Consider the following 244,798-nt stretch of genomic DNA (forward strand, 5'->3'; position numbering starts at 1 on the left):
GAGGTTATTAAATGTCTTTCTATGTTTGTTTTTCTATCGTCGACGTCAACTTCTCATATTTTTTTAATTAATGTCTAAAAATATAAAAAGAAGGATAACCCAAAAAAGGCCCGAGGCCCGGCCCGCATGTGAACTATGACGTGAAAATTGGCCCGAAGCCCGGCCCTAGGGGCGTAAATAAGTCGGGGCCCATCGGGCTCGGGCTGAAATGCAGGGCTCTACTGTACAAAATGTGCAAGATACTGTGTGCATAGAACTAAAATTGTGCTTAGTTGATGTTGAGTTTTATTGCTAAACTATACACTACTCCATCCTAAGGTGACTGAGACATATGCCGACTTCTCCAGAGCGGAGTCGCCAATGGTGTGTAGCATGAACATCAGCTGTGAGGTTCCATTGGTCAACTCTGCCCTTGGGATGGTGCAAGCCGGAAGCCCGATTGCCTACCAACAGCCAGCAGCAGCACATAGAGATCTATCCTTCCACGTTGCCCCACCTCATCCATCCCTACCCTTGCAAGGTTACCACTTACAGCCCTCAATCTACATGTCTAACACCACTGAGGCAGAGTGCAGGCACTTACAGAGCCTACAGGTGACTTGGGACATGGCAAATAAACTGGAAAGTTCCACAAGAAGCCAAAGCTCCTGCGAGGAATGGCACCAGTTGCGGAGACCAAGACTCACTGCCTCCCATTTCAGGGAGATCTGCTTTGTCAGCAACAAATGTGAGGACAGTCTGGCTGATAGGATCCTGAAGGGAACATATCAGACAAAGGCCATGAGAAGAGGACTGGAGTTGGAGGCTGATGCCATATGGGAGTACACTCAAATAAAGAGGGTCAACCACTATCCGTGTGGATTTATAATCCACCCAGACACGCCTTGGATGGGAGCATCTCCGGATGGACTAGTTTTTGACCCGACAGAACCATCTCCTTTTGGTCTTCTAGAAATTAAGTGCCCAAATGTTAAAAACTACGTTGACTGTCCCTATGTTAAAATGACCTTAGGCAAAATGGAGCTGAAGACATCACATGCGTACTACTACCAAATTCAGGGGCAGCTGTTGGTAAGTGGCATGACGTGGTGTGATTTTGTTGTGTCGGCGGAGGAAGACACATTGATTGATAGAATATACAGAGACGTAGAAGTGTTCAAGGTCATCAGAGACAAAGTTGACCAATTTTATTTCAATGTTTATATGCGAAAATGCATGTAACTGATCAACTTAATAAACAATGCAATCTGGACAAACATGCAAACTTGGCTGATTAACTTTTTACAATGTTGGTTTAGACAAACAGCACATAAAAGTGGAGTCCATATAATAAATAACATTTATATACATAAGTAACATATTTGTTTTAAGAATGCACATGCACACACACACCATTCAACACAAGGTCAACATTTCAAACCTCATTTGCCCAGGTCTTGACCAGAGGGCCATTTTGGAAATTAGAGAGTAGACAGGCGACTGTAAAAATGTGATTAATACTCCCTGATATGGCAAGCGGGATTGTGGTTTCAAACAGTTTGTTTTCCTTCACTCTTCTGATTAGCCTCTCTACATGTACCCTCAAGCGAGCAATTGACTGTGTTTCCAGCACATCTGCCTCTGCCATTTGGGCCCTCTGGATGACAAAGGCTGGGCGGTAAACAGTCCCAGGGGCCAGGTCGTCCACCAAGAACCCTTTGTCCACCATAATTGCTGTGTCAGGGGTATGGAGGTTTTTGATCCCAGACTGACGGAATATTTCCTTGTCGCTCATGGAGCCCTCGAAGAGGGGCGAGATGAATGTCAGAGCTCCATGAGGGGACATACCAACCATGGCTTTAAAAGTGCAATGTGATTTGTAGTGTGAAAACACTTCACTTTGTAGAACCAGGGAAGATGGTGTCTGGCACCGTAGTTCAGTGCAGTCAAGGATGACTTGTGTGTCACTGTATGCACTGAACTCTGGTGGAAGATTGTCCTTAACAGCTGCAGGAGACATCCAAAAACAGACTGAGCCCAGCAGAGTGTAGAGGAAGTTGGCCCAGGTGACGATGATGCGACTTACTATTGTCCTATGTATTTTGAAGCGATGAGCCAGTTCCCTCTGTGTGCAGCCAGTGGACAGGTATGTCAGGAACAAGAAGAGCTCATCTATCGCCAGCAGTTTCTAAGGGCTGGGGAGAAATATATAGATAGATACTTTATTCATCCTGAAGGACATTTTAGACATCCAGTAGCTTATACTATGTACAAACTAGGGGTGGAACAGTACATGTATTCGTATTGAACCGAAATGGTACGGGCGTCACGGTTCGGTGCATGAATATACACGGAGAATACACGGTACAAAAAATAAATAAAATTTGCGTGCAAATTAATGAATGTAATGCAGAACTACTGTTAGACATGCAATAAACCACAACATTGTGCTTTTGTCAAACTGTAAACTCTTTTCAAACTGTACAAACAAACCTACATCTGTTACCCAACCAAAATCACACACACACTGTTTAAAAGCAAAAAATATTTATCCGACCCCATTTTAAAACAGTCTGTTGGTGCCATCTTTTGGACATTGATCATATTGCATTGGTTTTCATTTCTTGTCCTCAAACAGAGGACCAATCTGTTTATTGTTAAGTTACACATTCTACGTTGACTAAAAAAGATGGTCTTTTAATGGTAGCATTATTTTATACAGAAATCAATCATTTATAATTCAGATGAGAATAAAGTTAGTGTTAATTAAAATTAAGGAAAACAAATATATGGATCTGAAATAGCAAATTAATTTTAAATTAATTCAAAACTATTGTCAATGCACTACAAATAAACTGGTTCTATGCCTTTACTTTATTAATAAAACTTATTTAAAAAATACAAGGCTTAAGACATTTATTTTCTTTTGGTGGTACAGACTGAGACATGCACAATAAAAAAAAATTGCCTTCTAAATTTTTGTTTTGTTTTTCCCTCCATTGTACCGAACTCGTTCTGAACCGAACCGTGACTTCTGTGTACCGTTCCACCCCAGTACACACAAATACATACATTCACCCACATAAAAATGAAATCCCTCACAGATAACCATGTGTATAAAACCATGAGAAGGGCACACTTACAGTTGGTCTGGTGACTGGGCTTTCAGTGACTGTGCTGGTGGAAGATGCTCTCTTGGCTCTGCTGGTCACCCTGATCATTTTGGATGTTGCACTCTCTATCAGGCTCCAAAACGCCATCAGGTGCTTGTAAGATGGGAATCTGAAATATAGTATCCTCATCAGAAAGGGAAAACGGAGAAAATTGTAGTAACACACAGAAACGGACAATGGCAGACAAAGTACACAAATACTGTACATCAGTGAAAGTAAATCACTTAGGCTAATATTCACTGCTGTTGAAATTACACAGCCTAAGCTCTCATTCTGTTCAATGTTTTTTTTTTTAAGGGGTGGTAAAACACCTTTTTTCGAAGGCTTGAATGTGTTTGTGGGGTTCACTGTAACATGTGTTCATGCTTCGTTTTAAAAAATTCGCATTATTTTTCACATATTTAACCATTATTCTACACTGCTCTGTCCCTCCTTGTAAAAACAGTCGGATGGATTCCGGGTTCTATGAAGCCCCGCCCTCAAAAATACGTAATGGGCTCAGATTGGTTAGCTGGCCGAGTGTGTTGTGATTCGCTAAAAGCCAAGTTCACGTTGTTCAGAAACGCCCCTTACACTTACCGGTAGTCTGTGCTTCAGTAAACAACGGCGTTAATATTCCCATAACTGCTACCAGTTTGAGCCCGAATCAGACCCAGAGAATGTTAGAGGAGAGGATCGAGCAGAACATGTTCAAGAACGGCTTGTAAAGGACGTTTCAGAAAGGTATGTTTTTTTTTTAAGACTGCAGATCTATTGTGATCGTTATATATGACACTGTTACTTTTGTATATTTAGAACGATTGTAGCTAAATATCTGTCTCCAGAACTATTAACCCAATACAAACACTAAACATTGGCTTTACAACAGTAGCCAAATCAAACACAAACCATGTTTAGCATGCCTGCATATAAACAATACACAAAAGCTATAATCAAAGAATAATTTACAGTGAAACGACAACAACCACGAACATTACAAGTTCGCTGCACTGGTGATATTAAACACAAGTTTGTATGTGTTTGTCGGATAAGTATGAATTAGTATTTAACAAACTGGTTTGTTGTATCGTAGATCCCAAGGGAAAACTCATAAACAACGGGAACTTCAGAATGGTCTCTCTTTATTAGGACTCATCTCTGTAGCCAGCAATATACACACACAAGCACACCACACGGCATGTTCTTCTCTGCTTTTAACAGTGCTACAGCCCACAAACATGGCGCGTCACCGCCCCCTATTGGACAACCCCAATACCACCCTTAACATACAACATTTCCCCTCCACTTAACTCAGAGGCCATCCTTCCTTCAAGACACCCAAATCTTCTAGAACAACTGTAAAGAGATTTTTTTTTTTTTTTTTTTTTTTATCATTCAACTCATAACATTCATAATGCAAAATATATATTTTTTTTTTTATGTCACAAAGTCTTTAAGATATACTGGTGGTTTCCTCTCTCTTACGGACCGTCGTAGACATCCAGAAAGTGCACTCTCGGGCTCCTCTCTTGCTGGGCTTTCAGTCAATTCAGGCATTCTTTGAGCACTGGGTGAATTTGGCAATTGATTGCTTTGACATCTAGATTTCAAACTCTCAGGCTCCCAATCATCTACAGTTGGAATTGATTCAAATGTTGTCGATGCACTGAGTGATTCTGGCATTTGAATATCAGCATCCATTGACACAACATCAGTCTCATAAGGTTGAACACTCAAGGCAGCTTGAAAGTCTTTAGTCAGCATCTCTTTTTGTTGTCGACTGAATAATTGATCAACATGACGTCGCACTACTTGGGCACTTCCTATTGCTACTTTATAGGATACAGGTCCTGTGATATCCTGAATTACTCCCTGCACCCATTTTGGTCCATATCCAAAATTCCTAGTGTACACCATATCTCCTACTTCAAAATAGCCAGATTTTGCATGTTGGTCATGTTGCTCTTTTTGAACTTGTTGTTTCAATTCAATTTTGCTGGTGAAGTCGGGGTGTATTTTGTCTAGGGTGCATCGCAATTTCCTCCCCATCATCATTTCTGCCGGCGACAATCCCGTAGTAGACTGGGGTGTAATACGATAATTGAACAATGCTCTATGCAACTGGGTATCCACAGTGGTACCAGAACTTTTTTTCATGAGATCCTTAAAAGTTTGAACTGCCCGCTCAGCAAGACCATTAGATGATGGATGATACGGGGCTGAAGTAACATGTGTTATTCCATTCTTAGACATAAATTCTTTGCTTGCTTCACTTACAAAGCACTGAGCGTTATCAGACACCATCATTTCAGGAATGCCATGGGTACTGAAACTCTTTCTGAGGCACTCAAGAGTAGTCGCTGTTGTTGCTGAATTTACTGGATAGGCCTCAATCCACTTAGAATGGGCATCGACTAAGATTAAAAACATCTTCCCCCTTTTCAACCTCAAACCATAGTCCTCCAGCCGCTGTAACACTTTATCCAGTGTCCTCAAATGCTCCTGATCATCTCGTCCTGTCAGCAAGATATCATCCAGATATACAGTGACCTTCGGAATATTTTTCAGGACCCCTTCCATGGTCCTCTGGAAGATTGCTGGACTGGAACTAACTCCGAAAGGTAATCTGGTGTACGTGAACAACCCTTTATGTGTATTCACGGTTACATACGGCTGTGATGTCTTATCCAACAGAATCTGTTGATATGCATGACTCATATCTAACTTGGTGTATTTTTCACCTCCAGCTAAAACTGCAAACATGTCCTCCATCCGAGGAATGGGATACTGCTCCAGTGACGACTCTCTATTAATGGTTACTCTGTAGTCTCCACAAAGTCTTACTGATCCATCTGGTTTTAAAACAGGCACAACAGGTGCTGCCCACTCTGAAAATTTCACAGGCTCTATAATATGATCTTTAATCAGACGATCCAGTTCAGCTTCAACTTTCAGCAAAAGGCAGTGACCTTGATTTAAAAAAATGAGGCTTTGCATTACTTGGTACATGAATCTTAGCAGTGGCTCCTTTTAATGTTCCCAGTTCCTCTTTGAAAACAATTTCATGTTTCCTTAGGATATCTTGTAACAACTCTGAACTATCTTTAATTTTTGTCACTTTTTCCCAGCTGAGTTCCAGCTCTGTGAGCCATGATCTTCCCAATAAATTAGGCCCAGATCCTGCTACCACCACTGCTGTGAGTTCTTTGATAAGCCCTTTGTGCTTAACTTTAACCTTGATGGTACCCAGAACGTGCACTGACTGTCCGGTGTATGTTTTTAAACTGAGAGAGCTTGTTTTAAGCTTAGGCAAGTTCTTCTTAGCTTCTAATTTGCCATACTCCATCTGTGATAAGACAGTCACACTACATCCAGTGTCTATTTCAAACTTTACAGGGCATTCATTTACAACCAGTGTCTGTGTCATGGGGGGTACATGGGGCTGTAGTGTCTCTATACTATACATGGTGAAAACGTCTTCAGATTGATCTTCCTCCTCTTCTTGAAGATAATTAGCCCTCTTTGATTGATTTCCTCTCCCCCATTTCCAAAATTTCTTGTCTTTATCAACAGCAATTTCTTGTGGTTTCATTCTACACACTCTTCTCACATGTCCAATTTTACCACAATTATAACACTTTTCATTGGCAAATCTACAGTCTTTGGGCCCATGGTTACTTCCACCACATCGATAGCACAGTCCTGTAAAACTTGACTTACTTTTTTCTCCTATGTCCATCTTGAGAACAGTAGTACCCATTCGACTTCCTTTATCTTTATGCAAATCAGCCATATCCTTATTAGCAGCTTCAATTGCCTGAGCTTTCCTTAGCGCTGTCTCAAACGTCAGTCCATCCTCAGCCAGTAATCTCCGTTGTATGCTGTCATCATTAACACCACACACTAATCTGTCTCTCAGCATAACGGTGACTGTGTCTCCAAAATTACAATCTTGTGCCAGCTTCCTCAGTTCGGCCACATATTCTACTATGCTTTCATCACAGTGTCTGTTACGTGAATTAAACTTCCACCGTTGAACAATTTCACTGGGCTTTGGATTAAAGTGATTTTTCAGCAAACTCACCAGATCCTCAAAACGTTTTGATCCCGGTTTCTCAGGACTCAATAAATTCCTCATCAGTGTGTATGTCTGAGCTCCGACATAGCTCAACAATATGGCTCGTTTTTTCTCTGGTTCCTCAACATCATTTGCCACGAAAAAATGATTCAATATTTCACAATACTCCTCCCATGATTGTGACTTATTGTCAAACGGTGTTACGGATCCCAGCATACCAGCCATAGTTCAGTTCAGTTCAGTCAGTACTCCAGGTGATAGTGATTAACTTTCCTCAGCTCACCCCGTTGGCATCCAGCTGCTCCACAGTTCTGACTTTTATCCTCGTCGCCATATGTTGTATCGTAGATCCCAAGGGAAAACTCATAAACAACGGGAACTTCAGAATGGTCTCTCTTTATTAGGACTCATCTCTGTAGCCAGCAATATACACACACAAGCACACCACACGGGTATATATCTCCATTTGCTTTAAACTTTGAGCGTTGTAACTTTGCAGATGTTGTTTATGCTCAAACAGCAACATTACACACTAACTAAAGTTAGAAAAGTGAAATCGTGTTTTACCACCCCTTTAAATATTACTTTTGTTTTGTTTTCTATTTTTCAAGGTTAATGCAAAATGTTTCGACTGATGCTGTGTTGAGTTTGGTTGTGCTAACATTAATATTGTGCACAGAGGGGTCAATAGTCCAAGTATAATAGTGGCCATTGCAATGACAGACTAGGATGCACTACCGATAGGCCAGAGCAAACAAAAACAATTACGTAGTAATTCAGATAATTAGCCTCCCCAAGAAAAGTAGGTACTGGATTACATTTACTTAGTTACTGTCCAACACTGAAAACAGAAAGTGGGATTGTACATCTTACTGTCACGTAACGGATGAATATGAGACGAGGATTCAAATGCAGAGGAATTTATTGATGACATGCAGACAGGGTAACAAACTAAAAAAACACAGAGCTCCAGGAACACGCAACAAGGACAGGTAACTCGGACAACGAACCAGCACAAGACTACAAACACAAGGAGGCTAAATAGGGGAACAAACAAAGGAGGGTAACGAGACAGACAGGTGGGACAAATGAACCAATAATCAGATAACAAGATGGGAGGGGCTAGACAATAGACACGAGCACATGGCCCAAAATAACAAAACACCCATGTGCAGCACAAGACAGGACAGGCATGTGACATTACCCCCTCCCTACGGAGCGGCTACCAGACGCTCCATAAGACCAGGGCGGGAAGGGAGGGACAGACCTGGGCGGGACGGGGGGGACAGACCAGGGCGGGAAAAGGGGAATGGACCGTTCAGAAGGCCAGGGAGGCACACAAAGTTCGGGAGTCCAGGGCGGGGCAGACAGTCCATCGGGCGGCCAGGGCGGAGCAGACAGTCCATCGGGCGGCCAGGGCGGAGACGACAGTCCATCGGGCGGCCAGGGCGGAGACTTTCCCTCGGGCGGCCAGGGCGGAGACTTTCCCTCGGGCGGCCAGGGCGGTGAAGACCCCTCGGGCGGCCAGGGCGGTGAAGACCCCTCGGGCGGCCAGGGCGGTGAAGACCCCTCGGGCGGCCACGGCGCTGGCACTGGAACTGGCACCACCGGAACTGGCACTGGAACTGGCACTGGAACAGATACCACCGGCCCAGGAACAGACACCACCGGCTCAGGCTCAGGAACAGACCCAGGCTCGACTGCGGCCATCTTGTCAGGGGACACAGGCTCGGCGAACATGACGTGTACACTCTCGGCGGTGGCCATCTTGTCCGAAGACCCAGGCTCGGCAGGCGTGAGGTGAACAGGCTCGGCGGCGGCCATCTTGTCTGAAGACACAGGCTCGGCAAACGTGACGTGAACACTCTCGGCGGCGCCCATCTTGTCCGAAGACCCAGGCTCGGCAGGCGTGACGTGAACAGGCTCGGCGGCGGCCATCTTGTCTGAAGACACAGGCTCGGCAGGCATGACGTGAACAGTCTCTGGCTGGGCAGACGTGACGTGAACAGTCTCTGGCTGGGCAGACGTGACCTGAACAGTCTCTGGCTGGGCAGACGTGACCTGAACAGTCTCTGGCTGGGCAGACGTGACCTGAACAGTCTCTGGCTGGGCAGACGTGACCTGAACAGTCTCTGGCTGGGCAGATGTGACGTGGACAGTTCTGGGAAACTCTAGGATCTTGTATAGTTTTTCGAAGTAATCCAACAGAGTCTCAGCTGCTCTGTCTATCTCAGACTGCACAGGGACCTCCGAGACTGGGACCACTGGAACTGGGATCACCGGACTCGGGACCACCGGAACTGGGACCACCGGAACTGGAACCACCGGACTCGGGATCACCGGAACTGGGACCACCGGAACAGTCACGGAGGGGTTCTTCCTTCCTCTCCTCCGTTTCGGGACCAGCGGTGAAGGCTTGCCTTTCTGCTGACCGTCATCTGCCATGGTCCTCTCCTCCTCCATAGTCCTTTGAGCACATTTGGCGAAATATTCAAACAAGGAAATTGAAGATCCCTTATCCTCACCAGAAAAAATTTCACTCCGCTGAATCCACATATTTGGCTGGTTCGTTCTGTCACGTAACGGATGAATATGAGACGAGGATTCAAATGCAGAGGAATTTGTTGATGACATGCAGACAGGGTAACAAACTAAAAAAACACAGAGCTCCAGGAACACGCAACAAGGACAGGTAACTCGGACAACGAACCAGCACAAGACTACAAACACAAGGAGGCTAAATAGGGAAACAAACAAAGGAGGGTAACGAGACAGACAGGTGGGACAAATTAACCAATAATCAGATAACAAGATGGGAGGGGCTAGACAATAGACACGAGCACATGGCCCAAAATAACAAAACACCCATGTGCAGCACAAGACAGGACAGGCATGTGACACTTACCTGGTGTAAAATCTAATGTCCTCAGGTGACGAGGCAAATCGCTGAAGTCCAAAAGAACTGTTTAGATGGAGAGTTTGGACTTGTTCTCTCAAGGCCTCAATTTCTGCCTTCATCCTCTTGTACTCTTCCTTGTCAACACAAACGGTGGGTCGGGCTTCGTGCTCCATCGGGACGGCTTCCTCATCTGGGATGCCCTCATCCTCGATGTCCTCCAGCTCAGGCTCTGGACTCGAGGGTTTAGTACGCCGTTCCCAAACCCCGGCACGTCTCTTCACAGAGTAGTCGTTCCAGTGGAACAACGATGGCACTGCATTACGTGATAAAACCCGTCTACCCTTAGCAGTCGTCCGGATTAAATGTTCTTCAAAGTGACGACTGCATACCTTCCTGTTTTGAGTGGCAGATGGGAGTTTTACTTACTCAAACATGTTCTGAGGGCAGAAAGGAAAATGATTGGTTTACAGCTTCAACCAATGAAACTGAAGCAAGGGCGGGGTTTAGACGTTTGAATTTGAGATGCGCTGCGGAGGGATTTCTTGAAGAATAGTCGGAATAAAAGACATGTTCGTGGGAGAACGCATTTATTGCAAGGTAAGTGAATTTACAACTATATTGTGTTACAATTCAACATCCTCTAACGTTTACTAAGATAATAAGCGAAAATTTAAAAATGCACAGAACTAATCATCGTCTAAATATCGTATTGTATGCATTTTGATTTGACTGTTTCATCAGTCGACCAAAACAAAGCTGCTTATGGGGTAACTGGTGTAAAACATGCTTTTCCAATGCTACCTCGCTGTCTGTTAAATTGATATGCGAGAACAGAACTCGTTCAAATTTTCCGCGATATTTCAACGGTCAAAATGATACATCTCCCGCGATCGCGCTGCTCTCAGGGCAGGAGTAACGTTACTCGATAGATTCAAATTGCTGTTATTTTTAGTGTATTACGAGCTCTCAGGGCAGGAGTACTCAATAGATTCAAATCGCTGTTATTTTTAGTGTATTACGCGCTGCTCTCAGGGCAGGAGTACTCAATAGATTCAAATCGCTGTTATTTTTAGTGTATTACGCGCTGCTCTCAGGGCAGGAGTACTCAATAGATTCAAATTGCTGTTATTTTAGTGTATTACGCGCTGCTCTCAGGGTAGGAGTACTCAATAGATTCAAATTGCTGTTATTTTAGTGTATTACGCGCTGCTCTCAGGGCAGGAGTACTCAATAGATTCAAATCACTTTTATTTTAGTGTATTACGTGCTGCTCTCAGGGCAGGAGTATAGATTCAAATTGCTGTTATTTTTAGTGTATTACGTGCTGCTCTCAGGGCAGGAGTACTCAATAGATTCAAATTGCTTTTATTTTAGTGTATTACGCGCTGCTCTCAGGGCAGGAGTAGTCAATAGATTCAAATCACAGTTATTTTAGTGTATTACGCGCTGCTCTCAGGGCAGGAGTAGTCAATAGATTCAAATCACAGTTATTTTAGTGTATTACGCGCTGCTCTCAGGGCAGGAGTACTCAATAGATTAAAATCGCTGTTATTTTAGTGTATTACGCGCTGCTCTCAGGGCAGGAGTACTCAATAGATTCAAATTGCTGTTATTTTAGTGTATTACGCGCTGCTCTCAGGGCAGGAGTACTCAATAGATTCAAATCGCTGTTATTTTAGTGTATTACGCGCTGCTCTCAGGGCAGGAGTACTCAATAGATTCAAATTACTGTTATTTTAGTGTATTACGCGCTGCTCTCAGGGCAGGAGTACTCAATAGATTCAAATTGCTGTTATATTACGCGCTGCTCTCAGGGCAGGAGTATAGATTCAAATTGCTGTTATTTTTAGTGTATTACGAGCTGCTCTCAGGGCAGGAGTATAGATTCAAATTGCTGTTATTTTTAGTGTATTACGAGCTGCTCTCAGGGCAGGAGTATAGATTCAAATTGCTGTTATTTTTAGTATATTACGAGCTGCTCTCAGGGCAGGAGTATAGATTCAAATTGCTGTTATTTTAGTGTATTACGTGCTGCTCTCAGGGCAGGAGTACTCAATAGATTCAAATCACTTTTATTTTAGTGTATTACGTGCTGCTCTCAGGGCAGGAGTACTCAATAGATTCAAATCACTTTTATTTTAGTGTATTACGCGCTGCTCTCAGGACAGGAGTACTCAATAGATTCAAATCACTGTTATTTTAGTGTATTACGCGCTGCTCTCAGGGCAGGAGTAGTCAATAGATTCAAATCACAGTTATTTTAGTGTATTACGCGCTGCTCTCAGGGCAGGAGTACTCAATAGATTCAAATCGCTGTTATTTTTAGTGTATTACGCGCTGCTCTCAGGGCAGGAGTACTCAGATTCAAATCGCTGTTATTTTAGTGTATTACGAGCTGCTCTCAGGGCAGGAGTACTCAATAGATTCAAATCGCTGTTATTTTTACTGTATTACGCGCTGCTCTCAGGGCAGGAGTACTCAATAGATTCAAATCGCTGTTATTTTTTGTGTATTACGTGCTGCTCTCAGGGCAGGAGTACTCAATAGATTCATTCACTTTTATTTTAGTGTATTACGCGCTGCTCTCAGGGCAGGAGTACTCTCAAATCCCTTTTATTTTAGTGTATTACGCGCTGCTCTCAGGGCAGGAGTACTCAATAGATTCAAATCGCTGTTATTTTAGTGTATTACGCGCTGCTCTCAGGGCAGGAGTACTCAATAGATTCAAATCGCTGTTATTTTAGTGTATTACGCACTGCTCTCAGGGCAGGAGTATAGATTCAAATCGCTGTTATTTTTAGTGTATTACGCGCTGCTCTCAGGGCAGGAGTACTCAATAGATTCAAATCGCTGTTATTTTTAGTGTATTACGCGCTGCTCTCAGGGCAGGAGTACTCCATAGATTCAAATCGCTGTTATTTTTGTGTATTACGTGCTGCTCTCAGGGCAGGAGTACTCAATAGATTCAAATCGCTGTTATTTTTGTGTATTACGTGCTGCTCTCAGGGCAGGAGTACTCAATAGATTCAAATCGCTGTTATTTTTGTGTATTACGTGCTGCTCTCAGGGCAGGAGTACTCAATAGATTCAAATCGCTGTTATTTTTGTGTATTACGTGCTGCTCTCAGGGCAGGAGTACTCAATAGATTCAAATCGCTGTTATTTTTGTGTATTACGTGCTGCTCTCAGGGCAGGAGTACTCAATAGATTCAAATCGCTGTTATTTTTAGTGTATTACGCGCTGCTCTCAGGGCAGGAGTACTCAATAGATTCAAATTGCTGTTATTTTTAGTGTATTACGCGCTGCTCTCAGGGCAGGAGTACTCAATAGATTCAAATCGCTGTTATTTTTAGTGTATTACGCGCTGCTCTCAGGGCAGGAGTACTCAATAGATTCAAATTGCTGTTATTTTTAGTGTATTACGCGCTGCTCTCAGGGCAGGAGTATAGATTCAAATCGCTGTTATTTTTAGTGTATTACGCGCTGCTCTCAGGGCAGGAGTATAGATTCAAATCGCTGTTATTTTAGTGTATTACGCGCTGCTCTCAGGGCAGGAGTACTCAATAGATTCAAATCGCTGTTCTTTTAGCGCAATACTCCATGCTGTCAGGGAAGGAGTACTTCAGAGATTCTAATTGCTTTGCATTTTCCTAGAAATGAAGTCCTGTAATATTCCTGTATTGCAGGAATATACAGTAGTAATGATACTATGTGCTCTAATAATTTGATACACTAAGGTCAGTTCTAGAATAATTATATTTTTCTCTATAACTAATCATTGTTAATTCTTAAAAAAAACAAAAAAAACATCACTCATAAAAATATTCTGTAAAAATGGCTGTCAGCTCCCAGGGCATTCTTCAGGGCATCACTTTTGTAAAACTAAAGCAAAGTTGTCCCACAATACCAAAATATAGGCTACAGTACAAAATACTCTTTTTTTCGTTAGTTGGCTGTATTAGCCTATATCGTATTATTTTACTTTCTTCAATGTTAAATACGAGCGCAAAAATGACGTCATTGCGGTGTGGGCGGTCGTTTTTTGTAACAACGCGCACAGCGCCGCATCCGAAGATGAACGACTTCGAGACGACTTTGTCCGAGCTGGTAAGTCTGTACCAGCATATTTATGATCCCTCCATGCGGGACCATAGAGACAGCCAGATGGCACAGAATTCCTGGAGAGAAATTGCAAAGACGTTGGGGAAGGAATAGGTTTTTGTCGAAAAGTATGGAAAAATCTGAGAGACAAGTTTGTCAAAGCTAAAAAAAAAGTCCATGGAAGAAGTGGCGACCCAGGTGGATACAAGAACAATCCTTCGATATAAACGAACTTGGTTGGCTGTTCCAGTTTGTAAAGCACCGTGAAACCGATTCCAATGTGGAAGTTGAGGTGAGCAATATTTTTGTTTAATTACTTTTTCTCTTTTAAAAGTAAAGCAAGGTATTACTCACATTTTTTGGGGGGTAATTTAATTTGGGTTTGTTCTGACATAATTATATGATACACTGTAACACTTTTGCAACTGTTATTTGTTTGAAGGAATTAAAAGAGCAGTTCATGTTTAATTAATAAAATTTTATTAGAAAAGTAATACATTTACAATGTTGAACATGTAGCTAGTAATGTGCCTGACGAACTTAAGTACATTGTGTTTATAAATATGCATTCTATATTTTTGTAACATTATATTTTGTTTTCAAAGACTGTGTTTTTAATTATTTTTTACATATTGCATTTTTTAGGAGGAAGATAACACGAACTCCAAAGCAGATCAGACACAAGGAACAAGCATCTCCATGGCCACAGAGTCACATGGAACATCTTCATCTTCTTCACCACCTTCAACAGATTGTTCTGGAACACCAGAGACAACAACCTCGAACTGCTCCTCACCAACGCCATCACCACCTCCCATCTCCCCACTTCCTGTAACATTGCAGATTCCACCATCTCCTACTCCATCTTTGCCCTCCCTACAAACACCTTCACCGAGAGACAATCCACAGCATCCCTTCCAGTCGCCATGTACTTCATCCCGTAAAAGAAAACGGAAGACTGAAGACGCCCTGCTAAAGAGATTGGAGAGGCTGGACGAAGAGAGGCAAAGTGCCATGCAACAGGACAATGAAGACTACAGATTTGCTTTGGTTATGGATGACATGCTTGCGAAAGTGGACCCAAGGAAAGAAGCTTGATGTAAAGTTCAAGCTGAATCAGGTCCTTTTTGAAGTACTGAGGGACAACGATGCATAGACTTTTTTGCATTTACTGCCCAAGACTTAAGTACTTTGTTTGTAATGTGTGTAAAGTTTTTTTGTTGTTGTTTTTGTATGTAACCTGTATTATTTAAAATTAGAACCCTAACCTAACCCTACAAAAGAGATTTGTATATATAGTTTGCTGTGTAATAAAAACAAAATCTAAAGACTTTCTTTTGTGTACCATTCATCAGTGTCTTCACAAATAAACATAATCGCTGCAGTACACTGGTGACAGACAGTGATAAACCTCATTCTTTTGTCTCTATACATAGAGAAATTTGCATTGATGGGCGACCATAAAAGCCACTCATTTTGTGAATAGGACCACATTTGCATTAAGTACCCTATTTGCACTTGTCTAAAGTAACTGCTTACATTTACAAAATAAGCCTACAATATCAGAAATAAGCCCTGCTGATGAAATTACAGGTTTAAACACTGCAGTAAGGACTACATTTTTTAACTAGTTTATATGCAGTAAAAGTGCAATAAACCTACTGCATTAATTGCTCTTTTTTTATATTAATTTCAGCAATTAATAATACAAACTCAGTTACTGTGAACTAATATTAACAAACTAAAAAACCTTTATTTTCATTAACATTACCAAAGAGTAAAAAGGTAACGCATGTCTACAGTAGTCAACATTTGAAGTGGATCTGAAGTTTATCAAAGTTGTCCTAAGACAACAACAGGTATTGTTCATAATTCATGTATAACTTTGATGAAAGGTTTTGCTCCACTTCAAATGTTGACTACTGTACATTAATGTCAACAAGTGAAACTGCACTGTAAATTGTTACCAATCCGTTAATAAGGTGAATTGACGCTAAATGGCATTACATTAACAAGATGCTAAATAACAAAAGAACTCTATGTATATCTTCTCAACATCATATTTTGTTCTCATTTCAAATCAGTCATTGGTCTATGAGCATTTTGATACTGTTTATATAACAAGAATGAAAACACAACCTGTGCGGTACGATTTATTGCTTTATTAGAAATGTTGTAATAACATATACATGTAAATAGAAAATAGGTATTGTAAAAAACAAAACAAACACAAGACAACATCAACACTGTTCAATTATTTTGTTGCTAGTTGGCAACTTCACTGTAAACAGCCCCTTCTGACGACAGAGTCCTGCCAAGGTACAAGTCCCTGTTGTGTTAAAAAATGACTTCAGGTCATTTCTCACTGCAACTGCAGCCCGGGATGCTCGTATAGATGACATTCTTCCTGCTGCAATCAAGCTGTTGTCCCCAGACACAAGCCTTCTCCATTCTCCTGGCATCTGTTCCCCTGTTGCTGTGGTACCATCTGCAAAATTTTGAGGAATGTACTTGGATGCAGGAGATGTTGCAGCATCAGTGAGGGTTAACATATTGTGAAGAGCCACACAAGCCTTCACAACATCCACAGCTTTCTCAGGATGAAACTCCATTGGCCGTCCAAGAATCCTCCAGCGAGCAGCAAGGATACCAAAAGTGTTCTCGATGACTCGCCTGGCCCGTGAGTGTCTGTAATTGTACACTTTACGGGCATCATCCAAGTTAACACCTGTAAAACAAACAAGTGCACAGATTTAAGATAATGTTCTTTCTTACATTGTTCACATCAAATACATGTTATATTAGTTTATGGCACAATTTGATTTTGTTTTTACCTGGATATGGGCGCACCAGGTTCACATGGAGTGGAAACGCAGCATCTCCCAGGAACACATGTGGCAGTGTGATGTTGGTGCCTGACAGGTTTTCAGGCTGTGGGAGTTCAAGAGTGCTGTTAAGAAGCCTGGAACCAAAAATACTGTCCTTGAAAATCCCACCATCACTTTCACGTCCATACGAGCCAATGTCCACCATGGTGAAACGATACTTGGCATCACAGACTGCCATTAGAACAATAGAGTGGGTTCCTTTATAGTTGAAAAAGTCACTTCCAGCAATCGGGGGTGCCTTGATTAGGACGTGTTTCCCATCCACACACCCCAAACAGTTGGGAAAGTTCCACACTCTCCAAAATTCATTCTTGATGTCAAGCCACTCGTTGCCTTTTGGTAGCGAGACAAAATCACCTTTTAAAGCAGTCCAGATTGCTTGGCAGACCTCACTCACTATCACTGAGACTGTGGTCGATCCCAATTTGTAGCTGGAGGCAACACACTTTTGGGAACTTCCAGATGAAAGTATGCGAAGCGTGACAGCCAGTCTCTCTTGCATACTTACTGGGCTGCTGTGGGTTCTTTTATGGTCCAAATAAGGTTTGATACGGTGTAGCAAGTTGTCGAACCGCTGAGCAGACATTCGAAAGTAGCCAAAGTGCATTTCCTCGTCCACTGCACGCATTTCTTTGATAAGGGCACTGTACTCTCCATCTCTGTGCCGAATGGTGTGTAAAGGGCGGACATACCATCTTCTCCTCCTTCGTCTTTTAGTTAACATCAACAAACACAACAACTCTTCTTCAGCATTCAGCACGTCCAGAGGCGCCATGTTCTCACCGTTGTTGTTGTTCCGGCAAACTACTTCTTCACCGCAGATTCCTGGTGGTTAAGAGGAGAATTACTCCGAGTCGCCCCCTGTCGGTTCAAAGAATAGTACAACGGTGAGCGCGTCAAGTATAAACGCCTCGTCCGTTTGCGGAGGTGCGCGCGCAGTCTGCGGAGACTCGCGCTGCGGAGCCAGGCGAAAGTATAACCAAGGCTTGACGAGCGGTAAGCACGTTGCTGTTTTAAAGCCCAGGAGCACAGATGATAGGCTAGAATGCCCATCAATAACAATGATGAAAAAAGAACAGAAACGCCCATCCTGCCACATAAGCATTTGAAATGGACTGTTACTATGACGTTATTGTGATATATGATTACATTTTAAAATATGTAGGCTATTATAGTTTGGATTATTTTTTATAATATCCCATGAGTCCTAATAAATGCAATTTCAACTATTTCTGAAGTGCTTCTTTTATAAAGAACACAACTTTCTCACATAACGCAGTGAAGCAGCCCCTGCACGAGAGAATAATTGATTCTTGAGCCATCGATATCAACAGATTTAGCCCCACCGCCACGGACAGCACCTGTTACGTCGAGATGTGGAAATTAAATTTGCTATTTTATGAGACACAATTGCCCTGCTCCCTCTAAAATGGATAAAAATGTATTTTCTACAAGAGGGGCAAAACATCCCCCCCTACTCAATCAAAATAAATCTATGATGATTGTCACTATTGAAATGAAATGTGAAAGTGTTGCCATTACAGTAAGAGTTATACATGCTCACGTGGTATATACAATATTCCTTTTTATTTTCAGCGTTGAGCATTATAACCAATCAGGCACGACTCTGTTGAGCTCATGATGCAATAACCAATCAGATGAGTTTAGATTAGTTACAGATGAAGAAAAAAACTGCTTGTTTGTGGGAGTTTTTGCCACAGTGCTGCTCACCTCAGTCAGTCAGTCTCTCTCTCTCACACACACACACACACACACACACACACACACACACACACACACACACACACACACACACACACACACACACACACACACACACTCTGACTGGATTCTGCCAATGTGCTAGAGGAAAAGTGTAAATAAGATGTAAGATATTCATTTATAATCCTATAGTTTTTTTCATGCTACTTAACGTCTTGATTTTCTAATGCGTAAAAAGCAATTAATTAATTAATTCATTAATGGTTCTTGTCATAGCCTACAAGAATGACTTGTCCACACACAAAAGAATTTAATATTCTTTTAATCTACATTATTCATTATTACAATATCATATATAACCATTTAAAATGGGCCGTTGTTGTGGCATCAGTATATGATAAAATTTTAAAATGTGTAGGCTAGGCTATTATAGGCTGAATGGTTTAAAATCACATTAAAATCAATTTTCTGTGAGTGTGCTTTGCATGTGTGCATCACAGAACACCACGCGATTCTTAAGCTTGAACGGTTTACAGTCATATTAAAATGCACACAAAGGAATCGATAAGAGGAATCTGAATTTTAAATTAATTTTAAAACGACGCAAGATTTCTTGATTTATGTTCATTAGAAGAATCGAATGTGTGATAAATGAGCAGTTTCTTCATTTTTCCGTTTAGAAGTCAAGAAAACGAGAAAACAAATGATCTGTACGAACCGTACAGACATTTTTCTGTTTATCGTTTGCTCTTTAAAACAGTTGCTTGAATAAGTAAGAGGAAGAGAGAGGTTTTGAAAAGCATACTTAAAACAATATGGTGGAGCGCTGTCCCTATGAAGGTCAGCTTTCCTTTTCGGCCTTTCAGGCTGTAATTTGACCAGGCCTCATTGGTAGCTAGTTTCTGAAGGATTCTCCTCACAGCGTCTCCAATGTTGCTGCCTCCCATATCAGGCTCAAAAACTGTATCTATGCAACATATAAAGATAAATATTAAAAAGCAAATGTTAGTATTACAATGGCATGCAAAGCAGGGTTAATCGCTGGCACACAAGCAAATGCGAGAGGTGTATGTTTCATTCAGATAAATTAGCCTACATGCACACAGATCTACATTTTGAACTTAAAAATGTCACTTTGTGACAAAAAGGTTGCCGACCCCTGTGCTATATCAACATACCATCCTTTTTTTTACCTTCTGGGCCCTCAAGTTTTAATATTAAATCTGTTTTGCAGGGCCTCTCAATGGTCTCCTGTGGTGGTGTTGTGATGGTTGCCGGACCAGGACGATTCTGTTGAATAGCCTGGACCAGACGCTCAATAGAATTTGAAATATCTGTCGACATTCTCTCTATTGCGAGGAGCATCCGCTGCTCAGATTGCTCGATGAGATGCTGGAAATCTGAAAAATTGAGATGGGTTTGATGATGATGGGGGTTGGTCATCTTGACATTTAATTATTTGCTTAGTATTCAGGCATATGTGTGGTACTTAAAGAAATAAAATATAGACATTGGCATGACTGTGCTGCCAGATGCAATAGCTATGGTCTAATTTGGATAGTAAGTCAAGTCATCTTCATTAATATAGCGCTTTTAACAATGTAGATTGTTTCAAAGCAGCTTTACAGAGATAAACGTATAATTAAAGGTAACAGAGATTGAGATTAGTAGACAGTAATAAAAAGAAATGCAGCCATAAACTTAATTTACTAGAATAATTTACTGCGCCCAAGTAGCAGTGCTTCGCCTGTGCTTCCCCCTAATATAGTCCCAAGTCAATATCTGCCTAAGAAATCGCCTAGTGTTAATCTGCATCGCTATTTGTACTCGTTGTGATTACGCAGGCCACAAGAAGTAATTAGGTGGGGTTTTTAAAACATTTTTTATCACTTTTACTCAGGACATGCTAGCTGGCATCAAAGGATTCCATTCATTAAGCTAAGCTAGCGCCGACCCTGTCAAACTAAAACAAATCATGCACTGAGACAAAAAAGCATTTGCCCACCTATCTAAATGTAGGAAAGAAGGTGAATAAGCCCTATTTAAAAAAACGGTGAATGTTCCTTTAAGTTTAGAGACGTGATCCAAAAAAAAAAGTTCATGGTGACGGAAAGCCAGAAAGGCACACCCTGTTTAATTTCTTTATTTTACAAAAGCACAATGTTTTTTGTTGTTTTTTTGCTTGTAAGTGGACACATAAAAAAGTAGACATTTAACAGTTTGTTTTCTCATATTTCTTAAAGGAGACAGGTTCCTTTTTACATATAAATCATACATTTGTAGTCTATATAAAGTGGAACTGCAATGCTTGGGTCTGAATTCCTCATTATTATAGCTCCACAGGCCCCTTTTCTACCCCTTTTCTGATGTGCGTCTGAGAGCAACTCGTTTTGGTGCGGTCTCTTTAAATACAATTGAGACACTTCATACCCCGCCCCCTCTCCAGGTTGCAGAGGTTCAACTCCACCCCGTTCGGCCATTTTTGTATAGCAGAGATATGATTATCTAGCGCAGCGTTTCTCAAACTGTGGGGCGCGCCCCACTGGTGGGGAATAGAGACGTGAAAGGTGGGGCGCGCCAAACAGGAGGAAATTTTCCTTTATGCCTTATATGGTAAAGTGAGATAAAATCTTCCGGAATCTGGAGCAAGACCGTGCACTAGACTAGAGAGTGACTGCACGGTGTGTGTGTGTGTGTTCAACACGTCATCTCAGTTTCATTTTTGTATTCATGGTTACAAATGAAATGTTTAACCTTTTGAGCGGTATCCGGTTTGGTCCCATATATGTGATTTTTATTTCTGTGCCCCTGAGAGTACGGTCCCACATATGGGATTTAGAATGTTCAGTGACGACATAACGGCCAGATTCAAACTGTGCAAACTATGCAGTGTTTTCAACCTAATAATGTTTATTTTAGGTTTCAGCCATTTAAATACACATAAGCACTAGTAAAACAATACATTTGGAGTTTGTAAAATACACACTGATGTCTGTGGAAGCAGCAATAACAATCTATTCAAATATAATTTGACGACGTGTGTTATTCACACATCAGACAAACATAGTTGAAGTAACTATAAAGTTTACAATATTCTTCTCGGAGTTCACCGGCCACTTTCTTGCATGTATTTCGGGAGAAACTGATGACAGACAGCAGGGGCCTGTTTCAATAAGGAGGTTCAACCAACTCTGAGTTAAAACTTGAACTCTGAGTTGACTTACCCTGAGATGGGAAACTCTAAGTTTTTGGTTTCAGAACAGCTGAAATTAGTTAGTTCAATCAACTCTGAGTTGACTGACTTTGAGTTAAGCTCGTGCACCACAACTATAAAAAGCCATTATCAATGGAGCACAGATCTTATGAGTCACCATGGCAACAGCGCCAGACAATAAGAGGTCTGCATATTTCTTCACATTTTAATTACTGTTATACAGTGATGGGTGTAATTAATTACCAAGTAATCTAAATACTGTAATTTAATTAAAGGGATTACTCTTAATTCTTCTGTATTCAATTCAATCTGATGTAATTGTATTAGACTATAGAACAATTCTGTATAGGCTATTTAACATACATTTTTAAAAGGTATATTTTTAATGTAATTTTATTCTTCTCCCTCTACACACTTTGGTCAATTCAATAATAATTCATGCAATTGTATATTGTTTATTTGAAAGCATTAAAAGTGCTGTTTGTCTCTCCTTGTATTGTTCAAGTGTTTAAGGTTGACATGGGATTTAGTAATTAGTAATAAGTAGACCAATAATTTCTAAAGATAGTCATTATTACATTAATCTAATTACACTGTTGAAGATGTCATTTGTAGTTAGTAATACAAGTAACTTGCCCAACTGTTATAATATCAGAGGTGAAACTGGAAGAACAGTATGTTATTCAAACAAATTAAAATTTTCATGTAGGTGCAATCCTGCTTAATTAAAAGAACATGGCAGCAGCTGAAAATTAAATATAAAAACATAATTCAGTCAAGTAAGGCTTGAGCATATCATGGGTGTAGGCTACCTGACTTTACATTTGACATATTAAATAACTAAAGCATCCAGTGTCTAGCAGTGCAGCAGCATTTACGGCTGAGGGAATTCCTGGACGGACTTCAGAGCCAGTCCCAATTATCCAAGGGCCTTCATAAAATGTAAGAGGTTTACATGTGTTATTTTTTATATAGGCTATTTTTGATATTTCCATTTATTTTAGTTTGGGTCAGGATTTTGTTGGTCCCAATAGATTCTGATGGTAATATCTGTCTTTTGGAGCCTCCTGTCCCAACAGAACCCCAGGCAGTCGTAAGTCGCCTACTCAATACACCAGAAATTATGACAAATAGTGTTATAAAGTGTAGGCCTACTCAACCAAATGCTCATCACATGGGGATAAAGAGTTTCTGCTGCCACAGAGAGGCCTACAGAGGTAATGTTAATATAATGTGTCTACACATCAAACAATCTACACATTCACATTTTTTCACATTTTTATGTGGAGTAGCCTATAGAATCTAAGTTAAAATCTAAGTATAAACGGGTATTCTTATCTCTCCCCCTCCCGCCCCCAGAGTGTGGAAGAACAGCAGGAGGACGGTCCAGCAACTTCTGGTGCACAGATGAACAGTTCAGTGATTTCCAGTAAATGCCACAGTTTAATTCTGTAGAATTTGTTCAGATCTACATTATGTAACTCTAATTTACTACTGTGTTTTCAGTTGCCAGTTAAGGAGTTATATAGACTTCATCTTATTTAAAAAAAAAAAAAAAGCAATATTTTATTTATTAATAAAAGATTAATTTTATTAATTAAAATGTACTGAAAGAATGAATGAGGTGTTTAAACACTACTTCAACTTTAAAAAGGGGAGGAGACCGAAAGAAACTCTGGGTTTACCAAAGAAAACCTGCTCCCGACCAAGTTATGTTCACAGAGTAAGTTACCATGGTAACTGACTCTGAGTATAAGTTACCTCTCTTTCAGAAACAGGCTTGACTTACTCTGCTTTCTCAGGTTTAACATACCTCCCATTCTGAAACAGAAAACTCAGAGTTTCCCTCATTTCAGGGTTAACATACTCAGAGTTTTCACTTAACCTCCTTTCTGAAACAGGCCCCAGGACTCTGAACTGCGTAGCAAAGAAACATTGCGGCACTCACGTACAGATCAAGATTATTTATAAAGGTTTTTAAACGACCAAACACACTCACTTACACATTTTTGAGAATCGGAATATCAGATAGTTAATGACATGGTAAGCAAGTTTGTGAATATTTTGAAATAAAAAAGGAAATTAAGGCGATCTGTCATGTGTTATTGTGGCTGCAGTGTGTCACGTGACAAATATGACGCGTTGCCATGGAAACATAAAGCGAACTGTCAGTAGCTTCGTCCACTTGTAATGCAAAACGACTGTCTTTTAATTTTTCTATGAGTTGTTTTAAAAACCTTTATAAATAATCTTGATCTATAACGTGAGATGGGCGGTGTAATGTTTGAAAACGAAGTACAGATCTCAGCTGAACATTGAGCATGACTTGAGAGTGGCAGTATCAAGCCTGCAACCCTGCTTTGAGAAATTGTGCAATGCAAAACAGGCCCATTCGCAGCCACTAATGCAGGGATAACCAGGGGGGCAGGGTTTCATATTATTTTGAAGTAGCCCCGGGCGCCGCCATTGGCTAGCGGACCATCACCTGCTGTTAGCATCCCATTGACTCCCATTCATTTTGGCGTCACTTTGACAGCGAATAACTTTACATCTGAGGCGTTTAAAGACTCCATTTGTCCATTATTTATTTCTAAAGAAACACGAAAATGTATAAAAGGCTCCATTACCTTGTATCTTACGTTATGGCCCCGTAGAAGCCGTTTTTGTAAAAATAGGCTAACGATTGCGTCATAACCACGCGACTCTCTGTCGCACAGTAGAGAGTAGGGGTGACCCCGAATAGTCGAAGATTCGATGCTTCGATAGGAGGAGCCTGATTCGACTACCGATCTCACGGTCGAATCTTCGCAGAGGTGTTATGAAACGAGGATCATGCCACTTTGGCTATATGAGGGCGCTCAATGTCTGATTTCACATAGAACTAGCTTTTATGTAAATACGTTAATATTCAGCCTATTATGATAATGCTGTTGGCCTATATAAAAATGTGCAAAGAAAGAAGCTTTTAATAAATATTTTTTTAACGTGCGTGAATAAATCCAAACACCCCGTGACAGATTTAAGTTTCACTTTCAATCCGTGACCGACAGAGGAGCGTCTTCGCGGCAAGGATTTAAATCTTTAACAATGTCTGGAATAAGAAAATCTAAAGTGTGGATGTACACCAGGGGTCGGCAAGTAACTTTGGCCGCGGGCCAATATTTTTTTTAGCCAGTAGATGGCGGGCCAGCTACACGGAGTAGGCCTATGGATACAAATTAAATACTCTTATATAGGCCTATAATTGTGGAATATGATGTGTCCGTCACCGTCCGTGGATCATTCATTCAATCTTTTTTTTTCAAATTAAAACCAAAAATAAAAAGATGAAAAACGACTTGTTTTTCCATTATTTATTTCCTGAACTGAAATGAAAAAAACGAATTAGGACGGGTTTTCTGATTTTCTGATTGTGCTCAGATCAAAAATAGAAAAAATGAATTACTGGATTAGACAAATTTTAATTTTGATTTTTAATTTAACACCTTATGCATATATCAAGGAAATCATTTTAAACAGATCAAGTACTATTGTGGTAACAGATTACAGCCATTTTAATAAAGGTGTGAATAGCAATCATGCCTCATTCCGTACAGTCCGACTTTTGAATTTTATTCCTTTTTTTTTATTATTACTTATTCGGGGACACACACATACACACCTAAGGTTTAAGGAGGTCTGCGCGGGACTGTTTTTTTTTCTGTCCCGCTCCCACAAGGTTCGCAACCGCTTAAAATATACTCGGTGTTCACCCGCTTTATTTCCCGACCTGACGGGTCCGCAAAATTTAGATCTCGTTTCCATAATCTCACATTCAAATGTCTCTAACGGAAAGAAGGAGATTAAGTAGCCTATAACAATTATAAATGCTATACAAAAATTGTGTTCGTGTCAATATAAATATTAGGCTATTTTAACAGTGTACTGTCAGCAGAGAAAAAAAAATGCCACAGAAAAAAAAGAAAAAAAAGAAATATAAATAACATAAATTAAATAGGACAAAGCCTATCACTCAAATTTCTAAGCAACATAAACGAAAATCATATTGCCCTACTGACGAAATGAAGTAGGCTATTTTCTGCCGAACTATTTCAAACATCCTTGCAAAAAAAGAATGTTGTTGACTGACAATGGTTTCAGTACCAAACAGCTCCTCAGAGCTAGGTGTACAGGTGGTCAGAATTAAGTGCGGATACGCTGTCAAAAGATGTCGGGAGTGCGAGTGGGCTATTGTCAGTCAGACCGCCCGCTCCGTCCAAAGTACACCAGAGTTCTGACTGCTAACGTCTTTTGACGCGCGAATGGACACAAAGTGGTCAAGCGTATAACTAGACGCGGCAGGCGCGAATTTGACGCGCTATTCGCGTCCGGTATGAACGCACAGTTATACTTTAAAATGTAATCCCGCGCCGCATGATTCCCGCGGCGGTGAAATCGCCGCGCGACTACGGCTTTTCTCAAGTAGTGGAAGAGTTTTGTGGAGCATTTAGGACTACCAAAATAATCCGGCGGGCCAGAAAATATTGCTGGCGGGCCAGTTTTGGCCCGCGGGCCGCCAGTTGCCGTTCCCTGATGTACACGATTAGAAAGGATATTCTCCAAGGCTGGATTTAGCATCAGGAAAACCATGATCGCACTTCTGCCGGCCAACGTTAACATGTTTCACGCATAGACTGGGTTTCACGTTAGAATGTATTTTATCCGCGCGCACAATTTGAAAAGACTCCAACGGACAGACAGAGTGAAAGACTTTCAGGATTTGTTCTCTCGATCAGGTACAACCCAGATAGCACACGACTATTTGATGTGAAACTTACATCTGGAAGACGTATTTTAAAGAGTGTTTGCTCATCTGCAATATGTCTATAGGACGTTTCCTGTCAGATGTCAAATAGACGTTTATAAGATGTCAGTTTAACATACATTCTAAATCATTCTAAATCATTACATCTTAAAGACATCTTCTAAACGTCTATTTGACATCTGACAGGAAACGTCCTATAGACGTATTGCAGATGAGCAAACACTCTTTAAAATACGTCTTCCAGATGTAAGTTTCACATCAAATAGTCGTGTGCTATCTGGGAAGTGATTTCAAAACTTTTCAGCCGGTTCTAATTTTATTTTTGGATGCTGTGAACATTTTTAGCTAAAAAGACTGCCTCTCCAGTTTAGCATTTATTGTTGTTTCTGCAGTTAAAAAGACAAAGATGAAAATTCTGGCTACTATCGTTATTTTTATAATTTCTTTATTTTTATTTTATTTATTAATCTGTCAGGGTTATCTAACCTAACTATTTGTGGCTTGTGTTTTGAATATATGTTCCCCTGCACTTTAGGCATTTTGCACACATTTGCTCCTCATCCTGTGACTTGATTCTGATTTATTTCGTTTTGTATTTTTATTTATTAGAAAGGTAGCTATATTCTGTTCTAATTTAATTTAGTAAATTAATTGTTTATTTTTTCGGTGCATCGATGTTGTGCTGAGGCTGGCCTGCTCGCACAGGTAATTTAGCCGATTTGATTTGCATGTGAAATGCAAATCTGCAGTGTGGCCTTTCTGGAGTTATTTATGTTATTTCTTAGTTTTATTGATCAAAAATGTTTTTATACATTTTCTTCTATATCTTTGTGTGATTTTCTGTACATCGCGGCTTTGAAACGTTAAAGCCCCGCCCCCAGCCCCACCCCCATGCACATGATTCGACTATTAGTCGACTATAGGCAAGACATGACGATTCTGATTCGACTATGAAAATCCATAGTCGGGGACAGCCCTAGTAGAGAGATTACCGTATGGACAGGAGGAGAAGCTCGCGCGCAATCGGGGGGACGTGGAGGCAAAATGACAAAGTAATTAATCAGAATACTTGGCAAAAGTTTCTCCTGCTTCTAGCTCATGGACACCTCCTACTCACACTCTCCGTCTCTGCAAGTTTCGTAAGGGAATGATTCAGATTTCTCTCGGCACAGCTACTAGTAGATAGACGGGTTGCTCACGTCACATCTATGTCGTCAAGCTCAGTTTGAGTCTGCGCAGTACACTCAGCCATCAGGAAGTTAGTGCTTCTATTTGACTTCACTTGTCTCCGTTGAATCCAATGGGGTCGCTGTGTCCAGTTTATATACTGTCTATGGGGATAACCTGCCGAATGGATTTCTCTTCTTTTCTTTTTCTTTTTTTTTTTTTTACAGATTGCAAAGTGGCACTTTTCTATTTTTCTATTTTTGAAATTAGTCAAAAATTTGACACAGCTGCACTTTTATTTTCTCTATTTTTTTACATTTATTTCATGCAAGTTATTATGACACAGCTGCACTTTTATTTTCTTTATTTTTTTACTTTCTGTTATTTTATGTATAGTTTGTATTATAGTTGTAGATACAACTTGTTACTCTGATACAACTTGTTAGTTCAATAAATTGGAACATGTTGAGCTTGTTGCGCATTTCATTAGCATTGTATTGGGGCGATGGGGGCAGGTGGGGCTTTAAAATTCCCCCTTGTCTAAAGTGGGGAATGACCAAAAAAGTTTGAGAACCACTGATCTATCGGCACAGAAACTTTTTATTCACACGTTATTAACAAAATGTCAACAACGGAAGACTTGTCCAGCCAGCCTTACATGTTCGAGCCAGAGTCGGAGCCGGAGCGAGATGAAGATGAAGACGACGAACCTGCAGAACAACGTCTTCATATGGATGTATCGCAATGGTATGTTACTGTATTTACACATGAAACTTTGGTCTTCCGACCTTTTACCACCGTGTCGATTTATTTTGATTAATATGTGCCAGGGAGAGAGAGCAAGACAGCGCCTAGTTTGGAGACGGTGAAGTCTTGTTTACACTTTCGCCTGGCTCCGAAGAGAGAGAGTGCGCGCGCGACCGTGTCTCTCTCTCTCTGCTCGTTCTTTCAGTTAAACATGCGCCACAAGCGCGGCAGTTCATCTACATTAGACGGTGTAATGAAGCGTGTGGGTTACTACATCCAACAACCCAACATTTTAACTTACCCTCTCGTAACTTCTGCATCCTTTAGCTTGGACTACAAAATTGCAGCGAGAAATAAAAATGGCGGATTGCTGGAAGTGTTGGGCCGGAAGTCAATGTCCTTATTTGGCAGTCCCTCTGCAAATACTGTGACGTAATAGTTCAAAAAACGTCATAGAGAACAGAAAAATCGGAACAGGTTGAAAAATAAGGTCAAAACAGAATATAAAGATATCAACGAAGCACCTGAAGAGAATAATTTAAACTTTTCTGTACTTCTAAACACTCCAAATATACAACTAAATGCATTTAAGGGCTAAAAAAGTGGATTTAGCATGATATGTCCCCTTTAAGTCTGTATGACCATAAATGACGGAGTATTTGCTGGTATGTGAAAAAAAATTGAGCAAAATGCGCCAGTGCGTTTGCCGACCCCAGGGGGTTAATGTGTAAAGGGAGACTATTCCAAAGACGCGGTGCTGCCACCGCAAATGCACGATCGCCCTTAGTTTTTCACCAAGATTTTGGAACATTTAAAATAAAATGTGTCTGTCTAACATTCATTTCCTTAGTGTTATTTGTGCTTTATGCCGATGTTGACGGGAGAGGACACTGGCGTGGCTTGTTCGCCGCTTCTCCGTTTCTCGAACCAAAAATTCTCTACAGTGCAACAGTTGTTGTTACGGTATAGCCTATAGTATAACATTTATTGACCAGTATTCCAGTAAGTTATACTAGTGTCGCTGCTCACTAGTAAATTGTGGATTTGTATGTGTTCTGTGTTCTGTGTCAACCTACCAGTTTTCCATCTCTGAGAGATTCCAGTATCTGTTCATCACTGCCTGTTACCGTGAGGCTTTCACCCAAAGTCACTGCCGATGATCGCGAGGTCTCCACCCAAAGTCACAGTTATCTGCGTACTGTGTCTGATGGCTTTCCTCTGTGCATCACAGGCATGGCTAACGGCTAACAGACCACACTCCACGACTGGCATGATGCTGAACTATTCCGCCACCCAACTGAAGAAATTCAACTTTACCACTTCATCGTGTATCAGTCATTAAACAACTTGGACTCCATCGCCGGCCCCATTACATTCACAGTTTGTTTTCTCCCGGTCTGATCACAACATCTCATCCCTCTGGTCTGGCGTGCGCACCGTCGCATCTCGAACACGTCATCAGGGCGCTGCCACTCTTAGGACTAGTAACACTGGGTTTCCATGACGACGCTACGCACTGACCGGGATGGAAAACGTGGAGTGGACCTCAGTCTACTTCGGCCAATACAGAGACTCACTGCTGCATCAAATATCAAGATTGAACTTTTCAATGCACAATCCATCACAAACAAATCGTGCCTCATACATGACCATATTCTGGAAAGGTGTTTGGATATGATGTGCCTTACAGAAACCTGGCATCAACCAGATGTTTTTTTTTTTTAAATGAGACCAGCACAGGGCGTGGTCGTGGTCTGGTTGTCATCCACCGAAGTGATCTGATCTTGTCCCCTATAACCCTGCCTGAGCTGTCTTCATTTGAGTGCCTTGCATTTAAATGTAAGCACTCTCTCCACGACAATACTTCTTATTTACCAGCCACCCAAACCAAACTCATCTTCTTTCAACCTTCTGTACAATGTCTGCCAATATCATCGTACTTGGAGATATGAATATTCATGTCAACTCCTCCACCTGCCGTTTTGCAGCAGAATTCCTCCAATTACTTGACTGCTTTAATCTGACACAACTTGTCGATGCCCCAATTCATGGCAGCCGTCGATTGCTCCTGCAGCCTTCAAGAAAGCTCTGTGTCTGGCCAGCCCTGCAAACCCACGGCAAACTGCCTCCAGGTCTTCTGGGGTGTTGGGGAACCGAATGAGTTGGTGGCGAATGGCCACCACCTCCTCAGTGATTCGGTGGACAATGCGGTGGACAGTGGAACGAGGCATGTCAAACACTCCGGAGACGACCCTGTAGGATGTACCACACGCCAGCCAGAAAAGAAATACCGGGGTCTCTGTTGTGGAACCCCATCCGTGTTGCTGTTCACTTCTCAACAGGTCCAGCATCACTGCCTCCCTGCTCAGCCGAAAATCAGGTTGTGTGTCTTCCATGTCATTAAAAAACCTGTCCAGCACTGGCACACTCAGGTTTATTCTGCAGTACAGGGGTCGGGTCTAATTTAGGGAAACAAAGCAAAGAGAAATTGTTTAGAGTTATGACAAAGTAATTGTTGGAAGATATATTTGGCATGTGCCGATATCAAATTTTCATTCTGCGATTAATTGATTGAGCTTTTATCACGGTATACGGTATTATCACTATATTTTAATTGCACAATAGAAACTGATGGATTGGGGGGGGGGGGGGGGGGGTATATAAAAAAAAACCTAGCATCACAATAGGTGTTATTGTGATTGTCAAAACATTTGGTAACTAAACAGAATTGTATTACAACATGGTACATTGACTGGTAGGCTACTGTTTGTATTATTGCTTAACACAATTTTGACGATTTCATTTCAATTCTTGGGATTTGATTTCAATCTTGATTCAGTATTGACTATTTGGATAAATATTAGGTAGGCTACAGTAGGTAGACTACATGTTATATTTTCTCAAGAAAAAATATATCTCACATAATGCTGTAAACATACGGAGAGCTCTATCAACTGGTATTATTAAAGTTTAAAATAATAACAATTAAATGGCTTTCCTGAGGTAAATTTAAACACTGATTGGTCGATATTATGTATGAGGCATTTGTTCTAAAACATAGCAAGGATATTGGATGATTTTTAGCAGTGTAATGTGAATGGCACCAATGTCATTTATAGTCCGTATCTAATATTTTCCAATGTCTTGTACCCTTGATGGTGTTAAACATGGTATAATGTGGATGGAAATTATACAGATGATGTTATGCATAGTGAAACTAGGCACTGTAAGCTACTGTAAGGATTGAGATGTATGTACAAACAATCTTCCACTGACTGGGATTTTTGAGCAGGTTCTGGCATACGCATGGTTTTATAAATCTGAAAACTTTTTGTGCGTATGCAGACTTGTAGTATGAAATCTACAGAAAGTTTTATAAATGAGGCCCTAGCTCAGTGAATATCTGTCTCATCTCCTGCTTGTGTGTGATAGTATGGTTTTAGATTGTCAGATGTTTAACTCTCAGGGATTCCTTATGATGAGTTTGAGTCTGTGATGCACTAGTGTTAGGTCTTTTGTTTAGCGTCTTGTATTTTGTATTTTTCATGATTTCCTGTCCTTTTGTAGTCTTTTACTTGGTCTTTGTAGTTCTTCCACTGTTTTCCCACCCTAAATTCCCCCAAGTGCTCCTTGTTTTCCCTCTACTAGTCGTGTTTTTTGAGCCCTGTGTTTTCTATTGTCTGCATATAGATCCAGCTTTCTCTCTTTGTTTTTAACAGCATATTAAAGGTAATGAATCCGGCTTATATGCCCATAATTAACACAAATGATACAGTATGATGCTAAATTTGTTGTAGTTTTTTACAATCCAAAAACAAGCAAGTCAATTCGTTCTCTATTTTTTTCTCTTTTTTTTAGAAGTCTTAAAGTCAATAATCAGAAGGCTACTGATTATTGGGCCAAATTTGTTCCAAATAAGGTAAGATAAATGGTTTTGACTGTGTTGTTGATTGTTATGCCACATGTTTTGTACAATATTTACAAGTCTGTTTACAAACCAGCATGCAGATTATATACAATACAACAAAGACAAATTAAGTAAGATTTAATTTAATTTTGTTATTATTGTGAAAAGAGATTATATTACAGTAGTGCGTCAGGCTTGATTTCCTGGAAACAGTGTGTAGCTTTGCCACCCCTCCTAACCATCTGAGCTCCCCCACTTTAACTTTCTGGGAAACAATATTACACCACAGAATGCGTTATCTCAGAGGAGTGAACTATAGGAAGACATAGCAAAGTGAAACCAACTGAAGAGTGCATTCCTCTCTTTCCTCTGCACTTGTTTGAGCTAGATGACAGCCAAGCTCTATTACTGACCATATAAGGGTGCCTCCATTTCCATATATGGTTTGAGTGATCTCATCTGAACTATATTAATATGGGCGGTTTGGCAGTATTTGATTTGTATTCAACCTATAAGTAAAGCAAAAAAAAAAACATGTATGTGTATTATAGCTCAACACTGCATACCAAATCGAGAATCTATAATTTTTTTCTGTATATTTAAAACATTTTCAGACCTTTTTTTCTCATAAAATTGAATTGGTGTTATCTTTTTAACTCTTGCCATGAAAACAAACTGAGGTTTCTACCAATCTTTTATGATATTTCATGTTCATTGCTATTTCAAAATAAAGGCCTGAACATGCCTAATGAGAATTATCAAATTGCAACAAAAAATTGTCAATTACTGCTCATCTGTAATGTATTTTTTTTTTTTATTCAACAAATATGAAAACTAGAGATTGTCAACTTTCAAATAGTTGGTCAATGTTATTTTAGGTTTTAACTAAGATGTTCTAAATATACACTGGCAAATGCCCCACAGAGATGGTGACAGCTGTAGATCAGTTTAAACATGAGATGTTTGTAATATAATATCTGTGAAGAGTTATTCTAGTTACCAATAATTATGTGACACGACTGCATTCATAAGTGTTTCCAGAATATGAAGACCACAGATTGTAATAATAATAAATATGAACATATAATATTTTAATAAATACACTGGTAAGATTATTTATGAATATCTATTTTATATTCTTATTATTCACATGTTTTTACATGTCTTGTTTTTGTACAGATCAATTTCAGATTCAGAAAGAAGAATGTCCAGTACCGTTATTCCCACAAACTCGTCGACGCTGGTCATCCAGTTTCAGACCCCAGAACAAACGGCTCCAGCAACTGTTTATGTGCCACAGACAGCTTCAGCTCCTCAAGGACTTCAGCCTTTCCTGAAAGGCCAACCAAAAGCACTTGGGGTGAGAAATCTTTCAATAATTCATTTTTATACGTGTGAAAAAGGAAAGGTACGGGAAAAAAAATCCAAAAAAAGCAGTAGTACAAACACTAACAAACTGTTGTGCAGATCTGGCAACCCTGCTCAGCTAATAACTGTGAGTCACTATTCCCCTGCAATAAGTGCCTGTTTTCTGGTCTTCCTCAGACTGTCCAGATAATGATCGGCCTGCTGATTCTACTGTTGGGAATCGTGTCTACAGTCAATGCATATTCCATCTTTGTCTTAAGTGGTTTTCCTTTCTGGGGATCTCTCATCGTAAGCAAACAATATACAACTTAAGTACAGTTCTGTCTTTTCTAACACAAGCTAAATATTCTAACAGAAGAATCCTTTCTCTCTCCTCTCAGTACATTATCGCTGGATCACTCTGCATTGCTGCAGAAAATACACTCCATGGCAAAGCCTCCTCCAGTTTGTGTTTGGTAAGTGCACATCATTGTTATTTTCAGAGGTCCAAGCACCAAACTTTAAGACTAAACAAACTGCCCAAAACTGGATGAAAGTAAAAGTATTCATTTCTTTCAAAAAAGAAAGAAAGAAAGAAAAGAAAATATTACTGAACCCAAAACTTTTGAATGGTAGTAATGATTTCTGTAGGATCATGTGACACTGAAGACTGAGTAATGGTGCTGAAAATGCTAATATTTTATTTTAAAGTATATTCAAATAGAAAACTATCATTTTAAATCGTAATAATATTTCACAATATTACTAATTTTTTTAGCAAATACATGCAGGCCTGATGAGCATAAGAGACATCTTTTAAAAACATTAAAAGTAGTAATGTTTCTTATATTATTTTATACTTATATTATTAATTATATATATATATATATATATATATATATATATATATATATATATATATATATAATGCAGATGGTATGAAAACACCAACAAACATTCACAACACTTCACTTTTTCCACATTTTGTTATATTACAGCCTTATTACAAAATGTATTAAATGTAATAATACCCCATAATGACAACTTGAAAGAAGTTTGTTTGAAATCGTTGTCCACCTGTGGTAAATTCAGTTGATTGGACATGATTTGGAAAGGCAAACACCTGCCTATATAAGGTCCCACAGTTAACAGTGCATGTCAGAGCACAAATCAAGCCATGAAGTGTCTGTACAGCTCTGAGACAGGATTATGTCGAGGCTCAAATCCATTTTGGATTAAGCCTATAACATATCGAAATGTGGAAAAAAAGAAGCGCTATGGATCCTTTCCGGATGCTCTGTAAATGGTTAATTTAATTGACTATGCATAACATCCATTATATTCTCATAAAGATCATTGAAGTCTAATCAACATCTAATCAAAGAAATCGGTGATCTCCAAATTACCTTTAGTTTTACATGGTACAGAAAACATGTCAAGTTGCCAGACATTAATGAATGTATTGCTATTCTATTAAAATGAAGAGACAATATTATTTGTCTATTGTAAAATAGTACATAGAAGAATAGTTCCACACACAGACACCCGTATTATATTTGAAATTATAAGACTTTTATTATGTTTGAAGAGAGATATTGCCATTGTATAATTGTACTGTCTTCATGAGTCATTTGTACTTGGGCCCGATAATTGCAACTTGCAACTTTATTATTTATTTTTATAGTGCTCCATACATATTGTTTCATGATCTGCTTTAACACACTGGGTAAAGTGCTTTCTAACTTATTAACTTGTTTTTTTGTTATTGTTTTTCTGCCTATAGGTGAAAGGTTCACTTGGAATGAACATCTTAAGTGCTATAACTGCAGGCATTTCCATTATTATTCTTTCATTGGATTTGTCTACAGGATATAGCCCTTACTGCTTTGGATGTTATAATTACCAGGTATGTTAACAACTTTTTTCTAGTCAGTTTTTTTGCATTTAAAGGGTTAGTTCACCCAAAAATGAAAATTATGTCATTAATGACTCACCCTCATGTCGTTCCAAGCCCGTAAGACCTCAGTTTTAGTCCGAGAGCTTTCTGTCACTGTAGTCACATGGACTACTTTGATGATGTCTATATTGCCTTTCTGGACATGGACAGTATGCCGTCCATAGGTTTTCAATGGAGTGACAGAAAGCTCTCGGACTAAAACTAAAATATCTTGGGTAACACTTTATAATAACGTTCAGTTGTAAGTCATTTATAAGTGGTTAGTTAATGATGAACTAGTCATTTACAGAACATTCATAAATGATTAGCAAGTGATATACTAACATTTTATGTTTGTTTTGTAAATTCCGTTACAAGTCATTTACATGTGATTAGTTAATGATTAACTAATTATTTACGAAACATGACTATGCGTTCATAAATGATTAATAAGTGATATGTTAATTATTGGATGTATGTTTTGTAGATTCAGTTATAAGTAATTTACAATTGATTAGTTAATGATTAAATAGTCATATACAAAACATGAATATGCGTTTCATAAATGTTTAATAAATGTTTGTTTTTTTGTATATATGTAGCAATTAGAGGGTGCAAAAAGTGTTGTAAATGCCTTGAATACACATACAGATCATTTGTAGGTATATGTAACACATTTACAAGTGATGAATAGTTTACACTTTAGATTAGGGGATGCAGAAAGTGTTGTAAATGATTTATAACTCTTTCTGCATCCCCTAATCTAAAGTGTAAACTATTCATTTATTAAACATTTATGAAACGCATAGTCATGTTTAGTAAATGATTAGTTAATCATTAACTAATCAATTGTAAATGACTTATAACTGAATCTACAAAACATATAATGAACATATCACTAATTAATCATTTATGAATGATTAGTCATGTTTTTAAATGATTAGTTAATCATTAACTAATCAATTGTAAATTACTTGTAACACAATTTACAAAACATACATAAAATGTTAGTATGTCACTTGCTACTCATTTATGAATGTTTTGTAAATGATTAGTTCATCATTAAGATACAAAACAAGGACATAACCACATTCATGACAAAACCTCACAATGAATTAAAAGCTAATGAGAAAAAGTAGGTTTTAAGAGAGGATTAAAAACAGTTAGAGATTGAGCCGCTCTGATGTAAAATGGAGGGCTGTTCCACAGCCTAGGGCCAGCAATCACAAAGGCTCTGTCTCCTCTATTCTTTACCCGTGATCTGGGGACAGACAAAAGTGTCTGATAACCAGACCTCAGGTTTCATGTGGGATTATGTGGACAGAGAAGCTCGGACAAATAGCTCGGTGCCAGATTATTTACGGATTTAAAAACAGAGAAGAATTTTAAATTCAATTCTAAAATGCACTGGTAGCCAATGCAGCGATTTTAAAATAGGTGAAACATGATCAAATTTGCGTTTTCTTTTGAGGAACTAGTGGGAGTTGCAATAATCAGAATCAGAATCAGAATCAGAAAGAGCTTTATTGCCAAGTATGCTTGCGCATACGAGGAATTTGTCTTGGTGACAGTAGCTTCCAGTACACATACAATATAAAGTGACAAGACAAGTGACAAGTAACATAAGTATAAATAAAAAATAGAAAAAAATAAAAATAAAATAGAAATAAAAGATTATAAATTATAAATATATATAAAGTTATAAGGTGCTATAATGAAATGTCTGAGGGAAGTATTGCACATGTTTGTTCCACAGTAGGGGAACATTAAGTGTTCATGAGGTAGATGGCCTGGGGAAAGAAACTGTTCCTGTGTCTGGTGGTTTTTGTGCTCGGTGCTCTGTAGCGTCGACCAGACGGTAACAGTTCAAACAGAAAGTGTGCTGGGTGTGACGGGTCCAGAGTGATTTTGCGAGCCCTTTTACTCACTCTGGATGAGTGCAGTACTTTGAGTGTGGGAAGGGTAGTGCCAGTGATTCGCTCAGCAGTCCGAACTATCCGCTGTAGTCTACGGAGGTCGGTAATCCACGGTAATCCAACCGTGATGTAATGAGCGCATGGACAGCAATCTCTAAGGTTTTCTCGGAAAGAGAGGATCTGATCTTAGAGAGAAGACGTAGCTGGAAAAAACAAGAACTAACCACCACATTAATTTGTTTTTCAAATTTGAAGTTCTTATCCCAGAAAACACCCAAGTTTTTAATGCAAGATGAAATTGGAGAAAGGTGATCCAGATCAATGGTACTGCTATTAAAGCTGTCATGGGGGCCAAAGACTATAACCTCGGTTTTGGATTCATTCAGAAATAAGAAATTTTGAGAAAACCACATTTTTACTTCTTCTAGGCATGCAAAAAGAGATTTCAGAGCAGTATCTTTGTTGCTTTTCAGAGGCAAATCATTTGTGTATCATCTGCATAGCAGTGAAATGATACACCATGCTTTCTGAAAATGGAGCCCAGAGGAAGTAAATAGAGGGAAAAGAGAATGGGTGTGAGAATAGACCCCTGAGGCACTCCACAGGAGAGTTGAGCAGGCGAGGAAGAAAAATTACCCAGTTTAACAGAGAAACTTCTATTTGTTAGATATGATTTAAACCAACTGAGGACAGTTCCCTGGATGCCCACAAAATATTGTAGTCTGGATAAAAGAGTTTTATGATCAATTGTATCAAAAGCCGAGGTTAAGTCTAACAGTATTAGGATCACCGAGTCACCAGCGTCAGTCGCTAATAGTCATAATAATCATTAGAAACCCTTAATAAAGCAGACTCGGTGCTGTGCAGAGGCTTAAAACCAGACTGGAAAGTTTCAAGAATTTGATTTGAGCTAAGAAAAGACGGGAGTTGATTGAGAACCGTTTTCTCCAATGCTTTTGTAATAAAAGGTAGTGTCGAGATAGGTCGAAAATTATTCAAATCCCTATCATCAAGTGAAGGTTTCTTGAGAAGAGGTGTAACAGTAGCTTGTTTTAGGCTATCAGGGATAGTCCCTGAGCTCAAGCATTTATTTAGCCTGAGAAAACCCAGACAACTTCCGCAAATTTAGATTTGCTCTACCAGTAGTCTGGCAAAGAGCTCATTCAAGCCCATTTCCATGCCATCGAAATTGCGGCACCAATCAGAAACGTTGAGGCGGGCTTTACACAATGACGATCGCTCTGGGCTGCGTTTCCCAAAAGCATCGTAAGCCTAAGTTGATCGTAAAAACGATCGTACGACTGATCTTAATATTACGGTCTGTTTCCCAAAAGCATCGTAGCTTAAGTAGCACTTGAAAATCTTCGTAGATCTACGAGTGCTCTGGAGTAATCGTACATCACCAAGTTCATCGTAAGAAGACAGATTTATGAGGACACCTGCAGGACAACCGACAGATTACACCTTTAACTTTATTCAAATGCAATGTGATTATAATATAAGGTTTGATTGTACTTTATTGTACACTTTATTACTCTTTTTTTGTTGTTGGTTAAATTAATGTATAAATTAAATAATTAAAAAGGTCAGAAAACAAAACAAAAAATAGAAATAATTTAATCTAATAATTTTAATCAAAATTAAATGAATGAACAAAAAATAAATAAAAGAAATCCTTTTAATCTGTTAAAAATTACATCTTTGTTTCACTCTATCTCCTCTAAAAGGACATTAATTTCATCTTTTTGAAAGGAATCTTTTTTTTTCTTTTTTTTTTTAGCTATTTTGTCAGTGCCTCCGCCTGTAGGTGCTTTATATAGACTTGTCTTGATTGCTAATCCACAACAGATGACAATTATTAGGTTAAACGTTCCATATAAGGTTATGTTTCAGCACTTCACGAATGGACAGCGACTCTTAAGTAGCACGTAAGAGCGCCTTCTCGCGCGTTCATGTTAAGTGCATTTTTGGGAAACGCTCGTGGAATTGCTGCGAGCGTTCGTAACCTTGCACGTAGAAAGCGCTCTTAAGAGCTAAGATACATCGTTATCGGGAAACCCGGCCCTGATTGGTTTTAGGTCTATCCAATTGCGCCCAGAGGCATTTGAGCGACGTCCACTCCGTTGGTGAAGCGCACCAACTTTTAAAATGCATTATTATATTCAAATTGCAAACACATGAGGACAGTCTCCATGAAAGACCAACTGGCAGATGAACGTGCTACTACATTTCTCCCCGAAACGGTAGGAAATTAAATACGATTTAATAGAGGATTTTAACTGTGACAAGATGATTGACAGGGCAGTTTACGTGACAGGATGCACGCGACAGATCCGTCCGATAAAGATGACGAAGTAGTATGTCCCAAAGCTTGCCTACTTTTTTGCTACACATTCAAAAGTAAATACATTTTCTTCACAAAAAGAGTACATAGTTTTATGGCGTATAGTGTAACTTAGGCAAATTGGGATGCAGTATATGGCTTTACACGATGATGATCGCTCTGAATGGTTTTAGATCTATCCAATTGCGCCCAGAGGCATTTGAGCGACGTCCGTTGGTGACGCCCCTTTGGAAATGATTTGTCTATGGAGCTTTGCCAGACCATAACTCAGTTACTACTGAGAATGGTCTGGTTTTAACCAGGCTAGCATTTATTCAGAAAAGACACCAAACTTGTTCCAACTGAATCAAAAATATGTTTCAAAATACGGGGAGAAAGAACATCAAGAGAGCAGAAGGAAGGTTTCGAGTGATCAACAATTTCTCTGAGAGACAGAAGAGAAACTGGGTCAAAGACGCTCCATATGGCTGAAGAACAACCCAGTTCAGGTGAGACAATAGCAGAAGGTTGTAACTGAGATCTTAGAGAGGTGATCTTCTCACAGAAAAACCTTGAGAAACCTTCACATAATGATACTGAGGGATTTGAAATCACATTTACAGGAGGACTTAGAGCAGAATTTAACACAGAAAATAAGGCTTTTGAACTATGATGTTTTTTTTTTATTAAATTAGAAAAATACTTAGACTTTAGTTTATAGACTGAAAAGCACTGAGGGAGTTTTTCAGCATTTCATAAGATATTTGTTGCTTATCACTTTTCCATTTACGTTCTGCTCTTCTACATGCTCGCCTCAGAGAGCGGATGGTATCATTGAGCCATGGTTCAGTTTTAGGTTTTGGCTTCTTCGTTTTTAAAGGAGCAGTGGTATTTAAAACCTCGGAACATACAGTATTAAACAGACTAAGATGTTCTTCAGCATCCAAGTCGGGTAAGGGTGACTCCAGGTACAGAGACAGACACACCTCATTAAAGGTGTTAGTGAATTCATCACGGAAACAGGGAGAAAAGGAATGAGTCCATTGTGCAGTAGGAGTAATGTGCGATCTTGAAGGAGGAAATGACATAGAAAACAGTACAGGCATTTGATCAGAGATCAGAGTGTCAAAAACCTGGACATCAGTAATGGAAACACCATGTGAGAGTACCAGGTCCAGAATATGACCATGAGTATGAGTGGGATCTTTCACCCACTAACCATGTTAAATGAGTTGATGAGATTTAAAAACTCCATTGTTAGAGGTTTTGACTGACAGCACACATGAATATTAAAGTCCCCTAGCAGAAGAATATTGCTGTAATTAGTTACACATTCACCTATAAAAGCAGTAAATTCACTTATAAAATCTTTCACTTGGTGAGGGGGGTGATACACCAGTGCTAACAGAACAGGATCGTCAAATTCCAGTCGCAACAGCTGTACTTCAAAGTTACTGTAGATTGTAGACGGAACAGAGCAACAGTAACTACTAAAACTGTTTTTTAAAATCACCGCTAGACCACCCCCGCGGCCAGAAGAGCGCGGAGAGTTAAAGCCCATGTTGCAGGTTAACCACCACTGTTGATTAATGGGTACATAAATCACTCAAGATATGTATATCATTTTTAAAATGTCTCAAAAATGGTCTTAAAGACCAGTTTTTTACGTTTTTGGTATTAATGTTTTTTTAATGCAATTCGGTGATGACGTCACGTTGGGGAGAAGTGGAGGAAAGGTAGCCTTAGCCAATACAGTTTGTATCGGAACTATGGCGACTGACTGGGAAAAATTTGCGAAAAAATCAACCTTTTCTTTATATCTAGTGGCAGTAATCATGACGTTAGTTCAGATAAGTGTCGGTAAACTTTGTCATAGTACTGGTAAACTTTGTCTTTGTCTCGCCTGTGATCCACCCCTCCAGATAATCCCTAATTAAGTCTTTCCCCCAACATTGTAAACACATTAATGATTAGTTATCCCACGTTTTGATGGTAGCCTACTAGCTCCAGTAACAGCATCATTGGCAAGTGTTTCTAAGCGTTTACCTCTTCCTCCGGTGAAAATGTTGTTGCAAACGTAGCCGCCGCGTGTCTGTCGCCGTGTTTGGCAGGTGCTTGTGTGGGCGCCGGCGGTGCCGTCCCATGGAAACTGCGTTGGAAAGCTTGTGCTGTAGGGAAGTGAGTGCGTTTTGGTCGCTGGTCGAAGAGCTCACCCCGCGACCAGATGTGACGTGCCTCACTCAGCATCCAGGATTTGAGGCATGCTGCCTGAATCCGTTTGTGCTGAAGATAGCATACACCTATTTCAGGCAGGATCATGGTCCAAGCCAGCATGCACGAGTATGTTAATTGTTTTTTTACTTTACCATTATTTTTACACAAAGTCTTAACCAGCTTAAACAGTTATAGGTGACTAGAGATATGTTGTATAATCTGAATACTCTTGTCTACTACTCGTCTCTCTAGGCGGGCTTTGGAATATTCTCTCCCCAAGGTGACGTAATGGAATGCATTGTGGGGGAAAGGAGAATCGTTGTGTCAAAGTGTCTGAATAATTTGGTAGTCACTGTATGAAGAATTTTTGGATGAAGAATGTCACAGTTTACTTTATTTTGCTATAATAATTTGTGGATTATTCTGCTATCCTCACTTACATACATGAACTATAGTGTAGTTGCACCCACTAGTAAAAAAATACAAAAAATATTTCTGGTGTCTGAATAAATGTGTGCTTTGACTGTAGCCAAATTATGAGATAGTATTAAAAATATCTATATGGCAGCTTGTAACTTCTGAAAACCACTCGACACAGTGCCTAGTGAGCAAAAAAAGTTAATGTCAAGCTCTGTTTACCATGCAAGAAGGCTTTGACATTATACGTTAAGTTTAATTTGTTATAATACCATATGAACCTCAAGGATTGTACATTCTGCACTTGCAGTCAGCGTATGCGTGAGTAACTATCATTTCTTTTATTGTTATTTGTGCTAATGATGAGTGTTTTCTCAGACCCTCTACCAGGGGATCCGTGGTGTGTCCTTGGTATTCACTATCCTTGAGTTTATCATCTCCATCGTTCTGTCAGCATTTGCCTGTAAAGCCAATGCATGTTCTCCACAGGTGAGTGATGCGTTCAGGGCTAGAAGCTGAGTGGCCGCTATGGTTGCTAAGCAGTTGCTAGGGTTTTCTGGGTGGTTGCTAGGACATTGCAGATTGACAAAAAAAAGACGGGTAGTTTTTCAATTTCTATTGTTTTCAATAATCTGCACAAGTTTCGACACCAAAATATTTCAGCAGGATTTTTGTCTTTTCCTTTTTCCATTTGAAATACAGTGTTGTCTATAAACCTGTAATACTAGAACTGTCATCCCATGTTATTACATTTATATTGCAGTAAGAAGGTATAAAACACAACGTGTATTTTTCTGAAGGTGCTGAATGTTCACCAAGTTGTTATTCCACAGTCCTATGCCTTTAGACCCAATCCAACAGAGGTAAGATAAGCTTGTAGCACCAGTCTAATGGGACTTTGTGGAAAATATAAAATATATATGTGTGTATGTGTTCAAGAATATTAGAATTATCAATAAATATGCATTAAAGCTGATGGCATACCTGTTTTTCCTGCAGGTACCTCTGGTGAGCGACTCTTCCGTGAATCTCGATCCTGCAGATGTTCCCCCAAAATACAGTGAATGTGCTGAACCTAAATATGAATATTAAAAAAGTGGACAGAGCTGTGGTCCTGCTGTTGGGTTTGATCACAGGACACACGGGTTCTTCCAGTGAAGCAGGCCTTGTCCACACTAATACGTGTGGCATCTTTTAAATGCTGTTTAAACTTGAGACAATTTTTGATAAATAAAATTGTTAAAAAAAAGAAAAAGCATATTTTTCTCTCTGTTTTGTCCTTCTGTCCACACTGACACACATTTTTATTAATAAAAAACGTTCTCCAAAGTGGATAAATTTGAAAACACAGTTTTTGCGTTGTAGTGTGGACTGTCAAAACTGAGTTTTTTTAAAACATTGACATAAGTTTAGTCATGTGACGCATATTCATGTTTATACCAGTATTGTGCCTGTTATGTACGATTCACTTTCACACTGTTGCTAAAATATGTTACTTTGCACACTCTTCATATCTCAGTCCTGCAAAGATGACAGAAACTTCATTCACATTTGCTGTTCTTCAGTAAAACATGAGCAGTCTCGCTTTAGACCAAACATATAATGGTGAGTGAGTGCATCAGTGGATCCTGAGATATTTTGCTAAATTGTTTAGCTAAATTCTTTGCGCGATAAGTTTATTATTTACTTTTCCATCTGTATCATCTCAGTGAGCTTTTGTGAGGTTTTATGCAGGCGCTGTAAGGTGTATTCAGCGTTTTCAGGAGTTTTTCAAAAGGAAACGCTAGTGTGGACGGTGAGCGTTTTTAAACGTATCCGGATTAATGTAGACGTACCCTTACTGTCCTTTATCTCTGCTTTCCTTTCACTAAAAAGAGGACACAAATGTAATCACTGGATCAAATAGTAGTCAAGTCAAGTCATCTTCATTTATATAGCGCTTTTAACAATGTAGATTGTTTCAAAGCAGCTTTACAGAGATAAGCGTATAATTTAAGGTAACAGAGATTGTTTTGGCTTTATAGCGGTTCTTTAATAAAGTTATTTTCCAGCTAAAGTTAGTTTTGATTGATTCGCTTCCGTCGCAACGATCATTTGTTATTAAATTAGGGGCCGCTAAGACGACACCATTCTCTCTACACAAACTTAAAACGCGATCCTGTGAGAAACGCTGATGGCGTTCACATGCGCATTAAGAATTGGTTCTATAGTTATGTGCGTTTGAATATATGTGTGCAGGTTTGTAATTCCCTACAAACCAAGCCTAAACAAATTACTGGTGTTTCCTTATAGTTTTGATTCAGAATTTTATTTTATTTTATCAATTCGGGGTAGATACGCAAATTGAGTTTTCCCGACCACGCTTTATCTGTAGAGTGGTAAAGGGATCCTCCATAGGGAGAGACTAGTTGGCACTTCAGCACTGCGTTGTCATTGGGTCCAGACGAAGGTCCTTCGTCAGATCTGGATACGGCCTGGATCCGGCAGGCTGCGGGAAAACCTCGGGATAAACAAAGACACTAAAATTAGCGTAGATGCCATTCTTCTCATGATGTAACAAGTACATCAGGATTTATGGGAAGTGTTCCCGGTTCTGGCTGACCTAATCTATGCAGCCTAACATTGAATTATAGAAGTCTATAATGTATTATGTGAATGCTATGTCAAAGAGATGTGTCTTTAATCTAGCTTTGAACTGACAGAGTGTGTCTGCTTCCCGGACAATGTTAGGAAGACTGTTCCAAAGTTTTGGTGCTAAATATCGGTCGGTCAACGAGCGACGTCTCGTGGTTCCATCACAGAAAGCCACAAAATCACTTTCCAGAACATTCTCATTCACAGTTCCATGCTGGTGGAACGCTCTCCCCACCCTCATCCGGAATGCAGAATCCCTGACAACATTCAAAAAACAGCTGAAAACCGATCTCTTCCGTGAGCACTTAACCTTATAGAGAAAAAAAAACAAAAGAAAAAAAAATTCCTTTCCCTTTGAAACATCACTTATCAGGCTTATGCTACTCTGAATAATACCTGAACTTCGTATTTTGAGCACTTCCTGCGTTGTTGTTGCTTTTGCCTCTTTATGATGACTCGCTGAATTTAGTCCTAATTTGTAAGTCGCTTTGGATAAAGGCGTCTGCTAAATGACTAAATGTAAATGTAAATAGGAAAAGGATCTGCCGCCAGCAGTCGATTTTGATATTCTAGGTATTATCAACTGGCCGGAATTTTGAGATCGCAATAGACGTGAAGGACTATAATGCGTTAAGAGCTCGCTCAAGTACTGCGGAGCTAAACCATTTAATGCTTTGTAAGTAATCAGCAATATTTTAAAATTGATGCAATGTTTAATAGGGAGCCAGTGCAGTTTTGACAGAACTGGGCTAATATGGTCATACTTCCTGGTTCTGGTAAGAACTCGAGCTGCTGCGTTTTGGACCAGCTGTAGTTTGTTTATTAAGCGTGCAGGGCAACCACCCAGTAGAGCATTACAATAATCTAGCCTTGATGTCATGAAAGCAAGAACTAATTGTTCCGCATTTGTCAATGAGAGCATATGACGTAATTTAGATATATTTTTAAGATGGAAAAATGCGGTTTTACAGATACTAGACACGTGACTTTCAAATGAAAGATTGGTATCAAAGAGCACACCCAGGTTCCTAACCGACGACGAAGACTTAACAGAGCAGCCATCAAGTGTAAGACAGTATTCTAGGTTATTACGTGAGGAAGTTTTTTGTCCAATAATTAGAATCTCTGTTTTTTCAGAATTTAGAAGTAGGAAATTACGAGTCATCCAATTTTTTATATCAGCTATGCATTCCGTTAATTTAGTGAATTGGTGAGTTTCGTAGAGCTGAGTATCGTCAGCATAACAGTGGAAGCTAATTCCATGTTTCCTAATGATATCTCCTAATGGTAGCATGTACAGAGTGAACAGCAGTGGTCCTAGTACTGAGCCTTGTGGTACACCATACTGAACTTGTGATCGATGAGACATCTCTTCATTTACTGCTACAAATTGATAACGGTCAGATAAGTATGATTTAAACCATGCTAGTGCAATTCCACTAATGCCAACATAGTTTTCTAGTCTATTTAAAAGAATGTTGTGGTCAATGGTGTCAAACGCAGCACTAAGATCGAGTAACACTAATAGAGAGATACAACCACGATCGGATGATAAGAGCAAATCATTTGTGACTCTAATGAGAGCTGTCTCAGTACTATGGTACGGTCTAAATCCAGACTGGAAATCCTTGCAGATATCATTTCTTTCTAAAAATGAACACAGTTGTGAAGATACTGCCTTTTCTAGTATCTTTGACAGAAAAGGTAGATTCGAGATCGGCCTGTAATTGACTAATTCTGTAGGATCAAGTTGGGTTTTTTTAACAAGCGGTTTAATCATAGCCAGCTTAAAGTTTTTTGGTACATATCCTAGAGACAAAAACGAATTAATGATATTAAGAAGAGGATCTATGACCTCTGGAAGCATCTCTTTCAGTAGCTTAGTCGGTATAGGGACTAACATACATTCTTCCTCTCCTATAGCAACGAATGAATCAAATTTTTCCTCAGGGACACTACAATGCACTGCCTGATGCGATACTGTAGTAGACGGTTGCATAGTTATAATTTTGTCCCTGATATTCAGAGGTGTCAAAAGTATTCACATTCATTACTCAAGTAGAAGTATAGATACCAGGGTTTAAAAAGACTTCTGTAGAAGTTGAAGTATCAACTCAAGCTTTTTACTCAAGTAAAAGTATAAAAGTTCTGGTTTCAAAACTACTTAAAGTATAAAAGTAAAAGTAATGTAAGGAAAAAAATGCCATTAAGGACAAAAGCTAAGGCCGCGCCACAGGGGCCTATATAGTGCACTACCCCCCTCCTCAAAAAAACACAACTTTCTAAAGGCCATATTTGACTATAATTATATTAAAATGTTGATGTTGAAAAATTTGGGATGATGCACTAGGCTACCTGTTTCAGCCATATATATGCCCATAGAAAATTAATTTTCTAAATAAATAAGCTAAATAAGCGGAGGAATCAGGAAACTAATAGGATAATGTATTAAGGTTTTTAGTCTATATTGACCTTAACAATACGTAAATTAATTCATTCTGTAATGTTACAAATAACTAATAAAGACATGGTGACAGTTTAACAGAGACTTAACTTTACTCCGCTCATAGTGCAATGCAATAGTGCAATACTGTCTTGTTCCTTGCTTTTTGAAGAAGCCAAACACATGTCTGCATCTTTCATTAAAGGGATATAGTTCACCCAAAAATGAAAATCATTTACTCACCCTCAAACTGTTTCAATCCTGTATGAATTTCTTTCTTCTGATGAACACAAAAGAATATATTTTGAAGAATGTCGATAACCAGACAGTGGATGGACCCCATTGACTTCCATAGTAGGAAAAAAAAAATACTATGGAGGTCAATGGCTACCATCAACTGTCTGGTTATCGACATTCTTCAAAATATATTCTTTTGTGTTCAGCAGAAGAAAGAAACTGGTTTGAAACAACTCGAGAGTGAGTAAATGATGACAGAATTTTCATTTTTAACTAAGTCAACTAATCATTTAACAGAAATGAACTGTTGGCATATGTTTCACATCAATACTGTCTAGTTTTGTCCTGTTGGACACGACACACAGCAATACTGTCGTGTCACTTGTGACCTCTGAGCCATGTTTTCAGTGTCCTAAGAGCAGTAGAGCACTGAAACTTCTTTCAGTCCAGCTGAGACTGGGAAGATTTGATCAACAGGCCTCTCATTTCAACAAGACCAGCCATCAACAGACCAAGCAATGTTATTTTTTCATGTTTTATGGGGACTTTCCATAGAATGATTTTTATACTGTACAAACAAACTGTGTATTCTACCCCCCATAGACTAACCTTACCTATTACAGAAAACTGTCTGCATTTTTACATTTTCAAAAAACAAAAGTCTGATTTATAAGCTGTTTTCTGGAAAGAAAAAAAAGAAAAAAAAGGACAAGGATTTCGAATATTGACATCTTTGTGGGGATATTTTGACCCTATAATGTAGAGTTGCACACACACACACACACACACACACACACACACACTCTCTCTCTCTCTCTCTCTCTCTCTCTCTCTCTCTCTCTCTCTCTCTCTCTCTCTCTCTCTCTCTCGCTCACACACACACACAACACTCACACTCTCTCTCTCGCTCACTCGCTCACACACACACACACACACACACACACACACACACACACACACACACACACACTAACGATTATGTTAGTGTTATGTTACGATTGTCATTATATTGTAAAAACGTCTGTCCCCAAATCAATATTTGACGCGATTTGCCCCGTATTCTTGAGCACAGAACTGTTGATTCTCCCTCGCTTACCCCATCTAGGTTTCCTTAGGACTCGGAGAAGTTTTGGCGCTTCGCACAACCAAATGTGACTACAGCCTCTCACAAGTTAGAAAGAAAACACAAAGCCAATCAGTTTAGCGATGTGTGTTCAGGAGGCGGGACTCAGATCTATTAACCGGCCAAATTTTTTTTTTTTAACGACGACAAGACGGAATGAAAACAAGCCGAAATGAACTAGGAGTAACGAGGCTATTTTTAAAATGTAAGGAGTAGAAAGTACAGATAATTGCGTGAAAATGTAAGGAGTAGAAGTAAAAAGTCGTCTGAAAAATAATTACTCCAGTAAAGTATAGATACCCAAAATTTCTACTTAAGTAATGTAACGAAGTATTTGTACTTCGTTACTTGACACCTCTGCTGATATTATCAATCTTATAAGTGAAGAAGTTCATAAAATCATTACTGCTGTGCTGCTTGGAAACGTCTGGGCTTGAAGCTTTCTTTTTCGTTAGTTTAGCCACTGTTTCAAATAAAAACCTAGGATTATGTTTATTTTCTTCTAATAGGGTTGAAAAATTACGGAAGCATATTGCATTCACTTGAAGAAAAAAAAAATCTACTCTGTTTTTCTGAATTAACGAGTTAATTATCTCAGAATTATGAGATAATTTTTCATGAAAAAAAAGTTTTCGCTCTGTTTTTCTGAATTAACGAGTTAATTATCTCAGAATTACGAGATAATTTTTCATGAATAAAACGTTTTTGCTCTGTTTTTCTGAATTAATGACTTAATTATCTCAGAATTATGAGATATTTTTTCTTGAAATAAAAATATTTGCTCTGTTTTTCTGAATTAATGACTTAATTATCTCGTAATTCTGAGATAATTAAGTCATTAATTCAGAAAAACAGAGCAAATATTTTTTTATGAAAAATGATCTCGTAATTCTGAGATAATTAACTCGTTAATTCAGAAAAACAGAACAAAATATTTTTTTTATTAAAAATGATCTCATAATTCTAAGATATAAAAGTCATTAATTCAGAAAAACAGCAAATATTTTTATTTCAAGAAAAAATTATCTCATAATTCTGAGAAACCACTAAGTATATATAGTATAAATGATAAACAGGTTTGAGATTTGTGCTGGCTACTGTATACAGGCCACCAGGGCACCATACAGACTTTATTAAAGAATTTGCGGACTTTCTATCAGAGTTAGTATTGGCTGCAGATAAAGTACTAATTGTTGGTGATTTTAATATACACATCGATAATGAAAAAGATGCATTGGGTTTGGCATTTAAAGACATTGTAAACCCAACTGGAGTTAGACAACACGTGTCAGGACATCAACATCTATTCCGTGTGTTGTCTAACTCCAATTGGGTTTACAATGTCTTTAAATGCCAAACCCAATGCATCTTTTTGAAAAAAACTATTTTTGCAATCACCAACAATTAGTACTTTATCTGAAGCCAATACTAACTCTGATAGAAAGTCCGCAAATTCTTTAATAAAGTCTGTATGGTGCCCTGGTGGCCTGTATACAGTAGCCAGCACAAATCTCAAACCTGTTTATCATTTATACTATATATTTTTACATTAAGCACTAACACTTCAAAAGAATTATATTCAAAACTTGATTTCTTAGTGGTTTTGAAAATATTACTATAAATTACAGCAACACCTCCCCCTTTGCATTTCAGACGAGGTTCATGTTTATAACAGTAATCTTGCGGGGTGGACTCATTTAAAGTAATGTAATCGTTTGGTTTTAGCCAGGTTTCTGTCAAACACAGCACATCTAGGTTATTATCTGAAATCATATCATTAACAATAAGTGCTTTTGAAGTAAGCGATCGAATATTCAGCAACCCAAGCTTTAGCATTTGCTCATCTGTATTATAGCTGTTTTTTATTTGTTGAACATCAATTAAATTTTTAACCTTAGATGGGTTTAAACGTTTTTTGGATTTCCAAATTCGGGGAACAGACACAGTCTCTATATGATGATAGCTAGGTGAAAGAGGCTCTATGTGATGGGATTTATCTGACCTGGGTGACAGTCAAAGAACTAAAACACAAACTTCAGCTACAGCAAAACATGTTTACTCGCATGAACAGTCAAGGTGAGGGAGCAGTGAAGGCAAGCTTCATAATTGCAGAGGAGATAGCAAAAGCATGCAGGCCGTTCACAGAGGGGGAATTTATTAAAAACTGTATCGAAAAGGTATGTAGTGTTGTATGCCCGGAAAAAAAGCAAGCCTTTGCCAACATCAGCCTTTCCCGAAACACCATGGCTAGTCATGTGGATGAGCTGGGCTCCGACTTAAAGATCCAGCTAAAAGAAAAAGCTAAGGACTTTGTTGCATACTCATTGGCTATAGATGAGAGTGCAGACAGAAGGGACACTGCCCAGCTCTCTATATTCATTTGAGGGGTAGATGATAGGTTTTCCGTTACTGATGAACTTTTGGATTTAAGAGCAATTCACGGGACAACATCTGGACAGGACATGGAATTGCAGTGGAATAAACTTGTTGCGCTGACAACTGATGGTGCGCCTGCGATGTGCGGGGAGGTCCGTGGTTTGGTCGGTTTGGTACGTGAAAAAATGAGGCACACGGGAGAAAACCTCACAGCCTACCACTGCATCATTCACCAGGAGGCCCTCTGTGGAAAGGTGTTGGGCATGGGGCATGTAATGACAGTTGTAAACAAATCAGCCAATTTTATTCGTTCACGGGGATTGAATCACAGGCAATTTAGAGCACTTTTAGAGGAGGAAAACTCTGTGCACGAGGATGTGCCATACTACACAGAAGTCCGCTGGCTTAGTCGGGGTAAAGTTTTGCGAAGATTTTATGATACCCGCATTGAGATCGCTCGTTTTATGAAAAGCAAACAAAAGGTCATCCCTGAGCTTGAGGATGAAAAATGGCTGAGTGACTTGTCATTTTTGTGTGACATAACCGAGCACCTCAACACTCTTAATGTTAAACTCCAGGGTCGAAAGCAGCTGATCACTGAAACGCGAGACTCCGTAAAGGCGTTTCTAATGAAACTGCGTCTGTGGGAGGGCCAGATGCGCCAAGGCAACCTGTCTCACTTTCCTATTTGTCAGTCAGTCAGTGACACGGTCACCATCCCGTTCCCGGCTGAAGTGTATGCCGACAAACTGAACACACTGAAAGTGGAATTCTGCTAGAGATTTGCTGATTTTGAAAGACAGAAATTCAACCTTGACCTGTTCGCGAATCCATTTGCAGTAGATGTTGACACTGCGCCTGAGCACTTACAAATGGAACTCATCGAATTGCAATGTAACACTCATCTAAAGAGTCGGTACGAGTCAGTTGGGGCAGCTGAGTTTGCACCTCTACTCCCTGAATCAATGCCACAGCTTCGCCTTCACGCTGCACGTATTATGTCTATGTTCGGAAGCACCTACTCATGCGAGCAGATGTTCTCCATAATGAAGTTGACAAAGACATCCCCACAGATCGCGCCTCACAGACCAGCATCTGGTCTCAGTAATGAAAGTGGCCATGGCAAAGGACATTAACCCTAGAATAGACGAGATGGTTTCTAGGAAAAGATGCAGAGTGTCTGGTAAGAGTTAAAAAAGAGAGCCTTTTGAAGCATATTTCCTTTCAAGACTTCAAGTTCAAGTTGTCGTTTGAAAGTAAGAGCTTCTAAAATAAGCCAAAAAATAAAAATGTTCAATCTCATTTGTTATCTATATACATTTATCTGTCTACCATTTGTTGAATGTTTTGCTTTATCAAACAGTTTGTCTGAAATCGTTGTTTTTAAGCATGTTTCTTTTCATAGTAAGAGCTAACAAAATAAGCAAAATGATACACTATCTATCTACCATGTGGTATTTATATCTAATAATTAGCAAAATAGTCAGCAAATTATAGATTAAAATTGTTTTTAAAGTACTGTTTTATGCTACTGTTTTATGCTGTTATCCTGGTCAGACACCACATTTCTTGTTGTGGTAAAGATAAAAAAAAGCCACAAATATGTTTTGTGAAATATGTAGCCTAAAAATGTGTTACAACTCAAAATGAAAAAATAAAACCTTTTTGTTTTGATAAATGTGGTTTAATAAATTGAGAGTTGTTTTTATAAAGTTACTAATACACTTATATTTTAATAAATGAAAAATCCTCTAAATACCGGCCCCTGGTTTTAATCACAACCCTCAGCAAGGCCCTTAAGGAGTTTGAATTTGACACCCCTGATGTAATCCTTAACATTCCCTAATCCCTACCTTCAACATTGTCATACGATACCACTGTCCAAAACAATGTTCAGCCCAGACTGAGTTCTACTGCTGTTTTGTCACATACTGTAAATGGTTTTTCAACTTCTAATGTTTTTAAATGCACAATTGTTTTGTTTTTTCATTCAAAAGATTTTTAAATGGGGTTTTCTTCTCCATATGATTGATACATGTTGAATATCGGAAGAAAAAAATTCATGTTCAAATTCAGCTCTGTAAAATTATTATTTTTTATTATTTTTCAAAGTCTGTTCATATCCATGTTAGAGATATAATTTAATTGTATTTATTTGAGTCCAGTAATCTGTATATTAAACACAACTGATGAACAAAATGGCTCATTTGACTTTTTTATTTTTTTTCAAACAGTCACAGCAATGTCCTCACACATCACACGTTTTGTCTGTTTATACTGTCTATATATTCAAATTTACCAACAAAATTCAGTACTACAGGTATAAAATTGTGGCAAAACCAAAGTAAATCTCAAACATCTAATTGGACTGTGTGGAGGCAAGGACTAAGGCCACTAGAGAAGCTATGAGCAAAGATGCACAGGTTTATGCACAGAAAATTCTTTCTTGTTGACAAACCAGAAGCACATATACATTTTTCTCCCCATGCACGTCAAAAAATAAATAAATGTATGCTTTTCCTTTGCAAACAATGCAAATCACATATTTCAACAGGGCATCTTATATAATCAAACCTTAACATAATGGTAAATACCTTGAGCACAGCTGACAATCTGTGAAATGACACTCAAGTGATTAAGAATATTCCGATATACAAATAAGCTTTCCTGTGATTGCTCCATCCTCATTTTCTGACCTTGCAGCCTTCCCTCAAATCCTACAGGCTGGAGCTGAGACATGAAGAAAGGAAACCAGGATTCACAAAGTAGAAATAAGAAACATTAAGAATTTTACAAATTATGTACCATTTACAGATCAAAACTGACCCAAATGCAATGACAGGGATATGCAGAAATATTTGAATTTTTTTTATGCAATCTTTTTTTTTATTTTTTATGAGTCACTATGGGTTAGAAATAGTATAGAATTCTAGTATATTTAGAGTTTATAAATTTAAATGAGTCTAAGAGTTCAGAGTTTATTAATTAATGAGTTTAAGAGTTCATAATGAATTCATGAGTTTATATGTGTATGTGTTTGAGTTTTAAAAGAAGTTTAAAGTAGTTTAAAGTAGTTGGAATTTTAAATTAGTTAGAAGTTTAAAGTAGTTTAAAGTTTGATAGATAGATCGATCATATTTTAAAATCTTCATCATAACTTTTATAGCATCAACTCGTAATAATAAGAAAATTATATTGTAAGAAAAGCTAATGTTCATTACTTTTGCACTTGCAACATGCACTTTTTATAAAAAAAATTTTCAGCATTGAGCACCAATCACACAATTCTCTGTTGAGCTCATAATGAAATAACCAATCAGATTAGTTAACGATGAAAAAACAAACTGCGGGTTCGCGGGAGCTTTTGCCGCGTTCACACAATGTGCTGTTGTTCACCTCAGTCTGTCAGTCAGTCATGACCTCTGACTGGATTCTGCCAATTCGCTCGAGGAAATGTGTATACGATGCAAGTAAGATAATAATTTATAATCCTTTCGTTTTTTTATGTTATGATTTGTTTTTCTAATGCGTAAAAAGCAATTAACTGATTCCTAAGTGGTTCTTGTCATACAAGTATTACATTTTCCCCCTCACATAAAAAAGGTTAATATTCTTTTAATCGACGCCATTCATTATAACAATATGAAGAGCAATAATCGGCAATAATTATGTTTTTTTCAGTTATTAGTAAAACAAAATTGCTATCATAACTGCTGTGGGAATGCTGTTAATTAAACAGATTCATTCTAACGGCTTATTTATTCATGAACGAAGCAGCGAGTCGAGTCATTGATTCATTTGTCAACCAATTCGTCTAAAAACCTGAATGATTCATCCAATAAGAAACCATGTGCAGCCCAGAAGTTAGAGGGCATGTTTTCCTCTAATGTTGAATTTTAGGGGCATTCATTCTCGACCAAATCATGTAGTGAAAGCGTGCACTCTAAAGGTAAATACACGGGGCAACTTTTTGAGTAATGTTGCTGAGAAATGGGCAACAAATTTGGATAATTTAGATTGGTTGTGGGCCCTGCAACACTGTCCAGAAACATTTTATTCATTAATTTATTGAAAGACTACATTATTATTATTATTATTATTATTGTTATTATTATATAAATATGTATTATATTATCAAAAAACATTTAGCATTGTCAGGCTTTTTATTTGTGCTTAGTTGATAACACAACAGAGCTGTAAACATCTGGGTTTTTGACCTGCCACAAGATGGCACTGTTTTCAACATTACCGATGCTTCGAATCTTTTCCTGAAACAATCAGAGAACAGCTCATGCATTTTACGTTTTTCGTAATTTACGCATGTTATTCAAATAAAAAAAATAAAATAAAAAACATTCTAAAACCCCATTAAAACAAACAAACTTTAATGTAATGGGGTGAATGCAAAGAAGCGCACAACAATATATTATAATAAAACATAATTTAATAATATATATGCAAAGTACTTAGAACACTTAGAAATAGAAAACAATCAGAACTTAAGAAAACAAAACCTAATCAAAATAAAAGTCAATGATCATGACACAAAAACAAATTTTAATCCTCATTTAGTGTTTTCACCATCCAGGGATTCTGCGTCCTCAGTTGGAATTAGGGATTCTGCGTCCTCAACTGGATCCACGATCTGAACTTGCTCAGGTTTCGAAGCCTCAGCACATGATGATTAACATGCTGGACTTTTAATGTAATTGGAAGCTGCTGTACCAAGTCATTCATTTTGCCTGAGTAAAAATAACTTGGTACAGTGAAGTCTTCCAACTCACTGTCCAAAAGGATGAGCATGCCGTCATCTTCTGACACTCCAATAATCGTCAACACTGCCTCGAGGGTCTGGCACTCAACAATCTGGTGAAAAATAAATAAAACAAATCCACACTTAGGGTACACATAAAGGCACCGTCATATACTATATACAGTATCCTGTAAGGTATTATCCGGGTAAACTCTAACTGTGTGAACAGTTAACAAGTTAGTTGAATATGCGGCGGCCATTTCATTGTTAACACTAGTTTACGTTAACATCAACTAGCTCGCTTTATTCCGTCATCGTTTTGCTAAATCTTAGTATTGTATTAGGTGTACATCATTTATTTATTTTATTTTTTAACATAATATGACATCTATATTGTGCTAGAGTGGTCAGTGGCTGTAGAAGCTACTTAAATATCAGCATGACATTGAAAATTGCAGCCATTTTACGATCCGACATGAATGTTAGTTAAAGCCAGTTGAAGAGTCCGATGTTTGTATACTTTGTCACTAAAGACCCATTTCAAATAGCACTGTCGCTATTTTGCTCAAGTGGTCAGTGGCAGTCTAACTTTAATTAAAGAGCCGGCAGTATCTTAATATACTTGGTCACCATTTCCAATTGTTTAATGTTAATATTCATTTTGTTTTTCTGCAGTTTTCGTTATGGACGCAACGTAAGAGGTACGTATATACAAGGGATGTTTTGTTATGGATTATGCAATGAGTAAAACCTACAATGTAATGCAATACAACACAATAGTGCCAACTAACAACACTTGTAATCACCAGTAGTCGCGATTGTGATTTTAACAGTAAAAATACATATTGTGCAAACCATTACTCTAATATGTTATTATTTTAGAGTAATGGTTTGCACAATATGTATTTTTACTGTTAAAATCACAATCGCGACTACTGGTGATTACAAGTGTTGTTAGTTGGCACTATTGTGTTGTCCCCGGTTGTCTATTGGAGGTTTGGAGCTTTCCAATGTCAAATGTAACAATTTTTGGATTAGAAGATTTCTCATTGAGAAGATCAGCTGTCATCCCAAAGCTTTTTTCAAATAGAAATTAAATTATCCATCTCTTTCTACCATTAATATATGGACTGGCATTAATAAGTTTCTGTTACCAAATAAGTGGAAAGAGCTTTACTTTAAAATTCTACATAATTACTATCCCTGTAACTCTTTTCTTTCTAAGTTTAAGTTAGACATCTCTTCACACTGCACATTCTGTAATTCTAATCTTGAAACAATACCACATTTGTTTTTTGAATGTGATTATGCAAAGGAGTTCTGGAAAAAAGTAGCCTGGCTTATTTTTTCTGCTTATTACAAACTCTTTACTTTTGAGGTTATGAATGTGTTGTTTTTGATTTGGGACTCCGGGTCAAGGGAGATGGATGACAGATTAAAACTGCTTACTTTATGTGGCGAATTTCATCTTCATAAATGTAAAGTAACTGATTCTAAGCCCAATTTTAAACTTTTTTGTGTTGATTTAAACATATTTTTTGACTCTCTTTGTTTATCAGCTAATAAGAAAGCTGCTAAAACTTCTTTGTTGCTCAAAAAAATTATGGTTCCATTATAAACTAGAAAAAATGCATTTCCAGGGGAACTGCAAAGTGTGCTTGCTTGGGTGCGGTTCACTAACGTTAGCAGTGGATAAGGGTGCGTTGAAGTTCGCTTGATCTGAGAATTTCAACAATAGTACTTTTTTCAAGATTGTGCAAGCGCTTGTGGAAAGGAGACATCGGCGCGCTCGCGCTTTCCACTTGTTTTTACACGACAGGGTCCATACACAGTGTTCACTGCTCCCCTACTCCCTGAGCACGGGATAACAGTTGAAGTGGACTTCACTATCAATAACCGCTCATTTGAAATGCCCTGAAAACGTCATCAAAGAAAGTCAACGACGGGGTCGCGCAGATTATTATATAACATAAATATATATAGGACTACATTCATATTTAAATTTTTATTATTATATTATATATTTACAATTATATTGCACTATTTTCAACTACCTAAAATAAAATCACTTTACTTCACAAACTAGCTAAGCTGGCTGCATTCACTGAGGTAAATTATAATCATCAAAAGTAGTATATGTAATATTCACAACAATAACCGTTAAAATACTGTCATTTGTATAACAATGGCGAAATGTATGAATACTTACACACATACGTAAACTCCTCCATCGTTAGTTATGACCGTTCTGACTGGTGATGACGTGTGACAGTTGGGTGTGTGATCATCGCTCTCCACTTCCTGTGAAGTGATGTATCGATGTTCCCTTATTCCCTATGCCGTGTGCAGTGCCCATCGAACTGAACATGTTCGCTCCCTTTGGATTGGAATCTCACTTAAGATGGCGGAAAACCCTGTGAAGTCCACTTCGCAGTCCACAACGCACCTCTAGAGAGACATTGTTGATTGTTTGAGCATGTGACTGCGCGTTTCTCCTTGTTTTCTATTGCTATGCACAGCATATTTCCCGCGCGCACAAACACAGCCACAGACAATGAATTGTTTGTTCGGTTAGCGAAGAAGAGCATGATGTATTTTGTATAAAGTTTTTTTATTATTTTGTATTAACTGTTTTGAGAACTGGAAATGCACAATTCATGCATACAAATCTGTATAAATGAAGATGATTAAATTAGACCGATGCAAAAAACGAAATTCAGGCCTTGCATTTATAAAAACGAATGCAGTCTATACCTATTTTTTACAGTCTATGGTCTATACACTGACTTGGCAGCTCTGTGAAATGTAATACAACAGTGCCACCTACTGTCTAAATGCATTGACATTAAAAGTGTGAGGTCTTTTGCATAGACATAGGTACATTGGTTTGTCAATTAGTCAGAAATAAAAAATAACAAATAAAAATTCACATATTGTGCTTCCTCACATTGGAGTCCCGAGTTCATGTACAAAGTTTGGTTTCGATACGTGACAGCGTTCCTGAGATATGAACTACTTCCTGTTTTGGCGACTACGCCGCCGATTTCGTTTGGCTGTGACGGGCAAACACTTCCGAAAATCAAAAATCCTTCTAGTAACTTTTGTGAGGCTTGGTCCAAGGATCATGCACGTCCAGTTTCGTGAAGATCGGACCAAATTTGTGACCTGTGAAAATTTTGTTTCGCTTTCTGTTCAATCCACTATGGCGGACGAACGACATGGACTCGTGATGTCATCTTCGCGAGCAACTTACACCGGTACTGACCGAACGTTTTAAAGTTGGAACGGTGTCTCTGTCTCAAAGGGCATTTTTATTTCTAATTTTTATTTTTAATTTATTTATTTATTTTTTGTATTTGTAGTTTCTATGAATGTTTTGTGACCTATCCCTTATGTAGGCTACTGCCTTGAATTACTTTGAATTTATTGTCTTATTTTTTGTATCTTAATTTATTTTTTGTGCTTGATGCTTGTATCCCCTGTGCTTTTTGTTCAATAATAATACAAAAAAACTATTGTGTTGTATTGCATTACATTGTAGGTTACACAGTTATGACTGTAATGAAATGTTTACCTTTCTATTTTGGCAGTTCCCACTGTGTGGATCATGGGGGACAGCTATGTTCGCCATGGAGAGGAGGCGGCAAGGAGGTCCCTGGGCTCTAACCTGGGGCTAGATGCCCAGGTGAAGTGGTTTGGCTGGGCTGGGGTGGAGTGAAGTGGTGTGGCGTCCTCCCCTTTTTTGCCCAGTCCCTGCGAGGAAGAACAGTCCCGGAGGTCCTGCTCATCCACTGCGGCGGGAACGATCTGGGGAAGATGAAGAGCGTGGATCTCGCCACAGAGATGAAGCAGGACCTGTGTGATCTCCATCGATGGCACCCACAGATGACCATCATCATATCTGCAATCACCCAGCGTCGTCGATGGGGATCCACAGACCAAAAGAAGATCGACCGGTCCCGGGTATTGGTGAACAGTGTGATGGCCAGCTTTGTGTTGGGTCTCAAGGGGGGGATAGTACGGCATCCACACATAGTGTTTGACAACCCTGCGTTGTTTCTTAGAGACCAGGGCCCGTATTCATAAAGAATCTTAATGCAAAGAGTAGCTCCTAGTGACAAAATTCTAAGACAATTCTTAGAAATGTGGCCGTTTACTCTTAAAATTAAAGAAAAAATCCTAGTAAAGAAAAAAGGAATTCAGAAAGCATCTTAACCCTTAAAAGAGGTCTTAAGGTCAAAATTGTTAGGAGCACGGACGAGGACTTTTAAGAGGCTTAAGAGTTTCTTTAGCAGAGGAGAAAATGGCAGAAAGACGAAGAGGGAGAAGAAATGTGTTGCAGACAATGAATAACAGTGAGTTAATAAGACTCTATAGATTAGATCGTGCAGGGATCATGTTTGTGACTGATCTTATTAGAGACACGCTAACATCTCCGACACAACACAGAAATGCCATAGCACCAGAAATGAAAGTAATCACTACATTACGATATTTGGCAACTGGGAAAATTCCATGTTTGATACATTAAAACCAACATTCAAACTACCACTTAAATAGACATGCCAGCAATCAGTGTAATTGGAAAGAGTGGAACAATTTTTATCATTCTAAGCCAATCCAATACCTTATAGGAAATTAACAGCATGGTAAATAATAAAAAAAAGGATTTATATACACATATATAATGTGTGTGTGTGTGTGAGAGAACGGTCAAATAGGAAAAATGATGCATGTAATTTCAAAGTGAAGGCTTAGAATAGACCCTATACTTAAAATCACTTTTTTTTTTTCTTCTTGGACAACCAACCAATCACAGTCTTCAAAAGATTGTGTCATACATAGCAACGGGGTCAACCCCGCCTCCTTACTAAGATGAAAGTTTTTGGCTTTTCCTTACTCAGAGTTGCTCTCAGATCGGTCCCGAATCGCTTTTAAGCTAAGACTCCTACATAAAAGTTTTTAAGCTAAATTAAGAGTTTTCTTAGAGGATTCTTAGGCTGAATCCCAATTCTCTGTCTTACCCCTTCCCCTTACCCCTTCCCCTTAGTTTTGCTCGTTCACGTGAGAGTAAGGGCTATCCCAATTCTCATTTTGATCAAGGGGTAGGGCTAAGGGGAAGGGGTAGATACCCCTTAAAACCAAGAATTTTCGCGAGCTTACTTGAAACCAAGGGGTACCCAGAATGCACTGCGCAACCGGCAACAAAGGCGGGCATACCATCAAGAAAGTCTCATTTTCGGCTTAAATGATTGATTGAAAAATTATGACAGTCGTGTTTTGTACTCTACACAGTCATGTACATATATATTTGCAACCATGTTGTTAACTGAAACGTTTTTAAACGTTTTTAAAAATCGCTGGTCTGCTACGCTAGGCTATGCTAACGATACATTGCTGGTTTGCACAATCAGTCCCGCATTTCTCTGACTAATGTCCGGGATTCGGCTTTTGTTTTCTACAGTCGCCATTCATTATGTGTAACGTTTCATTATTTGACACTGACACGTATGTGCCAGCTTTGCAGGTCATGTATTCAGCTTCAAACGGATCCCGACTGATACGAAAACACAGGAATTTAAGCAATGCTAAAACGCACATAAACCGATCACTTGTTTAGCGTTCATGTACGTTAAACACTACATTCAGATTCAACGGTTTGAATGAATTCAGTCCGGTTGAAACAACACTCTCTGTGCATAATGAATAGCGACGGCAGAAAGCAAAAGCCGAATCCCGGACATTTTTGGGTGATCCCGAAATCCAGGCGACATGTCCGGGAAAAAGATACGTGCTTAACATATTGTAACGCGTTGTGTTAGGAGGGAAACAAAATAAGGATAGCTCGCAGCTGAAGTATTAGGCCAGACAGACTCACGGAGGCGATTATTCACTCGCAATTTATTGACAAATCAAACTCCTGCAACTGTCTGCCACACGCTCCACCTTGACTTCCACAGCGTCACTCAATAAAACAAAGCAAGAATAATGAGCATCAACACAGAAATGACCCACATACATGGGGTTGTTCGAGTCGCACGGCACAATACCATTACAGCCTGTTCAACAGAGAGCGCGCAGCTCTTAAAGGGGCCATACTTATTTCCACTCGTTACAATATACTGTCCTGTATCACACAGGGACGCCGGAGTATGATGTATGATGACGTAACCAAGTGGCGTCTCATTTCATAGGGGTATGTTTTCAACCCTAGCGCTTACCACTCGGTTTCGAGGGACAAGGGCTAGGGGTAAGACGAAGGGGTAGGGGTAGGGGAAGGGGTAAGACAGAGAATTGGGATTCAGCCTTAGAATCTTTATGAATACGGGCCCAGGTTCATCTGTCTACTAGGGGCTGCCACAAGATGGCACTGTTTTCAACATTACCGATGCTTCGTCTACTACATCTGTCTACTTTAAATAGCATCGCTAAATGTCTGAAAGACTTAATCCAGTAGGGGTGGTTCTGGATTAATCTTTTAGACATGCCTTTTACAGCTGAAATGGCCAGGCTTTTGAATACTATATGTGGTGTGGTATACCTTTTATCTAGTTTAATTTCATTTAGCATTGCTGGCCATAACACTGTTCAACATAATTACTGTTCTTCCTCTACCTTTTTTGTTTGCCCCATTCCCTATTAAAAAAAAAAAAAAAAAAAACTAATTCACCAATTCAATTTTATTTTATTTTTTTTATTTGCCCACCACTCCCCGTTCCACAAGAAAAGCCCCTCATCCACCCTGGCCATTCCATCCCACAGGCCTCCTCTCCATTCCACAGCGAATGTAGCTGCCCCCCCACCTTCCCACCTTTTTATTAATTAATTTATTTTATCTCCCCAGAACAACTCGGGGTTAAATTCTTTGCTCAAGGGCTACCACGAATGAACTGAACGGTCTCCTCAAACCCCTGGAACGTTATTGCAATACTGCAGGGTATGTCATACATGTTGTCCATTATATATGATGGCATCGAGTGGTCTACTCACACCACTTTCTGTTAAAGACCCTGGGCTAAGCCTCTATCAGAAAGACTTGTGCCCCAGCACCCCATCCACACAGTGCCTGACAACCCTGCGTTGTTTCTGAGAGACCAGGGGCCTCATGTACAAAGACTTGCGTTGAATTCATACTAAAACATTGCTTACGGACAAAGCTGTAAATGTGCGTACGCACAAAAAACCCCAGATGTATGAATCTCTGCGTACGAAGGATCCCACGCATATTCTCTTTGTACATCCCAGTTAACGTAAAATTGAGCGCACATGCACGAGCACAACGCCCCACCCAGTCTCCTCCCTTAATTAAATCAATTTAAATATGGTAATGAGTCCACTTTGGCAAAAGAAAGCAGTAAGAAAATGGTGACAAGAAACGAAACTTTACAGAGAGTGAATTGGAGGTGCTACTATCGGAGGTAGAAACGGAAAAAAAAAATTTATTTGGAAGTTTGTCCTCCGGAATTAATAACAAAATGAAAAAAATATGAGTGGGAGAGTTTGGCTGATGCCGTCAATGCGGTGGGATCTGAGAGTCGCACTGTAGAGTAGACTGAGTACAGTTGAGACACTTTTTGCGTTTTGATTTTCACACAAAAATAGACACTGAAAAGAAGTGAATTTCCACATGACACGCCACATGACATTTCATTAGCTTGTAGACTAAGATATTATCAATCAATAATACCCACAAGTAGTTCATATTTTCCACAATTAGCTCATAAAAATAAGGTGCTTTTTGTCTCAACTTTGTCTCAACTGTACCAATATGTGCTACAGTTGAGACAGTGCATGGTACAGTTGAGATGATGTGAAGGTAACTAACCATTCATTGTAAATATAAAAAATAAAGACAAGTAAAGAAAATAACAATTGGGCAACATTTTTGTTTATTCATCCATTTATATTCATTCATTTTATTTAAATTAGCACTGGTTAAAATGTATAAAGCAGGAACAAGATATGTAACAATATTTATTAATAATACACAGTTTAAATATCACAAATATCACATTTTATTTTCATTTGCATCCTATGCTGGCTAATTACGGCGTTTAAACTGTTATCATAACACTGAACAACTAAACAGTGTGTTTCCTAATAGAGCTCTATCGGGGGTACAGTAGATATGTGTCTCAACTATCCCCCGCTGGACACCTCGCACATTTCTCTAGATTTTGCAATTACCTTGCATGACACAATACCATGAAATACAGAATAACGTTTGTGGTGATACCAGTTACGTTTAACAGTCACATAAGGATAATAAGCTATTCATTGTGGAGAGTGCATGGTGAAGTGAACGTCATCTCTTAGAAAAAAAAACTTTCCCCGATATCTTCGGATCGGAGATGCGTCCGTTGTTCATATTTCCCACGATCAAAGAGGACACTAATATGCACGTGCACAGCAAAAATCACAACTTGTGCTTGCTGCGAACGCAAGTTATTTAAGGTGTCTCAACTGTACACGTCTCAACTGTACACAGTCTACCCTAAATTACCTTAAAAAGAAATGGTCTGATATAAAGGTGGACATTAAACCAAAGCTGCCATTGCCATAGACTAAGGGTTGTATCAATTTGCATATGCTTTTATATGTTCTTACTTAATTGCATAATTTAGAAGAATATTCCCATAAGGCTCGACAATATATGTCAATTATTTTATAAATTGCAAATTAATAGCAATGCTTCCCACAGGTGGTGGTGCGATAGACTTGTAGAACAATTCCTTGTGTAATGTTTGCAACTTCACTTCATTGCCTGTAAGAGTCGCCAACGGACAAAAACAATGAGAAATGTACGTACGCCAGTCATGAAATTGGCGGGGAGGAACACATATTCTCGCATTAATTTCACTGTTAGTACATCCGACCGTGAGCGTGAAAGCTGGCGTACGCAACGTTTTTGTGCGTACGCAAGATTGATACATGAGGCCCCTGGATTCAAACTTTATTTGAGTTTATCCAGTTCCACTATGTACTGCCATTTTCTTTGCCCACCTGCTGTCTGTCTACTATCATCTGTCTACTGGGGTAATTAATTATTTTTTTTTAATAACATTGCTGAGTGTCTGAATGGCACTTGCACTTAAATGTTTATGGAACCTTTATGTGAACTGTAAATAACAAATGATGATGATATAGACCCCAGTGACACTGTACATGTCACTTTTTTTGTCTGTAATTGATGGACTGTTTCACTTATGTCAAAGCAATGTCTGTTCTTTAAGGATCTGGGGCCGTATTCACAAAGCATTTTATCTCACCACTAGGAGTACTCCTAAATCGCACTAAAAGATTTTAGCTAGGAGTTTTCTCTTAAAAGTTATTCACAACGCCTTTCAGACCTACTCTTAGTAAAGATAAATGATAACTCCTAAACTAAGAGTGAGTCTTCGTTGCTATGGATGACGTCATTACTCATGCACGAGCTTGACTGAAGTGACCACCTTGATTGGCTGATGATTGTAACGCGGGAATGATTCCAAACACCTCCCCTACGATGATGAGTGACAGGTCTGAGAATGCGTGCGCTACACAAGTAGTGTGAAGGACGGAAGATGATGAATAACTGAATAAATAGCCTAAAATGAATAAAGAGTAAGGCAAAACAAATAGCCGTGTAGCCTAATGAAACATGGATTGATGCAATATCTTTGCAACATTATTGAATTAATCTGTCACTATATGCCTCTGCCTATGTTTGCAAAGAGAAGAACAATTTAATTTGATTCACAATGAAACGTTACAATTAGTTTACATGCAATGAGTAGCCTAGTTTTGGTTGTTGTTGGTGGCGTTATTGCATCCCTAGTTGTGCCTACAATGCAAAATTGTTCCCTCTCGATTGGAAGCTCCTGTAGCCGCCGGCGCCGCATACGCATTTCAAAACATCGCAACGTGAAATGCCACAAAAAGCGGTTTGTGAATAGGTCTTAGTGAGTTAGGAGTCCTCTCGACTTCTTTTAAGCTGTCCCAGGCTTAGGTGCTACTTTTAGGGCTAAAATGCTTCGTGAATTACTCTTAGTCAAAAAAATTAGGAGTCCTAAAGTTACGAGTGACACGCCCATTATTTTTAGGAGTTGCTCCTAAATTCGCCAGTTAGGAGCTACTTTTAGCCTTAAAATTCTTTGTGAATACGGCCCCAGAAACAAACCTGCATTTGATGGCACTGAACTTGCACTTCAAAATGTTTATGGAACTTTTCTAACAAATGATGATGATATTAAACCCATTGACACTGTACATGTCACTTTTTTGTATAGGACTGATGGACTGTTACACCCTTCCCCCTTTACTTATGCCAAACCAATGTCTGTTCATTTACAAACTTTCTGTTGATGGCACTGAACTTGAAAATGAAAACACTTACAAATATTTATGAAACTTTTCGATCAACTGTGACTTACATTTAACTCATTAAAACTTGTATCAAACCAGTTTTGTCTATGCTGTCAAACCTTTACAATTAAATTGCAGTAGGAGCAAAAACAATCAGTAGGTTGAATTGAAGACCTAGATGCGGAAGTAAATTTGCATTTTTATTTATATGTCTTGAGCATTACAGGTAAATAACACAAAATGTTGTAAGCTAGTAAATAGTCAGTATTGCAGAATGGCACTGGGGCCGTATTCACAAAGAATTTTAAGGCTAAAAGTAGCTCCTAACTGGCGAATTTAGGAGCAACTCCTAAAAATAATGGGCGTGTCACTCCTAACTTTAGGACTCCTAATTTTTTTGACTAAGAGTAATTCACGAAGCATTTTAGCCCTAAAAGTAGCACCTAAGCCTGGGACAGCTTAAAAGAAGTCGAGAGGACTCCTAACTCACTAAGACCTATTCACAAACCGCTTTTTGTGGCATTTCACGTTGCGATGTTTTGAAATGCGTATGCGGCGCCGGCGGCTACAGGAGCTTCCAATCGAGAGGGAACAATTTTGCATTGTAGGCATAACTAGGGATGCAATAACGCCACCAACAACAACCAAAACTAGGCTACTAAACTAATTGTAACATTTAATTATACATTAAAATTAAAATGTTCTTCTCTTTGCAAACGTAGGCAGAGGCATATAGTGACAGATTAATTCAATAATGTTGCAAAGATATTGCATCAATCCATATGTTTCATTAGGCTACTAGACTATTTGTTTTGCCTTACTCTTTATACATTTAGGCTATTTATTCAGTTATTCATCATCTTCCGTCCTTCGCACTACTTGTGTAGCGCACGCATTCTCAGACCTGTCACCTGTCACTCATCATCGTAGGGGAGGTGCTTGGAATCATTCCCGCGTTACAATCATCAGCCAATCAAGGTGGTCACTTCAGTCAAGCTCGTGCATGAGTAATGACGTCATCCATAGCAACGAAGACTCACTCTTAGTTTAGGAGTTGTCATTATTCTTTACTAAGAGTAGGTCTGAAAGGCGTTGTGAATAACTTTTAAGAGAAAACTCCTAGCTAAAATCTTTTAGTGCGATTTAGGAGTACTCCTAGTGGGTGTTTGGTGTTTTAAGCCCCCAACAGCGCCTTCCAGGCAGCGAGGGGATGGGTAGGTTTAAGGTTGAGGGTAGGGTTAGCTGCCTCTAAGGAGCCATTGGGGGCATAAAACACCATCGAGCACTCCTAGTGGTAAGATAAAATGCTTTGTGAATACGGCCCCTGATCTTTATTAGTTAGTTATTTTTTAAATAACATTGCTGAGTGTCTGAATGGCACTGATCTGATGAAAAGTCTTTGAAATCAGAAGTTGACACTGGTCAACATGGCTTTTGCTCCATCTGTTAGGATTTCAAACTGGTCCGCACCTTCGGCTGATCTGAAAACAGAAATACTGGTAAATACAGTACAATGCAAATGTTATGGCCTAGCTTAGTAGAAAGCCCACTCACCACGTCAAGGTGTAGACCAAGAGTGAGAACACTGGACAAGACTTACTTAACAAACCAAGACACAGACAACATGAAAATAACATTTATATTACAGTTAGAATATACACACACATTTATATTACATACACGCATAAAACGGCCAGATATTAAAGAATTGATACATCTTTTTTTTTTTTTTTACACCACACTCACAGACCACCTAACTGAATGGGGACAAGACAGAACAGGCGTATTCAGATATTGCTCATGCCCCGTTTATGCGGGCTCTAAGCAAAGCTAAATTGGATGGCAGCACGACAGAACAGGCGTATTCAGCTACATTTGGAACAAAGAGTAGCAGTAGCAATGTTCTTCTGTTTGTTTCCCTTTGTTTTACAAATATGACCAAATATATGTTGTTACTTAAAATAAATGTTTAAATAGCATTTATTTTTGTATTGTGTTATATTTTTATGCTATAAGGTGTTAAAAATTATTCTGCACATTATTGTGCCATGGGATGTGCCATGGCATTATTGTGATGTGGGATGTGGTGGGCTGCTGTGGGCCAGAAAGTCCAGGGCCACTTTTTGGTCCCAGTCCGCCCCTGGCTGGGCTGCAAGATTGACCTTCATCTTCTGATTCCGCCACTCAATATGCGCCATTCTGAGCTTGTTCCCAAGACGCAAGCCCTCCTTCTCTTGGAGCTTGTGAAGCTCCTCAATGTACTGCCATTTGATCTGCTGACCATCTTCTCTTACTAGTACCTCTGCTGTGGAGTAGACATTCCGAAGAAGCTTGAGCATGTGACATGGATCCAAGAGCACATGGATTTTTTGTGTGCTATCCTTTGGATGGAAAAAGGAGGGTCTCATGTCCATGATGTCAAGACTGGCACCAAGCTCCTTGATCATCGCAAAGTTTTGAGAGGGTCCATCGCTGGTCAATGAAACCACCCTAACTCCGATCGCATGAAGTCTAATGAGACTCTCTCGGATGATGTTTGCTCTCTCTGCACCGGTCATGCTGTTGATGAGAAAGTAAGCAACAGGGATCTTCCAAGACTCGTTGATAGCAACTACCATGAGGACCAGTGCTTGTGTTGCCACAACATTCTCCATCTCCCCGGCACCGATGTCAACATAGCCGTGCACTTGGTCACCCCCAAACTCAGTTTGCTTATGAATGTACATTTCATCCATCATCAACGCGCAAACTGTGTCTTTCCCTGCTTTCTTCTGCTCAACAACATGGCTTCTTAGAGCTGTGAATGAAGCAACAGTGAATCCGGGATCTGCAGAGATGCTACTGTACCAGTTCCTGATGGTTTGAGGATGCAGCAATGCTAAGTGCAACTTCTCCCTGACGTAATCATAAGCCTTGGCAGAGTAAAAGTGCAGTGTTGTGGCAAATTGCTTCATGCTTTCAGAAAACACTGACTTTTTCTTCATCTGTAATCTTCCAAAGATCTCTCTAGGAACATCTTCAAGACTGCCAAGGAGTCTGTTGAAATAAGAAGTTTCTTCTGAAGCACAGTTAGTGTGCTCTTCAAAGAAGAAACTCTTGCCTTCAGTCTCCTTGTCTGCTGGGCTTTCAACCTCAGTTTCTTACGAGCTGCACCTAGGTGTTGTTGTGCAGCAGAGGCCTTTCTTTTTAGCGTTCTAGGAGACATGTACTGGTGATCAACGAGAGAGGAGTAAGAGTGGTCTGTTGCCTGCCTGTCACTGCCACACACATTTGCTGTCAGAGCAATGACATCCTGACCGACATCCTGAACAGCAAAATCCTGTTCAGATGTATCTTCCATCATGACATTGCTCTGATCGGCAGCAAAACAACTGTCTACCCCTTCATCGCTACTTACAACTTCCACTATGCCACTGCTATTTTCAACACAAGCAAGACTTACCTCCTCGTAAGCACTTACCCAGTCTCCTTCTGGCTGTTCTTCTGCGGAGAACGAGAAAATGGTAGGCACAGCACCTTCAGACAGGTCCTTCCCTGATAGAAATGAAAATAAAAATAAATAAAAACATGGCATTATTGCAGAGTAAATGACTGTGATTTAGCAGTGTATATATCAGTGTACTTAAAGTTCTGTAGAAAAAACATTTCTTGTATTTTTGTGTTTTCAATGAAATAATGACAGCTCAAAACAATCCACACCCTATTGAGGTAGCTATTATACAACAGTTAGGACAATGTCTAGTCAAACAATAGTCACTGACAGGGGCGTCGCACCCGTGGGGGATGTGGGTGTTTTAACACCCACACTTTTCCCGGTGAGAGGGTTCAACACCCGCACTTTTCCCGGTGAGAGGGTTCAACACCCGCACTTTTCCCGGTGAGAGGGTTCAACACCCGCACTTTTCCCGGTGAGAGGGTTCAACACCCGCACTTTTTCCGCAGTTTTGCACAAACGCCTGACTACAGTCGCTCCTCCGTTTCTCTGGCCGCTCTGTGTCAGCGCTCGCTGCGCACTCCCTCCTCTCCCCCTCCCTCTCAAACATGACACCGGCTTTGAGTGTGACCGGCTGATGATTGGCTGTTCTGCCTTAAGTCCCGCCTCTCTTGGTGTGTTAGATTTATCGATCAGCTCGTGCTGACAAGATTAACGAGGCGGCGGGAACTTATTGTTATGGTTATTTACATATCCCTTTTCCAGGTACTTTGAATGAGTGTTTATGCTTTCGAGATTTTTAAATAAGGTTGATATGTGTTTGAGAAGATGTTCTGTTTATGTTTTGTTGACATGTCGAGTGTTTTCGGTAATATATTTCGTTTTTTAGACTAATGCTAATTGGGATATTGTTCAGCAGCTAGCTAAATTCGGTTGGTCAGTTGGTTGTTGTTGTTGGTTGCATTTATACAGTACAGGCTAAACGTTTGGAAACATTAGTCTACTATTGTTTAATGTTTTTGAAAGAAGTTTCTTCTGCTCATCAAGCCTGCATTTATTTCATCAAAAATACAGGAAAAAATTTATATTGTGATATATTATTACAGTTTAAAATAATTGGTTTTCAATTTATTATACTTTAAATTATCATTTATTTCTGTGATGCAAAGCTGAATTTTCAGGATCAATTCGGTACTTGCGCGCTGTCTGAGAGATGGTTTTTTTCTCTTCACACACGCATGTAAAGCCGCCTCACAAACAGCTCGCGGGTAACAAAAGTTATTTTTTGTGGATTATATCACTTTAACAGTCAAAAACATGCGAAAATTATGTAAATTTTCGGTCTTGGTGAGTATCCTATCCTCTAAACATCATCAATTTGGTTGTCAAACAAAACATAGCTTTCATTTTAAGGAATCAGGATTAATAGCCTATGTATTTAATTTAGTCAGGACTAAAATACTACCCAGTGTTATTTTACATTTGATTACTTTATTCAGTCTCTGTAGTATTTCTGAATACTATTGTTAGACCTAAGCAAAAACTTTTCTCTTTATTGGTATCTTTATTCTATTGTAGGCTATTTATTTGTGCTACCTTTTTCAATTTAATTCAAAGATTGAAATCAAGCTTCCTTGTGTTGTGTAAATTCTTAAGAACAAAATTACCCCATTGTAAAAATGCAATGAGTGAGCATACATTTAGGCCAGATAAATGTAATTTAAAAAAAAAAAAGGCTAAACTCCCCCCTCAAATTAAGCTTTCATCTGAGGAATAAATTACATTTGAAAATATATTAAAATAGAAAACAGTTATTTAAAATTTTCATTATATTTCACAATATTACTGTTTTTTTTGTTTGTTTTTTTTTATCAAATAAATGCAGCCTTGGTGAGCAGAAGAGACTTCTTTTAAAAACATAAACATTCTTACCGATCTAAAACTTTTGACCAGTAGTATATATATATTAAAGATTATTAAAGTATTTCTGATTCTAATTCTTTAGCAAGTCTACAGTAGTGTATTTTCACAACTGAGTTTTGACTTATTTTCCGTGTGTGTTTTTATACTTTTCTAGTATAACTCTAGTATAATAAATGGGAAGCTTTCTTTTGTACCCTTCTGTCATTGTAGTCATCATTTTTATTGTTAATAAACAAACCACATCCATCCCCCGCACTTTTGAAAAGCTTGCTACGCCCCTGGTCACTGACTCCATATTGTTTAATTATGCAATATGTATCCAACCAAAAACATAATCCAACTACTTTACAGGCAAAATTACTTTAAAGGTATAATCCAACTACTAAACACGTGTGACATATTAAATGATTAAATGATGCAGATAAAAACATAATTAATGGACAGCTCACAATAAAAGGGCACTCCGAAATGTCTGAAATGTACAATTTTGTCACACAACACAATGTTACAGTATACAGTATGTTAACCATGTCTGTGCACAAAAAAATGTCAAAGTACCTTGGAATCAGTGCTGAAGTGATGCCTCTCGAAATGCCAACTGCACAGACGAGAATTGTAGTTAGGAGTCCAGTTCCCTCTCCTCATGTTCAGCACCCATTGGGTCACCCTGTCTGGATCACCTACATGGAAACTTGACACAGGCAAGAAAAGTGTTAATGCTCAAAATGGTATATTAAAAATGCTCAAAATACATTAACACTCCGATGTGGGACATATCAGCTGCGGTTTTTCTGGATAAAAAACAAAAAAACAAAATGACATTTATCAACAGATTTCAGTGGTTTGTATGTGGTGTACAAAAAAGTTCCATCTCTAGTTATTTAAAATCTTGATAGACTTATAAAATATTTTTTTTAAATAAGGAATGGCCAAAGCTCAGGCTTGTCATGTATTTGGCTTTTTATTCTTGGATAAGAATTGTGAACACCCCCATACTGAGATATAATATTTTCACATTAAATTAAATCAAGTTTTCTTATTGTAGAAAAAGCATATTCTGTCATGACCCGATTTTAGCAATAACAAAGATAACTGATGGATCCTTTATGGTTACCATAGACTAAAAGACATCAGATCCAGCGGTGAACATCAGAAGCACTAGCCGAGGTAAGGCTGTTCTCGGCGGGGTACATGAGCGCTGAGCGCCCGGTGATCGCTGGATCTCACAACTCCCAAACCGTCAGATACAAATTTTAAATAGGCGCTATCTTTATAAATAAACCACAGATTTGAGCTTTAAACAACTACATTGTCGACTGAAAAACTCTTAAAACTACATTTCGTGACACAATAACAGTAGTATTAAATTATAAATAGTAAATTTCGCGGCCTTCCTCCTCTGAAAATAAAAATAGTAAATGAAATACAACCAGAAACAAATTTTCAGTTTTGCTTGTGAAAGGTAATTCCCTGAGACCTGTTTTCAATTGTGTGGCGATTCCAGGGACGCTAACTTATCTGAGGCGATTTAATGCTAACTTTTTCAGTGCCACTGCTACTACTTCATTTGTCAGTAGGGCAATATGGTTTTCATTTATGTTGCTTGAGTGATTTGATATTTATTTGTTATTTATATTTATTTATTTTTTTTCTGTGACATTTTTTCTCTGCTGACAGTAGAATGTTAAAATAATATTTATATTGACACGAACACAATTTTTCTAGAGCATTTATAATTGTTATAGGCTACTTAATCTCTCTCTTTCCATTAGAGACATTTGAATGTGAGATTCTGGAAATGAGATCTAAATTTTGCGGACCCGTCAGGTCGGGATATAAAGCGGGTGAATACAGAGTGTATTTTAAGCGGTTTAATACGCTGTCCCGTAGAGTTTAGCTCCAACTCGCCTCAACACAGCTAATAAAAGCTTGATCAGCTGGTTCAGGTGTTTAACTGGGGTTGGAGCTGATTTCTTCAGGACAGGGGCTCAACAGGAGCAAGATTGGACGCCCCTGGTTAGACGATGAGGAAAGTTAACGTACAAATGTGAAGCGCTGTTCTGCTGAACACTGGTTTCCGAAACCTCAGAGGATGTTATCGAGAGTACAATCACTCACATTTAGCAGCACACTCAACGGCTCTCCGAGATCGCTCACTCGTTTTCCTTCACTCCTCCGGATTACCTGTGTAAAGTGAGCCGTCCCCTGCAGTGGAGAAGCGCCATCAGCGGCCCAATGTAGGGACGAGGTGTGTGTGTGCACGAGGGGGAGAGCGGCCCGATAACACAAGCACTAAACATAGGTGAAAACCCAGCTAAAGTCATTTTTTTTGTGCTTCAATGTTTTCTACATAAAATCATCCTACACAATGTAAAGAACATTCTGTGAAAATATAACCTTGATATCTTTAAAATTGACTGAGTAAGGCCATGTCAAAGATTTGCTAAAATTCGGGCTCAGAAAATCATATTTTTGAGAAATTCCTATTTAAAAATAAGTTATTTGTTAAAACTGCAACACATATGATCCATAGTTATTCTGCATATGTGCCATATAACACATTAAAGCTGATATTCTCCCCTTTTTAGTGATATATGACACATCAGTGGAAAAAGTCTTAAAGTTTTGTAAAACACATCTATTTATTATGATGTGCATGTCCAAAAAGCTAAAAGCATAAACACATTGAAACGCATGGGGGTACCACAAGAGCTTGATCACAGCAACAATTACCATGTCAATTCAGTGGAATGATTTGTATAACTTTATTAGTAAAATGTAATATCAGTGAAATGTCAATAATATATAAATTAAATAACATAACATTTCTCATTCTCTGAAATTATCATTCTCTTACTGGCCCACGGTGTAACATTGAGTAAATCTGGAGTAAAAAATAAATAAATAAAACTTCAAGGGATAGTTTACCCAAAAACTACAATTCTGTCATCATTTACTCACCCTGATGTTGTTCCAAACCTGTATGAGTTTCTTTCTTCTGCTGAACACAAAATAAGATATTTTAAAGAATGTTTGTAACCAGACAGTTGACAGCACCCATTGACTTCCATAGGTGCCGCACGCCAACTGTCTGGTTACCAACATTCTTTAAAATATCTTATTATTAACAGAAGCAAGAAACTTATACAGGATTGGAATAACATGAGGGTGAGTATGAGTATGAGTATGAGTAAATCATTTTTGGGTGAACTATCCCTTTAACATCTCCAAATGACTCATCCTGAGTGACAGCAACTCTCCCTCCTTGAAAAATAAAGAACACTTTTCCCCATTGAAATACTTGCAGTTGCAAGAGAAACTGATTTTCAGTTTCACATCTGAACTTCCAGCATTCGAAGCAAATTCTTCTTGCTGGTGTTCCCTCTTCATGTTCGCTAGACACATAGCTTGGGGTTCAATCAGCAAAACTGGCTTGTCCTCCTCATCATGTTGGTCACTGCCTGAAAAAGCAAAGATCATTTTTTTCAATTCAAAGCAAGATACCTAAAAACACGATTGCGTAACATGCAAGAATGGGAAGTGGGTTTAATTCCACATTTAAAATGGATAATGAAGCATTTTATATGAAAATATCAAAAAATATTTTTTCAGTTTAGTCAGACTGGATCTGATTAATTGAGGGGAGGACATATACCGGTAGGAATCAGAAACAGCCTATAGGGATGTTCGCCGGAGTCAAATGTGACGTCACGATATGGGCGTGGGCGCGAACTGGTTGGCAGAAAGAACCAAAACATGTCGCATATATACAGCAGTCTACCTGTGTTTTGTCAGCATATGTTAATTATTTGTCCGAAGAAGCTAAAAAGAGATATAATTAAGCTTTTATATAACCAGGGTTCATGTTCTCTGCCTGATCCATATCACCTGAGTGAGAATTTTTGTTCTTTGACATTTAAACGAAGTCAGCAATTTCGTTGGATTTACAGCTAAAAAATCTGGCGGCACATTACTGGAGTAAACAAAGCATCTGTGAAAGCAGCGCAGTTTGAGTGTTTCGGAACGTATGTGATCGGAGAGAAAGATGAGGCCCTTCTCTGACTACGTTTGAATGTATGAATTAAGTATTAAACTGTTGGTGAGATGAGATGAGATAATGCAACGCTGACATAGGCTACATTACAATGACAGTTGCACAGATGTTGGGAGTTGGGAACCGGTGAGAAAATGTCCGGGAGCCTACCCGGTAACTTCACCAGTAATAACAATATTAATTTAGTTCTGCTTAACGGTTCCTGAACGCTGTATCTAACAGCTGCCCAGCCATCAACACAGCCACGTGTAATTTGTTTACATACGAGCTGCACTAGGTCTATATCTGTAGTTATTATTACTTGTATGGATCTCGTTAATAACTTGACAGCACTTAAATGTGTATTCTTACAAGTTAAAGACCAAATGTTTGTGCAATTCCTTTTTTTCACCTTTTATGAGGCCAAAAAAAAAAAAAAACTGTCTGGTAAAAAGTCACAGTGGCTGGTAGTCAAAAAAGTTAACTTCAGGCCCTGTATATAACATTGGTTAACATACGTAAAAATGTATGAAAATACAATAATTTGCCCTTAATTTATAAGGGTATGTACACAGATGATACACACAGTACAGTAACCAATCTTGCCGATCACACAGCACGATACAACCATTTTTGTTCTGTGTTTGCGCTGCGCAGCAAGCGGCTATTACTTTTCTTCTGCCAACCACCCAGATAGCAAAAAATATCGGCACGGCTTCTTTTTGCCGCCGGCCCCAAGCTGTCGGCTATAGGTGCGCCCATGTGGCGGCGATGAAGCGTTTGCCGCCGAATACGTCACTCCCATTTCTTGCGAGATGCCGCCGGCGAACAGCCGCCGGGCCGCCGACTTCATTCTCTCTGGCGGTTGCCGCCGTCTAAATGAACCGCGGCCGGCTGGCGGCAAGACGCTTTGAAATCGACCAGCCATGAGTGAAACTGACAGCATCTTAACTACTTTTCACATTTAAAGCGATTATAATTATTATGTGAATTATATCAATTTTTGTTGTTGCTCTAAAGCCATTAGGGGTTATAACAGATTTGACTCTGATTCCATGATAAGGTTTAGGAAATTACATTTAAATTACTTTGAAACTCTGAAGCGATAATATGTAAAATATATATAATTATTTTATTCACTTAAGGTGACAATTCTTTACATTTCTTTGATTTATGCACAATTTGAGATGCACCAATAGACCAAACAGAATTCCTTTTGTAAAACTTACTTGGCAATAAATATCTTTCTGATTCTGATTAGTTTTTAAAATAAATATTTAGCAGAATAAATGGATGAAGTTAGATTTTTCACCAATGCTTGAAATCAGTGAACAGTGAAAGACATCTGCAACTTGGCCAAAATCTTGGGTTTGCTTTATATTTTTTTATTAATTTGCAACCATGGTAATGTCTATGAGAAACATGAAAATCCCTGTTTTGACCTGAAGGATAAAGTGAAATATTTATAAATATTTTGTCTTTCTGTCACTCCAGGAAATTGTGGTTATGTCTTTCATTGTTTTACAAGCTACATTTTTTTTTTTTTTTTACCTTTTACATGTATAAGGGATTACTTTGCAGTTTGCAATTGCGAGTTTTGCGACCTGTACAAATGTTTAAGAAAGTGTTAAAGCACAAACAGAGAAGTACCTCCACCGGTCGAGAGGGGCAGCATCTAAAAAACTGAAGCAGATTTACTCGTCTCGTCACACGGTTTCAGTATTTGGAGAGAGGAAATATCTTACTGTCTATGGGAAATATACGATCTTTTAAGTAAGTACATTTTTCCTTTTTGTGTAACGCAATATTACTATGTTCATTTTTGACATTGTTTTTAGTTCTTCTTCTTAAGATCTGTTCTTGCCTAACTAGTCAAGCTAAAGTAAGTTAGCCTTGTTTGCAAAGTTTCCGCCATAGCTAGGCTAACGTTACTTAGTTTCTTCCTGGCGTTGAGTTTTTTTCTTCTTCTTCTAAGTATGTTTAACTGTTATGTATGTTTATACAAGTGTGAGTACATGTGGTTTAAGATAGTATTGGTCAGTCGAATTAACTAACGTTACAGTTCCTGAACTACGGACAATTATTCTGCCGCCTGCGTGGGAATGGTAACGTTAGCAAAATCTTCACGACAAGAAAGACTGATCAGTATAACTTGTGTTGTTTTCTAACTAAACATAATTATGCTGCTAGTCTAGATTACAGTGTTCGCTACCACATGCTGTTTCACCTTTTTTACACACTGAGTTCAAGCATGTTCTAACGTTACATGTTAAATGTATCTAGCTACAGTAGGTAGCCAAACTTTACATCTAGAAAGACTAGTTTAACTTTTGGTGTTATCTTACAAAAATAACGATGTAGGTTGTTTATATGATTTTGTTTGTCTGAACATGGTTTTCTGTTGATCCACTTGTGAAAATTACTGCTTTTTCGAAGGTGTGAGCATTTTAATGTTGTTGATTTTGCCTGAAAAAAAAAAAATCAAAAAGTATACTTTATGCTAATGTGTCTTCTATTTTAGATGCTTCACATTGTTCAGTTTATCAACAAGGAGGATCTGCCATTTGCAGTGGTTCCGCAAGAGTGGCTCAACGAAGGGCATGTGCCATTGGCCCCCATTTAACCTCCGCAAAAAAGACAAAGGAACAATTTAGCCATCCGCTGCACACCTCCACACAGCACCTGGGAGAAACATCATTTTAAGTTCATGAAGGGAGCAGGTAAATGGGTCTGACTTGTACATTTGATTTTCCTTTATTTCATCTGTGTAATTTATTTGTCTGTTTATTGTGGATAGCGGAATCTTTCATCCATTATTATTATTATTATCATCAAATTTCTGTTTCCTCTTTCTTAGAACCAGGTTTCTCCCCAGTAATCCAGAATCCGCCAAGAGTTTGAGTACAAGTAAGTGATGTTATTTGTGAAGTTTTTTTGTCTTGGAAACTATTGCTTCTATTTAAAGTTGGCATGAACTGGAAGTTACAAACGACTTTTCTCCAGTGTTGTGACGTATTTCCAAGTGAAAGGGAATATTGAATAGAGGAGCAGGGTTTTACTCTAGCGCTCCTCCTCTCCATCTCTGCTCATAGCAGACTAATGGTTTGAGGAGAGTTGCTACGCCCTCACGCCATTGCACATGACCGGAAGAGAAGTCGTTTCGAGGGGGGAGGGAAGGGTAACGTATTTGATTAAATATTATAAGGGTACATGAATAAAAAAATAAAAAAAGTGCACAGATGAATAATTTACATAAACACTACAATATTAGATATAAAAATACAAATTGTAAAATTTGATTTCATGCTGACTTTAAGATGATGAATCCTTTAATCATAATCTGTTTTTCACTAGGACACTTGATGGGATTCGCTGCAGCAGTTTCTGGATGAAAGGTGTTGAGGTGTGTTGTACATTCCATTAGCTTTGCACAGTTCAATTATTGTTTCATTACTGAATATGCAATACTCTAGCCTGACTACGTCAGACTTCGTACTTCCGCTCAATTTCATTTCGCTTCTGTACTCAGTCTGAGACAGCGTCATAGCTTTCCGTTTTCCTCCGGCCTGAAAACAGCCGGCCAATCAACGAACAGAGGGCGGGCTGAGAGCCGTGACGTAGACGCTGATTGTACCGTGGATGCGTAGATTTACATAATCTGCAAAAGTCGTTCACAGCCATGTTCACTCCGGTATTTCGCTTGATGGTTTTGTTTTCGCATCATACATGTGTTTACAGTGGAAGTTAGATGCGGCTGAGCATGCGCATAACACACGCCATAACCAAACGTTATGTGATTGGCTTACGGGTAACCAATGATTTTAAACTTCAGACAAGCGCCCCCCCCCCTGCAAGAAAGAAAACACTTTTCAATTATGCCATGCCAGACTCTGTCTACGAAGCAAAGCGAAGTAGCAGAGTTTGGTATTACCAGGCTAGCAATACTCTGCATTGAAATGAAAGCTGTTATGTTTGCTCCTCCAGCTCATCAAGTACTAAGCTTTACACCCCCGGCAGCAAATTTACCCTGGCAGCATATGGGTGAAAACTCTAGAGGTATGTAATACGTTGCGCTTAACTAAGTGTTACATTTAAGTCCAATTCATTAAATGTATGCAATAACTTCAAACATATTTTTACATGTCAATGATTATCAATAGGAGGGAGAAAGTCATTGCTCTATTGTTGGCCCTTGTACTCCAATGGCATCTCGTGTCAAGCATGAAGTTTTCAGCTGTGAAGGTATATTCTAGCCCTATGTCTTAATGTCCAGTGTTTTAACAGTATTGCAAATAGTGCCTTTAGTTGTTTGTTTTATTTAATTTTTTAAATGTAGAACCAAGCCCTGAGGGAAAGCAATGCACGAGCAGGTGAGAACTTGCACTGTTTCTTAAATTGTACTTTTTTTTTGTGTGTGATGTAAGTCCAAAATTACCATATGCCTTTCATTTTGTAGCTTTGGATGACAGCGGCTCACTTCAAGAGCAGGTGAAGCAAGTTCAACAAACAATGTTGAAGACGTTTGCTTGCACTGGGCAATCAGGTACAACTTGCAAACAGCACCTGTGGTTGTTGGTTTAATTCCCACTGGGGCTACCTGTACATGTAGTAGACCTAGATATAAATGTCATAGTTTAGTAGTTGAGGGACCAGGACTGACTATTTTATTCTGGGAAACCCTGTAGGTGCAGATCAGACCCTTATGCTGTGACGTCTTGCAGAGTTTGGCGATGTTGTGTCTGTTGGAGTTATCCCTGTCAGGGGATCTGTTACTCACCCTACACACCCAGGAAGATTTGCCGTGTCTTGACAACAGTTTGAAGCAGGATAAAAAGCTCCAGGAACAATTTGTAAATTTGCTGATTATAACGCCATAGAGTAATCTAAAAAGTAAAATTTAAGATTGTAAACTGCATATATTACAGTCTGAATCCTCAGCCTTTCACATTTTTTATTTATTTATGAGAAGCTTCAGAGAAATGTAATTTGTAACACTTTTGGGGATTTTCAGCTTGGTGTAGGGGATAAAGCATGTTTTAGAGACATGTTCCTTTAGACCATTGTTCAAAGTAAGTTGGATATTTTTTTAATTATATTTAAGTAGATGTGTATGGCCTCATGCAATTCAAATGAAATGACAGATCTGTATTTTCTAAATTAGCCATCCGGAAGAACCTGGCAACCCAGGATGCCACTGATGAAGCGGTCTAGGTTAACGTTTCGCGTTACCTGAAAGGAGCATCTGACCGTGAAGGCAGAAAAAGGCACCGCACAGCTGAGAGGGACCCACAGCCGTCCACTTAGGCTGACTACTGACACCCCAGAATCACTGACAACTGGAATCCTTTCTTTATCTTGCAGTCAGTAACATCAAGACCCCTAAAGAAGTCAGAAGTGTCACACTATACTCACTAACTGTGGAAATTACTTCCTTTTTTTCTTTTTTCAAATAATGCTTGTAAGTCCTTGTGCCACATGGTCAGCATTGCAGCTATAATGGTCTATTCTACTCCAGAGCTTTACTATAAATTACTACCACTTAACCTATTGTTAGAAATGGCTTGTAAATGTGATGTCATACTTTGATTTATTTGGTATCCTGCACATTATTTCGTATCAAGTATTCTCTTTACTTACAGGTAATTTGTTTCACCCTAGAGCTGTCCTCTTTATATGAACAATTATTGTAAGAGTTGTAATTTGCTTGTAAGGCTGTTTTTTGTTTGTTTGTTTTTTTTACCAAAATTTAATAAGAAACCTGCATGTTAGTATATTGATTTATTTATTTTTCTGTTATGTTTCAGTGATCTGACACATCTTGTTTAAATGACAGTTAATGTACTTTGAAATGTGGAATAAAAATGCCAAATGGATATTTGTCTGGTTTGAGCAATCATTATTCTTGATAAACTGCATGCTATAAATATTAAATATTATATATATATATATATATATATAGCCAGAATAAGCGGCGGCAGATCGCTCGAAAATAGCGCTTGCCTCCAGTGGGCCGCGGAAGGGCCGCCTTAAATATAACGGCGGCGGGACGGCGGTTGGCCCGCGGGCCGGCCGCGGAACGAAGGCGGTAGGAAGGCGGCTGCCGCTTTTAAAAAGGTGCGCCGTCCAACGTGTTTGCGATGTCGCCATTCTGCCGCTTCTACTGCCGCCGGAGCGCCGACGGTGGTCCGCCGACTCATTGCTATCTGGGCAGAGCGCATGTAACCGCGTCGTGACGTCACGGCGAAGATCCCTATACTGTAGGTGGTAAGCAGACTTCAATTCAGAGTGTAATGAGACAAATAAACATCATGCCATAAACGTAATTAATTTAAACTGACTCAATCCCCATCAACAAATGTAATAAACATTTAAATCCACTATTTTTGCATCACAGATATGTGTTAGCATTACATTGGCTGGACACTGACAGTATACATTTACATAATTTAGCATAAAAAAATAATAACAAAAACTTACCGTCAAATTCCTCGTCAGTTTCGTCAAAGAATGTGTCCTGTTCATCATCACAATCATCCTCCAGAAAATAATCCGCAATAAAACCGGTTAAATCATAATTTGGGGCAATTCCACCGAGATTAATATCAAGCAAGCTGTTTAAGCAAGCAGCTATTTTCCGTTCCTGCTCATACTTCGGTGTCGCCGGCGAAGCCATGGCCATGTCAGATGTCAAAACAACGCATTAACGTTACCATCCAGCAAATAACACGTAGCAGGCCAAACATGTCCTTAAAATAAGTTTAATGTTATTGGCAGAATACTGAGCTACAAAACAAATAAGCAGTTCTTAAAATATTGGCTATGACAAGAAAAAAATCACCACAGACATCAATACGACGGCTGACATCTCTCTCTTTTTTTTTTCATTGTGTTGACCTGATTACCGCTCGCGGATTGATATTAAAGTCTGTTTTTACTCTTTCTAATAGAAAAGACACAGAAAAGAAGTTCCTGAACCAAATGATATACGAATCAGCAGTGTTGTTGCGCGAAATAAACCCAGAGACGATTGAAATCAATGTTTAGGAAGCGCCACGTCCGGGTTTTTTTTTGCGCAAAAGTATAACGTAGTGTCAATAAAATCATTAATTTCAGTATTTATCATGTTATAAAAGAAAATGTAAGTATTGCATCTCAAAACCATTGGTATAATCTATCATTTACAGCAATAAACACACATGGACTATTTTTGTCATTTTTATTCTCTTGGTCGGCGTTACGTCACAAATCATGTGACCTGCATAGCAACCATGTTTGAAGGGTAAAACAAACCGAAGGCAAAGCCCTAGGCAAATCAAAAAGGTATCTATTCACAGAAGTTTTGCAGTGGATTATGTCAGTTATTGATACTAACGGACTACTTTGTATTAATGATGAATGATATCTGTGTATGCGAATGTATGTCGGTGATGAGAAGTGAATGTAATAAAACACTCATGAGTCATGTAAAGCGCTTTTGTGACAGATGTACATTAGCAGCAATGTGAGTGTGGGCATACCACATAGTGCAAACAGAGCAGTACAAATGGAACAGGTTATTCAGTTTACATTAGTCTGATACAGAGTTATTAAATGTTCATGGCTCTGATACAGAGTTATTTAATGTTATTAAGTGTCCATGAGCTTCCTCACTTTTTGATTTGTTGAAATGTAATTCAGGTGTTGTTTACATAGAGTATTATTTTATTATATAAAGTGTTCATGGCTCTGATACAGAGTTATTTAATATAAGTAAAAAGTATTTCTTAAGAGATTATTGTGCAGGATTTTGTTTTTAATCCTTTGAATCAAACCAGGACTAAAACCAGATCTAAACAAGGTCTAAAGGGGTGCACCACTAAATCAGGACTAAACCAGTTATAAATCAGGACTAAACTAGGTCTAAACCAGAGGTCACTTAGAAAATACCCAATTTAAAAAATGTAATGAAGTAGAAAGTACAGATACAGGCTCTAAACTGTAAGTAAAAGTAAAAAGTATTCATCATAAAATCATGTACTTGAGTAAAGTAAAAGTATCCAATACAATCCAATTTATTTATAAAGCACTATTAAATACAACAACACGATTGACCAAAGTGCTGTACAATAAAGACAATTTAAAAAATACTATAAGAAAGTACAAGGCAGTGGCAGATAAACACACGCTTTGTGCTGTGTGAACTAACACCTCTTCCAATCGCCTGGAGCCATTTCTCTCTCCTTTCTGCCTCAGTTGCCTCGCTAGGAATCAAATAAAAGGAGAGGTCACTCCTTTTTACGCTGTTGTTGGTGCAACCAACAACACAACAGTTTTTCGGCATGATTTGCAACCAAAGGAAAAGAGCTCGGCGCTCGTTTTGTCTTCCACTTCGTGTTGCTCAATGGCGGGCGCTTGTTTGTTTTACCCTTCGCCGCGGTTGCTATGCGCGCGCAGTGCATTATGGGAGTACAAGTCCCGGATGTCCGACCTCGAGAATGGCTATGACTACTTTGACGCTCGTTAACTCATAATTCGATTCTGCGACTTTAGCCGGGGTTTCACAGGCGGGGTCACATATATGATGGTCATTATGCAAGACACACTATTTGTTAACATGTCGTGTTAAACACGATTACCTTCATGACGATGACGCTTTCTGTCGACTCGTCTCGAACTCCTCTCCTGGCCCGGAGGCGCGCGCGCGCACACATGAGAGAGTGACATCAGCAGCGAACAGCCATTCGCATGCCCTGAAACAAGAGAACCGTAATTCACTTCTCGCGAGAGACTAAGCGCTGTTCAATACTCTCATCTGAAGATTCGACTGAAGAATATTAAATACATAGATGCATTTAGATGGCAAGAGGAAAATATCTTGCTATAACAAGAACATCTTATTTATACTCCACAATATAAACTAACTAAAGACTCAATTTATATAATAAAAAAATGCAGTAAAACGTCAAATTGTATAACAAATTAACATAACTTTTAATTTTAAAATGCTATTTATTCCTGGGACGCAAAGCTGAATGTTCAGCATCATTACTCCAGTGTCACATGACTCTGTGGAAATCACTATAATATGATTAAATGCCCAAGTAACATTTATTATTATAAAAGGATTATCACCATCATCCCTGGAATAAATAAAATTTTTAGATATTTACATACAATTATTTTAAATTGTAAAAAAATAACAATTTTGTTTATTTTTTTGCATAAGATACTTATTTCAAACGCTATACACATATCCTTCTTACCAGTCTTACACTTGTGTGCCTGTGTAGACTTTATATGCAAAAGCCTCTGAGGGCCGTCTGACAGATTCTTATAAAAGAGCATTTTTATCAGACATGTCTTAGGTTCAGTAATGTCTCTTTAGTGTAAAGGTAAAGGTCCTGTTCATCTCCAGTAAACACACACAGGAGCCTGCTAAAGAAACTCTCCTTCAGAAGATCTCAGACGGAGATTAGAGGATTCTGCATCTGAAGTCTTCATCCTCTGAGTGCAGCTGATGATGTTCTGGGGCCGTATTCACAAAGCATTTTATCTCACCACTAGGAGTACTCCTAAATCGCACTAAAAGATTTTAGCTAGGAGTTTTCTCTTAAAAGTTATTCACAACGCCTTTCAGACCTACTCTTAGTAAAGAATAATGACAACTCCTAAACTAAGAGTGAGTCTTCGTTGCTATGGATGACGTCATTACTCATGCACGAGCTTGACTGAAGTGACCACCTTGATTGGCTGATGATTGTAACGCGGGAATGATTCCAAACCCCTCCCCTACGATGATGAGTGACAGGTGACAGGTCTGAGAATGCGTGCGCTACACAAGAAGTGCGAAGGACGGAAGATGATGAATAACTGAATAAATAGCCTAAATGAATAAAGAGTAAGGCAAAACAAATAGCCTAATAGCCTAATGAAACATATGGATTGATGCAATATCTTTGCAACATTATTGAATGAATCTGTCACTATATGCCTCTGCCTACGTTTGCAAAGAGAAGAACATTTTAATTTGATTCACAATGAAACGTTACAATTAGTTTACATGCAATGAGTAGCCTAGTTTTGGTTGTTGTTGGTGGCGTTATTGCATCCCTAGTTGTGCCTACAATGCAAAATTGTTCCCTCTCGATTGGAAGCTCCTGTAGCCGCCGGCGCCGCATACGCATTTCAAAACATCGCAACGTGAAATGCCACAAAAAGCGGTTTGTGAATAGGTCTTAGTGAGTTAGGAGTCCTCTCGACTTCTTTTAAGCTGTCCCAGGCTTAGGTGCTACTTTTAGGGCTAAAATGCTTCGTGAATTACTCTTAGTCAAAAAAATTAGGAGTCCTAAAGTTACGAGTGACACGCCCATTATTTTTAGGAGTTGCTCCTAAATTCGCCAGTTAGGAGCTACTTTTAGCCTTAAAATTCTTTGTGAATACGGCCCCAGAAGTGTATGTACATCAGTTGTGTTAATGCAGTTTAGCTAGTCTAGTCTTGATAGGCCAGTACACAAACAACACATAAGGGTTTGTCTCTGTTAAGGTCTTAAAACTGTGGCTTGCAGTGAATCATCCTATTGGACACTGAGAAGAAGAGCAAAGGGCAAGGTGGATCAACAACTGCAGACGACACAAACTACAGCTTGGGGAGAGGAGTTGGGCTGCAGGCACAGTGGCAATACCTGTCAGTGTCTAACTGAGGATGAAGACACATTTATGGACTGAGTCTCTCGTGTTGATGAGACTGAAGGTGTCAATATGGCAAGTGTTCTTGACGACAGTGAATCAGACACTGAGTCCGAATCTGATCCAACTTCCCTGGAAGACGATTGGGCAACTTGGGCAACTGAACAAAAAAAAAAAAATCACACATATTGCATTGAATTTGTTATTAGATATACACAGTTTAAATCTGCCTAAAGACTCAAGGACATTGCTGGGAACAATGCGTTTGAACCCTGAAATACAAGACAAGGCTGGTGGCCAATATTACCATTTCTGAGTGCTGGAATCCATTACAGAGGCGCTACACCAGAACATCGACATTCTGAGCAACATTCACACGCTGGAGCTTCAGGCCAACATTGATGGTTTGCCCCTCTTCAAGAGTTCAGCAACACAGCTCTGGCCCATTCTAGGAACACTGCAAAATATCCGACAAGAGGAACCAGTGACAATAGGCTTATTTTGTGGCACATGTAAACCTACCTCACTAACGGAGTATCTTGAAGACTTCATCGCTGAAGTAAATGAATTGGCCAATGGATTTGAATTTGAAGGAGTGAGGTTAACTTTACATCTGTCATCAGTGGTTTGCCGTCGCACCTGCTCGTGCATTCCTGAAACATGTTAAAGGTCACACGGGCTATCATGGATGTGAAAAATGCACAGAGGATTGCGATTTCGACGGATTAGAAATGGGCTTGAATGAGCTCTTTGCCAGACTACTGCAGAGCAAATCTAAATTTGCCGGAAGTTGTCTGGGTTTTCCCAGGCTAAGGTACAGTAAAAGCAGGTCTACATATTTACCGTGTTTGCAAGTAGGCCTACTTTGTAGAAGCAGCATCGAGCAACAGAAGAGGACAGCAGATTGTAAGTGTTTTCTTTTGTTTTCTCAGTAGATTTTAGCGCGGTTTGCTAGGAAGCATTGTTTTGTTTGCCGTGTTTACCGTGGTACACTCCTGCTGAAGTTGTGTTTGTTCTCGAACAGCGTGAAGATTTGTAGTGGCTGCGTTTTCACATTTTTACCATTAATTTTCCATGACTTTTCCATGAATTAAAGGTAAATATTCATGACTTAATGTTCCATAAAACGTCTGTGTGTGTGAAATAAGAATAAAAATCCATGTTCAAATTTACCACAGTAAAATAAATGAACAAGCAATGCGGTTTAATACAAAATAAATATTTATTTAAATAATGCTGACACAGTAACACAATAAAAATAAATAATGTCAAACCCTGGCAACTCCTTAGACATTCATTAACATAAATCCTAGGAGGCAATTAAAGGTGCAATGTGTAATATTTCTGATGATCTATTGACAGAAATGCAATATAAGATCCATAACTATGTTTTCAGTGGTGTATAAAGACCTTACTTAATGAACCGTAATGTTTTTATTACCTTAGAATGAGTCATTTATATCTTGTGGTGAGATCTGGTACTACTCTCACTTTCCTGAATAACCCCTGGTATCTCTGTGTCTAGGTGGTCTTTTGCTGTCAGGTCAGAATAGATATAATTCCCTCATTAGCTTGTTATAATTTATACCAGTAAATCTAGGTGTAGTCCCTACACTCCCAGGAAACAATAATAAACATCATTTACTAGACATATGAATAAAAATCATGCTTACCATCCAGCAGAATCACTCTTGGAATCCTTGTTTTCTTTGTTTAGAAAAGGATTAATAAATTGCTCTATCTCCTGCTTTTTAGAACTGTTTGTAATAGCTGAAGTAAAAACTTAACAGTGATTGTCTTTTAGAAATAAAAATGTATTTATACAAAAGATTAAAACACTGGTTATACAAAATTAAAACTCGTAGCAAATTAAAAAGAAAATGTTACAGGTTATAAAACTTCAGCTTATTCAATCTCAACAGGGCAGTCCTGTATGAGTGAATATTACAAAGGCTAATTACCTTAAAGCAGTTCAAGCAATTGGAGTAAATACGAACTTGTTCTCATCCGAGGTTTCTCAAGTTACAATAATACAGCAGAGCAAAATTAAACCAAAAGAAATTCAGCTAGGTTTAAACTAGAAGAGGTTTGATTTCTCTCTAGGGATGCAATCGACATCAAAATCAAAAATGCAGCAACGTACAGTCAAAAAAGCAGTCATATTTATACGGAACTGGGTTACATTGTTCTAATACAGTTTCTTGGGTTTTTTCCAGAGGAACTCAGTCTCATGACTGAGCCTTGTAACATCAATCGTCTCTTGCTTCAGACGGGGGTTTTCGCTGATATCTCTGTTTCCCATATATGGGTATTCTTGCGTCCTTTCCGTCCTCTGCGCTTTGGACTTCTATGTATGTGTGTGCGTGCATATGTGTTTGGAAGTGTATTTGTAGGTTCGCAATACCTATTAAAATTCACAAATCCTGCCACAATCTGCATAACCGCGGGCACCCCCGTTTATGAAGGTCAGCATACTGTGTGACGTCATGTTTCTACCGTAGCCGACCGCGAACACACGGCGCTACAGAGCGCGTTTCGGCACTAACGTGAATGAGAAGCAGCAGAAAAAGACGCAGCAGAATTTCTGGAAAATGGATGCCCACAGATATTGTGTAGGACAAGAGCCGACGGAGGGTAAATCTGCTTCTAAGAAGAGGAAGTTTGATGAAGCCAGAAAACTACACTGTAAAAAATTTCTAACCCTCCCAAATCAAAAATTTCAAGTGACCGATAACATTTACATTTTTCAATTGGCCCAAGTGAAAATCTGTACATTTAATTTTATAATTTACAGAATTTCACTTGGGCCAATTGAAAAATGTAGATGTTATCGGTCACTTGAAATTTTTGATTTGGGAGGGTTAGAAATTTTTTACAGTGTAAGGGAGAAAAGAAGGCAAAAATCACGGGTCAACATAGGTGTGGCTTTTCACCGATGGAAGGGTCTTAGGAGGGAAAAGGGCTTTCAAAGCGACGCCGAAGTTGCCTGTTTTCTGCTGGACATGTAAGGTATTCCAACTTTAACAATGCAAATGAAAACTGTTGTTTCATAATGTTAGCATTACCTAGAAGCTAGCCATAGACACCGTGAGAAGTGATTTTTCCCTTGTCAGCGGTGTAAAATATGTAGTTAGATTGTTTAATGTAAGTTAGTTCTTCTCCCTCGCTGTGTTGTGGCTTTGCTATGTGGGAATAAATGTGCTGGTTACGTTCCTGAGATTATTAGCTGATTAGTATTATTATATTACATATTAAGACCCTTGATCCTCACCTGACTATGGCTTTGTAAACTTTATCCATGATGTGGTTTATAATGGACTGTGGTACAGAAGATTGTATAAGAAGAACGCTAGAAGATACAGTGTATATGCCTTGAAAACCTGGATACATTTCCGAGTTACAAAGAAGGACTGTGAATAACAGACTCACAAGCGGAGTGGGGATGCCTAGAAGGAGGAGCCTTCGACCTGATGACCCCAGACAGCTTGGTTTGGTGCTCCTACCTGAGTACAGAAAACACACACATTCAGTATACCAAATATCCAAATAAATACCCATAAAAACTCACTCCTAAACTGTAAACTCTCATTAATTATTTCACACAGAGCCCCTTATAACACCAAATCAATTCAAAAGACATCAGATCCCCCATAGCCTTATAATACCGGAAGTCCATTACAATTCTGGATTTTACTAGGTTTATGCTGGGCACACACCAAAAGATTTTTTACATCTTATAAGATTTTCAAAATGTGATAGACCACAAACATGAGGACAAAAAATCCTAGATTTAAGCGTTTTGCTCCTATAGTGTGTGGTGTGTCATGATGTGACAAAGACAGCACACCACACACAAACAGATTTTCAACCAGATTCTCGACTGTGAACACAGGAAATCTCGCAAAATCTCGCGAGACTTCAGAATAAGCATGACCGACGATATGCAGGAAGAAATTATGATGATAGTGTTTGAAATGATTTTCACAAAAAATTCACATACAAAAATAAAAAAAAACATTGTACCCACCATTATATACAGTATAACCTTTTATACAGAAATATATTCATTCTTTATTGTCTTTATTTATTCTTTATTGGATTTATTGTCTCTTTAGAAAAAGTTATTTAATCCCTCTATAGAACCTCACTGAACCCTTATAACACTCAGCTTCCTGTGTGTGTGTGTGTGTGTGTGTGTGTGTGTGTGTGTGTGTGTGTGTGTGTGTGTGTGTGTGTGTGTGTGTGTGTGTGTGTGTGTGTGTGTGTGTGTGTGTGTGAGAGAGAGAATGACCGTGTCTTCCATCACGCGCGTTTGTCCTCGGAGTTCCCCCCACACATCAGGATTTCTGATCGTAAATATTAAACATGTTGAATATTTGCGATCTGCGATCGGAACGGCTCCGGCGTTCTTCCGAGCAGGTTCGGACACTCTTAACACACCTCACATCAAGGGAAAATCTGATAAGATAATCTGTTGAACCATCAAGATAATCGGGACATAGCTAGGATTGTCGGAAGGGGGGAAATCGGCCCAAAATCAGCCCGATTATCTTTTGGTGTGTACCCAGCATAAGAAACACAATCTGCAAATTAACACTTGAATTGCGTTCAATTCTTACTCTTCTAGAGTCATATATCGCCTTCTTCGCTTGACCCAGTAAAAGTTCAGTAATTGGCAACAAAATCGCCGTCTCCGGATGTATTTAAATCCACAAATAAACATTTCCAAAGAAAAAATCTCATCAAAACGACCAAATAAACTCTTTAAAACCTGAAACAATGGTAAAAGCCTGTTACAATACACAAAAGCATGAAATATGTTCTCCTTCTGAAAACACAAAGGGCATTCATCGCTAGTATCAAGGTTTATGACTGAAACAAGTGCGTTCACAGCGATCGCTCCATGAAGGATCCTCCACTGTAGGTCGCCCACTCTTTTTGGCAAAGGTGACTTGTATAATGCTCGCCATTCTGGCTTGACATCCTCCCCTAGATGGAGGGCAGAGCGCCACGGCGTATCAACTCTTTAATGCAAACACTTCTTTTTCAGAGTTTTGACACAGTTTTTGTACAAACTTTTCCAGACACTGGATTAGGACCCATTAACATCAACAAGTTGGGTTGTAAAAAACACCTTCACATTCTTCAAAATCAGTCAACAGATACAAATCAGGAAAAGGGTCGTTACAATCTGGAGTAATTAACCCTTCAGTATAATCTTCCAGCAGTTTAACAACTTCTGGCGTAAGTGCTGACTTCCATTTTCCAAGTAATTTGGCCGTTATACGTTTCGATTTCAACCCCAAATGTCTGACGACCGCATCGACATTCTCAAAGTCCAGTCCAGCCAGTTTAAATAACTGTCCAAGCGTTAAAACTCCAGCATTAAGAAGAATGTCACAGATTGCAGGGAGTGTTTTTTCATTTGAAAGGTCCAAGCGCGATCCATAAACCAGAGGTTCCTGTAGCACCCAATGCAGAGAGGTCATAGAGCTGGGTCTCTGCACCTTGAACAAAGACCAAACTTTAAACAAGTTCAGATAAAAAAATGGGCAACTTAGACAAATCCATCCTTTTCGGATTCAACCAAAACCTCTCAAAGAAAAAAATCTCTCAAAGTCTAAACCTCTGAAATCCCGCATAATAACACAAGCAGCATATTTCCAGCTTGAGTCCACTGGTCCAGTCAACAGCCTTTGAGCAAACTGAAGCCTAAAGGCTGCTATCCTGCTCTGTATATGCATTAAACCATGTCCTCCTTCTTCCTTGGGTAAATACAGAACGGCTTTCAGCACCCAGTGCATCTTATCCCAGAAAAACTAAACTAAAATAGATTGTAATCTTGGCAGTAAATCTCGTGGAGATCCACACAATTAAATCGATGCCATAGAGCAGATGCAATTAAATTGTTTATGATCAAAACTTGACCTTTATATGACATCTTAGGGAGCAAAAACTTCCATTTATTAAGGCGACCTTTAAACTTCTCCACAAACCCTTCACAATTCTTCTTCATAAACATTTCATCCCCTAAAACACTCCCAAATAATGTAAGCCTTCCTTGCTCCAGGATAAACCTTCTGGAAGTGTTGGTTCCATATTGACCCAGCTTCCAACCAGTATTGCTTCACTCTTGGACCAATTCACTTTTGTGGCAGAAACTGTTTGAAAATGTTTCAGGATCTCCAACAGCACATTGACATCTCTCTGTCCATTAATTAAAATAACAATGTCGTCAGCATACGCCGATAACTTAAACACATTTGTACAACATGGGACACGTACTCCAGACACTTGTGCTCTTAAAGGGTTAGTTCACCCAAAAATGAAAATGATGTCATTAATGACTCTCCCTCATGTCGTTCCAAGCCCTTAAGACCTCCGCTCACCTTCGAAACACAGTTTAAGATATTTTATTAGTCCGAGAGCTTTCTGTCACTCCATTGAAAACCTATGGACGGTATACTGTCCATGTCAGGCAATAAAGACATCATCAAAGTAGACCATGTGACTACAGTGGCTCAATCTTAAGTTTATCAAGCGACGAGAATACTTTTTGTGCCCAAAATAACGACTTTATTCCACTATTAATTTCCTTCTCTCTGGGCCTCGAGTGAGTTCAAGTAGTGTTTTAGCGCAGCGCGTCTGTGTTGTACGTCACTCGTAGGCTCACTATTGGCCGACGCTGGTCATGTGTGTGTGATGTATAGCCAAATATGGCTATAACTCAGTGGATACCATGATGTAAATGTGTTTCTTTCCTACCTGTGTCATTTAAGGCATCAGTAATGAGGGTGTGTGGATTCTCTCTCATCAGCATTACTAGTGCGTTTTTGAAATGTGCAGCAACTGCTTGATTTATTATACAGGCGGTTCTTGGTTCTTGCACATTTGTACTCTTGTGCAGTTGCAGAATCTTTGAAACACTCTTTCATGAGTGGCCCAAGATGATCTGTGACAGCCAGTGGTATGTTATGGTTTGCAAGCATCAGTTACTAGTAACATCTGCTATTCCCTGGTGACAGCAAGCATTTTCTATCTTACACACAGAGCACCAATAATGTGCACTTAGTGTCCCCTTTGTTATGAAGGGCCATTTTTCTGACCATGCATTTTTAAAGGAGCATCGATAGGACGCAGCTCCGCTCTGGGCTTTAATCTTGTGGCCTGGTCTCTCTTCTTTCTCTGAGGGCTCAACTGTCCCCTGCTCTAAAGTCTCAGATAGACTTTCATGTTCCTCCTGTGTCTTTTCCTGCTGCTTCTCAGGGTCACAGGACTTCTTGGAGGGCTGATAAGCTGCCCACATTGATACAAGCGTTCTTCTCTTGCCTGTCCCTGACACTTTAGATAACATCCTATAACAGAAAACTCTAATGTATCCATACTGACACCACCACCAGTCAAATATCTGGACATGATTGATGAGCTGTGATTGATATAAATAAAATCATTTAAATATGGGATGTCGTTGACTTGACATTCTGTTCTTAGAAAACAATAATTAACATTAACTACTAGGCATGTCCAGATATTTGTCATCTGGAAATTCTTTTGTACTGTTTTTTTAATGATAAAGTTATGTAAAATAACTGCTCAGTGCTGCAAAACAAACAACTCTGCTAATGCTAACTTAATTCTATATGAACTATACAGCATAGGCCTATTAGCTACTAGCCTAAACTGGACGAAGACACGGAGCGCCCTGTAACTCACTGACCTGTCTGCGTTCACAATTCACACGGTGCAGATGGGAGGGAGAACGGCTCAATACACAGTTTATGGGAATAAATTGTGTATTTCCCTCACAATTGTCACAAAAACTGACTACACTGTCTGTCTGGTCTCTCTGCGCGTTGCTTTGCGCGATCATGTGGTGCGATCACTGCTGCACGAGTCTGCGTGAGAATATGGGGCTGTGGCGTGAGAGCGTGAGAAGTGGGTCAGTTGCGTGAGTCTCGCGCTGAATGCCTGAGAGTTGGCAGCCTTGCAGCTAAGCTGTAGCATTTTGTGCAATATCATGTGGCGTTCCAGTGGGCGTAGCTCTCAGAGTAGCTCGAGAACTAGTTGCGCTCTGTCTCAATTGATCCACTTTTATGTCCTGAAAAAACTGTTTTTTGGGGTCGACAGCTTATAAAAATTTATTTCTGGGTTATTTCGCTTGTTTGCTGTACACCTCGTCACATAGCAGCTTTTAGACATTGTTTTTTGTTGTTGTTATAAGTCATAAATGACAAGGAGGCGGCCTCTCGCAATGCAAAGTCAATGGAGACCGTTGGATTGCCCCCCCCCCACCGGTGTGGGCGTGGCCTAAATATGCTCTGTCTCTATAGAGACAGAGCGACACGCGTCATAATCTGAATACCACGCCCACCGGGGGGAAAACAATCCAACCGTCTCCATTGCAGCTAAGCTGTAGCATTATTTGCAATGTCTCCATTGCCTTTGCATCGACACTGTTCACTAATCTAGAACATGTTTTACGCTAAAAAATACTTTTGTTGAGAACGATATTTAGATTTTACTATGTTAAAAAGGTTATTTTATAAGGGAAGGCAGATAAGGTAATGTCCGTTGATCTCTTCATTAAGTTATGGGGACCAGTACCGTAAGCTCGTTACGGAAAAGTACACGTTATCATCTAGGTCTGGGGAAAACATTGTCAGGGTAGGTCAGGAGACTTACATAATTTTCGAACATCTTGGATGGCATTAAGGGCATCTTGGAGTAAACAGGGCTCGAATTTCGGTGCGGCAAATTCCCGCAAACATTGATTCACTTTAGCATGTAGGTTGTGTTGGTAAATTAATCCACACAGATTATAAAATCAAATCAGTCATTTTAAAACTGTCTGCGAGACGCAATTTCACAAACAGCGTGAGTGATTCAGCGGTGCTGCGTCTTCTATCTCTCGTCTCTCAAAATGGCACAAGGCAATCATTAAGCGCTGCAGGCGGCGATAATACACACTCGCGTTTCGGGAGTCGGGATAGACGGAATTGTCACTTGCATAATCGGGCCAGCATTGCATCATGAGTAACTAAAGTTTACCATTTGCACGTCTTTTTAAAGGGATACTCCAGTATATATACTCCAGACTCTGTCATCATATACTCGCCCTCATGTTGTTTCAAACCTGTATGAATTTCTTTCTTCTGCTGAACAGAAAGGAAGATATTTAGAAGAATTTCAGTAACCAGACAGTTTCTGGTCTCATTGACTTCCATAGTATATATTTTTTCCTACTATTATTAATTCATTGACAGCTGTCATTAATTTGGTTGTGTAGCAGGGTGACTGAATCCACTAATGAGGATCTCATTCACCTGTGCTTAGTTTAAGCTTATTTGATATAATGGATGACGCCTCACAGTGTCAGTTTCTCAATCCTCTTACTCTCGCCCTGCAACGCTAGTTGTCAAAACATAGCTTTCATTTTAAGGAATCAGGATTAAAAGCCTATGTATTTAATTTAGTCAGGGCTAAAATACTACCCCGTGTTATTTTACATTTGATTACTTTATTCAGTCTCTGTAGTATTTCTGAATACTAGTGTTAGACCTAAGCAAAAACTTCTCTTTATTTGTCTTTATTGGTATCTTTATTCTATTGTATTTATTTGTGCTACTTTTTTCAATTTAATTCAAAGATTGAAATCAAGCTTCCTTGTGTTGTGTAAATCCTAAAGAACAAAATTACCCCATTGTAAAAATGCAATGAGTGAGCATACATTTAGGCGAGATCAATTTAATAAAAAATAAAAAAATCTAAAGTCCCCCCTCAAATTAGGGGGAATCACCTAAGGGGGGATTGGGAAAGTATTGGGAAATTTTCTTTTTGAGGTGAACAAATCCTTTAACGTTTACAACATTAGAAGAAAACATGTTGCTACGCTAGTTTACTCAAATGGTTTTCTTAAAATAATTTGAGTATTGAATTCTCAAAGTTTCAACTAGCCCACCTGTGACAGACATCTCTCCTGCTCACATCACTAGCTGGAATAGGTAGATCCACAAACGCACATCTTCCTTGTTGCATGCGCAAATTATGATACACTAATACAAAAGAAAACATTTGTATTCACAGAAATGTCTCTATTTGTACAAACTGCTACACATTCATTCAATTCTGAATTTTACTCACGCAAGTCACCATTCATTGACATCTTTTCTGAGTCGATCTCATTTCATCCGTTTGGATTTTGATTTTTCCGCAGTTTTTAAGCATTCCACAACACACACACAAACACCTACAACAAGCGCTAACGTTGTCTGTGGCTACAAGAGGTAAGTGTTTCTCTGTTATTATGACAGACTTGTCGATGTGCTCTGATACCGAAGTGGTTTTGTGTGTTTTCAACATATTAAGTTATTGTCCCCATAACGTATTAGTCCACGCAGATAATTGTTAAACGTTCTGCCAACGTTGTTAGCTGGAAACTAGCTGGCTAGCTCGCTTCTGGTCACTAAATAGATGCATTACCGGCGTTTGTACATTGTTGTCCTGAAATCTGAACTATTTATTTATTTGTCAGATTGAAATGTTCTGTCCGTTTTGTGCTGTGCAACTGGGGGACGCTCCCGAGCTTTGCCCGTCGTGTGATCAGAACGTGGGGTTCCTTACGGAGCGTCAGCCTACAGGTAACATCCCCTTACTGGGCTCCTATTTATCAACTTATCAACCCCCATTAAAGCATATTAGTTATTATAATTAATCTGTGTGTGTCCATAACTTCAGGTGAACCCTCAGAGGATGACCTAATACGTGCCTACTTCAGAAAGGACCACTCCAACGAGGTTATTAGAGAGCTTTTGGAGTCAAAGCATGGGACTGTAATGAGCCTGAAACCTCTAAAAAGAATCTGAAACGGCTAAACCTAAGTCGGAGAGCACATTACACTCCACTGGAGACTGTGAATGCTGCCATCACTACTGAACTGAATGGCTCAGGACAGCTGTTGGGCTACAGGGCTATGTGGCAGACCCTGCGACAGAAGCATTCACTGACAGTAAAACGAGACAATGTCATGCAAGCCCTCAGATTATTAAATCCAACAGGAGCATCTCTCCGTCATAGGCGCAGATTTGTTAGACGATCCTATTGTGCCGCAGGACCCAATCAGGTGTGGCACGTGTATGGCTATGACAAGCTCAAGCCCTTCAGTGGAGTGTAATGTGCTCTCCGACTTTGCCCTCTGTGACAGTGCCTACCAGGAGCTGACGAGGAAGAAGAGGAGGAGGAGGACGAGGTAACAAGCATACTGTTTATAGAAGCCTTCACCTATTACAGAATGCAAGACTAACTTCTTTCAGCACAAACGGCACTGCAGAGTCTCCACGTGTACATTTAAGTTCTGAATTAAGTCAATGAGCCCTTTTCAACACAGAGACCAATCAATTCAGCCAAAAACCATCCAGCAATGGAGATGACTTTAAGTTGATTAGTCATTATCAAATGAAGTTACTTTAAAGTATGCTGAATACAAGTAAACTGGTTAAAAGGTGTGACGGCCCGAGAGCTCTTGGTGTTGGACCTCTGTACTGTGTGCTGTCTGTGTGTTGCTCACTGCAGGCAATTAAGGAGATTGGGAGCTCCTGGCCCGTAGGCCATCCTATTTAGGCCTGCCCACCCAGACGTCTGCCACGCTATTCATCATCATCATATTCTTTATTCAGGACATACATAAAAATGGTCCATAGCACTATACAAACACATAAAAAAAAAACTGGTTTCTCGTAGGACCGTTCGGAGTGGGAACTACATCTGGTTCACGGAAGCTAATATTTTGGTTAGCAAAATCTGCATATCAAGGAGATTTGTGCTAATATAAAAATTTGTACCAGCTTATTGATTGCTTCTATAGCTATGTTATTCAAATAGACTTCATGTGACGAATATTTTTTACATACTTTGTAGATTTCTGTTTGTAGCGAATTCGCGTCATTCGTCCATAACGGCTGGATTCGGCTATAATGGCTACCTATAATAATGCTGTATTTAGATGGCTTTCAGCACTTTCAGCACTCACATGCATTTTATTTACTGTGTGTTACTTATGCACTGGAGAAACAAGGAAAGAGTTAAACAGAGTGTAACAGAGTATAACATGGAATGTATAAAATCTACTGTCAAATGTTAGGGAGTAGGAGAGTTTTTTGTTTCTTGCTGTTGTCAAAATTAATTATTTTGTCAATTAAAGTTTAGAAGTTCTAACAACTTTGTGACATGAATAAAATCTACATATCTGAGATGGGAAAATGTGTTTTATTAATTTTACCATTTTGTAAAAAAATGTACCATAAATCCCTGTTGTCGCTAATTTGCATCATACTATAGAAAAATTTACAATCTCAACTTAATTTTGCATCAGCTTGGAGGCAGAAACACACATAATACTTTTTTTAATATAATTGTAAATAAATTCAGGCGTCAAGGTGTAAGGAAGCGCTGCGGGACCTGGGGCAATGCGCTCGGGCAAACCGGGTCAGCACAGTGGCTCTGACTGCTGACCAGGGGGCAACAGTGAGGTCAACTCTTCAGTGCCTTATATGCAGAGGTTAGTCAGCTGTAAATTATCTACAAACAAGTCATATTCTGCAGTAAAATCAAGTCATTGCATTACTCTCTTCAAAGTCGCCTGTCACATTAAAGGGTTCAACACTATAAACGGACACTGCGCTGCCAAACTTTGTTCAAAGATTTATTTTAGATTCTACTACAGAACCCAGGGTTTCAGGAGAAAACAAATATGCACTGCTTAATTACAGGCAAATGTGCCAAAACATGTTTAATGTAATCCTGCAGCCATAAAACAATGGCATATTGTATTTTAATAACTGTATCAATATAAGTGTGAAGATGTAACCAGCAGATATAAAATATGGATGTTACTGTCATACAATATAGAACAAGAGGCTTATGACCCCAGAGATATATAGGGGATACAAGGGAATGTTTAGACGGATATCATTACTATGACTACCATTTTTATTAAGAGTTAATTATTGCAGTCAATGGGAATGCATAACTATTAACACACTGTAACACTAACATGTGAAATGACACAGATGAAAATAGCTTGAGACAAGCGTTGAAATAGTAGTTAAAAGTATTGTGAGTCCTGCAGCTGTGATGGAGAACCCACGCTGGGTTAGGGTCTGCGTGGAGCGGTGGACAACCAACTCGCTGACTGGCCAAAATACAGGGATGACCGTTTTCAGGAACTTACAGGGATGGGGAGGTTGTGACTGTTCTGAAGGACACCATAAGAAGTTAGGGGACTGTTGGTGTAGTTCGTCTTTATTTTAGGAGGGTGGTTGTTGGGGGGGCTGTTAAGTTATACTAGAGTTATATTCATGTTATTTTATGCAAATAATAAATTAATAAATTGTTCATTGTTTCTTCTATTATGTTCTCTTGCAGAACAGTTCAATTGAAAGCTCCTTTTGTTGTAATCTGTTATGTTATTTTATGCAAATAAGAAATTAATCAATTTATTTTATTAAAATGTTTATGTTCACTTGCATGACATACTGCTTGTTGTCTATTATACACACACTAGAGCCACACACCCCACTGGACTGTAGGCCTGTATGTGAGACATGTTTTTAAGTTTGTGAGTGTTACAGTCAACAACTCCTAAAACTGTTCACGCTGTATAATAGCACACGTGTAAATCAGACAATCAAACATGAGGAGAAAGAGCTCATTCGGGTGAGTAGGCTAATGCCTTAAGCAGCAGGGCGAAGAAACGTGATTTGTGAAAGCACAGTTATAATGAAAATAATGGAAAGTGTTTAGCTTCCCAAAATTACAGAACATAAAACTTAATTTCTATATTATCAAAGTGGCGCCGAAGTATGGAGAGAGAATCGTGTCTTTATTACATGCAAGAAAATAAATGATCTGAGAGTGAAAAAAAAGTTTGAGAGAAAAAGTTATCACACTGATAGCAAAAAAGCATTTTATGAGAGAAAAAAAAATATTTGAGAGAAAAAGTTCATACCAATAGCAAAAAATAATAATATTTGAGACTAAAAAAGTTTTGAGAGAAAGTATTTTCTCAGAACAAAAAAATATATAAATTTGAATTTTTTTTATTTATTATTTCTGAGAAAAAAAATCTCTCTCAAAATACTTTGAAAAAAACTCTCATATATATATATATTGCTATCAGTGTGAAAACATTTTCTCAAAAAAAAAAAGTGTTTCTCTCGAAACGCTTTTCTTTGCTCTCGATGCAATTTCTTGCTCTCGTGTCAGGATTCTGCTTTCACTGTGAGAATTGTGTCAAGGGTGGGGCCACGTTCCTATTGGCCAGTCGGGTGAGCATCATCTTGTCTTGGGAGTCGAACTGAATCATTATACCATTGTTCGGTTCACCGGTATAGATGCCGCCTCTGCTAGTTGAGCACGGACACTCCAATGTTTCATCTTTTTCTCGTCAAACAACCAGACTAACGAATGGCTCGACACAACCCGTACAGGGGAAGGGCCTATACAGGCCGTTCTTCTGTGTAGACCAGCAGTTCTCAAGTGTCAGGGGGTCCGTGAAATAATTAGCTATTTTCTGAAAAATCAAGCTGAATTATTTTCTTTCTTTTTTTTTCTTTTTTTTTTTACTGTAAGCAACATAAACTTCATCCTTGAATGAAGTGATGTTCTGGAGCTTAGAAGCTTTGCCGCCGATGTAGACGTGACTGTTTGCCTGGGGCCTGTTTCAATAAAGAGGTTCAACCAACTCTGAGTTAAAACTTGAACTCTGAGTTGACTTACCCTGAGATGGGAAACTCTGAGTTTTTGGTTTCAGAACAGCTGAAATGAGTTAGTTCAATCAACTCTGAGTCGACTGACTCTGAGTTAAGGCCCTTTCACACCGGATGCGTAACGAAAAAGCGAAACGAAAAAGCGAATAGTTCGTGTGCGAATAGTTCGCATCAAAACCATTCACATCAGCCGCGACGCGAATTTGCGACGTCTGTGACGTTCAGAGAGCTTCAACATTCCCGAACTTTCGCGCGAATCGCGCCGACAGCTGAGAAAACATGGACACTTCATCCAGTGAAGACGAGCTTTTCATTTTATTTAAAAGACAGAAAAGAAGGTTTTGGGTGCACCCAATCTTACAGAACAGAGAGTCTGAAGGGGAGTATGCTTATGTGCACAGTTTTTTTTTTTGCGTCTTCAACTAAACACAGTGCGTTTTGTAATGTAACTACACTACATGTAACACACGAAGTAAGTTAAAAATCATTCGACTAGAAACTGTAGATATCACACAAAGAATGTATACTAAAAGCAGCCCTAAATAGTCTCACTACATTTTGTTACGTGTTCAAAGTAAACACGGTCTCTGTCTCTATCTTTGACGATAATAGTGTTAGCTTTCTATCCCAAATGTAGTTTCGCCTGCCTACACAGCACAGGACTAACGTTATATGACTAAAACTATCACACAACAAACTCACAGTCAAGATAACCGAGTTGGTTGGCAATGCTACGCCACACATTGTCTTTCAAATCGTTGTCCTTGTAGTATGTGATTGGCTGAAGCCTATTCTGTCGCCGCAAAAGTAAAAAAAAAATCGACATCGAAGCGAATAAAATAAAAGTCGTTTTTTCGCCGCTGCGCATTCGCGTTCGGTGTGGAAGCACTCATTACACAAACAGCTGATCGAAAAATAAAACCATCGCGCGAATGATTCGTGCGTCAAAATCGCGTCCAGTGTGAAAGGGCCTTTAAGCGCGTGCACCACAACTATAAAAAGCCATTATCAATGGAGCGCAGATATTATGAGTCACCATGGCAACAGCGGCAGACAAAAAGAGGTCTTCATATTTCTTCACATTTTAATTACTGTTATACAGTGTTGGGTGTAATTAATTACCAAGTAATCTAAATACTGTAATTTAATTAAAGGGATTACTCTTAATTCTTCTGTAATTTAAAGTTAAATCTGATGTAATTGTATTAGACTATAGAACAATTCTGTATAGGCTATTTAACATACATTTTTAAAAGTTATATTTTTAATGTAACCTTCTCTCTCTACACACTTTGGTCAATTCAAGAATAATTCATGCAATATTGTTTATTGTTTATTTGAAAGCATTAAAAGTGCTGTTTCTTGTCTCTCCTTGTATTGTTCAAGTGTTTAAGGTTGACATGGGATTTAGTAATTAGTAATAAGTAGACCAATAATTTCTAAAGATAGTCATTATTACATTAATCTAATTACAATGTTGAAGATGTCATTTGTAGTTAGTAATACAAGTAACTTGCCCAACTGTTATAATATCAGAGGTGAAACTGGAAGAACAGTGTGTTATTCAACCTAATTTTAATTTTCATGTAGGTGCAATCCTGCAGGTATTAAAAGAACATGGCAGCAGCTGAAATTTAAATATAAAAACATAATTCAGTCAAGTAAGGCCTACTGCAGTGTAGGCTACCTGGCTTTACAAACATGTGACATATTAAATAACTAAAGCATCCGGTGTCTAGCAGTGCAGCAGCATTTTTGGCTGAGGGAATTCCTGGAGGGACTTCAGAGCCAGTCACTCCCAAAGATCCAAGGGCCTTCATAAAATGTAAGAGGTTTACATATGTGTTATTTGTGATATAGGCTATTTTTGATATTTCCATTTATTTTACTTTGGGTTAGGATTTTTGTTGGTCCCAATAGATTCTGATGGTAATATCTGTCTTTTGGAGCCTCCTGTCCCAACAGAACCCCAGGCAGTTGTAAGTTGCCTACTCAATACACCAGAAATTATGACAAATAGTGTTATAAAGTGTACTCAACCAAATGCTCATCACATGGGGATAAAGAGTTTCTGCTGCTACAGAGGTAATGTTAACATTATGTGTCTACACATTCTTTCACATTTTTATGTGGAGTAGCCTATAGAATCTACATTTACACATTTGGCAGACGCTTTTATCCAAAGCGACTTACATTGCATTATCCTATACATTTATACATAGGTATGTGCAATCCCCTGGGATCAAACCCACAACCTTGCGTTGTTAACGCAGTGCTCTTACCACTGAGCTACAGGAAAGCTACTTTTCAATCTAAGTCTAAATCTAAGTTTAAATCTAAGTATAAACGGGTATTCTTATCTCTCCCCCTCCCGCCCCCAGAGTGTGGAAGAACAGCAGGAGGACGGTCCATCAACTTCTGGTGCACAGATGAACAGTTCAGTGATTTCCAGTAAATGCCACAGTTTAATTCTGTAGAATTTGTTTAGAACTACATTATGTAACTCTAATATACTACTGTGTTTTCAGTTGCCAGTTAAGGAGTTATATAGACTTCATCTTATAAAAAAAAAAAAAAAAGCAATATTTTATTTATTAATAAAAGATTCATTTTATTAATAAAAATGTACTGAAAGAATGAATGAGGTGTTTAAACACCACTTCCTCTTTAAAAAGGGGAGGAGACCGAAAGAAACTCTGGGTTTACTGAAGAAAACCTGCTCCCGACCAGGTTAGGTTCACAGAGTAAGTTACCATGGTAACTGACTCTGAGTATAAGTTACCTCTCTTTCAGAAACAGGCTTGACTTACTCTGCTTTCTCAGGTTTAACATACCTCCCATTCTGAAACAGAAAACTCAGAGTTTCCCTCATTTCAGGGTTAACATACTCAGAGTTTTCACTTAACCTCCTTTCTGAAACAGGCTTGACTTACTCTGCTTTCTCAGGTTTAACATACCTCCCATTCTGAAACAGAAAACTCAGAGTTTCCCTCATTTCAGGGTTAACATACTCAGAGTTTTCACTTAACCTCCTTTCTGAAACAGGCTTGACTTACTCTGCTTTCTCAGGTTTAACATACCTCCCATTCTGAAACAGAAAACTCAGAGTTTCCCTCATTTCAGGGTTAACATACTCAGAGTTTTCACTTAACCTCCTTTCTGAAACAGGCCCCAGGTCTAGTTTAGGAGTGTGAGGGCTTGTATATTGTGTCGTTATATTGTGTCGTTATACACACTCTTTATATTGTGTCGCCTCATGAAAGGATAGAGGGCCGTTCGCATGCTGAGTTTGAGCAGATGTGGCCTGGGTTTCTGAGGGGTTTTGCAGCTTCTTTGCATCTCTGAGAATCTGTTTATTATCTGACTCAGAGGACATGTTGGTTTCCTCAGAAGTCTTTTGATGAAAAAGATGAAATGTAGTTGCAATAAACGCGTGAAGAACCCGCACAACTGCAGCAGCGGAGGGCTATTATTATATTATTATGCTGTGCAGAACTGAGGAAGAACTGATGACGGAACAGTTTCATCTTCGGCTGACAAGAACGAAAACATGAATCAAGCTAAATTCTTGTTTTTCGTTGTTTGGAAAAATGAAAAAACGATAAAGGAACTGTTTTCTAATTATTAGTATTTTTTACTTTCAATAGGCTCAAAAAAACGACTGAACCAATGGTCCGAATCAGGGTATAATCCGTGTATCATTCGTTCAGTCGTTTTTTGAATTAATATTGAATATAGAAAAATGAGAAAACGGTCCCTTTTTCGTTTTTTCATTTTTTACAAAAAAAACGAAAAACAAGAATTCAGCTGGATTTCTCGTTTTTCGTTCTCAGTTAGAAAAATGAATAAACAGCTTGAATATTCGATTTCTACACGTGGGCGGGAATTAAACGCCCCTTTCCTCTGATTTGTCAGCCGAAGATCAAACTGTTCCGTCATCAGTTCTGCACAGCAGAATAAGAGTCCTCCGTTGTGCGGATTCTTAACGTATTTATTGCAACTACATTTAATCTTTTTCTCATCAAACCACCAGACTAACGAATGTCTTGACACAACCCGTACCGGGGAATAGACTAGATAGGGCTTTCTTCTGTGTCATAAAAATTCACCTACGATTTGCATCAGCCGGCTGTTAGCCTATATTGTCGCACTCGCCCAGTAATTAATATATATATATATATATATATATATATATATATATATATATATATATATATATATAAATTAAGATATAAATCAATATAATTAGTTGTAAATTAAATATTTTTAACACTAATACAAAAAGAAAAGAATAATGCATTGACTATATAATTGGCCTATATTAACGTTAACGTATAAACTGTCATTCAGACTGACTAGCCTATCTAACAACTGGAGAAGTTTTATGATGTAGGCCTTGTGTTTCATTAAAATGTATTATAATTTATATCTCTAGGATGCGCGCTTGTGCGTGGCGCGCCGGGTCATGTTGAGAGGGAAACGCGCGCGTCACATCGTTGTAAAAAAAGCATATTCATAAATAGTGTAAAAGACCGGTAAATAAAATACAACATTAACATTATAAACACTATTAATAACATAATATGCGTATTTTAACGAGAAACTGAAACTGTACAGGAGCAGACGTTGGTTTCGGGCATCTCTCATTCGTCCAGTAGCCTATCCATATTTGCAATGTAACATTTGGATGCTAATTAATAATGTAAAGAAGGCTTCGTACTTCATTCGAGTCCCAATACTACACGTAAATCAGCATCTCCACAGCAAGGGAAATTAGTTTGGAATGTCAACAGACCAATTAAGCAGAATAACGTTTTATATGTTTGGTTGACTGTTTTATTTTAATAACGAACAGGCTGCGACACCCGACATCACTTGGATGTGTTGCTCAACAGGGGATTTAATAGCTACTGTCGTTTAATACTCTCATTCGAAACAGTAACATTATATGTCTATTTGTGTACTTTCAAAATGACTACAACATATCATATGCCTTTGAAATTATTATATAAGAATAATAATTATTATAAATGATTATTATATTCTTTCTGGCGCACACCAAAAATCAACCAAAATAGCCTACAGCCAATAGCCTTCTTGGCGCGCCTATATATTTTTGAAGGTCAACATTAAGATTAATCACAGCGTGCTTGTTAAAAAAAAAAACCCTGTGACTTGACTTTACAATCCGGAAAATAGCAAATTATTTCACGGACCCCCTGGCACTTGAGAACTCCTGGTCTACACAGAAGAAAGCCCCGTCTAGTCTATTCCCCGGTACGGGTTGTGTCGAGACATTCGTTAGTCTGGTTATTTGATGAGAAAAAGATTAAATGTAGTTGCAATAAATGCGTTAGGAATCCGCACAACGGAGGACTCTTATTCTGCTGTGCAGAACTGATGACGGAACAGTTTGATCTTCGGCTGACAAATCAGAGGAAATGGGCGTTTAATTCCCGCCCACGTGTAGAAATCGAATATTCAAGCTGTTTATTCATTTTTCTAACTGAGAACGAAAAACGAGAAATCCAGCTGAATTCTTGTTTTTCGTTTTTTTGTAAAAAATGAAAAAACGAAAAAGGAACCGTTTTCTTATTTTTCTATATTCAATATTAATTCAAAAAACGACTGAACGAATGATACACGGATTAGGGTATCTTCCGTCCATTTCATTTCCTATTTGAAATGAAATAAGCAGAAACGAGAAACGGCGCCTTTATTCGTTTTTTCGTTTTTTCCAAAAAACGAAAAAACGAGATTTCGGCTTGATTTTTCGTTTTTTTAGTTCACGGGCAAAAAACGAATAAATGACTTCAAAATTCGTTTTGCACATGTGGACGGTCATGAGGCACCCCTGTCAGCCGATTGGTCAAGAAAATCTGAGCATGTGACGTCATCGGTAGTTCCCCAGGTTTATTCAACAAAATAATAGTCCTATGGCTCTGCGTACCGCATATTAAACTGTTCAGGGCAGGTCCTGGGCTTACTTATGTGCAACTTAACGCATTTCAGAGAAATATGTATATATCAGAAATATTAAATATTAATCTGCACCCAGACGGTTTTATTAGCTGTGCGGAGTTAAATCTGTGTGGTGAAGCACATACGCAGCAGTCATAACTCTTCTTTTAGACAATACGCTCAGTTTTGGACAAGGGGTGGTTATTGCAAATACTGTAATGCAAAACTGCTGATGGTGGTGGGTACCGCGATGATGGTAAATAAAATTGCACTGTAACTGTAGCTAATCATAGCCTGTTCTTTGGCAGTTGGGTCTGTTCGAGGTCGGATCACGTTCTCACCACAAACGAACCGCTCCAGAGTTCGTTTGAAAGCGTACCGCTTTTGGTGCGCACCCGAGTGCGATTGCTGCATTCACACCTGCCCAAGCGAACCGCACCAAGGGGGAAAACGAACTCTAGTGCGATTCAACAGAACTAAATGAGGCAGGTGTGAAAGAAGTAAGAACCCTTAGATTTTCTAGTTGTTGGAAATACTGTTAACCCTATGGTTTTTTTCTTGATATTTTGTGACTTTCTCATTTATCATGACGAACATGCAAAGTTTCAACATGCTGATGTGTTTTGACATAGCCTATACAAACAAAATTACTATAGTAGCCTAGGCTACGTTCCTGATGTTCACGGGCCAATTTGACCCAAACATTTTAACACTCTAATGCAACTGTAGGCTACTGACCCAAAATAATAAAATTGCTTGGTTATATTTTGTTATTTTGTTTGTTTTTTTACAACCTTATGAAGCTAAAATTAGCTTTTCCACACTTATTTTAATACAGAAAAATATTTTGTCAGCCACAGATGGTAAAAATGAGCCATCATTTATTTTTTCAATCTACCTGAAATAATATTAAACCTTTGTTTGTTGGTATTTTGTGACTTTTTTTCATTTATCATCATGATCATGCATGCAAAGTTTCAACATGCTGATGTGTGTTGACATACAAACAAAATTACTATTACATTTGTGATGTTCCCGCCCGGGTCAATTTGTCCCTCAGCTATTAAAATGCAACTGTACGGACACATGTGTTTGTATCAGAGGTGTCAAGTAACGAAGTACAAATACTTCGTTACATTACTTAAGTAGAAATTTTGGGTATCTATACTTTACTGGAGTAATTCTTTTTCAGACGACTTTTTACTTCTACTCCTTACATTTTCACGCAATTATCTGTACTTTCTACTCCTTACATTTTAAAAATAGCCTCGTTACTCCTAGTTCATTTCGGCTTGTTTTCATTCCGTCTTGTCGTCGTTAAAAAAAAAAAAAATTGGCCAATTACACAAACGGTTAATAGATCTGAGTCCCGCCTCCTGAACACACATCGCTAAACTGATTGGCTTTGTGTTTTCTTTCTATCTTGTGAGAGGCTGTAGTCACATTTGGTTGTGCGAAGCGCCAAAACTTCTCCGAGACGAGTCCTTAGGAAACCTAGATGCGGTAAGCGAGGGAGAAATTAACAGTTCTGTGCTCAAGAATACGGGGCAAATCGCGTCAAATATTGATTTGGGGACAGACGTTTTTACAATATAATGACAATCGTAACATAACACTAACATAATCGTTAGTGTGTGTGTGTGTGTGTGTGTGTGTGTGTGTGAGCGAGTGAGCGAGAGAGAGAGTGTGTGAGTGTTGTGTGTGTGTGTGTGTGTGTGTGTGTGTGTGTGTGAGCGAGAGAGAGAGAGAGAGAGAGAGAGAGAGAGAGAGAGAGAGAGAGCGCAACTCTACATTATAGGGTCAAAATATCCCCTCAAAGATGTCAATATTCGAAATCCTTGTCCTTTTTTTTTTCTTTCTTTTTTTTCAGAAAACAGCTTATAAATCAGACTTTTGTTTTTTGAAAATGTAAAAATGCAGACAGTTTTCTGTAATAGGTAAGGTTAGTCTATAGGGGGGTAGAATACACAGTTTGTTTGTACAGTATAAAAATCATATAAAATCTCTTATCGGCCCACGCACCATTCACTTACAAAAAATATATACAAACTTTTGTACAGTGCTCTTGTCAACACCGAATTGATTTGCCACGACACGGTATTCTGCACAGCTGCCAAGTTTGTATAAAACAATAGCAACGCGCATAATTAGGGGAATGGGATTCCTGATGGTTACGTCTTCTGGGGACATAAATTCCTCCACCAGTCCACACAAGCGTGTGAACGACTGGCGTTTCATGCGAAAGTTCTGCTTCCATTCCAGGTCAGAAAATTCCAGTAGCACAACTCTCTCCCACCAGTACTTACTACGAACCTTCATCCACATCCTTCTGGTCTTCCGAGGAGGGAGGGGTAGAAAATCGATGCTTCGTATCGCAGTAACGTTACCACAACTAAAGAGGCCAGCTTCTTGCACCCGTCTTCTTCTCAAAGTTTGCAGCAACAGCGCGTAGTCACGCTGTTGCTTGAATAAGATCAACACAATGCCTACAACTAGCGCGACGATTAAGTGATGCACCATCTTGACAGGATTGAAAACGCGGGAAATTATGAGCCAGATGCGGCAGACAAGCTGTGTGCGCATGTCAGAAAATGATTCCGATTGAATGCGTCAGCATATGTAAACACCAGATCGGTTTAGATAACATCCCATGTAAACAGTCAACCGGAATCGGTCAATCAGAACGATCTCAATCAGAATAGCAAAAAAGTGTGCATGTAAACGGGGCTAGTGAGGGTTCGGGTTTGTTCCGATCAGAGCTCGTGAGCGGAGAGCGCATTTCTGAATAGCCTATATTCTGCTCCGCTCGGTCATTCCGTATGAGGCGCCGGACTGGACAAAAGCGAGGCGAACTGCGCGAGCGAGCGACAGCGCGCGAGAGAGACCGAGTGTGTCTGCGCGCGAGAGAGATCGGGTGTAATATAGTATCACTGATCAGATGTCATGATAATAATATCATTAGATGTCATGCAAGGCTTATTTGATATTATTTAAAGTAATTTACCAAAACATAGCCCATTTCAGCTGACTTCAACCTTTGATGGTGTAATTCTGTATTTAAATAGTTAAAATGGCAATACTATGTTACTACTAGCGGTAGCCTACTAGTCATATTTGGCAATAATAGTCTACTCCAAATGTCAGCTAATGAAGGAATTTGAACTTGATACAGTTTGCTGTGTGCGAGAGAGACCGAGTGTGTCAACGGTGCGCGAGAGAGACCGAGTGTCAACGGTGCGCGAGAGAGACCGAGTGTGTCAACGGTGCGCGAGAGAGACCGAGTGTGTCAACGGTGCGCGAGAGAGACCGAGTGTGTCAACGGTGCGCGAGAGAGACCGAGTGTGTCAACGGTGCGCGAGAGAGACCGAGTGTGTCAACGGTGCGCGAGAGAGACCGAGTGTCAACGGTGCGCGAGAGAGACCGAGTGTCAACGGTGCGCGAGAGAGACCGAGTGTCAACGGTGCGCGAGAGAGACCGAGTGTCAACGGTGCGCGAGAGAGACCGAGTGTCAACGGTGCGCGAGAGAGACCGAGTGTGTCAACGGTGCGCGAGAGAGACCGAGTGTGTCAACGGTGCGCGAGAGAGACCGAGTGTCAACGGTGCGCGAGAGAGACCGAGTGTGTCAACGGTGCGCGAGAGAGACCGAGTGTCAACGGTGCGCGAGAGAGACCGAGTGTGTCTAAGCCTGGTTTAAGAGCGCACGGAACAGCACGAGTTTGAACATATTGAACCACCGTGATTTACTTAACACAACGCGAATATTATACACATTCTGTATATTGTATAATATATACACATATTATACACAATATTATAAACATTCTGAAAATGTAACTTGACTCATGTGTTGTAATAACTTAGTTTACTGTCATTGTGAGGGGACAAGACACATTAACAAAGCCGTTTTCATCATGTTAGGCACAATATTAATTATTAATGTGTACATATTGAGAATTAATACAGAATTAATACAATTTGTAGCCTTCAGTAAATTAAAAAAAGCTCATCTCAAGGAGGGGAAGAGACAGCAAGACGAGGAGAGTATTGTATAGTAATATATAGTATTGCCATTTTAACTATATTTAAATACAGAATTACACCATCAAATGTTGAAGTCAGCTGAAATGGGCTATTTAAATAATATCAAATAAGCCCTGCATGACATCTAATGATATTATTATCATGACATCTGATCAGTGATACTATATTACACCCGATCTCTCTCGCGCGCAGACACACCCGGTCTCTCTCGCGCACTTTCGCTCGCGCGCGCAGACACACCCGGTCTCTCTCGCGCACTTTCGCTCGCGCGCGCAGACACACTCGGTCTCTCTCGCGCACTTTCGCTCGCGCGCGCAGACACACTCGGTCTCTCTCGCGCGCTGTCGCTCGCTCGCGCAGTTCGCCTCGCTTTTGTCCAGTCCGGCGCCTCATAATTCCGCAGGGTCGCTCGCTCAACCCAGAATGGCCTGAGACTGGTTCGAAAATATGTGGAATAAGGGCTGCCTCCGACTAAATTGTTTTTTTTTCTAGTCGACTAGTAGTTGTTTATTTAAGCCATTCGTGGACAAATCGCCTCTTTATATTAATTTAATTAGCCTACTTAAATATGCTATATAGCCTACAGGATAATGAGCGTTATGACCGCACGCATAAAGCTTGCCACAAAGAACCGGTTAATATCTTTTTATATAATTTATGGTTATACAGAAAAAAGAAATATAAAAAAATAATCTGTGATATTTCTATCACTTTTGTATGTGTCCACTTACAATCAAATCAAAACATTGTGCTTTTGTAAAATAAAGAAAATAAACAGGGTGTGCGTTCTGCCTCTCCATCGCGGTGAACTTTTTTTTCTTGAGCACGTCTATAAACTGAATCAAAACTCAGCGAATACTTGTCACACATTTATGAGCCATATACCTTTATACACATTTAAGTGTGTACTTTTAAATGATCGGATTCAAACTGAAAACAAATATTCTCTGTTTAAGTAATTTGTATAAAACCAACAGGATGTCCAGCTTCTCAAACGCTTGCTAATTACTTTTTAATTCGACACGCCCACTCGCGCAAAAGAGATTCACATGCAAATCTCCACATGGGACGCGAACGCCCTTGTTACCTCAAACACAAAACACCAAAAAACTTCACAAGTCTCTGCTTTTCGTCGAGTTTGGAAGACACGTCTGAGCTTACATTGGATTTACCCCTAGAAGAAGAAGAACGCGATTTGAAGACAAGAAAGATGTAAGGTAAGAAATTCTTACTTATTAGTTTATGGTATTGTTGCATAAACTTCACATTGCAGTTGAACTGTTGCTAGATATATGGTGAATATTATACTATTTAGACCCGTGTTTCCTGTTAAATACTGTTTGTGGATATCTGCTCAAACATAGATATGTATAACCATAATGTTTAATATTTTGGAGCGCGATGGCGTTTGAATGTATCATATTTTGGAGAGCGCTGTGGGTTTGAGTATCATATTTTGGAGCGCGCTGTGGGTTTTAATGTATCATATTTTGGAGCGCGCTGTGGGTTTTAATGTATCATATTTTGGAGCGCGATTGCGTTTGAAAGGAAAAATGCACCAAACATTAGGCTTTATGTTTTGACTATTATCTCATTTCATATCATCATAACGAATGGAAACATTTGAAGTAACATATGATAATCAATATATTTTTCTCTAGCGTAGTTGTTCTTGAAATCTTTTGGAAGATTTAATTTATTGTTATTATTTTATGCAGCACTGCGTAGCCTATGCCTACAAGGCACAACAAATCTGGTGTTCATTATATATTGTTGGAAACGTGTGTGTGTGTATTCTGTGAATTTTAAAAAGAAATTTTAACCAGAAAAATCTAAAATCTATTCCCAAAATCGTGCAGCCCTATAGTTTCTCTTGATATCAGTATGTTCACAGTTTTTTCTTTTTTTTTTTCTTTCAGGGACCAGATGCAACTGAGTCCTGCTGACTTCAACATTCACATGAGTGTCTGTACATGAACATGGTAAAGTGAAAATCAAACACCTTGGAAATGAAAGGTATGTACAATGTTTTTAGGAATGGCACAAAGGTCTCTGTCTTTGGATCATTGTTTTCAATGTGCTCTTTTGTCATTTGTATTTTTGGATTGTGTTGTGTTGTAAATAAATCCAAACAATCTAAAAGCCATTCTTTTTTAAATCTCCTCATTCTTTGTGCAAGGTTGCTCTGAATGACAGGGCCTGATCGCTCCTAATAGGGCAGTTAGGGGAGTGTCTTTGTCTTTCTCAGGTGTTGAAGGCTTACATATTAATGAGATGATCACGCCTCTTCGCATATGGCTTTGTCACACAAAACATGTCTTAGAAATTTTAAATCAATATATTGTCTTATCTGAATGAGCAGTCAGGGTGATTTTCACATAGTTTTGGAGCAAATATTCTAGGCTACGTCATACAATTTTCAAAAGTCTTGTGAAGAAATAATCAGTATGGGTTTCATGGCCTTATTTCAGTGAGAATTATTTTTTGTATTTTCACAAACCACGCATAAATGTCATTATCTCAAAACTACAAACTTTTACATACATGCTGCTGATATATTATTGTAGCAGAGTTTGTGCTGAATACAGTGTAATTAGACTTTAGCCATGAAAATGTCACTAGTAACAGAAAAAAACACAAATGTCAGAGCATGTCAGACCACCTCCAGGCCCAGAAAACAGCTCAGACCTCAGAGGGTTAAACAGTGATTGGATAACATTTTTAATTTAACGTTTTTAATTTAAGGCCCACCCACAATTGGTCTGGCCCATCCAAAACTGGAATCCTGGCGCCGTGCCTGGGCTAAAGCAAAGGTTTTTTGATTGCTCACTCACTCTTGAGCGTCTGGCACGACCGCGCGAGTGATTTCAATGTCAATGTAAAGACGCGTTTACACGCTGTGACGATGTCGTCATAAATAAGCAATCAAATGTTTATTTATCCTAGATTTATCAGTCATCTTTCATCTGTAATATAATCCGAGTTCATTATCCATAAAAATCAAAACAATGTACAGTATATAGTATGTGAATCTGCAGTTGTCATAAGATAGCGACGAAGATGGTGACGTTTTGGGTCGAGCCCAGTTACCTTTATCTGGATGACGTGCGTCACTCAAGGGAGTTGTAGGCAGCTATCGGAAGCCAAGCCAGTGAGTGTACCTCGCGGAGCTCCGCTCGAAGACTCCCGCGATTTATTGTTTTATCCGTGGCAAAAGTGTATCGTCTGCGTTCTAATCGATCGCGCTCTGGATCTTTAAAAGGAAAGCATTGTATCCTCGTCATTGTGTGACTAGCGGATGGTCGTTGAGACGCTGCAGGGTTAACAGTACGAGTGAACCGTTCTAAAATCTGGGCGGAATTGACGGATTGGGAGCCTCCAGCCTGTATACTCATGTCTGGGAAGTTCCAGAAAAACGTGGACCAGACTATTAAAGGATAAAGGAGTCGTGAGTACACTAGGCCAGTTCTGGATGACTGTTTTCACGTGACTTGACTTTTGACTTTTTGACTGTTTTTTGATCGGGGAAATGTATTTATATATTTTTTTCCCTTACTGACTATGTGTACTATATGAACTAAACTGTTGGAATTACTGCTGATCTTGTGGCTTGAGCTAATTTTGTTTCTTTTTTGTAGCCTTTGTGGCGGGACAATTTCTGAACTAATTTTTGTTTTTCTTTTTTCTACTCAAACCAAACAGTTATTGTTGAGACCCTTGAAACTGTGTTGATATTTGTGAATATACATATTTGAATGAATTCTAGTTGTCTGTCATATTGAATGTAGTAGTGGTCTATTTAAGAGTGATTTTTATTGTGATTAAGCATTGATTACTGATGCTAATTCTTTTCTCAATAAGTGAGGGGTTTTGTGAAAGAGTAACCAGACTGCACAAGACCTTTGTACGTTTTCGTAAACTGAACTAAATTAATGACAGAAATCCTGTCTGGCACCCCAGCATTAAAGAAAAAAAACCCCAAACAAAGAGTATGAGAAAACGTTACATAAAAATGGCACCCCAGATGGGACTCAAATATTAAACACTTGTGAGAAGAAAAATGCACTCAAATCAGACCTTCTTTATTTCAAACGACTAAAAACAACACCCAATTCTTCAAGTAAAATGGCTGCATCTCCAAGCAGGTCTTGCCATGAAATGGAGGAAGATCGTAACAAAACCCCAACCAAGACTTTTAAAGAGGATCTTATGGATGTTATGGCTTTGGATCAAGATGGAACTCAATCCTTTCCTTCTAGCACCCTCCCTAGCAGTACCTTGGAAGGTTTTCAGCCCATTTCATCTCAACACACTCTGCTAGATATGGACTTAACAGGAAGTTTTGATCTCAGACCCCCAATATCACCTTCATCTCAGCCCTCCTTAGGATTAACTGGATTCATGGACACTCTGACTCTTCAGCAATTGAGTGAAATGACCAGAAGACAATACCAGAGTCTAAAAGACACCTTGTTTACTGAAGTTGGAGAGCTGAAAAACACTATGGATACTCTCACCTTGCATGTGGATACTGCATCTGTGAAACAAACAACAGAAATAAAACAGCTAATGAGTAATCAGTTTGAGTATTTCAGGAAAGAGTTTAATAACATGCTGCATTGGCAACTAAAGAATCATCATGTAGATGTCTAGAGGTCCTGAATGAGGCGTTTAGCGCGGAGCGGTAGACGCGAATGAGGCGAATTGACTAACACAGATTTATAATGCATCTGTCTTTTCTATCATTTGTATCTCAGCATCGCGATGTAAAGTTAACGTTATTACTTTAACAGCAGCAGTAAAACTGTTTCTACTGTGATGGTTTAACTTTGCAATCAATCCGTGGTTCAGCAGAGGCTGATATATGACAATAGATGACATTGCGGCTAATTTATCTGATCCTGTCCATTAGCTTTGATCCATGTACGGCTTTTCAGAATGTCACCAAGTACAAATATATATGTAATATTTCAGCGCGAAAACTCTAGCTAGCTAGCTGGGAACAATGAAAAGGGCCCAGAGCAGCATATCATCATATTTTACAGGACCGTCACAAAAAAAAAACAACAACCTAAAACTGCAAATGAGAATGTTACTACAGGTACGATGGACGGCAACTCCCAGCTTCAGCAGAACTCACAGTCCCAGGTTGACTCAAATGAACAAGGACCACAGTGTTGGGAAAGATAAGCTATTAGAGTAAAAATATTGAAAATAGGCTACTTCATGAGTTAATAAGAAAAAAGATTTTACAATTCCTGCAAATGCAGTGATGAAGTTCGTGTTCTCATGATTTATTTTTATGAATAAAAATGTTTTAAAACATCCCCCCCTCTGTTTTTTTTCTCAAATCGCACCCTGTATATATATATATAGATAGATAGGCTAGCCTATATATTTAAGTAGCGATAGTTCATTCCTAAGTTTACTCAAAGTGGAAGAATGTGACTAATAAATTTAGGCCTACTAACACTATGCATTATATTTTGAAAAAGAAGTAGATTATCTTAATATCAAAACCTTAAATTTTCTCTGGACTCAATGATAAATACATGTCTGACCGTGTCGGACATAAATAGGTTACATGTCCGACATCTAGTGTATATATCTATGACTTCGCACAACGGTGTAATTTACTTCCGGGTAAAGATAGGATCAGTCAAACGAAATACAATAAACGTACAAATAAATATTACAAATTAAAAAAGAGATCGGAAATGTCGTCCAATTTTCTAATACTATTATTTGATGACAACAATACATTTGGAAAACAAAATACAGCCATTTCTGCTTTTCTTTCTTTTAAACAAAAAACAAAGCTGCACCCTTTTTTAAATTTCATCTTTCATTCCGAATTAGAATAATGAATGAACGAAAAAGTACACGGACCACCAATGATACACGGATTGAGAATCAGCCAGTGTTTTGAAATCACCCATCACTAATTATCATAATCAGCTGGGCTAGTCATGATAATTAGTGACAGGCGATTTCGAAACAAATTTTGTTTTTTGTTTTTGTTTAAAAATCTCTACCCATTAAAATTGCAGCTAACAACTGTGAATTCTTCAACGCTTCCCTGCAAACCGACAAAGATGAACACCACCGAACTGTGGGATTCGCCCCAGAGAAGCACGTGTCCTTTACACAAGCTGCGGAAACACCAGCTATCATCTGTCAGAAAAGGGTTAAGTGAGTACTCTTATCTTTAATACAGCGTTTGTTCGTTTTAATACACTTTTATCATAGTAAAATTAATAAGTAGCTTTTTTTTTGCATTTGATTACAATTTATATAACCATAGTTTTACTACAAATACCATGGTTAAAAAATAGTTTTACTCTTTTGATTTTTATAGCAAAACCATGGTTATATATATATATATTATTTTCTTATGTTTGTTTGTTTTTATCCACTGAATATTAAAATATTTAACATTCAACTGTTGTTGCCTTAGGCTATGAAGGCCGAGATGGCTTTGACATAAAGTAACCCGAGGGTCGACTCTACAGGGGTCGACTCTACAGGGGTCGACTCTACAGGGGTCGACTCTACAGGGGTCGACTCTACAGGGGTCGACTCTACAGGGGTCGACTCTACAGGTGACTCTACAGGGGTCGACTCTACAGGTGACTCTACAGGGGTCAACTCTACAGGTGTCAACTCTACAGGTGACTCTACAGGGGTCAACTCTACAGGTGTCAACTCTACAGGTGTCAACTCTACAGGTGACTCTACAGGGGTCAACTCTACAGGTGACTCTACAGGGGTCAACTCTACAGGTGACTGATCTCCTTTTCAGTCAAAAAAAGTGAAAAATCTTGGACCAGGACAACAGGTAAGAATTTCTAAACTTACAATATTTCAAATATATTGCTTTTCTAATTTATCCACACGTGCACCACCCAAAACACGAAATCATATATTTCATTAAACCAATTTCCCGATTCATTCTTGAAAACGTGTTTAGCTAACAGTTTTGGTGTTGTCAATCGATTAAAAAAAGCACTTTTTTCCCACGCATTCATATCATTAAAACCAAATTCGTTCTGGGTTCATGGTCCGTGTATCTTTTGGTCATTTGATTTTCCTTTCGGAAACGGGTATTAAAAAACAAAAAACAAATGGCTATTTGATTTTTGTTTTAAAATACAAAAAATAAAAATAAAATACAAAGCGTTTCTCTTTTTCAGTGTCAAAATGGAATGAGCGAAATTTTTTAAATGATTTAAGTTTCATTTTCTATTTCGGATAACAAAAAATGAAATTACTTTAAAACAGAAACGAAAAAAGGCCCGTTTGTTCATATTCCGAGACCGGATGTGGTTACTTGCGTGACAAGAGCACCAAATTTGACAGAGCCGTGTTAATTTAGCCCAGAATAAAATGTATTTAGAACCTTACTCAGCTATGATTTTAGACATGGCAAAACAAGGCCTGTCATCCACAGAAATCTCAGCGCAGATATCACAAGTAAATGGGGGAGCAAGAGGATGTTCGCCAAGAAACGTGAGGAGATTTTGCAATGAAAATGCCTTAAGTTTAATGGGACTCCCTGACGCACATTTGGAGTTGGAGGTGGCAAAAGCTAAAACCGAGGTATGATCCTGCTTTTTTACCTTTTGCTACAGGGTGTGTGTGTGAGAGAGAAAGAGAGAGTGTGTGAGAACGAACATGTGATATGCACAGTATGTCCCGCATTTATAGGCTATGCCCGTTTATTACGAATAGTAAATAAATCCCAATAAACAGCCCCAGCCTTCCATTATTTATAAATAGTCACAGTCAACATAATCCTCACAACACAGATAAATTCCATAACACAAAAACGCAAACTGCACTGGCTTATTTCATGATAATAATAATTATTATAAATATGATACTCATATAAATCAGCTGGTATTATTTTGGAATGTGGAAATCATGTTTATTTGTTATTTTCTAGACTGGACCTACATATGTTAGAAGGATGATGAAGGGGTATCTCGCCATGAAACACTCGGCATGCTGCAGAGACACGAATTGGATCAGCGCTTTTACATAATCACACATGTGGAATTTATGTGTAACTATGAGCTAATGTTAACTTTTTTAATGTTAACAGTTACTTAGCTTATATAAGATTAAAAACTTACAGATATTTAGGCTATAGTAAGCCTATAATCAGAACAAACTGCCCTAATTTTCATTTTACTTTTTTGCCAGAGACACAAATAGACATTAGGTTATATTTGGAAAATATGCAACCGTATAGGAGTAATGGGATTTTTTTTGTGTGAAATAGTTACATCGTTTTCCTATCTCTCTTAGGGTGCCTGCAATCTCAACCCCCCCCCCATACCATATCAAGCTGATTACATGGGTCACAAGGTTCATATGGACCAAAACGAAAAACTGGCTATGTTTGGGGTTACCCATGTTTTAGCCATTGATGGCTTCAGCAAAAAGGTTGTTGCTCATTCTACAATGCCTATAAAAAACAACCTTGCCATCTATGAAGATGTTTTCAGGTGATAGCCGATTATTATTATTGTGGACACTAAAGGGAGTGCATACACATGGCTACCATTCATGAGAGAATATATAACTGTTGAACATCTACATTGTTATGAAGCATATTATACTGAGAATAACTAATAACAGTTAAGTTTGAAAAGTTTTGCACAAAATAAAACAGACTTTTTCATCCAATAGGCCTGCAGTACTTGCCTATGGTATGTGGGAGCAGGTGCGAGGAGTTTTATTTGACGCTCTTCATGCAGGAGCTGCTGTCATCTCACCGCCATAATCAGGAGCGAAGGCCTTATTTACAGACTTCATCCACAAGGGTACAGCTCAATAGTTTGTTTGGTTGCTTTTATTATTATTACTATTATTATTATTCTTCTTTTTGCTTCAGCAGCATACTGTTGTCTTGCTTGCATGAGACAAATTGTCGTTACTATTACTATGCTTTACAAATTTTAGGGTAATTAAACATAAAATTAACCATGGCCAAGAACAGGTTTATTTTTTAAATCTGGTTACAGCTTAACAATAAACAACTGCAGAAGCAGCCACACTGGACTTAATACAACCTTTATATTCTAGTTACGTGATGAGCATATTGTGATTTTTATGTTTCAGCCTATTTGTCCTTAAGCAGAATTCCTGGTAAAACTATACATTTACTAGTTCAGCGGTCAGTGTGCATGATGACTGCTGAGTTGATCAATTTACAGATTTACTGGGAATTCTGCATGACCATTTTTCCCGAATAGACTATTTGTTTCATTTACCCACCAGAACAAATTGACTGATTACACATCTTTGTTGCAAATTCAGAATCATTTAGTTGAACAAATCTGGCCTGAAGTCAACAATCGTGTCAACTATCCACTGAAGACAGCTCTTCTGGGGATGGTGGATCAAGAGGAAATAGACATGAATGACAGCCTTGTGAGATACTGTGTGTCCAACCTGACTGGCCGCTTGTGTGAGATTGGTCTTACAAGGCTGGTGGAGTCATGGAGTGCTCATCGAATTCCAGGTGGAATAAAACAGTGTTTTGAAGATTACAATAAAAAAAACTTAGATTTTATTATTAATAATAACAATGCACAACAGACTGCAAAAAAGTGAGTGTACATCCAGTCAGTGGGTGCTTGGTCACCTGTGGAGCATGTCACCCAAGGCATCAGCGAATTATGTGGGCTAGGGCAGACGTACTTGTCAGATATGTGTCTGAAGTTCGGGCCTACTGTTAGGGCTGGAATTGAGCAGGTTGGGCTCTATGAGGGTGAGATTCAGCATGCCATAGACGCTGAGTCCACTTTCAATGACGATAAGTTGGCTAATTTGCTGAGGGACAAGCCTTTGCTTGTTCCTTTAGCGATGTTGCTGCTGGGGGTGGCGTCATATATACGCTGTGCAGAATGTGGCCCAGCACATGGTGGGCAGGCTAAGGTCACTTTTTGAGAGGAATTGTGGGAAAGGAGGGTATGACCAGTCCTGGGCAGCTTATCAGTATGAGGTAGGGCTGGAGGAGCTGTTTTTTGGCCACCCATTCTCCTCATGGGACCATCAATATAGTGTTAGCCTGGGAACAAGCTCAAACCAGAGCAAAAGCCTAAGCTGCCAGCGGGGATTTGCTCCACTAGCCCCAACCAGCAGTGCCAGTGCTGGCCTTGCTCCACCTCCGTTACGCCACTGGACGTTGAATGAGACACAGCACAGTAGAATTGAACGGCTGTTTAGATTTTCGGAGGCTGTCAATGCTGGCATGAGTGTGGTTGGGGCAGAGCTGGTCATGCTTTTGCTTTGTGATCTGTACGATCGGAATGATAGAATCCCCATCGCGGCCCTGCAGAATAGCAGCTGCTCGGGGACACTAAAGGGCTTCATGTCCATCCAGGGTCTTAGTGAGACCCTGGAAGGTGAGGCTTCCTTTGTTTACCCACATACTTTTAGCAGGGCTAAAGATATGGTATCACAAGCAGGACATGACGTTAAGTCTTGCTTGATGTCAGGGTTGCGTGGTCACAGCCTTCGAATCTTCCCGGCCTTAAAGTTTTACAGTGTCAGTAACAACAAAAAAGTGACCTGGAACTTTAAGGATTTCTGGGAAATACATGATGCCACTGAAGAACCATCTGTGGAGGCTCGGGCAGTGAGCCTGGTGGGAGATGTGTGTCTCGAAATGGAAAAAAGGGGACTTTGTTTCATTCGGAACACCCAAAAATATGTGGAGCATGGCATGCCGTGGGTGAAGGAGGTGCTTCTGAGGCTGCCCCATCTCTCCAGGACCAGGAGCTCATTAATGTAAAGACCTTCGTAAGCTCTATTGGGATCCTCCAGAACGGTGATTTCATTAGTTTTGACAAACTGAGGGCCCTGCTGGAGGACCTTCCTCTGACCCAGGCAAGGCTGAGGACATTGCAGGTTCTGTCCCAGTTTTTGTTGCCACGTGTTTACGGTATTAAACTCTGGGCCCTGCATGAGACAATACCATACAAGGTGCGCATCTCAGCTACTTGTCAGCAACCAAAGATTAGTGTGCCAGAGAAAACCCTGTCAGAGCCTGTTACAGAGGAGTGTGCAGAGGTTGACCGTTTCAGTGAGGTGCAGAACGTTAGGAAGCCGATTCCACGCGCTCTCCCAGCTAACTGCTCCCTCCGCTGGACCAGCATGGAACTGGCATTGGCGGATGTGAATGCTGAAGTGCCTCACAAAGAGGCATATGCACAGTATATGAGTCAGTGCCAGTCCATGAGCGTTCCTTTCCGGACATTTAATGCATTCTGCAGGAAACGGAACGCTATGCTGAAATAATTCATTTATTTATTTATTTATTTATTTATTCATATACATTTTTCCTATTTAGGTTATTTCTATAGGTTTAGTGTTAGATTGGGTTAGTAATTATAATAGGATTAGTGTATAGAATAGGTTAGTAATTAGTATTAATTTGTAGGTTGGTGTTGGTGGTGGGTTAGGCTAAGGTTTATTTTTTTATATAAGTCAGGAATAGCTGTGTTGGGTGTTATAATTTTTGATGTAAGTTAGTGTTAGGGTTAAGTTAGTATTGCGTTATGTGTTGTATTTTTGTAAAAAATTAATTAAAAAAACACACAAAAAAACACAAAGCAGTCTAATGTCAGTGCCGGTCCCAAGCCCGGATAAATGGGGAGGGCTGTTATACACTTAGTGTGGGGTTTGGGGAATAGGGTTAGGGGAATGAAACATTCAAGGCTTAAACCTAAGGTTTGAACCTGGTTCTGCATGGTCCATCTGTCCACTGACCACTTAAGATGAGACACTACAGGAATAACATGTTATATAAATCAGGCTAGGAATAATATATTTACAGATCCCTCTGTAAATGTCTTCATAATATAACTAGGTACAAGACTGGAAAGATTGGTGTATATAGGTGCTACTGAAGTGGAGATTTCAGACTTGGAGAATGAGAGAAAGGTCATTTTGAGAAAACGGGCTTTAAAAATGTATCATCAGCCAATGAGATTGTGCATTCAGCCCTTTTACTTTCGCGATTGGTTGCTGATAAAAAGGAAATTACCATATTTGGATCCGACAGCATTGTACAGGAGAGAGAGAGCTATCCAGCGGTGTGTGTGATGACAGAGAGCAGACAGAGATCGCGGATCGGCGGGAGGATTTACAACGACAACTTTTGTTGAATTTACGCGAAATCTACAGACGCAAACAGACAAAGTGAAGTAAAATAAAGACCTAAATGTGTATTTCAGACTTTTTTTCACCACAGTCTGAAAGAAGATATGTTATTGAAGACAAATATCCCAAAATCTCAAAATTGACCAGTAAAAAAAACAAACAATGTTTTTGCCTGCCGCGTCTCGCCTTCAGACTAACCCAAGCCAGACCAAGTTCACAAGCATGCACTACATCTCATTTTTAAATCTCTTATGAGTATGACCTCTTGATCCCTTCAATGTGTCCCATAACTTCGCCCAGGAAGCTCTCAGCAACATAAAGGTACCATTCGAAAGGGTAAGTTCTCAGCTTTCCAATGAGTCTAGTCCCATGTCTGTGGTATGTTGGGTTCATGAGATATTGACTGTCCAAAGTTGAACCGGAAGTGGCCATATCTCCTAACTAGAAGGTCGAAATGAAGCTGGGGAGGGGTTAATAGTAAGGTCCGGATGAGGCCTTTAAGATGACACGAGAGACATGTCATTCTGAGCTTTGGGGGCGGAGCTATGGGACATAATATATTTGTGTATCCAAAAATTATCTCGGTCTAGGAAGGTCGAAACTGCTTGATAAAACTTTAATTGTGATCATTAAAATAATTGAATATTAAATATTTAGAGGCCAAGTTTTGCTCATATATATATATATTATTTTTTTATTATTATTTTTTATTATTTACCTCCTCGGGTCCACAACACACCATGCCAGAGCTCAGCTCCGTCTCCTTCAGCACCAAATATTGTTATTCCACTTGAATTATTTTTCATCTCCAAATGCATGGCATATGAGACTGAATAATTAGCAAGACTACACAGAGACACCCAGGCTACATGGGATGACGTCATAATGCATTAATCCATGGGCGAGGCTAGCCCCTTTTTAAAGGAGCTCAGCACCCCTAAAACTTGGAGTAAGAAATGTTATTCTAAAAATTTTGTTCGTCTTTGACAAGGTTAAATAATGTCCAAAACATACTCAGTTTGTGGTTTAAAATGTATGTGCTATAAGGATGAAAATGAAAACATCCCCGCTTAGCAAATGGTGTCATCCTCTTCTCTTCTTCTACTTCTCCTCTGTACCTGCACGGCTCAGGACGATCGTCATCCAGCGCGAAACACACGCAGAGTGAGAACCATAGGCGTCACTAGGCCCTTTTTAAACTTCTGCCTAGCCCCCCTAAACATTTGTGGTTAAGTGTAGGCTACACAAACTCGTGTTCGCAGAAGCTGCTGAGCGCCAATCTTAGCAGCACGACTGACGCTTCAGTTTACGGTCAAGTGCGAGTTAAGATGTAAGTAGCTAAACTAAACATTTTATATTTGACAGTTTTTTAGGTCATAAATGTTAAGCGAATGACAAAAATAATTAGAAAACTAACTAATAAACTTTTGTCTAATTCCGCCATTTTGAGCTGAAAATAGGCCTATATAACGTGTAGTTTGTACAATTTGTAGCCTTAAGTAAAAAAAAAAAAAAAAGTTCAGCTTTAGGAGGGGATGAGACAGGGCAAGATCAGGAGACTGAGAGAAAAAGACAGAGTGAATCCTTTTTTGGCCTTCAAAAGTCTTGAAATAAAAATGTTTAACCCCATAACAACCTCAAATTTATAACCTCTTTGATTATAAAGCCCTGTCTACGGGCCTGTATTAGGCCTAGATCAATAATGAATGTGTACATATTGTGAATGAATTTAATAAACTTAGTTACCTAGCTTTCCTGGTAGCTTTGTCTGAGAAAATGATTCATAAATCAACCTATCAGTTAACCCTATGTTTACTTTCTTCACTGACAGACAAAAATGAAAAGCCTATATCAGTCAAAGTTCAGCTTTAGGAGGGGAAGAGACAGAGCAAGATAAAAACAAAGAGAAAAAGAGTGTGAGAAAAAAAACAGCTGCCCGCACATGGTTTTAAAGCTATTGTTATCCAATTTTTTTGGCCTTCAAAACATCTTAAAATTCACATATGTAGATCAGAGAAATCAAAATTTTCTCGGGGGAGCATGCCCCCCAACCCCCCTAACTACCTCACATTCGGTACCTCAATGATTACAAAACTGTGCCATATGCCTGTTACTGGATGAGTGAATGAAACTAGTTAATAATGAGCATTAGACCATAAACTAACTTTTTTTTTTTTTAATCATACCCTCATTGGGGGCTGAGCCCCCCTAAAATGTAAATCCTAGAATCGCCCCTGCATTAATCCCTGCGTTCTCTGGTTCAGCACCCCGCCCACCAGAGAGCGACGTCACCATGGAAACCCGCGAACGGCTAGCAAAGTCCGTCTTTTAAATTCAACCGCCCGATGGGCTCATTGTGCTGTCTAATTCTTTATTCAGCATACGTGAGTATTTGGTTTAATTTACCTCAGATAAATAAGATACGTAATTATTCAAACACAACCTACAACTTCATGTTCTAATGTGACTAATGTAGGCTCGCTCGCACTGTTTAGTTTTTCATTTGATTTGTCTGCTAAGGCCAACTCTCACGCATTCACGCTCTCACGTGACGCCACACATCAGTTTTCTCATGCACAGTGAAATCGCAAAGCAAAGAGGACACGGAGACCGACAGACAAGACAGAGCAGGATACTTGTGTTATAAAAAATAATCTCATCTCTCAGATTCTGTCACTTTTATTTAGAAATTCAAGCAATAAATACCGTTTTGGCGCTTCTAAATGTGACGTGACAGTTCCCTGTAGCGTCACGTGAACGGATGATCTCTAGCTAATGAACAATGTTAAATACAGTTGTTATAATAAATTTAAAACACGCATTATATGTCTGGGCTGATTAGGTGATTTTTTTTTTTTTTTTTTTGTCTTGAGAAAAATGAATGCCTATCTTGTGTAGCATATAATATTTATCCAAATGTGATTTGATTCAATATTGACTCAAGCGCTGAACTGAATTGAAATCATAAAATTTGTGTCAAGCAATAAAAAAAAGTAGCTTATCAGAAATTGTACCATGTAAACAATATAGCCTAAATTGTTGTTATAAACCTAATCCAATTCTGCTTAGTTACTAAAATGTTCAGGTTTTTTTTTTTTTTTACACCAATTTGATATTTAAAAATAAAATATTTAAAAAGTATATAATTATCTAACATCTGACTAATTCAAAACTAACCTCAAAACATTAAATGCTAAATGGTGGTTATATATAGGCCTATCTAGCATTACATAAAATGTGTCAGAAGGTCGTCTCGCAGTGACTGAACAGCCTGAGGCGTCTTACAATTCTACGCTGTTGCAATGTTATCTGACATTACATGTGTCTGCTTCATTAGAGCCTATTGTGAGGAAAAAGCTTAACGTGGTTTAATGTACCTAAACAACGATCAGTGATCACCAAATTTCTCTCATATTGCTCCTGAGAGAGAAATTTGGTGATTATTGATCGTTGTTTAGGTACATTAAACCACGTTAAGCTTTTTCACGTTATGCGTTTTAGAATGTCCCACTTTAAAAAAAAGATTAAACAAAATCTGATTGTGTTCATTCAGATGCTGAATAAACATTGATCTATAACATGAAGCGGACCCTGGGAGATGTTTTGGGGGGGGTAAGTTAATGCTGCAATTGTTTGTCATATCAAAAGAATGATAGAGATTGAAGATGTAAGCCTGTGCAGTGTCAGTAATTTTGATGTTTGGAACTATGCATTTAGTAGAAAAGCCCTAAAGAGGGTAAGTAGCATCAGCCCTCAGTCGCTTTATAAACTTAAGATTGAGCCACTGGAGTCACTTGGACTATATTAACGATCTCTTTAATGCATTTTCTGGGCCAGCAAGTTATAATCCCTTAGAAGCCTATGGAGGAGTGAGACAGCTCTCAGATTTAATCAAAAATATCTTAATTTGTGTTCCGAAGATGAACGAAGGTCTTACGGGGTTGGAACAACATGAGGGAGAGTAATTACTGACAGAATTTTCATTTTTGGGTGAACTAACCCTTTAACTTCGTTCAACTTTATTACCTGTTTGAAATAAATAATCCATAAAACAAAACGAGGCGCTCACGCTAATAATTTCTGTTCCACTGGCTTGTGTTTGTCGCCCCGCCCACGCTATGGTCTCGTGAATATTCATGATAGCTCCACCCATTGGAACCAGATATTTCAGGAACCGAATTTATTGTAACACCGGCTTATTTTCCCCAGTCGACGAAGTCAAGAGATGCCCAATCTGGCAACACTGATTAATTCCAGCCAATAACTGGGCAGCTCGGGCTTAAGTCATAAGTAGCCTACCAAATGCATGCTGAATTTAAAACCTAATTTTGTGCTTACAGATGCTGTACGTGCAAATGGTTTGTGTCGCACAGCCAAAGACACAGACATTCAACGTTATGCCATAAGATGGTTTAACTCGACTGCAGACCGTGGTGCGGCGAGGAGGCGCCTGACCAACCGGTCTAACCAGGCTGAGGCCGATGATTAGACTACTTATGTTTATGTGTTCTTTTGTTCAATAAAATGTGTTATTTCTTTCATATTGTTTCAGTTTTAATTTAAATAGTCTGTCGCATGCTACACATTGTTTTCCCATTCAGAGACCATGCCCTTTACAAATTCCATTGGCCTGTATTTATAATCAGAGAACATCTCCTCTCGTAGCACTACTTACAACTAGTCTCGCTGATCCTAGCACTTAGAACTGACACTCGACTGTTTAAAAATAGCACTCACTGATGCACTTATTCTTATTGTACTCTACCTTTTTTTAAATAGAATTGTTGAGAGAATTGCCTTAAAAAGCAAACTGTGTAGGCTAGCATGTTGTTAGTCGCTTTGGTTAAAAATGCATCAGCCAAATGTAATGCAATGTAGCCTAATGTATCACATACCAAAACCCACATAGACACGTCAAGCCTCGGATTTCACAGCCTATTTCTCCTCCTGACATCTTTAACAAGGCGCAGTGCAATCACGTTCACACACTGGATTCATTGCATGAATGTTGGATGAGGAGGATCAGGCAGTGTGGGGAAAAAAGTGGCATTGCAGACGGAATTTTATGAACGGGTCCAAAACGGACCCGGAGCGGATATGCGGCTCATTCGCGGATCCAAAGCGAAGCCGGGGCGGATGTACCCATTTATGTACGGATACACGAAGGGACCGCAGCGGTGTCGGACCGGATCCGCGAGTGGACGCAGTTTCGGATCCGCTTTCTGGATCCGTTCTGGAGTTCACTGTACCTCCGCGGCGGATGCGTTTCGTAGTCAGTTTGCTGTCTGGGTATATCGAGAGACATGGAGCGGGTCAGACATGATTTTGACAACACGATCTCATTAAAGTGCGTATCTATAGCACGAATGATATTTTTCGTATCATATACGCCAAAACGAGTTTTTGCGTTCAAATGATACGCACTGCAAACCCCTTGGGTAGGATTAGGGGTGAGGAGGGCGTGCGTATTACACGCAATAAAATGCGTATCATATGCACACGAAAACTCGTTTTGGCGTATAAATGATACGAGATATTATCATTCGTGCTATAGATACGCACTTTCATGAGATAATAAGTTTTGTTTTGTAGAAAGACTTTCTTTAAAGTGAATTTCGTTTTGTATAAATTGTATCTTAATTGTAATCAATTTTTCATCAACCAATTGCCTGGATTTAATAATTAAGAAGCAAATATAGCAGACAATATAATCATGGAGGCGCCTGCGCGGTCACTTGCATTGCACGTTAACTGGAGCGCATCTCATCCTTACTTAACGAAACTCAGTTTATGCCTCTCACAGACATGAGAAATACATCAAATACACAAAGCTTGAAATATCTTTAACCCTCTGAGGTCGAGAAACGCGCCGACGCGTTTTGCTGGATTTTTTTCACATAGCAGCAACATAAACTTAAATTACTCCGTCATTTATGGTTATACAGAAAAAAGAAATATAAAAAAAGAATCTGTGATATTTCTACTTTTGTATGTGTCCACTTACAATCAAATCAAAACATTGTGCTTTTGTAAAATAAAGAAAATAAACAGGGTGTGCGTTCTGCCTCTCCGTCGCGGTGAACTTTTTTTTCTTGAGCACGTCTATAAACTGAAACATAACTCAGCGAATCCTTCTCACACATTTATGAGCCATATACCTTTATACACATTTAAGTGTGTACTTTTAAATGATCGGATTCAAACTGAAAACAAATATTCTCTGTTTAAGTAATTTGTATAAAACCAACAGGATGTCCAGCTTCTCAAACGCTTGCTAATTACTTTTTAATTCGACACGCCCACTCGCGCAAAAGAGATTCACATGCAAATCTCCACATGGAACGCGAACGCCCTCGTTACCTCAAACACAAAACACCAAAACACTTCACAAGTCTCTGCTTTTCGTCGAGTTTGGAAGACACGTCTGAGCTTACATTGGATTAACCTCAGAAGAAGAAGAACGCGATTTGAAGACAAGAAAGATGTAAGGTAAGAAATTCTTACTTATTAGTTTATGGTATTGTTGCATAAACTTCACATTGTAGTTGAACTGTTGCTATATGGTGAATATTATACTATTTAGACCCGTGTTTACTGTTAAATACTGTTTGTGGATATCTGCTCAAACATAGATATGTATAACCATAATGTTTAATATTTTGGAGCGCGATCGCGTTTGAATGTAGGCTATCATATTTTAGAGCGCGCTGTGGGTTTGAGTATCATATTTTGGAGCGCGCTGTGGGTTTTAATGTATCATATTTTGGAGCGCGATTGCGTTTGAAAGGAAAAATGCACCAAACATTAGGCTTTATGTTTTTACTATTATCTCATTTCATATCATCATAACGAATGGAAACATTTGAAGTAACATATGATAATCAATATATTTTTCTCTAGCGTAGTTGTTCTTGAAATCTTTTGGAAGATTTAATTTATTGTTATTATTATTTTATGCAGCACTGTGTAGCCTATGCCTACAAGGCCTATATTCATGTTCATTATATATTGTTGGAAACGTGTGTGTGTGTGTGTGTATTCTGTGAATTTTAAAAATAAATTTTAACCAGAAAAATCTAAAATCTATTCCCAAAATCGTGCAGCCCTATAGTTTCTCTTGATATCAGTATGTTCACAGTTTTTTTCTTTTTTTTTTTCTTTCAGGGACCAGATGCAACTGAGTCCTGCTGACTTCAACATTCACATGAGTCTCTGTACATGAACATGGTAAAGTGAAAATCAAACACCTTGGAAATGAAAGGTATGTTTTTAGGAATGGCACAAAGGTCTCTGTCTTTGGATCATTGTTTTCAATGTGCTCTTTTGTCATTTGTATTTTTGGATTGTGTTGTGTTGTAAATAAATCCAAACAATCTAAAAGCCATTCTTTTTTAAATCTCCTCATTCTTTGTGCAAGGTTGCTCTGAATGACAGGGCCTGATCGCTCCTAATAGGGCCGTTAGGGGAGTGTCTTTGTCTTTCTCAGGTGTAAAAAGCTTACATATTCATGAGATGATCACGCCCCTTCGCATATGGCTTTGTCACACAAAACACGTCTTAGAAATTTTAAATCAATATATTGTCTTATCTGAATGAGCAGTCAGGGTGATTTTCACATAGTTTTGGAGCAAATATTCTAGGCTATGTCATACAATTTTCAAAAGTCTTGTGAAGAAATAATCAGTATGGGTTTCATGGCCTTATTTCAGTGAGAATTTTTTTTTGTATTTTCACAAACCACGCATAAATGTCATTATCTCAAAACTACAAACTTTTACATACATGCTGCTGATATATTATTGTAGCAGAGTTTGTGCTAAATACAGTGTAATTAGACTTTAGCCATGAAAATGTCACTAGTAACAGAAAAAAACACAAATGTCAGAGCATGTCAGACCACCTCCAGGGCCCAGAAAACAGCTCAGACCTCAGAGGGTTAAACGAAATAATTCAAAACGAAAAGAAAAAGGCTACTCTCTGATTATGTAATCCATGATGTGCATTTCTCTCTATGGGCGCGTTCACTACGGAGATGGCGATCGTCAACTTCATCTTTGCAGTCGACACTGTCAGAAATACTAGTTTATTAATAAAAATCAATGCACGCGTCACCGGATTTACAAATGCACATCTTGCTTGTTGCACGCACATATTATGTCAAAATAACGAGATATTATGTTGAAATAACATTATTAATAATACATCTTTTAGAATATGAAAAATCTTGTGAGTATTCACTCTAATCGCTAGTTCAGGTTTGGCTGAAGGCTACAGGTTGTCCGCAGGGCCGGCGCGTGCACTTCTGCCGCTCTAGGCGAAAAACATTTGTGCCGCCCCTAGGGCTGGTCCGAACAGGGCCGCGGGAAGTGGGGGTGCTGGGGGTGCTGCAGCACCCCCTGTTTTCACAGAATTGTAAATGCAACGCATATGTTTGTTCATTAAAATGTATAAATTTTTAGCATTTAGTCATTTATTTGTAATAAACACTTTAAGTGGGCTATTTTTATTTTTTTATTTATATGTTAAATTATCTTTTTAAAACATAAGCGCAGAGTGTTACGTAATATTGTGTGTGTGTGTGTGTGTGTGTGTGTGTCGAAAGAATTTGTCCGCAGCTGCTCAAAAAAAAAAAAAAAAAACCCGTCAAAAACCCCACTGTCAGTGTTTTGTAAGGAACAGGCAAATATGTAAAATATAGCTGGAGACATTTTAATTGTTTACTAATAAAACAGTTATTTTTTATGTCAGTGTCGGCTAGACAGATGAAGTTGACGACTCGCGATCTTCGCAGCGCCAGAGAGAAATGCACATTTCATACGAATTACATAAGCAGCGCAGTCTGTTTTCTTTCGTTTTGAATTGTTCTGCTTAAAAGTAGACATTTCAAGCTATCTATATGTCTCAGGTCTGTGAGGCAATAGGCTACCTTATAGGCCCACGGTGAGTTTCGGTTCATTTATGAGACGAGCTCCAGGTTCGCCAGCGCCTCCGTGTCCTGATTATCTATTTTCTAATAGCTTATATATTCTTCTTATTTATTGAATCCAGACAATTGGTTGATGAAACATCGATTAAAATTAAGATACAATTAATACAAAACGAAATTAAATTTAAAGACAGGCTTTGTGCTTTCAGTTTGAGGTCTCTGTGAAAGTTTTAAAACATTCTTTTAGTGCCGCTTTAGAGAAATACATTTAAAAAAAAAAAAGCGACTTAGTCCAGTGCGACTTAGGCTATATATGTTTTTTTCTTCCTCGTGGCGCATTTTGTGACTGATATGCGACTCCGGAGCAATAAAATAAAAGGGACTCCGGAATAAAAGCAGAATCAATAAAGTCAAAAATGTGATGTGCAGTCAGGTTTGAGAGTGTGCGCGTTTTTTGAGGAGTTTTATAGTCTTGATATTGTTTCTTATTCAAAAGTGGTGACGCCCCTATCCACGCTGCACTAGCAATATAAAACGCACACACACGTCTGTTAAATTAAGCAATACTTTAAGGTAGTCTATATTTTTCTGACTAACAAATTACTGACACAGTAAAGGGTAGATTTAAATTAAGAAAAACAAAATTTCAATAAAGAAAAACAAAATTTCAATAAAGAAAAAAACTAAATGTAAAATTTAAATAAAGAAAAAACGAAATTTAAATAAAGAAAAAACGAAATTTAAATAAAGAAAAAAAACATTTAAATAAAGAAAAAACAAAATTTAAAATTTAAATAAAGAAAAAACGAAATTTAAATAAAGTAAAACGAAATTTACATAAAGAAAAACGAAATTTACATAAAGAAAAACGAAATTAAGTTAAATTAAAATCGAGATTAATTTAGATTGATAATAATGGGTAAAAAGGCTAATAGCCTATATTTTGTTTCTATTGTTATATTTTCCACAATGTCAAAGCAACGCAGCTTAACCCAAAACACAAGCTCAGGCATGCACTTCAGTCCATACAAACTCCGCTGTTCTGCGCTCTAGCCAGAGAACACTCCCGTTGCAGGAACACTTTAGGCCAAGAGGAAGCAAATATATATACATACCGGTATACTATGCGTAGGTGGATGTGATCGGGGATTTTGGCTGTGTAACATTTAAAGCCACTTAAATTAACGAAATGACTCAAATAAAGATTCGTTCATTTTTATGAACGAGATCGAACAAGAGAGTCAGTAAAATTATCCGAACTTCCCATCACTCAGTCATGAGTCATGACTCGTGAGAGCAGGGGGCGGGGCGGGGCGGCGCGGGGCGGCGCAGCGGCAGCTCAGCAAATCATATAGCCTATTTTGTGAATTGTTCATTCCCGATTGGCACACATTTTGCCGCCCTTACAAAAGTGCCGCTCTAGGCAATTGCCTAGTTCGCCTATATGGACGCGCCGGCCCTGGTTGTCCGGTCAGAACAATGATGTCTCACTCAGGTTATATTCCAGATCGTGGTTTTATTAAAGGTGCATAGATGTGTGGTTCTGCGAATACAAAACACAGATATGAATATGGATATAAACATATATAAAACACAAGAACAATATGAATAAAGCTTATTTGGTAAATTACTGACGAATAAAGGTAAAATATAACACATTACAATCTCTATGATGAAATACTTGAATGAGTGGGAATGGATGTGTGTGCGCTAACGCTGTGCATGAGCATGGCTACTGCTGCACGTGCGGTCAAACCGAGATGTGAACGACTACCCAGCTAACACAGTTACGTTGTGAAGACGTAACCGGACCGGACCATATTCGTCGTAGCGACGTACCACATAACGTTCCAGCGACGTTATAACTGCACGTCGCTAGAACGTGACGAGTACGTCTCGATGACCAAACTGGCATGTTACGAGGACGTTTCCTCAAAGGACCACATTAGTCACAGCGACGTGCCAAATAATGTTCCAGCGACGTAACTTTGTGATTCCTGTATTCGTCGTGGCGACGTTATAGTGGTACGTCGCTGGAACGTGGCTGGTACTTCCTAACGACCAAAATACAACGTCCACATTTATTTTTAATATACTTCTCACCTTTAGTCCTGGGAATTAAGATCCATAACATTGAAATCCACATAGAACTGATAAACTCAAACATTTCATTCTCTGCTGTAAAACCTTATACATTCTAATAGGGAATTGTGTACTATCGTTTCCAGTTAATACATTTTAGGGATCAATACAGATATTTAATGGAAACCAATACAAACCCCTATTAAATTCTAAATAGAAAATGGCCCAAAAACCACACTGTATTCATTTATTAATCAGAATTTATTCAGTGCTACTTTGTACAATTACTAAGCCAATACATTTTGAACATTAACGATTTTTAACCATGTAAAGTGTTAACAAGTTATGAGTACAGAAATGTAACATCAATTAATTAATCAAAAAACATAATCAATGAATAATGTAACCAACTATTAAAACGTTGTATTCTTTTTATTGAAAAAAGTTTAGTATCATTAGGGGTGAAGTTAAATAATAATCAATACTCTTATTGATACTACTCTTTATAATTTGGCGGAAAAATAATATAAAGACCTTAAAAAAATTAAAAGATTCAGCAGTTTCTTTATTATTAATTTTATTTGCAGAAATAGGTTAAATTGTTTGGCTGTGAGGCTCCTGCTACAAATGTCTGGTGGTAATTTGCTTCATTGCTTCACTACCAGTAGCTAAACCTGAACAATGCGAATATTACCAAAGATCTATAGTCCTTGAGCTTCTCTGAAGCTAACAAATAAAACAATATTGTTAGTAAAGAGTAAAGATATGTAAAATATTAAAATAATTCTCTCCAGTATTATTTCACCCACCCAAATATACATCAAGAGTTTTTTGTTCAAGAAAATGAGCATGATGACTTTCTCAGAGAGAATCTGAGACCTCTCATTCCTGACTGTGTCCCAGCTCGGCCAGCTGTGGTAAACGCTCCTTCAGACAGTGTTGAGGAGGCAGAGGGAGATGATGGAGAGCTGTGGGAGAGCTGTGGGAGAAGAGGAAGAGTGTCTTTCTTACCCCACCAGCGGAGGGCAGGGTCTTCTGAGGCACGGATAGGAGGAGGGTCTCGCTCTATATATTCACTGGAAGCTGAAAAATAAATTGTACCATGCTATTGTAGTCAGGTTTATAGCTTTTTGTTAGAAAGGTATAAGAAAATTGTCTAACTTACGTGTTCCTCCTCCTCCTCCTCCTCTTCCTTATCCCGGGCTGCACTGTCACCTCATCGTCCTTCTAGGCAGCTAAAACAGAGGAGAACTTTATTAATGTTGCTAATCTACAGATTTTAATGCTTTTGAAAGTCATTTATGCTCACCAAGGCTGCATTTATTTGATCGAAAATACAGTCAAAACTGTAATATTGTGAACTTTTATTACAATTTAATAACTATTCTATGTGAATATGTTAAAATGTAATTTATTCCTTGTGACAAAGCTACATTTTCAGCATAATTGTGTGAATATATAGTGAAGATCAGTCTTCAATGTCACATGATCCTTCAGAAATCATTCTAATATGATGATTTGATGCTCAAAAAGCATTTATATTACATTCTAACATTTCTAATACTATCCAGTCATGTAAGTGACGTCATCGATTAACAGCAAATACATTTATCAGTTGGTTAAATTAATTAGCTAACTTCCAATCACCCATTCAACTGCCAGCAAATCCTTTACAAAACTAACAAAAAATCTCACCTACACATAAAGATGTGATTAAAAGCCCAAACTTTTATAAACAAGAGCTTAGGTTAGCCTGACAGTTAACGTTACCTCTTCTGAAAACGGTTGAGATGCTAACGGAGTTTTTCGAAGACACTAAACTATTTATATGAAGTAACGTTACATTTTCAACAGATGTGTGTCAATAACACGTAAGAAAAATGTCAGGAACAGTTGTGTGTATTATTTGTGTGATTTTAGACTAAACTCACCTGAAAGTAGTGAAAACAACAGCGAGAGATGGATTTCTGCTTTTGTCAGTTGCAGTGGGTCCTGCGCCGTTTCCATGGCAACCGCTCCAGTGTTTGAAAGCGACTCGCATGTTCAACGCGACCATGGAAAGCAGACTTTGGATAAAAAAGGAGAACCAAAATGAGAATCAATATCAGCGCTGTGTTTTCGAGATGCCGAGAGCTCCACGTCCGAGACTTCGACCGCTCCTACATGTACTTTATTAAACAGGTGAGCACATTTACATAAAACGAATCGATGTTATATATTTCAACAATGATAAAATGTTAGAATATGATCTGTATGTTATTCTAATGTTGATCTAGCTCACTGCTAGTCTCATACAGACAAACTAACACATACATTTCAACACATTTAAATGCAGTTTAGTGTGATAGTGTAATGTTAGACCAAGTGAAACAGCGCTGCGTTACCTCACAAGTTTAATTTGTCTAATAAACTGACCTGTGAGTAGTAATTCTGCACGTGTAGTTCGGTAGAATGAAATGTCCATATTCGTTTTATATCCGCGGGACTCGCGTCGTGTGTGGAGCTGATAGCTGTCTCTTAGCAATCTCGAACTGCTTCATATCACAGTCATGATAAAAGCATAGATGTTACTCATCCATAAACATTATTAGATCGGTCGGCTTGACTTTGACGACAAGATCCATAATTCTTAGCAAATGTTGCGTCATCAAACTACGCCTTTGTTATTGTAAGAGGTTAGCGACCCCTAGCGGCGAAAAAAATTAGGCTACATAGTGTACGTTTAAAGTATACATTGCGTTTGCATGGGAGAGTAAAAGTGGAAGAGAAACTAGATGTTCTGATTAAAAACAATGAAGAACAAGTTCAAAATTAATATTAGATGATTCATGTCTCTCTTAAAGAAAATTAACGATCAAATACCACATCAAATATTCGGCTAAATAGTGGAAAGCAATCGTTCTACTTAGGACTAAAATTAGAACACCTGAATAGCCTAAATAGTCATCTTAATAAGCCTGATGTTATTAACTGTTTTACGTGTAGGCCTACATCCCAAAACATGTAATTGCATAGCCTACTTAACCCTTTGATGCACAAGCTATGGATATATGGAAGCTTATGGGTAGCAATATTCAATTTGAAATGTAATATGCAAAATGACAATGCAATATGTAAAATGGCAATGCATTTCTGTATTTAAATAAAAAATGTCCCATACATTAGTGCAACGTTTGGTGCAAAATGAAAATGAAAATTCAATTATATAATTTACATTTGCCATTCCATACACTATTTTGAATATGTAAATTGAATACATATTTTAACGCTTTATAAGTTGCAAAATTAAAATGTATTACAGAAATGATTAGATATGTTTAACATGTTCAAGCAAAAACTGTGGCAAAATTGTAATTTAAATGTAATTTTTTCTTAATTGCATTTACACTCACAGTTAAGACACTTGCGATTGCATTTCCATTAAGTGTCACGCAATGAATAGCAAAATTCAATGTGCAATTTGAAAATGTATTCTGAGCCGATCACGTGCCCGTCCCGCCCTGTCAATCACTGCGTGAAGGCGGGGCTCAGCAACAGGTAAACATAGGCTTTGGTGCGTATTTTGAGGTGTTGGAAGGAAACAGTGCGGTGGCAGAGCTGATACGAGCGTTAAATTCACTAGCAGATGAAGTGGAGCGTGGACAGAGACATGGTAGTGTTTCCGAAGATTATTACGCGTCTGCAGGTGATAGAACCATTACGATGTTGGACCGTCTGGGTCTGGGAGAATGTTCTGCCTTATCAAGCGTCGACACACATGTCAACATTCTGCTGCACTGCTGTTGTCTGAATCTGATGCTGGACTGTGTTGATGGTTTCGTTTTGTATAAAATATTATCATTGTCTGATACATGCTTATCTTTATTCTTATTAGCCTACTATTAACTGTAATACCCAATAATGTTGGAGATCCTATAGTTTTTCCTTACAAATGCATAGGCCTATTACTCTGAGATCACATAATATGACAAAGCTCCATTGGTATTCGGTATTAATAGCTACCGAAAAGTGTGACCGCTCTTTATTTATAACTGACTGTAATGTTCAATAAAGTGACGAATGTGATGTGTGACCATCTCTGTTTATTCAGCTGTATAATCATAAAATATGAGGCAGACATGCGAGTCCCTTTCCATTTTATAAAGCATGATCAGGTATTAATACATATGTACATGGTCACGGAATCTGACGGGTCAAATTCATCGACCTAGCCTTTTTTGGGTGAATGTGGAGCAGGTCGAGGGCTGGTGACGTCATCGTCTATAATTCAGTGTCTAATAATTTAAACAACGAAGCAGCACACGAAACTTTAACCGGCACAAACTATCGCACAAACAAACGAGACTCTTTTGGGTGAATGTGGAGCAGGTAGGGGGGCTGAGTCTATGGGCTGAGTGACCTCAGAATGACCAATTCATATTATTTTAATATTTAAGAAACCGAAGCAGCACAAAATAAACGTTTCTCGGCGCAAATTAGACCAAACATATGAGTCTATTTTGGGAGAATGTGGACTATTTTGCCCACGTTTTGCATTGGATTGGGGGCGGGGCCAACTTCACGCAGTGATTGACAGGGCGGGGCGGGCACGTGATCGGCTCAGAATGCATTTTCAAATTGCACATTGAATTTTGCTACATTCATTGCGGGACACTTAATGGAAATGCAATCTTAAGTGTCTTAACTGTGAGTGTAAATGCAATTAAGAAAAATATATTATTTTGTTGACCTAGCTAACATTAGATAAAATAGAATATGTTGACCGCAAGCTATAACTAATAGATTGGACATGTTTCTCTTTGGATTTCAAGGTCAAGGTAACCTTAGTCTAAACGTTAAAATATTAGGCTATATCTAGATGTCTTTCACAAAATATCAAATATTTTCTCTGACAAAAAATGTTTTAAATAAAACTTACATGCATGAAATATACAAAAGCAGCCGTGTTGAATTGTGAAATGTGTGGCAGGTGAATAATTTTCTGCAGTAAAAATATTTATACTGTTTAGAAATATCAAAGGTTCCTATATGGGTCATTTTTGACCCATGTGTATAAAATTGATGTAGAAATACACAAACCATGTTTGTTTATAAAGTAAGAAAGGAAAAACAAACATAATGATTTTTGGAAATCAAAAACAAGATATTTAATGAATACCTGGCTTAATAAATGATAAAATACATTTATTTCAAAGATTCAGCAAAGAAACATGAATACGAGTCTTTTTAGACCCATGTTGCGCATTAGAGGGGTAGTGACAGAAAAACGATTAATTTATTTTTTTAAGTAAGAAAGTAAAAATTTGAATAAGGATTTATAATGATCTAAAACAAGTTAATTGAGGAATACCTGGAATACTGAATGATGAAATTTATTTCTCGCAAAGATATAGAAAATTAAATCTCAGTCGGGTCTTTTTAGACCCATGTTGCGCATCGAAGGGTTAAAAAAACAACAACAAAAAACACGTTTTATACAACTGATCAATGCAAAAGTCTGTCACCCATGTTTATCGTTTCAGTATAGATGGTTCTCTATAATTATGGGTTCAATCACATAGTGTAATTGTAAAGATTTATATAAACCAAAAATGATTCAAACACCAGATATATTTTTTTACTATTGGGTGCAGAACAGCTAGGCCTACTTCATTTACGTAAGGGAGGAAAGCACAAAAATGTAAACTATTACATAGGCTACCCAACAATGTTTCAGTAGACTAACATTAAAATTGATAACTTAGAACCAAAAATTATTCAGACACTTTGACCTGACCATTTTTTTGCTCAACCTGTTAAACACCACTTTAACAGGTTAAGAAGAAAATCTTCGTTATAATGTTTACACATAATTTATAGGATTCCTTATATAATATCACCATGGTAATTTATGAAATCATTTGAAAGCTTACAATTTAACCTTTACAAATATAGCATAACTTTTGTTTTTATGATACGTATTAAATTAAATATTAGTCCAAATATGTATTAATGCATATTTAAGCTAATGTTTAATTTAATACGTAAAAACAAAAGTTAACTTATTGCTTGTAAAGTTTAAATTCTAAGCTTTCAAATAATTTCTTTAATTACCATGGTGATACCATATAGGGAAACCTATAGGCTAAAAGATCCCAGACCAGAATTTCCACTTTATGATTGTGAAGAAATATATATAAAAAAATATGTAGGCTATATATATATATATATATATATATACACACACACACACCTAAAGGATTATTAGGAACACCTGTTCAATTTCTCATTAATGCAATTATCTAATCAACCAATCACATGGCAGTTGCTTCAATGCATTTAGGGGTGTGGTCCTGGTCAAGACAATTTCCTGAACTCCAAACTGAATGTCAGAATGGGAAAGAAAGGTGATTTAAGCAATTTTGAGTTTGGCATGGTTGTTGGTGCCAGACGGGCCGGTCTGAGTATTTCACAATCTGCTCAGTTACTGGGATTTTCACGCACAACCATTTCTAGGGTTTACAAAGAATGGTGTGAAAAGGGAAAAACATCCAGTATGCGGAAGTCCTGTGGGCGAAAATGCCTTGTTGATGCTAGAGGTCAGAGGAGAATGGGCCGACTGATTCAAGCTGATAGAAGAGCAACTTTGACTGAAATAACCACTCGTTACAGCCGAGGTATGCAGCAAAGCATTTGTGAAGCCACAACACGCACAACCTTGAGGCGGATGGGCTACAACAGCAGAAGACCCCACCGGGTTCCACTCATCTCCACTACAAATAGGAAAAAGAAGCTAAAATTTGCACGAGCTCACCAAAATTCGACAGTTGAAGACTGGAAAAATGTTGCCTGGTCTGATGAGTCTCGATTTCTGTTGAGACATTCAGATGGTAGAGTCAGAATTTGGCGTAAACAGAATGAGAACATGGATCCATCATGCCTTGTTACCACTGTGCAGGCTGGTGGTGGTGGTGGTGTAATGGTGTGGGGGATGTTTTCTTGGCACACTTTAGGCCCCTTAGTGCCAATTGGGCATCGTTTAAATGCCACGGCCTACCTGAGCATTGTTTCTGACCATGTCCATCCCTTTATGACCACCATGTACCCATCCTCTGATGGCTACTTCCAGCAGGATAATGCACCATGTCACAAAGCTCGAATCATTTCAAATTGGTTTCTTGAACATGACAATGAGTTCACTGTACTAAAATGGCCCCCACAGTCACCAGATCTCAACCCAATAGAGCATCTTTGGGATGTGGTGGAACGGGAGCTTCGTGCCCTGGATGTGCATCCCACAAATCTCCATCAACTGCAAGATGCTATCCTATCAATATGGGCCAACATTTCTAAAGAATGCTTTCAGCACCTTGTTGAATCAATGCCACGTAGAATTAAGGCAGTTCTGAAGGCGAAAGGGGGTCAAACACAGTATTAGTATGGTGTTCCTAATAATCCTTTAGGTGAGTGTATATATATATATATATATATATATATCAATAGCAATATAATTCAAATTCATTTATATTTATATTTTTATATATATATATAAAAATGTTTTAATTTTGAATAGACTGCAAATGTAAAGAATGATTAAAAAAAATTCAATTTTTGTAGATATTCATAAATCTATCGGTCTTTCTCAAAAGACATACCCAATTTAAGTCTTGCAATCTGTACTAATGAGCTAAGTTGAATCGGGTGTTTTAAGTGAGGGAGATATGAAAAATGTGCACAGGTGAGGGGTCACCAGGACAGGGTTGAGAAACACAGAAGCACAGAAACGAACATGATAAAAGAAACAGTGATATGTATAGTTTAACTTTTTATGTAACAATGTAACATTTTACAATGTAGTATATAACATAACAATATTTAAGGAAACACAAATTTTAATAATAATACTGGAAAAGTAGAATAAAACATTTGAGTAAACTTTAACACAGGAAAAAAATTACATATTTATAATGCATTCTTTTGGTCCAAACTAAAAAATAAAAAGATACATTTAGTCCTGTCTGCTTAGTGTTCACACTGTCATTTTTAACACAGAAGTTAAAGCTACAAAACATAAAACATAAGGATAAGCTCACAACCTAATTAAACATTTTATGACATGCAATGGACCTTATCCAACATCCAAAACAATGCTGTGCATATAGCACATAATGTTGTATAAACAACATACAATTATCAATTATAATGCATTCTTTTGGTCCAGACTAAAAAATAAAAGGATACATTTAGTCCCGTTTGCTTAGTGTTCACACTGTCATAATAATCACAATAAGCTCACAACCTGATTGAACATTTTATGACATGCAATCCGCTCTAAAAGACATTGCACAGATATGTGTGATAAAGGGAAGTGGTGGAGTGTTTAATTTTTCCCAAACATCTGTGCAATGTCTTCTAGAGCGGATTCATTGTCATCACTCATAGAAAGCACTCTTCGGGTTTCAGTGTTGCTCTGGACACGTGTTGTAAGCTGTATGTTTTAGTGGAGTTCTGTTTTTTTGGTCAGGAGGAAATGCAGGTGGGTCAAGGGTTGAAGATTGACTGGTTGTAGTGGACTGTGAGAAAATGGGTTCATCATTGGTTGTAGTGGACTGTGAGAAAATGGGTTCATCACTGGTTGTAGTGGACTGTGAGAAAATGGGTTCATCACTAGTTGTAGTGGACTGTGTGATGTTGGGTTGGTCACTGGTTGTAGTGGACTGTGTGATGTTGGGTTGGTCACTGGTTGTAGTGGAATGTGTGATGTTGGGTTGGTCACTGGTTGATTTGGAGGACAGATCTGTAATGTGTTTTTCCCCACTATATGTGACTGTGAGAGGCCCGGCAGTCAGCAAATATTCCCCAAGATCGATTGAATCCATTGCATTCATGTCCTTTACATTTGTAAAAAACTGTCTCAGGACAGAGTTAGTTACAGTTAGTTCAATTGGTTCAGTGGATGTGTTGAAAGTCAATTGTCCACTGCATGTACTGATGTATGCGGTTGATTTGCGGTTGATTTTGCATAGTTTGCAGCGGTGGAAAGTGTGTTTAAGGTTAACCTGTTGTGCAGTGTTGCATTTTGGACATTTTTTCGATTGATTGATCACAGCCCCTTCAATCTCTCCTGTGATGTGTAATAGTGGAGGTTGTTGATTAGTGTGTGTAGAAATGGATGCAGTCGGTGTTTCTAACAAAGTTATGGCAGTTTGTGAACTTGTTGTCAGGTTTAATTTACTGTTGAAAATACGGGTTGAAAGATTGGAGAAGTTGTATGACCGGTTGGTTTGAACTAGTTCAATCTGTTTGTCCCACAATGAAAGTTGTATTTGCCCTGTGGTGTCTGCTATGGTGCAGGTTCTCACTTCACATAATGCTCCAAATGCAGTCACAGGTTTGCTGGCAGCGTCGACTCTGTGCACTGATGCAGATTAGTTTGAAATCTGTAATAAAGAAAGTCAATTTTAATTTTAATAATTTTACATTAAGATGGCGGCGGGCAGGACTGGTGTGTTTGCAGAAGTTCTTATCTATGCATTCATCATAAACTTATATGACTTTAATGGTGCTGGATATTTGCACGAACGGAACCCCCTTACCCAATTATGCAATTGTGCGGTCCAAAAACACTTCGGACTTGGTCGAGGCGTTTTGCTCTGCACTTTCATCCGACCCGGTATGGAAATCAGGGCTACCAACAAACAATACCATATCAGGGCAGATCGCCAAAGAGGGGAATTACTTATTATCATATTTAGCCTGCTTTTAGCGGGCGATATTCATCAATGTCCGGGCCCATCGTCTAGCCCTAAACCTGAAGCAAAATCTCCAACGATGTGTAAATCCATCACGGTGAGCGACCACCCTGCACTACAGGTACATACAAACATCATAGATACTGCAAATCCGGATATTGATTTCTCACCTGATTTAACTGTCTGCTCTTCGAGCGCCTTGGAGGCCATGTTGGCCGCGGACGCCGCTGGATTGAGACTCGGGGGCCGGCCTCGCGGGATGACCACTGCGATGGAGGGTGAGGGGGAGTTGCCGGCGCCTGAACGCGGGGTAGCTTCGCTGACTTCTCGGGGTGGACAGCAGCGATTCCACCACATGGCAGGTTACAACTCCTCTGGAGGGATCCCTAAGGTGGCACCCACGAAGGTGAAGACGACTGTTCCCCATTTTTTAAACAATACACAAACAGCTGATCTCGAAACTACGAGCATCATAATTTCCGGCCAACAAATTTACCCCGGAGATCAGTCAGGTAACGTCAAGTGCTGGCCAACCAATAATTCTTCCGGAGTTTCTACTGGCTGCTTAAATAAAATCATACCTCGCCGTGTCCCTAATGACAGTAATAAAACTCAGCATAATCTGTACCAGAAAATCACAGGTCTAAATCCAGCAATTAAGAAATTACGAAAATTGAACTTTTTTCAAACTGTTAATAATGCCAGAGTAATGTGGGACCCTAAAGCAAAACCCAAAGGTTTGCTAGGGGGACACCTGAATATTCGCAGTATTATTCCAAAATGTGATCAAATCAAACATCTTCTTGCTGATTCTAACTTAGACTTTTTGTGCTTGTCAGAGACATGGCTCCATAAGAACTCTCCTTCTGCTGCACTGCATATTCCTGGGTATAATGCCTTCAGGAAAGATAGAACTGAGGGTAGAGGTGGGGGGTTGCTGTTTTATATTAAAGATCACATTTTCTGTAAAGAGATACAATACTCTGTTGAGAATGACATAGAATGTATCTGCCTAGATGTTATACTATCACCACAGATGTCTTTCATTCTCATTGGAGTCTATAGACCACCGTCTGCAAAATCTGTGTATCTTGAGAAATTAAATGCTATGCTTAGGGAATGCAGTTCAAAGAAGGAAGTACTTATGATGGGTGATTTTAATATTAACTGGGAAGACAAGTCATGTAAAAAGGCACTGAAACAAATCACAAATAGATTTGATCTTGCACAGCTAGTTAAAGGACCTACTAGGATAACTTCTTCATCCAGAACCCAAATTGATCTCATATTCAGTAACAAACCGGAGAGAGTAACCAAATCTTTCAATATGGTCACAGGTTTGTCTGATCATAATTTAATCATTATAGCCAGAAAACTCAATAAAAACCGGTCTACATTTTCCACAAATATAAAGCCATGCCAATTTCGAATACCTAAGAGTGATGTATGTTAGGGGTTTCACAACTACTGATTTTTGCTAGTCGACTAGTTTTGCATAACAGTCGACGACTAGTCGACTAGTCGTTAAATTATTTATTCATTAAATTGACGCATTAACGCATTGAGCATTGTTAAGGAAGACAGAGGAAGGAGTTCTGGTGAATTATTGGAAATGTATGTTTGAAATTCAGAAATAACATAATAAATAAATTCATCAGTTATTCTTGTGTTAATACAAAAACAGCAGCATTCATTTAAAACATTCTTGTAATTAAAACATTCTTGTTATGAACTGCCACACCACGCGCATCAGCGAACGTTGCAGATAAACATGCATGGCTAGCCTCAGACAATAACATTGTCAACATCACGACATATTTTTTGCATATAGTTTTAACTGTGCATTTTTCATTGCATATTTAAGCAAATATCATTTAAGCATCTAGGCTAGGCCGATACAAGTTTGATGTAGGTTATACTGAACCACTATATTTTTGTATCACCTGCGACACACTGGCTGCGTGGCGTGAGCGTCTCAGCTTAACAGGTCGGAGTTTGCACACTGCCTGCGTGAGACACGCGATTCAGGCGCGGCTCGAACCGCTAGTGCAGAACAGCGGAGTTTGTATGGACCGAAGTGCATGCCTGAGCTTGTGTTTTCGGTTAAGCTGCGTTGCTTTGACATTGTGGAAAATAGAATAATAGAAACAAAATGTATTAGTCTTTTTACCCGTTATTATCAATCTAAATTAATCTCGTTTTTAATTTAAATTAATCTCGTTTTTAATTTAACTTAATTTCGTTTTTCTTTATTTAAATTTCGTTTTTTCTTTATTTAAATTTCGTTTTTCTTTTTTAAATTTCGTTTTTTCTTTATTTAAATTTCGTTTTTTCTTTATTTAAATTTCGTTTTTTCTTTATTTAAATTTCATTTGTTTTATTTAGCCTAAATTTCGTTTTTTCTTTATTTAAATTTTGTTTTTTCTTTATTTAAATTTCGTTTTTCTTTTTTTAAATCTACCCTTTAGCCTACTGTGTAAGTAATTTATTAGTCAGAAAAATATTAGACAACCTTAAAAGTATGGCTTAAGTTAACAGACCTGTGTGTGTGCGTTTTATATCACCAGTGCAGTGTCCGTTCTCGTAGCCCTGCCCGTGTGAGGTGCGCCATTTCCCACTCGCGCTGTTCTGTAGTTTACTAAATGTTTATTAATTCTGAATGTGTCCCGTTTTGCGTGTCCATCTATATTGCACCAAATGCGACACTGCACTCCATGACCTTGACCGTTTTGGACGCATATAGGTACCTCAGCGCCTGACGCCATTTTGTTTTCCGACTAGTCGATTAGGGCCGACAGCGCCGACTAGTGGTTGTGACAGTCGACTAGTCGGCTAGTCGACTAGTTGATGAAACCCCTAATGTATGTCAATATGAAAATGCTATTAAAAACATAAATTGGAATGAATTACTACTTGGTACAAATGTGGATGCTGACACACACGTGTTTCTATCCACAATTCAAAAAATAACAAAACAATTTTTTAAGAAAAATAAATCTAAAAGTGACAGTAAATATACTCTCCCATGGATTAATGGTGACATAAGGAGACTAATGAAGGAGAGAGACCAGGCACTGCGAACATTTCTTAAAACTAAGTTACCGACTGACAGATATATGTTCACTTCCTTAAGAAACAGGGTAATAAAAGACATCCGAGTAGCTAAAGCAAACTTCTTCGTTAGTCTGATAGGTGAAGCTAAGGGAAATCATAAACAAATCTGGGACTCCATAAATAAGCTAACTGGGAAATGGCATAATAATAATAATAATACAAAGCAGTTGGTGATTAAAGATAAAGGATCCCTGGTTAAAGAGGCAAATGAAACGGCTACTCTCCTCAACTCTTATTTTGTGAATTCTGTTAGGATGACAGTACACACAAATATAACTGAACTTCTTAGTCCTTTACCAATTGATATCTCTCAACCTGTTCTATCCTTGTTGAACGTTTCTGAATTAAAAGTTAACACAATTCTGAACTCTCTTAAAAATTCGAAATCAAAAGATATATTTGGATTAGATACTCTCTTCCTTAAACGGCATGCAGGTTCATTTACTGAACCAATAACTAAGATAATTAATGCCTCTTTTAAGGAAGAGAAGTTTCCAAAGGATTGGAAACAGCTATCGTTGTTCCAGTTCACAAATCAGGAGACCCGACTGATGTGAGCAATTATAGACCGATTAGCATTTTACCCTGCATCTCAAAAATTGCAGAGAAATGTGTTGCTGAACAGCTGATCACACATCTAAATAGTAGCCCTTATACACTGCACCAAATGCAATTTGGTTTTCGAACTTATCATTCCACTGAGACCGCAAACTGTTTCCTGTTAGAAAACATCAAGCTAAAATTGAATAAAGGAGGTGTTGTCGGAGCTATATTTCTAGATTTAAGTAAGGCATTTGATACAGTCAACCATCAAATACTTATTTGTAAACTAGCCAATTTTAATTTCTCCGATAATGTGATGAAATGGATGAAGTCCTATCTTGAGGGCAGAGTTCAGTGTGTAAGGGTGGGTATTGAAACATCATCCTTCCTGAGTAATGAAATGGGTGTGCCTCAGGGATCCATCCTGGGCCCTCTCCTGTTCAGCTTACATAAATGATTTACCATCGATCTGCACAGGGTGTGAAGTTCAGATGTATGCAGATGAGACTGTGATATATGTCCATGCAAGAACCAAAGAACAAGCCGCTTCTAAACTCAGTGCAGTAATGATTAATGTAAACAAATGGCTAAATGATTCACACCTGTTTCTTAATGTTAAGAAGACTGTTTGCATGTTCTTTACAAAAACACACTCTGCAACTGACCATGATCCGAAAGTATATGTGTCTGGAGAGGTCCTCCAAGTAGTCTCTCAAGTTAAATATCTAGGCATTATACTTGACTCCACCCTGTCCTTCAAAAAACAAGTGAAGAAAGTAATGCAAGTAACTAAATACAATTTGGCCAACTTTAGGTATATAAGAAACTGCCTAACAACCACAACAGCAAAATTATATATGAATGCTATGATCATCCCACACTTAACATATTGTATGACAAGTTGGACTCAAGCAAGAAGTACAACACTGAAGCCTATTCTTTCCTTGTACAAGCAGATTCACAAAGTGTTATATAGAAAACCTAAAACCTACCACCACTGTAATATTTTGGAAAAATATGAAATTCTTAGTTGGGAAAATTTTATGAAATACAGTGACATCTGTCTGGTGTTTAAGATTTTAAATGGTAAAGCTCCCCCATCACTTGGTACTTTCATTAAGCAGAAAAATGTTACCAACAGAACTACAAGATCAGCTCTAAGAGGAGATTGTGTAATCCCTTTTAGGTCTAGCTCCTTCAGCCAATCATGTTTTTCTGTAAGAGCTACTCAATTATGGAACACCATACCAACTGAAATGAGAATAGGTAACAACTATTATACCTTCACACGAAGTCTTAAGGTCTGGCTTTTGAAAAATCAAACATGTGAACATTTTTAAATAAAAAGTGCATTGCAAATTTCATCTGTAATATTACGATTTAACCTGCTGCTAATATCTCCCAAGTTCTCTGCCCGTTGCCAGGCAATTGTACTGATGTTTTAATGTTTCTGGATGTTTCGTGTGGTTTTATGTTGTGAGAATTGTTCTGTTTTATTTGTTGTTTTATCATGTCTTGAGGTACTTTTTGTTTACTGTATATTTTATAATTTTAAAGGTTTCTAAACATCTTGCCGAAGGACTGCAGTTGAAAATTAGCCAGTAGGCTAATACTGGCACATTTACAGTAATGTTGATCAATGTGCGTTGTCCTTATAAATAAATAAACTACAAATACAAAAATACAAAATTAAAATCAAGATGGGAGAACAGGTGAAATATGAATTTACAGCTTATAATTGTAGGGTTGTAGATATGATTTTTATTTTTATAACTTTTGTTTATCTATGGTATTTGGATGATGCTATTTCCTCCTGTTCAAGTCCACAGCACCTGATAACGTTGCACGTAAGAAGGTATATCTTAAGCAGCTTACTAAGGTATGGTTCAGGGAAAACGACTAGCAATGGTATACCTTTAGTTAAGTTATAGCCTACCTTAAGAGTCTTCGTAGTGTGCTAAGAAACAATGTTATTGGGAAACGCAGCCCAGAGCATTAAGACTGGTCACAGCTCTGGCATATAGTTTCCCTATTGATAGTTTGATTGCTTCTATAACTCTTCTTATTTGTAATTTGCTTTGGATAAAAGTGTTTTATAAATAATTAAATGTAAATGTTTCTAATGTTATGATCAAATTTACACTTAACATTTGATTTTTTTCTTTGATTAATAGATTTGTTAGTATATTTTAATTGGTTATATTCATTTGTAGGCTCATCTAAATTGTCTGAAGTTTGCAAATTAAAATATTGTGTAGATGCATTGAGTATGAAGTAGAAGGATGGGTTAGTTTGTAAAATGTTTTGCTGAATTCATCCAAAAAATTGTACCATGTTTCTGATGGCATTTATGAATATGAATAGCCTACTATATTTTTAAATACTATGTAAAGTGTATTTGTAAATTTGTATATATGATTGTTTGAAATATAACAACTGTTGATAAATTATATAGTATAGAGGTTGACGGATTTTTTTTTATTGACTGAAAATAGTATGAATACTACAGTACAATTTGCTTTTTCATAATAATAATTATCAATTTATTCACTAGATGTTGCATTAGCAGAGAATGAACCCAAGTAGCTTTTATTTTTATTTTATCAAAGCTGAATGGACGCTAACATTTATTACCTCCTCAGTTAAAACAATGTGACAAACACATGTAAAAGGGACCCAAATGTTCTATGTTACTATTCTATTTGCATAACTTTATTTATAAAGGCACCTTTATGCATTTATTTGTTGGGCAAGTTGTACATTTAAAGCTAGTGACATGATTGATTTGTCTACATTAATATGTTCATGTAGCCAACACAAACATAAATAAATCAGAAACGCCTTAAATTTCAAGTTTGTTTTTTATTATCAGTGCAATACATTTTTTTTTTTTTTTGATAATCATTAAGTGTTGTAAAATAGAAATAAATAAAGTTAGAGGCTAATGTGTAGGTCTAATATATGTAATTTTAATTCTCTGGGCTGCATTTCCTGATAACATTTTCTCTTAGTGCGCTATGAAGACTCTTAAGGTATAACTAAAGGTATACACTTCTAGGTGTGTTCCTTGAACCACACCTTAAAGCTGTTTAAGATATCTTAAGTGGGACATTACCAGGCAATGTCCATGGCAATGGTGCTGAATTTTTTTTCATATCGATGACTCAAGAATCAATTATTCTCTCGTGCAGGGGCTAATAAACTGCATTATGCGAGTTTTAACTGTGGTTAATGCATCATGAACAAACATTAATGATCAATGTGCAGTTGTATTGGTCAAATATTAGAACATGCTGAAACAATCTAATCTAAATTGCATAATGCTGATATTTTATGTAAGCTAGTTATCAGGGGTGACAGGTCAAAGTTCTAAAGTCTTCAGACAATGGCCGTTTTTAACTTAGTTTTTGCAAATAATTGTAGGGTTTCAAAACTGCCGGATGATTCACTTACAGCAGCCTTAGCATATAGACATCATGAGCCAAGTTATATTGTTTAACACCAATTACCAGTGTGCACATTAACATTCTCATGCACCTCATTTATTTCCAGAGTTCAGATAGCTTTACTGCTTGCAAGTCTTTGTAAAGTTAAATTAAACTGTCGTCTTCCCTTGTATAAGTAAGCATCATCAGAAGCCACGAGTCGCACTGGTGTGATGTCAACTCCCCTCTTCGATTGATTGGCTAGAGGAGTAGCTGTCAATCTAGAACTAGTGGACCAATGGTGACACTTAAGCCCGCCCTAATTTACATGAAACTCAAACTGCAACATTTGGGAAAGCAAGCGCAGAACATAGAAAGACGAGCGAAGAGAAAAACAGCACAAGCGTACAAAAGAGTAAAATATGAGCAGAAAAAGCAAGAGAGCACAAAGTACAGAGTAATAAAACCAAGGAAAACATACTTTTTGAGAAAGCATGACCATAAGTTTAAGTTTTGTGCAAAATAACTTTTAATGCGTTTAAAGTTTTTATTCCTGCTTCTTATTTCTTGATTCACACTTATCATATTTTGATCCGTGACCACGTTGTTTGCTATTCTGATCATTTTGCATAATTTTTTTCAGTTTGTGCAATATATTTTTACATGCGTTTTTAAAATTTTGATTCACGCTTATTATATTTTGATCCGTGGCTGCAATACTTTAGGCGGGAAATTGATCCCATAGTACAGTAGCTACTTTTCAGTGCTCAAAGAGATTTGCGACCGATCGCTGGATTATCCCATCTATCTGTTCAAGACTGTCACTGGAAATCATTGTGGAATTATCAGTACTTGGTTGGATTTTTTGCCTTTGGAATTTCGTCACAGGACAGCGTTGCTTCATCATCGAGCTCCCGGACTTAAAGGAATCAGCCGGTGAGGCCGATTCAACCACACACACACACACACACACACACACACTCTTACAGTACATTGTACGGGACTAATACAGACAATTCCTCCGCTTATATTACAATTTATTTCTTGTTTTTCTTTAGATGAGATGTGTATATATATATATATTTCTTGGTACAGCTTGGTGTTTTTTTTATTTTATTATTGTTAATACACTTTGGGTTTAAACCAAGTTGATGTTATCCAAGAGTTCTTTTTGATGAACATTCAAACATAACTTTAAAGAAGGGTCAAGGCTGTAAAGTTTTTGTGTATCATCACCTATAATCTTAGCCTGACTACGTCAGACTTCGTACTTCCGCTCAATTTCAGTTCGCTTCTGTACTCAGTCTGAGATAGCGACCTATATCCACGTTTTCCTCCGGCCTCAAAACAGCCGGCCAATCAACGAACAGAGGGTGGGCTGAGAGCCGTGATGTCGTAGACGCTGATTGTACCGTGGATGCGTAGATTTACTTCACATAATCTGCAAAAGTCGTTCACAGCCATGTTCACTCCGGTATTTCGCTCGATGGTTTTGTTTTCGCATCATACATGTGTTTACAGTGGAAGTTAGATCCAGCGCATAACACACGTCATAACCAAACGTTATGTGATTGGCTTACGGGTAACCAATGATTTTAAACTTCAGACAAGCGTATATATTGATATTGATATATTGACAGACATATTGATATTATAGTGCATATTGATATAGCGTTTACAGTTTGATGAAACTATGAGTTGCTTAAAGGATTAGTTCACCCCAAAATGAAAATTTCCTAATAATTGACTCACCCCAGTGCCATCCAAGATATCCATGTCTTTCTTTCCTCAGTGGGTATGTAATGATTCATGTCTGTGTTCCTCTGTCTTGTCCCGTGTTTAGCAGTTCCCCGTTATGTTGATTAGTCTCCCCAGGTGTTTCTTATTTACCACGCCCCCTCGTTATCTTGTTTAGCTTGTTTGCATTTGTATTTAAACCTCGGTGCTTCAGTTGTTGTTTTTCGGTCGTTGTAGCTGTTTCTTGTTCCTGTCCTTAGTTCTGTTGTTCTGTTATTTGCCGTGGATAACTAGCCTGGCAAGCCAGACCTACATCAAGATGTTAGGTCCAGTAGCGTGGGAAGGGGGGTTCGGCGGGGGCTGCAGCCCCCTCGTCATAGCATCAGCACCCCCAAGTGGGGGGCTGTGGACTAACATAATATTGTACTTTAAAAACGTGAAATAAAAATAAATAAATGGACAGCGTTAACTAACTCTCTTATGCCTAATGTAGTGAGTGTTCAAGTGAGTGTTCAAGCTACGGAGAAAATGAAATAAAGTTTGAATTTGTCATGCTTTGTTCCGATCAGAGCTCGTGAGAGGAGATCGCATTTCTGAATATTCCCTCGCTCGCTCATTCCGCTCAGGGTCGCTCACTCAATCCAGAATGGCCTGCTGGTTCGAAAATATGTGGAATAAGGGCTGCCTCCGACTAAAGTTTTTTTCTAGTCGACTAGTAGTTGTTCATTTAAGCCATTAGTGGACAAATCCCCCCTTTATATTAATTGTATTACTTAAATAGGCTATATACAGGACAGAGCATGTGAGCGGAGTGGAGCGGGGAGCGGGCGGATCTTGGACAGAGCGCAGAGCGGCATTTTTAAAAGGACGGAGCGTTGCCTTATTTCCGGCTCCAATTTCTCTCAGTTCACACCACGAGTCTGAAGCATGCTCAGTCAAACCTAAACCAGGATCCATCTGTCTTGCACAGTCATCAACAGTAGACTATTTTCAGTCAAAACTCGGCTCAATAATGGAGTTCAAAAAGTAGGCTACTTCAAAAAGGAAAATGAGAAGTCATACAGGTGTAGACTTCTATTAATATAAAACTAACTAACAATGATAATGTGGTACAAGAAAACGAATGTGGAGACATCGTTTCAGTCAGCAAAGATTCATTTTGGAATCTCAAAAGACACATCTCTCGAAAACATGAACGTGACCTACGCGAACATGCAACAAAAGGTTAGCAAATTGAATACGGTAACTTGTAACAAAGTGTAAATTAAATATAGCATAATATTCAAACAAATTCTTTTTTTCATTCAAGTAGATCTAATGGTTCGTTTTATTTAGCCGAATTTGTGTCGTCCGTAATAATATTTATATTATTAGGCCCATTTATTCGTTTAATTTTACAGCAGTTTGTGTGTATGGAAGCCAATTTAAATTTTAATCGTGTGCGTTGCGCAAAAGTTCACTTATCAAAATTCTGGCCTTATAGTTAATTTACTTTTAAAAAATGTATATGTATATTTTTGTTTATATAATTTTTATTTATATTATTAGGCCCCTTTATTCGTTTAATTTTACAGGACTTTTTGTTTAGGCCATATTCCTTCTTACATAGGCCTGTCATTTGAAATAAAACATTTCAATTTGAAAAATGTTGTTGTTGATCATTAGTTGTTTAGGAGGTAAGGCTGTGGTCTAAAAGTGATATACATGTAGATTTTTTTCCTTTTTCGGAGCGAGCGGGGGGCGATTTGAGTGGAGCGCGAAGCAAACCTGGTTGAGCGCTGAGCGATAATAAGCGGAGCGGCCTGATGTAGCTTTGAGCGGGGGAGCGGAGGGGTGAACAGTTCTGTGAGCGATAATGAGCGGAGCGGCCTGATGTAGCTTAGAGCGGGGGAGCGGCCTGATGTAGCTTAGAGCGGGGGAGCGGCCTGATGTAGCTTAGAGCGGGGGAGCGGCCTGATGTAGCTTTGAGCGGGGGAGCGGAGGGGTGAACAGTCCCGTGAGCGATGAGCGGAGATTCTCACCGCTCCACTCCGCTCACATGCTCTGATATGAAGTAATACCTCAGTAGTTATGTCCTCAGATGTCTGTTCTGGTTTATCAGGCTCAGTATTGTCCTTGTATTTTGGCTCATGTTTTGCTTTGGTCGACAGGTCCATTGGTGTATCTGTATTGACTTTGGTGTTTTCCATCTGGCTGGTGTTGATGCTGATGTGTTTGTTTTCTGGACTTTGTGATGGCTTTGGCAGTACATAAGGTGGGTCAAAGTATTTTGTCCTACGTTTGTGATGTTTTCTAGATATTTTCTTTGCCCACTCTTCTTTCTGGCAGAAGAAGTTTTCTTTAGGTTGTGGATCACGGCAAGGCAGTGACAGATTATTGTTAATTATGTGTTCTCTGCATCTGGCTTGTAGGGATCCATACATTTTGTGGATAAGTCAGCAGGACACAGGAACTTTTTTGTTTGAAGGATGCTCTGTTTGACCCTCCAAAACCACTCTTCCACATGGCAGTTAGTTTCCCTGGGGTTGGATTGTTGGCTGACTGTAGCTGTGCTGATTTTAGAAAACCGGCTTAGATCCCCAAGAAGCACTCCACTCCAGAGGGGGAAATGCTCATATAGGTGTTCATGAGGACGTCGATAAGCTCTGGACAGAAAATATATATATGTATATTTTTTTTTATGCTGCCAAGGTTTAGGCTCTTGACCCTTTACAAAATGGCACTAAACACTGATTTGAACGGCGATCTATCACACACAGGGGTTGCAATTTGTGGTGTTTCTGTGGCCTCTGGCTTTGTTTCTGACTCATTGATTTGTATTGTCGTCTTCATTATTTTCAGGTCTAGGGAAGCTTTGGCTGCATTCACCACATCTGTTTCCTCTGGTGATGTTAACAGCACACACATATCCTCGAATACAGCCGTTGCCTCCTCTAGATGTGTGCTGTTTAACAACAAGGCGAAGCAATAGGTAGCGTACTCATTTACAGCCTTGCTGTCGGTGTTTCTTGAAAATGCCTGGCACACTACCTTTATAATATGTGAAGAGCAAAGATGTAAAACACTGAATTGATGATCACCACTGTTTACTGTGTTTGAAACAATTCGGTGTGCTCTCTGCAGATACGTCAAAATGCTTTCTTTGTTGAATGCCAGCCGGACACTTGACATTAATCCCCAGCTGAAGTCAGTCTCCACTTGATGTACCTGGCATGATGTTATCTGACCAAGGGCCCTTAATGTTTCCATTAGCCAATATGTCAAGGTAGGAATTGAGTGCAGATTAGTAAGGAGCTCACTCACAGGAAGCGTGGCGTGTGTTTCCCCATTCCCGGCAGTACGAGAGCATAGTAGAGCACTCTCTTGGGCTGACCGGGAATGCGTGAGGTGACACTACCAGTGGCATCCAAGTGAAGTGTTACTGTTGTTGTTTTTTTCAAATGCTGGGCTAAAATGTGCAAACCGCATTGTGTGTACATGTGTACAGCAAATGGGTCCACCTGCAGATGTTGTAGGTAACCAGCAGTCTCAGCACCTTCAGATGTAGCACATTCTTTCATTATCTTTTGTGTAAGCACCAGCTCCATGATTATGTCGACATGTAGCCTGGTGCTTTTTTTCAATTCACTGGATATCACCCTTAACACGTCTTTAGTTAAGCATTGTGAGATATTGCCTGCCACAATCTCTTCTGATGGTGATTTTCTTAGGGCTTGATAGGAGTAATTGCTCACACCATGTTGAATGCTTTTAGCAATTTTTCGGAAATATTTGGCCTGTCACTTTTTGTGTGTTATGTCTCGACAGTAATTGTCTTTTTTGATTTTGTTGGGGGGTTTTTATTGTAAAAGTAAAGACACACAGCCTTTAAAGGTGCAGGTGGCACGGGCTCTAAAGAAAGGCAGGGATCGTTTCCGACTATTTTTGCATTTAACATGTTGGTACTTAAAGCACAGCACACAACAAGGACTGATCTTTGTGAATTCTTTGTACAGGACATCTGTCCATGGTCTCTGGAGTTGGTTTGAACCATGCATTGGCTTTATTTTTTCCCACCTCTCCCATTTTATTTCCAAACTGAATTTTTTTGGGCCTGGTGTCGTGGCCCTCCACTCTTTCTTGTTTCTGTCATGTTCATTTTCATGTTCATGTTCATGTTCATGTTCATGTTCATTTTCATGTTCATGTTCTGGTTCCTGTTCCTGTTTTTCTTCCTCTTCATTTTCAGAATATGTGGACACTGAAACCAAGTCACTCTCCTTACTTTCTGACTTCAAATCCACACCATTTGTATTTATTTCTGAGTTACATGTATGTTCATCATCATTTTCAGTACACTTTTATTCTTCTAAAACAATGTGTTCTGTCTGGTCATTTTGTTGTTGTCTGGTCTCATCCTGGTGATGCACTTCTTGTCCATCTAAAAATGTAATTATTATTATTAGTAGTAGTAGTAGTATTTCAGTATAATTCTACCAATTGTAATGTTTTAAACCTACACTACCATTCAAAGTTTGGGGTTATTAAGAATTATTTTTTTATTTTTTTGTACACAACTGTTTTCAACATAGATAATAATAAATGTTTCTTGAGCTGTATATTAGAATGATTTTCTGAAGGATCATGTGACACTGAAGACTGGAGTCATGATGCTCAAAATTCAGATTTGATCATATAAATCAAATAAATGCAGCCTTAGTGAGCATAAGAGACTTAAGAGAGACATAAGAGAGCATACAATCTTACCGATCCCAAACTTTTGAAAGCCAGTGGATGTAGTTGCATTATATTTGCTGCTTTAAGTGAAGTACACATCATATGATTTGTAAATGGGTATTTCACACAAAAATGAAAATTGTCAACATTTAATAGTAGGGGAAAAAAATATGGAAGTCATTGGCTACCAACAACTGTGTGGTTACCAACATTCTTCAAAATATCTTCTTTTGTTTTCAACAGAAGAAATAAACTCATACAGGTTTGGAACAACTTAAGGTTGAGTAAATGATGACAGTCATTTTTGGCAGAACTAACCCTTTAACATTGGATTAATAAAGGGCATTTCTGAGTTGGTAAATTTATACAAGATGCGAGTGGTGATAGAGTGGATCTATGTTGGTCAATCCATCTGAAGTGCCCCAACCGGGGTCAGCCCTATGTTCCCACAGCCCTATGTTCCCACATTTCTAAGATTTTTTTTTTTACTGAATTTTTTTTTAAATTAGGCCCTATGTTCCCACAACCAAATGTTCCCACAGTCCCATGTTCTCTCATGTAACTATGTCCCCTATGAAGGGTAGGTTTTAGTGCTTGTGCTGGTACAGGGATAGCCCAATTACATCCCAGACAAGTCTCCCTCCTGTGAGGGGTAGGTTTAGGTATGTTAGGGCTGTGGGAACATAGGGCTGTGGGAACATAGACATGCTCCCCTTCAACCAAGATTGCTGCTTTTTTCCATTTAATTTGAACATCCATTTGTGTTGGAAATGCAAAACCACCAGTTTATTTATATTTGGCTTGGTGTAACCACAGTGGCCATGTTTGTGTCCTGATGTACAACACATTTTAGTTACAAAGACATTTATGGAAACCACAGTATCTTACAAAAACAGATCTCTACAGCAGTGGCGTGCACAGACCTCTCCTGGGGCAGGGCTGAAATCGTGTTCCCAGTGGAGTGGGGGTGCTGGGTTTCCCGCCCAGTGGAAATTGCTGGAAGTTTACAGCAAACTGGTTCACCTGCAGTTGTTGCAGATAGCCAGCAGTCTCTGGACAGTCAGTAGTTGTACATTCTTTACCTTCCCCCTAGGTTTAAATCGTGTACGGCATTGTGACTGAAAGGGCACTTTTTACTATTAGTGATTAAAGTTTCTGTCCTGAAATGTTCTGCTTGCACACTATACTTCTGTATGCTTCCTCATCCTAAAAACATAGAAAACCTCACATTATAAATTGACATTATGTCACTCTTGATCAATTAATTTGGATATAATGTCTAAGTAACAACACTGCAAGTTCTTGTACCAGTATGCTGTATTTCTTTAAGAGCGTTTGGACTATCCTGAGCTGAGGTTTACCTTACATTGAGATATACCTAAAATGTGTTGTGTGTCATGACACAAAGTCAGCCACTGTGGTTAAACCAAGTAGAACATTGGTGGTTCTGCAATACCAAATACATAGAGGTAATTGTGTAACACACTTTACAATTTTGGACCTCTTGATTTACAATGACCCATAGACAAGTATGTGCCAATAAAATAGCCTCAAGCTCACCACACCTGTAATACCCCTAGTCATTCTTTCAAAACTTGCTTTCATTTTTTTTTGTTTACACGTACTCATTGTTTCTCAACACAAGAATATTGTAACTTGTAATGAGAGAATTTGATTGAATCACACACGATCATGGTTAAATTTTATGTATTTGTAGTAAGTTTATGTATAAGACAATGATCCACTTGTAACACTTGATTATAAAAACTATCAGTAAAGCAATTTAACACTCTCCCTTACCTTCACAAAGGACTTCAGTACGTATACCTCGCCTGTTGTTCTTCCATATCACGCTCAACCATTTGCACAGTTTGTCATTTGTCTTTTGAAAAATATTCATAGCCAGGTTTGACCATGTTTCTGAACAGATTTTTTCTTTTTTTTGCTGATATTGTTAAAGATAAATGCTTTTATAATAGCATCCCTCCCACCAGCATCTGTCCATACATCTTTGTTTTTTAATTTGTGTCCTTTTTTATATCTACCCATGTTTGTTAGAGAACATGTGTGAAACAAAAGCTTATCCTTTTAACATTTCAATTTATATGTGTCATTATGACATACTGCCTCCTACAGGTGTGGGGAACAATGTAATTCCAATTTGAGATAGAATATATATATATATATATACTAGAGGTGGGCATAGATTAATTTTTTTAATCTAGATTAATCTAAATTAATCTAGATTAATCTAGATTAAAATGGCTCATTTGAATTCTGCCGAAGGCATTCAGAATATGTGTGCTACCCAAATAATGACTATAAAAGTAAGTCTTTGAGAACGGGTTTCTCAAGCCAGGTGGCGCATTAGACCAGGGGCTCATCTCCTGTTTCCAAAATGCATCACAAACTGCTTGAGAAAGCTGTTCTACTCATAGACTGTAAAAGGTTACTACTGTACTGTTACCGTCCGTAGGCAACATTAGGTAGGCCTATGTTATTATCAACTACTATAGGCTATCAATTAGGGATGGGCGATATGGCCTAAAATCTATATTGTGATATACATTGCAGCCTCTTGCGATAACGATATACAGTATATTATAATAAAACCATTTCAGAACAGATTACACAGACCCATGCTAAACAACTGCTAAATGTTTTTTTTTTAAAGGGTGTATGTAGTTTTGAGAACATATATTGTGCAAAACTGTAAGTATACAACATCATTTTGCAGATAAATAAAATTTAAGTACACTAGCTGCAGAGACTTAAGCAGGTCTAATGTTTATTATGGCTTGGAGCTTATGAAACCCCAAATTTAAAATTAGAATATTGTCTAACTGATGTCTTTTCAGTTAAAAAGAAACACAACAATGATTCTTAAAATCGAGATTATGTGCTACACCACTAAGATATATTGGAATGGGAATAATACGCGCGCGCTGGTATTCAGTGATATCATGTTTCGTTTTGAATTTGAGGTGGTAGAACGGATTAGTCAGCCCGGTATCACCCCAAAACGTCATATACTGACGCGTCTTGACCATGCGTCAACATACGACGAAAAGGGTACCCCTTTAACGTCAATATGAGACGCAGACAGAAGCGCACCAGCAGCGCCTCCTAGCGGTACCATAACGCATACCCATAACCCGAATCGTCACACATGGACGTTAGGGGGTACCCTTTTCGTCTATGTTGACGCATGGTCAAGACGCGTCAGTATATGACGTTTTGGGGTGAGACTGTGTTAGATTAGTCGTGTGTTAACTTAACGAACTGTTACCCCACACACTCTGTATTGCTGCTGCTCGTCTGACGGCTTAAACCCGAACCAAGTCCAAATAATGGATGTTGCACCGATCTTTTTCACCAGCTTTCACGTTCAGCCGTGTTTACTTAAGATGACGACGAATATGCGTTGCAGCCGGGTTTACCTCGCGGCCGCGGGTAGATTGCGTCATCATAGCTTGTGTAGTATAGAGCCATCTCCCAACCCAACTTGGAGAATAGATTAACGGCGATATTTTTTTTATCGCGCGATAAGAGTCTCGCGTTAACGCAGCACGTTAACGCCGATAACGGCCCACCACTAATATATACTGTTACTAAAACCAATATCCAGATATTCTTCTAGAATCCAGTAACAACACACACCCTTTGAAGTTGAAGTAGAAAACTTTATGATTATCAAACTGTCAAAACAACTGCAACATGTTCCTCTAGGGGGCAGTAATACCACACACTCTTTAGGGGGCTTTGAGAGATTTTGTACCATGTTTGCTTTCAATAACACGTGTTGTGCTGTAGTTTTATGAATAACAAAAACACACATTTGTTCTTCTATTAACCAGTAACAACACACACCCTTTGAAGTGGAGTTAGAACACTTTATTATCAATGAGCTTATGCATTTCTTTAAATATCAGTATATCATACACTGTGCTGGGAGTCTGTGAATGTTCAACATGTTCTTCTAGGAACCAGCAACAACACACACAATCTATATTCAGGAAAACCTCTATATGCATTTTACACACATTTATTTGCACATCTGAATCTCAGTAGCATTGTTTTTGCATCACTTATGACAGCTAAACAAACTGAAAGCAGTTATTTTAACAATATAACACTATTTGAATTGAATTTTGGGATTGAATATTAAGGTTTTCACTCTAAATTTAAAACTTCTTTGTCTTAATAACATTAGGCTACTATTACAACACATTTTATTCTTCCCAGTGTATAACTTCCCAATGTATAACATTTACGGTGTTTTTACCAGGTGTGTGTGTGTGTGTGTGTGTGTGTGTGTGTGTGTGTGTGTGTGTGTGTGTGTGTGTGTTTAGGCTTTGTGTGCACAGTTTAAACACATTTCTTTAAGAGTAAAGCATATATGGATGGAACAATTGAGCGTTTTTCCTCTTCGTTATGTACTTTTTAGACTGTCCCTATCTGCTGTTTTACATTACAAAATGTATAGGTTGTGATACAGTCAAGCCGATTAAAACACACTGCGTGTTCTCGTCTATGTTTTAAAACAGTTCGAACACAACCTGTTTTTCGTTCTTATGCCAAATCATTATTGATGTTGTTACGTCTGAGGATGTATACGGTGTGTCATATAGGTGTGAATGTGTATTTGGGTTTTGTTCTTTGCTCTCCTTGCTCTGTCTCTCTGTCTTTTCATTATTACGACAGATACTCGAACCAGCTGTACTCAATCTATGGATGCCTGACGTGATTGGAGGGTGAAGGAGAGGAGCAAGGATATAACCAGGAGTGGATCTGTTGAGAGGAGAGAGAGACTTTTGATGGCAGGATCAATTCCTCCTCCTGTCGGCCCAGATCGCATTGTTGATTTATGTGCTTATACATTTGTTGATTTATGTGCTTATACATTTGTTGATTTATGTGCTTATACATTTGTTGATTTATGTGCTTATACATTTGTTGATTTATGTGCTTATACATTTGTTGATTTGTTCCTGAGTAAGTGAGCTCAGGACGTGTTGTAAGTGTTCTTAAGTTGAAAAGAGAACTGAACCTGTATTATGTTTGATTTCCTTCTTATTTCATGTTAAGTATGTTATCTTTAATTATCCTGATTTGGGGAAGGTAGGGGGAGGGTGCCATCTTTGTTTGTATTCTTCATTTTCTCCTGTTTATGGATAGACAGGGAGAGAGGGAAGATTGATGTTATTTATTTTCTTCGGATTATCTTGTTCTAGGTAATTTACTAAGATTTCTGGGTTAGTTAGTTTAAGTTTTGTTTGTTATTGTGGCATAGCTCTCCCCGAAGATATTCTTTTTTCTTTTTATTATTATTACTAAACTTTGTTTTTTGTTATCCTCCTTGTGATTTGTTATTCTTTATATTTTTCAAATACAAAGATATTATTTGAATCTGTGGTTGTGTGATTTCTGGGACAGGAGGTTGGATTATCCTGATACTCTCTCCAAGGGTTAATTTTCTTTATTTAATTTAAGTTTATTTTTTATTATTATTACTTTGTTACTGACTCCCCAACCCTAGATGGGTAAAGGAGCGCGGGGCACAACGTAACGCAGGGCTAGTTGTAACACGCTTGTTTTAAATACTTCCACACATGCTAGGATGACGAAACTTGGTGTGTTTACTAGTTGCCATATCAACACTATATAGAGGAAAAAATGCGCCAATTATTATTATTTTTTTGGAAGATATCCATAGACATTTATTAAAGTAAATTTTTATTTATTTATTAAAGTAAAAGACATTTAGTACATTTCTTAATTTTTCATCTCTATTTTTTGTGTTTATTTAAAGCCCATGTTGCAGGTTAGAGTACCCAGTAAGCCAATGTATAGAAAAATAATGTAGGAACTAGATTTAAATATACACATATACTTATAAAACGCTATTTAGGCTTCTGGAGTCGTTTTTGTGAGAAAATTTTACTTCCGCATTTGAAAACCGCCGAACCTGAAGTGACGTAACATGAGGGAGAGCGGTCAAAGTAAACAATAGGAAAGCAATGGATCGCAATGACAGCTCGGAAAGCTGGGGGAATTGTAGCCTAAATGTTTACTCGTATGATATATATAATTAATGTAATTGATATATATATGATGATATCATATAATTATGAGCCTGATATGAAGCCAAGTGAGCAGGACAGGCCAGGGTTAGACAGAACAACGGTGAGTTGTGGTGTGAGGAGAACAGGGCAAGAGAACAGTGTTAGCTTATAGATGTATTCACGTTAGCCTGATGATATGTATAACACTATGCTCAGATCACAATACTGTACAGATTATTATCATCATGTATCAGGCAATAGCAAAGCTAGTATTTAGACCCTTACCTGCATGTGTTGTGTGTGTCAGCCATTAGGAGACAGTTTCCAGAGGAAGAGGGACTTTATAAAGGCTTTGAATTGACCCATTTGGTGACCATGAATAAAAAGAATGATCACAATCACAACTGTCTTACTGTATAAATGAATTATAGAACATAATATATTATATTTATAATAATAATAATAATAGTGTCGGCTGCAGACTAATAACAAACACATAAATGCATTACAAGTTTATGTAGGATATGTTAATGAATTAAATTAAGACAGGCACATTTTGTAAAACAGATGTACAATAAGTGATCTCTGACGGATCCGTGAGCGTCATGTTTCCCGCCGGCGGCCGAACCACATGCTGATGGCGGACCGTCACCGCGGGCGACCCGATGAAGGAGCCGGGACAGTGTCCACATATCGCCGGGATTATAATCATCCGGTCTAAAGTGAACGCTACACACTACCGCGTTATTCAAAGCAGAAGCAGAAGTGAAGTCCCGTCTCTTACCCAGCACAAAACGCACACAGGCACGGAAGATCGCACCGTCCTTTTTCTTATTCGGAAACCTGTGGACTCGGTGTCCTGACAGGCCATAATTCACAATCATTTACCACGACGATGATTAATTGAAATACAATAAGCACCGAAAACACACTGAATCATGACCGCTCCAACTGAATACCAACCTACTCCGCACTGAGCGAACGCAGAGCCGGCGAACGACTCCCTCTCGTGACGTCATATGACACGATGGTGAAAAAAAAGCGGTTTTTCTACATAGTCAAGGAAACTGTCACGTTTTCTATTAAATTTGTGCCCTTATGTCTTGCAAAACAATTATTAATCCTGCATTTACTTTTCATATGGTATTTTCATACAAGGTTATATTAATTTTGAAAAAAGAAAAAAACCTGCAACATGCCCTTTAAAATTAAACAAATCTGATATTATTTTATTCTCCAAGATGTTATTTAACAGTTGAGATAGTTATTTAATGCTTCGCTAACTAGCAGAAAACACTAGCAGGGTTTAAATCCCAGTTGTGCAGGCGGGGGCATGTTGTCACACTGCGTTACAATGAGCCTCTATTAGAAATATGCTATTATATTCTATACTTTTATTAATTTTATTGAGAAAACGTGAGAAAAAGGTGAATAAAGACAGAGTCAATGTTCAGAAATGACTAATTATACATTTGTTTTGAACTATGTTGTATAGCTGTGTTTTCCTGTATTTGTTGTCAAAACTCAAAAATGAGTTTATATTTAATTATTAAAACTTGCCATTATTTTATATGAAAAAGTTAATAATTGTATTTTATTTAGAAAATATTTTAGTTTGTCTTGTATATTTTTTATTAGATCAGATAACATTTTAAGCTGTCATATGGTCATGTTACAATGTGCCCCACACATGTTACAATGTACCCCACCTATGGGGCATGTTGTCACATTTCACTTCCATTCTTTCGGGGTATATCCAGAAAAAAGTATATACTGTATTAATAAAACAAAAACAAATAATTGTACTAGACATGTGGGAAATTAATGTGGGAAAAAAGAAATACTCAGAACCATAAGTAGATTTACACAAGTCATGAAAAGAATCTTGACAGGGCCCCCAACACAGCTGAGACTTTTTTCATATTAATTTACATAAAATCATGCGCTTTTATGGTATTTTGACTATCATTCTCATATATTTAAGTCAATCAGACAATTGAACTCCATCCCATGTCCACACCCGTAATTTGTCCTCTGTAATACTGCACTACTTCAGTACTGTATAATGTATATACTGTGCATAGCTGTACATGTGTCATATAGTGTATTCACATATATTTATATTTGTATGTATGTACTGTACATATTTGTACTGTACACTGGCAATGACAATAAAGTTAATCTAATCTAACCTAATATTTTTAACATGACAGTTGAAATGTAACGGAAACACTGAGCACTCTTAATACAATGAAAAGTATTTATATTTATTTGCTTCAACACTGATACTGAAATTTCAAAATAAAACTCTTCAATTTAAAAAACAGGAATTACAATCTGTGGTGAAAAAAAATCTCAGCAAGAAAACACCACCATAAAACAAAATGGCCATTTAAAATTTCTAATAATTTAAGCAGAACTTGCATAATATACTCTCTTGTATATTATGCAATATACAAGAGATTGTATATAAGAGATTGTATATTATCAAAGAATGGCCAAGGTATAGCCGTTTTGAAATTTGCATAGTCAATAACTTTGTCTAAATAAATCACAAAGCCTTGCTGCTCCCTGACTTTTCCTAAAACTATGAATTTTCATTAAAACTAGTTTAAATATTTATTGTGTGAATAAAAACAGAAATATAATCATTTCTGCCTATAATGTCCACAGGCAGTCATTTTGCGCTGTTTAAATTGAGTTTTGCCGACGGTCTGGATCCGATAATGTGAAAGTATTATGTGAAGATGCACTGAGAAAAACAAGTAGAATTTACTCAATTTTTATTTGGCAAGTTTTTGCATGAATATTTTTCAAGTAAATTTCACATTTATGGAAATTAAGTAAATCTACTTAACTAAGCCGAGTAAAATTCACAAAGTGAATGAGTAATTGAGTAAATGAGTGAATGAGAATAACTTGGCCTGTTAAATTATATTGAGTAATTTTTACTTACAAATCTGATATAAATAATATAATTAAGTAAAACCACTTGATATTTTAAATACATTTTACTTGTTTTATGCAGTGCTGGTAATTATTTTAAATTAAATTAAATGTTACTCTTATAATGTGACAAAATAATACTGTGACAATGTGCAGTTAAGAGTAATTTATTAAGAAATAAGCATCTACAGAAACCTATAATGACAATAATAACAATTCAGTGTGTTCGGTCTCTCTTTGTCCCTCTCAACAAAGAGCAACGGAGGCACAAAGGACTGAATGCATTTGAGAAATATCCTGAAATTAAGAAAGAGAAAAAAATAATAATAATCAGTAAACAGCAAATACTTCTAAATTAAAAGTTAATTAATTTGCATTCACATTATTAATTTCATTTATACCAAATCATTAAAATCATTAAAAACATCCTGCATGACCTTACTCTCATAGTCATTTCCTCACATTAATGCTAACATGTGACAGCATGCAGAAATCACGAATTAGGAATTTGGGAGTACAAATTTTTCATTCGTTTTGATTTAAGCAAGGCAACGAATTATTGTAATTTACAACGTGGTCACGATTCAGTAAAAGCAGGGACCATTTAGTATGCACGATTTAGCAAATGAATGAGGGAATGAATTATATTGTGCACAATGAAGGAAACGAGAACCTTCTCACTTAAGTTAGGCCTATTGTTAATTCGTGGCCAATATTTATAAAGAAAGCTGCACACAAAATAACAAATATTAAACAAAAATATCATGATTTAAGTAACATATTCATGGTTTTTAGGCGTAATTACTGATAATCGTGTAAAACGTAAAGTTTAAAACTGAGAAAAAAATATGGCTAACGTCTTACAAAGCTAACTCGTCATTAATCCTCTTGGGTCGGCAAACGCGCCCGCGCGTTTTGCTCTTTTTTTTTTTTCCACATAGCAGCAAAATAGACTTAAAATACTCCGTCATTTTTGGTCATAAAGATTACAGACTTAAGAAATATGAAAAAATAAACTGTTAGATGTCTACTTTTTCCCACTTTCAATCGAAATAAAACATTGTGCTTTTGTAAAAGAAAGAAAATAAACAGGGTGCTTTCTGCCTCTGCCACAACGTCTCCGTGGACTTTTTTTTTTGGAGCACGTCTCTAAACTTAAGAACACTAAACTTTTCAATGTATAGGATGAAGTGATGACAAGACAATCATTGAATTAATCCAAAAATCCGTAATATAATGCAGTTTTTTTACTGTTGCTTACCTGTAGTGATGTGACATTTGAACCGAGGCGTCGGAGCTTGTGTCGAGAAAAAATGGGCGTGCCAGATGAAGCCGCGATTCGAGGCTTGTGTTGTTAACGTGAAAATCACGTGACTGATGACAAACGAGGCCTCGGTTTGTGTGGATACGTCATCGGTTCGGGTGGTTCGGGTCAAGATGGCGCCGTGGTAACAGCAACTTTATTACGCTCTAATCCATTGCTATGTGCTGTGCTTGAGGCTTGAATTCCTATGCTAAAGTTTTTATATAACTTGTAGTGGAATCTCAACATTTCATTTTAAGACTGTTTTTAACGTTATTGGGACCCTCTTTCGTTTATTTTAGTTAGTTTCTACGCCTGAGTGAAGTAGCTCCGTTGATACAACCATGGACGAAAATATGGATACAGCCTCTGTCGAGGCTTCTGCAAATAACGAAAATCTAAAGGCACATAACTACACAAGACGTCTAGAAGATGCATTTGGGGGCTCTCCTGACACTCCTAGTAAGTCCCCTGCTCTGAAGAAACCTCGTTCCAATGCCTCCGACACGGTCTCTAATTCTGTGCTGCTAGCGGCAATCGAAAAGGTTAGCAAATTACAAGAAGAGTCATTGGTAAAACTGCATTCCGTCGAGGCATCGGTGAAGGAAAACACTGCTTCAATCTGTAACCTCACCTGCTCGCTTGAAGCTATCAACAAGCAGGTGGAGGACGTGACGGATAAGGTGCTTTCTCTGCAAACAAAAGTGGTGAAGTTGGAAAAGGAAAATAAAGCTCTCTATGAGAAATGCAGCGGTTTGGACACCTACAAACGCAGATGGAACCTCCGTGTAGCCGGGATACCTGAGCGCGAAGGGGAAAACGTCAAAATGGTCGTTGTCGAGCTGTTCAGGAACCTCTCTCCACACACCGCAGAGAAACTGCAGGACATGGTCGACATCGCGCATCGGCTTGGCCCCAAGTCTGGAAACTCAAATCCGCGACGGATCATCGTTCAGTTTTTATCCCGCACTTGTCGAGATGCAATATGGGCAGAAGCCAAACGATCTGAACTTTTGAAACAGAAGAAAATTCGGATCTTGGAAGATCTGACGCAGGAAGACAAAGAGGCGAGAAACAAACTTTGGCCACTCGTTGAAAAGGCAAGAAGGGAAGGAAAGAAAGCTGGGTTTAATGGGCCCGTTGCCTTTATAAACGGGAAGAGAATTTCTGTTTACGATATTTAATATGCCCCTTATATTGTGAATTTGCGAAGGTTTTTTTTTTTTTTTTTTTGGGTCCACGACAGGGTGTGTTGACCTTCCTAATTTTTATTGGGAGTTCGAGCCTTAAGCTCAGCATATCTTCTAAGAAGCATATTTAGTTACTGTACTTGTTTCTGACAATTGTATTACTCAAGAGTTTGAGTTCTGATTTATGTTTAGTTCACATTTTTCATGTTTCTCTTTGAATGTTCGGGGGCTACGTGACTTAAACAAGCGAAAAGCTTTATTTTTGTTTTGTAAATCCATGAAAAGGGACATATATTTTTTGCAAGAGACACATTCTTGTGTAAACGATGAAAAATTCTGGCGTAATCAGTGGGGGAGCACTATTTCTTTCTGTCATAACTCCAGTTCATCAGGTGGGGTCGCTATATTACTTAATAGTGGATTTCAAGGAAAGGTTATAGAAACGCTTTCTTCAGGGATTGGAAGGTGGATTATCTCAGTTGTTCACTTGGATAGCACTTTTTTAATAATGATTAACATATATGGGTTCAATAGTTCTGCAAACAATAAAACTCTACTTGATAGTATAGTCATTCATATAAGTAATTTAAAACTCAAATATCCCTCTGCTTTTATTTTATTTGGTGGCGATTTCAATGAGGCTCCAGATTTAGTTGCTGATAGATTTCCGCCTAGAAATGTGTCTAACAGCGTCAACCACCTAATAGCAAATCTCTGTAATTGTCTGAACCTGATCGATGCACACAGATATTTAAACCCTGATATACACATGTACACTTGGTTTAAATCAGATTTTTCTCAAAAATCACGTATAGACCTGTGGCTGATATCAGACTCTTTAATTTCATTTTTGGTATCAGCAGAAATTTCACCCTCACCTCTAACAGATCATGCAGTAATTGACATTACTTTATCGGATGATAAATCCAAGCGGAAAAGAAAAGTGAACCCTGGGTACTGGAAATTAAATTGCTCCTTTTTATTGTCTGAATCATATTGTCAGGAGATTGAGAAAATCGCAGAGAGTGTTAAATCTCAGACTAATATCTCGGCCATTTCTAAATGGGAGCTATTTAAATATGAATGTAGGAAATTTTCGGTTAAATTTGGGAAAAATAGAATGTCTGTTAAAAATAAGGAAATTACAGATATAATTAAAAAAATAAATGAAATTTTAAAGAACCCTAACCCGGGTGAGGAGGACAAGGAATCTCTTTATACTTCACAAGCCAGTCTGGATGATCTCTTTTTAGAAAAGGCAAGGGGCGCATTTATTAGGTCGAGATCAAAATGGCTTGAGTTTGGGGAAAAAAACTCTGCCTACTTTTTCAACCTAGAGAAGAAACGTGGCAGTAATAAAAAAATCTCTTCTCTATATATTAATAATACATTATCTAATGTCCCCTCTGTGATTTCTTCCCATGTTTTCAAATTTTATCAAAATTTGTATACTTCCTCTTTTGACCCCAATGCTTCTTCTTTGTTTTTTCATAAGATTCAATCTGTTATTCCTAAAATTAATGACCAAAATAGGAAAATTTGTGAGGACCCTTTTACAATAGATGATCTTTATAATATAGTCAAAAGAATGCCAAATAATAAATCCCCAGGGCCAGATGGGTTTTGAATTTTTTAAAGCCTTTTGGGACTCCATTAAACATCTTCTTTACGAAGCCCTTATTGAGTGTTCAATGAAAGGTGAATTGGCAGAATCAATGAAACAAGGTCTCATCTCTCTTATACCCAAGCCTAATAAGGATAACAAATTTTTAGATAATTGGCGCCCGGTCACCCTTTTGAACTCTGATTATAAGTTATTGGCTTCTATATATGCTGAAAAGCTCAAGCCTTGTTTGGCAGACATAATTTCTGACACTCAATCTGGTTTTCTAAAAGGTAGACATATCTCTAATAATATTAGATTAATTCTAGATATTCTTGATTACTCTGAATTTATAAACGAAGAGGCTTTAATTTTGTTTATCGACTTCTACAAAGCATTCGATACAGTTGAGCATTCCTTTATTTTTGAAGCCCTTTCTAAGTTTGGTTTTGGTTGGTCTTTTATTAAAATGATTCGTACTCTTTATAATGGTATTAATAGTTGTGTGTCTTTAGCTTCCGGAACTTCTCCCCGATTTTCAGTGAGTCGAGGTATTCGCCAGGGATGCCCCATCTCTCCTTTTCTTTTTCTATTGGCCGCTGAGCTTCTAAGTTTGTATATAAAACATTCAAATATTGAGGGTATAAATATTGGGGAGAATACTTTAATAATTAGTCAGTTAGCTGACGATACTTGTCTCTTTCTTAAAAATGATTCACAAGTCTCTGGTGCCCTAAGCAGTTTTAATCTTTTCTCCAAAGCTTCTGGATTGGTGGTAAATCCTACGAAAAGTGAAATTTTGTATGTGCATGATTCAGATAAAATTTCTGTTGATGGTATTAAAGTTAAACATCAGGTAAAATACCTTGGGGTCGATATTTGCAGATCAGGTTCAGATCGTCTTCATAACAATTTTCAACCAAGATTAGATAAAACCAAAAAAATACTTTGTTGCTGGCTGCAGAGAGACTTGACAATTTATGGGAGAGTCCTGCTGTCTAAGGCTGAGGGCCTATCACGCCTAGTTTACCCTGCTCTTTCCTTATATGTTGATAAAAAAACGATTAAATCTATTGACTCTCTGCTATTCCGTTTTATTTGGAAAAATAAAGTGGAATGTGTTCAAAGGAAATCTTTGATAAGAAGTTACAAGGAGGGTGGTCTTAACGCTTTAGATTTTCAAACTATCAACCAGACATTCAAAATTAACTGGATTAAGTATTGTATCTCTAATAATAGTTTACCCTGGTTTTGGATCCCTAACTTAATCTTTAAACACTGTGGTGACCTTAAATTTTTATTATCTTGTAATTTTAAGTGCAGCAAATTACCTATTAAACTCTCAAATTTTCATAAACAAGCTCTAGAATCCTGGAAGATTGCTTTCAAACATAATTTCTCTCCACACACGTATATTATTTGGAATAATGAAAATGTACTGTGTGGTAACAAATCACTTTTTTTCAAAGAATGGGTGGATCAAAATATTCTTTTTGTTTCTGATTTGTTCAGTGCTCAAGGAGACCTTCTTTCTTTTTCGGAGTTTATGTCCATGAAAGATGCTGTGATTTCTGTAAGAGATTTTAATAAGGTGACTAAAAGTATTTCTGTCAGTGTAAGAACCTTGTTTAAAGCGCATTTAAGATACTACTGTTTAAACAACTATATTCCTACACTTGCAATCAATGGTGTTAACGTTTTAGATAAAAAATGCAACAATTTCTTTATTAGAAATGCTCTTTTTTCAACTCCAAGAACCCTTCCTAAAGCACAATCTAAATGGAGTATTTGTTATCCAAACTCTGATTTGAATAACTTATGGGCATTTTCTCACAAACGTTTTATCCCTAATAAAATTAAAGAACTCCATTTTAAAATTGTTCATAGATATTACCCTTGTAATTTATTTTTGAGCAGGTTTTCTGAGAATGTATCTTCTTTATGTTCCTTTTGCAATATTGAAGAAGAATCTATCCTACATTTATTTTATCAGTGCCCATTTTCTAAGCCTTTCTGGTCAGATGTTACCTTGTTAGTTTTTTGCTGTTGTAGCAAATTGGTGCAAATGTCAGAATCTATCATTTTTTTGTCAGATTTTCATTCTAACGATAATAATCTTGATTATACGGTATTATTACTTTGTCTTCTGGGCAAGTTTCATCTTCACAAAGCCAGAACCATTCATTGTTATCCTGATTTTAGAATATTCTCCTCAGATATAAAGTCCCTCTTTTCTTCCTTTAAGAAAATGTCAAAACCTTTAAACTCAAAGGTTTCTAAAACAAATAATATCCTTGAGTCTGTTGTAAAGAACCTGTAATGTGTTATATTGACAAACTGTAATATTGTATAGCCTATCTCAATCTCTTTTTATGTCCGTATACCCCCTTGTTTTATTATTATTTGTAATTTTTTTTTTTTTTATTCTCACTGTTAATGCTTGTATCTTTCAGTTAGCAATAAAAAAAATAAAAAAAAATAAAAAAAAATAAGACTTTCTGTTAATAAAGTATCTGGTAAGAATCTATTCTATATTAACAATGCATTAAATCACATTACACACAATAAAAAAAAAAAAAAAAAAAAACGTCATCGGTTCGGTCTGAGTGTCGCTTCTGGATAAAAGGCGGCTCGAAACTCGCGCCACCTTGTGGGTGTTTTCAGGAGTAGTAGAAGCAGTTGTAGTAGTGTTAAAGAGTCAGAGAGTTAAATAACTATCATTGTCATTGTCGTTATTGTGTCATATATGTGTTAGGGCTGTGAAGACTCAAATTTCATCATTTACTGTTGTTTTTAGTATTATTATTACTTTTGATTAATATTCATAATTAGTAGTATTATGTATCTCTTTTATACTTTTTATATACATTCATAATTATTTGTACTCATTGTATTTTGTGAATATGTGGGAGAGACTTTGGGAGACTTTGGACTTGAGTGTGTGCTGCTGCTGGACTGAATGCATAGCATAAGGGGAATACATTCCAACGTTAATGGAAACCATATGTTCTTCTGCTGAATGTATGTGTTCCTATGGTGATGTAGTTTTTTCCTTGGTCAGGGATATAAAAACCAAGCCCTGTTTGTCCGAAAATCAGGAAGAGATGGAAATGTAGGAAAGATGACTGAGAAGCTGAATTAGACCTTCGCTTGGTCCATTGTCTCTTCCTCCTATGTTTTATAACCCAAATAAATAAGATATCTCTTGGCAAAATCACTGGTGTCTGTTTCCATGAAATTAAACAACAGGGGAAAGCAAGATTTTTAAATCAACAGCTGTATATTATTACATTATCAGGTTAGAATAGTTATAGTATATTGTTATTATTAATTATAGTAGGCTTAGCTATATTATAGTCTTGTTATATTAATTAGATAAGATTATTTGGATTGCTCTGGATTTTTTTATTTGGATTGTCCTTTTGGATTTGTTTGCTTTTTGTGACTCTTCCTTTTTCCTGGTAATGGAGACAGCAAGAAAGAGGGAATCCTGCCCTGTCTGGGCTCAACAGAAGCATCAGTGTCCTCATTTATACCAGCTGGCACTGGCATTTTTTAAATAAGTGTGTTACCCCAACACACTTGAAATAATTCTGTTTCTCAATAAAAATCGATTGTAATCCTTCCTTCCAGACTATTCTGTTGCAGTTTACTTTATTACACTCCCTCCACCATAAGCACTGCACTCAACACAGTGTCACTGTTGTTGTTCATACTGTCACTATCCAAACAATTAATGAATAATGAACTGTGTGTGTGACTCTGCACAAGTCAATTCAGACAGAGAAAGATACATATTTTATATTATACACAGTAATGGACAAATGTCTGCTCATGTCTTTTTATTATTGCAAATGAAAGGTTACATACATCAACAGCGAGTACAAAATAAATAAATGCATTTTTTTATTTAGACAAATATTTTTCTAATATATATATATTTTTCAAAAAAATATATATTGTGTATAAAATTGGGGGGGGGACACTGGTTCAGAATGAATGAATTTGTCTGCTATTTCTTTGCACAGTAGCTAGGTGTCACTAGTGAGCAATGCTGAATGAAGCTTCGAGTAATGAACCTTTGGCTGAAGCAATGGGCTGCGAGGTATCAGTGGTTCAGGAAGCCTCATTTTGCCATCACTACTTACCTGTCGAGAACCGTTGGAGTGGAGATTTGAAATCCCTTAGTCATCGCGTGAAGTCAAGCTGTTTGTGTTGCCTGGATACAATTTGGGCGGACTGAACCATTTTATGATAATCGAGAGGGGGAGAGGGGTCCACGGACGTTTGTGTTTCCTAAACAAATAAAAAAATTTGACACCAGGAAACAGCAAATAGAATAATTTAAAGTTAATCATTTTTACTATCAAATATTTTTTTTAGCACCACAATTTTATTGGGGGCTTCTCTGGGCCCCCTCTTAGTCATGGGCCCCGAGAATCGTCATCATTTACCCCCCCTTTACAGCGCCCCAGGGTTCAACTCCTTGTTGTGGTGAGTGCTCATTTCTCTAAGTCTTTGCTTGGAAGTGTTTGAATTTTTGTGGGAGGGGCAGAGGCGTTAAAGGTCCCATGACATGCTACTTTTTGTAGGCTTTAATATAGTCCTTAGTGGTCCCTAGTACTGTATCTGAAATCTCTTTCCAAAAATTCAGCCTCAGTGCAGAATTATAGCCACTACAAGCCAGTCCCAGAATGAGCTTCCTTCAGACGGGCCTTGACCATCTTGCGCAACGGTACCATGCATGTTTACATTGGATATATTGCAATGGCACGAAGACACGCAGTCGTTCAAGTATTTCAGTTTGACCCAGAATCTGATCCAGATGGAGAAGCAACGGATGAAGAAGTTGCAACTCAGCGGCTCCAGCAGGACGTTTCCAAATGGTTAGTTTAAAATATTATGTCTGGATATGGTACTTTATTCGGATGGTTTACAGTTATTATCATGTAGCTAACGCTAACCTACTGTTGCCTTTTCATGAGAGATCTGTAACGTCTGTAATTTATCTTATTACAATTACATCAAGCTCTGCGATCTTGAAATGCGGATATCGCGCGCGCCATATAACCAACAGCAAAACGGTTATCCAAATAACAAAGAAATGTACAACACTCGCGTTACAGTGTGTGTAACTTGATGCTGTCTACCTTTACATTAGCGCGAGTAACTGCATAGCTGCATAGCTAATGTGACAGCCCCATTCTAAGAAGCTAGGTAACCATAAACAGTAAAGCAACACACTTATATAATTTGTTGACTTACTTGTCCGACGTTCAGCAAGCCCAGCTCTGTATTGACCATTCGATGTTCATTTGTACATCCAATTATTGAGCAATTGTTATGCTTTGCTCGCTCAAAAGCCATGATATCTCTCGTGGACAAACTAAAATCGCTCGCGCGCGTTCTACTTCCTAGCTCATTTTCTCATGGGCGAGAAATATTCTCTGGGCGGGCAAAGCAGAGACAGGGGAGGTAACATTTCTCCTTATGACGTCATAAGGAGGAGATTCAAGATCAGCCCGGTTGAGCCTCCATTTTCTCAAAGGCAGAGAAAGATAGCAAAAGCTCGATTTACACCGATTAAAATGTTTAGAAACTTGGGGACCGTATACAGGCTAGGGGAACTCATATTAATGTTAAAAAACCTCAGAAAGTGGAAATTTCATGTCATGGGACCTTTAAGATATGGAGTTTGATTTGATAAAATGCTCTCTTAATCCTACCATAGAGGTTTATGATCGCTGTAGGAAGAAAGATTTAATTCTTATAGCTGATTTTTTTCATATTATCGTACCAAAAGAGTCCACTAAACAGGTTATTAAAGAACATCTTTTTGACCAGTTGGTTTCTGCTGGTATTTACCCTGATCAATCAGAGGCAGCTGTTGAGGAGGAGTCTGAAATTACAGAGCCTTCTGAGGTTTTTCTCAAAGCAGATGCTTCTGATTTTGAATCACATGAAGGAAGTAAATTGGCTGTTAAACTAAAAGAGTTGGATCTATTGATCAAGAAACAAGAGTGCGAGGCAGAGTTAATTAAACTGCGTGTTGTTCATGCAGAAACAGATCGTGTAGTTACATTGCGTCAATTGGATTTACAAAGAGATCAGATGGCAAGTAAACCAATTCCAGTTCCTCGTGCTGAACTTCTTTCGGATGCGACGACGTCGGTAAGTCAGTCGAGTTCGGCTGAGCGCTCTGACTTTGACGCAAGTAGATGTGTAAAGCTTGTTCCTCCTTTTAGGGAGGCGGAAGTCGACTCGTATTTCATTGCCTTTGAACGTATAGCGGTGAAATTAAGATGGCCTAAGTTTATGTGGGCGTTATTATTGCAGTGCAACTTATCAGGGAAAGCCCAAAAAGTATGTGCGGCATTACCTGTAGATCAGTCGCTTGATTATGAGATTGTTAAAGTGGCAGTGTTACGGGCATATGAATTAGTCCCGGAGGCATATCGTCAAAAATGTAGGTCTCATTCAAAGTCTTTCAAGCAAACCTTTCAAATAAAATTGAAGTGGTTCGGAGCTGAATCTCTGACAAACGTCAAGCCAACTTTATATCGGTAGGAGGTTTAGTGTAGATGCAGGCCCGGCCCTGTACAAAGTCTCTGAGCACTGGAACACACACAAAGAGGAGAGCAGTACCACAGAAACAAAGCAAATGACAAACAACATTTAAGATCAATATCAAATAAAGAGAAATATAGAGATTGGCATGGAGTACTTTCCATAAGATCATCTCTCAATGCAAATCAAACCAGCTATTAGGCGAACTGAAATAAAACCATGCCAATCTCTAGGTATGGTGAAGGCCAGGGGAACTTTATCAGGATCATAGTATCCTGGATCCATGAAGTAACTGGCCTTTAAAAATAAAAATCTGCCTGCCTCTATTGGAATTTAACATAGGGGTGTACTCACTTATGCACCCTGTATTTTAAGGAAGAACATTTATTTATTTACGATACATTATTCATTCACAAAGAAAATTGGTGTCCTTAAAGGTTGGATTTTTCCAATTTTTTTAATTAAGGCATTAAGTTCAATTTCCAAAAGATGATTTTTTTATTCCTCTTTTTAGTCAACTTTAGCATGGGTGTCTAAACTTATGCATAGCACTGTATTGCTGTATGAAGACTGCTGTTCATATTGTTGTTAGAAGTTTGGTGACTATATTATTGCAGTTGTTTAGATAAAAATTCACAGTAACAATATATTGTGCAACATGAAATTGATGTATACATAGTTATGATGAGACATGTTGTGTGTATCTCCCTCTCTCTCTCCCTCTCTCTCTCTCTCTCTCTCTCTCTCTCTCCCTCTCCTCTTCTCTTCTTTTTGGCCAGTAAGGGAGTCAGTTTAGTGTCTGTATATTTTGTTTAAACTTTTTCTTTTGACCCAACTCTGAACTTAATTTGCTTATTTTTGATATTTTGTGCTTTATCTTTTTGTTTACTTGTTTTAAAATAATAAAAAGAAAGAAACAAGAAGGCAGGTGTGATGAATTTATTGATGTCATTCTCCTGGACCCTAGACCTGGGACGTAACGCACAATAAGAACACACTGTATGTACAGAACATGGATTAGTAAACAATAAGAACAAGTGCAGAAGTGCAGAACATGTAAGTAAACAAGTAAAAAATAAATAATATTAAATCAAATTAATACAATTTCATTTGAAAGTATGTACAGTACGAACAATACAAGTTATTTTTTTCATAAGGATACACAGACAATATGACATTTTTATATATTTAATATTTATATATATAATATTTTAATATTTGACAGAGAGGGGGTGAGCCTGGGAGCGAATCATTGCAATACAATCTCGAGTGTGTTTATATATGTATCTGTGTTTAGTCCCTCTCGGCAGCACTTTGTTGGACTGCTTACAGCTGCAACACCGACCAACACACAACAGTGCCTAAACACGTCCGCCTGTGTGTGTGCAGGAGCACAGAGCCACGGTTCACTGGCCGAAGGTGCCTCACTAAGCCCCACACACCGGAGATGAGCCGCTGAACTACACAGTTCTCATTGTCACATGCTACCACGTCATCCAGTCCTTCAGGACCTCTACAGAGGCACCAGAGTGTGTTCTTCTTCTGTAGAGCCCGTTCCCTTGGCCTGGATGATCTGTGCGAGATGTCTGCGAGACTCCTGTTAAAGGCTTGATGTGGTGTTGTGGAGGCTGCCCTAGTGTAATTGTGAGCCACAAGCTCCGGCACACACACTTTAAGAAAGAACTCCTGTGCTTTAGCTAAACACATGCTCCAAAACCCCGCATCAACTACAACACAGTCCATCACAGTCCACACTACACAGTCCATCACAGTCCACACTACACAGTCCATCACAGTCCACACTACACAGTCCACACTACACAGTCCATCACAGTCCACACTACACAGTCCACACTACACAGTCCACACTACACAGTCCACACTACACAGTCCACACTACACAGTCCATCACAGTCCACACTACACAGTCCATCACAGTCCACACTACACAGTCCATCACAGTCCACACTACACAGTCCATCACAGTCCACACTACACAGTCCACACTACACAGTCCATCACAGTCCACACTACACAGTCCACACTACACAGTCCACACTACACAGTCCACACTACACAGTCCATCACAGTCCACACTACACAGTCCATCACAGTCCACACTACACAGTCCATCACAGTCCACACTACACAGTCCACACTACACAGTCCATCACAGTCCACACTACACAGTCCATCACAGTCCACACTACACAGTTCATCACAGTCCACACTACACAGTCCACACTACACAGTCCACACTACACAGTCCATCACAGTCCACACTACACAGTCCATCACAGTCCACACTACACAGTCCATCACAGTCCACACTACACAGTCCATCACAGTCCACACTACACAGTCCATCACAGTCCACACTACACAGTCCACACTACACAGTCCATCACAGTCCACACTACACAGTCCATCACAGTCCACACTACACAGTCCATCACAGTCCACACTACACAGTCCATAAAAGTCCACACTACACAGTCCATCACAGTCCACACTACACAGTCCACACTACACAGTCCACACTACACAGTCCACACTACACAGTCCATCACAGTCCACACTACACAGTCCATCACAGTCCACACTACACAGTCCACACTACACAGTCCACACTACACAGTCCATCACAGTCCACACTACACAGTCCACACTACACAGTCCACACTACACAGTCCATCACAGTCCACACTACACAGTCCATCACAGTCCACACTACACAGTCCATCACAGTCCACACTACACAGTCCACACTACACAGTCCACACTACACAGTCCATCACAGTCCACACTACACAGTCCATCACAGTCCATCACAGTCCACACTACACAGTCCATCACAGTCCACACTACACAGTCCATCACAGTCCACACTACACAGTCCACACTACACAGTCCATCACAGTCCACACTACACAGTCCATAAAAGTCCACACTACACAGTCCATCACAGTCCACACTACACAGTCCACACTACACAGTCCACACTACACAGTCCATCACAGTCCACACTACACAGTCCATCACAGTCCACACTACACAGTCCATCACAGTCCACACTACACAGTCCACACTACACAGTCCACACTACACAGTCCACACTACACAGTCCATCACAGTCCACACTACACAGTCCATCACAGTCCACACTACACAGTCCACACTACACAGTCCATCACAGTCCACACTACACAGTCCATAAAAGTCCACACTACACAGTCCATCACAGTCCACACTACACAGTCCACACTACACAGTCCACACTACACAGTCCACACTACACAGTCCATCACAGTCCACACTACACAGTCCATCACAGTCCACACTACACAGTCCATCACAGTCCACACTACACAGTCCATCACAGTCCACACTACACAGTCCATCACAGTCCACACTACACAGTCCACACTACACAGTCCATCACAGTCCACACTACACAGTCCACACTACACAGTCCACACTACACAGTCCACACTACACACTACACAGTCCATCACAGTCCACACTACACAGTCCATCACAGTCCACACTACACAGTCCATCACAGTCCACACTACACAGTCCACACTACACAGTCCATCACAGTCCACACTACACAGTCCATCACAGTCCACACTACACAGTTCATCACAGTCCACACTACACAGTCCACACTACACAGTCCACACTACACAGTCCATCACAGTCCACACTACACAGTCCATCACAGTCCACACTACACAGTCCATCACAGTCCACACTACACAGTCCATCACAGTCCACACTACACAGTCCATCACAGTCCACACTACACAGTCCACACTACACAGTCCATCACAGTCCACACTACACAGTCCATCACAGTCCACACTACACAGTCCATCACAGTCCACACTACACAGTCCATCACAGTCCACACTACACAGTCCATCACAGTCCACACTACACAGTCCACACTACACAGTCCATCACAGTCCACACTACACAGTCCATCACAGTCCACACTACACAGTCCACACTACACAGTCCACACTACACAGTCCATCACAGTCCACACTACACAGTCCACACTACACAGTCCACACTACACAGTCCATCACAGTCCACACTACACAGTCCATCACAGTCCACACTACACAGTCCATCACAGTCCACACTACACAGTCCACACTACACAGTCCACACTACACAGTCCATCACAGTCCACACTACACAGTCCATCACAGTCCATCACAGTCCACACTACACAGTCCATCACAGTCCACACTACACAGTCCATCACAGTCCACACTACACAGTCCACACTACACAGTCCATCACAGTCCACACTACACAGTCCATAAAAGTCCACACTACACAGTCCATCACAGTCCACACTACACAGTCCACACTACACAGTCCACACTACACAGTCCACACTACACAGTCCATCACAGTCCACACTACACAGTCCATCACAGTCCACACTACACAGTCCATCACAGTCCACACTACACAGTCCACACTACACAGTCCACACTACACAGTCCACACTACACAGTCCATCACAGTCCACACTACACAGTCCATCACAGTCCACACTACACAGTCCACACTACACAGTCCATCACAGTCCACACTACACAGTCCATAAAAGTCCACACTACACAGTCCATCACAGTCCACACTACACAGTCCATAAAAGTCCACACTACACAGTCCATCACAGTCCACACTACACAGTCCACACTACACAGTCCACACTACACAGTCCACACTACACAGTCCATCACAGTCCACACTACACAGTCCATCACAGTCCACACTACACAGTCCACACTACACAGTCCACACTACACAGTCCACACTACACAGTCCACACTACACAGTCCATCACAGTCCACACTACACAGTCCATCACAGTCCACACTACACAGTCCATCACAGTCCACACTACACAGTCCACACTACACAGTCCATCACAGTCCACACTACACAGTCCATCACAGTCCACACTACACAGTCCATCACAGTCCACACTACACAGTCCACACTACACAGTCCACACTACACAGTCCACACTACACAGTCCATCACAGTCCACACTACACAGTCCACACTACACAGTCACAGAACTCTGACTCAGTCACAGAGATCTGTGTTTGCACTTGGCTGTAGTATTGATGTGTCTTCTTCAAGCTAATTTTACCATCAGTTACCTGGAGGCAGAAACTCATGTCCTCCGCACAGGCTTGTTGGATATGTGGGTGTTGCAGAGCTTAAACAAGCACTTGACTTCCAGACAGCCTTTTCCACAACAAGTGCAGTGGATGATTGATACCACAGTTTTGGTCAAAACCAGTGACGAATTGGATGAAGTTATTAAATGTATTGGAGCATTTTCTGGAATCTCTGGATTAAAGATTAATAAGAATAAGTCCACTTTATTCTCTCTTAAAGATTGTGTGTTGAAATAAATTTGTGGAATATCAATTAAAGACAATACCACATACTGTGGGATAATGCAACCCGTTCTCATTCCCGGGGCGTAATATACTTACGCTTTTGACACGTCCGTCAGCGTATACTTTCAACGCACATGGCACCCATTAGCGTCAAAAGAGACGCACAGAGCTTTCCACTAACTCCAATGTAAACCCATCCGCGGTACTATTGAACTGAGTGTTGATATAACACCCCGGAAGTGTCCTCATTGTCAATTCAAATGTTTTTTATTTTTATTTTAATATATACATATATTCATTGTTTTGACAATTTCACCATTAATAATCAATTAATCTCGATAAAATATTTGGCAGATGGAGCCAGTGGATTCACCCTTCACCCAATCAATTCAGATTTAAATTTTCAATTTTTTTCAGATTTTAAACATATATATAATTTTATTTTAATATATTTCAACACAAAAATGTGATTGATAATTCTACAATATGAAAATGTTATGGTCTTTTTTTTTTTTACTTTACAACAGCGTCATGAATATTGATTAGTTTAAAGATTATTTTATTGTTAATATTTATATTCAGCCTACTATTAGCCACAAACGTTACCATTTCACCATTAATAATAAATTAATCTCGATAAAATCTTTGGCAGAAGAGAACTACCCATAATCCGTTGCTATGGAGACACTGACGGGGTCGGAGTTTGATGGGAGTTTTTTCTAGTTCGTGGGCATTTTGTGACGCAGGTAACGTTAAGTCAAACTTTGGCTATTATTTAAGTTCTGAAGGTGATATTATACAGCTGTTTTAGAAAGACAACGTGTCTGGTTTGATTTGCTAAAATCTCGCAAACCTTTTTCAAATAGTAAAAAAATACTTTGACTCGTTCTCAAAGTAGTTTAAGCCAATTTATAGCTAACTATTATTTAAGTTTTATTAAGGTATATTAAGATTTACACTAAATACATAACTTTCAAAAGCCAGGACTAATTGGATGTAATTGAGGATACCAGGGCTAACATTTCATGTAACGTTAGGGTAAATTTACACCTTGCATTGATGGCATAGCTGCTAACTTACATGCCTGTTAGCCTGTTTACTTTCTCCTGTCCCACTATCATGTGGTGCTATACCTTAATTTTCTACAGTGAATTGAATTTGATATTAGCCTCTGAAGATTTCCTTCTGCCTTTGTCTATTGCAGTCCATTCCAGCACTGTGATGTGTAATTAGCATTAAAAGTAGATTTCCTAATATGTTGAGATTTTAGCAGTTGGTTAAGTGCTGGAAGAGCAAGAGAGTAAATGGTTTACTGAAAAAAAAGTGTGAGGTGTTTGATATTTGTTGCACTAAGTAGAAAATCTCAAAATATTGCATGAGTGTAATAACACATGCGGTTGTTAAAAGACTTAACATTAGCTCAGATACTATATTTTCTCTAGGGAGCAGGGTGGCTTAAGTATGATATTTCCAATTCCTGCCACAGATGAATTACAAATGAATGATCAGGCTTCTCAGTTTATTTAAACGTGTTTATACAAGGCCGCCTTAATGCACGGGCTTACCTGGGCTGAAGCCCAGGGGCCTCCCAAGTTCAGGGGCCTCCCATGTTCAGGTTCATGATGAGCTGAAAAGGTCATTTTGTTTTAACTTGTCAGATTTTGTCGCTGTATGTCGCTAGTCGCTTGTGGGCGTTGGTAGTGCTGTCGCTCTAATGTTATTGTTAAGGTGCGTTCACACCAAACGCGAATAGAGCGTCTGGCGCGAGTGATTTCAGTGTTGTAAAGACGCGTTTACGCGCGTCTAGAGGTCCCACGGCGCGAATGAGACTGCTCGTCTGGCCACATCTATACAAAACACCACCACAAGTGATATTATACAACTATATCATTTTAATTTGACTAGGAATTAGGCTCAAAAGAAACAGTATGCTGTTGGGAGAGTGTTTTTATATTACCACACAGCAGTGTTCAGGGATTAAATCATTTACTAGATTAACGATCGATCAATCTACAAATTAAACTCACTCATACTGTCATCAATTACTAAAACGTCATCCGAATTTGACAAATAGGCTAATACATTTTCTTGTCCCTAATAGTCAACATAATGCACTGTAAAATGAACTGCAGCAGTGCTAAACTTGCATCATAAAACTACAACACTCGAACTATAAATGTATGAATTAAACTCACTGAGACTGTCGACAGTTTCTTTTCCATGCATCATTTTATTATATCCATGTTTGTGGTTAGTTACAGTCAAATCATATAAAACAGTGAAATCGCCCTTGAACTCTTCTGTCTTGCCTGCACTGCACTCGAGACGGTGACGGGAGCTGAGCTCCACTGAAAGGCTTCTTTCCTATTGGTCGTCGCTCGCGAAAATCGCTTCTCATTTGCATAAAGTTGAAATTTAGTTGCTGTGTGTGGTTGTTAAATAAAGTGTCTTGTGTTTATGTGCTCAGTGATATGTTAATAACAATATTAAAATGAAAAACAATATTTTAAAAAATCACTGTTGTAGGTCTCAAAAGAAACTAATGCATTTTGTGATGTAGATTACCTAGATAGGCAATTACACTTTTTTAAAATGAGACTCTTTAAATTGAGGGGATGGGGGGCCTACAAAACCTCTCAGCCCCGGGGCCTAACATTAGGTTAAGGCGGCTCTGTGTTTATATAAGGTTATTATTGACTGTTCAAACTTTATCTTCTTTGCATTTAAGTCTACTCTTACTGAGTATGAATAAATGAACATCAGCTGCAGATGTCACTTAGTGTTGCTTGCTTGCTGTTGTTAACAAGTAATGCATCATTTTAATATGATATTGATAATCCTGACATGATTAATTTTCATTTTCAGAAATGACAAATCCCCCCCAAAAAAACATGCCCTTCATGCCAGACTCTTAACAGGCTTAACAGAAAGACCTGCGTTGCCTGCCTGTGCTGTCTCCAAATCAATCTGAGAAAAAAACAAGAAAAGGTCAAGAACAGCAACTGGGCTGCTTCAGTCAAAAAGAACCGCAATTTCAGTAAAATTTTAAATTCTGCCCAGCTGTCGGTAAGTTTTCATAATCCTGATTTAACAACCCTTGTGAAAAAAAAGTGCACTTAAGTGTACTTTTATAAAGTGTACTTATTACATAAATAATATACTTTAAATATATACACTTAAGTGTGAATTAAATGCCATCTTTTCGGCGCACTTAATGCACATTAAGTGTAATTAATTTAAAATATATCATATATTAAGTTGAAATAAAATGTAATAAGTTGCCATTAAGAGTGATTTTTTGGAACAACTTAATTGGTACTTTATTACAACTTTATATATACTTTCAGAATTGCTTCTAGTGTTTTTAAAATATACTTAAAGTGCACTACAAAATGTAATGACATGCAATTAATGTGATTTAAAATATACTTTAATGTCAGTTAACAATACACTTAAGTGTGAATTAAATGCAATGTTTTCGACACACTGAATGCACATTAAGTGCAATTAATTTCAAATATATCACATATTAAGTTGAAATAAAATGTAATAAGTTGCCATTAAGAGTGATTTTTTGGAACAACTTAATTGGTACTTTAATACAACTTTATATCTACTTTCATAATTGCTTCTAATATCTTAAAAATATAGTTAAAGTGCACTACACAATATAATGACACGCAATTAATGTGATTTAAAATATACTTTAATGTCAGTTAACAATACACTTAAGTGTGAATTAAATGCAATGTTTTCGACACACTGAATGCACATTAAGTGCAATTAATTTAAAATATATCACATATTAAGTTGAAATAAAATGTAATAAGTTGCCATTAAGTGTGATTTTTTGGAACAACTTAATTGGTACTTTAATACAACTTTATATCTACTTTCATAATTGCTTCTAATATCTTAAAAATATAGTTAAAGTGCACTACACAATATAATGACACGCAATTAATGTGATTTAAAATATACTTTAATGTCAGTTAACAATACACTTAAGTGTGAATTAAATGCAATGTTTTCGACACACTGAATGCACATTAAGTGCAATTCATTTCAAATATATCACATATTAAGTTGAAATAAAATGTAATAAGTTGCCATTAAGAGTGATTTTTTGGAACAACTTAATTGGTACTTTATTACAACTTTATATCTACTTTCATAATTGCTTCTAATATCTTAAAAATATAGTTAAAGTGCACTACACAATATAATGACATGCAATTAATGTGATTTAAAATATACTTGATAAACTTGATAAAATATAATGTCAGTTAACAATACACTTAAGTGTGAATTAAATGCAATGTTACAATCAACAAAAACTAAATGTAAAACCCTCTAAATTTACTGACAAAATCATCTCTAAAAGAAATACATAAAAACCTTTCTGTTGATGCACAAGAAAACCCAGAGAAACACTATGTATAAACACAAACAGTTTTGGAAAGAGACCTTTGGGTGATGCTTTACAAAAATATACTAGTAACCTACTTCAGTTAACATGAACTAAGAATGAATAATACTTTAAGCATTTATTAGTCTATAATAAATATTAACAAATGAGACCAAATTAAAAGTGTTACCGAACCTTGTTATTTAGCTCTTAAAGGGATACTCCACTTTAAAATGAAAATTCTGTCATCATATACTCACCCTCATGTTGTTTCAAACCTGTATGAATTTCTTTCTTCTACTGAACAGAAAGAAAGATATTTAGAAGAATGTTAGTAATCAGACAGTTTTTGGTACCATTTATTTTTTTCCTACTATGTTTTGACCTGTTTTGAGTTTTTTGAACTCCTGTATAGGTTACCATGTGGATTTTCTAACTAGGCAATGTCAAATGTCTGCAACTGTGACCTACCAGTTTGTTTGTAAAGGTTTTGGGTTCGCACTTTGATGATGACTGCTAGCTCTTCAATTCGTGCCTGCAATGCCCCAAGGCTGCCATCACCTGAATCAGTTTCTAAATCAGAGTCATATTATTGAGTATACACATAACCACAATCATTCTATTACATTCAGCAATCATTTTTCTTTAAGCATAATTAGGGTTAACCAATGGTTCACGTTCGCTCTGTTGTGTAACCCCAGGAATTTCAATGACAAGATCATTGTTGATTGATCAACAATGATCAATAAGCCATCTCACCCTCAGCCCATTGCTGCACATCAGACACCCATAGCTGCAGTGTGTCGTCATCTACACCAAGCTCATCTTTGGTAGCATTCAGGATGTCCACTTGTTCTTTGAGCATCCTTACAGTCTACAATAACAAATGTCCTTTCATGTATGCATGTACATTATTTGTGTTTATTTTTCATTATGATATGAACATCACTGTAGAAAAATGTACCTTGGTGTATCTCTGGCTTAAAGTGCGGCCCATATTCTTGACTTTCTTTTTATTCCACCCAGAAGCCAGAAGGGTCAGCATGTTTGTTCTTCCTGAATTCAATGTCAGTACAAATTAATAATCACCTCCTAGACAAAGACACACACAGAGACACAGACATACAAAGACACAGACATACAGAGACACACACACACACACACACACACACACACACACACACACACACACACACACACACACACACACACACACACACACACACACAGATAAACACACACACACACACACACACACACACACACACACACACACACACACACACGCACACACACACAGACAGACACACACAGAGACACACACACAAACACACAGACAGACAGACACAGGCACACACACACACACACACACACACACACACACACAGACAGACACACACACACACACACACACACACACACACACACACACACACACACACGCACACACACACGCACACACACACACAGACAGACACACACACACGCACACAAACACACAGACAGACACACACAGACACAGGCACACAGACACAAACACACCTGCTTTGGACATGTACTTGGTCGTGATTGCTGCCCTGGACAAGAAACTGTTCACTTGCTCAACCTCTTCTCCAATTGTTGAGCCTGCACCTTCCTGAAATGCGCCTCCCCATTTGATCTAATAAGAAGTGCGTACAATAATCATAAAATAATTATATTTCTAAATTACTCAATGACTCAAATGACTTCTAACTTAGTCATTAAAGTTGCAATGTACCTCGCATTTCCCAGTGTGAGCCTTTGCGTGCATTACAGACAGGAAAGGACGCATGGACAGGAGCTTCCTCATCTCAGGGCATTGCTGAGCCACCTTGGACAAATATGGGAAATATTTGCATGCCACATCGGAGCAAAGGAATGTGATGTTTCCTGGGGCTTTGTCTGCCAACATCCTTTGGAGGAAAAGAGGGTAGGCAAAGATCTCCCCTCGAAACATGTTCAGTGCTCCAAGGAGGACTCCATGGCGACAGACAGCAATTTCAAGCCCTTCCTCATCTAATTTGCTGGTGTTTTTCCTGGAAGACTCCTTAGCTGCTCTCCAACTTGAAGATCCACACGACCCTTTTCCTGAGATCTATAAATTCAAAGATTATAACTTAACTAAATGAATTTTTAAACCCTCTAAGAATTGTGACTGTCAACTGGTTCTCAAAGTTACTGGACTGGATGATGTGTTCTGTTTGCAGAACTACTGTAGGATAAACTAGTTTAACACGTATGGAACCTCCAAAATGTATGGATATAAAAAGCCTTTACTGTCCTTTTAAAATAGATAGAGAAATTAAATCTGAGCTTCATAACATTTTCTAGATATGCCTTTCCTACCTTAAAGTAATCTTAATAAGACATTAAACCCTGGAGAAGCCTAAACCAAGCAAGTCTAATAAATATCATTAATTTCCTGCACAGGTTACACTTTCTTAGGTAAAGGACTCTTTCATTAAAAATAAGTCTCTATGATTATGTTATTTTACTCAAAGTAAATAATGTCAAGACAGCAATGAGACAAAAACAAATATTGAAACTTGCATGATTTGTTTGTCTGTGGATGTTGTCAACAAACTCAGCAACCTCCTCATCTTTCTGAATAAAGACACCTTCAAAGTTGCCTGGCTCTGAAGTGCTGAAACAATACAGTGACAATGTCCATTTTCCATACACTGTTGACATGGGCTACAAGTTAATTTAACCCATATCTAATGCATAATGTAAAAAATATAATTTCATATGGAAAATTCTACGTTTTGGCTCCTTAACCTGATTTGGCTACTAAACATTTGAAGTGTAGGAACCAATAGTTAGTTATACTTTTTTGGTCTAAAACCCTAAATTTGAAATACCTTGCATTTGATTTGAAGCGATAAAGCTTGCGGTTTCCGTCAACTGACACTGCAAGCATCTCTGGAGTGCAGGCAGGGCAGTCAAATGATTTCTTGTGGAATATCTTCTCCACCTCGTATGTCACAGCAACCCACTCAGAAAAGCTTTTGCTGAAGCTATCAGCTGATATTTTGCCCGCCTTTTAGATTTAGGACAAACATAGGAGAAAACTCTAAGGAAAATAATATTTGTGTAACTCACCATAAACACTAACTAATAAACATTGCATGCATCTTCATTAAGCTTGGCAAAATTGAAAACTCACTCTTCCGAAGCGCTCTGTTCTTTCATCAAGCATTTTGATGTACGCCTTAAGTGATACACCTGGTGCAGCCATCTTAAGGTCATAGAAAGACTGAAAGACATCAGTGGTATACAGGGTGCAGAAATTCATGGTGCCAGGCCAGTATCCATCACGCTGGATGTCCTCAATGGTGGGGGACCATGTTAGGCAACAGCTGGTGCAACTCACAGCTGGCAATACAAGGTTGTAGCGGCCTGTAGGGAGCATTCATTTAAATGAATAAATGAAGTAATATTGTTCATTTACCTCAACAGAAGAAGGAAAACAGGCCGTTGTTTTTTTTTTATTCCATCTTTAAATGGTTATAGGAAAAGATTGCAAGAAGATGTTGCGGAAAACACATGATAATGCACTGTAAATGTAGGTACTGCCACCTTGTCATACTCGTGCATTACAAAAAAATACCGCTTGGATAATAACACACATACACCCACAGTGAAATTGGGCAAAAAACCTGGCTTGATGAGTAATCATGAACAATAAGAAGGAAGGGAGATCAGTGCGTATGTGTGGGTGTAGTGTGTGTGACAGAAGAAAAAGAGAGACCGAGCACCAGCTGTGTCGGTGTTGTGCAGAGGTTTCCGCACCTCACGGGATGGTTGAATCATTTATCAACATTGATGAACTGCGCAAAGAATATTATATAGTTTTTAAACAGTACTTAGCATATACCCGTGAGGAACCGTGATGTGCATGAAATTCTCAGCGGGCACAACTCGGTACAAGACTGGCAAGCGAGTAGAGCAGATAGAAAAATGTCAACAATATGCCTCAGTTTAGCTGTAAGTGTACAGGGTAAGTTACATTGACTAAATAATAGAAACTGCAACTTCTCAAGAGGCGAAGCTACCATGTGTAAAATGTCCACTTACCATTTATGGTAATGACAGACACATTTCTGCCAGGTGACGCATGAATGTTGCCTGTTGAACAGCCACACACACGATCTGGTCTCTGTATAGGTAACAGCCGTGCTATCAAAAAAATTAAATTGTGTATTGTTTAGATACCAAAAAAAAGCACACACACTAACTTGTTATGCAAATATTAACTATTTCTTCAACTAAAAAGATGCATTGCATAGAGAATTTGAAAAACATTAACATTTGGTTTCTTAATGTGAATCCAGTTACAAGAATAGCACGTTTCATCCATAGTAAGGCATAATACTTGGAAATGGTCTTACCCATTTGCTGGCGCAACTCTGACAAAGGCTGCCGAAATCCTCCAGTTAGTGACTCTCTGTTGTGCAGGACAAAGCGTGAATGAACAGCAGTATCACAGTCCTCACAAAGGAACGGGAAAGGCAGGCAGTCCAGACACCTCACTACAGCTTGTTTGCCACACTGGCACCCACAATGTGGATGTGGATCTTGGGTAGCCAGCATATTTTTAAGAAGAAATGGTCTGGCCTCTTTCCACTTTTGTGAGGACACTTTGTTTCTGATCTCCCAGTCAGTAGCAGCTGACTCGGATGACGCCTCACAAATCACTGCTGTGTCCTCCAATACTTCATCATCTACTACATCCTCAAGCAGCTCAAGGAGCTCCTGACGAAGCACCTCAGTTTCAGATCCTAACAGAAAAAAGAATGAAATAAATAAACTTCGCCAATATACCAACTCTATTGTTTCAAATTGACAACAGCTCATACATTTCTACCTAAACCAAAACGGTCAAGAAATTACATCTAAACTAATAATAGAAGTATAATCTATCCAGGCAATTACAATACACTATGCTTTAATTATGTACCTTTTGTTAGGTTGACACTGGAAACAACATCAGTAGGTGCCGCACATCTGGGCTGTTCTGTGTTAACAATATATTTTTTAAGGAAATACAGGTGGCAAAGACATGTAGGCTTTATCAGAGAGACTATCAGTTTTCAGTACAATTCTGACAATAACATTTGGTCTGTTTTATTAATTGATGGTATTGCTGCTGAGACTCCAACCCCTTCAACATGACATAAGGAGAGAAGAAAGACAATCTGGAACTTTGAAACTCCTTTCACAGACTCTAATAAGGTTATGGAGATTAAAACCATGTAAATATCCATCTTTTTTAGTTTTTCATAATCACAAAATGTGTTTTGGCTTTACCTGTGCGTTGATCTTGCTTGGTAGTTGGCGCTGAAAATGACATTGAGACCAATTTAGTAATGGAAATTGTTAAGTAAACAGAAAGGAGAAATATAAGTAGGACTACTAACCAGATGGCATTCCACTGGATTTCTTACTGGATGAAGGCCTTTTAGGAATAACAAACCCATGCCTGTCACGCTTCTTCCATCGAACAGGGGTTGGGGTTTGTTCCCTCTGTGCCTTGAGTTCCTTCTGAGCCTCACTCTGTGTAATTCAACAAGACACAAAAAAAAGCAACACTCCAAATAATGAATATATAATTTAGGTGTAAAATAATTTTCTTCTAACGTTTTGCCATAATGCAACACTTAACTTACCTCCAAAACCTGAAGAAATCTGTTAACATCCTGAAGCTTATCCTCTAACTCCAAATCTTCAGCATCAAAATTAAAACCACTCATTTTTCAACAAACTAAACAGGAGAGATAATATTGACAGAACACAAAATAAACAGATAGCTTACTTAATAAAAACCTACAATCAAATGCATCTTCATAGTTTGTATTCGGGTGAAAATGTAAAGTAGCCTAAAACAAATATGAAAGTACATGCAAAGTTATATTTTAAATTATATTGTAATTATATTAACACTTTAATAACGCAATTTAGCAATTTTAGCTAGCCAGCCCGTTAGCTAGTTTAAATTGGCTTATGAGAACGAGTCAACGATTTACATTTAACGTTAAATGTTTTACTTCTTGAAAAAGGTTTGCGAGATTTTAGCAAATCAAACCAGACACGTTGTCTTTCTAAAACAGCTGTATAATATCACCTTCAGAACTTAAATAATTGCCAAAGTTTGACTTAACGTTACCTGCGTCACAAAATGCTCACGAACTAGAAAAAACTCCCATCAAACTCCGACCCCGTCAGTGTCTCCATAGCAACGGATTATGGGTAGTTCTCTCTGCCAAAGATTTTATCGAGATTAATTTATTATTAATGGTGAAATGGTAAGGTTTGTGGCTAATAGTAGGCTGAATATAAATATTAACAATAAAATAATCTTTAAACCAATCAATATTCATGACGCTGTTGTAAAGTAAAAAAAAAAAAAAAAAGACCATAACATTTTCATATTGTAGAATTATCAATCACATTTTTGTGTTGAAATATATAAAAATAAAATTATATATATGTTTAAAATCTTTAAAAAAAAAAAAAAAAAAAAACATTTGAATTGATTGGGTGAAGCAGGGTGAAGGGTGAATCCACTGGCTCCGTCTGCCAAATATTTTATCGAGATTAATTGATTATTAATGGTGAAATTGTCAAAACAATGAATATATGTATATATTAAAATAAAAAAACAACAACATTTGAATTGACAGTGAGGACACTTCCGGGGTGTTATATCAACACTCAGTTCGCCGTGCCCTGGGCGTTCAATAGTACCGCGGATGGGTTTACATTGGAGTTAGTGGAAAGCTCTGTGCATCTCTTTTGACGCTCATGAGTGCCATGTGCATTGAAATTGTACGCTGACGGACGTGTCAAAAGCGTAAGTATATTACGCCCCGGGAATGAGAACGGGTTGGCTATCTGGGTCACAAGTTTAACATCGCTGGAGAGTGGATTCTGCAAGTGGCTGACATGGCACATCAGTTTATGTCCAGACTGGATCTCATTGACGCTTCACCTCTTTCTGTTACTCTAAAAGTGCAAGCAATAAGAGACATAGTGTTTTCTAAAATTCAACATCTTTTTGCAAATACCCATATTCCACAAAAGTATTGCATGAAATGGACAACAAAACCGTATAGTCGGGTAGGAAGGGGAGGTCCACCTGCACCCGAAAGGTATATTTTTTTAACCTAGTTTTTTGTAATCCTTAAGGTGTCTAGTAAAGGAATTTTGATGTTCCCCACGCAAATTACTGTCCCATATGTGATTTTTTGTATCATCTTTTGTGTCCGTGCTTGATTTTCGGCTGTGAAAAATGAAAACTTTAAATCTACATAGAATCTGAACAATACATCCTACAGACACAATCCACCCCATTTTCTCTTCGTCTTTGCATGAGGAATTGATAGATATGAGGATTGTTATGATTAGATGATGTTTGGTGCATTAAAACTCAAATAAATGCAAGAAAATGTAAAAAATTGGTGACATTGGATCACTGGAACTCCTCCCCTATGGACCCTATTGATGTATGTTTTCTAACTTTTGTATTTTTATAGTCTTTATGATGTCTAATAAGCAAATGTTGATGATCCATACTTAAAATATTGTCACATGTTGGTCCAAATGAACATCTCCCATAATAAGGAGTTACTATTTAAACCATTATTTTGGTATTATTTTTATTGAAACAAAACAGAAAACCACTCATATAGTCAAATGTGTGTGTATATATAGGGTATAACAAATAATCCATTACAGTAGAATAAACTGAAATAGAAAAAAGTAATTCTAATCAAAGGTCAAAAGGTCAAGGGAAATAATGTCTATTCATCGTACAGCAGGTCTTCATAATTGACCTCTTGCTCCTCGTCTTCCTCACCATCTCCATCCATCTCCAGCAAGTCTCTCTGTTTCCTCCAGCAAGTCAGTGAGTAAAGTGGGGAAGATAGGTCCACAAGACCACACTGGTTCCAGGGTACCCTCTTCAGTCTTTTCCCAGCCTTGGCCAGGATCATGGGGCTTGGGACACCAGAATATCGGTGTGGCTGCTCTCTTGTAGTTGGCCAGACGGTGGCTTATATAAACTATAAATGTAGATTCATGCGGCACAATGTGTTTTTCTGGACCTTGAACACATTGGACTTTAGAGACAAGTCAACAAATACGCCTAACCATTTTCCAGAGCTCTGATTGGCTGTTGTCGTCCTGGTCATATGTGATGGAGATATGAAGGTGAAAGAGTAGCAGAACTCAAGAGCACGTAGATGTGAATTTGAGAACTTATACAATAAATATTCATACATGTACACTAAAATTTACACTCACAGCTCCAGTGTGAAAACCTGCAAAATAAAAATCTGAAGTTGAATGTTGAGATTTGCACTCGTAGACAATAGTCACCAATGTGTAAAATGCCATTCACAGAAATACAATGACAGACACAAACTTGAAATATATATTTGCACTTATTCTTACATTCACATGGGGGTGTTCAAGCAAGATGTGTACAGTGTGTACAGTAGATCAGTGTGTGTGTGTTCTGTGTGTGTTTGTGTATATGTTTGTTATATATTGTTGTTTTATAAACATGTTTAAAACAAAAATAAATATATTCACATTTAAGAACTGATTTTCCTGCTAACACAAAACGTACTTGGTTACTAACGTAACCTCGGTTCTCTCTAGAAGAGGGAATCAGTACTGCGTTTGTTTCAAACGCTACGGGGAAAGTCCTCTTTCCACGAGATACTGAAGCATAAAAATTATCCTTATAATTTTGAAATATTGTAAAGCGCGTTGCAGCAGCACACAGCCATAGGCGAGACGGCTCGCTCGCCATTGGCTGCTCTGATTCTCTGTTTTTTCACTACTGAAGCGAACCAGAGTGAGTTGCATGCACGGCAGGGAAAGTAATGTAAATGTAAAATGTAAAGCGCTGTGCGTGCTGGGATCGAACACCAATAACCCTGGAGGCAAAGCCCAGGAGTTACAGTGCATAATCACCAAAAAGGGACTGGCAGAGAGTCCTGGAAACAGGAGGGGATTCCTCAGCGTCCTTAGACGCAATACCAGAATGATATCACATAGATAAGGCGAAGTAAGCCTGTACCAATGCGGGAAATGCGGGTCTTACGCAATGCTGCCCATGGCATAAGCAGTCGGCGGCGCGCAGCGCCCACAATCTTGGCGTCCAATTCAGACAGCACTGATTCTATACCGACAGCAGATTAGCCTGCAAGGCGGGAACCTCTAGGTTATAAAACCTAATAAATGGGAAAGGCGAGTCCCAGCCTGCCACCATACATATGTCTTGCAAGGAAATCCCGCTAGACCAGGCCCACGAGGAGGCGACGCCTCTCGTGGAGTGCGCTCTGACACCCAACGGGCACTGTACGGGCACCCAACTGCTCTGTCTGTCTAAAAACAGATGAGCGAGACACATAAGCTCTTAGCGCCCTTACGGGACAAAGAAAAATTGCGTCTCCTTCCTCGCCCGACACCGGCAGGGCAGACAAGGAAATGACCTGTGCCCGAAACGGTGTGTTGAGGGATTTTGGAACATAGCTATGCCTAGGTTTGAGTATGACTCTTGAGTCGCTTGGCCCAAACTCTAAGCACGTTGTGCTCACTGAGAGCGCGTGCAGGTCACCTACGCGCTTCACTAAAGCGAGAGCTAGCAAAAATACTGTCTTGAAAGACAAATGTTTGAGGCTAATCGTTTGGATAGGCTCGAAAGGGTCACCTTTCATGGCCTCCAAAACTGCAGAGAGGTCCCACATAGGGACTGAAGGAGGTCTGGGAGGATTCAGCCTCCTCGCCCCCCTCAGGAAGCGGATGACTAAATTGTTCCTTCCTATCGACTGACCGAGTTTTGACTTAGAAAACGCTGCGATAGCCGCCACATAGACTTTGAGCATATATGGGGCTCTGCCCTTATCCAGCAGCTCCTGCAAGAAGGAGAGAACCTCCGTCACCCCATAGTTTAAGGGTGAGAAACTCCGAGCTGTGCACCAGCCGGAGAATACCAACCACTTTGAAGCATAGAGCCGTCTGTTAGACGGAGCTCTAGCCTGAGTGATAGTATTTAGCACTCCCACTGAGAGATCAGCGGGTAGAAAGGTATATTTTTGAATAAAGGTATATTCAACCCGAAAGGTATATTTTTTTAACCTAGTTTTTTGTAATCCTTAAGGTGTCTAGTAAAGGAATTTTGATGTTCCCCACGCAAATTATTGTCCCATATGTGATTTTTTGTATCATCTTTTGTGTCCGTGCTTGATTTTCAGCTGTGAAAAATGAAAACTTTAAATCTACATAGAATCTGAACAATACATCCTACAGACACAATCCACCCCATTTTCTCTTCGTCTTTGCATGAGGAATTGATAGATATGAGGATTGTTATGATTAGATGATGTTTGGTGCATTAAAACTCAAATAAATGCAAGAAAATGTAAAAAATTGGTGACATTGGATCACTGGAACTCCTCCCCTATGGACCCTATTGATGTATGTTTTCTAACTTTTGTATTTTTTATAGTCTTTATGATGTCTAATAAGCAAATGTTGATGATCCATACTTAAAATATTGTCACATGTTGGTCCAAATGAACATCTCCCATAATAAGGAGTTACTATTTAAACCATTATTTTGGTATTATTTTTATTGAAACAAAACAGAAAACCACTCATATAGTCAAATGTGTGTGTATATATAGGGTATAACAAATAATCCATTACAGTAGAATAAACTGAAATAGAAAAAAGTAATTCTAATCAAAGGTCAAAAGGTCAAGGGAAATAATGTCTATTCATCGTACAGCAGGTCTTCATAATTGACCTCTTGCTCCTCGTCTTCCTCACCATCTCCATCCATCTCCAGCAAGTCTCTCTGTTTCCTCCAGCAAGTCAGTGAGTAAAGTGGGGAAGATAGGTCCACAAGACCACACTGGTTCCAGGGTACCCTCTTCAGTCTTTTCCCAGCCTTGGCCAGGATCATGGGGCTTGGGACACCAGAATATCGGTGTGGCTGCTCTCTTGTAGTTGGCCAGACGGTGGCTTATATAAACTATAAATGTAGATTCATGCGGCACAATGTGTTTTTCTGGACCTTGAACACATTGGACTTTAGAGACAAGTCAACAAATACGCCTAACCATTTTCCAGAGCTCTGATTGGCTGTTGTCGTCCTGGTCATATGTGATGGAGATATGAAGGTGAAAGAGTAGCAGAACTCAAGAGCACGTAGATGTGAATTTGAGAACTTATACAATAAATATTCATACATGTACACTAAAATTTACACTCACAGCTCCAGTGTGAAAACCTGCAAAATAAAAATCTGAAGTTGAATGTTGAGATTTGCACTCGTAGACAATAGTCACCAATGTGTAAAATGCCATTCACAGAAATACAATGACAGACACAAACTTGAAATATATATTTGCACTTATTCTTACATTCACATGGGGGTGTTCAAGCAAGATGTGTACAGTGTGTACAGTAGATCAGTGTGTGTGTGTTCTGTGTGTGTTTGTGTATATGTTTGTTATATATTGTTGTTTTATAAACATGTTTAAAACAAAAATAAATATATTCACATTTAAGAACTGATTTTCCTGCTAACACAAAACGTACTCGGTTACTAACGTAACCTCGGTTCTCTCTAGAAGAGGGAATCAGTACTGCGTTTGTTTCAAACGCTACGGGGAAAGTCCTCTTTCCACGAGATACTGAAGCATAAAAATTATCCTTATAATTTTGAAATATTGTAAAGCGCGTTGCAGCAGCACACAGCCATAGGCGAGACGGCTCGCTCGCCATTGGCTGCTCTGATTCTCTGTTTTTTCACTACTGAAGCGAACCAGAGTGAGTTGCATGCACGGCAGGGAAAGTAATGTAAATGTAAAATGTAAAGCGCTGTGCGTGCTGGGATCGAACACCAATAACCCTGGAGGCAAAGCCCAGGAGTTACAGTGCATAATCACCAAAAAGGGACTGGCAGAGAGTCCTGGAAACAGGAGGGGATTCCTCAGCGTCCTTAGACGCAATACCAGAATGATATCACATAGATAAGGCGAAGTAAGCCTGTACCAATGCGGGAAATGCGGGTCTTACGCAATGCTGCCCATGGCATAAGCAGTCGGCGGCGCGCAGCGCCCACAATCTTGGCGTCCAATTCAGACAGCACTGATTCTATACCGACAGCAGATTAGCCTGCAAGGCGGGAACCTCTAGGTTATAAAACCTAATAAATGGGAAAGGCGAGTCCCAGCCTGCCACCATACATATGTCTTGCAAGGAAATCCCGCTAGACCAGGCCCACGAGGAGGCGACGCCTCTCGTGGAGTGCGCTCTGACACCCAACGGGCACTGTACGGGCACCCAACTGCTCTGTCTGTCTAAAAACAGATGAGCGAGACACATAAGCTCTTAGCGCCCTTACGGGACAAAGAAAAATTGCGTCTCCTTCCTCGCCCGACACCGGCAGGGCAGACAAGGAAATGACCTGTGCCCGAAACGGTGTGTTGAGGGATTTTGGAACATAGCTATGCCTAGGTTTGAGTATGACTCTTGAGTCGCTTGGCCCAAACTCTAAGCACGTTGTGCTCACTGAGAGCGCGTGCAGGTCACCTACGCGCTTCACTAAAGCGAGAGCTAGCAAAAATACTGTCTTGAAAGATAAATGTTTGAGGCTAATCGTTTGGATAGGCTCGAAAGGGTCACCTTTCATGGCCTCCAAAACTGCAGAGAGGTCCCACATAGGGACTGAAGGAGGTCTGGGAGGATTCAGCCTCCTCGCCCCCCTCAGGAAGCGGATGACTAAATTGTTCCTTCCTATCGACTGACCGAGTTTTGACTTAGAAAACGCTGCGATAGCCGCCACATAGACTTTGAGCATATATGGGGCTCTGCCCTTATCCAGCAGCTCCTGCAAGAAGGAGAGAACCTCCGTCACCCCACAGTTTAAGGGTGAGAAACTCCGAGCTGTGCACCAGCCGGAGAATACCGACCACTTTGAAGCATAGAGCCGTCTGTTAGACGGAGCTCTAGCCTGAGTGATAGTATTTAGCACTCCCACTGAGAGATCAGCGGGTACCCGTTGAGCGCCCACACGTGGATGGACCATAGCTCCGGGTCCATCCATCCATCCATCTTCTACCGCTTATCCGGGGCCGGGTCGCGGGGGCAGCAGTCTAAGCAGGGATGCCCAGACTTCCCTCTCCCTCGACACTTCCTCCAGCTCTTCCAGGGGGAAAACCGAGGCGTTCCCAGGCCAGCCGGGAGACATAGTCTCTCCAGCATGTCCTAGGTCTTCCCCGGGGTCTCCTCCTGGTGGGACATGCCCGGAACACCTTCCCAGGAAGGCGTCCAGGAGGCATCCGGAAAAGATGCCCGAGCCACCTCAACTGACCCCTCTCGATGTGGAGGAGCAGCGGCTCTACTCTGAGCTCCTCCCGAGTGACCGAGCTCCTCACCCTATCTCTAAGGGATCGCCCAGCCACCCTGCGGAGAAAGCTCATTTCGGCCGCCTGTATCTGGGATCTTGTCCTTTCGGTCATGACCCAAAGCTCATGACCATAGGTGAGAGTAGGAACGTAGATTGACTGGTAAATCGAGACCTTCTTCACCACGACAGACCGGCTCATCGACCGCATTACTGCAGAAGCTGCACCGATCCGCCTGTCAATCTCCCGTTCCATCCTTCCCTCACTCGTGAACAAGACCCCGGGATACTTGAACTCCTCCACTTGAGGCAGGAGCTCTCCACCAACCTGAAGCGGGCAAACCACCCTTTTCCGACTGAGAACCATGGCCTCGGATTTGGAGGTGCTGATTCTCATCCCAGCCGCTTCACACTCGGCTGCAAACCGTCCCAGTGCATGCTGGAGGTCCTGTTTGATGAGGCCAACACAACCACATCATCCGCAAAGAGCAGAGATGAAATCGTGTGGTCCCCAAACCTGACCCCCTCCGGCCCCTGGCTGCGCCTAGAAATTCTGTCCATAAAAATTATGAACAGAACCGGCGACAAAGGGCAGCCCTGCCGGAGTCCAACACGTACCGGGAACAAGTCTGACTTACTGCTGGCAATACGAACCAAGCTCCTGCTCTGGTCGTACAGGGACCGGATAGCCCTTAGCAAAGGACCCCGGACCCCATACTCCCAGAGCACCCTCCACAGGCCGCCGCGACACAGTCGAATGCCTTCTCCAAATCCACAAAGCACATGTGGATTGGTTGGGCAAACTCCCATGAGCCCTCCAGCACCCTGTAGAGGGTATAGAGCTGGTCCAGTGTTCCACAACCGGGACGAAAACCACACTGTTCCTCCTGAATCCGAGGTTCTACTATCGGCCGGATTCTCCTCTCCAGTACCCTGGCATAGACTTTCCCAGGGAGGCTGAGAAGTGTGATCCCCCTATAGTTGGAGCACACCTTCCGGTCCCCCTTCTTGAAAAGAGGGACCACCACCCCGGTCTGCCATCCCAGAGGCACTGTCCCCGACCGCCACGCGATGCTGCAGAGGCGTGTCAGCCAAGACAGCCCCACAACATCCAGAGACTTGAGGTACTCAGGGCGGATCTCATCCACCCCCGGTGCCTTGCCACCGAGGAGTTTCTTGACTACCTCGGTGACTTCAGCTTGGGTGATGGACGAGTCCGCCTCCGAGCCCTCAGCCTCTGCTTCCTCAATGGAAGACGTGACGGCGGGATTGAGGAGATTCTCGAAGTATTCCTTCCACCGTCCGGTGATATCCCCAGTCGAGGTCAACAGCTGCCCACCTCCACTGTAAACAGCGTTGGTAGGGCACTGCTTCCCCCTCCTGAGGCGACGGACGGTTTGCCAGAAACTCTTCGAGGCCAACCGATAGTCCTTCTCCATGGCCTCACCGAACTCCTCCCAGGCCCGAGTTTTTGCCTCCACAACCACCCGGGCTGCAGTCCGCTTGGCCCGTCGGTACCCATCAGCTGCCTGAGGAGTCCCACAAGCCAGGCAGGCCCGATAGGACTCCTTCTTCAGCTTGACGGCATCCCTTACTTCCGGTGTCCACCACCGGGTTCGGGGATTGCCGCCTCAACAGGCACTGGAGACCTTACGGCCACAGCTCCGAGTGGCCGCGTTGACAATGGAGGTGGAGAACATGGTCCACTCAGACTCAATATCTCCAGACTCCCTCGGGATCTGGTCGAAGCTCTGCCGGAGGTGGGAGTTGAAGATCTCTCTGACAGGAGATTCGGCCAAACGTTCCCAACAGACCCTCAGTACGTTTGGGTCTGCCGAGTCTGTCCAGCTTCCTCCCCAGCCATCGGATCCAACTCACCACCAGGTGGTGATCAGTTGACAGCTCCGCCCCTCTCTTCACCCAAGTGTCCAAGACATACGGCCGGAGGTTGGATGAAACGACCACAAAGTCGATCATTGACCTCAGGCCTAGGGTGTCCTGGTGCCATGTGCACTGATGGACACCCTTATGCTTGAACATGGTGTTCGTTATGGACAAGCTGTAACTAGCACAGAAGTTCAATAACAGAACACCACTCGGGTTCAGATCAGGGGGGCCGTTCCTCCCAATCACGCCCCTCCAAGTGTCACTGTCGCTGCCCACGTGGGCGTTGAAGTCCCCCAGTAGAACGACGGAGTCCCCAGTCGGAGCACTTTCCAGCACCCCTCCCAGAGACTCCAAGAAGGCCGGGTACTCTGCACTGCCGTTCGGCCCATAGGCACAAACGACAGTGAGAGACCTATCCCCGACCCGAAGGTGCAGGGAAGCGACCCTCTCGTTCACCGGGGTGAACTCCAACACATGGCAGCTGAGCTGGGGGGCTATAAGCAAACCCACACCAGCCCGCCGCCTCACACCATGGGCAACTCCAGAGTGGTGAAGAGTCCATCCTCTCTCAAGGAGTGTGGTTCCAGAGCCCAAGCCGTGCGTAGAGGTGATCCCAACTATCTCTAGTTGGAATCTCTCAACCTCACGCACAATCTCAGGCTCCTTCCCCGCCAGAGTTCCATTTCCCTAGAGCTAGATTCCGCATCCAGGGATCGGGTTGTCTAGGCCCCCGCCTTCAACTGCCGCCCGATCCACTTAGCACCGGCCCCTTACAGTCCCTCCTGCAGGTGGTGGGTCCACGGGAGGGTGGCCCCACCTCGCTCCTTCGGGCTGAGCCCGGCCGGACCCCATGGGGGGAGGCCCGACCACCAGGCGCTCGCATACGAGCCCCAACCTCGGGCCTGGCTCCAGGGTGGGGCCCCGGCTGCGCCATACCGGGCAACGTCAAGGTCCTCTGTTTTTTTTCATCATAAGGGGTTTTGAACAGCTCTTAGTCTGACCCGTCGCCTAGGACCTGTTTGCCTTGGGAGACCCTACCAGGGGCATATAGCCCCAGACAACATAGCTCCTAGGGTCATTCGGGTACTCAAACCCCTCCACCACGGTAAGGTTGCAGTTCAAGGAGGGGTCACACTGTCACAGAATATTGTACAGTATAAATGCTGACTTGGGTTACGTCAGTATCTTGTTCATGTTTTTGCCGTTGTCCTGTCGTGAGCTTAGAATTATAAGTTCTCTTACAAGAGGTTCTCTCGTATTGCGTAAGTTACTTACGCAGCGGGAAAAGTCGTCTTTTCTCGAGATATTGAAGCCAAAAAATTATCCTTAATTTTCATATATTGTCCACGCAGTGCAGCAGCGGCTAGCTGAGCTAGAGCGGCATTCTGCGCGCTCATTGGCTGCCGCACGGCAACTGCTTAAGCCTACCAGTGAGCCCGGCGTGACGTCACGCCCAATGGGCGGCGTCAGAGCATATAAAAGGAGGGCTCGGAGGCTAAAACTCTGATTTCTGTCTCTTCAGCGAAGCTCTTCGCATCGCTGCACTCTGAGAGAAGCCGTTGCCGTCCAATCCAGCAACGAGCCAGCTTAGGACAGCCTGAAGAACTTCGCCGCCTTCAGCCTGCCGTGCCAGCTCAGCTATCCGGCGATATATCCTTTTTCTCGCTTGTGTTTGTGTGTGTTTTTCCTTACAGCACTCACTAAAAGAGCAGAGGCGTTTGTTGCAAAATGCCTCGTATTTCATGCGGTTCGTGCCGCTCTCCGCTCAGCGACAGAGACCGCCACGTGATCTGCGCTCTCTGCCTGGGACGTGACCATGCAGCCGTTGCCCTGCGGGCTCGACTCGCCTTGTTCAATGCAGAACCCGCTCCTCCTGTCTCCGGGCCGCGTAAGAAGAAACGGCGCTCGCAGAGACCACCGGAGCCGGAGGTACGAGTCAGGCTTTCGCCGGAGCCCCTCCCGCGAGCTTCGCTCTCCCCCTCCCCACCCCCGCTTCCCGACACGCAGCCGCCGGCTACCGCCCGTGATGCTGTCGCCTCAGGGGATGAAGCGGAAGGGGACGCCATTCTGGACAGCTGCTCTCTCATGGCGTCGGACAGTGAAGAGTGGTCCGGTTCTATCCGCTCCGCCTCCTCTTCGACGAGAGAGTCTGGTAGGACCCACGCCGGTGTGGACGCTGAGCTTCTCCGCCTCCTCACGATGGCAGTCGAGCGCTTAGGCCTCGAGTGGTCTCCGCCTGTGGTGCCCCCACCGAACAGGCTCGACGGGTGCTTCCTGCCCAACCGCCGCCAGTCTACAGCTTCCAGACCAGCGCCTTTTCTGCCCGAGCTCCACGAGGAACTGTCTAAAGCGTGGAACGCTCCAGTTTCGGCCAGACTCCGCTCTCCAGCTTCATCTACTCACTCCCACGTGGACAGAGCCGCGGAGAAGGGATATGATCACATCCCCCCGGTCGAACAGGCGGTCGCAGCGCACCTTTGCCCCCCATCCGCGAGATGGCGCTCAAAGTCTGCCCTCCCGTCTAAGGCCTGCAGGACTACTTCGGCGTTCGTCAACCGCGCCTTCTCGGCTAACGGACAAGCCGCCTCAGCCCTGCATACTATGGCGGTTCTCCAAGTTCTCCAGGCCGACCTCCTCCGCCAGCTGGATGAGAAGGGCCCCGACCAAACCGCTCTGACCGACCTGCGCAGCGCAACGGACCTCTCCCTTCGCGCTACCAAGATACGTGGTGGCAAGTTTTAACTTGAATTGCACTGGTATTCTGGACTCTATAGCCCCATTTAAAAAGGTGAAATCTAAAAAGGTAGCTCAGCCCTGGCTTAATGAGGAGAGTCAAGTTCTCAGGCAAAAATGGAGACTGAAAAGAAGATGGAAAAAAGACAAACTCCAAGTCTCATTTGAGATACTTAGGGACAGTATGATCACCTATCAACAGTTTGTTAAATCCGCTAAATCACAATACTTTTCCGTTTTAATATCACAAAATCTCCATTGTCCAAGAGTGTTATTTAGAGTAATAAATACAGTCTTGAATACGGCAAGCCCAGTTGTTGTTGATAACACTATGAGAGATTGTGAAAGTTTTTCAAAAAAAATTGTGGATAAAATCGCTGTTGCCAGAGCAAATATATGTAGTTCGGTTTTAAATCCAGCTTCTCCTCTGGTCCAGCCAGACTCCTGTACTTCTGCTCAGTTATGGATGTTTGAGCCTGTGTCACTATCTAATCTGCTAGAAGTCATGAAACATCTTAAGCCATCTTATTGCTCGCTTGATGTGGTCCCACCACATTTGTTAATTCAGGTCTGGGATGAGGTGGGGCCTACAATCATGTCTATAGTAAACCAGAGCCTTGTAGAAGGTGTGGTCCCATCTTATTTTAAGCATGTGCTGGTGCAGCCTCTTTTAAAAAAAATAAGCTTAGACCCGTCAGTATTAAACAATTACCGTCCAATTTCTAAATTGCCATTTCTGGCTAAGTTATTGGAGAAGGTTGTTCTTAATCAACTTTCAGCTTTTTTAAAAGAAAATAAAAGCTTTGATATATTCCAATCCGGTTTTAGGTCTCAACACAGCACTGAGACTGCGCTACTTAAAGTGACAAATGATTTGTTGTGTCTGTAGATTCTGGGAACTGTGCGGTGTTAGTTCTTCTTGACCTTAGCGCGGCTTTTGATACTGTGGATCATGGAGTTCTTCTTGACTGTATGAGGGGTGGGATTAGGGGGCTTGCATTGAAGTGGTTCACATCCTATTTTGATGGAAGATCTTTTGCAGTGGAGCTTGGAAACTCTATATCGTCTTCTCAGCCGGTTTCCTCAGGCGTTCCTCAAGGCTCATGTCTTGGTCCTGTTTTATTTTCCCTGTATATGCTCCCCCTGGGATCAAATTGCCAAAAATACAATGTATCTTATCATTGTTACGCTGATGATATCCAGTTGTATGTGCCCATGAAATGTAATGATGACTCCAACATTACTACTATTTTTGAGTGTTTGAATGAGATAAAAGCATGGTTGGCAGATCATTTCCTGCAGCTCAATGAGTCAAAATCGGAAGTGCTGATTTTTGGTCCTCCTAAGTTAGCTAAACAGCTTACTTTACATCTTGATCCCTTAGCCATTAATGTTAACACCCAAGCAAGGAACCTTGGTGTAATTATTGACTCAGAGCTAAAATTTGACAAACAAGTTAATGCTGTGGTAAAAAGTAGCTTTTATCTTCTTCTTCTTCTTTAACTTTATTTTAACAGGGAAACAGACTGAGACCGAGATCTCTTTTTCAGCTGAGCCCTGTGAAACATATAAACATATACAATGTCACACAATAAAATATACATACACATCCAAATCAACAAAAACAATCACAAACACATGAAACATCATATAAATCCTCCAATACATTTTTAAAATGGGCCAGGGACACAAGATTGTTTATCTGAAGTTTGATCTGCAATTTGTTCCATATATAGGGGGCAAAATAACTAAATGCAGACCTACCCAGCTCTGTTGAGATTGATGGGATCTTTAATGTAATCCACCTTTGGGATCTTGTTAAAATATTTGTATGTCTAATAAAAAGCAAAGAAGTTATATAAGGAGGTAATTTTAAAAGAAGAGCTTTGTAAATAAAAAGGAGAGCATGTTTCTCACGTCTCACAGCAAGTATCAATTGCGAAGCATCGCCAAATTAAAGAGCATTTTATCGTTTAAGGATATGGAAACTGTCATCCATGCTTTTATTTCATCCAGATTGGATTACTGCAACTCGTTATACTTAGGATTGTCTAGAAAATTGTTATCAAGGTTGCAGATGGTGCAAAATGCAGCAGCCAGACTATTGACAGGCACACGGAAATGGTCTAGAATTTCTCCGGTACTGGCCTCTTTGCACTGGCTTCCGGTTGAATTTAGAGTCCAATATAAAGTTCTGTCTATGGTTTTTAAAGGTCTGAATGGTCTGGCTCCGGAGTATGTAGCACGTCTGATACAGAGACAGCATCACTATTCTGCTCGACCCCATAGATCATCCCAGAGTTTGCTTCTACATGTTCCCAAATCACGATTAAAAACCAAAGGAGATCGTGCATTTTCTGTGGCAGCCCCGCGTCTTTGGAATACTCTTCCCCTGCATATCAGATCCTGTGAATCGTTAGAATGTTTTAAATCTATGCTAAAAACACACCTCTATGCTGTGGCTTATAACTGCCCCTAGGTTTAGGTTACTGCTCGGGGTTATATATAAACCCAGTGTTTTATGTGAGTACTGTTTGTTGAGTGTTTGAGTTATTTTTAGATTTGTACAGCACTTTGGCCAACTTGTGTTGTTTTTAAATGTGCTTAACAAATAAAAGTTGATTGATTGAAGTTGATTGAAGATAGCAGCACAAGCTATCGGTCGCTCAATGGCCTCGCTCACCGTCACAGAGCGCCACCTGTGGCTGACGTTAGCCGACATGGGAGAAGCAGAGCGGCCCGTCTTTCTCAACGCCCCGCTCTCCCCCACCGGCCTCTTCGGCCCAGCAGTGAGTGGCCTCGTGGACCGTTTCTCGGAGGTACAGAAGGCTTCACAGGCTATGAGCCTCTTCCTGCCTCGCCGCTCGAGCTCCGCTGCAGGCCGCTCTAACTCACAGCCTCCTGCACGCAGCTCTGCTCAGCGCCCATCCCGTCCTCCGCCTTCACAGCAGCGCCAGCGCGGCCGCCCCAGGTCCCGCTCAACCAGCCAGCACAGGCCGCCGCCCCCACGAGGGCCTCGGCCTAGACTCTCGCTGAAACACGAGCCTGCGAAAGTCCTCCTAGCACACGTCGGGAGGAAAAGATGGCTGAGTCCCGCTGCGGCCGGACCACCGTCAAAATTCATCTGCCTTCTTCTGCCAGTCCCCTTAATAAAGGCTACTGCAGTAGTGTTTTCCGCAGCCAACGAGCCAGTTTGTTGACTTGCTCGCCTGCACTCAAACACCATTTTCACGGCGGCCCAGATAAATCGCAAAAAGAGCATAAAATCTGGTCATTCGGCTCATGCCGACAGTGTTATGAGTGTAGTAAACATGCCCACGCCCCAGTGTTCATTTCTACACACAAGCACAATCTCCCCTGTGTATCCCACAGAGCACACTCACATAAAGCACGCGTTTGCCGCTCGAGTGTTAAGTGTAGGAAATGTGCCCACTTACGAGTGCCCACAACCACACGCTGCTCGCTCTGTTTCACACATTCAGGGTTCAGATCTCGCAAAGCCCCCTGCCACCGGCCGTGTTCTAATAAATAGTCCTGTGCCCGCTCGCCTGCGTTCACACTCTTCTGTAAACACTCACACGCGTTCCCACAGCGCAATTCAGCCGGTCACCGCTATCAGCGAGTCCCCGTCTCGCAGCACTGTCACAGCGCGCCCTGCGCGTCTGCCACTGCAGGTCCCCTGTCCTGCGCTGTGCAGCGGGCAGGACCCAGAGGCCATTCGACCCCTAGCCATGAGTGCGGGTGCATGGAAGGCTATTCCGGGCGTGTCAAAATGGGTGCTGGACACGGTAATACAGGGCTATTCGCTACAGTTCAGTCGTCGTCCTCCGCGCTTTCGAGCCCGGATCGAAACGAAAGTGAATGCGGAAGCAGCCCACCTGCTTCATGCAGAAATAGCGAAGCTGCTACGCAAAAAGGCGATAGAGCGAGTTCATCCTTCTCTTACCGAGGCAGGCCTTACAGCTGTTATTTCTTCGTGCCCAAGATGGACGGAGGGCTCAGACCTATATTAGATCTGAGATATTTGAACAGGGCTCTCATGAGACGGCCGTTCAAAATGCTCACGACCAGACAAATCCTTGCGCTAATTCGCCCGAGGGACTGGTTTATTTCTCTCGATCTGAAAGACGCGTATTTACAGATTCAGATTATACCCCGTCAAAGGCCATTCTTGAGATTCGCCTTCGACGGCCAGGTATATCAATATACCGTCCTTCCGTTCGGACTGTCCCTGGCACCCCGTACATTTACGAAGTGCATGGATTCAGCTCTCGCTCTCCTGAGAAAACAGGGCATGCGAATTCTGAACTATCTGGACGATTGGCTCATTCTAGCGCAATCAAAAGAGGAACTCATCTCTCACAAGATAGCGCTTCTCAGTCATCTAGAAAGCCTGGGTCTTTCGGTGAATTGGGCCAAGAGCTCACTTATCCCCAGTCAGTCGATTTCCTTTCTAGGAATAGAACTGGACTCGGTGGCTATGACGGCCAGGCTGTCAGCACAGCGCGCGCGCTGTGTTCGACACCTCGCCGCATCCTTTCAAAAAGGCAGGTGCTTCCCCCTGAAAAAGTTCCAGAAGCTGTTGGGCCATATGGCGTCAGCTGCAGCGGTCCTACAGCTGGGCTTACTTCGAATGCGCCCGCTACAATGCTGGCTGAAATCGAAAGTACCCTGCGGAGCGTGGGTTTCAGGCGGCGCTCGAGTCAGCGTGACTCAGGGCTGTGTTTCAGCCCTGCAGCCCTGGCTAGAAGCCGAATGGTACCGACAGGGAGTGATGATGGGGGTCATCTCACACCGCAAGGTGGTCTCGACAGACGCATCCAACATGGGTTGGGGAGCGCTTTACGAGGGCAGTCCGATCTGCGGCCCCTGGTCGGGCCCAGAACGGAACCTCCATATAAACTGTCTGGAGATGTTGGCGGTCGAGAAGGCGCTGAAGCATTTTCTCCCGTACCTGCAGGGACACCACGTGCTAGTTCGCTCAGACAACATGTCGGTGGTGTCCTATGTGAACCGTCAGGGTGGACTCAGGTCCAGATCTCTGTGCGCTCTAACAGAACGCCTCCTGGTCTGGGCTCAGGGCTCTCTGCGCTCAGTGAGAGCCGCGCACGTGCCCGGGCGCCTGAACGACACCCGGACAGACTGTCCAGGGACAATGTTCCCCCAGGGGAATGGGCGTTGCATGGCCAGACAGTACAGATGTTATGGCACCGCTTCGGCGAAGCGAAATTAGACCTTTTTGCCACGAGCGAGAACGCTCAGTGCCAAAGGTTCTTTTCAAAGAGCGAGGACGCGCTGGCCCAGGTCTGGCCCAGCGTCCCATTGTACGCTTTCCCTCCGATCGCAATGCTGCCACAGGTACTAGCGAAGATCAGGGAAACGCGCTGCGCAGTGCTCCTCATAGCCCCGCACTGGGAAAACCAACTTTGGTTCCCAGAACTGATAAAGCTGTCAGAAACAGCCCCATGGCCGATTCCGGCGAGGAGAGACCTTCTCTCTCAAGCCCGAGGCTCGATTCTTCATCCCCATCCAGAGCACTGGTCTCTGCATGCGTGGGAAATCAACGAATATTCGTTGATCTGCCAGAAGGGGTAATTAACACGATCTCGCAGTCCAGAGCCCCCTCGACGAGGCGGCTCTATGCGTCTAAATGGTCAGTGTTTAACAATTGGTGTGCAGGGAAGAGTTTCAATTCTCAGTCCTGTGGGGTCCCACAGGTTCTGAGCTTCCTCCAAGAGCTTTTAGACGCGGACAGGTCCCCCTCCACGCTCAAAGTCTACAGTATGTCCCTAAAGTGTTGGGTACTCCTTTCAGAGCTCAAGTTATCTCCCTCTCAGCGAGGATGACAGTAACCTCCTTTGCCCTGTCAGGGCGTTAAGGTATTATGTTACGCTCTCTGCAGCCTTCAGGCTCTCGGAGCAGCTCTTTGTTTTGTTTGGTGGGCGCACCAAGTGTCTCGCCGCCTCGAAACAGACACTATCCAGATGGATAGTGGACGCTATCGCAGCAGCGTATGCGTCCAAAAACCTGCAGTGCCCTCTGGGCATACGGGCTCATTCCACCAGAGGCATGGCCTCATCGAGGGCATGGTCCAGGGGAATTTCCATTCATGACATTTGTATGGCGGCGGGCTGGGCCTCCCCCTCCACATTTGTTAGGTTCTATAACCTGGAAGTTCCTGCCCTGCAGGCTAAACTTCTAGCAGTCTAAGTCCTGTTCATGTCCTGCTCATTTACGCAGGTTGGGCACTGGATTTGGCTCTCCTGGTCGAGCTGCACCTTCAGGGAAAGCCACGATGTACAGGCTGGCGGCGCCGCTCTGTTTTTTCCTTATGTGTGCTTATGTACATGTGTTGGCCCGCACTGCTGGCCACCTGTCTTCCCACTCTTTCACTCCCCGGGTGTCCCCGGGAGTTATGTGTGGATGCAAGGCGCGCACGGCGTTGACAAAGGGTTCCTGCTGCGTAAGTAACTTACGCAATACGAGAGAACCTTTCGTAAGAGAACGATACTGGTTACTCACGTAACCTCGGTTCTCTCTAGAGAGGGAACGAGTATTGCGTTCCCTGCCGTGCTCGCGCCACGAGCTCATGTCACTTCATTCGATAGAAACCAGAGTTTTAGCCTCCGAGCCCTCCTTTTATACGCTCTGACGCCGCCCATTCTGGTGGGCTGTGACGCGCGAGGGCGCACGCGCCCCCATTGGGCGTGACGTCACGCCGGGCTCACTGGTAGGCTTAAGCAGTTGCCACGCGGCAGCCAATGAGCGCGCAGAATGCCGCTCTAGCTCAGCTAGCCGCTGCTGTACTGCGTGGACAATATATGAAAATTAAGGATAATTTTTTGGCTTCAATATCTAGAGAAAAGACGACTTTTCCCGCTGCGTAAGTAACTTACGCAATACTCGTTCCCTCTCTAGAGAGAACCGAGGTTACGTGAGTAACCAGTATCGTTTCTATCTCCACTTTTGGTCGAAATTGAGTTTTTGACATAATCTGATCCATTAGGTGCTTATTTATGCCTGTGTGGTGTTATTTTTGTAAAAAAAATATTTTAGTATTTATTAATAAAATAAAAAGGTTCCATCTCTCTATTGCCAGCTGGGATGTAAAAACTTTGATGCTCAATATCTCAGAACTACCCTAAACTGAGATAGAACCTAATAATTCTAAGCTCACGCTGTTTCTGATGTGGATTCTGTGAAGGTTTTCTTTATTTAAGGAGCTTATAAAACACTTATAATGCACAATAAAGGAACAATCTCTAATCACTGCATTAGGGTTGTGTTTGAATAAACTATAAATGTAAATTCATGTGGCAAAATGTGTTTTTCTGGACCTTGAACACATTGGACTTTAGAGACAAGTCAACAAATACGCCTAACCATTTTCCAGAGCTCTGATTGGCTGTTGTCGTCCTGGTCATATGTGATGGAGATATGAAGGTGAAAGAGTAGCAAACTCGAGAGCACGTAGATGTGAATTCGAGAACTTGTACAATAAATATTTGTACGTGTACACTAAAATTTACACTAACAGCTCCAGTGTGAAAACCTGTACAATAAAAATCTGAAGTTGAATGTTGAGATTTGCACTAGCAGACAATAGTCACAGATGTGTAAAATGCCATTCACAGAAATACAATGACAGACACAAACTTGAAATATATATTTGCACTTATTCTTACATTCACATTCGCAGTACAACCTCAATTAGGCACTCGCAACTTCTCAAATCTGTCACTGCAATTTCAAATTTGCGCCTTGACTTTTGCTACTCTTTTAGCGATATATTAGCAAAACTCACTTGTGCACTTGAAGCTCAGTGGCAGCGAGAGAAAGCGGGGGTGTTCAAACGAGATGTGTACAGTAGATCAGTGTGTGTGTGTGTTCTGTGTGTGTTTGTGTATATGTTTGTTATATATTGTTGTTTTTATTACATGGCTTGGTTGAATTCTAATGTAGAGTGCGGTGTGTTATGTCTTGATTATATCAGCCGCTGCTGAGGAAAACACACCGTTGCCATGATAAACAGAGCGTTGCTATGGACGCAGGATTCTAACCGTAGAGACGGAACGGACTATTTTCTTTAGCGGAAGCAATACAATCGTTTTTAAAACAATAAACTCCTTTTTAAATCAATATTTTGTGTCAAATTATTGATTTATTTGGTGGGTAGCCATGTAATAAGCGGGATAATGTAGAGCAAGGGTCGGCAACAGGCGGCCCGCGGGCCAAAACTGGCCCGCCAGCAATATTTTCTGGCCCGCCGGATTATTTTTGATTATTTATTTTTTTATCAGCCTATTTTTATTTTACAATAACGGCTTACAAATAGGGCCCCGTGTATCATTCGTTCAATCGTTTTTTTTTCACATTAAAACCCACGACTTTTTCCATTATTTATTTCCTGAACTAAAATGAAAAAAAAAAAAAAAACGAATAACGACTCGTTTTTCGATTTTCTGATTGTGTGCTCAGATCAAAAATAGAAAAAATGAATGACGGGTTTAGACAAATTTTTATTTTGATTTTTAATTTAACACATTAGCAGACATATACCAATGAAATCATTTTAAACAGATCAAGTACTATTGTGGTAACAGATTACAGCCATTTTAATAATGTGAATAGCAATCATGCTCTCCTTTAAGTCTCATACGCTTACAGTCCGACTTTTGAACTTTTTTCATTATTATTTATTCGGGTATAACACAGGAGACATTTAATTATTTATTAATAAATTGGTGTTTTATGTGTCGCTGCAAAGATGAAGTTGACGAAGCGGACTCATGAACGCCAGAGAGAAATGCACATTTGGATTACATATTCAGAGAGTTGCCTATTTCTTTTGGTTTTGAATATTTTTGTTTAAAAGTAGACATTTCAAGCTTTCTATAATAGATAGCCTATATTTCTCAAATCTGTGATGCACAAGCTGAGTTTCGGCGCCCTCCAGTTCACGTGCAATGCAAGTGATAGTGCCGGCGCCTTATTACATTGTCTGCTATATATTTGCTTTTATTAAATACAGGCAATTGGTTGATAAAACATTGATCAAAATTAAGATACAATTTATACAAAACGAAAATCTTTTAAAAAGAGACTTTCTACAAAACAAAACTCATGTTTTACCCAATCCATGTCTCCAGACATATTGCGCATCTCATGATGTATCATATCTTTCTCATACTGCATGCTCACTTTCATAATCAACATTGATTAAATTAAAAAAACATAAAGACGTCATATATTTTCCAACTCAGCCCTTGGCCCTGTTGCAACAGTCGTTGTTTAGGTAGGCTACCTTAAACGCGCACGTACAGTCTCAGAGTCATCGCTGCAACCAGGAGATGAAGAGAGCTGATATCCACATCACCTAGCACATCTTTGTCTCTGCCACCCCAGGATGCTATAGCACGACCAGCGCCGTTGCTTGGAGGGCGCCAGCGCCCCTGCCTCTCAGCTAACTTCACGCTAACACATATTGAACATTGTATCACGTGATGAGGTGAGTGACATGGAATTAAAGACCCCGTGTTGAAAAAAAGCCGATCACTGCCAAAATATTGTAAGCTACAAATTTATTATACACAACAAACCCATTGAGCGGCAGGGATCACTGGTGAAATGTGTTTTTAAATCAAGTGATCAAAGTGCTCGTTGCCGCTGCGATCAGTGGTGCGGATACAGTGTTTTCTCGTGTGGCTTGCGCACACGCTGCACTGTCTTCAGTCGGACGCGCGCTTCAACCCGTTGCGGATAGCAAACAGTCATTGAAACTATGTTAAATCAACATTCCTTTTTCAACAATAAGTCATTGAATCAACATCGAACTCTGATGTTGATTCTACATCATTTTGCACCCTGTTTTAATATTGAAACAACGTTGAAATCCTGTCCATAGATCAACGGAATTTCAATGGTATTTCAATTATCAGGAATATTGAAACAATGTTGAAATTTCAACTAAACTAAGGATCAACGTGATTTCAATGGAATTTCAATCGTTTTTAAATGTTCATTTTAAATGTAATGCCATAATTTAAATAGCCTGCTTTATCTAGAGCCAGTTGTAATAGAACATTTGAAATCTCGTATAAAACACTGAACACACCACACTAAAACAAATTCATTTTATATTAGCCTTTTTATTTAATTATTTGTACTCTTTATTTACACTTCAATGTCCTCCCGGTCTGGCGCATAGCGCAGCCACTTTTGCACAGCCTGTGGGTGACGGCGGCTGTCCCCATTAGAGCATCTAAAACAGAAAATAAAATCACAATGCAAAAAATTAGCATTTAAGTTAAACAGAACACATATTTAAACACTGGGAACAAATTCAATAGGCTAAATAACTGGATACTTTTTACTAAGTAAATAGTAAATGTATTGATTAGAGTTACCAGACAAAAGATTTTTCCGGTCGACTAATTGCACATTTATATTAATATCTGCTTACATACTGGGTGCATGCAGGAATATAGCATACGCCCGAGCACATGCGTAAATCTCACCGCAAATCTCAGGCAAAAACAGGCTAATAATAATAAATAGGCTATGTCTTTAAAATTAACGAGGCATTTTAATTGTTTCTATATGAAGTATGTGGGGCTAAGCCCCCCCTTGACGCCAGGCCTGGTTGTCAGGCGCTGACAGTGCGCGCGCGCTTCCCCGCGCTCAGAAAAGGTGCATGTCAGAACAGAACGCCAATTAAATGTTTTCCTCAAAAGCAGACCTTGGAGAAGATCATCAAAAATCGTGATATCGCATAAGCACTAGTATAAAACGACTGTTATCATTTCTGAAAACAAACATGAGTTACAAAACTGTATCGCAAGCATATCGCAGCCCTGCTCAAGGATTTATTAATATTTTGTATGTATTACGACGAGATGGTCTAATCGGCATTTCGTGGCGGTGCTGTGTTAATAGATTTCACGACACTAGCAATGTACAGATATGTATTTTGAGCTATCACAAAAATAGACTGGACTCGGAGGTTTTGCGAACTTAACCTAGAAGAGAACCACAAAGTACGTTTGGCAGATTTTGACACATGGTAAAACAAAAATCTATTTCAGTGACCAGCACTGTGTCGGTTAGCCTACTACACTAACCATCATGTTAACGATCAGCCTAACAGTATTTGATTAGGTACAATTCATTCATATCGAACATTATAAGCAAGCTTACCTGTACGCTTGTGCCAAGGGTCCAGAAATTGAACTGTGTCCGCCCGGTGCAGTACGTTGGTGTTGATCTCTCGGTCAAACAAAATTCTACCACTGGTCCAATAAAATATTTGTTGGACAAACAGGCGGATCTATATATTTATTCACACGAAAATTCTCGGCACTGACAAAACAGCCTTTATTAAGCTACATCTTATTAAACAACAAATGTAGCCTACTATTTAAATCGATTGCTGGACATCGTAATGTTATTGTACATATATCTGATTTAGCATTGTAGCAACCCCCACCCCACCCACTTTTTAAAACAAAGTTACGCCACTGTCCATAGGCCTGCTCCCGTGTAGCTGGCCCGCCATCTACTGGCTAAAAAAAATATTGGCCCGCGGCCAAAGTTACTTGCCGACCCCTGATGTAGAGCGAGGCGGTTGTTATAGCGAATAAAACCCCTTCAGGATTCAAGATCCCTCCGCGAGCCTGTCGGAGGTGTATTCGCTATTACAACCGCCTCGCTCTACATGATCCCTTACATAAACTTGTTTTCATTTTAAATGTCCCGGTGCGATTGGTAAAATGGTCTTAATGTCATTGCAGTCATTGGTTTAATGAGAAAGATTGAGAACTTAGGAGAATCCTGTTCTCCTCTCTGGGTGATGTCTCTTCCAGATCTCCCGAAACCAGGTGCATGAATTTAACCAGAAATATAGGGATGTCCCGATCCGATCACGTGATCGGAAATCGGGCCCGATCACGTGTTTTCAGACTCGATCGGAATCGGACGTTACCTCCCGATCAGGACTCGGATATATATGTATATATATTCTCATTATTTTTGAACACATCTATAGTTATGCGGTGGCACAGAGTTTCGCCGGTTTCACACTGCACGCGCGTAAGCAGCGCAGGAGCAGTGCGTATGGTGAGCAGGAGCAGGACACGCGCGTTTTGCTTTCACACTGGCAGTGTTTGTCACGCGCGGCTGAACCGCGGGTTGTGTAGGCTACAGACAGAGTACTCTATAATGGATAAGTTGGCATTGCTTTTTTTCGTTTTCAAATACATTTAAGAGAAAAGACTTGTCAAGAAGCTTATTTTATTAATAATTTCATTTATATAACTTTTGGTTCATCTTTGTTTTTATTGGTATGGCAACAAGTTTGTTTTTGGACATTTTTTTTTTTTTTACATTGCTGTTGGTCATTTAATTGACTGTTTAAAACACAATAGATATCATCAATGCACTTTTTGGATAAAACTGCGGTGTATTTTGGCCATGATCAATGTATTGTCACTTTAATTCAGCAAAAGCGGCGCAGCAAAATTAGACTCGGCGCCGAAACGATCGCGGCACTCCTGCTCTGCTATACGCACTGCTGCGCCACCTCTGCGCGCGGTGTGAATGCTGTAAAGACTAGACTAAAAATACGCGCTGCACGCTCTGCTAACAGTGCAGTGTGAAACCGGCGTAAGAGTTAGGAGTGCAGTTCCAAAAAGAGCATTACTGGCTTTGCAAACACTGTGGCACTTTTATTTTTTATTTGTTTACATGCCTACCGGGTATTTTAAGTTGAGGTGCTATTTGTTTATATATTAGACTTTTTTATATTTACTGTTGCACTTAGGTCCAAAAGTGAAGAATTTATTTATTACTTGATTGTTCAAGCTACCTCACAGAAGTGCTCTGTTTGTTAACAGAGTTGTTGAATGTTAAAATAAGGTGAATTAAATAAAAAATAAGGAACATCCTGGATCTGTTTTTTCGCTCTTCTTTATTCTTTTTTTTTATGTATTATAGAAGTATCGGATCGGGACTCGGTATCGGCAGATACTCAAAATCAAATGACTCGGACTCGGACTCGAGGGCAAAAAAACCTGATCGGGACATCCCTAGGTACAACCCTTTTGTTCCGGTCTGGGTATTTAAGGCTGGGTGGCAGAGCAGTCTTTGGGACCCTTTACCAGGATCATCCCCCATACAGTGATGTTTCAGGGTTTTCCCATGGGAAAGCACTCACACACCACTGTGTGTCTCTGGCAGGGATACATTGCTTATTTTTAGAGTCATCTTTGAGTAAGTGATGTCATGTATTTATTATTTCTGAATTGACTTTTAATCATGTACTTGTGTAATTGGCATGATACATTTTTTTGCTACATCTTGATTTATTCTGAAGTTTTCTGAACTCATTATTTCAGTAGACTAGGAGGAGGCTGGTGCTCCCGCAGCTCTGTGTCCAGGATAGGTCAAACTAAAGGCGCATGTGAACGGAGCAGTGGCACGTCTTCTGAAGACCTTTTGATTTCTGTCTATCGCTGACTTGGCAAGTTGTGCGGAAGTGGCTAAATTAACTACACTTCTTGTATGCGTGAGCAGTAGGCAACCGACTAAAGAGGTATTAGCTACCCTGCACCCTCTGACCGAGACCAGACTGGCGAGGCTGTGTCCGGGAGATCCAGGTAAACCCGGGGCGTGTGACTCTGTGCGGCATCGGGTCCCTTAGTGAATTAATGATTGAAAGTATGGGATACTCAGAATAATCAAAGATCAAAATTAATTCATAAACAATATTTATGACTATTTTCTAATCAGAAACACAATCTAAATTTGATTATCATTTGAAATTGGAGTCAGATTAAGTGCAGAGCTAAACTAATATTGAAACTAAATACCAATAAATGAAGTGAACTTCACTGGAGCGCTGAAAGGACACACACGCATTATCCCTTCACCAGGCCGTTGGACTCCGTCATTGGGCCAATGGGTGGTCCTTACACACCTGAAGAAAATCCTCGGTTGCACAGATCCAGTTAAAAACATGATGCCTTTATAAGACCTCAATAATAGTCAGAGAATCCCGTTTATCACAGAATATTGTACAGTATAAATGCTGACGTGGGTTAAGTCAATGTCCTCTTCATGTTTTTGGCGTTGTCCTGTTTCTGATGTGGATTCTGTGAAGGTTTTCTTTATTTAAGGAGCTTATAAAACACTTATAATGCACATGAAGGAACAATCTCTAATCACTGCATTAGGGTTGTGTTTGAATAAACTATAAATGTAGATTCATGCGGCACAATGTGTTTTTCTGGACCTTGAACACACTGGACTTTAGAGACAAGTCAACAAATACGCCTAACCATTTTCCAGAGGTCTGATTGGCTGCTGGAGTTGTCATCCTGGTTATATGTGAGGGAGGATTTTATCTCAGTATTCTGATTATAGTGTTCAGTCTGCTGGTCGGGGGACATCTGAACTCTGTGTGAGCGATCACAGATCGAGAGGAATAATCATGGGCGGCTCATACTCACAAGAGGAATATAAGATTGCTGCTCTTCAGAGTTATGAATACATGTTACAGCATCCAGATGTATACAACTTACCAGATATAGGCATAGACGATTCTCTGCTGAAATATTCTGGCTCCGACTCTAACGCTGTGCTGCAGGCTTACTCTAATGAGATGCTCAACATGGTGCCGGGTTCCATCGCCAGTCTTGGATCTGCCATTAGTGCACTGAATTCAGTCCCGAATGCGGTTGGAATTGGAGCTTTGGTGATTTCCATGATCATAGAGATCGCCATCAAGGCCGGCCCTCAGACAAGAGATGACACTAACACATACAGCCTGTTACGACGTGTGTTTGGGGAAGAGAAAGCCTTCGGTGTCCGAGACACAGTGTCAGAGTATGTGAAACGCCATCGCATGTATATGAACAATGCCCAACAATTACGGGAGGAAATAAGGAGACTGGAACAGGACCTGAGCAAACATCTCACCAGCCTCAGAAACTCCCTGCAGCAGGACGGACAGATGAGCAACCGCGGGCTCAAGATGTGGGTCAACGGAGCCGCCTTCCACGTCCAGATGCTGATCCATGGCGCTCGACTGGATATTCAGGCTGGTAAATGTAGACCTGCATCAGGCTGTGTTCATGTAATCGAAGCTACAATCAATGAGTATTTACGCCACCTGGATCCTTTGCTGGAGAAATACAAGACCTACAAGATCAATGGAGATAATAATGAAACTCCAAACTGTTTTTGGTATGCAATAATAAATCTTAGCCCGTGTGGTAAACCATTTGCGACGGCTTTAATGGATGTTGTTTTCTCAAAGTATGAACCGATCAGTGGCTTAAAGAGTTATTTTTCAAATATCAAGAACAATCTCAACTCTCTAATCCATGACCGTGGTTCATTCACTGTGCCGTCAGCTGCAGGCTAGTGTAGATATGTGGTGTTGATAAGGGATGGCTCAGATGCTGGAGCGTGCGCTCATGTGTAGAGGTGTACTCTTTGGTGCACCGGGCCTGGGTTTGACCCCCGACCTTTGACCCTGTGCTGCATGTCATCCCCCCCCCCTCCACTTTCATGTCTTCAGCTGTCCTGTCAATAAAGGCCTACAAATGGCCAAAAATAATCTTTAAAAAACAATAATAATAATAATCTTTTAATTTAACATTTAGTAACTTTAAGTAAAAAAAAAAAAGTGTTGATAAAACTTCCATTGTAATATTTCATTGTATTTACTCTCATCTTGTGATGTACCTGTATATTTGATCTGTGTTCTGTCATGATGCTCTCCTGACACACCTGCATGTTACTCGCTTAAGAAATAAACTACTCTGCTGAAATATTTTTGTCCTATTTCTGGTTTAAAAATCCTTAAATAACATCTGCTCCTTCTTCCTCGTTGAAGACTTCTGAATCTTTGAATAAGTAAATGTTGTTCATTATAAAAGTGTAAGTGCTGAACACGAGATGTCTCCTACTTCACTGTCAGGTGTGTTCTTAACGTTTGCTTTTGTGATGTTCTCTTTAACAATAAAGGATCATGGCCCCTATCTTGCACCCAGCGCAATTGACTTTGTACAGCGACGCATGTGTCATTCCTATTTCTCATCCGCGCACAGCAGACTTTTCCCTCCACAGACGCACGTCGGTAAACTAGGAAATACACTTGCGCTCGCGGGGGCGGTTCAGCGCAAAGAGGAGGCGTGTTCCGGCGCAAACGTTCCCTGGTGCTATTTTGCAGTTTCAGAAAACTATTCCTCCACTGACCGAAAAAAAATTGTTTAAAGTCAGTGGCGCGTTGCGCATGTTATTCATATTAGTCGGGGAGCCAAAGTCTCAAAAATGGGTTGAACCTGACATGGTCTGTCATACTTTTTATTTGTGTTTTTTCTGTTAACTTTGACCCTAAGAACCAATAATTGGAGGGTCTGCTCTGCCGGAAATATCGCGAAAAAAAATGCGGCCATTTTAGTGTATGCACCCTTTATTTTGGGTTTGGTAGGCTGTCAATAAATGCATTCCAGATACAAAGAACACATTTGCTGACAACATCCACTGAAAAAATAACTCTTAAAACACATTTCTACATGATTTTGCATCAATTTTATGCAAAAAAATTAGGCGTTTTCTCACTTTTTTCCAATATTTTCATCTTTACTTCATTGGCAATCAACTATTCCCCCAAGTTATGACATCAGTCAATATGTCATTCTTTTCACCAAACAGTATACTCATTCCACAGAAAAAATCATAAAAATCCAACCAAAATCAATGGATCTGTGATGATTTCACTAATAGTTGATCAGCAGGCTCAGAACCTCAATAGAATTGTAGGCTATTCTCAAAATTCCGAAAGACATGTAGTCCATGAGCCAGGGGGGTTGATCGGTATCATCGGGGGGAAAAATGCTATCATTGTTATTTGGCAAGGTATACACCCCTAGTATTAGAAAAATCCCGATAGCAGTGCAGGGGTGGTAGCGAAATCACTTTTTTCAGCTCATTAAGTTACTAACCCCCTAAGATAAATTCTGTTTTTGAAATCTGGTGTATATCTGGTTTAGACTCATGCCAGGGATATTGTCAATATTCTATAATATGGTGCTTGGTATCGCTGGAAAGGGGACCTTTTAGGCTTTCATTTAAGCCCAGTACTGAATCTGCCTGACAAACACAGAGGTCACATGACTTCTTTAAACCAGAAATAACACACATTTTTTCACAATTTCCGCCTAAACTGTATGCTTTATTTTATCCCTGTGGCATGAAAGAACACCACGGACACAAAACTCAACAACTTCAATACTCAAGGCACTCTGATGACTCAGAAAATGTATAATATACCCATACTATTTATTTGTGAGAGCCTTAAATTAGACTTGTGCAGCCAGCATGAGTCTTCAAACTAGAATAGAGCCAATAGAATGGACAAATAGAATACCCTATTAGTCCAGGGCCAAATGTTGTAATAAAAAAACTTGTAATTGGTGTAACAAAATGTTTCTATCATGTATTTTGATATTCACCCACTTTCAGTTAGAATGTCAGAAAGTAGCTCATGCACTGAATGTTGATGGATTTTGACAAGGTTTTGTCAGTTTTGTGAAAAGATTGTTGGTTCAGTTGACTGGTTATAACAACACTACCAACTATACCATCTTCAATCAACTATATTGAGTTCCAGGGGTATTAAATGTAAGTACAAAATACTTTTTCTCTTGTGCTTGTGAATTGGTGGGGAATAGTAGTAGTAGCTAATGTAAGCTTGGTGTTTTTCACACTTAGTATACTTCTTTTAAACTTAAAATAAGAAAATATACTTTCAGTCTACATTTTATGTACTTCTCAGAAATATACTTAAAATTACACTTCAGTGTACTTGATTTATACTGAGAGAAAAGTCCAGGGCCCGTATTCATAAAGATTCTAAGAATCCCCTCAGAAAACTCTTAATTTAGCTTAAAGGAGAACTCCGGTCAATTTTAACATTGAGCTCAATTTTGTAAATTTGGAGTGCTGTCAATACAGAGAACAACGACAAAAATCTGTGTTGCCTACATCGTGTTATCCTCTTTTTAAAATTTGCACCTTGTTGACTTCAATGGGGCACATTTTAAACCTGCTTTTAGCCTCTTAACATCCTTGATGTGTCATTACAAGTGCCCAGCCAATGTGAATTATTATCTGGCTGAATTATCATTTTTATGAATATCTTTCACATCTACTGCTCAGATTCACCGTGTTTACTCTGAAGGAATCACTCACATGACCTGTGCACTTGTAATGACACATCAAGGATGTTAAGAGGCTAAAAGCAGGTTTAAAACTTGCCCCATTGAAGTCAACAGGGTGTAAATTTTAAAAAGAGGATAACATGGTGTAGGCAATACCGATTTTTGTCGTAGTTCTCTGTATTAACAGCACTCTAAATTTACAAAAAAAATTAGCTCAATGTTAAAATTGACCGGAGTTCTCCTTTAAAAACTTTTACGTAGGAGTCTTAGCTTAAGAGCGATTCATGTCCAATCTGAGAACAACTCTGAGCAAGGAAAAGACAAAAAACTTTCATCTTAGTGAGGAGGCGGGGCTGACCCCGTTGCTATGTATGACACAATCTTTTGAAGACTGTGATTGGCTGGTAGTCCAAGAAGGAAAAAATTGTGATTTTAAGTATAGGGTCTATTCTAAGCCTTCACTTTGAAATTACATGCGACTGTGTACATTACACATTGCTGCATTGTTGTATTTTCCCAGTTGCCAAATATCGTAATGTAGTGATTACTTTTATTTCTGGCGCTATTGCATTTCTGCGCTGTCGGAGATGTTAGCGCGTCTTTAAGATCAGTCACAAACATGATCCCTGCATGATCTAATCTATAGCGTCTTATTACTGTAACTCACTGTCATCCATTGTCTGCAACACATTTCTTCTCCTTCTTCGTCTTTCTGCCATGTTCTCCTCTGCTGAAGAAACTCTTCAGCCTCGTAAAAGTCCTCGTCCGTACTCCTAACAATTTTGACCTTAAGACCTCTTTTAAGGGTTAAGATGCTTTCTGAATTACTTTTTTCTTTACTGGGATTTTTTCTTTAATTTTAAGAGTAAACGGCCACATTTCTAAGAATTTTCTTAGAATTTTGTCACTAGGAGTGATTTTTTGCATTAAGATTCTTTATGAATACGGGCCCGGGTATATTTGGCCTGTACTTGAACTCAATCTTTTGATCCAGATATACTTAAAAGAATAATTAAGAATTCAAAGTATACTTGTCTTGTAGTTGTGTTAACTCTTTTGATTGAGTAGTCAATTAAATATACTTTTTTACGTAAAGTATCTTAACGTTCATAGTCTTATGAAACTTACATTGTTTGAAAATATTGATTAGAAAATTGATATAAAACCAATATTTTTCTAATTCTGCATATCTGAATTTTTGTGTAGGCTAGTCCACTGGTCGTGTATATCAATTTACTCTAATTCTACTTTTTTTGTTTAAAATGTTGCCTTTCTTTATGAAACTTACTGACATTCAAGTGTTAAGATTAAAAAAGGATGCATGAAGCTAATAACATGTTTTTAAAATTAAAGTACAGTTAAAGGTATTTTTCAAGTGCAAAAATAATAATGTTACATGTTAAGTGCAAAGTATAATGTTATGTTCACTTAAAGAAAACTTACAAGTACACTTGCAGTATAAACTACGAAACTAGTAGTTTACTGAGAGTACACATCAGTGTGTACTTTCATAAACTAAAAAAATGTACTACTTGTATTAAACAGTAAACTACTACTTATAAGTTCACTTGTAGTACAGATGCATTACAAATGAGAAACCTAGTTGTGTACTTAGTTTACTACTCTTACAAATACTAAAAATACGAAAAGTGAGCCAATTTAGTCCCAAGCAGTATTGAAATAGTACACAATTTTACTACAAGTACACATTGATATTAGTATACTTACTACATAAAGTATACTTAAAAATATACTTGAAAATTACTTAAGTATACTTCATAAAATGAACATGAAGACATGCACTTTTATGATGAAGAGATGCACTTTTGAAGAGATGCACTTTTATGATGGAGATGCACTTTTATAATGGATAGATGCACTTTTATGGTGGATAGATGCACTTTTATGGTGGATAGATGCACTTTTATGATGGATAGATGCACTTTTATGGTGGATAGATGCACTTTTATAATGGATAGATGCACTTTTATGATGGAGAGATGGACTTTTATAATGGAGAGATGGACTTTTATAATAGATAGATGGACTTTTATGATGGAGAGATGGACTTTTATAATGGATAGATGCACTTTTATAATGGATAGATGGACTTTTATAATGGATAGATGCACTTTTATAATGGATAGATGGACTTTTATAATGGACAGATGCACTTTTATAATGGATAGACGCACTTTTATGATGGATAGATGCACTTTTATAATGGATAGATGCACTTTTATGATGGATAGATGCACTTTTATAATGGATAGATGGACTTTTATAATGGATAGATGCACTTTTAGAATGGATAGATGCACTTTTATAATGGACAGATGCACTTTTATAATGGATAGATGGACTTTTATAATGGATAGATGCACTTTTAGAATGGATAGATGTACTTTTATAATGGAGAGATGGACTTTTAGAATGGATTGATGGACTTTTATGATGGAGAGATGGACTTTTATAATGGACAGATGCACTTTTATAATGGATAGACGCACTTTTATGATGGATAGATGCACTTTTATAATGGATAGATGGACTTTTATAATGGATAGATGCACTTTTATAATGGATAGATGCACTTTTAGAATGGATAGATGCACTTTTAGAATGGATAGATGCACTTTTAGAATGAATAGATGCACTTTTAGAATGGAGAGATGGACTTTTATAATGGACAGATGCACTTTTATAATGGATAGACGCACTTTTATGATGGATAGATGCACTTTTATAATGGATAGACACACTTTTATGATGGAGAGATGGACTTTTATAATGGACAGATGAACTTTTATAATGGATAGACGCACTTTTATGATGGATAGATGCACTTTTATAATGGAGAGATGGACTTTTAGAATGGATTGATGGACTTTTATGATGGAGAGATGGACTTTTATAATGGACAGATGCACTTTTATAATGGATAGACGCACTTTTATGATGGATAGATGCACTTTTATAATGGATAGATGGACTTTTATAATGGATAGATGCACTTTTATAATGGATAGATGGACTTTTATAATGGATAGATGCACTTTTAGAATGGATAGACGCACTTTTATGATGGATAGATGCACTTTTAGAATGGATAGACGCACTTTTATGATGGATAGATGCACTTTTAGAATGGATAGATGCACTTTTATAATGGATAGATGGACTTTTAGAATGGATTGATGGACTTTTATGATGGAGAGATGGACTTTTATAATGGACAGATGCACTTTTATAATGGATAGACGCACTTTTATGATGGATAGATGCACTTTTATAATGGATAGATGGACTTTTAGAATGGATTGATGGACTTTTATGATGGAGAGATGGACTTTTATAATGGACAGATGCACTTTTATAATGGATAGACGCACTTTTATGATGGATAGATGCACTTTTATAATGGATAGATGCACTTTTATAATGGATAGATGGACTTTTATAATGGATAGATGCACTTTTAGAATGGATAGATGCACTTTTAGAATGGATAGATGCACTTTTAGAATGGATAGATGCACTTTTAGAATGGATAGACAATAATAGATTTTTACAGCGATTGATTCCAACAATCTTTTCACAAAACTGTGAACCATCAACATCAACATTCAGTGCATGAGCTACTTTCTGACATTCTAACTGAAAGTGGGTGAATATCAAAATACATGATAGAAACATTTTGTTACACCAATTACAAGTTTTTTTATTACAACATTTGGCCCTGGACTAATAGGGTATTCTATTTGTCCATTCTATTGGCTCTATTCTAGTTTGAAGACTCATGCTGGCTGCACAAGTCTAATTTAAGGCTCTCACAAATAAATAGTATGGGTATATTATACATTTTCTGAGTCATCAGAGTGCCTTGAGTATTGAAGTTGTTGACTTTTGTGTCCGTGGTGTTCTTTCATGCCAAAGGGATAAAATAAAGCATACAGTTTAGGCGGAAATTGTGAAAAAATGTGTGTTATTTCTGGTTTAAAGAAGTCATGTGACCTCTGTGTTTGTCAGGCAGATTCAGTACTGGGCTTAAATGAAAGCCTAAAAGGTCCCCTTTCCAGCGATACCAAGCACCATATTATAGAATATTGACAATATCCCTGGCATGAGTCTAAACCAGATATACACCAGATTTCAAAAACGGAATTTATCTTAGGGGGTTAGTAACTTCATGAGCTGAAAAAAGTGATTTCGCTACCACCCCTGCACTGCTATCGTGATTTTTCTAATACTAGGGGTGTATACCTTGCCAAATAACAATGATAGCATTTTCCCCCCGATGATACCGATCAACCCCCCTGGCTCATGGATTACATACATACATACATTACATGAATTTTGAGAATAGCCTACAATTCTATTGAGGTTCTGAGCCTGCTGATCAACTATTAGTGAAATCATCACAGATCCATTGATTTTGGTTGGATTTTTATGATTTTTTCTGTGGAATGAGTATACTGTTTGGTGAAAAGAATGACATATTGACTGATGTCATAACTTGGGGGAATAGTTGATTGCCAATGAAGTAAAGATGAAAATATTGGAAAAAGTGAGAAAACCCCTAATTTTTTTGCATTAAATTGATGCAAAATCATGTAGAAATGTGTTTTAAGAGTTATTTTTTCAGTGGATATTGTCAGCAAATGTGTTCTTTGTATCTGGAATGCATTTATTGACAGCCTACCAAACCCACTGTGGATTTGAGGGAAAAAATAATTTTTCACATTTTTCTGATAAAAAATAAAGGGTGCATACACTAAAATGGCCACAATTTTTTTTCGCGATATTTCCGGCAGAGCAGACCCTCCAATTATTGGTTCTTAGGGTCAAAGTTAACAGAAAAAACACAAATAAAAAGTATGACAGACCATGTCAGGTTCAACCCATTTTATTGAGCTTTTGAGACTTTGGCTCCCCGACTATATGCTATTTTAAGCACAACACACACACACACTTTGCTTATGTTACAAGCCCATCAAATGAATTAAAATGGAACATCATAACATATAAAGACCAAAGAGATTCAGTGACGGTGCATAAATTATTAATTTATAAATGATTTAAATGATGAATAAAGCAGAGCATGGTGGTAAAAGAAAGTAACAAAACAAACAAAAAGAAAACCCTGCGCACACATCTCTCCTGGAGAAATATCACTTGCCTACCACCCGTTCGAAAACAAAAGACAATGTTCTCCGTGAGTCTTCCGGGTCCTCTGACAGCTACTCTAACTGATCCTAAACTAAATAACATGTGAAAACCCATCACCAATTACCACCAGCTCTAAATAAAGTTATAAACTGAATCTAACAGACGTGCATTCCCCTCCGGGGCCGTGCTTATGAAACACGATCATGAAGTCGACATGTGAAACTCCATAAAGAGGCATAACGGGCCGAGCACACGAGACACCTCGGAGCACGCTCCGTCTGCCACCAGAAGCGGATCAGAAGTGAGAGTGAGAGACAGCAGATGTCAAACAAGGCGTCTTTAAAACAAGTGCCCCCACCCATAATCAGCAATCGGCGGGACGTCACGTGACCTATAGAGGAAACAGAAACACAACCGCACAAAGCAGCACAAACACTGTACCCATTAGGCTTGACAGCGTAACAGATTCTCTCATCTACACAGAAGCAGCAGTTTTCATTTTTGCAAATCATACATTATTAAGATATAGATAGATAGATAGATAGTTTATTATAAAAGCATAAATCTAGTTTACACATTTACCCAGATTATCATACGCCTGTTTAACCGAAGCTAATCTGTGTGTGTTTCTCCATCCCCAATGTCACTTCTCTGTGTTTTACGGCCCTGACGAGAACGTCGGTCTCCTCGGCTGTGAACCGTTCCTGCAAATCCGCCGTTATAATAGCTGTCCGCCATGGAACAAGCGCATCTGCTCTTAAAGGGAATGTGGGATGAGGCTCTGATTGGTTTATTTCACGTTACGCCCAAACCACACCTATGAGTAATGAAGCGACTTCAGACCAACTCATGTTAGATTTGCGTCGGAGAGTCATTTATCCCGCCGGTATAATAGCAACAGCGCCGAGACCCGCCCACAGAGTTAGGGCCAATCTCATTTCTCTGTCTTACCCCTTCCCCTTCCCCTTCCCCTTCCCCTTTGTCTGCGTCTTCCCCTTGCCCCTCGATACCGAGTGAAGGGGGGTAGGGGGAAGAACGTTTCTCTTAGAAATGAGACACCACTCGATTACCGTTTGCGTCATCTTCCCTTTCCGCTAGCTGGCTGCTACGTCAACAGAGGCGATACGCGTTGACATAAACAAACGAAGATGCCGTCGTCTCGGGTTGTGATATCGATTGCCTGGACTCTCTTTATCTTTTCCACGCTTGTGTGCCATCACTCAAAGACATTGTTTCATTGTATTTAATGGCGGCGCTGGCAACACCATAGCTAAGCAAAACATTAGCAAACGGCAAAATAGCGCATAGCTGCTAGCTAGCGGTTAACTAGCGATTCAAAACAAAAACATTACAATTAAAACCGCTTGAACATTTTATTAAAAGTATCATAAAACACGAGTGTCATTAAACTGCTGAAAATACTTACATTTGTGTGAAATTCCTACCCCTCTCTTTCAAGTGTGGTCCTCCGCAAACTTCGCTTCAAGGGCTATGTAGCCCTACGCCTTGGCCCTAGCCCTTAATCAAAATGAGAATTGGGACACCACTTCCCCTCACATGAACGCGCAAAACCGAGGGGAAGGGGTAAGAGTAAGGGGTAAGACAGAGAAATGAGACGCAGCCTAAGTTTTGTCTGGAAACAAAGCATCTAATTCTTGCAATATTTTTCAGATGATAGTATGCTGATTTAGTTATTGCTTTGACATGACTACTGAAACTAAGGTCTGACTCTAGTGTCACACCAAGATTCCTGACTTGATTTTTAGTTGTTTGACCCCTAGAGTGAAGGTATGCGTTCACCTTGAGAACTTCATCTTTGTTTCCAAACGCAATGACTTCAGTTTTGTCTTTGTTTAACTGAAGAAAGTTTTGACACATCCAACTGTTAACTTCATCGATGCATTGGCACAGGGAGTCAATGGGGCTGTAATCGTTAGGCGATAGGGCTAAGTAGAGCTGTGTGTCGTCTGCATAGCTGTGGTAAGAGATCTGCTTCTTTCTCATTATTTGGCTCATTGGGAGCATATACAGGTTGAACAGGAGTGGCGCAAGAATTGAGCCTTGAGGGACTCCGCATGTTTGAATTTGAATTTATTGAAGGATAGCCACTTGAGATGCGACATCTCATTTTCAAGAGGGTCCTATAAACGCAGATACAAAATACAAAAAACAAATTAACAAAAATAATAAATAACAACATTACAAATACACATCTAAATTCATTCATGCACAACACATTCATACACAAATTCTCTCACCAACATACACCTACATCCACCTACCAATCCCACTCTCCAAAATATTTTTTAATAGACAAATGCACAAGAAGTTGGGGTTAACTTAAAATTTAAAAACATAAACAGGTTGTTTTAAGATATGAAAATAGGGATGATCTGAAAGAATGAAAATAAGTTGTAGATCGCAGAGAAAGAGGAAGATTATTCCAGTCCCATGGCGCTTTATATTGGAACGTTCTACGTCCGACTTCTTTATATATTCTGGGTACAACAAAAAACGGGTATTGCATGTGTCTAAGTGGATATGCAGACCTGCCTGGAATAAAATACTGTTTTAAATAGGAGGGACAGTTAAAGTAAACACATTTGAAAATAAACTGCATCCAGTGGAGTTGCCTTCTTGATTTAAAGGAATACTCCACCGTCTTTTCATATTAAACTATGTTATTTGGCGGAGTAATATCTTCACTAGAGGGAGCGGGGGCCGGTGAGAGGATTTTTCACGAGTGAAGATATTACTGCGCCAAGTCGAAGTGCTCATAAGCACTTGCAATGGTATTCCGCCATACAATATAGTTATCCATTTTACACGCTTAGAAAAGCGCAACGTTTTGTTTTGTGTCACCGTCCTAGGTCGAGTTACACTACGCGAGTAACTGTATTTAAATAGGGAACACGTGGAGGTGTTTGGGAGCTTCTCTGCTTGGCCCATATTGAATGAACTGAGTGAACAAAGTTTGGCCGCGCGCCAGAGCGATTGAGTGCACGCACTGAGACGAGAGAGGTATGCATCAACTCGTCTTAGTTAAGGAAATAACATAGTTTAATATGAAAAGACGGTGGAGTATTCCTTTAAGCTGCAACCAATTAAGTGATTCAAACATTAAACAATGATGAGTTCTATAAGGACACCTCAAAACAAATCTACAAAGCGAGTTCATTACAACATTAAAGGGGCATAAGATTGGTGTCGGTGGTATTCTGATAAACAATATCATAATAATCAATAATAGGCAGTATGATCTGAGAAATTATTCTTTTTCTGACAGGAAGAGTAAAACAATTTACAGAACGATACAGTGAATTAAGACAACCATATGATCTTTTAGTAATAAAGTCAATATGTAGTTTAAATGAGAGTTCAGGGTCAATCCAGAGTCCGAGATATTTAAATGAATCAACCTTCTCAAGAAGAGTCCCATTAACAAACTTAATTTGTAACTCCGAGGAGTAAACATGACTATATCGAGTTCCGAACAACATACAGCATGACTTCTTCCTATTCAGTATAAGTTTATTGCTATGAAGCCATTTTTGTACCCGGTTGAAGTCAGATTGTAAGGAATTCTGAATTTGAGATAAATCAGAGTTAGAGGTGTAAATAACAGTGTCATCAGCATAAAGATGAACAGAAGAATTAGAGCATATTTGTGGTAAATCATTAATAAAAATAGTAAAAAGAAGTGGTCCTAATGTAGATCCTTGTGGGACACCCTTATCCACAAGTAAATAGTCAGACTGGCACCCATGAAAAACAACACACTGTCGTCTGCCATGAAGATAGGAATTAAACCACATCAGAGCATTTTGACTCAGACCAATAGAATAAAGCTTATCAAGGAGAAGATAGTGATCGACCAAATCAAAAGCCTTAGTAAGATCAAGAAAGATTGCACCTGTAAATTGGGATTTATCAAAGGATGACAACACGTCATTTGTGAACTTTAGTAGAGCTGTTGTAGTAGAAAAATTCGACCTAAATCCCGATTGTGATGGAGATAAAATATTAAATTGACTTATATACTTTGATAGTTGATTAAAAATAAGTTTCTCAAAAATGTTTGCAGTAGTACAGATAATAGAAATTGGACGAAAATTATTGATATCAGATCTATCACCATCTTTAAAAAGAGGAGTAACTCTTGCACATTTCCATATAGATGGGAATGCACAAGTAGATAAAGATAAGTTAAATAGGTCTGCAAGAGGATACATTAATACATGAGCAGCAAGTTTCACAAATTTTGCTTCTAGACCATCCGGACCAGCTTTACTGTTTTCTTTTAGCTCACCAATTGCATGAAAAATATCAGATGGAGAGATTTTAATAAAAGAAAAATAATTATTAGTATTAAGTTCGAAGTACCAGACATCTCATAGGAGTTAAATTGGTAGAGATCCCCAATGGAAGAGAAATGCTGATTAAAAGACTTAGAAATAAGTACTGGATCTGAAATAACTTCATTATTTAATTTTATCTGATTTATAGGGCTTTTTTTTTTTTATTAAGAATGTGATTCAAATGCTTCCAAAATTCTCTTGAATTATGAAAATCATGAGAGAGATTATCTTTATAGTAATTAGATTTAGCGTTTCTTGTTTGTGTCTTACATAAGTTCCTAAGGTATCTGTAATTTTCCCCATCAAAAGAATCTTTTGAAGAGCGATATTTGGCCCAAGCTTTATCCCTTTGTTTAAAAAGACTTACTAGATTAGAGCTGATCCAGGGTAAGTGCCTGCCTTTAACTCTACTAATTTTCATGGGAGCATGTTTTTCAATTACATTCATAATTTCTGAGTAAAAAAAATTCCATGCATCCTCCACATAAGGAATTAACTGAAATCTCTCCCACCTAATTGCAATTAGGTCCTGAATAAAATAATTGACATTAAAGTTCTTACATTGTCTTGCGCGAATAAATCTGGGTGGAGAGCTTGGAATTTTAATTTTCCACACACAAAATATAACAGAATGATCGCTTAAGCAGTCTGACATTACACCTGATTTAACTATTCTTTCAGGGTGTGTAACTAAAATCCAGTCCAACAATGATGAAGATCGATAATCTACTCTAGTAGGTTCATTAATTAACTGAGTAAGATTTACACTACTAATTAAATTTCTATCCATAGAAGAGGAGCGATCGAGCCAATTCCTATTGAAATCTCCCAATATAATCATTTCATTATGCCTCTCAAGAGAGTTAATAGTTGCCAGAATACATTTAATAGAGTCGCCAGTACACTCAAAAAAATGAACTTTAACTATTGTTAGTTTTACTACACTCATTCTTGTTCACAGTACATAAAACATAAAAGTAACTAAATTAACACAAGTTAATTATGTTATTTTTACAAAAAAATAGTATTGTAGACTTTACTTAATAAGGGTTTGATTGGCCAACATAACATTGTTGAGTAAAACGCAAAACCCCATAAAATTTGATCTTTGCGGATACCGTAGCTGCTCACTTGGAGGCGGAGCAACGGAACAGAACGGAAGACAGACGAAAGCTCCAAGCACGAATATTGAGGAGGAGAAGATGGTGACTTTGTCAGGTGTGTATGAATATTTAATAATTCTTTCTAGTGATGGCAAAATGAGGCTTCCTGAACCACTGAGACCTCGCAGCCCATTGCTTCAGCATAAGGTTCATTACTCGAAGCTTCATTCAGCATTGCTCACTAGTGACACCTAGCTACTGTGCAAAGAAATAGCAGACAAATTAATTCATTCTGAACCAGTGTTCAGAGCCACGCCCCCCCTCCCTCCCTCCCTCCCTCCCTCTATAAATTTTTTTTTTTTATACATTTTTTTAGATTTTATAAAATACTTTTAGAAATACAAATATTTATTTGTAATGTAAATATACAAATAATTATTTATATTTATTTGTATATTTTTATTTAAATGTATATTTTATAAAAAATATTTTTATAAATACAAATATTTATTTATTTATTTTGTAGGCTACTCACTGTTGATGTCTGTAACCTTTCATTTGCAATAATAAAAAGACATGATCAGACATTTGTCCATTACTGTGTATATTATAAAATATGTATCTTTCTCTGTCTGAATTTACTTGTGCAGAGTCACACACACAGTTTATTAATTATTCATAAATTGTTTGGATAGTGACAGTATGAACAACAACAGTGACACTGTGTTGAGTGCAGTGCTTATGTTAGAGGGAGTGTAATAAAGTAAATTTATTCATTTAGCAGATTATAGATAACAGATTATCAAAGTAAACTGCAACAGAATAGTCCGGAAGGAAGGATTACAATAGATTTTTTATTGAGAAACAGAATTATTTCAAGTGTGTTGGGGTTTAGACGATTCCTCTTCTTGGACAAAATCTCTCTAGCCTTGGAAAATATCTTTTCACAAGGAACAGGGGATGCAGGGGAACGTAAAAATGGCAGTGGTACAAATGAGGACACTGATGCTTCTGTTGAGCCCAGACAGGGGAGGATCTCCTCTTTCTTGCTTGTCCATTACCAGGAAAAAGAAGAGTCACAAAAAGCAAACACATCCAAAAAGGCAATCCAAATCAAAAAGCAGTCCAGTCCAGATGCAAAAATCCAGAGCAATCCAAATAATCTTATCTAATTAATATAACAAGACTATAATATAGCTAGGCCTACTATAATAATAATATAGGCCTACTTTAACTATTCTAACCTGATAATGTAATAATATACAGCCCTCACATATGACACAACAGTTATCATCTAACTCTCTGACACTACTACAACTGCTTCTACTACTCCTGCAACACCCACATGGAGGCGCGAGTTTCGAACCGCCTTTTATCTGGAAGCGACACTCAGACCGAACCGATGACGTATCCACACAAACCGAGGCCTCGTTTGTCATTAGTCACGTGATTTTCACGTTAACAACACAAGCCTCTAATCGCGGCTTCATCTGGCACGCCCACTTTTTCTCGACACACGCTCCGACGCCTCGGTTCAAATGTCCCATCACTAATTCTTTCCCATCCTGTTAAATATCGCCTGGAAAAAGTGGCGTGGGTGTTCACAGAGTTATGTTAATTTATGTTATCGGTGTATTTCGGAGTCTTTTGAGTTTTAGTTTTTTTTTGGCAGTTATGCTAACACGTGTTAAACATAAGGAAAGCATGTGGCAGTGCAAGGACTGCAAAATAACAGTCTTGATTAGATCACAGTTGTTGAAACACTATAGAAAGTAATAACACTATACATTGAGCGCTTTTATAGCAAGAAAGTTAACGTAAGTTTTATGTACAAAGAACACTATCGATCTTTTAAATTGGATCAGTTTCCAAGGCATGTTTAGAGCTGAGTGGATTTGGCATTATTAGGGGCGGGGGAGCACTTTTTTTTCTTTCTTATTTTTTTGTTTTAATGGCTTTCTGTTGCGGCTGCTATTGAAAAAGACGAAAATATGCCGTCCCGCCCGCCCCTCCGTGTTCGGCTATCAGGTTTCATTCTCGCGCAGCTTTCATGAGCGGGTCTTTTCCGCTCCGTGTGCGCCGCCGCACTCTCCGTTCCGCGCGCGTGTGCGTGTCGGCGCGCTGCTGCCGTGTTTGCGCTGCGCATTCTGCTCTGTCCTTAACGGCCCAAACGAATCGCGTACCGATCACACACTGGAAAAGCAAAGTCCGCTCAAATAACGTGACATTTCTCAGTAGTAGACTTCTGTTTGCTGAGCTGGTATAGCCATGCTGGACAACAATGGTAAAATGACCTGCTCTGATCACATGCTCTGTTAATAATAGCTTTGTAGGACTATATTTTATTTTGATAGTATAAAAAATAAAATGTAAAAAATCTGTTTTGTTTACAGAAGACATGAAGTAATTGAAGACATGCCCTTCATTGTTGACTTCAAAAGCAGATGGCCAGCTCTGTTTTCTGAACATGAGGTAAATATGTTGGTATAACTATTTCTTTCTTTAATAGTTTTAAGTGGTGAAACAAATGGTCATTCATTTCCCTTATGTCTAATTTTGCTTTAGTTATTCATGTCAATGCAGAGTTAGCTTAAATGCTTTTGTATTCAGATGTCAATAAATGACCCTGAATATATTTTTAAACATGAAAGCTATCCTTACTACAATCTTGTGTGTCTTAAATCTGCAGATTGCTGCTGAGTTCACTCAAATCATTACCGTCCCACTAATTCAAACATTTATGTCAAAACTGGATGGTTACACAAGCAAGCTGGGCAGGATCTACCGGAGAAAAGGAGGAATTGCAGGACGTAAAATTTGGAAACTGATGGCTACCATTGACAAGGTTTGTTATCTGTATTTATGATGCTTGTAAATAATGTCCACTTCAGTACGGTGTTTTGCCATTGTCTATACTTAATGTCTCTACTCTTCTACAGAATGCTACCATCTCAACTCGGATAGCTTGCATTCTCCAAGCACTTTCTGTGTATCTTAATGAAGACTATGAAAACCTCATGAAGGAGTATGCAGTAAGTGTTCTCAGGCAGTCTTTTGTGAATATTTAGAGTATTTAGAGCTCTTGGTGAAGAGCATCACAGTCATATCTGTTGAGCACATGAACACTATGGCCAATAACCGGTAGTGATTTTCTTGCGGAAAATGCTGGTTTCGTCACATTTTTAAATTTGAGTAACGAAGCCTGTACTTTTGACAACCCTAACAAACATGGTAGAGTAGTCTTGTAAGTCACTGCAAGTCAGTGATGTGAAGCATTAAGGAATTGACAGTTGATACAGAATTCTCATATTATTTGCTTTTTCTAGATTATTAGTATTACTAAGTGATGTTAAATTTACATCCTGCATTTTTGATGCAGTTAAAGTGACTGAACAGTGTTACTTTTTTGTGTTTTGTAGGACACCGACTTTGAGAATTCCGAGAGAGACATAGCCAATACTGTAATTGGAATTTACATCATCAGACCTGAAGATGCAGAAGCCTGTGACCCACCATCGGATTTTGGACTAATTGTTGAAGGAGTGAAAGTTCTTCAGAATGTTTGCGATGTCACCAAGGCTTGTGCTCTTCTTTTGGGAGTCATTTACTGCTTGAATCTCAGTTATCCTTCAGACCTGAAGTATACATTTGAGCTTTTCCAGAAAGTGTTGCTGGGACTTGACGCACAGAAACTGTCACACAAAATACAGGTTCTCAAGAACAAACTTGTTGGTTGAATCAGCACATCTCGATTTCTTTCATTTGTCCAGAATGAAGTTTTTTTTTTTTTTTTTTTTTTTTTTTTTGTGTGAAGAGCTGTGAATTAAGTTGTTTCTGGTTTTAAATTTAGGGGCCAGTTTTAATGTTATCTTTATTGATGGCACCAAAATTTGAAATGGAGTTCTGCAGCTTTTTGAGGCATGCTGCCTTGCTTGAGCAGACTGTCTGTTTGTAAGAACTGTGAAGTGGTAAGAACTGAAGTTAAACTTGTTTGCGGTTGTTTACAAAAATTTAGAGGCCAGTTTCAATCTTTTCTTTACCAATACCTCAAACGATTTGAAATATCAAAAATTGAGCACTGTAGCATTTTGTGACATGCTGCCTGTCTTGAATAAACTTTCCTTTTATTTTTCGAAGTTAATTTTTATTACAATATTTGAAGGCAGTGGCACATAGTAAAAGAATAACATTTGTCAATAGTAAACATTCTTACAGTTTTGTCTTTTTGAAACAAACTCCATTATTTTAGCTGTTTGTGGTTGTTTACAAAAATAGAGGCCAGTTATGTTTTCTTTAACAATGGTTTAAACAATTTGAAATATCAAATTTAGTACTGTAGCATTTTGACATGCTGCCTGTCTCAAAATTACATTACAATATTTCAAGGAAATTGCACATTGTAAGAATGTTTGCTATTGACAAAAATGTTGTTCTTTTACTTATTTTATTTTTTTATTTTTTGAAACAAACTCTGTTTTTTAAGCTGTTTGTGGTTGTTTACGAAAATAGAGGTCAGTTTTAAAATGTTCTTTACCAATGGTTTAAATGATTTGAAATATCAAAAATTGAGCACTGTAGCATTTTGTGATAGGCTGCCTGTCTTGAGGAAATTGAAATCGAGTTTAGCAGTATTTTAGGGCATGCTGCTTAATTTCAACAGACATTCCATTTATGCAATATTTATATAAGCAAGACTTACAAATTCTTGAAGCCAGTTGCACTTTAAAAGACGTATGAAGAATGTTTACTGTTAAATGTTTGATCTTGTAGTGTATTTGTTTCAAAGGAACTGAAATTGAAGTTGTTTTACAGTTTTTAGCAGTGGTATATTGAAAAACCCTACAAAAAAAATAAATTCATTTTGTTTCTAAAAATATGCTTGATTATTTAAGTTTTACACTTGTAGAGCAAATACTTAAAGTTAATAAAATTAATTAAAACAAAATGTTCACCTTACGTATTGAAAGTTCATAAATGTAACATAACATTACTAAGTAAAATACATATCACTAAAATGCAGTAGTGACACATCTGAATGGGTTGTATGTACTAAAAAATGTTTAAATAACAGTATACAGGATAACAGTAGAAAGGATATCTCACATGAACCTTATTTGACAAAAGTTTGAGCAAGCAGGCTTCAGCTTCTTAGACACACTCACACCATGGCAGCCATCTTGCGCCACATGTCATGGATGTCCACTCAGACTTATGATCTCCTATACTCACATAATAACCTCTCCCATCTAAGTATGACCTGAACCATTTTAGGACTATCCCAGAAAGCCCCACCCAGTTTTCCAGCCTGTCCAGAAGTATGTTATGATCGACAGTGTCAAATGCAGCACTGAGGTCGAGTAGCACCAGCACTGATAATTTGCCTGAATCAGTATTTAAGCGAATATCGTTTATTATCTTTATGAGCGCTGTCACTGTGCTGTGGTGAAGCCCTCCAATGCCACCTTTTTCTTTGTTTTATCATTTAGACCCACCATATACTGTCCCATGCTGAGCCTAGGAGATTATTGCTCAATTTGTATTCCATTTTGAGTTTATAGTCCCATCTAGCCCTTTTGATTTCACATTTAATCTCCTTTTGAATGCTGTGTAATTCCTGGAGGTTATTTTGTCTGAATACTAGCTTTTTCTTTTTCAACAAATCTTTAAGTTGTTTACTCACCCATGGCTTGTTATTTGGGTATATTTTAACAACTTTGTTAGGGATTATATAGTATCCTCACAATATGCAACCCATGAGCTGACCACTGTAAAGATTTAACAAACTCCTCCCACAAGGTACAGTCCAGGCAGCCTTGCAGGACCAGCGTAGCCTCCTCAGACCAGACCTTCACTTGCCTGGTATCCACTTTCCCCCTCTGAAGGCAAGTGCGATACGCTGGTATAAGATGCACGCAGAACCCAGGGGAGGGAGAAGGACAGATTTGTAGGCACCTTTGATGGAGCCATAACACTGATCAAGAATCTTCCCGTTTCTGGTTGGGCAGGACACGTATTTATAAAAACATTTTAGAATTTTATCCAATGAACAGTGATTAAAATCACCTAAAATTAGGTTTGGGGCATCAGGGACACTGCCTGTAGTTTCTGAACAGTGCTGCAGATTAATTCTAGTGCTTTCGTTGGCCTTTGGGTGAATGTAAACAACGGTTACGAAAATCTGCGGGAATTCTCTGGGTAAATAGAAGGGGCGCATGGAGACTGAGAGCAGTTCAATGTCTTTTGTACACAGCTTTTCTCTCACTAGCATTGTTCTGCACCAGCGCTCATTTACGTAAAGGCACACCCCGGCCCCTCGCGACTTACCAGTGGTTGCTGCCACCCGATCCATGCGAAAGGGAGCACCGAAACCATCCAATGCAATGCCAGCATCCGAGTCCGCTTCTCCCAGCCATGTCTCTGTCAAGGCCAGAATACAGGCTTCTTTGAATTCATGTTGGAATTGGACATGGGCTTGCACTTCATCAGACTTGTTTTGGAGGGACTGCATGTTTGCAAGAATGATCGAGGGCAAAGGAACGCGCGACAGAGGCCGCCTTGCTCGCTCGCGTAATCCACCTCTCCTACCCCGCTTCCTTGTTCTCCGACAAGGTGCGTTGATAGAGCTCCCGTTCTTTTCATACTGCCATTTGATGTCGGCAATATTGGGGAAAGTTAGATCTAGAGGTGGTCTAGAGTTCGCTGGGGCCATCCTTAAAAATATTTTGGTTTGCAGTAACAGCGAAAAAAAAGAAAAAAAGGGTCGGTAGGTAGGTCTATTTTTTTTTTTTTCAAGATTCAATGAAAAGAAAATGTGTCATGATGATTACATAGGTATGAATTTAAACTAATTTGCATATCGTGACATCACTGACTGGGACAGAATCAAGAAAGAAGCCACTAGATATCAACTAAAGTGGATTTTCAGAGGGAAACAAATAAATAAAATTGACTTTAGAATTCACAAAATGACAGTTAATTGCATTAACATGCAATGTAATACCTATATGAAAAAAAAACGTCAATGTTTTACATTAACAATGCATCTCTATTTAGTTTTTCACCGATGTCTAGGGGCTGTTTACACCAGGCCACTTCATGCCTTTTCTCAGATCGGATTGCTGTCTGATTTATCAAAACGATTCCATTTACACCTGGTTACATGTATTTTTTTGCGGATATAAATCCGATCTTCAATTCCCGCTATATGCAGATTTAATGGAGTGCACCACGTCACCGAAAGCAACAGTTATGAGATGCATTATTTTATTGATCTTCAGCTAAAATTTCTGAATCAAAACCCGCAATAAGAGAAAGCGGAAACAGCCCTGGTAAGATCATTTCGTTTCTTTACATTTAATAAAGATGATTGTGTTAAGCGTCAGCGACTTACTTTCACTTTGATTTGCGAAAGTTTGCACGTTGGCTTGATGAATAGATGCTCAGCTTCTCGTCTGCGGTGATGCGTGCTGCAGTAGCGTCGTCATATCTGACTATAACATCAGCCTACATAAAGCCTATAACACGCTCTCACATGTTTATTTTTTAATAAACCATATTCAACAACATATAAAAATGAAATAATCTTTAGAGTAATTTGATAAAGCCGCAGCCATCATTACCAAGCGCGAACCATTGACAGTGAATGAAACGAAGCGAACTTCGCTGCCTGCAGGCCGTATTGTGACCATAGACTGTAAAAAATAGATTGTGACATACGTAAACCAATGGTGTAAACATAATCATAGATGACGCGCGGCGCCACAGGTTTTTATTTAAAAGAAAGAACGTAGCTTATGTTTGTATGTAGGTCTAGGCAATTTATATTCACAATACTTAACTAATATTATTTTATTGCATTTGTAGGCTATTAGTTATTTGAAGAGTTAAAAAAAAAATCGGTCGGTCTTAACGCAAGTTTACAACCGGCAAGTCGGTCGGACTAAAAGGGAAAATAAATAAATAATTGGGTCGGTACTAAATTGACAGGGTCGGTCGGGTTACGGCAAACAAGAATATTTTTAAGGATGGCCTGGTTGATCGAACTTCAACAGATGGTCCCGGCTGTATAAAATCCGAGACTGAGAGGCTTCCGCCAGATGGAAAGTTTCCCACAACACCACCAGCAGTTTACATCCAACAGTCCATTCCATTTTAACCGGTCAGGTTATCGATAGCTGCAGAGCTTTATCACGCATAAGATATGCGTTAAAAACTGTGCTGCGTGCACATGCGCCCATCATGAAGATATCACAGGAAGGCCGCTACACCAGGGGTTCGTGGAAGGACCAACATCTCTCTTGGCACATCAATTGCCTAGAGATGCTGGCTGTATTTCTGGCACTCAGACATTTCCTTCCGAACCTCAGAGGCCATCATGTCCGAGGACGAACAGACAACACGTCAGTGGTTGAGATCGCGCCCTCGAAGCAGACTGGCACATCAGGTTCTTCTGTGGTCCCAGGGCAAACTTCTTTCAGTCAGAGCCATGTTTATTCCTGGGGACGAAAATGTGGGAGCAGACATCCTGTCGAGGCAAGGGCTGAGTTTTCGATGCTGCTGGGACAACACCAGTACACAAAGATTCATTAACAATGCCAAGAACAGCTGGGCACAGTGAGTCAAAAAAAGATTTAAACAAGCTTGTAGGGAGGGGATCAAGTAAGCAAGTGGTAACTTTCATACATGATACCACCCTAGTGAGCAGCTCAGAGTCAACTTCAGAAAAGGTAGTAAAGGATGTGCCAGAGAAACCAGGCAAGCATAGTACAGAAGAGGAAACATGTATAGCATGAATAATTTTATAAATATTGTCAATTTTAGAGCTAAAAAAATTAAGAAAATCATTACACACCTGATTTGAGACAGGCAGAGAGGTACCAACATTAACTGTGAGAAGTCTGTTTATAGTATGAAAGAGATGCCTTGGATTACTTAGAATACATAGAAATTAATTTAATGGCACATCAGAAGCCAGCTGTAAAGTATTTTGGCAACACTTTAAGTTAAAATACACAGACACGTGGAAAAATAACACACATGGAGCCCTATTTTAACGATCTGAAATGCAAGTATCAGGCGCGAAACGAGATTGGCCCTTAGAGAAACTTGTGCATGCTTTCATCACCAGCAGTGGATCACTGTAATGGACTCCTCACTGGCCTTCCCTAACACACCATAAGACAGTCTCAGCTCATACAGAACGCTGCCGCCAGGATTCTGAACAGAACCAGAACATATGAACATATCACACCAGTCCTCAGGTCTTTACACTGGCTCCCAGTTAGATTTAGGATTGATTTTAAAGCATTATTACTGGTATAAAAATCATATATATATCAGCTGGAAATACCAAGGGTTCACTGTAAGCATGAGGAGTCTGCTTTTAGCTTTTATATCAGAGTGTACAGTAGATCAGTGTGTGTGTGTGTGTGTGTGTGTGTGTGTGTGTGTGTGTACAGTAGATCAGTGTGTGTGTGTGTGTGTGTGTGTGTGTGTGTGTGTGTGTGTACAGTAGATCAGTGTGTGTGTGTGTGTGTGTGTGTGTGTGTGTGTGTGTGTGTGTGTGTGTACAGTAGATCAATGTGTGTGTGTGTGTGTGCAGTAGATCAGTGTGTGTGTGTGTGTGTGTGTGTGTGTGTGTGTGTGTGTACAGCAGAGGTGGGTAGTAACGAAGTACATTTACTTCGTTACATTTACTTGAGTATTTTTTTGGAAAAATTGTACTTTTAAGAGTAGATTTGAATGTGGGTACTTATTACTTTTACTCGAGTACATTTCTAATGAAAAAACTGTACTTTTACTTCGTTACATTGGGCGACGTCCTTCTCGTTACTTTATTTTAATGCAATATGTGTTGTTAAATGCGTAGTTTATTCCAAGCGCGCTGTATCTTTTTTTCTGGGCTTGAGCGATGCTCAATTCACAAATGAATCACTCTTTTGAGTCGATTCTGTTCAAAGACTTCATCAAACAAGTTGGCAGATCTGTCTAAATCGGTTCGCGAATCAGTTTGAATGATTCAGTTCCTGATTCTGTTCAGTTCCTGCACGCACTGAATCGTCTGAAGCGATTTCAATTCACACTGGACTCGGAGTCGTAACAGGAAGATTTAAGGACATCAAGAGCGTTGGATGAAGTGGCCGTGGACCTACAGTACAGTCAAGTGAGAGCAAATCTTCAAATGCATCATATATTTGCCAGCGATGAAGATCTTTATTAGTTGAACATCTTCGTAAGCTGTCTGTGAATGAATGATTCCACAGGACGATACATTCGATTTCATTTAACTCAGGTAATACATTTTACAACCAAACAGATTATTATGCCATGATAGCACTACTAGAAAGGATGACATTACCCGTTTTTT

The 244,798-nt window shown here is 39.2% G+C and overlaps 6 protein-coding genes and 1 long non-coding RNA gene across 12 annotated transcripts; 4 read left to right on the forward strand and 3 right to left on the reverse strand.

Moving 5' to 3' along the window:
* Positions 1-1,183: 1,183 nt before the first annotated feature.
* Positions 1,184-7,889, reverse strand: LOC309497128 (uncharacterized protein). The gene is made up of 4 exons (XM_082167353.1): positions 7,660-7,889; positions 3,464-3,615; positions 3,123-3,261; positions 1,184-2,167 (listed from the first exon to the last, which is right to left on the reverse strand). Exons 2-4 carry the CDS (start codon positions 3,559-3,561, stop codon positions 1,415-1,417), a joined length of 990 nt encoding a protein of 329 aa, XP_082023479.1. The 5' UTR covers positions 3,562-3,615; positions 7,660-7,889; the 3' UTR covers positions 1,184-1,414.
* Positions 7,890-32,374: 24,485 nt separating this feature from the next.
* Positions 32,375-44,067, forward strand: LOC309497129 (membrane-spanning 4-domains subfamily A member 4A-like). The gene is made up of 9 exons (XM_082167354.1): positions 32,375-32,481; positions 32,611-32,671; positions 33,839-34,019; positions 34,205-34,315; positions 34,408-34,482; positions 35,790-35,912; positions 43,191-43,301; positions 43,613-43,675; positions 43,812-44,067. Exons 3-9 carry the CDS (start codon positions 33,864-33,866, stop codon positions 43,902-43,904), a joined length of 732 nt encoding a protein of 243 aa, XP_082023480.1. The 5' UTR covers positions 32,375-32,481; positions 32,611-32,671; positions 33,839-33,863; the 3' UTR covers positions 43,905-44,067.
* A 33,595-nt stretch (positions 44,068-77,662) lies between these two features.
* On the forward strand, positions 77,663-81,984 carry LOC309497134 (uncharacterized protein). 5 transcript variants are annotated; one of them, XM_082167364.1, is made up of 11 exons: positions 77,663-77,884; positions 78,633-78,831; positions 78,969-79,317; positions 79,383-79,514; positions 80,096-80,167; positions 80,272-80,353; positions 80,448-80,481; positions 80,568-80,654; positions 80,833-80,961; positions 81,123-81,180; positions 81,273-81,984. In XM_082167364.1, the coding sequence occupies exons 6-9, from the start codon at positions 80,333-80,335 to the stop codon at positions 80,919-80,921; spliced, it is 231 nt and encodes a 76-aa protein (XP_082023490.1). In that variant the 5' UTR covers positions 77,663-77,884; positions 78,633-78,831; positions 78,969-79,317; positions 79,383-79,514; positions 80,096-80,167; positions 80,272-80,332; the 3' UTR covers positions 80,922-80,961; positions 81,123-81,180; positions 81,273-81,984. The 5 variants fall into 5 exon arrangements, 4 of the variants coding, with proteins under 4 accessions (XP_082023490.1, XP_082023489.1, XP_082023487.1 ...); XM_082167363.1 differs by having other exon boundaries at positions 77,668-77,884; positions 78,969-79,018; positions 79,466-79,514; XR_014205405.1 differs by having other exon boundaries at positions 77,674-77,884; positions 78,969-79,018; positions 79,466-79,514; positions 80,797-80,961.
* Positions 81,985-102,315: 20,331 nt separating this feature from the next.
* Positions 102,316-242,117, reverse strand: LOC309497145. Its single transcript, XR_014205422.1, has 3 exons — positions 241,994-242,117; positions 241,584-241,922; positions 102,316-102,509 (listed from the first exon to the last, which is right to left on the reverse strand). It is a non-coding gene; the product is annotated as an uncharacterized lncRNA (long non-coding RNA).
* On the reverse strand, positions 186,980-193,818 carry LOC309497122 (uncharacterized protein). Of its 2 annotated transcripts, none has more exons than XM_082167343.1 (16): positions 193,699-193,818; positions 193,202-193,296; positions 192,953-193,088; positions 192,843-192,872; positions 192,493-192,544; positions 191,924-192,313; positions 191,610-191,711; positions 190,699-190,931; positions 190,394-190,572; positions 190,083-190,176; positions 189,271-189,627; positions 189,054-189,171; positions 188,476-188,567; positions 188,271-188,385; positions 187,983-188,084; positions 186,980-187,811 (listed from the first exon to the last, which is right to left on the reverse strand). In XM_082167343.1, the coding sequence occupies exons 2-16, from the start codon at positions 193,228-193,230 to the stop codon at positions 187,774-187,776; spliced, it is 2,067 nt and encodes a 688-aa protein (XP_082023469.1). In that variant the 5' UTR covers positions 193,231-193,296; positions 193,699-193,818; the 3' UTR covers positions 186,980-187,773. The 2 variants fall into 2 exon arrangements, with proteins under 2 accessions (XP_082023469.1, XP_082023468.1); XM_082167342.1 differs by having other exon boundaries at positions 192,493-192,549.
* Positions 204,574-209,727, forward strand: LOC309496456 (uncharacterized protein; the record flags this gene model as incomplete). Its single annotated transcript, XM_082166446.1, has 2 exons — positions 204,574-205,570; positions 208,225-209,727. 2 exons carry the CDS (start codon positions 204,574-204,576, stop codon positions 208,776-208,778), a joined length of 1,551 nt encoding a protein of 516 aa, XP_082022572.1. The 3' UTR covers positions 208,779-209,727.
* Positions 219,283-221,644, forward strand: LOC309496937 (uncharacterized protein). Its single transcript, XM_082167138.1, has 2 exons — positions 219,283-221,112; positions 221,495-221,644. The coding sequence occupies exon 1, from the start codon at positions 220,064-220,066 to the stop codon at positions 220,997-220,999; it is 936 nt and encodes a 311-aa protein (XP_082023264.1). The 5' UTR covers positions 219,283-220,063; the 3' UTR covers positions 221,000-221,112; positions 221,495-221,644.
* Positions 242,118-244,798: the final 2,681 nt, after the last annotated feature.

Source organism: Leuciscus leuciscus (genome assembly GCF_965113295.1).
Source record: "Leuciscus leuciscus genome assembly, chromosome: 4".
NCBI lineage: Eukaryota > Metazoa > Chordata > Actinopteri > Cypriniformes > Leuciscidae > Leuciscus > Leuciscus leuciscus.

Coding starts and splice junctions, on each gene's coding strand:
- LOC309497128 (XM_082167353.1), bottom strand. CDS start 3,561: ATGGTTAAATATGTGAAAAATAATGCGAATTTTTTAAAACGAAGCATG. Junction 3,262..3,463: donor ATTCAAGCCTTCGAAAAAAG/GTGTTTTACCAC, acceptor ACTATATTTCAG/ATTCCCATCTTACAAGCACC. Junction 2,168..3,122: donor GCCCAGTCACCAGACCAACT/GTAAGTGTGCCC, acceptor CCCAGCCCTTAG/AAACTGCTGGCGATAGATGA.
- LOC309497129 (XM_082167354.1), top strand. CDS start 33,864: ATGTCCAGTACCGTTATTCCCACAAACTCGTCGACGCTGGTCATCCAG. Junction 34,483..35,789: donor CCTCCTCCAGTTTGTGTTTG/GTAAGTGCACAT, acceptor TTCTGCCTATAG/GTGAAAGGTTCACTTGGAAT. Junction 43,302..43,612: donor CCAATGCATGTTCTCCACAG/GTGAGTGATGCG, acceptor ATTTTTCTGAAG/GTGCTGAATGTTCACCAAGT.
- LOC309497134 (XM_082167361.1), top strand. CDS start 80,252: ATGTCAATGATTATCAATAGGAGGGAGAAAGTCATTGCTCTATTGTTG. Junction 80,354..80,447: donor TGAAGTTTTCAGCTGTGAAG/GTATATTCTAGC, acceptor TTTTAAATGTAG/AACCAAGCCCTGAGGGAAAG. Junction 80,655..80,832: donor TGCTTGCACTGGGCAATCAG/GTACAACTTGCA, acceptor GACGTCTTGCAG/AGTTTGGCGATGTTGTGTCT.
- LOC309497122 (XM_082167342.1), bottom strand. CDS start 193,285: ATGAGTGGTTTTAATTTTGATGCTGAAGATTTGGAGTTAGAGGATAAG. Junction 189,172..189,270: donor CTCACACTGGGAAATGCGAG/GTACATTGCAAC, acceptor ACTTCTTATTAG/ATCAAATGGGGAGGCGCATT. Junction 187,812..187,982: donor AAACCTTTACAAACAAACTG/GTAGGTCACAGT, acceptor CTTTCTGTTCAG/TAGAAGAAAGAAATTCATAC.
- LOC309496937 (XM_082167138.1), top strand. CDS start 220,064: ATGGGCGGCTCATACTCACAAGAGGAATATAAGATTGCTGCTCTTCAG.